The 249,111-nt window shown below is 48.0% G+C and overlaps 9 protein-coding genes and 1 long non-coding RNA gene across 22 annotated transcripts; 3 read left to right on the top strand and 7 right to left on the bottom strand.

Annotated features, from left to right (window-relative positions):
• Positions 1 to 25,274: 25,274 nt before the first annotated feature.
• Positions 25,275 to 27,622, top strand: FZD9 (frizzled class receptor 9). The gene has a single exon (XM_081297080.1). The coding sequence runs from the start codon at positions 25,518 to 25,520 to the stop codon at positions 27,291 to 27,293; it is 1,776 nt and encodes a 591-aa protein (XP_081153206.1). The 5' UTR covers positions 25,275 to 25,517; the 3' UTR covers positions 27,294 to 27,622.
• A 3,545-nt stretch (positions 27,623 to 31,167) lies between these two features.
• On the bottom strand, positions 31,168 to 110,795 carry BAZ1B (bromodomain adjacent to zinc finger domain 1B). Of its 6 annotated transcripts, none has more exons than XM_081298368.1 (20): positions 109,429 to 110,795; positions 98,344 to 98,460; positions 92,752 to 92,896; positions 85,320 to 85,515; positions 80,666 to 80,787; positions 76,362 to 76,559; positions 65,010 to 66,708; positions 63,081 to 63,219; positions 62,212 to 62,345; positions 57,584 to 57,689; positions 56,667 to 56,765; positions 52,768 to 52,945; positions 47,837 to 48,019; positions 40,503 to 40,650; positions 39,226 to 39,373; positions 37,155 to 37,264; positions 35,026 to 35,168; positions 33,645 to 33,748; positions 32,996 to 33,368; positions 31,168 to 32,507 (listed from the first exon to the last, which is right to left on the bottom strand). In XM_081298368.1, exons 1-19 carry the CDS (start codon positions 109,533 to 109,535, stop codon positions 33,011 to 33,013), a joined length of 4,434 nt encoding a protein of 1,477 aa, XP_081154494.1. In that variant the 5' UTR covers positions 109,536 to 110,795; the 3' UTR covers positions 31,168 to 32,507; positions 32,996 to 33,010. The 6 variants fall into 6 exon arrangements, with proteins under 6 accessions (XP_081154494.1, XP_081154495.1, XP_081154496.1 ...); XM_081298369.1 differs by having other exon boundaries at positions 32,982 to 33,368; positions 109,429 to 110,619; XM_081298370.1 differs by having other exon boundaries at positions 31,168 to 32,472; positions 32,982 to 33,368; positions 109,429 to 110,619.
• A 7,384-nt stretch (positions 110,796 to 118,179) lies between these two features.
• On the bottom strand, positions 118,180 to 140,704 carry BCL7B (BAF chromatin remodeling complex subunit BCL7B). 3 transcript variants are annotated; one of them, XM_081298373.1, is made up of 6 exons: positions 140,473 to 140,704; positions 136,357 to 136,432; positions 122,726 to 122,822; positions 120,613 to 120,783; positions 119,424 to 119,503; positions 118,180 to 119,164 (listed from the first exon to the last, which is right to left on the bottom strand). In XM_081298373.1, the coding sequence occupies exons 1-6, from the start codon at positions 140,562 to 140,564 to the stop codon at positions 119,072 to 119,074; spliced, it is 609 nt and encodes a 202-aa protein (XP_081154499.1). In that variant the 5' UTR covers positions 140,565 to 140,704; the 3' UTR covers positions 118,180 to 119,071. The 3 variants fall into 3 exon arrangements, with proteins under 3 accessions (XP_081154499.1, XP_081154501.1, XP_081154500.1); XM_081298375.1 differs by lacking the exon at positions 120,613 to 120,783; XM_081298374.1 differs by lacking the exon at positions 136,357 to 136,432 and having other exon boundaries at positions 140,505 to 140,704.
• Positions 140,705 to 144,614: 3,910 nt separating this feature from the next.
• On the bottom strand, positions 144,615 to 153,895 carry TBL2 (transducin beta like 2). 2 transcript variants are annotated; one of them, XM_081298427.1, is made up of 7 exons: positions 152,901 to 153,895; positions 151,073 to 151,194; positions 150,460 to 150,644; positions 149,509 to 149,660; positions 149,044 to 149,170; positions 147,896 to 148,048; positions 144,615 to 147,702 (listed from the first exon to the last, which is right to left on the bottom strand). In XM_081298427.1, the coding sequence occupies exons 1-7, from the start codon at positions 153,028 to 153,030 to the stop codon at positions 147,240 to 147,242; spliced, it is 1,332 nt and encodes a 443-aa protein (XP_081154553.1). In that variant the 5' UTR covers positions 153,031 to 153,895; the 3' UTR covers positions 144,615 to 147,239. The 2 variants fall into 2 exon arrangements, with proteins under 2 accessions (XP_081154553.1, XP_081154554.1); XM_081298428.1 differs by lacking the exons at positions 151,073 to 151,194; positions 152,901 to 153,895 and having other exon boundaries at positions 150,483 to 150,621.
• Positions 153,896 to 158,581: 4,686 nt separating this feature from the next.
• Positions 158,582 to 176,466, bottom strand: MLXIPL (MLX interacting protein like). Of its 3 annotated transcripts, none has more exons than XM_081299293.1 (17): positions 176,118 to 176,466; positions 172,053 to 172,159; positions 168,001 to 168,083; positions 167,710 to 167,799; positions 167,379 to 167,423; positions 166,822 to 167,023; positions 166,562 to 166,642; positions 163,347 to 163,516; positions 161,546 to 162,071; positions 161,268 to 161,335; positions 161,045 to 161,192; positions 160,778 to 160,893; positions 160,569 to 160,688; positions 160,318 to 160,445; positions 160,110 to 160,233; positions 159,465 to 159,594; positions 158,582 to 159,277 (listed from the first exon to the last, which is right to left on the bottom strand). In XM_081299293.1, exons 1-17 carry the CDS (start codon positions 176,402 to 176,404, stop codon positions 159,159 to 159,161), a joined length of 2,544 nt encoding a protein of 847 aa, XP_081155419.1. In that variant the 5' UTR covers positions 176,405 to 176,466; the 3' UTR covers positions 158,582 to 159,158. The 3 variants fall into 3 exon arrangements, with proteins under 3 accessions (XP_081155419.1, XP_081155418.1, XP_081155417.1); XM_081299292.1 differs by having other exon boundaries at positions 161,045 to 161,195; positions 176,118 to 176,465; XM_081299291.1 differs by having other exon boundaries at positions 161,045 to 161,335; positions 176,118 to 176,464.
• A 30,664-nt stretch (positions 176,467 to 207,130) lies between these two features.
• Positions 207,131 to 211,013, top strand: VPS37D (VPS37D subunit of ESCRT-I). The gene is made up of 4 exons (XM_081297154.1): positions 207,131 to 207,365; positions 208,625 to 208,796; positions 209,278 to 209,360; positions 209,928 to 211,013. Exons 1-4 carry the CDS (start codon positions 207,228 to 207,230, stop codon positions 210,288 to 210,290), a joined length of 756 nt encoding a protein of 251 aa, XP_081153280.1. The 5' UTR covers positions 207,131 to 207,227; the 3' UTR covers positions 210,291 to 211,013.
• Positions 211,014 to 211,137: 124 nt separating this feature from the next.
• Positions 211,138 to 217,952, bottom strand: DNAJC30 (DnaJ heat shock protein family (Hsp40) member C30). Its single transcript, XM_081297153.1, has one exon. The coding sequence runs from the start codon at positions 217,904 to 217,906 to the stop codon at positions 217,229 to 217,231; it is 678 nt and encodes a 225-aa protein (XP_081153279.1). The 5' UTR covers positions 217,907 to 217,952; the 3' UTR covers positions 211,138 to 217,228.
• A 74-nt stretch (positions 217,953 to 218,026) lies between these two features.
• On the top strand, positions 218,027 to 229,051 carry BUD23 (BUD23 rRNA methyltransferase and ribosome maturation factor). The gene is made up of 12 exons (XM_081297152.1): positions 218,027 to 218,147; positions 218,246 to 218,283; positions 220,574 to 220,669; positions 220,760 to 220,842; positions 220,941 to 221,037; positions 223,155 to 223,251; positions 224,374 to 224,424; positions 225,087 to 225,172; positions 225,305 to 225,350; positions 225,649 to 225,707; positions 228,592 to 228,681; positions 228,795 to 229,051. The coding sequence occupies exons 1-12, from the start codon at positions 218,100 to 218,102 to the stop codon at positions 228,847 to 228,849; spliced, it is 846 nt and encodes a 281-aa protein (XP_081153278.1). The 5' UTR covers positions 218,027 to 218,099; the 3' UTR covers positions 228,850 to 229,051.
• Positions 221,044 to 228,866, bottom strand: LOC308650810. The gene is made up of 3 exons (XR_014022417.1): positions 228,743 to 228,866; positions 224,174 to 224,331; positions 221,044 to 222,534 (listed from the first exon to the last, which is right to left on the bottom strand). It is a non-coding gene; the product is annotated as an uncharacterized lncRNA (long non-coding RNA).
• An 806-nt stretch (positions 229,052 to 229,857) lies between the features above and the next one.
• On the bottom strand, positions 229,858 to 245,567 carry STX1A (syntaxin 1A). 3 transcript variants are annotated; one of them, XM_081300477.1, is made up of 10 exons: positions 245,485 to 245,560; positions 237,969 to 238,046; positions 237,617 to 237,716; positions 235,308 to 235,382; positions 234,875 to 234,948; positions 234,680 to 234,788; positions 234,490 to 234,563; positions 233,712 to 233,849; positions 231,462 to 231,572; positions 229,858 to 231,249 (listed from the first exon to the last, which is right to left on the bottom strand). In XM_081300477.1, exons 1-10 carry the CDS (start codon positions 245,512 to 245,514, stop codon positions 231,172 to 231,174), a joined length of 867 nt encoding a protein of 288 aa, XP_081156603.1. In that variant the 5' UTR covers positions 245,515 to 245,560; the 3' UTR covers positions 229,858 to 231,171. The 3 variants fall into 3 exon arrangements, with proteins under 3 accessions (XP_081156603.1, XP_081156605.1, XP_081156604.1); XM_081300478.1 differs by lacking the exon at positions 229,858 to 231,249 and having other exon boundaries at positions 231,462 to 231,652; positions 245,485 to 245,567; XM_081300479.1 differs by lacking the exons at positions 237,969 to 238,046; positions 245,485 to 245,560 and having other exon boundaries at positions 234,875 to 235,071; positions 237,617 to 237,678.
• Between the last annotated feature and the right edge of the window lie 3,544 nt (positions 245,568 to 249,111).

The raw sequence follows: 249,111 nt of genomic DNA, 5'->3' as shown, positions 1-249,111 counted from the left end.
GTCTGGGCAACTTAGCAAGACCTTATCAGAGTAAAACCTTAGCAACAACAACAATAATAAACATAAAATTTCAAAAGAGATGCTTTTGAAAACATTTTTCGCTATTTACAGAAGGTCAACATGTACGCTCAAATGTATTTCACACTATAGATTTACACATTTGTGATCATCAGAGTAAAACTTGAGTATGCATAAGGTTAATTCCATAAATGACTGCTATTCTTATAATTTTGACATTGTAAAAAAATACTTGGAAAATACCATTTCCATCTGTTTTTTGTGTTGAGAATCCCATATGAAAAAATCACTTTAAAACCTTACCAGGAGTTACATCAGAAAGCAGTTTTATAAAATTCACAGATGGTACAATCCAAAGTATTAGTTTTTAGTATGTTCACAGATATGAACAACACCACAGTCAACTTGAGACTATTTCATCACCTCGAAAAAACGAAACAAAACAATCTTGTAACCTTTAGCTATTGCCATCCCCCCAACCCAATTCTCCATCTCTCCTAGCCTTAAGCAAAAATGGTTTACTTTGTATTTTCTACGGATATATCAAAACCAGCCATTTCACAGAAATGGTGACATGCAAAATACAGCCTTTGGGATTGGCTTATTCCATTTATTAATGTCTTCAGAGCTCATCAGTGCTGTGGTCTGGATCAGTGTTTCTTTCTTTTTCATGGTTGAATAATATTCCATTGTTTGAATCTACCAGATTTTATCATTTCATCAAAGAGTTGATGGATGTTTGGTTTGTTTCCACTTTGGGGATATTGCAAATAATCCCGCTATGAACATGTGTGAGTGTTTTTGTGGGTATATGCTTACATGTCTCTTAGTATATTTCTAGGTGTGGAATGCTAGGTTATATTCTATCTCAATGTTTAACATTTTACATTTAATGTTTTACATTCCCACCAACAGAGCATGAGGGTTCTGACTTCTCCCAACCTTGCCAACACGTGTTATTAGCTGACTTTTTATTTTAGCCATCCTAAGGATGTGAAATGCTATTTCACTGTGGGTTTGATTTTCATTAATGACTAATGGTGTTGATCATCTCTTCATGAGATTATTAGCCATTTTCATATCTTTGTTGGAGAAAGTTCTATTTGAGGGGCTGGGGTTGTGTCTCAGTGGTAGAGCATTTGCCTAGTATGTGTGAGGCACTGGGTTAGATTGTAGGCACCACATATAAATAAATGAATAAAATAAAGGTTCATCAATGTCTTAAGAAATATTTTTTAAAAAGTTTTATTTGGGTTTTACCTATTGTTTACACGTATGTAAGTATTTGTAGTTCTAGAGATTGAATCCAGGGGTGGTCTATCACTGAAATACATCCTCAGAACTTTTTTAAAAAATATTTATTTTTTAGTTGTAGTTGGACACAATGCCTTTATTTTATTTATTTATTTTTTTGTGGTGCTGAGGATCGAACCCAGGACCTCACATGTGCAAGGCGAGCGCTCTACCACTGAGCCACAACCCCAGCCATCTTCAGAACTTTAATAAATAAATATATTTTTAAATTTGACAGAGTCTCTAAGTTTCTCAGGTTTTCAATCCTCGTGCCTCAGCCTCCCAGCTTGGGATTACAGGTGTGTGCCACGGTGCCAAGCTTTGCCCAATTTTAAATTAGATTATGAACTGTCAAAGTCTTCTTCCTCTCTGCTAGAGCTGGGACAGAACCCAGGACCTGCACATAAATTTTAATTTTCAGTCTATTTCTTTCTTTTTTTTTTAGAGGTACAGAGCAAAATTATGTTTATTGCCAAAATGTATTCATTTACTGGGACAGCATAATGTGTACAGAAATGTAAAATGCATAAACAAACAAAAAAAGGGTCACTATATTCTTACTCATAGTGGCAAAGGCTATCAGGAATGATATTGTAGTAAGTGAGATCAAATTAAGTTGAAACACTTAACAAGTAATTAGTGAGCTAAAACCTGAGGAATGGGAAAGGAGAATTGACAAAAATATATTGTACAAAGACCAATAGGTAAGAGTTCAGTCATTATTTCTTTGAATATTTTTTCTGCTCCTTTGCCTCGTCTCTTGTTGAGACTCCCATCACATAAACTCATCGCTTAACAATGTCCTGTATTTCTCTGAGTGTCTGTTCATTTTTCTCCCCGCTTAAAAAAAAAAAAAAAAAAAGCTTGATTCTTTAGATTGCATTTTTTGGTTTGTTTGTTTGTTTTTGTACCAGGGATAGAATCACTGAGACATTTCCCCAGCCCCTTTTTTTATGTTTTATTTTGAGACAGGATCTTGTCAAGTTGCTTAGCATCTCACTGAGTTGCTGAGGCTGGCTTTGAACTCATGATCCTCCTGCCTCAGCCTCCTGAGGCTGGGATTACAGGAGTGGCCACTGTGCCGGACTCAGATGGCATAATTTTGATCAATCTGTCTCCAAGTTCATCAATTCCTTCTTCTGCCAGTTTAAATCTACTGTTAAGCCTCTAGTGAACATCTCATTTCAGTTTTTATACTTTTCAACTCCAGAATTTCCATTTAGTCATCTTTAATAATTTCTATTTCCTTATTGTTAGTCTCTATGTGATGCAGCCTTATCACCATACCAATCTTTCTTTTTTGTATTATGATTCCCTTTATGATTTCCTGTGTGTGTATGTGTGTGTGTGTGTGTGTGTGTGTGTGTGTGTGTGTGTGTGTGTTGGGGTTGAACCCAGGGCCTTGCCCACACCAAGCAAGTAAGTGCTCTATCACTGAGCTATACCCCAGCCTCCTTTTACTTCTTTTAAGATATATATATATATATATATATATATATATATATATATATATATATATATATTGCAGCTTGGGAGGCTGAGACAGGAGGATTGCAAATTCAAAGCCAGCCTCAGCAAATTAGCAAGGCCCTAAGCAACTCAGTGAGACCCTGTCTCAAACTTTAAAAAGCTAAAAAGGACTTGAGATATAGCTTCGTGGTAAAGCACCCCTGGGTTAAATCCCCAATGCATGGGCTGGGGATGTGGTTCAAGCGGTAGCGCGCTCTCCTGGCATGCGTGCGGCCCGGGTTCAAGCCTCAGCACCACATACAAACAAAGATGTTGAGTCCGCCGAAAACTAAAAAATAAATAAATAAATAAATAGTTTTTAAAAATCCCCAATGCAAAAAGATATATATATATATATACACACTACTACTTTGAAGTCTTTGCCTGTTCAATTCAGAATCTGTTGCCGGCTCTTCTCCTGGTGCACGGACCCTCCTGTTTCTTGGCAGATTTTTGGTTGGAAACTGGATGTTTGAGGTAACTGAGTGCCGCCACCTCCTGGTCTGCCCTCCCAGAGGTCGTTCTTGTGACTTGACGTCTACTCGGTGTCTTTAGCCTTCTCTAATCCACCGTCTCCTCCTCTGCTTGCAGCCTCTGAGGTGCCTTCAGAGGGACAACCGCGGGAGCCCACGGTCACCCCTGGTAATGGTGGTTTGGGGAGGGCTGCAGCAACCATCTCTCGCCCTGACCACGTCCGTTAAGCCCTGTCCCTTGCTGGCTAATGACGCTATTGTTTTGAACATTGTCTTGGAGCAGATTTTGTCCCACAGACAAATCCAATCAACTCTGGGCTCATATGAAGGGACTAGTCCCAGCCAGGGTCAGCGTCTGGGGAGTTCGGCTCCCAGGAGGGCTGCATGCCCAGTGCATCTGCCATCTTCTAATGACCTTCCACCATGACCCCCGCTGCTCCTGAGGCCCTCTTAGGCTCCAGCCTCGTCACGCTTCGTCGCACATGAAGTCACTTCCTTTGGAAGAGGATCCAGAACTCTCTGTTCCCTGCCTTGTCCTGCTCTCTGGGCAGAATCTCTGTACCTCAGCTCCAGAGCTGGGGGATGGAACCATCTGTGCTTCTCTGAATAGCACCCCTGTTTTTGGAGCTGCATGCTCAGGGAGGGGACAGGCAGGAGCCTCAGGTGTCCAAGGCTTGCCTCTCCCAATGAAGAACTCTGTCTTACAAGCCTGAGCAAGGAGACGAGGACCCTGAGGTTCTCAGTGGTGACCTGCCCGAAGGAGAGTGGAGTCGGGGTGGAAGGAGGGACCCTCCCCCTCCTGGACTTTTCCAGAACAACGGACAAGTCACCAGGAGCTGGGAGTAGGATGAGAAATTCTGATTTCCTGTCCCCGGCCCCAGGAAGAAAGCCTTCCAGCCCAGAGCTGGGGGGGCGGGATCTCGGTGTTCTTGGCTATCCCAGTGTGGAGTGGAATTTCCATCTTGTTGAGCTCAGGGGGTGGGGAGTGGGTCTTAGTTCAAAAACCACAGACTCTCACTGTTCTTACCAAGTTTTAGTAGATTTTCTTGAATAAATGTTTATTCATCTTTTTATATGCCCTCAGGACCATTTCCAAAGGGTGCCTGAGCGCCATGGCCAAGTCCCCTTCCTCCACTCCTGGACGCGTAATGAGAGCAAGAAATGCTCCCCACGTTTCCAGCCACCGAGACGGGGAACCACAGCAAATCCTGCCCAGGGTGCCCAATCTTCGGCCACGGCAGAGGCACCAGAGGCCTGTTAAACACGGGCCTGGCCCAACCCGGGGCCTCCGATCCCGCAGACCTGGGCTGTGGCCCGAGAACGCACATTTCCAGAAAGTTCCCCATTGACAGCCACGGCTGCAGCCCATCCTCGGTGACACTGGAGACAAGAGCAGCACAGCAGTTTCCCCTCGTAAGTCAGCTGTGATTTATTATCACAATGGCATTTAGAACAGTGTCCCCTGGGCAGGCTCAGGACGGTGTTTATTATTTTTGTGGCACTGGGGATCAAACCAGGGCCTTGCACGTGCCACTGAGCTACACCCCAGCCCTCAGAAAGATCATTACTATATCCCAGGTTTTTCTTAATATAGTTTGTCAGGTTTTTCATTTTTAATGTTATTTTCCCTTTAACAGAAAGACTCTAGATGACTTGAGTTTCCAGCATTTTCTGCTGAGACTTTCACTATTTTTTCTTTTTTTGCGGGGCTGGGCTGGAACCTGGAGCCTGCGGCTGTCAGGCGGCCACGCGCCTCCGCCGCGCTCCGACCCACGTGTTGCTCAGGGCAGTTGCTGAGGACAGAGAATGGTCCAGGCAGAAAGGGCACCCGGACACCAGGCCCTGGCCTGCCTAAGTCGGCATGCCGGCCTCAGGGTGCTCAGGGGGGCAGAGGCTCTGGGACCTCAGTGTCCCTCTGTCCCCCTCGGGGCTGGGTTCCGTGTCAGACCCTGGACAAGTCTCCTAAGTGATGCAAATGAAAAGTCCGAGAAGGACGAGTGGCTGTCCACTGTCTTCCTCGGGGACAGAAGAACATGAAGGGCAGAGAGAACCCCAAGACAAGCCCGAGTGAGGGGAGGCCCATGGGGCCCACGCCCTCCTCCTTTTGCAACTGGGGTCCAAGAGGAAGCAACCAGGAAGAGGCTGATGCCTTTGAAGGGAAGAAGGCCAGGCTGCCACGGACAAGGTGGTGCTTGGGATGTCTTTGCCCTAATCCTCTCCAGGGTCCTTGAGCCAGGCTGTGACGGTCATGGTAGCCCATGCCATGTGGCACCGAGTCGTCCAGTTCTTCCAACAGCAAAGTGCGTATCAGTAGGACCCTCACTTCACAGGTGGGAGGAGTGAAGCACAGGGTGGTTAAGTATTCTGCCCAAGGTTACACAGCGAGTTGAGTCAGAGCTAGGGTTTGAACCCAGATAGCTCTGGAGCCCTCCGCTTTTCATCCCTTCTCTGTGGGGTCATGATGTCCCCTAGAATGCAAGGACTTGTCCTGTCCCCATCCTGGACAGAGAGCCTTCACAGGGCACTCCATGGACTATTCCCAAGTTGCAACAGGGACAAGGGAGACTGCTGGAGGGATGCTCATCAAGTCAGGGTGACACAGAGGAGGCTCAGAGAGGAGTGACTGTCCCAAGGTGCCCCAGGGCACGGTGTGGCCAGAACCACAGCTCAAACCTAATTAGATGAATTAAGTGCCCACAGTTGGCGCCAGGGCTGCAGCGCCCCAGGCAGGACGAGGCTGCCAGCAGAGGCCACTGCCCAGGAAGGAGTGAGGCCCCTGGAGGGGGCACCCTGCCACCCCTGCCATTGGCGGACATCGCTGGGGAGAGAGTCACCAAAGCAGCATGTAACAGTATGAGCTTGGTCGGGACAGAGAATTCGGGTTCCCCTGTGACTGGGAGCGCGTGGGTCACCAGCAGAGACCCCGCGTGTGAGCAGAGGGGAGAAAACCACCAGGCCAGATGGCCGTGCGGATGGGTGGACGCACCTGGTGACCAGCCTGCGGCAGGGCCTTCCTACCGGCTCCTCCTAGACCTGACCCCAGGGCCTGGACCCCCAGAGCTCCTGCCCCCACCCCAGAGAGAGGCCGGGCCACTGGGGAACAGCATGGCTGGTGGGGTGTGACCGGCCAGATAGGTCACTTTTTCAGCTGGTCACTCTTTCCCACAGTTGCTGACCCAGAGACAACTGGAAACCCAGCAGGCCTGAGGGGGAGGGACTTAGGAGGGGGGGCAGGGCCCTTGACCTGTCCCCCTCCCACCTCCCGCTCCAAGGGCTGGGGTCTTGAGGTGGGGGTGCATCCGAGTGGCTTTGGGAGGCCTGGGCTGGGGCCGAGGGGCCTGTTTAACCTAGAGTTCCCCACCCCCACCGAGACAGGGGCACCTGGCAGGGCCTGGACTTGTCCCTGTGAATGTTCTCTAGATGACCCTGCTGCCTTTCCCGTGGCCATCTGAGGGTCTCCTCCCAGCTGACCCTGGTTGGGGGCTGCCCTCGGGTCTCCTTGCCCTGCCTCACTTTCCCCAGCTGTGGGAGGACACAAGCCCCCACTCATCGCCTGCCTCTGACCCTTCCTCCTCCTTGAATTTGTCCCAGGATTGGAGCTGTCCCCCTCTGGGCTGCCCTGGCCTTCTCAGCTGCCCCTGGGACCCAGCAGTCTGCTGGGGACACCCCTTCTTGGGCGGTGAAGGGAGGCGGAGGTGGAAACTCGGCGCTGACCGTCCAGCAGGGGAGAGCAGGGTGGGCAGGCGGCCCAGGAGCCATGGCTATTTTTACTCCTGCCCAGGAAATGGCTGATTTATATGAGGCCTGGTTGCTTCAGGGCTGGGCTATAAATACACCTGGCCCCACGCTCTGGTGACTGGGAGGGAAGCTCAGGCCTGTCCTGCGTGGCCTCCCGCTGCCTGGGCACATGTGGCCTTTCTGGGGAGTCCCCTGTGTGGAGCTCCCTGTCCCCGGGCCTCACTGGGAGTGACGTCATCAGATGCTTCCAGGAAGAACAGTTGCCCGGGGGCCGGCTCTGCGGAGGGGAAGACGGGAGGGAGGCTTGGACTTGGGGTTCACTCACCTTCGAGGGACAGTTCTGGGTGATAGGGAGGGGACTGGGAGACAGGCAGCAGGAAGGGCGGAGATTGAGGAAAACTTTGCCTCTCTCCCAAGATGTCCCCTCTGACTGCAGCCCCTCCTGGGAATCTTGGGGCAAGGAGGAGGGGTGCTGGGTCTGCTGTGAGGGGTGTCTCATCCAGAGGGGCCCTCACCGCCCCCCGCCCCTTCCTTGAGCTGCAGGAAGACAGGCAGGGCCATGCCATGGAGGCCCAGCCTCAGGAGCTGCCATCTTGCTCTCCCAGTTACTAGCTCAATGGTCTCTGGAAAGCTCCCTGACTTCTCTGAAAATTGACCTAAGGATGCACTCCTTGTGGGTTGACTGACAGGGAGGTTTTCAGGGCAGGCAGCCACTGTCTAACATCATCCTGTCCCTTTTGGGACCCTGGTCCCTCCATTGTGAAGTGGGGACAGGGTCACCCCAAAGCGTCCTTCCACCCCCCCCCCAGCTCTGTGTCAAAGGAAAGCAGCCATGGCAAGGACTCCATCCCCTTGTTCACAGGAAACTGAGCTCCAGCAACCCCAGAAACAACCCAGAGAAGCAGACACTTGAACCCCACTGGTCTGTGGTGGGGTCTGGTCCTCCAGACACTTGGAGCTAACAGTGGCCTCACAATTCATCTGATTGTAGCGGTCAGCAGTGCTGCGTAACAAACCATTGGTGAACCCAGGAGCTTAAAAGAACAAGCACTTATTTCTTGCTCCTGGTTCTGCCAGCAGCTGCATTTGGGTCTGCTCTTCAGGTGGGTCCAGGACTGAGACACTTCTCAGGCAGCCAGCAGGCTGAGGAAGGTGGGGTCAGGGGCTTCCCACAGCCAAAGGCCAGAGCACAGGAGGGTGGCCCCACGCACCAACACAGGCAAAGCTCTGCTAGCTGTGTCAGGTGCATCAGGCCACACACCTGGGCTGGGCCATGGACAGTTCTGGGCGGTGGGAGCCTCTGGCAAGAGCTTCCACTGCTGCCTGGGGACAGGAGGCCAAGGGCTGGGGCTGATGGGCCTGGACCTCAGGGTTGGGAGAAGAGGAAACCCTGCCCCTGGGAAGTGCAGATTTGGCTCCTCAGAACCTCTGCTGTCCACCCCAGGGCAGACACAGTTGGGGCAATAGTGCCAGAGCCCACTGTGGAAAGGCCATTGGGCGAGGCAGCCCCACTGTCTGCCCTCCCGAGCTGGTCTCCAGCCCATGGGGGTCTCAGGCCTCCAGGACGCTCCCTGCTTCCTGCCTCTTCCTTCCCTCTGTGCCCAGAGGGGAGGAGTCTCTGCCCCCAGGGAAGAGGCAGAGCCCAGATTCGGATGGTGGCCACCTGATGCTGGCCTCAGGGACATGTTCAGACTGAGCCCTGATGTTCTGTGGCTGGACTGAGGTCCTTAGGCCAGCAGCAAGGCCATCTGTCCCTCCCCTCCTTTCTTGCCTGGTTCTTACAGAATGACTAGTTGGGCAAGTGACTGGCACCCAGCAATTGACTGAGATGAACAGAATGGATTTGGGGTACTCGTGGGCCGTGGAGCCCACAGGATGGGTGGACGGGTAGGGTATGGGGAGACCATGTTCCTGGTTCCCAGCCCAGAGCCACAAGTCGGATGTGGGGTCATCCTGCAATGAGGACAGGCAACAGGGGCTGGTGGATGGGGAGGGGGTGCAAGGGTTGTGTCCCAGCCACAGCCACATGTGAGGCATCCAGGGGACATAAGTCAGGTGCACAGTGGATGTCAGAACTCAGAGGGGACTTCAGGGGTGAGGTGACAATCTGATCTCCTGGGGTACCTATGATGAGAGAAGTCAGAGCACCCCAGACGGGAGCCCTCCTGGGCAGGGACCTTGCCTCTTGGCTGCTTTGATGCGGTGTCACCTGGTACCCCTGCCACGGGGCCCTCAGTATTTCCCAGGGACTGGATGAATCCCAGGGAAGGCTTGGGAGGATCGGGAGGGGAGGGAGTGCGCCCAGCCCTGGAGGAGGTGGGGTGTGCCTGGGGGGGTGCCCTCTGTGCAGTAGGACAGGCCCCCTCTGGAGTCCTGGAATATCCGTCCCCACCTGAGGGGGGGCGGGGACATGCCCAGGAGCTGAGGGGCTGAGAGGGGCCACAAGGTGATCCAGAGGCACATCATCGGGTGAAAAATATCGGAACAGCAGCAACACGTCACCCAGGTAGGGGATGGGGAGGGCTGGGATCCACGACCCTGAACCTGCAGGCCTCACCCAGCAACCCGGAGACGATCCTCCCATCCTAAGGTGTAGGAGGATTAGATGAGATGATAAATGGTGCCCAGGGCAGCGTTTGGCACACAGTAGGTTTTTAATAAAGGCCTTTTCCGCTTCTTCTCTAGGATAAAGGGCTGCTGGCTCCCAACTTCTCTGTGGGTCCTGATTAGACACCCCAGGCCCTGAGGCTGCGAGGTGCCTTGAGCTCCCCAGCCCCCTACAGGCAGAGCCCACAATGTGCTCCATTGTTATCAGACATGGCCCGTAATATATGCTTCTTATAAAGAAAAAAGTGATCAGAACCATAAAAATATATATATCCCCAAACTCCTCTGCGACCACAGTGTGGAAAACACCCACTTGGGAGGGAAGAGTCTTAATGTACAGGGATCCATCGTAATTGCAAAGGACAACTGCAAAATTGATTTCTCGTTGCCACCAATAACATGACTCCTAAAAGTTGCTACTGAGCTGGGTCTGGTGACACCTGTCTGCGACCCCACTCAAGAGGCTGAGGCAGGAGAATCTCAAGTTCAAGGCCATTCTGGGCAGCACAGGCAACAGAGTGAGACCCTGTTTCAAAACAACAACAAAAATGTCATCCCCAAACTGAAAATTAACCATTTAGATTCTCAGGGAAGTTCAAATGCATTCTCATAGTCCTATTTGGCCACTCACACTCAGCGGGACCCCAGGACAGGGACCACTTCTGACAGCTCAGGAAGGAGCAAGCACCTGGCGAATGTTGGTGAAGAAAGGAGAGATGTGGGATGGAGGGGGATGTAGGATGGAGGATGGAGGAGGATGGAGGATGGAGAAGGGTGGAGGATGGAGGAGGATGGAGGAGGATGGAGGATGGAGGAGGATTGGTAGAGAATGAATGGGTGGATCTTCTATTTGAAAATGGGGTGAAGGTCTGGGAGCTGGGCAAAGGGAAGAGCAGGGGAAAAGTGACTGTCCCGTGTCCTGCTCCATGGCCTTGTGACACCCACAGCCCAGGGCGACCCTGAAGGGTTGGCAGAGGTGATGTGGAGGCTCCAGCTGAAATCTGACCCCAGAGGGGGAAGGAGCCAGGCTTGCTCCCTCCCTTCCTCAGAGAGGAGAACCAAGTCCCCAGTTGAGGTTCCCCCTGCGCCCTGGACCAGGAGGCTGTGCAGGCTCCACTCCCAGATGCAGGGAGTCCCCTGGGCACCTGCGAGATCTCACCATCCTCGCTAAGGGGCGATGTCCCCGTGTCCCAGAGGGGCCAGCAGGAGGGCCAGGTCAGAGCTGGGGCAGGGACTGTGCAGCCCTCCCGTGTCAGCGGGAAACCGTTTCCATCCCGAAGTCCCAGCTCCCAAGGTGGCACGGCTGGGCCAGGAGCGGGGGACTGCCATCGCCCCGAGCCCTTTCCTCCTGTCAGCCGCTGTCCCCTGCCCTGGAATTCCTGTCCCCTGCCCGGGAATTCCTGCCCCACGGTGGCGGCTGCTGGGCTTCCTCTTTGGGGGCAGCCCTGGGACCAGTGAGGTGGACATGGGCGGGGGTCCCCCCACAGCCTGGGCGGAGTGCCCACCCCTCCAGTGCCTACCCCTCCCGGTGGCGTTGTCCCCAGGGGCGTCCCCGCTGTGCCCGCGGGGCTGGGCGGGAGGGAAGCCCCACACCCTCTTCCCACTCGCCCCGACTTCTCCGTGTTTGTTTATTTACCTTGGAAAGCGCCCCGCGGCCCGGGCAGGAAATGGGCCGGTTCCAGGAGGCCGGCGGGGAACAAGGAGCCACATTGTGCTGCCGTCGCGCTCCGCCCTGGCCGCCGCAGGAGCCGGGACGGGGATCTGCGCGGGGCCGGCAGGAAGGAGGCGGCCGGGCTCCCGCCAGCCCCGTGAAGGGGCTTCTGTGCGGGGGCGCGGGCTGTGCGCCGGCACCACCTGGATGGCCAGGGGCCAGGCCGGGGGCCAGGCAAGGTGCCCGGATGGGGCTGGCCCCTGCGTGGCCTGGGACTACCTGGCACCGACCTGCAAACCCCGGGGTGGAGGGGTGGAGGGAAGAGCCCCCGGAGCCGGCTGGCCCTGGGCCCCGGCACCTCAAGGGCAGATCCCACCCCTCAGTGTGGGGACATGGGCTCTCAGCCTCCCTCCTACGTCCCAACTCCTGCCAGGCAGCTTGGCCCACCTCAGGCCTCCTTTCTGCCCCTCCCAGAGGCTGAGCTGGACAGTGCTGGGGTCCCTCCCCACCAGGGTGCAGAGGCCAGGGATGTTCTTGGGACTTGATGTCCCTTTGGGGGCAGCTTGGGGAGGAGTCAGCCCCTGGACTCTTCTCTGCTTAGAGCTGAGTTTCCCTAGGAGCCCATCATTCACTCAGGCAACACAGGCCCCCTCCCTGTGGGACCCCCCTACCACACTCAGTCCCACCCTCTGCCCACACAAGTCAGCAGCCTTCTCCCAGCCTCTCCTCTCTGTGCTGGGGCAGGGGTTAAAGGCAGGGTTCTTTGGTTTTTGGTACCAGGGATTAAACAAGGGACACTCTATCAATGAGCTGCATCCCCGACCCTTTTATTTATTTATTTATTTTTATTTTGAGGCAGGTCTCACTAAGATGCTTAGGGCCTTGCTAAGTGGCCGAGGCTAGCTTTGAACTCATAGTGAGCCACTGTCCCCAGCTAAATGCAGTTCTGATGGTGTCACCCTCTAAAGTCCCCAAAGACTTCCTGCTAATTTCTGGGCTAGCTGCCCCTCAAACCCCAGCACCCTCCACTGCCTACCGCCTCTTCAGGCCCCGCCAGGACCCTAAGCTGCTTTTGGTTCCCACCCTGGGATGTAAGTGGGGCAGGGCCAGGGACGTCCACCTCGTCCTGCTCCTGCCAAAGAGGCTCCTCCGTGGACTGTCCATCAGCTGGAAGACAGGCCTGGGGACCTCAGAAATGGGATGAAGACCAGGCACAGGACATGTGCACAGCTGTCCCCCATGATGGTCTCCTCCGCACTGAAAGACCGCTCCCCTCTAGGGCTCCACTCTCGACTGAGGACTCTGCCTTCAGCTTCCTCCAAGCTGAGGTCGTCCCTCATGGGTCTTCTCTGATGTTTGTCTCCTGACCACCAGCTCCACCAACAGGGACTCCTCGGTGTCCCCAGACGTGGGTGGCAGTAAGGGCTCAGTGAACTCACACTGGATGGAGGGCACTGCCCAGAGCCCTGCGGTGGACTCCCCAGTCCATCCGCGACTTCAGGGAATCCATCTCTAACTCCAAGAGCGTTAGTTTGGAACTAACATTCATCTACAAGGGAAAAAAATGAAGAAGAGCCAAGGTCAAGGTCAAGGTCAAAGACAGGGCACCTGCCTCTCACATGACCAGTGCTACTCTAGATGTCACCGTTAGGGTCCCTGGACACTCACGTGGTGAGAGGACAGGAGGGAGCAAAGTCATTCACTTCACAGAAGGGGCCAGGGTCCCGTTGTCCCCTCCAGGAGCTCAGTGCCCCCAGGACTTCCCAGTAGCTCCACCATTTGCCATTAGCATCACAGCTGGGGACAGAGCCTTGAACACATGGTCTTTGGGGGACCAGCCAGGTCCCAAAAATGTAACAATAAATAAATAAAAAAATAAACATAAAGCTGGAAGAAAAACATGGGGGTATTTCTCAAAAAGATAAAGAGAAAATTAGAGGTCCGTGTAGGGGGTCCTACCTGCACCCAGCAGAAAGAGGAAGGCGGAGAGTCCCGGGAGGAAATCATCAGAGACACAACCTGAGGACGTTCCCTGGAACGGGGGCCACGGTGCCCGGGGTGAAGGCTCCATGGGCATTTGTCATCTTGGGGGTGAGAAACCATCCTGGGTAGAACACGTGACGAGAACCTGAAGGTCCCGCAACCAGAGGGGCGAGCTGGGAAGGACCACTGTGCTCACCAGGCTCCTCCGAGAGGGCCACAGGTCTTAGATGGACGCGTGCAGAGGACTCCTAAAGGGAATTGGCTTACGTGATCATGGTGGCTATGATGTCCCATACAGGCCACCTGCGGGCTGGAGACCCCGGGGTGCTGGGCGGTAGCATGGCTCAGATTAAGGGGGGGGACCTCAGAAGCATGAAAACCGAGGGTGGAACTCATCTGAGGCTGAAGGTCTGAGAAGCCGGTGGGGGGGGGGGGCTCTGGTGAGAGTCCTGGAGTGCAACAGCCACACGGCCTGGACACTGACTTGTGAGGACAGGAGCAGAGTGTCCCAGGTCCAGGAAAGAGAGAGAGAGAGCAAATGGCCGAGGCAGGAGGACCCCAAGTTCTAAGCCAGCCTCGGCAACTTAGCGAGACCCCATCTCCAAGTTCATGACCAAGTTATGGTATGCATGTCATCAATACCCCACGGTGAATCCCACCTTTATGTATCTATGAAGCACCAATCAGGGAAACTAGAAGGAAGGCCAGTAGCCCTGAGGAAGGGGACTGGGCAGGGTGGGGAGGGAAAGAGGAAGCCCTGGGGTGGAAGGGATCGCATCAAGAGGAGCCTCAGCAGCATGTGTGACTAATCACTAACAGCAAGCTAAGGGGAGCCTATTCTGGCTGGGGACAAGGCGTGCATCAGCAGGATGGACAGACAGACCGTCCTGTGTCCCTGTAGTAGAACGCTGACCTAAAGACCAGAGACACTGGCCGTGAAGCCAGGAGACCCGACCCAGCAAATTCCTGGGATTCCTTTTATATGGTGCTCAAGACAGCACAGCCCCACAGCCTGCTGGGGTGGTGGCAGTGGGAACAGTGGGGAGTCTGGGGGGGGTCACTGGAAAGGGACCCAAAGAGCCTTCTCTGGTGGTGGGGCACTCTGTCTTGGCTTGGGGGGAGGGGTGTCATTACACAAGTGTGTTCACTGTTTTAATCATCAAGCTGAATCCTGAAACGTGCACATTTAGTGTAAGTGATACCTCAATAAAAAAATAAAAGACTATGTGTAATGTTATTTCATTAAAATAGTTAATGATGGCTGGGCACGGTGGCACACTCCTGGAATCTCAGTGACTCGGGAGGCTGAGGCAAGAGGATCCCAAGTTGGAGGCCAGCCTCAGCAAGTTATCGAGGTCCTAAACCACTTATTGAGACCCTGTCTCAAAAAAATAAAAAGGGCTGGGGATGTGGCTCAGTTGGTTAAGTGCCCCTGGGTTCCATCCCTGGTACCAAATATATCAATAAATAAAATAAGCATACAGTTGTTTCCCATATCTGCGGGTTCTACATCTCTTGGATTCAACCAGCCTCAGATGGAAAATATTCAGAAAAAAATATAAGCGATTTGAGCATCCTTGATTCCCCCCCCCCCCCAAGAAGGTTCTGGAAACAATCCCTGCTGACCCCAGGGATCACATTTCTTTCTCTTTGAAAAGAGAAAGAAGGAGAGTCGTGGGTCAAAGTCCAGCTGCCAGAGCCAGTGTCCTGGGCAGAGGTGTCCACCAAGCACAGGCTGCTGATGTATTTGGTGAAAGAAAAAAGCGCAGGGACCCCGGGCTCTGTGGGTGGGGGCAGAACAGCAGGTCCCTGAGGCCCAGCGAGGGCTTGATGACCACCCAGAGACACTCAGGTGTGACCCTGCAGACGGTGGGAGCCAGGGGAGACTGAGGAGCAGGGTGTATGTGGTGGTCAGCAGGGTCCAGCCTCTCCTGTCCTGGGCCATTAGGGCCAAGGGACAAGGCAGGGGCGGCAGCTAGAGGCACTGGAGGACCCCTGGTGGCTCAGCCCTTCTGGACAGGGATGGAGGCCCTAAGGGCAAAGTCACCGTGGTCACCTGCCAGGACAGGGGGCTGCAGGTCTCTCCAGGCCAAACCTCCCACTTGTGCAGGGGCAAGTCTGTGGGAAGAACTCGGTGCCCAGGCTCAGGGCAGGGCAGAGGGAGGGAATTCCTGAGAAGAAAGGAGAGTCAGGAGCACCTGGACGCCCCCACAGGGAGCGTGGCTGTCCACGGGAGGAGACCAAGCAGGGCCTGATGTCAGCAGGGCCACCCACCCTCAGGCACCCTGGGCACCGCGCCCAGAGCCCACAGTACTTTGAGAGGCCCACCAAAATGCTTCCATTTCTTTTAAAAATAGAAGGGGGGGGGAAATCACGTGGCTGACTTTTAAATCAAAATGTTTACACATACGATAGTAATATATTCATCTTTTACCAATGCAATCTGAAAACATAATTTTTAATTTTTTTTTTTTTTTTTTTAATGAAAGAAGGGGCCCAGAAAGCAAAAATACATAAGGTCCATGAAAGTCAAATGCAGCTTCAAATAACAACTCCAGACATGACCTGAGAGTCATGGGCAGATCCTGAATGGAGATGTGGCTGTGTTTGAGAGAGAGAAAGAGACAGAGGGTCAGAGAGGTGGGGAAGGGTGATGAGAAGGTTGATGGGAAGGAGGAAGGGCTGTGAGAATGAACAGTCATCCTGCTGTCCCACTCCTGTGTTGAGTCCCCACCCCACCTGGCACCTGGATGTCACCAGATCCTTTCACACCCCCTGAGGTAGCTGAGACGAAAGCACAGGGAGGTTTGGTAAATTGTCCAAGATGACACAGTTGGTGGGGCACGATTTGAATGCAGGCTGCTGACCCCAGGAACTGCTCTTAACTTCTGGGACTTTGTGCCTCAGGGCCTGAGTGCCCCAGTGGGACACCTGAGACTTACGCTGTGGGGGCCCTGGGGGACGATGCTAGAGCGACAGAACCCAGATGGGGTGTTGGGGAGCGCACTGCTGTCCTTCACGCGGGGAAACTGCCCACCTCTCTTCACACCCGAAGTTGCGCCCCTGTAGCCCTTTGTGCCCGAGAGGCCTGCTGACCGGCCGTGGAAGGGGCAAGGCGAGCGGCCCTGTGGGCAGAGGAGCGAGGAGCAGCTGAGGCGGAGAAGCAGGCAGGCCTGACTCTCGGCCTGCCCCGGACTCAGTTTCCTCTTCTGGGCAATGGGGGCCAATGAGCCAGGGATGCAGCACTCACCCAGCAGGTGCATGGCCCTGGGTTCCCTCCCCAGCACTGCAAAGAAAGGAATGGGGGCAAACAGGGTGCTGGGTAGGAAAGGGCCTTGCAGAGCACAGGGACCCTGACTCCAGGAAGGCCCTGCAGCTCCTGAGGGAGAAAGGCGAGAGTCTGGCTGACTTTCTAAAGAAAGTAGGTGTGATCCCAGGAACTGGGAAGGCCGAGGCAGGAGAACTGCAAGTTTAGCCTAAAAAAAAAAAAAAAAAAAAGCTAAGAAGAGCCAAGAGAGGAAGAAGAGGCTTAAAAAAAGCCTTAAAAAAAATCCAGTTCTGTTGGATGTCAAGGGCCCCTTGCAAGGTCCCAGGACCAGGCTTCCCCCTGCCCCTGGGCCTCGGCCCCCACCCCAGGCCTGCCGCTGCCCACCCTGGTCACAGCTCTGGATCCAGGGCTCATGGCCCACGGCTCCCTGTTCAAAGGAACAGAGGATGAAGCAGCAGGAGGAGGGCAAAGAAGAGCAGGGCAAGAGGGAGGTGGGGACCAGGACATGGGGACGACGGGGGACCCCAGGATGCCCACCAGCCGTGCATTAGCTGAAGACAGGGGGCACCCTCTCCTCCCTGGCCCGACTGAGCCAGGGCTGGTGGGACAAGCACAGTCAGAGCCAGTCCCTGGCCTGTGGTGGGCTGGGATGTGGGGAGGGGACAACTTGGGAAGGGCCACAGCAGGGTGTGGGGGTGGGGCCTCCAAGCCAAGCAGGCTGCTCCCTGGAGGAGGTGTTGGTGCCTGAAATCTGGAGTCCAAGTTGGCCTGACTCCAGGAGGATCCCAGGGAAGCAGCAGCCTGGGCCTGCTCCCAGCTGCAGGTTCCTGGGCAAGAGGGCCGCAGTCTCGGGTCCTGGCCACTGTCCATGGGCCTGAAGGGCACTACGGGGAGGGGCGAGATGAGCCAGAGAGGCAGGCGGCAGGCTGGCGGGGTGAGACCCATGGGGAAGGCTGCAGGCCTCCCGCTGCCCCCCCAGGCCGCCTCCAAGGTGTCAGGGGGGTCCAGGTAGGGGTCTGTCCTCGGTTCCGCCCCCTGGCTGTGGCCAGCGGCAGGACCCCTCCAGGGTAGACGTGGCAGAGCCACCCAGGGATGACCTAGAGACAAGCATGCGTCTGAGGCTCGTTTTGAGGCCACGTCATGGTTTTCTGTGGCTGTAACTGAGCGCCACACGCTGGGTAGTTTATAAAGAACAGCGGTTTATTTGGCTCTAGAGACTGGGCCGTCCGAGAGCCCAGAGCTGGCCTCCGGTCAGCCCCTGGTGACACAGAGCAAGCTGGCTCATCTCTCCTGCTATAAAACCACTAATGCCACCATAGGGGACCCACCCTTGGGACTTCATCAAATCCTAAGCGCCTCCAAAGGCCGCGCCTCCAAGGGCCTTCAGCCTGTGAATGTGGCGAGTCCAAGTCCCAATCCCTGTGGCTGGGGTGGTGCTGGCTGCAGGGAGCCACCTGGAGGTGTCCTGCCCCCACGGGCCACCATCGGTGGGCAAAGCGAGGGCAGTGGAAGCAGGAGCCCCTCTGGGCCTGCGCAGCCCAGCCTGGGCCCCCAGGACCACCACTGGGGCCAGGGGAGGGCTGGGGAAGGGCTCTCTGCCACCAGCTGGAGGCCTGGCAGGGGGAGGCTCTGCCTGTCCTGAGGGCACCAGGGAGGGTGCTGCCTGGCTAAAGGTCACCCTCCCACATCTGACAGGCCTCCTTGGGCTTCTGCCCTCACACCTTGGGCACATGGGGCAGAGAGCCAGGGTCCTGCCTTGGCTGCACTGGGCTGAGATGACTGAGCAGGGAGCGAATGGCCCAGAGCCCCCTGGGGACCTTGGAGCCTCCAAAGACAAGGACCAGGCAGAGGAGGAGGCCAGGAGGGGAGTGGTGTGTCCTGAAAGAAGCCTGATGCCACCCTCAGGGTGCCTCCCACCAGAGAGGGTGGGGGTCCAGCGGGCCCTGTCTCTGGAGCAGCCTGAGCCCTTCCTGCAGGGCTGCGGGCTGGGCAGGGCTGCGGCAGGCAGCGGGGCCTCTTTCCTCCTGCTCAGCAGCTGAGGTTATTTTTTCTCCTCCGCTGCTGCCGAATTTCCCTTCCCTTTGGATAAATAAGCAGCAGGTTCCAACGTCAACGAAACAGGAGCTCCTGGGCCTCACAAAGCCGCTTTCAGCTGCGGCCGGCGCCTCCCGCCTGCCTGTCCCCGGGGCAGCCAGGGCTCTCCGAGCGTCTGCCCTTGGCCTTCACTCTTGCCCAGGCCCCTTCCCAAGAGCACCGCTGGCTTTCCTGATCTGCCTTCTCCAGCACAGCTCCTGTTTGTCCTTGGCTCTCACTGCTCCATGCACACTAGAAAGTGTTCCAGAACCTTCACCCCTCCCCGTGGCCCCAGGGATAAATCCTGACAGCCGACCCTGGGCTGGTGCCTCCTCTAGAACCCCCTGCCCTCTCTCCCAACCCCTTCGCACTTGGCTTTGAGATTAGCTCAGGCATCACCTTCTCTGACTCTGGCCCCAGCAGAGGCCGCAGTGGTCAGTTCTGTCTGTGACTCCAGCTGACCAAGAGCAGCCAGAGCCCCAGTGCTTTGGGTTCACCTTGGGTCCGGACACCCAGCCTGGTGAGTGCTGAGAGGTGCCCAGAGTAAGTGCTCAGTTAAAGCCTGCCATTAAAAATTCACATGAAATCACATTAACATTCCATGCATCTAAAACCAGTGCAAACTCATGGATCGTGTCGGAGGAGTTCAGCGGTTGCCTGACTACAGGGTGAGGAGGGAAAGAAATTGGGGGGGGGGGGTGATGAACATATCATTACTTAAAAAAAGAATCCTGGATCATTAAACACCCACCTGTAAATCCTTGCTACTCAGGAGTCAGAGGCAGGAGAATTGCAAGTTCAAGGTCAGCCTGGGAAACTCAGTGACACCCTGTGTCAAAAAATAAAAAGGGGGGCTGGGGATGTGGCTCAAGCGGTAGTGCACTCACTTGGCATGTGCGCAGTGCTGGGTTCAATCCTCAGCACCACATACAAATAAAGATGTTGTGTCCGCTGGAAACTAAAAAAATAAAATATTAAAAAATTCTCTTTCTCTTTCTCTCTTAAAATAAAAAATAAAATAAAAAAAAAGGGCTGGGAAGAGGCTCAGGGGTAGAGTGCTCACCTAGCATGTTCAAGGCCCTGGGTTCAGTCCCCAGTACTGCAAGAAAAAAAATTAAACATAAATAAAGTTTTAAAATCCTGGGCTGGGCATATAGCTCAGCGGTACAGTGCTTACCCAGCATGCCCACGGCCCTGGGCTCAATTCCCCAGAACCTCACACACACACCTTGGGACACTGTCACATGCCCTTAAGCAAGATTCTTTTACTCTAAGCTTCAGTTTCTTCACTGAAAAATTAAATAATAAATCCTTATAAGGATTCAGTGAGATCCAAATTAGTACATAATGAATGTTGGTTATTTTCTCCTGTTTTTAAAAAACTGTAATTTAAACAGTATTTGATGTCAATAAGAAACATCTATCATTTAGAACCAGGAGGGGGGAAGCCTCCATGAAATATCCATGACCTAGCCAGGTGGTGCACCCCGTAATCCCAGTGGCTCCGGAGGCTGAGGCAGGAGGATCACAAATTCAAGGCCAGTCTCAGCAATTTAGCAAGGCTCCAAGCAATTTAGTGAGGTCCTAAACAACTCAGCGAGACCCTGACTCTAAATAAAATATATTTTTTAAAAAGGCTGGGGATGTGGCTCAGTGGTTCAGTGCCTCTGGGTTCAATCCCTGGTACCAATAAATAAGTAAATAAATAAATTAATTAATTAAATAAAATAAAATAAAAAATATCTGACCTGAAACAGTTGGAGCTGGGACAAAAATGATGAGTAACATGTGTTAAAATTCTATCACAGAAATGGTACATAGTTTAAGCTAGACATAACAAGAGGCTGGCAGATAGTGAGCTCTCAATAATTATTATTCATATTCAACTCTTTCCCCACATAACACACCTACTAAGGTAGCACAGAAGGAAATGGAATATTTGGCCACCGTGCCGTTCTTCCACAGACAGTTTGTCTCATTTGGTGAAGGACCACGCTTCAGTGAACAGAGTACAGATTTTGGAATCAGGTCAAACTAACTTTATATCTGACTATTTGTGTGTGTGTGTGTGTGTGTGTGTGTGTGTGTGTGTGCTGGGGACTGAACCCAGGGGTGCTTAACCACTGAGCCTCCTCCTCAGCCCTTTTTTTATTTTTAATTTTGAGACAAGGTCTTGTTAAGTTGCTTAGAGTCTTGCCAAGTTGCTGAGGCTGGTTTTGAACTTGCAATCCTCCTGCCTCAGCCTCCTGAGTCGCTGGGACGTGTAACTGCTGTGCCCAGCTTTAAATCTGACTCTAAACGAGACATGTAATTTTGGCCTCATCACCTGAACATCTTTTAGCTTCAGTTTTTCAAACACAAAATGAGAACAATGCCACCCATTCCAGGGACTGAGGGTGAGGATGAAGGTGATGTGAGGTCCCATCTCTGACATGCCTACTAGGTTGAAGCTTGTTTGTAGGTTGGTGGGTTGGAATTCAGAAGGTGTTTCCATGGAGGAATCCTCTTGCAACTGATGGTCATATTCCCATCTGGTGCAAACCCTAAAAACTCTGTTACTAAGCTCATTTCACCCTGAATTCTAGTATGCATTAGTCATTGACATCTTAATTAGTTATTGACAGTTTAATATGCAATAAGATATTTGCATTTTCACTGGAGGACATTCATTATCTGCGTCCTTTGGGGGTGGTTTCACAAGTCCTCTTCAGGTATGTGCAGTTTATCATGTAATACCAACCATGTCCTTCAATCGTGCTTTAGAAAAATTCACTTCCCCATTGACCCAGCAATCCAAGTTCTCAGACTCGATACTATAAAAATGAAAGCTCAAGGACATTCAGGGTTCAGCAAACTTCCTGTAAAGGGTACCAGGGATTGAACTCAGGGGCACTCAACCACTGAGCCACATCCCCAGCCCTATTTTGTATTTTATTTAGAGTCAGGGTCTCACTGAGTTGCTTAGCACCTCACCAGTGCTTGGAACTCATGATCCTCCTGCCTCAGCCTCCCGAGCTGCTGGGATTACAGGTGTGTGCCACTGCGCCCGGCTCCATTATTTGACTTCTTCAATCACCCCTAGTGTTGAGATGCTTGTGAAAATTTTAAGAGCCCTAATAAGAAATTTTAAAAATATTTCTTTAGTGAATGGAATGAATGCTCTAGTCCAGTCCTTGACATCCCCATAAAGGGCAACTGAGTGAGAACTCAAGCTGCAGGAGGTGGGAACATTCCCTGAATCATCCACACAGGGATCCCAGCTCTGTGCACCTGGGCACGTGGCACAGGAGTCACTAGGCACCTGAGTGTACCTTGCATATGCACACGTGTGTGCCAGGGCCCCTCTACAGGGACACACTCATGTTCCCACCTGCTTCTGCCCCAGGGCACAGGTGTGCTGGGTACCTGCTGGGTCTTCCACAGCCTCTCCTGAGGGCCACTCAGGCACTGGAAGAGACACAGACAGTCCTCCTGGGCCCTGCTTACTCGCATGAACCCCTCTGTCCCCTGGGTCCAACCAGAAAGCCTCATCAACCTCTTACCCCCTGGTATTCAGCCTCCTCTAGAAGGATCCAGGGTCCCCTTGCCATTCCCACTTTATTCACCTGGTGGTGCTGTGATGGAACCCCGGGCCTTGGGCATGCTAGGCCAGCGCTCTGCCATTGAGCTACGCCCCAGAGGACATTCTTCTCTCACAACAAACATTGATGGGTGCCTACCCCAGGCTGGGTGCCAGGATGAGAGGGCACAGCCCCGTCCTCTACCTGCGGAAGCCCCCCCCCCCCCAGGCTCTTGGGGACAGGCACAGGTGTCACACGTTGGGTGAGGGCAGGGCTGGTCCTGGAGGAGGGGCTGCAGGGCTGAGTTGGGGGAAGAGGGAGAGGCTAACCCTGGAGGGAGTGGCGTGTGTCCAGTGGGCAGGGAGTGGTGGCCACCGTCCGGGAGGATGTGGAAGAGGGTCTCTGGGGGCCTGGGCTGGGAACACAAGTCAGGAGGATGCCCCTTCCCCAGCCCTGGCCCCCAAGAAAGCGGCTGTTCCCAGGGAGGAGGAGCTGGGCGGGACTCCATTCCACCTCTCCATTGCCATCGCAGGCCCCTTGCCCAGCCAGCAGGAGTGGGGATGGGTACTGACGCTGACCTCCCTCTCCCGTCCCCCCAGTCCTCCTCATAGTCTCCCTTTCAGTGAGAGCCTCGGGTATTGTTCCACTTTTGTAAAGACAGGGATCAAGTGACAAAGCCCGGTGGGTGGGCAGGCGGCCCAAGAGGCCTCTTCTCTCCCGGGCAGCATCTGCATGGGGGCGGGGCTGTTCCACCCCCCACCTCTGGCTTCCCAGGAGCTGGCTGTTGCCATGGTGACAGGCGGGGCATCCACAGCCCCTGGGGCGCCCTCCCCACCATGGCTGCCAGAGGAAGGGCCCCCAACTCCTCTTCACCCTGGAGGGGGCCGGGACACACAAAACATGGCTGATAGGCCCCCACAGCAGGTCCCCAGCAGCCTGAGCCTCCGATTCCGGCTGCCAGCAGAGGGGCAGTTCCAGAACCCCCACAAAGACACCGTGACAGTGGCCGGGTGGGGGCTCAAGGAGCAGAGCTGGACCTCCCTTCACTACCATCCAGGTCTCACGCCTCTTCGGGCCAGTTAGAGGGAAATGACAGGTTCCCAGGTCCCTGGCACAGCCCCTGGTCTCATGGCAGAGCAAGGGGTAGGTGGAGGGCTCACAGCGTGCTGGGACAAGGCAGGTGGCAAGGACCCTGGGGCCCAGGGCAAGTCTGCAGCCCCATCCAGAGGAGATGGGGATGCCCCAGGAGGTGGTAGTATGCCAGAGAGCAGGAGAGGGAGGGCCACAGGGCTGGGAGGGAGCCCGCGGAGGTCTGGAGCAGGCTTGGAGGAAATGAAGGGGGACGGGGCTTTCCTGGGAGGGCTTCTGTTGCCATCCTAGGAGTATGAAATCTCACCCTGCGCAACGGGGAACCTCTGTTGTCCTTAATCAGGTGGTCAAGGCTGGGCCCTTTTTTCCAAGGGGACCATGCTCCTGCCCTCCTATGTGGCAAGTTCAGGATCTTGCACCAGCACCTCTCTCCACTCGGGCATCTCCACGGGTGCTCCATCTCTCTTGTCCTCTCGACAGGGGCTGGGTGAGCGCCAGTGACAGCATAAGCCTTCGTCCGTCCTCGAAGAGAAGCTGAGCACTAATGACAGGCATGTGTGGGAATGTCAGCCCCATCTCCTCCATCATTGCCACTGCCTGAGCCGCCACCCCATGCCACACTCTGCAGCAGACAGGCTTTGGCTGAGTGGGGCTGGGAGGACAGGTGCCCTCCTCTGGTGGTGGACACTGGCAGCCTCTGCAGAACAGCCCAATTGCCAACTCTGGCCTTTAGGGGCTACATAATCCTGAGTAAAAGCTTTGAGTTTTCTGAACTTCAGTGTCCTATCGGCAAAACGGGTACAGGGTTCTTTGTAAGACTGCCATGAGTATTAAAAAGGGAATTGTAATGTGCTTGGCTCTCAGTAGGTCCCTGGTCAGGTTCCTTAGCTTCCCTGCCTCCCGAGGACACAGCTGTTCATTCTCTAAGCCTTCCTGAGCAGCTAGTAGGTGTCTGACCTTGGACTGAGACCTCATATAGAATCTTGGTTGTTGTTGTTGTTTATTGTTTGTTTTGGTACCAGGGATTGACCCCAGGGATGTTCTACCTCTGAGCTACATCCCCACCCCTTTTTGATTTTTTTAAATTTTGAGACAGGGGTTCTCAGGCTGGCCTTGAACTTAAGATCTTCCTGCCTCGGCCTCCAGAGCCTACAGGGCCCAATTCTCATATGCAGTATTGACTCTGAATCCTCCAGGTATTTGTAGGGTGAGGGGGTGGAGATAGATGGACAATGGTGGGAACAGTCTAAAGGTTCCCAGAGCAGAGTCCCTTGCGGGGTGATTCTTGGATTTTTCCTGCCCAGCTATCTGGGATCCACAGCAGTTTCTAAGCAGGTCCCAGAGATCAAGAGGGTATCTTAGAGAGAGGTGATAGGGTGCTAACACTCCTCCAGAAGGGAGAATGTTCTTGTGAGATGAGTAGTACAGCGCCCAGAGGCGGAGAGTTACACACGGAACTTGGTAACTGGATGCCCTTGCACATGTCACGCCTCTCAGCATCAGTCTCCCCACCAGAGAAATGCGGATAGTGCCTCATTCTTGTAAGGCTACGCAGATGGAACAAGGTCCAGCTTGCAGCAGGATTCCTCGGCAGAGGTGCACAGGAGCTGGATCATCTGTCCTCTTTACAGAAAAGGAAACTGAGACACACAAACCAGTAAAGAGGCAGAGGCTGCACTTGGACAGTCTGAGCAGGAACCGAGACTTTCCACAAGTGGAGGAGGCCTCAGACAAGTTCTCTCCACGTGGGAAAACGCCCCCATACTGGGGGTGTAGGCAAGGGACCGTCGCGGGGAGAGTTTGGGCCGCCAGGGAAGGGGAAGAGCCTGGTGGAAAAGGAAGAGTGAGCCGGTAGAAAACGTTGCCCACAGCTCGGGTCCCCTGCGGGCGCCCCAGCGCGTCTGAGAGATGCGGCGCCTTTAAAGCCTGGCGGGGGCGTGTCCGGCGCGCGGGCCCCGCCCCTGGGCGTGCCCACACAGAGCCCCGCCCCGGGCTTGTAGCCGCGGCCCGGGGGAGACCGCGCCGGCTGTGGCTCGGCGGCGGCTCCACTGGCAGCGGCGGTGGCGGCTCGGCGGGCTCGGCGGCTCCTGTCCTGCGGGCGGCTGCCCGAGCGCTGCCCGGCGGCGCCCGGACACACGTGGGCGGCTCGGCTATGGCCCGCGCCCCGAGACGTGGCGGGCAGGCACGGGGGCGCGGGACTGCACGGCCCGAGTGAGCCGGGGCCGCGCTCGCGCTCTCGGCCCGGGCCGCCCGGGATGGCCGTGCCGCCGCTCCGCCGGGCGCTGCTGCTGTGGCAGCTGCTGGCGGCGGGCGGCGCGGCGCTGGAGATCGGCCGCTTCGATCCGGAGCGCGGGCGCGGGCCGGCCCCGTGCCAGGTGGTGGAGATCCCCATGTGCCGCGGCATCGGCTACAACCTGACCCGCATGCCCAACATGCTGGGCCACACGTCGCAGGGCGAGGCGGCCGCCGAGCTGGCCGAGTTCGCGCCGCTAGTGCAGTACGGCTGCCACAGCCACCTGCGCTTCTTCCTGTGCTCGCTCTACGCGCCCATGTGCACCGACCAGGTCTCGACGCCCATCCCCGCCTGCCGGCCCATGTGCGAGCAGGCGCGCCTGCGCTGCGCGCCCATCATGGAGCAGTTTAACTTCGGCTGGCCCGACTCGCTCGACTGCACCCGGTTGCCCACGCGCAACGACCCGCACGCGCTCTGCATGGAGGCGCCCGAGAACGCCACGGCTGGCCCCGCTGAGCCCCACAAGGGCCTGGGGATGCTGCCTGTGGCGCCGCGGCCAGTACGGCCCCCTGGCGACGCAGCCCCGGGCCCGGGCGCAGGAGGCACCTGCGAGAACCCAGAGAAGTTCCAGTACGTGGAGAAGAGCCGCTCGTGTGCGCCGCGCTGCGGGCCGGGTGTCGAGGTGTTCTGGTCACGGCGCGACAAGGACTTCGCGCTGGTTTGGATGGCCGTGTGGTCGGCGCTGTGCTTCTTCTCTACGGCCTTCACCGTGCTCACCTTCCTGCTGGAACCTCACCGCTTCCAGTACCCGGAGCGCCCCATCATCTTCCTCTCCATGTGCTACAACGTCTACTCCCTCGCCTTCCTCATCCGCACAGTGGCGGGCGCCCAGAGCGTGTCCTGCGACCAGGAGGCCGGTGCGCTCTACGTGATCCAGGAAGGCTTGGAGAACACGGGCTGCACCCTGGTCTTTCTGCTGCTCTATTACTTTGGCATGGCCAGCTCGCTGTGGTGGGTGGTCCTGACGCTCACCTGGTTCCTGGCAGCTGGCAAGAAATGGGGCCATGAAGCCATTGAGGCCCATGGCAGCTACTTCCACATGGCTGCCTGGGGCCTGCCGGCCCTCAAGACCATCATTGTCCTCACGCTGCGCAAGGTGGCTGGGGATGAGCTGACAGGGCTCTGCTACGTGGCCAGCATGGATGCAGCAGCGCTCACGGGCTTCGTGCTGGTGCCCCTGTCCTGCTACCTGGTGCTAGGCACCAGCTTCCTCCTGACGGGCTTCGTGGCCCTCTTCCACATCCGAAAGATCATGAAGACTGGCGGCACCAACACCGAGAAGCTGGAGAAGCTCATGGTCAAGATTGGGGTCTTCTCCATCCTCTACACGGTGCCTGCCACCTGCGTCATCGTCTGCTATGTCTATGAACGCCTCAACCTGGACTTCTGGCGCCTCAGGGCCACAGAGCAGCCATGCTTGGCAGCCACTGCCCCTGGAGGCCGGAGGGACTGCTCTCTGCCAGGGGGCTCAGTGCCTACTGTGGCTGTCTTTATGCTCAAAATCTTCATGTCACTGGTGGTAGGCATCACCAGCGGTGTGTGGGTATGGAGCTCCAAGACTTTCCAGACCTGGCAGAGCCTGTGCCACCGCAAGATGGCAGCTGGCCGGGCCCGAGCCAAGGCCTGTCGGGCCTCTGGGGGCTATGGCCGTGGCACCCACTGCCACTATAAGACCCCTACTGTGGTCTTGCACATGACTAAGACGGACCCCTCTCTGGAGAACCCCACACACCTCTAGTGACAGAGTCCTGGCTCTGGGTAGTGGCTGCCCCTTCTTTGCCCTCCCCTCCCCCCAAGAGACAGCTGACTAGCAGCTGCCCAGCTGTCAAGGTCAGGCAAGTGAATGCCAGGGGGCTGAGGACCAGGGTGGGGACCCAGAGAGACTCACATCCCTCTCCCCGGCTAGTGCATGGGGGGGGGGGAGGCCTGTTTGAGTCCCGGAAGGTGTGAGGAGAGGAGGGGGCAGAAGAGAGCGTGGTTTAGCAGGCGCTTATTTAATGATGTAATTTATTGTTGAGTTCCTCTGGAAGCTGTGACTGGAATAAACCCCGGTGTGGCACTGCTGAGTCCTCTCTGGGCTGGGAAGGTAGGATGAGGGTCTGCAGGGCTCCCTGAGAGCAGAGCTGGAGGGGTGTCAGGCTCATTCTCTGGCTCCCCTCCAATCAGGAGTAAGTTACCTCACGGCACAGCTGTTTTGCAGAAGTGTGTGTGTGTGTGCATACACGTGTGTGGGTGTGTGCGCGCGCGCAAGCCTCTGAGTGCCGTGCCTCCAAAGTGGGGCTGGGATGCCTGCCAGGATGCTCAGGGAATCCCGGGGATGACACGATGCCCTCTGGCTGGGGGTGTCCAGCTGCTCGGGGCTGTGGTTGTCTTCCCTTCCTCACCCTTTGTTTTCCTCATTAGTGGACAAGGTGGGGATTGAGCCTCCTCCACCTTGTCTCAACGGGTCCCCTTCCCAGGCCTGAGGCTGGAGGATGACCATCCTCATTGCCTCTGAGGGATACTGGCCTGTTCAACTCCTTCTTTGGGGCACTGGTCAAGGCATCCCCATATCCGGCCCCCCCTTGTCTCTGGGAGGGCACATGGGCCCAGCTTGGCAACGGCTTCTTGGTAGTGTGGATGTGGGCCCAGAGATGGAAGCCCTTGAGCTTAGTAGCGATTGGCAGCAAGCTCCACACACCTTGTGTTGGGAGGTAGGCAGAGGCACTGTGTGTGCTGGGGCAGCTCAGGGCCCTGGGACCTGCCTCCTCTGTCCCCTGTGATGTAGCTGTGTAGGCCACCTGAGACCTCTCAGCTTGTGGTCAAACACCATATTGACCTGGGACACTCACTTCAGCCAGGTAAAGGCACTGGTCACTGTCCCGGGGCCCGTACTACCTGGAGTCAGCATTCGGTGTCAGTGCCAGGAGATCCTCAGGGCCCAGGCTGGGGCAGGTGCCCCCACTGCTTTCTACAGTACGAGGACAGAGCCCCTGTGGCAGGGCCTCTCAGGCTTGAGCTTTGCCCAGCACCAGCTACCAGTGCGCAGGGACCAGAGAAGTCTGATGAGAATCACCCAGTTGGGTCAAGGTCCCAAGCAGGTCCCTCATGGGTTGAGTTGGGGTCAGGCTCATCCTTCAGCACAAGGGTCCCCAGGGGCATGTACAGGAATGTCCTTGTCCTTCTCTTCCCACAGCACATAGTAAGTCTGTGCCTTTGACCAACAATGCTAAGGGACCTTAATTCCTTCTAACTGGGTGAGAAACAGAATGAGGAGAGGTAATAAGGAGCCCATTATGGCAGTGGCCACACTGAGTGGGCTCCCGGGCAGTCTGCAGGGAGTGTGGGGTGCTGAGGGTGTGCCATCGGGCAGGGGCCTCTAGGAAAGGGGAGGATTTGCAGCAGCGGTGGAGTTGAGCATTGGAAGGGCACCAGAGGACCCTCTTCCTTGCTAGGCAGGGGACAGGGGAGGGGCTGGCCCTGTCTGTGTCCACTCAGCCAAAAACAAGCCCGGTGCTGGCTGCCAGATCCTGGAGGGGTGGGGCTGAGGAACACCAGGGGCAGCAATACGGTCAGGAGGGCAGGTTTGAGGCTACAATGGTCCACGTTGGCCAGGGCTTGAGAGGAGGGCACACAATGCCAGCAAAGGCCTCTCAGCCCTGGATGAGCCTTTGAAGACCCTGAGGGGAGAAGGAAGCAGTGATGCTCTAAGCCTTGGACAGAGCCTTCCCCTGGGCATTCAGTGTTGGTGCTTCGCTGGTTCAAAATCACAGCCGCATGGCCTGAGGACGTCCTGGGAGTTAACCCAGCCTCCAGAGCTTCTGAGAGTCCTACACCAAGGATCTGATTTGGTCCAGTGCGGGGAACTGCTTGTTCTCCCTCTTGTGTTGGGAGGTAGGACCAGACTTCTCTGGTCCCTGTGCACTGGTGTATAACTCAGAGAGGTCCAGTTCACACATAAACTGGGTAAAGCAGGTGAGGGAGAAAAATAACCCTTCTGCAACTGGATAGATCTCCCCAACCACCCAGAGAACATTTCAGAACTAGGCAGCAGCACCCCAGAAACCAATACCTGCTGGCTCCTGTACCATTGGCTCTGGTCCCTTTCTTCCCCTTCATGGTCTCGATCTTTAGAATGTAGCCTTACACACCTCAAGCGGTACCTGGGGGTCAGAGCTTGTGCATAGTGAGGGCCTTGGTTAAATCTCAGCCCCGAGTTCAGCCTCTGAGGGATCTTGGGGCCCAGGGCAAGGTTAGGATATGGGTTCAGGGTTACTCTGTCCTCCTGACTTGCTCACTACACTCTGCTAGACACCCTGGCCCCCACCAAGCTGGAGAAGGCCCATTGAGGAGCTTCTGTGGAACCCAGAGACCTCATCCCAGGACAGGGCTGTAAGACGAGGGTGATCTCGAGTAGAGTCCTCTGGAACAAAGCTCTTCTTTGCACTAGTCATCGCAGGTGAAGTAGCTTCCCTCAACATCACTGGCCTGGGAAAGGGGCAGATAGGAAGGAGATGGGATGCTGAGCAGGGCCCCATGCAGATCTGGAGGGAGGACAGCCCCACAGGTGCTGAACGGGTGGGCCTAGGAACCCATCACCCATAACAGAACTTCACTGACCGGGCTGGGAGCCCTGAGTGCTGCCCATCACGTAGAGAAGAGCTTTCTTCTCCAAAGCTGGAGGGGACAAGCGAGTGGAATCCAAACTGCTAGGGGGCCAAGCCCACCTTCCCCCAGAAGGGATGGGCACCCCTGAGTGCTTGGTGCAGGCCCTAACCCAGAAAGCCCATGTCCACAAGGCTGTGAGGCCAGCGGCAGAACCTGCACCCAGGGCTGCGGCCTTCCCTCAAACCCTCTTCCAGGTTGGCATCTGACCTTTTGCTCTGCCTGGTTCGGGTGGTCAAGAACTGGTAGTCCAATTGCTCAGCAGGCAGCACTGCAGCAGTGGCTTAGCAAAAGCTCACTTCCCCAGGAGAGGTGTTGTCCCACAGCGGCCTGCTCAGACCAACTGCAGACTCTCAAGCACACATGAGGGCGAAATCCAACAGGGCGGCCACAGGTGGAACCCCTGAAGCCGAGCACATGGGAACTCATTATATTTTTCACCCATTCTGTGAATGTCTGAAATTATTTCCCTTGAAAAGAAAAATGTTTTTGGGCTGGGGATGTGGCTCAAGCGGTAGCACGCTCGCCTAGTGTGCGTGCGGCCCGGGTTCGATCCTCAGAACCACGTACAAACAAAGGTGTTGTGTCTGCCGAAAGCTAATAAATAAATAAATAAAAAGAAAGGAAAAAAAAAAGACAAGAAAAATGTTTTAAAATATAGGAGTTTCTCCCCAAACTAAAGGAACAAAGACCCACAGTTAAGCCTTAAGAATACTTTGCCCCAATTCCAGATGAAATTCAGGGAGATGGATGGAGACAAGATCAGGTCCTGCCTGCCTAAGTACACCCAGGCGGCCTGTCTCCAGGAAGTGAAGCACTGTGGCGGACAGGGCCACAGGGACCAGGCAAGGGATGCTCTGGCCTGCCACGTCAAGCCTCACAGGGAGCCAGCCAGGCCAACCAGAAATTAGCTCCCAGGACTGGACTCCCCGCCACCTTGGCAAGAGCACAAAGAAAGAGCTGCAGAATTGTTTCTTCTTTATAAACACAAGTACATAATGTTTATTTGAAATTCCAATTTATTACAAGTTCACCCTTTAATGGGGCCCTTCCTCCTTAAAGACAATTAAAAAAACAACCAACAATTCAGGTGTCACTGCAGTGGGAACACGGATTCTCACTATAACAAGAACAGACTGGATCTAGAATAAGCAGCAGGGGCCGGGGTGGTGGCAGGGCTTGTCCTAGTGTCAAGTCAGTGCTTACCCCAAGCCTGGAGAAGGGTGGTAACCCTACCCACCAGCCACTTGAGATGAGTCCCAGAACCCCCGGGGCAGGGAGGAGAAGGAGAGCTGGGACCACACCTCGGAGTGTCATGTCAGGAGGCTTACTCTCAGTCCTAGGAGTGGCAATCCCCTTGGTGGGCTTCTTTTCCTTTAAATAGATACAGAAGAGCTGAGGTGCTCACGTGTTCCAAATTCAAAGTCGATAGAATAGAAAAATCAAACCCTGTCTTGTACTTTTATCAAAATCTGTCATAAAAGGGAAAGAAGACTACAAACTTTTGCCTAAATATAACGACTAGGCTAGACTGGCTGCGGAACTGCTCTCTGAGCTGCTCCCGCCCTCCACCCCCACTGACACTGACCACTGCCATATGCAGTTTGCAGGAGCTCTGAGTCTGAAGCCAGAATGGGCATGGGAAGAGGCAGATATGGAGGAGGAGGCAGAGAGCGCCGCCAGCGCCACAGTAGGCAGAAGGCCACCAAGATGCCACTGGACCAGTCTCCAACCCAGCTCCTCTGCAGAAGACCAGGTGGGTAAGGGCGATGGGGGCGTAAAGCAGACACATCATATAAACTGTACTGTACATGTGCCAAAGCGAGATGACAGATATTTTACAAGATGTTCTTTATACAATATCACTGCTGAAACAAGCAACTTTTAATAACTAGAAAAGTCAATTAAAAAAAAAATCAAACATTTCAATTCTTCCTGCTCTTCTGCTCCCTAAGAGCTTGTCTGGTATGTGGGTGGGCTGGGCTCCAACACCCCTCTGGCCAGATCCATCAAATAAAGGTTATACGCATGATTATAAGCAGGACTCAGTCTCTAAGTGAAGTGCCTTCGTTTTTTGTTTTGTTTTGCTTTGCTTTGTTGAGGCGGTGGGGCAGGGAAGTGGGAGAAGGCTATCACAAAGAAGGGGCAGGGTGTTCAGGAATGGCTCCATAAAATGTCCCTTTACTCTGCTAAGATCAACTCAAAAGACCACAACTGTCTCATGATGCTGGTGAAAACAGAATTCTGTATGGCACTCACTGACATACCGTCACCTGAGAGGGAGGAGGAGGAAGAGACAGAGTACCGGCTGAAAGAAACAAGACTGTGTATAAATATAGATTAAAACAAAACAAAACAAAAACAACACAACCTCCCCAATTAGCCTGATTATTCTTGATCCTGCTAAGTAATGCCGTAACCCCTCACTGGAGACCAGAGGGGCTTGGCGTTGTTGCCAAGGTGGGAGGGACCTCAGAGGGAAGGGAGGGAGAAAAAGAACTGGGCTCACAGGAGACACAGTACCTGGGCCTCCTCCAGGAAACGCTTGGAAAGCAGGGCTAAGACCCTCTTCTGCACCCAGAACTTCTGGCAGAAATCACCTACTCGGTATTAGGCTCCCCGAAAGCTTTGATTGAACAGGCCCAAAGGGGAGTTGGAGAATAGCACAAGCTTGGGGTGACAGATATTTCTGGACTCCCATGATTTTTTCCTTCCAAGTTCTTCTCCATCTTCCTCTCCTGCCTCCCCACTCCCCCCCAGCTGTCCCCCACTATCCCCCTACCTCAGCTCCCTTACCAGGGCCCCACCTCTCTATTTCTTCTGCCTTCGTGCCCTGGACTGTCCAACAGGCTCTGGATCACTGTCCCCTTCATCGTCAGCAAGCCGGTCGGGAAACTTCTTGCGTTTCCTGCGGACATACGGGTGTCCAGGGAGGTGTTTATGCAGCAGTGCCACCAGGCATTGCTCCGTCTTCACCATGCAGCTGAGCACGTGGCTGCCTCGGCAGTTGTACAGCTCAGCGTTGGTGAACACCTGCTTCATGTCAGTAAGGAACTCCTGCACGGAGCGGTAGTTCCCACAGGAACACTTGTTCTGTATTGTCTGAAGGTCCATGGGGTGGGTGATCACCTCATAGTAGTCCTCAGCCTCATCCCTGGTCACAGGCTCCCTGTGGAGAAGAACCAATGGAACCCTGATTGCAACTGAGAGAAGCCTGAGAGCCAAATAAGGAGGCCCAGAATGCCAACGCCTGAAGGACACAGAAGAGATGTGGTCACCTTGTCAGAGCTGTCACTATCCACTTGGAAAAGCTAGTCTCCCTGCCACTAAGACGTCCTGAAAGGAAAGGGATGGGGCGGTCCCTGGGGGCTCAGCCAGCTGCTTTCTTCCCCTATTCCCAGTGCCTGCCCAACTGCATGGCCAACCTCCCCAGAGCAGAGCTCACCTGAAGGGCCAGCTGAAGCGGTACTTCACAATCTTGTGGAGGATCTCCTCACACTTCTGCAGCTCCAGGCTTTGCCTCCTGGAGCTGCGCTTGGTCTGAAGTACCTAACACCAAAAGAAAGAAGAATGTTTGTAATGTTTTGAACAACCAACAACAATAACAACAACAAAAAAAAGAAAGAATAATGTCTATTAGAGGCCCAGAGTAGAACAGCAGGCAGGACAGATAATGTGTGCATCTGCTTAAAAAAAAAAAGAGAAAGAGAAGGAAAAGAAAAGAAAAGAAAAACAGAGCTCAACCATTTTCTTGATGCAGAGACATCAAAAACATTCAACATTCAAGTCGGGCCACACTCTGGGCCGGGAGGCAGGCATCTTCATCTATCCACTCGCCTGCTCCCTGGTGGACAGCGATCAAAGCAGCAGAGGGCAGGCAGCAGTTGCTGCATTAACAGCAGGACTGTTAGAGGTTGGCTGGAAAGGGCCACTGTCAACAGGACGCTAGCACTCTGACAGCAGATGGACCCGGGATTATGGTGAGACCAAGGATGGGTATAAACAAGCAACTGCAAAAAGCCGGTGGCGGTGGCGGGGGGGGGGGGGGGGGGGAATGGGATGATTGGACCTCCAGTAGCCAATTTTGTGGAGGTGGGGTGTCCAGGAAGGAAAATAAGACGTTCAATTCCCTCGCAGGGCCTTTCCACTGAGGGCACTGTGAGAGGAGGTGGCTGAGGACAGAAGGTGGCTGTGAAACCACTGGGGACTCACAGCAGTAGGAGCCACTGTCCTGAAGGAGTTAGAGCTGGGCACACAGGGGGGTCTTTAATGTCCTTTCATCTCCAGAATGGCTTGCTTTATGCCCTGACCCTGAGATGGGGGTCTGCCAAAACAAGCACATTTTCAAGAGCTTCTTTTTGTTCTTCAAAGCTCAAGTGAGAGCTAAAACAAAACTACTAAAATTACATTGGCTGAGGAGCAGAGGGGAGGGTAATGTCCCTCCCCTAACAACTGTCGGCAAAAGACCCAGCAGTAAGTGAGGCTCCAACATTGCTGACATTCCCACAGGGAGATCCAGCCCCTCTGGGCCCACCAGAGACACATGGGTACTATTTTAAAATCCTTAACAAGTTGCAGGCTGCTTATTAACTTAGAGGACGATGTTTGCAAGCTATGGCAGGGGAATGCCAGACAGAGCTGTTCCGTTCCCGGAGGGCTGGCTGCCCAGAGGCCCACCCATGGGCCCACCCACTTGCCTCCTCAGACCCCCAGGTTCAGGAGGAGGGAGGAGAAGCAAGGCTCCACCTGCTGCCTGGTGAATTCCTAATTCTGGGCGAGGAAATAAGAATAGGAAAACTAGAGGGAGGACAATAAACAACTCTTACCAGCTCATCAACCTCAGCATCATCCACAGGGGACACCTTTGGCCGTGGCCTCCTGGTGGGATGTGGCTTCTTACTTGGTCGTCCTGGCCGTGCTGCCGGGGGGATGATTCCCTGCTTACCCCGGGTGGTCTTTCGAGGTCTCACTGTAATAAAAATAAAGAATTCAGAGCAACAGAGGAGGAAGAGCCCATTGGGGGCAGGGCAGGGAGGACAAAGCCACTCATACAGGCAGAGCAATGGCTTCCTTCTACTACGGGTGCTCTTGCTATTTTTCTCTTGCCCTTCCTAACAGGTTGCTAAGAAGTAGCAGCAAGAGTAGATGAAAAATGTATGCCCCTCTTCAATTCCCAAAGACCTTTTAGACGTCTTTGTCCCAACCCTGCTCAGTTGCTCCTGGGAATGAGGCCTTGAAGGATTCAACTGCAAACTGACTCAGGAGGAAAAGTCCTGGTCTTCTAAGACCCGAGCTCAGCCGAAGTGTGTGTGTGCTTATATGCGAGACAGAGCCTCATCACGAAACTGCCCGTCTCATAATCCCCAGATTTATCCTACACCCACCATCCAACCTTCTCAGAGAAAGGCAGACACCAGTGAAGGGCCACAAGCCTTCCTCTCTGAATCCAGTTCAGGGCTTGCTCTAGTCCTATCTTCTTGCATTTCTGACAACCAGACAGTGCACTGCAAGGGCCTGCCCAGCAGCCCCAAGAGAGGACAGGCAGGAAGGCAGGAAGGCAGCCAGGCTGCGAGCATCTCCAGTTTGCAGCAGGGGCTGGATGTCAGGCACACCGACACTCCTCAGCATGCCCTTGGGAGCACTGTTCCACGAGGATCAGCTCAGGGCTTCTCCATTAAACCCACTGTCTATGACTTTTCCTTGCTAATATTCTGGCGAGTGGGGAGATGACATTTGGGCAAAGACGGATTTAGAGAATAAGTGTTGAGAGAACCAATCACCAGTGCTTTCTTTTCTATTTCTGGACCATGGTAACTGGCCCCCTCCCATGGGCTATTTCACAGCCTCTAGCTTAAGATTGGACTAATAAGAAAGGAAAAGAAGTTGAGGCTCAAATGCCAGGCCCTCGAGTCACACCAAGGAACCACAGCTTTGGTGGCCTGAAAGGTGAAACAGAAAAAGGCTCTGAAGTACCAAATGCTCCCTAGATTCCTTTGGCAGGTAGAGGCCCTAGAACCCCAGAAAGGGGACAATTCCTTTCCGAGCCACAATGTGGAAGTTGAAAGCTATCACCATTTTGAAAATAAACAGAACCAGTACTCTGCTATATTCAGAATCTGTCCAGACAGATGTGCATCCAAGCCACGACTGGCGCCCTCACTGCAGAATCCTGGAATACCTGCTCACACACTTCAGGACACCTGAAAAGAACACCTCATAACCAAAGCAAAGGAGCCCTGTAAGACAGGGAGGTGAGACTTAGGACACCTCCCAAGTGTGGGGGAGGATGGTGGGAGGACTGGAGCAGAGGTGCCAGCTTAGAGCCCTCCTATCTTGGCAGCACCAGTGCAGGAAGTGAAGGTCAAACATGACCTCTCCTCACACCAAGCACAAGCACTCAGGGCTGCCATAAAGAGATGTGAGATGGGAACTGTACCATCTCCTCCATCTTGAGCTGTGGTCTCAGACGAGACTACTGGCCCCCATCTGCGAGGACAGATCTGAACCTTTCTAACATCCTTTTGCTTAAGCCATGAAAAAACAGTCTTCTCTTTGCAAATTAGCAAAACTATAGACCTGTGTGTTTTAGGGAAGAAATGATCACTGTTACCAGAGAAAAAAGTACATCTCTGAAAGCAGCACTGCACCAGAGGCCTACTCATCCACTGTCCCTTATGTGGAGGGGTTCAGAGTCAGAAACCCTGCCATAAGCATGCTTGCGAACCTGAGCCGCCGTAGGCTGGTGTTCTCACGACCAAGCCACCCACCTCCAACGAGGCAGGTGATTAGCAACAGCATCTTGAAAACTAATTTAAACATATGGCTGCTCAGTTATGCCACAGACACAGGAGAAAGGGAAGACGGCAAGATGCTGGCATCAACAATCGACTACTGGCCTTTCCAGGTCAGCTGGGGAGACTGTGAGGTCAATGATGTGGACAAAGTGAACACTTACATCGCAAGCCAGCCACCTCATAATCTTCCTCCTCCTCCTCCTCCTCTTCTTCCTCTGAGTCACTCTCATCATCTTCGCTGTCCTCAGAGTCAGACTCCTCAGTGTAATTCCTGTGAGGAGGAAAAGACATAGAGAACAGTTCTAGCCCAAAGTGGTCCTGAGAACAGCTGATGTCCCACAGGGATCGCAGCAACCTTTTTCTCTTCACAGAATAGATTAATCTGGTGAGAAGGGGACAGACCCTAAATCTAGATCAGGATAGTTTTTCACAAAATTTAAAAAAAAGGAGGCTTCAACAGCATGCCTCCCTTTTCTCTGCTCCAAATGTTTTGGATAGGACACCAATGGCAACAGAAGTCAAGACCAAAATGCAACCCTACCCCTCCCCACACAAAACAATGCAAAACACTATTACTTTTGTCTCACAAAAAGAGTCATATAAAGTAACATTTCAGATCCTAAAAGCTGTCCCCACTCTGGGATGGACTAAAAAGACAAACAGTCCAGACAGGTGTTACTCCACCTTGATGGCCCCCTTCCAGGAGCTGAGACAGCTTGCAGATGACCATAACTTCAAAGCAATGGTAATCCCAGCTCAGAGCAGCTGGTTCCAAGCCCCATGATTTCAGAGAAGCATGTCTCATCTCTCCAGCGTGGCTGGAATGGGGTGAGAAACAACTCAGGCATACTGTTAAGGTGGAGTCAGGGTCAGACTGCTCTACCCTTTGCAAAAGAGACCAAGCTACAGTGCCTATAAGCTACCTTTATACAATCTCAACTTTCAATGCAAAAAACAATGGTATTAATTTGGTAAATATTAGGTTTTTCTTCCTTACAAGATCCTATGTTTTCTGTATTGACACTTGGGCAGGAAAAAAAAAAAAAAAACAGCACCTCAAATTGCAGGGCACTGATGATCTTGTGGGAGGGAACCCTATATATGATCAGATGCAGGCATCAAAGTACTGTTTTAGAGATGGAAAGTTCAGCCAGCAAAGAGGAGCAATTAACTCTAAGGATGTACGAAGAACTTTTCAAAAATACAGTGCAAGGGGCTGGGGATGTGGCTTAAGTGGTAGCACGCTTGGCTAGCATGCATGAGGCACTGGGTTCGATTCTCAGCACCACATAAAAATCAAATAAAGATATTGTGTCCACCTAAAACTAAAAAATAAATACAGTGCAAATGTAGCTAGGCCAAAGGCAGCTTACTCAGTTGGGAGTGCTGAACAGAGGAAAGTCCAAGAGACAGCAATGAGCAGCCTATAACAGGCACACACAGGCACCAGGGCCCAAAACCTAAGCTGCTGTTGCTATAAGTCTTAGAACTTAGGCAAGGGAGTTTGGACTTTATTCTAGAGGCAATGAAAAGATTGGAAGTTTTAGAACAGTAAAGACAACAGATCTTTACCTTACTGCCTGCTTTTCTGGTATCACCATAATAGTTCAACAGGTAAGAAAGGGAAAGATATGAATTAGACAAAGGAGCTGCAAATCCACCAAAGGACTGCACGTGAGAGGTGTAGGAGAGACAAACAACCAAAGGGACTACAGAGAGTGGAGAGCAGGCAACTTTTTCACAAGAAACCTGGAAATTTTCATAAGACACCTGGACGCTGGACTACTAACATCTGGCAAATTAATAAATACACAGGATGGGAAGAGAAAGCTCCTGTCTAAGCAACAGCAAAGTTCTAATTGTGAGAGGAAAATGTGGGAAACAGGAGGTGCAGGCAGGGAAGGTCATGAGTTTGAAGATACTGAGCAGCAGCTGGTTGTAAAAGTAATCAGGAAGTGAGGTGTGCACAATGTGGGGGCAGCAGGCAGAGGAGATGCACTGTCACTTGAGAAGAAAGTAGGATCAAGGAGACAAGAGAATGTGGCTGGTAGAGAAAACTACAAACACCAACACTAAACCAGAATCAGATCAGAGCCCTTTGACTCCTATTGAAGCACCATGAGTGAACAGGCTCTGTACTAAAAGATGAACTTAAAGCTCTTTGGAATCACTCAATTTAAATAACTGAAATTTATTTCTCCATTCATTTATTTATAGAAGAAAAATTCTCACCTGCCACGGGAATTGCGCCTAGCTGTAGCAGGCTGGCAAGCTGGGCACTGCCACTCACCATCTGGTACTTCATAGAGGGCCGGCCTCAGACAAAACAGGTGGAAGGCTTTATTACACTCATCACACAAGATCAATTTGTCATCCTCACCTGCAAAGAGATAAACTTGTATAGCACTGTGGGCGGCACAGCAACAATCACTGAGCGGTAAGCCAAGGTGCTGACCCTCAGCTAACACCACAAAAGAACAAACATTCTAGTATAGTGCTACCCCTTTTTCAAAACACAGTCATTTTCTGGAAAGAAATGTAGCATAAAACAGACTATTGGTGATTTAGGGATAAGATCTCCTAACTTATAGCCAAAAATCTACCTACAGATAGGACAATTAGTATTTACTAAGAGGCAGCAAAAACCAAGTGATGGCTAGAAACTTTGCTACTCTTCTCTGATCCCAAATGCTTTCCAATGCATGTCTGGTAAGGTCCTCCAAGTCATTTAGTTTCCTGACATCTGAAAATACAATGAATCAGCATGGTCAATTCCCCCTCTCTGACTTTCATTTTAAATCAGTTTTCAGCAATTGAATGACATTGTATAGAATTTTTCCTTCTTAGAAATTAAATAACTTTAGCCACTAAGAAGTCAATCACATGACTTTTAGTCATGAAGCTCCTTTTGTACACAGGTGACCTGAAAGATCTCAACAGTGAACATCCCTAAATGTTTTGCTCTGTAGGACACAGTGGTAAAAGGGCCAACTCTGGGCAGTCACAGCGAATAGAGTGCCCTCTGCTGGAAGCACTCATCTTTTCTTCCAGACAATAAAGTTCCAAGACAAAACTGGATTTCAAATTTTAGATGAACTGGGGCTGGGGTTGTGGTTCAGCGGTAGAGCACTCGCATAGCACATGTGAGGCCCTGGGTTCGATCCTCAGCACCACATAAAAATAAATAAATAAAGATATTGTGTCCAACTAAAAAATAAATATTAAAAAAAATTTTTTAGATGAACTAATTTTGCTAGTTGTGGAAATCTGAAGATTGGAGATCAACTGTTCTTACAGCATACTCTAAACTGAGGAACAGAGGGCCTGCTCTGATCCAACATCATGTGATTTCAAAAAATAGCGTCTGATAGACCTTCAGGAGAAAGTAAATCTGCCCTACCACACTAAAAATCTTTGTATACAAAATTCTTTTGGGGAGAGAAGACAGCTTGAGAATGGAGATCTTAGTACCTAGCACACCCACATTAGCAAATTTGATCTAAACGTACCTTTCTTTCGACAAACTTTGCACCTAGCATTTTCTGCTGACATATCCCACTTGATACAGGCGTCAAGCATTCCAAGTAGAACATGCATTCTGGAAAAAGTCTGAGCTTCACGGATTGCTGTCTTCCATTTTTCCAGAGCAGATGCCACCTAAACAAAAGAGCAAACCAGGCTGGAATTATTACTACAGTGACTTCAAACACACTGACAGGGGACCAGGAAAGAGTGAAGAAACAAGAGAATTCTCAGGACATTTGTCTCGTAGAGCTTCATCAATCTACCCATTTATCTTATAGAAAAGAAGCCTCTAAAGGGCGGGGGGTGGGGGAAACTTGCCAAAGGTTGCACTCAGATTAAAGGGAGGCAGGGGGAATGGCAGGGACACTCTCTTCCAGTGTTATCCCCTCAGACTTAGTAGCATTTAAAAGTAAGGAACAGGGACTGGGGGTGTAGCTTTGAGGTTCAGTGCAGAAGGCCCTGATTTTTACTTCAAAAAAACAAAAACAAAACAGCTTCCAATAGGACAGTGAAAGTTGAGCTAGCTTGACTGTGGTGAGAGGCTGGAGGAAGGAAACAAGAGTCCTTTCTCTTTCCTACAGAAACACAAATACAGAATCACAGAAATCCTTATGTGTAAAGACACACACAAACCAATCTATATTTAAACAGTGGCTACTAAAGTTCTAGTGGAGAGTGACTCATTCCTTCTACTCCAACTTCTGCAGATGTTTCAGCATTTGCTTTGAAAAAGAAGCATACTTTCCTCCCTCCCTCTTTCCTTCCTTCCTCAGAACTCCTTGGTAAAATCTGAGTTCACCAATCAGAGCTGCCTTGCAGTCCCCCTTCTGCCCTACACACACACTCTCTAGAGTAGAGATCTGACACACAGTACTGCAGGTTCCTCATCAGAAGAACAGTCTCCTCCAAGCTGGTCTAGAATCCCGTCTCAGCTTCCCCAGGAGCTGGAACTACAGGCTCACTGTGCTGCCCAGCAGGTCAATTCTCACACAGCACTACTGCCAGGCAGCAGGGACTCAACCACAGATGGGTGTGGCTGTCCTCTAGTGGGTAGTCACAGGCAGGGCACTGAGAATACAGTCCCACTCTGCCCAGCACTGCTTTTCACTCCCCAGTTATTTCCATCAATTATGAAACCAGGCATCTACAGCTCATCTGGCCTCTTTACAATTATTTTAGATATCCAAAGAGGTCTTGACAACAATAAACATATTTAACCTTTTTAAAAACAGACTTAAAATATATCATGTAATTAGGTGGCTTTTTGTAACTGGCGATTTTCACTGTATTTCTGGGTTCATTAATATTCAATTTAGTTGCTGAATAATACTCTTGTTCAGATATGAGATATTTTATTTATTCATTTATCAGCTGATGAACATTTGGGTTGTTTCCAATGTTCTGATTAATTCAGAATGCTTCTGCTACAAACAGTGGCATAACATTCACTTGTCACTAGTTACTTTACATGGGAAGAAAGCTTGCCCAAGGCTTCACAGAAATCTAGGGCCAGGTCTGCAGATTTCTGATCTAATGCTTAACATGTTAGGAGCATCTCCTGATGTCTCCAGAGTTACTCATTAAAGCAGAGACCAACCAGTCTCTAATTTTGAGGGAAAAAACATTAGATATTCAAGTTTCGAGGAAACATTCTAGTCTCTAATTACACACAATTCCAGCCTAGTGCATCAAAAGACAGAAGCAAAACAAAAAATCCTTACATTCAAAGTAATGCTTTTAAACAGATAAGCACTGGCCAGATGAAAACATTTCTATACTTAATACTGGTGGCATCCTATAAAACCCTCCACCTTAAAGTGCTGCGGGAGCCTGCGCACATTCTTTTTCTTCTTCTTTTGGTACCAAGGAGATTGAGAACAGGGGCGCTTAACCACTGAGCAACATCTCCAGCCCCTTTTATTTTTAATGGTCTTGCTAAAATGCTTAGGGCCTTGCTAAGTTGCTGAGGCTGGCTCTAAACTTGCCATCCCCCCACCTTCCTCAGCCTCTCAAGCTTCTGGGATTATAGGAGTACACCAACGGCACCAGGACTAGACACAATATCCTAGTGGAAAGAAAAATCAAATTCTCTAGCATATAATGTTTAAATAAAGTAAATCCCTGGTCAGAAGTGGCTGCAACAGAATCAAGGAAAATGGAGTTTACATCTAAGTCACCATTAGTGCCTTTGTTTAACACTAAACAGGCAATTGTCCTATCTTGGCAAGGATATAACAAGACTTCACGTCAGTCTTCCACAAAAGACCATTCAAAATAGAAAAACGGTGCTTGTTACAGTAGCACATACACCAAAAGTAGAACCATACAGAGAATATTCACAGGGCACCTACATAAGAATGATATGAACACTCATGAAATGTTCCACATTATTTGAAATATCATACGGTACCCCATAAATTTGTACAATTATCATGCTAATCAATAACTTTTTAGAAAAAAATTAAAGGAGATAGAAATGCTAACTACTCTGATTCAATCATTACATGCTGCACACACGTAATGAATTATCACTATACCCCACAAAGCTGCATAATTAAAATAATGAGCAAATGTAAATTTAAAAAATTAAAACAAAATGAAAAAACAATCAGGTTGTCAGGGCAATGCAACCAAAGTAAAAAGAGAACAACAACAACAACAACAAAAAAAAAACCCCAGGATTTTGTCAAAATATACATTATCTTTCCCGTTTAAGGGATTTGAGAGACAATCTACTTTCATAAATAAGGAAACTGGGGCCCAGATTACAGACTGACATAAACTCATGCGACGGCCTAGTGCCAGCTGAAAAAACCCTGGCCTTAGCTAACCTTGGTGGGAAACTACAGGGCCTAAGGTCATGTTAATGCAGAAGGTCGCTGAGACACTCTGTGGATGTGACTCAATTTCCAAGAGGCCCTACCAACTTCCTATTCCTGCACTGGGTCTGGACCTGCAGAGGGCTCACTTTCTCCCTTCTAAGCTAAGATCTAGTCTCACCTGACAAGCTAAGAAGGTTATTTCACCATGGGCTTTAGTACTCAAATAGAAATTAATGGGAATTCTATATTTGTTAGTTCTCAGGGAGAAGAAAATGTTATAGGAAAAGAGATAGCAGGGGAAAATGGGACTTCTGGCATGGGAACATCGAGGGAGACTCCTGTGGTGTCAGAAGAAAAGCAGGGGGAACATGACTACTATGTACAAATAACTGAGGTGTTTTTGAAAGGAGAGTGGTGTCTGTGTAAACTGGAAGAACAAAACCAGACTTAGTTGTCAGTGACCAAAAGAGTCCGATTTGAGTTGAATCTGAAAAGGCCTCTGGCACCCCTGCCATGACGATTAATTCCTGCTCATTTTTCAACCCCCAGTTTCTGTGTGATCTCCTCTGGGAAGTCCTCTCTAACTGGCCCTGGGCATCCCTCAGAGGCCAAGCCAAGTAATACTCTCTCTCGTTGGTACAACAGCCCTCGACTTATGATGGTATGACTTATAATGTTCAGACTATGAAGATGGAGTGAAAGCGACACTGATTTAGTAGAGACTGCACTTAAATTGTGGGTCTTTTCTGGGCTAGCAATAATACAGGATGATGTTCCCTTGTGATACTGGGTAGGAGGCAGTGGCTCAGCCAGCCACATGCTCACAATGGGAGCAGGCTGTGCTCTAGAGTGCTGCCACTACGTGCAGTGGGTCGGGGACATACAGTGTTTTCGATTTAACATTATTTCCACTTTACCATGGGTGTATCAACATGTGGTAAAACCCCAGTAAGTCAAGGAACATTAACTGCCTGCCTGCTCCGTCTCATACTCACACCGAGTACCTTGAAGACAAGGATTTATAGTTTTTAAAATTTCCATGACACCTCCAGACTTAGCACAGTTATGCCTTTATCAGATGTTTGTGAAAGAAGAAAAGGGAACCAGGAAAATCTACAATTAGGGATCAGTATTCTGCACTGGATAAGCCAGGACTTGTCTTTCAAATTCTTTTCTTCACAAGGTATTTTAAGCAGAAATCTAATGTAAAAAACAGACACAAATGGAACTGCTAGGTATCCTCATAATGGGAAATGGGAGACTACTTCATACTCATTAGCAGAAATGAACGACATGGGGCTGGGATGTAGTTCAGTGGTAGAGTGCTTGCCTAGCATGTACAAGGCCCCGAGTTTGATCCCTGGCACCGCAAAAAAAACAGAAGAAAATAAAAAACCCACCAGGGAGATCACTACAGACCAACAGAGAAGGGACAAATAATTGCCCAGAATATGTTGATGAGTGCAAAGTACTGAATGTTTGGATAGAAGGATTACATTCTGTGAAAATCTAATAAAAATTATATTTGTAACAGAGAGCACATCAAACTATTAGGGGTTACTAAACAGTGTGGTATCTTTGGGTAGTGAGGCTAGGATGGCAGTTATATATTTTTACTTAACCTCTTGTTTATTTACAATGAGCATGTTATGTTTAAAACTTTTAAAAAGCCAACAAATTGGATGGATATCTACATAACAACAACAACAACAACAAAAACAAACAAAAAAAACCCCCAAAACACCTGAAGTTGGATCCTTACTTTATCCTTTACAAAACTTAACTCAAAATGAATCAAAGACCTAACTGTAAAATCAGAAGAAAACAGAGACGGGGCTGGGGATATAGCTCAGTTGGTAGAGTGCTTGCCTTACATGCATAAGGCCCTGGGTTCGATCCTCAGCACCACAAAAAAATAAATAAATAAAAAGAAAACAGAGGGAGGAAAGCTCTGTGACGTTTAATTTGGCGATGATTTCTTGGATGTGATACCCAAAGTGGAGGCAACAAAAGAAAAAACACAGATGAGTTGCATTAAAATATGCATCAAAGAGCACTATCAATAGAATAAAAAGACAACCCTGGGAATGGAAAAATACATTTGCAAATCACATATCAGATAAAAGATTAATAGCAAGCACACGCAAAGAATTCCTACAACTCAACCAAACAACCCAATTTAAAAATGGGCAAAGGAGGGCTTGGGTTGTGGCTCAGTGGTAGAGTGCTCGCCTAGCATGTGCGAGGCCCTGGGTTTGATCCTCAGCACCACATAAAATTAAACAAATAAAAGCTTAAAGATTAAAAAAAAAAAAAAAAAAAGAAGAAGAAGAAAAAAAAGGACTTGAATACACATTTCTGCAAAGATTAAAAAAAAAAAAAAAAACGGTGAATAAACACATGAAAAGATTGTCCTATCATTGATCATTAGGAAACTACAAACCAAAACCATAAGACAGCACCTTCTATCCCTTAGGATGGAAACTATCAAAGAAACAGGACGTGAGTGCTGGCAAGGACATGCAGAAACCAGAACCCAGAGAACTGCTGACAGAATTTCTGGAAGCTGGTCCAGCCACTGTGGGAAGCACATGGCAGGCCTCCAACAAATTAGACTCCACTTCCATCCACAACTCCACTTCTTGGTATATCTCAAAAGAATTAAAAGCAGAGATATGAAGAGATACATGCAGGCCTTTGTTCACAGCAGCAGTATACTCAATAATTAAGACAGAGAGCAACCGGAGTACCAATCAACGGCTGAGTTAGTAAATAAAACTATGTGTGTGTGTGTGTGTGTGTGGGAGTATTAAAAGAAATATTTGGGATTCATCTATGACCCTAAAACCCTTGAAATTTCTTGATTTTCTTTAGTTATAGAGGCCCCTAGACAGACTCAGGATGGGTCTGGCCACAAAAGGACTAAAGTAATTAGAGGCGTGAAACTTTTAGCCCTACCTACAACTCCAGTAAGGGGTGAGGAAGGGGCTTCTGGGTTAGTGAACACATGGGTGTGCTGAGAAACTGGGGTTGTTCAGAGAGGGTGTGAAAGCTCCAGGCCCTTCCAACCCTATGCTTCTTCCATGCAGCTGTCCCTGAGGTGTAGCCTTTATAGTAACCTAGTTGTCCTAAGAAAAAAATGTTTCCCTGAGTCCTCGAGCCATTTTAGCAAACTACTGAACCTGAGGCAGGGGTCATGAAAACCCTCTTTCGGCCAGCACAGGGACTTGTGATGGGCATCGAAGAGAGCAGTTTTATGGGACTGAGTTTATTAACTTGTGGAACCTGATACAAACTCCCAAGTAGTGTCAGAAGTGAACTTCAGTTGAACAACAACAAAAAATTGGAGAACTGCTTGCTGTGGAAGAAAACTCACACACATCATGTCAGAAGTGTTGTTAGATAGAGAAGTGGTTTTCTATTAACATACACTGGTTAAAAACAAAGGAAATTCTTATCATGCTAAGTGAAAGCCTATCCCCAAAAAACCAAAGACTGAATGTTTTCTCTGATCAGCAGATTCTGATCCATAGCAGGAGGGAGGGTAAGGAAGAATGAAAGAACTTTGGATTGTGCCGAGGGAAGTGAGGGGAGGAATGGGGTTGTGGGGATGGGAGGGACTATAGAATGAGAAGTAATAATACATATATTATTACTCTCTATATGTGTATGATTACACTACTGGTGTGACTCTGAATCACGTACAGCCAGAGAAATGAGAGTCGTGATCCATTTGTGTACAATGTGTCAAAAATACATTCTACTGTTGTGTATAACTAACCGAACAAATTAAAACAAACAAACAACAACAAAAGAACCCAAAGGAAATTCTGGCATGTCCTATACAACATGAATGAACTTGAAGACATTATGCTGAGAAGTTCTAGGGATGGATGGTGGGTGATGTTTGCATAATAATAGGTATACACTTAACAACACAGCATAAAAAATGGGGAATTCCACATTGTATATATTTTTACCACATTTCTGGGGAGAAGATACACATACTCTGACCATTATTCACAGCTGTAAAAAGCTTTAAAAACCACAAATTTAGCAAAAGTGATTTTTAAAAAAAGAATACAGGATCAGAGGGTAAGGTCACAAGTAGCTAAAAACTGTAAGGTAAGACTATTTCAAAACCAAATTACAGGGGCTGGGGTGCTGACTCAATGGTTGAGTGCTTGCCTAGCACATTCGAGGCACTGGGTTTGATTCTCAGCACCACATAAAAAAATAAATGAATAAAATGAAGGGTATTGTATCCATTTACAACCAAAACAAACAAAAAATTCACACTCACATAATCAAAAACTACATTTTTGGGCTGGGGTTGCCGCTCAGTGGTAGAGCACTTGCCTAGATATGAGAGGCACTGGGTTCAATCCTCAGCACCACATAAAAATAAAGAACATAAAGGCATTGTGTCCATCTACAACTAAAAAATATTAACAACAACAACAACAAAACCCCTATGTTCTTTAATAACTAAATACCTTTGCTTCCTCTGCCATTTTTTTCTCTTCATCCACTTCTTCGGTTTTTACTGAATCTTCACTTTGGAGTTTTCTTCTCCTTTGCTTGGGAGCCATGAAGCCTTGGAGAAATTTCTTTATGACACTGGCCTGAAGGGCAATGACACACTCACCAAAATCCTTCAGTTTTTCTAATGAAATGACCTACAAGAAATAATTTAAAAACTAGATTGAGAAAAGGCTGCAAGAAAAACGAACAAAGTCATCTTTAAATTCAAATCAACCTATACTAAAATATCAAAGGCCACATAACATAATTTACCACCTGTGTTTCTTAGTTCACTAGATGGAGTATACATTTAAAAGTTGACTACTTCCATTCCCCAAAGTGATAGGATACATAGAATGCTGAAATCTCACTCACTTCAAGAGTTATAGAACTCATTCATCTGATAATACTGAGCACCTACCAAGTGTAAACTATAGTCTTAATGCAAAGACAAACTGAGGAAAATCAAAATTTACTAGTTTTCTGGCTTAGTTACTTAATTGTCAAGTAATATGCTTGATGTTATTTAAGCTTCACAACTAATTTATGAATGAGAAAACTGGAGTTAAATCACATCATCAAAATCATGCTCTCAGATTCCAGATTCCATTCTGGGGGAGGAGGCAACCCCACTAGGACTGCAGGGCTGGGCTCTGTTTCTTCAGGCAGCTCCTGGAACTCTGAGAACTTCTAACAGCACTTGGTGGAGTTGGGAGTCATCACTCAAGGCTTGATTGGATTATTTTGAGTCGGGATTAAGTCAATGGCACCAATCAAGAAGAAAGTTGAATCGGTGTATATTAGTGTAGCCAGAAGTTTCTGCATTCCAAGACAGAATGTTTTTTCCCTACAAAAAAGACTGCAGCTGTCTGTCCAGTAACCAGCACAAGTTATCAAAGAGGACACCTCTGAACTAAGGAGTGAACTGCAGCAGAAATGAGCGCTGGTGCAGAAGCGCTTGACACAGCTGAGGCATTGATGGCAGGCGCCGGAGGACATTAGCCTGCAGCACAAAATGCCGGCCAAAGTCCCTCAGAGGTCCTTGGCCTGCCTGGAGCTGGCATTTGCCAGCATGCCTGAGCCTCTGAAGCTGACCTGAGAGGGGTCTGGCCTACAAGGTAGTGCCCTGCAGACAGTTTGGCCAACTGTTCCTATGTGGATGTGGCATTTTAGAACTATTTAAGGGAGAATGAGTCACTGTTTTGTTTCCACCCAAAAATTTCCTCCAATTTTTATAAACTGTTAATTACTTGAGTACTTTATAAAATAAAATACCTATAGCTTTGTAAATGAAGTGTTTTTTAAAAATTTTTTTTTGAGGAGGGGAGGTTGTAACAAAGTTTAGACTATTAGTTTGATGACAGATTCTTCCTTGGTTTTTAATTTTTTAAATTTCTATGACTTTATATGTATTTCCCCAGTTGTTAATCTGTTAAGATCTGAGGGGGGAAACTGCAACCTGAGGAGAAAACTTACAAAACTCTTCAGGGAAGAAAAAAATTGGTTGAAGGCCTTTTGTGATAATTACCCATCCATGGTAGTGTAAACAAATATGTAAATTTGCTGTTTCAAGACTTAATTTCTTCAAGAAAAGAAATCTAAAGCAACGTTTGTAATGTTTCCAGAGTATTACAGAGTTCACATATTTTGTAAATGGGCCAGAAAAGGGTTAAAATCTGCTAGGATTGTGTAGTAATATTACAGTAGATCCTTAAGCTGATGCTGCCTTTTATTTGGGTGCTTGTTTTGCATGGGATTTACTGTTTTGAGGGGGAGACATAATAGGAGCATGATTGCTAAATGCCTTGCAGAAAGTGAATCAGTGTAACAAAGCAAACCTTGTCTCACTAACATGACCAAGGACACAAGTGAAGTACGAGGGGTCAAAGTTCAGTCTGATTCTTATTCTTTTGAGTTTTGTTTTATGTGCTTGTGTTTGTTTTACTGTTTGAAGAAGAGATAGTTTACACAAAGGAAGATTCTTGCTCATAGATTTGATTCCAGGGAACTAGGGCCTTGGGATGGAGAGCAACCTGCAGACTGATCCTCAGCTACTTCACCTCCACAAACAGCACATGGGGCCTCCACTGGGGAAGGTATTTCGCCTTCTTGTTGAAGTCTTTCTGTTCTATGCAAAGCTTGTTCGAGTACATCCCTTCACCCAGTACAAACACTCCACTGTTGTCTGAATAGTCATTAGGTTGGTGATTTGGTGTCTTGATTTGTTTTTCCTCTCCAGCCCTACAGATCCCTCCTCACAGACATCAATATTCATTCATGTTCCTGGTCTGGCCTGGATACCACCTGGTCCATGAAGCCTAAATTTCATTCCAGGGTACAGGACTCTATTTCTTTCGCTGTCCTTGTGGGTTAATGAACTCCTATCTGTTTCTGTGCCCCTTACTACTCTTTGGGAATTAGACATGATTCCCCTTGAAAATACAAGCACATGCATTTTATAGGATACTTTGTACTCACTTTGGATATGCTTCTCATCACTCATTTTGTTTGTATGCTCTGCTGATGGAGGCCAGCAGATTTCCTCGATTAGAATGTATAGGTCAAAACTTTTCTTTTAAATATTAAAAAAAATTTTAAAAATTTATTTTAGTTATAGATGGACATAATACCTTTATTTTTAATTTTTACGTGGTTCTGGAGATGGAACCCAGTGCCTCACGCATGCTAGGCAACCGCCATACAACTGAGCCACAATCCCAGCCCAGGTCAAAACTTTAAAGTTATTCTTACTCATATTATAAGGGTTTAACCTGATCACCTCATGCTAGTTAGAAGTTCTAATTGGAAGCTTTAGGTTTCTTGATTAAAAGCCTAAATAAACTAAGTTTTGGGCAGTCTTTCAACAATAAAGGTATTTTTGGTGAAAAGATTTTAAACTGTTCTACTTGATGCTTAGTGAAAATATTCTTAGTTAGTGTATATACAAGTTATTATCTTCTCTTTATAATAATTCAGAAGTTATCTATCAAATGACAATTTTTCAAAAATAAATCATGCTCTTACACACTGCACACTATCTTGTTACAGAAGGCATACCAATTTAGAAATTCCATTTTGCAGCTAAAAAGAGATATAACTCAATGTCACTAAGAAAGAGGTCTGGATTGAGCAGTGTAGGCAACTGTTGAGCATTTGTTAAAATTTTAAAAGTATGTGTATAGCTACTTTTCAGGTTATGATTGCATGTTCACACTGTTCTCTCGTTACAACCTCACCATATCACCCATCTGACATGAAATAAATACGTAGTACTGGAAAATAACAAAATCACTTAGGTTCAACAAGTCTTCAAGTATCATCCAGAACCACAAATATATTTAAATCTGTTTTTCTAGAAAATGTACCAAGGATTCATCACTAGACTAGTTAAAAGGAAAAACTTACATATGTAATATGTTATGTGTAATTTGTTAATTCTGATAACAAAGAAACAGAAATGCAGACCATGAAAAAAAAAGGATTGATATTTACAAATTAGGGAAAATGAAAAAGATGCACCAAACTATACAACTGTAAGAATACACAAGCCAAAAAGCCAGGTGTGGTCATGTGTGGTGTCCTAATTTGTCATAAGGCTAAGGTAGGAGAATCACAAATTCAAGGCCAGCTTGGTCAACATGAGACCCCACCTCAAAAAAGGAAAAAGAAGGGGAAAAAAAAATACACACACCACACTATCAGATGCACCTCCCAACACAAACACTCCTTAATACCCATGAAAGTGTAAGTCCCTTATATAAAGGGGTACAGTATTTGCACATAGCCTGTACATCCTTCCATGTATTAAGCTCTAAATGACTTATGAAACCTATTACAATGTAAGTGCTACATAAATATCTCTTAGAATTTAAGACAAGGGGAAAAAAAATCTCCACATGTTCAGTACAATCACAAATTTTCCCAAACATTTGGTTAAAATATTTTTTTTAGTTGTAGTTGGACACCACACCTTTATTTATTTATTTATTTGTATGTGATGCTGAGGATCGAACCCAGGGCCTCGCACGTGCTAGGCAAGTGCTCTACCGCTGAGCCTCAAACCCAGCCCCTTCCCAAACATTTTTGATCGGTGGTTGGTTGAATATGCAGATGTGGAGCCCATGGTTAGAAGACTGACTATAATTTGAAAAGATCCACAAACATTAGTATCTAGAATTATGTGGACTTTATGATTTAAAATCGGAAAAACACATCTTACAATAACAGTTGATAGTATTTGCCAGTCTTCCCTTCAGCTTTGGTACATAGACCTATGTAACATGGAATAAGGGGTCTCTTGAAACAGCTTTACTTATACTTCTTAAGGATCCTTTCACACATCAGGACTGTGAGGGGGCCTTAAAATATACTTCACTTAGTTAGCATAAGTGACACCCAACTAAACATAGCTTAACTCAGCTGATAGAGTATACAGAATGGATCCAAGTAGGATTCACAGACACATTTCACAATTTGAAGCACAAGTATCATAATGGAAAGAAAAGTTAAATGATGGGCTGGTGATATAGCTCATTTGACAGAGTCCTTGCCAAGGCTCTGGATTTAATCCCCAGTACCACACACAAACAAAAAAAAAAAGAAATGTTATATGACCATGGCTTGACAGCCAGTTTTCATTCAGGTAAATAGATAAGCTCTTTTCAAACAAAGGTTCTGAGGAGACTACTAGATTTTTTTCTGGAAATCAGCAAAAGATAACAAAGGGAAAAATAACGTACTTAAACAATTTTTGGTTGTATACATAACACTCAGGACAAACCCAAACATGATTTCTAGGGTTATCTTGGCAAGTCAATTACAGTATCAAGAAACAATTTCAAACTGTATTTTTCTAGGTAACAGCTTTCAAAGTGTTTTTTTTTTTTTTTTTAATACTCTTTACCCGGGCTTCGAATTCTGATGTTTCCTCCACATATCCAAGTCCTCCCTTTTGTAACCTTGTTGCAACTTCAATGAGATCACTCCGGAGAAAGTTTAAAAGCTCCTGGTTGCCATCACAGGATTTTAGACCCAAATTTGGTTTACGAGCTAGATGAATAGAGTGAATGATGTCCTGGTACCTATAAGAATTGGGGCAAAGGAAAGGGGAAATAAAAAGTATTTGGAAAAAAAAAGAAAAAGAAAAAGAGTATTTGAAGATATTCTTTAAATTTCAATTACTTGAATGACATGTTCTATTTCTACAAAACTTATTTTCTCCTTATTGTTTTTTAGTCAGTCTCATGTTTCAGGTACACAATTTTCAAATTTTTCTTAATTCTTGCTTCATTCTAAAAACAATTATTTTATTCTCTGTTGGCTAATTCTGGTGTCTGGTAAACAATGCCTTTCCTAGTTCTCACTCATGACACCTGATTTGTGCATTTTGTGACTCCCAGGACTCTCCTGGAATGTCAGCTATGGGACTGCTGGAGGCTTGGCTGGTGCTGTGCTCCTCTGGAGAACCTGCACTTGATTGTTTGTTCCAAGAAAATGCCACCAAACTGGGATGATTTTAAATTGTCTGCTTAAAACTTATCACAACACAAAGAAATGTCAATGTACGACCAAAACTACATGGTAACTTCAGCAGAGTTTAGTCTCACACTGAAGATTAACCCTTTCAGGTCCCAGCAATAGATTCCTATCAGGCACTCTACTCTAGGGGCCACAGGCTTTCCTGTAGGCTTCCTACAAAATAAACACTAAAGCTCATGTCACCCAAGCTGAACACAAAGTTCCTCTCTCTTACTAATAAAGACTTTAATATTATTTTCCTTGGATGTACCTTCACTATGTCACGCTGGTTTCTCCCTTCACGATTTCCAGATGCTACAGAACCTCCCTTTCATTTTCTCCTTTGATGCAAGTGTCATCTAGGAATACACTTAACTCAGTGGCAGTTAAGATCATTTTGGCCATTAATGAAGAATTCATTTTAACTTTACTGCAATCTGAGAAAATATCCTAAAGTCAATGTTTGTAAATTTGTTGAGCTTTTGTGGCTAAGTACATGGTTAATTTTTATAGTCAATGAATATAAAAATCTTATTTTCTTATGCTTCTAGCTGCCCTCATATACTTTTGCTCACCCTTTTATTTACATTCCCATCCCTTTACATATTTTCTTATAAATAGTATGTATGTTTTGGTTTTCAAATTAGAACCTCAAATGGCTCATGAAACATTATCCTATCCCCGGTCTCCCACAAGAGGAAACAACTCAAATAATCACCACCAAAAGAAGGGACAAACTAGGGTGAATTCACTAATATTATATAGATTTATGGAACATTATACAGAAATAAAAGTGCAATTTAATTATAAGAAACATGATGTCACTTAAATAGGTGCCAAACTGCCTGGTATCCTTAAAAAAGTTTAAAAGAGGGGGCTGGGGTTGTGACTCAGTGGTAGAGTGCTCATCTAGCACGTATGAGGCACTGGGTTTGATCCTCAGCACCACATAAAAATAAATAAAATAAAGGTATTGTGTCCATCTACAACTGAAAAAAAAAATTTTTTTTTTAGAGTTCAAAACAAGCCAGCGGAGTGGTAGATGACTATAATCCTAGTGACTCAGGAGGCTGGGGCATGAGGATTTCAAATTCAAGGGCAGCCTTAGCAACCTAGTGAGGCCTTGTCTGAAAATCAAAAATAAAAAGGGCTGGGGATGCAGCTCAGTGATAAAGCACACCTGGCTCGAATCTCTAGTACTATAAAGAAAAGAACAGAATTTCAAAACAAAGCAAACAAGGCTCTTAGCAGTTTAACAAAACCCTGTCCCAAAATAAAAAGGGGTAAGGTTGTAGCTCTGTGGCACAGCACCCCAAGTTCAATCACTTCACAGCTTTTTTTACTTCTTATTTTGAGGCAGGGTCTCTCTAAACTGCTGAGGCTGGCCTTGAACTTGCAATCCTCCTGCCTCAGCCTCCCAAGTTGCTGGGATTTTAAATGTGTGCCACTGCCCCTAGCTCCAAGGAATTCTAAAAATATTCAGTAAAAAAAAAAAAAAAAAAAGAAAAAAAAGTTTTTACCTTGAGACATGGTCTCAGTATGTTGCCCAGGCTGGCACTGAACTCTAGATCCTCCTGTCTAAGCCTCCTCAAGTGCTGGCTTTTACCATACCTAGCTTTCATCTTTAATCCTGATAGTCTCTAACCATGAACAAGAAGTTTTGATCTGTTTGCATTTAATGAATAGAACAGGTCCTCTCAATCTACTCATATGCCTATAAAAATACTTTGACCAAAGAGGAGGAACCTCATAGATCTGTATTTCTTTGTGGTTCTGGGTACTAACACTTTGTCTTTCTTAAATTGACAAGATACACTTGTATTAAGAAACACGATTGTGAGCATAATTTTAATTAATGAACATATTAAGCAATGGAATAAAATTAATACGATATACCTATCACCAGTCCAAAAAGTCTGGCAATACCATAGAGTATGTACTAAATGGTATTTTTATCTGTTGAACGAACTCTAGATTCAGCCATGAAAATAAATATGTGGTCAGAAATTAGAAGTAGTCTTAAGCCAAAAACCCTTATCCTGCCTTTGATATAAAGAGTAGATACAACAGAAATAGCATCAAAAAAACTCTATATGAAGTGGATGCTATTTTGAAAACAAGACTGGTTTTGTGGATTTTAATTTTGTTTTGTTTCTCATATCGGGTATGAAATCCTGGGCCTCCCTCATGCATACTAGGCAACAACTCTACCACTGAACTATACCCCCAGTCCTTTTTATTGTGAGATAGGTATCACTAGCATGCCCAGGCTGGCCTTAAACCTCTAATCCTCCTGCCTCAGTCTCCCAAATACCTAGGATTACAGGTATATTCGATGAGGCCCAGCTTTTTTTAAAAAAAGATATAATTTATATAAAATAAAATTCACCATTTAAAAAAGGTATTGTTTTATGGGATTTTATGTTATAAAATCATCACAGCTACCAAGCTCTAAAGCAGTTCCAAAACCCTAAATAGAGACTCATGCATGTTGACAGTCCTAATATTCCCTCCCCTATTCTCTGGCAATGAGGAATTTGCTTTCTGTTTCTAAGTAGTTGCCCCTTCTGGATGTTTCATATAAAAGAAACCATAAAATACCTAGTATTTTATATTTGGCTTCTTTCATTCAAACCTTACATTTTGTAGGTTCATCCATGTTGTAACAACACTTCATTCCATTCTTGTGGCTAAATAATATCCCATCATTCAGAAATACCATATTTTGTTTATCCACATGATGGGTATTTACATTCCACTTTAGGGCTACGGTGAATCGTGACAAAATACTTTTTTTTTTGGTACTGGGGATTGAACTTGGGGTGCTGTGCCACAGAGCTACAACCTTACCCCTTTTTATTTTGGGACAGGGTTTTGTTAAACTGCTAAGAGCCTTGCTAAATTGCTGAGGCTGGCCTCAAAAATGCAATCCTCAGCATTCAGAGTTGCTGGGATTAGGGGGGTGTGCCAATGCACCAGCTTAATGAAGGGAACACTTTAAAAAACCAACCCATCTGGTACTATGTTTGCAAGAGTGCCTAATTACAATGAGGCTAACAGCTTGATACAGGGCAAGCATTATTCAATAAGAAATCCTGGTAGCCTGTATTATATATGATTTAAAGGTATATTTTTCCAGATAAGCATGATGCACCAAAAATATGAACATCCAAGGGTTACAGAAATTTTAAAATTTTTACTTTATAAGCAAAACCTAAAATATTCCTCAGATATTTATATCTACCATTGAAGAGAAGATGTGAGAAGCAAGAGAAAAATCCTTACCTCTTTTCTAGTCTCTCTTTAAGTTGACTTTCTCTTATTCCCTGAGGATGAAGGCAGTTTAGCAACTCATCCAATTCCTTCTGACTATCACATAAAAACCTGTAGAGGTAAAACAGATCTTACAACTCTGAAAAGCCATCAGTCAAACAATAATGGATCAAGGGTTGGTGGTGGAAGTTGTAAAAGGAAAATCCTAAACCTGTTTACAGTCTAATATCTGCAATTAGAATAAATAATTCACTCTTTCCACAATGCCAATTGTCAGCTTTATCACAACACTGGAGCCAGTGTTTCTTTAGTACTATGTAAAATTTTATAAAGTTAATAGAAATATACGTCCACATAACTCCAAAAAGAAAACCTATACCTGAAAGATGAAAAGTCAGTTGATCACAGCTAATGCAGTTAAAGGAATTAGAAGGGCCCTCTCAAAACCTAGTTTCTTGCTAAAAAAGCACAACTATGCAAAAAAGGAAGGCTACTGGATGTACATACAATTTCTATTCTTTAATAAGTTTTAATCAATAAATTTGTTATATAGTTTATAAAAAGTATAAATAATTACCAAACTAATAAACTTGAATGAATTAATAAAACCTAATTCAGGAATATCCTAAATCTTCTGTTCCCAGATTCAAGAGCTTCTCTACTGCCATATAAGATAGTATATAATATTATAAGATATTATATAATATACAAAGTTATTACAGAGGGAAAAATCAAATTCCAAATGTTTAGAAATACAAATATCTGTTTATCAGAAAATCAAATCTGCTTTTAAAACAGTTTTAATATTCAAAAATTCAAAGTAACATGAAATGTTCTTATTAGATGTCATTATACTAAATATTTTCTTCCTTAACACTTCAGAAAAAAAAAGAAAAAAGAAAGAGCAACCAGATGAATGCTCACATTACCATAGGTTCTGTCCTTGCTTGGGAATGGTAGTCTCCACAGCCATTTCTACTGCTGATCCATGCTGTGTGTTAACAGTTGTGTTTTTGCCTAAGTTTGTTTTCTTACCTAAGAAGAATGTAACCATTAAGTTGATCATAGTAAATACTAATTCCTCATTTCAAAACTAAGTACCCTATGCCAGGCCCAACAACTAACAACATAGATGCTGTCTATCAAATATGTGACATGTAGCGTAGACACAAATTTCCCTTAAATATCATGCACAATACATTATCTGAGTCAAATGGTCTTCAAATTATGATACAATTTACAACTTTTTCATTTTATGATGATAGGAAAGTGATACACATCATCATATCATTAGAAACTGTACTTCAAACTTTTATTAACTTTTCCTGGGTCTGCAATATGCAATACAGCACTCTACTGCAATGCTGGGTAGTGTCAGCAAGCCACATATTCACAAGGGTAAGCAATGATGGTTTACAGTGTGCTACGATGCTCCTAAGCCATGCTGTTTAGGATATATGTATTAAATGCATTTTATTTTTTAAATTTTTTTTTAGTTGCAGATGGACAATACCTTTATTTAACTTATTTATTTTTATGTGGTACTGAGAATTGAACCCAGGGACTCCAAGTGCTAGGCAAGCGCTCTTCTACTGAGCTACAACTCTAGCCCTAAACTGCATCTTCAACATATAATATTTTAAATTTCCAGTGGGTTTATGGGAACATAACTCCACAGGAAGTTAGGAAGTACCTGTATTTACTCTTTACAGTTGAACAGCTGTATAGTTAAAATTTTAAGAGTATAGTAACTTAGAACAGAGTAGAGGGATGACTAAATAACTTTATATCAAAGCAAATAAGGAATCCTTGGAATGGGACGTAGCTCAGTGATAATAGCGCTTGCCTCAAATGACTGAGGCATTGGATTTGATTCCCAGTACTGCAAAAAAAAAAAAAAAAAAAGAAAAGAAAAAAGAAAAGAAAAAATGAATGTTCCTTTTAAATGATGTTAACAGCAAAGACACCTGAGAAGAAATGGAGATAACCAGAATATAGAAAATACTACAGACTTAACTTTGGAGACTTCAAATGTCAAATTATAACCACTAACTTTTTAATAAATCAGTTCACATATATACATGTTTATGACCTTAACATAGATATATCTTAAGCCAATTTATCAAAGCCCAATTTAGAACACAATATTTTCATTCTGACTTAATACTATAATTCATTCTCTCCCTGCCCCCATTCTCTTCCCCTTAACCTGAAGCAATTTCCATGAAATTCTACCATGTAATCCCATGTAATTTATAGTTGTTGGGTAATTTTGAAGAGATAGTATCATCCTAGAACTAGAAAACACTAAACGAGAACATCCACAACACCAAGCACAGCATTACATATTCATAAATCCCAACTATTCAGGAGGCTGAGGTAGAAGGACTGCCCATTTAAGGCCAATCTGGGCAATTTAGTGTGACCCTATCTCAAGGAAGGGTTGAGGGATGGGGAAGCAGGGGTGTGGGGATTGCTCAGTGGTACAGTGTTCCTGGGTTCAATCCTCAGGAACAAAAGAAAACCTGCTGTACAAATAAAGGGATTTGGATGCCCAGTTCTCTCTTGAGGATCTCTTTAACTATGTAACCATGATCTCTTTAACTATGTAACTGACATAAGGTTTTGTTGTTGTTCTGGCAGTACTGGATATGGAGCACAGGGCCTTGAACGTACTAGGAAAGTGCTCTACCACTGTGATACCCCAAGCTGTCCGCTTAATCACTACCTGTTTTGGAATGGAAACTAGGTCCTTGCACGTCAGCCAAGTACTCTACCACCCAACTAAACATCCAGCCTTTTAAAAATTTTATTTTCAGACAGGGTCTCACTTTGCTCAAGCGATCTCGAATCTGCTGTCCTCCTCAAGAAGCTGGAATTACAGGTATGGCAGACATGACCATGCCATGCTGCCACCTGGCTTTTGAAACACATTATAAGACAGACCTCTTTCAGTAATGTCTCCTGGTTCTGATGATCCTGACTCCACAGTTAACTGCTAATTTAACAGTGACCTCAGCTGGGTATTTATAAAGTCTATAAAAACTACAGTTTTTGACAAGGCGACATAATCTACACTTAATATAATTCAACATGAAAACACCTTACATTTGAAGTTTGGGAATATATAATAATATTAGTAGTTTTCTTATTAACAATTCTTTGAGTATGGGCTGTGGATGTGACTTAGTGGTAGAGCATTTGCCTAGCATGTACAGGGACCTGGGTTCAATTCCTGGTACTATCAAAAACAAACAAACAAAAAACGCAATTCTGTGAGTTTAAGTTTGGGTTAAGAGTTTCTCTAAAATGAAGTACTACTTAAAACATGAATATTTCTTAAAGAAATGTAATAATCTAATGTGAGAAGCAATTTTCATTGGGTTCTACTAACCCAATGATTCTCAACAGGGAGCAGTGCTTGGTTTTCACTGACATCCAGAGGCTATGGGTACTGCTAAACATCACATAAACATGGAACAGTTTCCACTACAAAGAATTCTCTGACTCAAAGTGTTAGTAACATGGAGGTTGAGAAGACCTAATCTGACCCACACATCCCATTTTTAATAATTAATTTTAGTTGTTGTTGGACCTTTATTGTATTTATTTGTATGTGGTGCTGAGAATCAAACCCAGTGCCTCACGGATGCTAGGCAAGTGCACTAACACTGAGCCACAACCCCAGCCCCCAAGCATCTCATTTTTAAAACTTAAAAAAAAAAGAGAAACTTAATTTCTTAAAATATATTCAACAGGTATATTTCGAGAAAGAATGAAAATACATATTCAGAAAAGTAATTTGCGTTTATTTTACAAACCCAACATGCTATATAAATGTGCCAAGATGAAGAAGACTGTCTAGGGCCCCTCATGACATATGGTGTGATGCTACATGAATCATGTACAACCATAGAAATGTAAAGTTGTGCTGCAATTGTGTACAATGAATCAAAATGCATTCTGCTGTCATATATACCTAATTAAAATAAATCAATTAAAAAAAAAGAAAACCATTTCTTAGAAAGCTTTCTGTGAATACAATTCGGCAAAGAATAAATAAGAAAAAGCAAAAATAGTAAAATGTAAAAAATATTAAAAATGCTAATTATAGAATATTCTGCTTTATGAAACAAATATGGAGAAAGAAATCCCAAAAGGGAATCTTCTGTTGTAATTGCTGAAAGTACTAAAATTTTTTAGTCATATTTAAAAATGAAAATCTTTCATAAATCCTAAATAAAAATTTAAAATGTAAGTAATATATTGACTTAACATTTGCATTTAAGAGGACAAAACTGCTTTACATGCATTAGTGAATTCCTAGATTTCTCTAAATGACATGTGCCAAGTATTATTATTATGAGTCCTGCTTTTTAATATTTTTAGTTGTAGTTGGATGCAATATCTTTATTTTATTTATTCATTCATTTGTTTATTTATATGTGGTGCTGAGGATTGAACCCAGTGCCTTGCACAGGGTAGGCGAGCTAAGCCACAAACCCAGCCCCTAAACATTTTTTTTTAAGTTAGCTACAGTTTTGAGATTTATTAGAGTGACTGTGAATGTAACTATAGCACTGAGACATAATTAACATGCTTTTAAATGTTATTTACATATGGAAATATTCCTATGCTTGATCTTATTCCTAAATTATATTGTTTTCTATTTTTAAAAAATTTCTTTGTAGACAAGAGACGCTCCAAAAATCTTGAATAAATACTTTTAAAAGCAAAGAACGCGGAAACATATTTATTTATATTCTTTGGTACCAGGAATTGAACTTAGAAGCACTTAACCACTGAGCCACATCCCTAGCTCATTTTATTTTTTATTTTGAGAAAGGGTCTTGCTAAATTGCTTAGGCCCTCTCTAAATTGTTGTGGTTGACCTTAAACTCGAAATTCTCTTGCCTCTGCCTCCCAAGCTGCTGGGATAGAAGATATAACTCTGCTTTCTTAGTTCCTAACCTCAATTCTAAGCCCTGAAGCACCTATAAAGAAGTTTACAAAGTACAAAGTTTGAAAACTATGCCTATAAATATTTACTGCCCAAATATCCTAATATTCAAGCTATTTATCCTCTCAACAATAGTGAGAACAAAACTGGTAATAAAATATGAATTTCTTTCCTTCTCTCTATGCATTCACAACCACTCATCTCACTAAATACTTCTAGCTTTTTTTAAGGAAATGGAAAGGTAGTACTCCTTAATGTGGTGCCTACATGAGTTGGGTAAAACAAATATTGAGAGTCCCTACTTTAAATGGTTTGACTTAAAATTTTTAACTTTACAACGGTGTAAAGCAATACAAATGCAGTAGAAACGGTACTTTGAATTCTGAATTATGATCTTTTCCCAGGCCAGCAACAGGCAGTCACACAATCACAGGGGAAATACTGAGGCATCGCAGTGTGCTATGCTGCCAAGGGGGATGCCTGGAAGTTTAGGTGCGTTCAATGCATTTTTAACATGCAATCCTTTCAGCCTGTGATGAGTTTATTAGGACATGACCCTATCACAATTTGAGGGGTATCTAGAGTAGACAGGCTTACTTCGGGGATAGTAATCCTCATCAGGAGAGTCTGCACGGTCTTTGCGGCGATGGTTGAATCGGTAGTCAATACTGTCATGTACCCAGCCTTTCTCAATGAACAATCCCGGAACTTCATCTGAGAAGAGCCAGTATCTACAAATCACAATCAGTGTTAATCAGATAATGAATACATCAGGATGGGATGATTTTAATATTAGAAAAGCTGACTAGAGTATGACAAGCATTTGAAACTGCAGCTGATAGCACCTTTGCTCAAAATTGCAAACAGATAAAACTGATAAGGTAAAGCAGAGGACATCAAAATTTACTTAATGTCTATAATCTTTATAATTGCTAATTGCTATCTTTGGATTCCACACAATGCATGTATTTAGGTTGGAAACTGTAGCTCAGTGATAGATTGCTTGCCTAGCATTTGCAAGGCCCTGGGTCCAATCCCCAGTACTGCTAAAAAAAAAAAAAAAAATGTCTGAGAGTGTATGTTGTGTATAAGAAACCATAAGAAACTCTATTTGGAATACACTTCATCTTATTTTTAGTTACTTCAAGAGCCAGAAAACACCTTCTTTTTTTTTTTTTTTTAATTTTCTTAGTGGCAATGCTGGGAACAAACCCAGGGCCTCCTGAATATTGGGTAAACACTCTACCACTAAGCTACAACCCCAGCTGAGGGACACATCTTATTTAACTTTATAACCCTGCATTTGGCATAGATAATGTTCAGTAAATGTATGATAAGCAATTATGTTTTCAATCAAAACTGGAAAATTGAATAGAAACGGTTATCTATTTTTAATGCTTTAGATAGCTTCATTAATTAATAACAAAAGAATCTCCCCATAAGATAACAAGAATCAAACTTCTTACCTATTATGATTTCGATCTGTACCAATAGGAGTCCTCCGCATGACTAGCTTTGCCTTGGCAATCCCTTCCTGGAAAGCCTTCTCAGCCGCTGCCTTGTGCTTCCGGATTCGTTCTTCTTCAGCTTCACGTTCTAGTTTCACTGGTAAAGATAAAAAAGTGTCCATCAGTAGATGCTCAAGCCAGGTATGGTAGTGCTCACCTGTAATCCCAGCAGCTTGGGAGGCTGAGGAAGGAGGATCACAAGTTCAAAGCCAGCGTCAGCAAAATCAAGGTGCTAAGAAACTCAGCGGGACTCTGTCTCTAAATAAAATACAAAATAGGGCTGGGTATGTGGGGCTCAGTGATAGAGTGCCCCTGAGTTCATTCCTCAGTACCAAAAAAAAAAAAAAAAAAGATGCTCAGTCCGGTAAGGCACACACCTGTAATCCCAGCTGAGTCAGGATGGCCAGTTCAAAGCCAGTCTTAGCAGTTTAGCAAGGCCTTAAGCAACTCAGCAAGACCCTGTCTCTAAATATATATATGTATGTATGTATGTATGTTTGGGGACGCAGCTCAGCATTCGTGGGTTCAATCCCCAGTACAAACAAATAACAACAACAACAACAACAAAAAAGGTAGATGCTCAGAGAACCTCAATTTCTCTCCAAATTCTCATCTATGAAATGACATATAAGGCAACAATTTCTTTTCGATCCTCCTATATTCCTCAAATTTTCATGAAGTCCCACTTACCAGTCACAGGATCCTCAAAAAGATCAGGATAAAAATAACTAATTAAATAACCACTTCAAAATTGTAGCAATGGTTATACATATCTGTGAGTGCATTTTAAAACACTGAATTGTATATGATAAATGGGTGAATTGTGTGTTGTGAGAATTATTTGATAAGATTTTTTTCTTAAAAGTTCAGATCTGGGGGCTGGGGTTGTGGGTCAGCGAAAGAGTGCTCACCTAGCACGAGTGAGACCCTGGGTTCGATCCTCAGCACCACATAATAATAGATAAATAAATAAATAAATAAATAAAATAAAGGAATGTGGGGCTGGGGTTGTGGGTCAGTGGTAAAATGTTCACCTAACACGCATGAGGTCCTGGGTTCGATCCTCAGCAACACATAAAAATTAAATAAATAGAATAAATAGTTCAGATCTGATGGTGCCATCAAAGCCCAAGATTTTTTAGTTCTTAAATAATAATAAAGGAAAATTATTATCTCAGTTGGCAACTGTGCTAAGGGCTTCAAATACCTTGTCATTCAATCTTACCAAACATTTGAAAAGTATGGCATGGATAAATAACTTGCCAAAGAAATACAGCAAAAAGGATTCAAACCCAAGTCAGCAATTCCAAAGAGCAATCTGCTATGTTCAATATGTCTATATGTGGGTTTGGGCATTTATCAAAACCAGAAAAGATGCCACCATCACATTAACTTATCATCAACTGCAGAATTCTAGGCCAAACAGTCTAAAATATTACAAGCCTAGATCTAGGGCTACAGCTCTGTGGGAGAGTGCTTGCCTGGTGTGTGCAAGACTCTGGGTTCAATCCCCAGCAACATCCACACACGTAATATGATTATATAATATGAATTACCTAGCTGGTTCTGGGTTGTTACAGAAATAAGCAAATAATTGACAGAGACATCCCATTTCTCTACAAACTTCCCATCTTTTACCATCTTCTAAAGGCCTTCCCTTTTTTTTTTTTTTTTTTTAAAGAGAGAGTGAGAGAGGAGAGTGAGAGAGAGAGTGAGAGAGAATTTTTAATATTTATTTCTTAGTTCTCGGCAGACACAACATCTTTGTTGGTATGTGGTGCTGAGGATCGAACCCGGGCCGCACGCAAGCCAGACGAGCGCGCTACCGCTTGAGCCACATCCCCAGCCCCTAAAGGCCTTCCCTTTTCTCTGGGTGTAAAATCTTACCTTTCATTTCCCTTTCCTGGATCTCCCGTTCCCTCTTGGCCTGCATGGCAAGCAGCCTTCTGCTCTTCACAGCACTAATCATGTCTTCAGCTTCCATATCTACCTGGGGCTCAAACTTTACAATTTCTTTTTTCCTATCAGTTTTCCCTAACCCATTTTCCTCTTTGCCATTTTCTTTATTTCTGGCTTCCATTTCTTTCCGCTTCTGTTTCTCTGCTCTCTTCTTGTCGTTCTCCTCCTTCAACACAGCAAGCCGCTCCTTCCACAGCTCTGCAGACATCTGCTGTCTGGTCTCCATGTGGTCTTGCACTGAGTACGTCATGAGGATCCGGTGGCACAGTGCTGTCAAGATCTGCAGCTTCTCCTCTGATGTTAGCTCAAAAAACTCAGAGGTTTCCAGCTTCTCTAAGAACTCATCTTGTACCTCGTTGTCCTCAAATGGTGCCGAGTCTTTATTGTCATCTGTGTCTGAGCCCTCACTTTCCTCCTGGGCATCTGACCTGCGCAAGCAGAGCCGAACCAGCTCTGAAACAGAGTGCAGAGTGAGCGGGATTTCTGACAGCTTCATTCCCAATTCACCATAGTCTTCCGCTATTTCATCTTGTAGTAAGGTCTGCAGCAGGATGACCAAAACTCTATTCAGGTATAAAAAGCCACCCTTATCTGCACTCAAGGCTTCCATTAGCGACACAGCAGTAATAGGATACTGAGCATCTGGTAAGAGTAGCCCAGAATAACAGCTCAAGAACTCCACCACCAGGGCCACATCCCCAAAGAGGGTGTTGGGCAGCCCTTCAGGGGTATCCACCAATCTAAATGTTGGAAGACTTTTGCCATTTAACTCTTGGTCCTCATACCGCTTCTGCTTTTCTAATTTCTCAAGCATTTCCTTCTCTCTTCTTTCTTTGGCTTTTTCCTTCAACTTTTCTTTTAATTCCTGTCGTTTCTTCTTCAAATATTCTTTTCGCTGCTCTTCAGACATAGAGGCCCACCTCTTCTTATGCTCTAGAAGCTCATAGCGCTTTTGTACAATAGTTCTCAATTCTTCCGGGAGGCGGGCCCTATCTTCACTGGAAAGAAGACGAGCTGTTTTGGAGATAACACAGGATAGGGCACTCTTTTTGTCCTCGCGGTCTTTGTTTTCTTTGTAATAGGCAATCAGATGCAGAGCAGCAGGAGGCAAGTGTTTATGAGGTTTACTGGAGGACCTCGGTGTGGCCCCAGAATTCCGGGGGGCTCGTGTCATCTTCTGAGTGCCTTTGGCCATATCCAACAAAGTCATCTGCTTCATTTTGGTTTTAGGAGTCTTTAAACCCTTTTTGGGAGATTTGGCATTCCCTGTGGATTTCTGTCCATTCAGGATGCCTTTGCTCCTGCCCTTTGCCTTCAAAGGTTTATCACTGTGCTTCCCTGGTTTCTTAGTTGGTGGGCCTTTTTTAGGAATGTGAAAGTTGGCATGTAACTTGTTGGGTGACATCATCTTCATCATTTCTTCCAGATGTTCGTCTGGAGATCTGGAATTCTTTGAATTCTTCACTTTGAGTGGTGAGCCATTCAATGATTTTTTCAAATGTACATGACACCATAACTTAGGATTTAATGGTGAACTCAAAGAACTGTCTGCCTTGGATTTCTTTGAGGGCTTCCTATCTGGGGATCCAGTATTCTTCCTCTTAGTAGAAGGGTTGAGAGTCATGTACTAGAAATTAAGAATAGGGAAAAAATTAATTTTAAATTTAAAATAATCAATGTCATAAAGGCCCTCATCCTCAGGTATTCACGTAAAACTACATATTCACTTCTCTTTATAGACACTGTCCCTGAAAAAGCAAAGACATTATTGTTAGCTAATGTTTTTGCCACATCAATACAAACATCTCTGAATAACCAGACTTACAAATCTATACTGTGAGACTGAAAGTGCAGCTCAATGGTAGAGTACTTACCCAGCATACATGAGGCCCAGGGTTCGAGCCACAGCATCAGGGGAAAAAGTCTACACTCTGAGATTAAACCATTTGTTTATTTGCTTACTTTCTGCCAAGGATTGACCACAGGGCCTCACACATACCAGGCAAGTACTATATCACTGATCTACATCACCAGTCCCTGATATTAGACGTTTTTGCTACATAAGTAGCTCTATGTATTCTTAAATATCTCAGTGAAATCTGTGAACCTTATCCCTGGAAACAACACATAAAAACTATGCATATAATTTTGGAGACCATCACCCACAGGCGCCAGATAAGGAATACCTAAAAAACAGTAATACTTGAGTAATTTTAAAAGCACTGCCCTTGGGCAGGGGGGAGTGCAGTGGTAAAGTACTGACCAAGCATGGTCCAGGGTTTGAGGCCCAGCACTTCCAGAAGAGAACTGCTATGAAGTAGGACTGTATTTTAATGCTTTAAACTTTTATTCTGGATCACAGCATGCTATGATTTTAAGTATAAAGTGTAATATTCCAAATTTTTGTCTAAATTCAGGCATCTTTTATTAATAAAAGTATCCATAAGTATAATAAAAATATAAAAACTGCTCACAGATAAGGAAACCTCCTGACCTTGGTTTCTCAAACTCCTCTCTGTCCTTTCCCTGTAACTAAGTAACTCATTTCCATGAATACATTTAACTATGAGCTGTCTAAATTCTCATTAATTTCATACAATTTTCTCTTTGAACAGCCTATATTTCTCAAATTCTCTCCCACTAGTACTCCAACCACACAATCCTCCAATCTCCCAAGACTTTAAATCCATTTATTTTAGTACATTTTCACCACCCTCAACCTCTTGTCCTTTTATTTTAAGAGAGGGGTCTTGCTATGTTGCCCAGGCCCCTGCCTCAGTTCCTGAGTAGCTGGCACAACGGATGCACCACCTGGCTCTGCTCATCCTTCTTTATCCAGTTTAAATTCCAGTTAGTCATTTAATCAATCTTAATATAAATATACAATTCCCTTGTCTCTCTTCTTCTATTATATTTACCTGGAAAAACCATAATCCCGACTGGTTCACATTTTATTCACTCTACACTTAGCTCTAACATGGCTAGGATAAAATACACAAGTAGCCTCTCTCCAATTCTACCACCAGGCAACTGAAATGGGGACCCCCACAGGCCCCGTTCATGGTGTATTCCCTTAGCCTACTCCTCTTCCCTGTCTCCTAGAAAAGTAGCTTCTCCTACCTACTCTCACCCCTCCATCTCCATCACACATAATTAGTTAATAGGTTAGAACCCCTTCCATTTGTCACAATACCACTCTTTCCCTATTTAAATGTGTTCTTCACCCAGGCACACACGCCTATAATCCCAGTGACTTGGGAGGCCGAGGCAGGATAATCACAAGGTCCAGGCCAGTGCCAGCAACTTTATTGAGGCCCTAAGGCAACTTAACAACACCATTTCAAAATAAAAAATAAAAAGGATTGGGGCAACTCAGTGGTAAAGCAACCCAGTAGCAAAAATAAATAACTAAATCTGTACTTTAAAAATAAAACCATCTGATTTTAATGATTTAAAGATTGTAATTACAAATAAAAAAGAAAAGACTTACAACTAAAACATAAACTGAAAGAAATACCAAGCAGTGAAAAACTATAGCCTATTTCAGAAAAAGTTTTAAGAGGATCGAAAGACTAGATAACCTACAGAATACCTGACTTCTGCTGCCAAAAGGAGTCATACAAACACACAAAATTCCGAAACTTCAAGTTTTTTAATAGGTCTAACTTGAGAAAAGCAACATGTAAAGAAGCAGCCTGGAGACAGTAGGTATGACAAGCTAGTATAAAACAAGATTGCAGGCAAACCAATCCCCCAGCCAGAGACTATGGAATATGAAATCAGAAGCCACTAAAAAAGGCTACAGAGAAATAGCTAAGGTAAAATAAAGAGAGAACACTGAATAATCCCATGCTCTTAGGAGTAAAGCAAAAGATGTAGTAAAATTTAATAAGCTGTGCTATAATACCAACGAAAACTCAAAATACTAGGGCTGGGAATGTATGTAGCTCAATAGTACAGCACTTGCCTAGCATGGGTTCAGGCCCTAACGATACACAACAACAAAACAAAAAAACAGAATGAAAAAATTTAAACATTAAAGGCAGAATCATCAGAGAAACAGGAACAGCAATACAAGACTTCTACAGAAGTAGGGTGTGCTCTGCATGAGTAAGCTACGCTTAACAAATTTCTCTTCTAGCTAAATTTTCTTTCTTTTTTCTTCTGGCTAAATTTTCTAACTTTAAAAGCTGATCTGCCTTCTAAGAATTATACTGACTGCGTTTTTGTTTTCTGTTTTAAAACTGGATGTTTTGTTTCCCAGTAATCCTCAGGACAGGCTGACAAAAAGGTATAGTGCTTAAAAGAACACATTCTTTACTCATGAATTCCCCAATACAAAGTTTCCCTGTCCTAGCTCCCCAGGACAAATTTGAAAATGTTAAAAATAAATAAGTAAAGAAAAGTAAGTTATTTCACAAATTCCATTCTCCTGCTGGATACTAATATTATAAGTATTTTAAAAAGAATACTATATCAGAAAATACCCTCCAAATCACAAAGGAAGATCCAACACTACCTGGTCAGGAACTAAATACAAACATGTTGTCTCCCAAAGTGAACCATTTTATTCAGGCAACCTTGGAAAATATCCATAGCACAGCCATAAAAAGTGATGTTTCTAATGCTCAGAACAAGCTATTGCTTAAAAATTATCCTAAAATAAATCTAATATTGAAAAAGAGAATAATATGAGACTGTTTTGTTTTTAGCATTTAAGTAGGTATCTTTTAGTAGGATCTATTTTAACTGGATCTCTTCTTAATTTACTGATTGTATTTCTCCTACTTAAAAACATTCAAATTTAGAATAAGTTTCTTTAACTTGACTCAAGCATACTACTATAAAGCAGTAATACAGGTGAAGGTTTGTTATGAGAAGGTACAGCCACCCATTTTTATTTATAAGGTGTGGGCTTTTTTTGTGTTTGTGTGTGTATGGACAAACCACACCATAAATTTATATTTCTTTTTTTTTTTTTGAGAGAGAGAATTTTAATATATATATATATATATATATATATATATATATATATATATAATTTTTTTTTAGTTTTCTGCAGACACATCATCTTTGGTTGTATGTGGTACTGAGGATTGAACCCGGGCCACATGCATGCCAGGAGAGCGCGCTACCGCTTGAGCCACATCCCCAGCCCCATAAATTTGTATTTCTGAAAAATGAAAAAAATGAACTCACCCAACCCCCTCCCAATAGGCCGGCTCCCGCGTGAGCAGTCCTTCAGTAACTGGGTCATCTCAGCATGGGTATGCTGGGGAGTCACAGCCCAAGGGAGCCGGCACGGCTGGACTCAGGGGGATCTGAAAAAGCATAAAACCACTTATGTGCTAAGGGTCTCCCCTCTGCCCCACTCTGTGCAATTTGCCTTCTAGACTAGCATAACGGCAGGGAGAAGAGAAGAATGAATACCCAGATTGGCAGGGTTAAAATTTTTTGGTCAAGGCCCTTCCTAATTGCCAAACAGGTAATCATACTTAGGAGTGTTCTCAGCAATGGGGAAGGCAGAAAGAAAAACAAGGGTATACACAATCCTACATCTATCCTGTTGCGTAGAACATGCCACCACCATAAACACCATGTTTGTTGGTAAAAAGTAAAATAAAAAGTGAAGAAACCATTTGTAACATCTAAAATGCTGAATTTAATAATAAGCAGTATTATCTAATATACAAAATCTTAGATGAGAAAACTCTGGCAATCAATACCAGACTCTTACTTCATTCTTCTCATGTTTGGGATCTGAGGGCAATCTCAATCTCTATATGCATTTGTCAGCCAATTTTCTAAATGTGTTACTCTGAAGTATTTTTAAAAAATTTTGAAAATAATATTCTTTCTTTCTTTATTTTATTTTCTATGGTGCTGGGGTTTGAACCCAGGGTTTGGAGCACGCTAGGAAAACACTCTGCCCCTGAATTATATCCCAAGCTCCTGTTTGTTTGTTTAAGTACTTCTGCTTTTGTCTCTAACTCAAGAGGGAACCTTAAAGGCAAAATTTTAATTAAGAAAAATCTTAGCCAGGTACAATGACGCACATCTCTATAATCCCAGATATTTGGGAGGTTGAGGCAGAAAGGTTGCAAGTTTGAGGCCAACTTCAGCAAGGAAGGAAGGAAGGAAGGGAGGGAGGGTGGGAGGGAGGAAAAAAAACAGAAGAAATCTTAGAGCTAGGAACCTACTTAAAAAGCTTGTTTAGGACAAGTGAGAATTATATTTTAAAATGCATTTCAACCATTAGTAATGGGACAAATTAAAATTATATTAGGTGCCTTCTGATTTGATCTTCTGAGAAAAATATATCCATTCTGTGGTATTCCTAATCTGAACCTAATAAGAAAACAAACCCAAATCAAAGGGCATCCTACAAAATAACTAGTTCATGTTACTCAAAAATGCCAAGGTTGGGGTTGGGGTCTTGGCTCAGTGTCAGAGCGCTCGCCACGCACATGTGAGGTACTGGGTTTGATCCTCAACACCACATAAAAATAAATAAACAAAATAAAGATATTGTGGGGCTGGGGTTATGGCTCAGCGGTAGAGTGCCCGCCTCGCATGTGCAAGGCCCTGGGTTCGATCCTGAGCACCACATAAAAATAAATAAATAAATAAGAGTTTAAAAAAATAAAGATATTGTATCCATGTATAACTAAAAAAATATTAAAAAGGGGCTGGGGTAGCGGCTCAGCGGTAGAGCGTTCACCTAGCACATAAGAGGCCCTAGGTTCAATCCCTAACACCACATAAATGAATAAAATAAAGAGTTATTAATATATATTAATATAAATATATATATATTTTTTAACACCAAGGTTAGCTGAATAGGATGGTATACACCTGTGATCCCAGCTACTCAAAAGGCTGAAGCAGGAGGATCTCAAGTTTAAGGCCAGCCCATACAGCTTAGTGAGACCCTGTCTCAAAACAAAATAAAAAGGGCTGAGGATGTAGTTCAGTGAGTAAGGTCCTGGGTTAAATTTCCAATACTAGCCAGGTGTGATGAGGCACACCTGTAATCCCAGTGGCTCGGGAATCTGAAGCAGGAGGACTGTGAGTTCAAAACCAGCATTAGAAATTTAGCAACACCCTAAGCAACTTGCAAGATCCTGTCACAAAATAAAATATTAAAAAAGGGCTGGTGATGTGTGTGGCTCAGTGGTTAAGTACCCCTGGGTTCAATGCTCAGTGCAAAACAAAACAAAACAAAACAAAAGGAAAGGATGACAGAGGCTTTTATTAGGCAAAATTTGAGTTATAACTGCAGATTATTGTATTGATTCAATGTTAATTTCCTGATTTTGATAACTATACTACAGTTACATTAGAAAATATCCTTATTTTCAAAAAGCACATATTCAGGCTGGGTGTGGTGGTGTGTACCTACAATCTCAGTGATTCAGGAGGCTGAGGCAGGAAGATCACAACTTCAAGGCCAGTCTTAGCAACTGAGTCAGACCCTAAGTAACTTAGTAGGACCCTGTCTCAAAATAACAAAGTAAAAAGGGCAAGGATGTGGCTCAGTGGTAAATTGCCCCTGGGTTACATTCCCAGTAAACTTACACACACACAAAAAGAAACACATATTCAGGTATGTTTTAAGAGGACATCTAGATTTATACTTAACTGGGTTATATTAAGTTATGATAAAGGTTATAATATTCAAGAAATGTTATTGAATACATGGAAATTCTTTAGTATTCCAACAATTTCTTATGAAATCACTTCAAAATAAAATGCTTTTAAAATGTTGTAAGAAAAATGCTAAAAAAAGGTCCAAATTATTTCAGGATTCCAAATGTCCTTTTTTTCCCCTAATATTAATACTTTTTAGTTTTAGGTGGATACAATATCTTTATTTTATTTTTAAGTAGTGCTGAGGATCGAACCCAGTGCCTCACATGCGCTAGGCGAGCATTCTACCACTGAGCCACAACCCGAGCCCTCCAAATGTCTTTTTTTAAAAATGTCTTTTGATCTAGAATTTATGTGACCAACAGTCATCAAAAAAATTTTTCCGGATGTTTTTAGAAGTATCATTTTCTTTACTTATTTCTTTACTCAAAGGTTTCCCTATTAGCACCCATCATTACAAAGATAGTGAACTCTAAGAAAAAAATAGGGCTGTTGTGTAGGTAGAGGGAAATGAGCAGCTAAGATGGCAGAAGAGAAATTATTTTAGCATCTAGTTGCTTTGTAAATCATTCTTCCAAGTCATCAGGCCTATAAAAACTTAGCTAGCCCCAAAACCCAAATGTCAGTGGCATTTTTCTTAACAAATGACTTCTTCAAGAAATGAATTAAACAGCCATATGCCCATTATATGCAATGTGCTATGCCCAACTCACAGGATACAAATTGAGTAAGTCAGGTAGAACTTATATTCTAGAAAAGGTTTACAAGACCACAAAACACAGCCTCATCATCATCATCACACTAGGCCCCACTCAACACTCCTGTTTGTCTAGGTAATTCTGCAGTCTCCAACCTGAGCACTCTCCCACTGATCCTTTCCTAAAGCTGATGCTCAGAACTTGATTCCTCTTCCCAGGATACACCTTGCTCTCTAGCAGCTGTATTCAGTAGCCTGGTAGGAAATTATATTCTACAAAAATCAAAGAGGAGACAGAGAAAATTTTGCATGCCTTTGGGAAGGGTGGATAACGCTCATTATATTATTTTAAACTTCCTTTAAATGAAGAAAGAATCCAAAGCACTGTTTCATGGTCTACTTATCTGGGTTCACTATTCTGTTCTACCCTGATAAGATATCAGAGGCCCTTTAAGAAAACTAATTTAAGAAAGGAAAACACATAGCTTATATGCAAAACATAGAAGACAATCAGTGAAATGTCAAACAATGAGTATCAGAGAGTAAGAAATTACTGCTTTCAGGTATAGAAAATGGAAAATAAAGATGTGTACATGCTCCTGATTTTATAGACCAGTATTTTATATGAGTCTCAATTTCTAAGTAAAATCACTCACTGCCTTTTTACAGTAGCTTAATATAAGCAAGCATGCACATCCTAATTGCAATCTGAATTATAGCTAAATTTAATAACTAGTGATTTATGCCCTCATTAAAATTTTTTGAGAATAGCAGTTATCTTCAGAGATTTCCTTGAGATGTAAGTAAACAGAATTCTAATCTCTGGCTCCTACATAATGTTGAGCTCAGCTTTTTTCTATTAATAAGCCAGAAGACCTCTTACTCATAAATAGTAATTTCGCCATGTTATTTATATATTTGAATCACTAAACATAAACAATTTTAAAAATACATAAAAAATATAGCTATAAGATTTTTAAAAACTAAGATTTTAAGGGTTCAAGTTATCCAAAGTCTAAATCCCACTCAGAGGTGAACTTTTATAAGGATTTTCATATAGTTAATTCTGTGTGATAACCACAGAAAGCTGTATCATCTATGGCAATAAAATGACACTGAGCTCCAATTTTCTTAATACAAATTTTTTTTTAAATTTCAGACTAACTATCGTTCATGGAAATTTTCATTCTGATCTAGAATAAGCTAATTCATAAATGAGTCTTTATTAGAAAATAATAAAAATGTAAGACATGATAGATGATAATGTTCAATGATGCTGGTGTAGAACAATACTTGCTAAATGCTGAAATGTGGGAGGAAGTCTGTGTGCGTGTGTGTGTGTGTGTGTGTGTGTGAGAGAGAGACTGTCTTATGCTCTACCACTGAGGGACAGTCCCAGCTTGGGAAGAAATCTTTACCAATGTTCTACAGAAATAAAATTAGTTTTCAATATATTTATGTCAACATAATTAGTATAAGATAATTAAGGTTGTTTAGTTATTAGTTATGACTTGAAGGGTTCTTAATTTTTAATAATTAAAAGAGGGAGGGGGTTGGAGTTGTAGCTCAGTGGCAGAGCGCTTGCCTAGCACATGTGAAGCACTGGGTTCAATCTTCAGCACCACAAAAAATAAATAGGTAGGTAGGTAGGTAGGTAGATCGACAGATAGATAGATAAATAGATGTGATTTGAAAAAAAGAAGGGGAGATAGTTTAGTGGCAGAGTACTTGTCTACCATGTACAAGTCCCTGGGTTCAATCTTCAGTACTGCCAGAAAAAAAAGCAGAAAAGGGAAGAAATCCAAAAGTCTGGCATTGTTTTAATGTTTTGTCTCTGGTGCTGAACCCAAGGCCTCAAGAATACACACACTGTACCAGTGGGATAGACTCTGAACATGTCCTAATCATACTGTGATCTAAAGACCAAAATGAAAATAACAGCCAGTATACTGATAAGTTAAATTTACCAACAAAAGAAAAATGAGAAATCTCAAAAATCTACATTAAAAAAAAAAGAATTTGAGCTGGGGATGCAGCTTAGTGATGGAGCACTTGCCTAGCATTTGAGAGGCTCTATGTTTGATGCCCAGCACAGCCCCACCCCCTAAATCTTATTGGAGGAACTCTGAGACAGAAAAGACAATCAATTATCCTAGGCCAAAGTCTGGGATCTTGTTATCCACTTCTAATTGGAATGGATCTCAGATTCCCCATCTATAAAATAATACATACACTATACAATTTCATAAAAATGCTCTGAAAATAAAATGAGATGATTCAAGGGAGAAAATATCATTCTGAAGAGAGATGCTAGATTTATTTACTACTAACATATCACTCAAAGTAATATAGTTTCCAGGTTTTTTCCCACAGCTGCCAGTAATAATTTATCATCTTGCCTGATATACAAGTTTTCATTTTAAGAATCCATTCACAAAATATTTTTGTTTCCAAAAAGAATATAAGAGGGAAAAAAAATGTTGTATAGTTTTACTTTTTCAATTATTCATACACAGCAAAAAATAAATCAAATTAAGGGAAGCTATTCAATGTGCCCCCCCTCATAGCCCCCATTATCACAGCCTAATGAAACACATATCTGGAAATTTTCAAAATCATTATATGATGTTAGATTTTAAAATCTGGCCAGGCACAATGGTGCACATCTGTAACACCAGCTGAGGCAGGAGGAGGACTTTAAGTTTGAGACTACTCTCAGTAACTTAGTGAAACCTTTTTTCAAAATAAGGAATAAAAGGGCTAGTGATGTGGCTCAATGATGTAGCACCACTGGATTCAATCCCCAGTACCAAAAGAAAAGAAAAAAAGAAAATTCAAAAATCTGGTATAAATCTAATCTTATTGGAGTCGGAGAGAATAAACTCATCTACTAGTGCATTATTCTGCTATCCCAAAATTAATAGTGACCTTACCTTATATGGATCAAGTAAAAAGTCACTGAACTTGCTAGGCAGGGAATATTTTTTCACCAATTCATCTTCTACCACCCAAGGTGCATTTTCACCAGTACCAGCACGTAGGGCATTATGCCGTATAAAGTATCGAAGTATCTCCTTATTTGGTGGGCGCTCTGTGCGAATCAAGCTATCTGCTGGCACATTGCTGATGATCTAGGTGAAAAAAAATAAATAACTCACCACTAGGATACCATGGCAATTAACAAATAAGAACAAAAATTTACATCTTTTCCAGAAAACACAATTCCATCTATGAAATAAGGTTATAAATTAGAAGAAAGAGCAGAATAACATTTAGAGATAAAATGTCTAATTTTAAAGATATCCCAAGGCAATTTGTTGATATTACCTAAAAATGTGAACACCCTTCAAACCCATAATTCCTCAGTTAAGAATTTACCCTGGGGGGCTGGGGATGTGGCTCAAGTGGTGGCTCTCGAGCGTGAGGCACTGGGTTCGATTCTCAGCACCACATAAAAATGAAATAAAGATATTGTGTCCACCTAAAACTAAAAAATAGTAGAGAGCTTACCTAGCATGTGTGAGGCACTGGAATTGATTCTCAGCACAGCATATAAATAAATAAATGAATAAATAAAGGCCCATCTACAATATATTTAAAAACAACAATAAAAACAAAACAGAATTTACCTAAGCATGTAAATACAGAAATTTTCAACTACTTTTAACATCAAAAAGTGGTGCTGGGGCTGTGGATATAGCTCAGTAGTAGAGCACTTGTCTGGTATGTACAAGGCCCTGGGTCTGATTCCCAGCGCGCGCGCGCGCACACACACACACACACACACACACAAAAAAAAAAAAAAAAAAAAAACGGAGGAAGGAGAGTAATTATTACACAAAAGTTTATCAATATGGGACTCTTTCTCTCCTTCTTTCTTTCAGTACTGAGAATTGAACCCAGGGGCACTTAACTACTGAGCCACATCCCTAAACCCTGTTTTGTATTTTATTTATAGACAGGGTCTCACTGAGTTGCTTAGGGCCTCACTAAGTTGCTGAAGCTGGCTTTAAATTCTTGATTCTTCTGTCCCAGCCTCCATAGCCAAGCTGCTGGGATTATAGGCATGCGTTAAAATGCATTTTTTAAAATTAAAATACATATACATAATGGAAATCTTGTAGCCTTGAAAAAAAACAAAAAGTTTCTCAATCAGGACAAATTCACCCAAATCACATAGGGTAAAAGGAACTGTTTGGGCCTCCCCACAAACTTAATGAGCCAGAAGGAGCTCTGGAGGTAAAGTCAGGAATGTACATATTTAATAAGCATGCCCTACTGACCATCCCACACTACAATCTAAGAGCAATGTTCTGAAAGAAAAATTAATGACACAACAGATGCTGACCAAACAGTAAATTTTAAAAGTAAATTACAAAATAATATAGAATATTCCTACTTTCAAGTCACTTAAGAATTAACCACCATAAATTAGATCAATAGTCACCGATTATCTGAGTTTGAGATTAGAGATAATTTTTTTTTCTTATTTGCATTTTCTATCTTCCAATTAACCAATATTTACTACCTTTGAGCAAATCAACTTACACTCACCAATCAAAACCTGAATGAGAGAAGTGGTTGAGATTTTAGAATGTTTTAACTAGGTGCTTGCTGAATAAGAGGCAAGAAACTTAATGAAAAATTGTATTTAACTTTCAAACATAGAAATCCTAATAATCTAGTCATTTCTGCAGATCACTAATTATACCACAAATGAGTCACAATGGTGTGAGATTTGTCAATATTTTGAGATGGGAAAAAAAAAAAACAGTATAAACAAAGAGGCAAAAGAACTGCAATATAGCCCAGGAAGTTGGCCCACGCCTGTACCAGAGACTTGGTAGAAGGATCACAAGTTCCAGGCCAGCCTTGGAATGAGACCCTGTCTCAAAATAAAAAATAAAAAGGGCTGGGGTTCTAAGGTTATTGAGTCGGGAGAGTCCCAGGCCAGACATTATCAGTTATTTTCTGTTACTATTTGATTGGCAAATAAGGTGACTTATAAATAAAAGCTAATAATGTTATGTAACTCTGTGTATCATACAAAATTGCTTCTACTACTCTTATACTAAGTAATAAAGATTTTGTTCTAGTGAAAAAAGGGGGGGGGGCTAGGGTTGGGGCTGCAGTTATATCACAGCAGCAGAGCACTTGCCTAGCACACACATTGAGGCACTGGGTTTGATTCTCAGCACCACATATAAATAAGTAAATAAAATAAAGGTCTATCAACAACTAAAAAATATTAAAAAAAAAAACAAACAAACAACAACAACAAAAAAAAAAACGGCTGAGGGACCAGGAGTTTGGGAAGCCTCAGCAACTAGAAGGCACTAAGCAACTCAGTGAGATTCTGTCTCTAAATAAAATACAAAATAGGTCTGGGGCTATGGCTAAGGTGGCTTATAAATAAAAGGTTGAATGCCCCTGAGTTCAATCCCCAGTACCCAAAAAAGAGGGAGTGCTAGGGATCTGAGATGTAGTTCTGTGGTGAAGTGCTTGCCTTGAAGGTGTGAAACCCTGGGTTTGATCTCCAGTTCAAAAAGAAAGAAAGACACACACACACACACACACACACACACACACACACACAACCTTTTAGCTGGATGTGGTGGTCCAGTAATCCCAGTGGCCTGGGATGCTGAAGCAGGAGGATATCATATTCAAAGCTAGCCTCAGCAACTTAGTGAAGCCCTGCCTCAAAATAAAACAAAAAAAAAGGCTAGGGATGTTAGCCAAGTGCAGCTGCACATATCTGTAATCCCAGTGGCTTGGGAGGCTGAGGCAGGAGAATCATGAGTTCAAAGACAGCCTCAGCAATTTGGAGAGGCCCTAAGCAACTCATGAGACCCTATCTATAAATAAAATTCAGAAAGGGCTGGGGATGCAGAACAGTGGTTAAGCATCCCTGGGTTCAATCCCTAATACCCTCCCTCCCCCAAAAAAGCTAGGGATGTGGTTAAGAACCGCAGGGTTCAATACCTGGTACTAAAAAAGAAATGAAAAAGGCATGGGGGCTAGGGATACAGTTCGGAGGTAGAGCACACCTGGATTCAATCTCCAGTTCCACAAATAAAAAAGTCCCAATTCTTGACACAATAAAATCATAAAAACTAAGGCCGGGGCAGGTGTAGTTCAGAGGTAGAACACTTGGCTAGCATGTATGAAGCCCTAGGTCCAACCATCATCACACAACTCCCCACCCCAACAAAATTTATATATAGGGGCTGAGAAAATACAAAATCCAGAGCATCACAGAATTAATAAAAGGTAATACTATTTTAAGAATATTTATTGTTGTGGGTTATTACTTTACAGTTTTACAAGATTCCTTATATGAGCACTAATTAGAGTTGACTCAATTTCTGAGTTTAAGTATATTACAAAGAGCTGTACTTTTTAAAAAATATTCTTTTAGCTCAGAGGCAGAGCGTTTGCCTAGAATGCATGAGGCACTGGGTTTGATTGGAGAGCCCATTTACCACATAAAAATAAACAAATAAAATAAAGGCATTCTGTCCATCTAAAACTACAAAATTTTTTTAAAAAACATTTTTTTTAGTTGTAGATGGACACAATCTTTATTTATTTATTTGTGTGTGTGTGTATTTATTTATTTTAATTTTTTAGTTGTAGTTGGACATGATACCTTTATTTTATTTATTCATTTACTTTTTATGTGGTGCTGAGGATCGAACCCACCCAAGGCCTCTCACGTGATAGGCAAGGGCTCTACCGCTGAGCCATAACCCCAGCCCCTACTTATTTATTTTTATGTGGGGCTAAGGATGAAACCCAGTACCTCACACATGCAAGGCAAACACTCAAACACTGAGCTACAACCCCCGCCCACAAACAGCTAGTTCTACTTTTAATAGGAAAAAGCTATCTCCTTGGGAAGTCTATAACCACTGGGAATAGAGTCTTAATTTTCAAATCAAGAAGCTCAAATGTTCTCTTACACTCTTATAATTCCTTTAAATAAAGAAAATGCCTGGTATCTCCTACAGATAAAAATATAACTTAACTTAAAGTCATAATTACTAAGACTACAAATAAAAATAATTTAACTTAAAGTCATAATTACTAATAGTACACACCACTTAGAATGCGTTATACAAAGACACCCATTAACATGTTTCTTCAGCACATTTTCTCCAAGAAAACCAACCCTGTAACAGTTTCTTAAACAACATCTATCACATAAGAGATTTAACATAAAGTGCCAACTAACCTTATCTTCATTTTGTAGTTTCACATCATATTTGTGAGGCAGAAATTTTGGAGGAGCCCATTTCCTTTCTCCCTTTTTTAATGAAGTAGGAAGTTTGCGTGGAGATCTACGTGCTCTGTCATCTAGTCAAATAAACAAAAATTCATGAAAAAGCTTGTTGTTTTAATTCTAATCATCCATTCATGAATAATAATCTTACTGAACATCTATTCTGCACCAACACTGGGTGATGTGACCCAAAGATGAATCATTATCTCCTTACCTCAAGGAGTTAAAATCTATAAGAGGATAAATAAATAATTACAATACTAATTAAATACTATAATAGAGGTTGGTTTTCACATAGGTGATTTTTTAAAAACGCACATCTAGTTCAAACAAAATTTCTTCTTTGAGCTGGGCATAGTGGTTAATATATATATAATAGAGAATAGAGAAAACTTGAGTCTGAAAGGCAGGCAGAAAAAACCCAAAATATGACTTGTTCAGAGATACAGACTTACAGTACAGTAAAAATCGGACTAGTGGTAAACTGAGGCTAGATTTTAAAAAGATTCATACACCATTACAGAGACTATAATTTGTCTTGTGAGCACTAGGAAATCAAAGTTTTAGGTTTTTTATTTTTGTTTTGTAAGTTTTGGGGATTGAACCCAGGAGCACTCTACCACAGAGCTACATTCCCAGCCCTTTATATTTTTTATTTTGAGACAGGTTTTGCCAACTTGACAATTTGCTTAAACTTGCAATCCTTCTGCCTTGGCCTCCCAAGTAGCTGGGATTTCAGAGATGAGCCATTACCCAGCTCAGAGAAGAAATTTTGTTTTAACTAAATGTGCATTTTTAAAAATCACCAGTGTGAAAAAATTTAAGAAAACAATTTCGGCAATTACAAGATGAATAAAATGAGAAGGTAAGGCTGAAAATAAGGAAATCAGAAGACACAATGCCAAATATCTGAATTACTATAAATGAAATGGAGAATGAAAGAGTCAAGAGGCATTTAGGAGTCAGACTTGGTGTTAATTACAGGTAGGAATGTTAAAGGTTTCCAAGTTTTCTGCCTTTCAGACCAAGTACATGGTGGTGTCATTAACTTAAAGGAAGAGAGAAGAGCAACAAAAGGAAGAGAGAAGAGCAGGATTCTTGTTAAATTGCCTTGAGGAGACAAAAATGAGATGGTAAATTTAGCTTTATATGTGCTGCATTTGAGTTGCCTGTGGGACCATACAAGTTGAAGATCAGGCCTGAAGTTACTGTACAAGTCTGACCTTGGGAATCATCAGCCTACCTACAGATCAGAGTTTAAATTAGGCATCACTGATAGAGAACAGTATGTAAAATAAAAAATGAAAAGACAAAGATAGAACCCTCTGGGAAAAAACCCAAGGAATGGCAGGGGAAAAAAAAAAAAAAAAGGAAAAGGTAAAGAAACAGAGTAGTTGAGGAAATAGGAAACAGTGTATAAAATAATATAAAAGATGTGATAGCAACCATCAGTGTCAAATATAACAGAAATGTAAACTAGACCAAGAAGCAATCTCCAGATTAAACAATCAAGAAACAGCTGGGCATGGTGGCACACACCTAGAATCATTGCAACTCAGGAAGCTGAGGCAGGAAGATTGCAATTATAAGGCCAGTCTCAGCAATTTAGCAAAGCTCTTAGCGATATAGAGAGACCCTGTCTCAAAATTATAAATAAAAAAGGCTGGGAATGTAGCTCATTGGTAAAATGCCTGGGTTCAATACCCAATAACAATACCACCACCACCAACAACAAAAGAGATTACATGTAACCTTATTTTAGCCATAAAATGACACAATTTAGACCACAACAGCATAAGGAATAAACTGATGGTCAATAAATAGCGATAACATTCTCAGATTTGATGGATACTACAAGTTTTGTAATAAACCATCCCTTTAAAAAAAAATCCCCAAACTGTAGATTTGTGAGCATTAATAACACTGAATAAATATACAGGTTTGTTTGTTTTAAAAAAGAACATTGACTTGAATGGAAAGAAAACAAGATGATCAAGGGAGACATGTTATTCTTTTTAGAAAATGAGACTTTATTAATAATAAGTTGAGAATAAAAATAAAAGTTAACCCAACTCCTTGAGAAAGAACAAATACATTTCAAAAGACAAGTGTTTTAGCCAAGAGAAGAAAAGAGAGTCCCTCTTACTATGATGAGAAAGAATATAAAAATTCATGATGTCATTAAGAACACAAAGCTAGAGCTAAGGATATAGCTGAGTGGTAGAGGGCACCTGTCCAGCACAAGGTCCTTCTCCCAACAGGAAGGAAGGAGAGGAAGAAGGACACAAAGTTGAGACATTTCTGGCTAACACATTATTGTTTTCCCCATAAGTAGAAGCCAGTGTCATCTGATGAGAAAATACTATTGGTATTAGAATTTCTCTTTCATTCCTGTGGAAATTTGAATAATTTTTTTCCAGAATATGTCATAACATTAATTCCTTAGCTGAATAATAGCAAATGACATTAGATCTCAATAATTAAACCACAAAAAATAAAATAAAATAAAATAAAAAATTCAGTGGGTGGAGATGTGGCTTAGTGGTAGAACACTTGCCCACCATGCATGAGGCTCCAGGTTCAATCTCCAATACTGCCAAAAAAAGAAAAGTCAAAGCCTAAAACTTGGGGCTCCTGGTACACAATACTTCAGGCATAAAATGAGTGTAATATATTATTGGTATGCCAATGATCTGATTCTAGAAATATCAATTCCTTACTAAAACAACCTCAGGGGATTGTAACTAATGCTCATGTTATAAAACTTCAGTATCAAAAAGAAAAAAACTAGGGCTGGGGCTGTAGCTCAGTGGCAGAGCACTTGCCTTGCACATGTGAGGCACTGGGTTCAATCCTCAGCACCACATAAAAATAAACAAAGATATGCTGTCCATCTACAACTACAAAAAAGATTTTTTTTTTAAAGAGAAAAACTAGAAAACATAAACATAAGCATTTATAAAACAGACCAGAAAACAAAATTGAAATATCAACAAGAAGGGTAGGCCAGTTACAACTACAACTAGTTATTCTTCCTTTAGACTATAGGGAAGTACGTATATAAAACCATCTGCATATATCTAAAACATCCGGAAACAAAACACAGAATGAATGACACAATATGACACTCCAAAGTAACAACATTCTAATCCAATATCTGTAAGAATTGAATAATATGGCAAAATTATTTAATACTGACAGTCATGGATTAACACACACTACATTGTGCACATGCTTTTGAAAACAAAAGGAACATAATTCAGCTAAATTCCTTATTTATATAATTTTTTAAAATGAAGATCTGAGACTGAATAATTTTCTCAGTGGGCAGTGTTCCTGTTCTTCAACTTTCAAAAAAATTATTGTTAGAGCCTCCAGATACCTAAACTTATTTTTAGACATTGTTGTATTTCAGAATTATAGCAGCTCCCATGAGAGGAACTTAGATTACAGAAAACAAAAGGAAGGCCCTTAAATCACCACACTGGTTTGCACTGTGAGGAGCAGTAAGGTTTAGAATAAAATTTGCCCCTCCTACTTTGATCACCCCAATTACACATAAGTACATATTTTCAACTTTAAGAGTAAAGGATATCATGCTAAGTGAAATAAGCCAATCCCCAAAAAACAAAGGCCAAATGTTCTCTCCGATATGTGGATGCTAACACAATAAGGGTGCAAGGAGGAAAGAATAGAAATTCACCAGATTAGACAAAGGGAATGAAGGGAAGGGAGAAGGATGGTAATAGGAAAGACAGTAGAATTAATCGTACATAACTTTCCTATGTTCGTATGTGAACATAGGACCAGTGAAACTCCACATCATGTACAACCACAAGAATGGGATCCTAATTAGAATAAGTTATACTCCATAGATATATAAAATGTCAAAATACACTCTGCTGTCATGTATATCTAAACGAATCAAAACAAGACTCTGAAACACAGATTAAATTTTCTAATATTTATCAGCTCCTTCAGCATCCCTAAATATTGGGCAATATTTGTGCACGTTTTTATTGAAGTAAAATGTATGTAACACTATATTTTCATATTTTACCATTTTTAAATGTACAACTCACTGCCATTAGTTATATTCACAATGATTTTATATATATATAAAGGAAAAGAAAGAATACTTTGCCATTTTGAGTAGTTAGGGATTAGTACTTAGCAACTATAGGAAATTGACTTCCCAATGGTATTAATTATTTAGGGAGATGTAAATCTTAATTCATTTTGTGATTATTTTGGTTATATTCTGAATGATAAATGAACAAGATCATGTCTATATAAAAAAAATGACTTTTTTTTTTTTTGGTACTGGAGATTGAACTCAGGGACACTAAACCACTGAGACACACCCCCAGCCCTATTTTGTATATTATTTAGAGACAGGGTCTCACTGAGTTGCTTAGCGCCTCACCATTGCTGAGGCTGGCTTTGAACTCGAGATCCTCCTGCCTCAGTCTCCAGAGCCACTAGGATTACAGGCGTACACGACCTCGCCCGGCTACAATTACATCTTTGTTTTTGGAGAACTCTAAAAAAGATGTGTGTATAATAAAATGACAGGGTCCCATGACAAAGCTGGCATCATACATACTATCCCTCCGTCCTTCATCCTCTTTTACTACTGCCTCCTTCTTCTGATGGTCCTGAGCAATTTGACTGGAATTCTCTTTGTCACTTGATGGAGAATCACAGGCACCATCAGATTTCTTCTCAGTGGATTCTTCATCTACTTTCTCTAAAGGATGAATCTTCACAATCTTCACTTTGAGCATTTTCTCCTTCCCAACCTATAAAGAAGAGAAAAATCAGATATCTAATAAATAAGAACTAGAAACCTAAAGAGTTGGACTATCAGAAAAGAAGAGTTGAACAATATGATCCAATATAGATTCTTTCCCACAAAAATTCACTAAAATTATGAAGCATCAAAGCACTATGAACTGGGGCTGGGGATGTGGCTCAAGTGGTAGCGAGCTCGCCTGGCATGCCCGCAGCCCGGGTTCGATTCTCAGCACCACAAACAAAGATGTTGTGCCCGCCGAAAACTAAAAAATAAAGATTAAAAAATTCTCTCTCTCTCTCAAAAAATAAATAAATAAAGATGTTGTGCCCATGTATTACAAAAAATATTTAAAAAAAAAAAAGCACTATGAACTTTTAGTTCTCAAACTTCTAAGCTGAAAAGTAAAATGATCATGACCTAGTTCATAATTCATGTACAAATGTGCGGTCAAAGGGCTATCACTGTGATAGCTGAAATATGCATAAATATAGTTCAAGAACTTCCTTTGTACATCAGGGTTGGGGTAGTGGGAACTGAACTCAAGGATCTATGCATGCTAGGCAAGCACTACCAGAGCTGCAACCTCCACTCTGTATTTTTTACTTATTTATTTTGGTACCAGTGAGTGAACCCAGCAGCATTTAACCACTAAACCATGTCCCCAGCCCTTTCGCACTTTTTATTTAGAGACAGGGTCTCAATGAGTTGCTCAGGAGCTAAGTTGCTGAGGCTGGCTTTGAACTTGTGCTCCTCCTGCCTCAGTCTCCCAAACCACTGGGATTATAGGCATGTGCCACCGTGGCCAGGTCACTCTTTATTTTTGAGACAGGGTCTCACCAAGTTGTGGAGGCTAGTATACAAAAAGGCAAATTATAATTTTATATATTGATCTTATATCCTTTTTTTTGTGGCTCTTGGGGTGAACCCAGAAAGCATTCTGCCTATGAGTTACATCTCTAACCCTTCTTTTAACTGTATCTTGAGACAGGATTCCACTAAATCAGACTGATCTCAAAATTGCCATCAGGAGCTTGGATTATAGGTGTGTCCCACCAGACCTGATTTAAGACAGGTAGTTAATGCTATGTTTCCTTTATGTACCACTTTAGCAACTGCTTTCAAATTTTAATATATTGTTTTCATATGTTCAAAATATTTTATTCTTTAAATTATAAATTAAAAGTACATTACTTAGTTTCCAGTTATTTAAAGATTTCCAGACAATTGGTATTAATTTATAATTAATTAAATACTTTTTCTTTCTTTTTTGGGGGGGGATTAACAGGGTGCTTAGCGACATCCTCCAGCCCTATTTATTTATCATTTCGAGACAGGATCTTACTAAGTTGCTTAGGGCCTCACTAAATTGCCTGAAGCTGACTTTGAACTTGAAATCCTCCTGCCTCAGCCTCTTAAGCCGCTGGGATTATAGGCTTTCACCACTACACCCAGAATGACTTGAATCCTTTCAAACTTGAGACTTCATTATGGCCTAAAATATGGTCTGTTTTGGTAAATTATTCACTTAAAGGAATGTGTACTCTGTTTTTTAAGTTTTGTTTTGTTTTTGTTTTTGTTTTTTTTTTTTTGTGTGTGTGTGTGTGTGTATGCAGTACTAGGGATGAAATCCAGGGCCTTACCCATGCTAGGCAAGCCCTCTGCGGCTAAGCTACATCCCCAGACAGGTAAAATATTTCATATTGGTAATTTATAATGGCTTATAGTGGTATTCCAAGATTTTCTATCGTCGTTGCTCTTTAGTTTATTTTACGATACAGGAACTTGAACCCAGGGCCTTCATGGACCTGGCGCTCACTCTATTGCTGGGCTATGTCCCCAGCCCTGTTTTTATTTCTTGAGACAGGTTTTCGCTGAGTTGCCCATGCTGGTCTCAAATTCCAGCCTCCCAAACTGCTAGGACTACAAAGTATTACTACTTTGCAACACCTTTTCCATCAATTTTTAGGAAGGGGAAGTGCTGAATCTCTTAACTATAGATGTGATTTCTCATTTTTTCCTTATAGTTCTGTCCAATTTTGTTTCATGCATTTTGAAATTCTATTATGAGGCATAAAAAGTAAGGACTACAAGCCAAGCATGGTAGAGAAAGCCTATAGTCCCAGTGACTTGGGAGGTTAGGGCTGGAGAATCACAAGTAAGAGGCCAGTGGGGCAACAAAGCCAGACTGTCTCAAAATAAAAAAACAAAGGTGCACTGTAATCCCACCTTTGGAATTAATCCTGTAATCCCAGTTATTGGGAGGCTGAGGCCATAGGATCTTGGGTTCAAAGCCTGCCTCAGAAACTTAGTGAACTCTAAGCAACTCAGTGAGATCCTATCTCTGAATCTGAATAAAATATAAAAAAGTGCTGAGGATATGGCTCAGTGGTTAAGCACCTCTAGGTTCAATGCCCAGTAACCCCCCCAAAAAGAATAAAAGATGATAATGTTATTTAATTACAATGTTTTTTTAAAAAAATTAAGAATGGGAGATAAGTACCTACAAAGACATATATCCAATAACAAACACTACACCCAGAATATGTAAAGAACATTAAAAAATAAGAAAACAATACATTTCTTTAAAGGGACAAAAATGTAAACCAACATTTTACCAAAGAAAATGTGAATAAATGGATGGCAAGCACAGAAGATACTCAGTATTATCAGCTGTTACGGGCAATGCAAATTGAAACCACAAGTCAAACCACCTATTAAAAATGCTAAATTTTTTTTTTTAAATTTAAAAAACTGGCTGGGCATGGTCACACACACCTGTTATCCCAGCCACTTGAGAGGCTGAGACAGAAAGATCACAAATTCAAGATCAGCCTCAGCAACAAAGAGAGGCCCTAAGCAACTTAGTAAGCTCCTATCTCAAAAGATAAAAAGGGTTGGGGATGTTACTCAGTGGTACAGTGCTCTTGGGTTAAATCCCCAGTACCCAAAATATAAATAAAAATAAAACTGATTATACCAAGTGTAGACACCAATGTGATGAAATGGAACTTTCACAAACTGATGGTAGAAATTTAACAGTTTTAACCATCTCCGTAAACAGTCTGGCAATTTCTTTACAGTTAAACCTATGGTGCTGGAATTGTGGCTTAGTGGTAGAGCACTTGCCTAGCATGTGAGGCAATGGGTTTGATTCTCAGCACTGCATATAAACAAATGAATAAAATAAAGGTTCATTGACATCTTAAAAAAACACAAAAACCTATGAGTACTATTGTGACCTAGTCATTTCACACCTAGGTATGTATCCAAGAGATAAAGTAATCTATATTCATACAAAGACTTATCTTCATAGCAGCTTTGTTAGCCCAAACAACCAAAGTATCTATCAATGGGTGATGGATAAACAAACTGTAGTCTACACATAGAATGGAATACTAAGCAATAAAAAGCACAACCTTTGATACCACAGTAACAAGGATGCACATCAAAATAATTTTGCTGAATGTAAAAAAGCCAGACCAAAAGGAAAAAAAAAGGATACAAAATGATCCATTTATATAAAACTCTAGAAAATGGTCTGACAGAAAACAGATCAGTGATAGGGACAAGGAAGGAAAAGGAAGAGATTACAAAAGAGCATAAGTACAGTTTTAGGTATGAGGAGTATATTCCCTATAGTGATTACAGCAAGTTTCACAGGTGCAAAATGTAAAAAATGTCTCCAAATCTGTCAAACTGTACATTTTATTTATTTGACATGGGATTTCACTATGGTATTCAGTGTAATCTCAAACTCCTGGGCTCAAGCAATTCTCCTGCCTTAGATTCTCAGTAGCTAGAACTAAAGCATATACCACTACATCCAGCTTGTAAGTTTTTAAATATGTGCAGTTTATAACATGTCAATTGTAATGCAATAAGGATTTTGCATGTGTGTGTTTTACTGGGAATTAAACCCTGGGCCTCATGCATGCTAGGCAACTGCTCTACCCTCATGAGCTATATCCCCAGCTCCCTTATCTATCTTTCTTTTTTTTTCTGAAACAGTATGCCACTAAGTTACCTAGGCTGGCCTCCAACTTGGGATCCTCCGGCCTCAGCCTCTTCAGTCACTGGGATTACAGGCAGTCACCACCATGCCTAGCTTCAATAAAGCTATATTTTAAATCAACTATAATCGTGTATTCAAACCTAGAAAAAAAAAACTAACATTCAGAATACAGTGCCTTGCCAAACGTGTCACAGATAAAAAGTAATCAAAAGCCAGGTGCAGTAACACATGCCTGAAATCTCAATGGCAGGGAGGCTGAGGTAGGAGCATCATAAGTTCTTGTTATTACTTTATTCATCTTATGTGTACAATATTATCCCACTATAGTTTCCATTTGATTTCCTTTATTACAAATGAGCTTAAACATTTTTTCATGTTTATAAGCAAATATCCCCCTAATTATTTCCTCTCTTGCCTCAAACATTTCTTCTTCCATCTTGCATATATGTGCAGAGTATTTTCTTTCTGCCACTTCAAATCCATCACCATTCTTCTCCACACTGTTCTATGCTTACATGGGCTGACCTTACTGGTTCATACCCAAAGGCTCCCTCCCCTGCTCTCCAGAATTTGGTTGAGTTCAGTCCCTGGTAAGTATTAGGAGAAAGTCAGACAGTAGAAGAAAAGTGAGGTTAGGGTATTATTTACTCCCTTAATGCCTCCCTAGCAGGTTGGTTAAATCTCATTACAAAGTACTCTTTGACAACTAAGCTACGCTTCAAATTCCTGTCATTTTCTCCCTCTCCTTGTTTCCTTGGGGTTTAGAAATGCAGTCTCCCCACTGGCTGATAGTTTTCTTGTTCAGTTTCCTTGTCCCTGATCGGACTGTTGTCTGTTATCAATAGCCCTTTATTAAACTCAATTCAATTATATCATTTAAGTATGATATCTGTTTCTTGCCAGGACGCTAATAAAAAGTATATGATTAAAATCCTCCTTCGAGGGCTGGGGTTGTGGCTCAGTGGTAGACTTCTCGCCTAGCATGCACGAGGCACTGGGTTCGATCCTCAGCATCACATAAATGTAAAATAAAGATATTGTATCCACCTAAAACTTAAGTATAAATATTTTAAAAAAAATTGTTTTTAAAAACCCTCCTGCAGGGACTGAGGATATAGCTCAGTTGGTAGAGTGCTTCCCTCACATGCACAAGGCCCTGGGTTCAATCCCAAGCATCATAAAACAAAAACTCACCTGCAATCCCAAACATTACAAATGAAAAAGAAGCAGCTACAAAATACAGGAAATCAGAGTCAATAAGTGAAACAATAAAGGAGGAAGACTTTGGAACCATAAACACAAATTTGAATCTTGACCTCATACTTACTAGCTGTTTTGTAGCACATATAATTGCTGAGCTGGCTATTTAAGCCATTCCCCCCCCTTCCGCCCCCTCTGTCCGGCCAGCCTGACTTTTCAAGAAAAAAGGCAAATACTCATTTTCTCAGCTTGCAGCTAAAGATGGATACATAAGGCAAGACCTAGCCAATGACATGTAAAGATAAAGGGGACACTTTATCTTTTATTCTTCTGGAAAATCTTCTTATCCTACTTAGACAGGCATTACTTTGGGGACTGTGGATGTAGCTCAGTGATAGAGTACTTCCCTAGCAAGTTCAAGGCCCTGGGTTCAATCTTCAGCAATGTCAAAAGAAAAAAAGAAAGAAAAGCATTTCCTCACTCTGAATACAGTCACAATTTCACACCAAGAGGCAATAAAGTTAAAGACCAAAACTCAAGAAAAAAGCAAGAGAGCTTGACAGTATCATCCGGCCTCTACACCAACCTTGGAACTGTCTACTTCTAAGACTTTTTATGTAACATAATCAAATGCCTTTATTGTTTAAGCCACTACTACTCAATGTGTGGTGCCCAATGTAACAGCATCATTACCATCCTACAGCTTGTTAGAATAGCTACTTTAGGACCTGTTCTAAACCTCCTGAAGTCTCAAGCATGGACCTAAGAATATATTTTCAGAACCTCTCTAAAGCAATTTTATTTAGGCTATTTGAGAAATAGTAACCACCATTAGGTATATGGCTAACAGTTCTCTTATCTGATACATATCAACCTAAATAAGCTATTTGAAATTTTAAAACTTTAAAAATTTTTTAAAATTTAAATTCTTAGCCAGGTGTGATAGCATATGCCTTTAATCCCAATGGTTTAGGAGGCTGAGGCAGGAAGATTGCAAGTTCAAAGCCAGCCTCAGCAAGTTAGCAAGACCCTAAGCATTTCTGTGAGACCCTCTAAATAAAATATAAAAACAGACTAGCAGGGGTGCTGTAGTTGTAATATAAATGAAATTAACAGGCAGTGGTAGCGTGCTTGCCTAGCATGTGTGTGGCACCGGGTTCGATCCTCAGCACCACATAAATATAAATAAATAAGTAAAATAAAAATATTGTGTCCATCTGCAACTAAAAAAAATTTTTTTTTAAAATGGGCTGGGGATGTGGCTCAGTGGTTAAGTGCCCCTGGGTTGAATCCCCAGTACCAAAAAAAAATTTCAATTGTTTAAAAAAATTTTTTTAAATGGCTGGGGATGTAGCTCAGTGGGAGAATGCTTACCTAGCATGTATGAGGTTCTGTGTTCAATCCCTAGTATCAAGGTGAAGAAAAGAATTATATAAGGATTGCTTTAATGTTAGGTATTGCTTTTATAATGGTTTTCTTGTAGTTATTTGGGCTGTAAAATTAAAAAACAAGTTTAAGTAGAAAAGTCTATTCTCGTCATGGTTATAGTAACAACTTGAACCCAAGGGTGCTCTACTAGTGAGCTATACTCCAGGTCTTTTGTTTTTTATTTTGACACAGGGTCTCACTTATTTGCTGAGGCTGGCGTACCAACTTGTTAGCCTTCTGAGTCACTGGGATGACAGGTGTGTGCCACCATAACCAGCTGTTGAAGTTTTTGAAAGTCTTTTAAAGTATGAAAAAATTACCAAAAACAAAAAAAAAACAAGATAATAGAATTACCAAAAAGAAAGAAAAAACAAAGAGAAAGCAAAGATATAGTGGTACCCAGGTAGCAATGATCACAGAATTAAATATTCCCACATAGTCAGTGTGGTTCTAAAATTGGTCCTCAGAATACCTGATATCATATGAACCAGACATCAAACATAATACAATTTTAGACATGTACAAATAGGCTCTGTAGTCTATTACAGAAGTTTCAATTCTGAATTAGTGGATGAAATCATAGGAGAGACAGACACTTACCTCAAAGTCACACTCTTCACCCACAGCGTATTTGGTCATGATTTCCAGCCATGCAGTGTCTACTAACTTCTCCAGGGAGGCGGTGTTGTGGTGAACCATTTCCAGAACAAGTTTCTCGTACCAGGTCGGAAACTCCTCCTTCAAACTAAGTAAATATGCTGTTAGCTACTAAAAACTGAAGAAAACCTATCCACATATTTAATTTAATTTAATTCAGGTCAATTCAAACTTTAAGACTCAGCTTTTGAGAGCAGTATTAGAAACACAGCAAAGCAAATATTTCTTGAGCAAATACATGTACAGCAGCCCAGGAGAATACAAAGATTAAAAAACACAGTTTACAGGGGAAAAACTGAAAAACTTTTTAAAGTAGTTCTGTCAATTGATCTATATAGGTTAACTTTCTTATCTATAAATGAAATAACAGGCACATTACAGGTAAGTTTAAATATTTTCCCATTAATTGGTTTTTGGAGAGTGAATTTCTTTTCAGCTATGAATTTATTCTTATCCTTTATCCAGTTTTTAGTTAGGAAGACATAACTGGATTATATTTGTGATATTTCTCAGATGCATCCATTCATTCCTCACCCCCTACCCCCAGGACTGGGGATTAAACCTAGAAGATTTTTAGAACCAAGCCACACCCGAAGTTCATTTTATTTTGAGACAGGGTCTATGTTGCTAAAGCTGGCCTCAAACTTGCAATCTTTCTGCCTCAGCCTCCCACATCACAGGGATTTATAGGCATGCACCACCACGCCTGGTTCACTCATTTTCTTCTCACAATACCTTTTGAGGTATCTAGAATTTTTATTTTATGGATAATGAAATTATATCAGGAATAGTTAATACGTTGAAACCATGACTTAAATCCCAAAGCCTTTACAAGTAAAACAATGAGGTACCACTGTTCAGTTATAAATTAGCAAAAAATACTTAACTATCATACCCGATATGGCAACTAAACACTGCTGATGGCCTAATTTTTCAACCCTTTTAGAAAGCAACTGGACAATATTCATCAAAACTGCCATATACTTTAAGATACTCACTGCTGGATTCTTTTAGCAGAAAATGGGAAGCAACTTTAATGGACAGTTATTAGATATGCAATTTTGACCAGATAATTTAATATTTATTCCAAGGTTTGTAGTTTTGGGGGGGATTAGGGGTGGGGGATGAGAACATTAGTGCAAATGCCAGTATTAGGTTTGTTTTGTTCTGCTTTTTTTTGGTTTATTTGTTTTGGTAGTAGTGCTGGGATGGAACCCAATGCATGCTAGGCAAGTGATTTGCCACAAAACTACAACTGCAGACCAGTATTAGGTTTTGTGTTACCATGATACAATGTGATATATAAGAAATATTCTGCCAGCAGCTCAAGAGGCTGAGACAGGAGGATTGCAAGTTCAAAGCCAGCCTCTGCAACAGCATGGTGCTAAGCAATTCTGACCCTGTCTCCAAATAAAACACAAAATAGGGCTAGAGATGTGGCTCAGTGGTTCAGTGCTCCTGAATTCAATTCCCAGCACCAAAATAAATAAATAAAATAAGAAGTATTCTGCATCATTCTATGCAATTCATAACTACTGACTACTATACCGTATCTATTACCATACTCTTACAATGAATTAATCCACCAAGGTATCTACTATACTACAATCATGATCAATATGTTCCAGTTTCCCCGACTTTGTGTCCTCTTCCCAGCTTAATCAACCTTCCAAGATGTTTTCAGATTTCCTTAATTCCAAGAGGCTTTTCCTGGCCCCTGTAAATTCACTCTCTTTCCATTAAACTCAGGTTTCAAGCTCCATGGCCTATGGCTAGTTATTTCTGGAGAGTGAGGCTGGACAATAATGTTCAGATTCCTTTACTCCAAGTCATATACATTTTTTTTTAAATATTTATTTTTTAGTTATAGGTGGACACAATATCTTTATTTTTATGTGGTGCTGAGGATTGAACCCAGTGCCTAATGCACTCTAGGCAAGCACTCTCCCTCTGAGCCACAATCCCAGCCCTCACATACATTTTTATAACAAGGGTGTGTTACTTCCTTTTTTCTTCTTTTGTTTTTCTTTTTTTTTTTTTGGGGGGGGGGCAGTGACAGAACTTGAACCTGGGGCCTTGCACATGCTAGAGGTAAGCACTGTACCACTAAGCTATACTCCCAGCCCACGCATTACTTTTGTAAATAGAAAGGATTTTTACTTTGAATAAAAATTTCAAAACCTCCTAATCTTTTTCAATAATTTCTCCATCCACCTCCTATATTTTAATAGCAATCAAATCAAGTAAAACATTTCCAAAGTACATTCTACAGAACTTCCCTCAGATGTAACAGGTTCCAAGGTCAAATAAGTTTGAAACCCATTATATAAAACCTAGTGAAAAGTATCTCTACTGCAGGTCTTCTAAATATCTTTAATATGCTAATGTGTATGCCTTTCTGAGAAAGTCTGTAGTGGCTTTTTAAACTCTTTTTAGGAAGAAGCAGAGAGTTAATCTCATCCTTTTTATTCCTGCCATGCATTCCTGTGCCAAGCATCCCTGCATGACTACTATTCCAGTTACAAAGATTCCCATCCTTCTCTAACTCTTTCTACATGCTGCTTCTAGACAATCTTTTCAAAACCTAACTACTATCATAGGCCTCCCTTATTCAATACTGGTATCCTCCACTGTTTGCTGAATTAAATACAAATAAACATTCTCTATCTTAAACATTTTGGTACAAAGTATCCAACCTTTCACCAGTGCAGGGACCCAGCAACTCAGGAGGTTGAGGCAACAGGATCACAAGTTCAAGGCTAGCATTGGCAACTTAATGATAACAAGCTCAAAAAAAAAAAAAAAAAAAAAAAAAAAAAAAAAAAAAAAAAAAGATGGGATATGCCTCAGTCGGGGAATGCCCCCTGGGTTCAATCCCCAGTACCTCAAAAGTAAGTAAATAAATACAAGTGTCAAATGCTATCTTCATAGGGCTGGGGAACGAGGCTTAGTAGCAGAGAATTTACCTACTATGTGCAAAGCCCTGGGTTCAATATTCAGTACCACCAAAAAAAAAAAAAAAAAAAAACCAAACAAACAAACCCAAGTTACCTTCTTCATGAAGTCTTGTGAAGTTTTCCTAATATCTCCAGGTTAATATATCTTTAGTCTAAATTCTATCTGACCTTTACTTCTTTGTATGTAGGGAAATAATTTATTTTTCATTTTGAAGCTGAATCTTCATATTTGTTCCTAACAGTTGTTGTTGTTGTTGTTTTTTTTTTTTTTTTTGGTACCAGGGATTGAACTTGGGGGCATTTGACCACTGAGCCCCAGCCCCAGCCCTATTTTGTATTTTATTTAGAAACAGAGTCTCACTGAGTTGCTTAGTGCCTTGCTTTTGCTGAGGCTGGCTTTGAACTCCAATCCTCCTGTCCCAGCCTTCCGAGCCAATGGGATTACAGGTGTGCACCACAGTTCTGGCTCAGAATAGCTTTTTTCTAAACAGATTCACTGGGGTTTTTAGGTACATAATCACATTTCCTACAACCATAACATCCTCCTTTATTACTTTTTTATCTTTTTGTAGGCTAATGGTGGTATCTTTTATTTACAAAGAATATTTACACACAATTTTCCCAAAAAGTCATCTGGAGAAAGTAGTGTTGTATTTGCAAAAAAGTGAGTAATATCTGCTTATTTAATGCAGAGAATTGTGCTATGCACTGTAACCAATTCAAGAATAAGTCAAATATGAGTTCTATCCTTAAGAAGTTCACAGGCTAGCTGGGCACAGTGGCACACACATATAAACCTAATGACCCAGAATGCTGAGGCAGGAGGATCACAAGTTCCGAAGCTAGCCTCTGCAATTTAGCAGGAACCTGTTTCAAAATTTTAATACAAGGGCTGGGGTTGTGGCTCAGTGATAGAGTGCTTGCCTGGCATAAGGGAGACACTGGGTTCAATCCACAGCACTACATAAAAACAAATAAATAAAATAAAGGTATTGCATCCATCTATAACCAAATAAATAAATAATAAATAAATAAATAAACAAAATAAGGGATAGGGATGTAGCTCAATCTCCAGTTTCAAAAAAAAAGGAGAAAAAAAAAAAAACAGTTTGGGCTGGAGTTGTGGCTCAGAGGTAGCACGCGCGCCTAGCATGTGTGAGACCACTTGGTTCAATCCTCAGCACCACATAAAAACAAAATAAAGATATTGTATCTACCTATAATTAAAACATAAATATTAAAAAAAAAAAAAAAACATGTTTACAGGCTAAGGCTGACACTGCAGATCAATAGCAGAGTACTTGCCTAGCATGCCCTGGTTCAATCATCAGCACCAGGGGGAAAAAATTACAGTCTTTTATAGAGGTCAGTGGGCCAAATCCAGCATCCTGCTAGTTTTTTTGGTTTGTTTGTTTGTTTGAGTACCAAGGATTGAATCCCAGGGGTGCTTAACGACAGAAACACATTCCCATCCCTTTTTATATTTTGAGACAGGGTCTCGATGAATTGCTTAGGGCCTTGCTAAATTGATGAGGCTGGCCAATCCTCCTGCCTCAGCTGCCCTAGGCACTGGGATTATAGGAGTGAGCCACCGGGCCCTGGCAGTGCTAGTTCTTGTAAGTAGTTTTGTTATAACACAGCTACTCATTTCTTTATATAATATCTATAGCTGTTTAACAATGTCAAGAGTTTAGTTGAGACAAGAGACCATATGGTCCACAAAGCTTAAAATATTTACAAACTGGCCCTTTATAAGATGTTGGCCAACCCCTGGTCTAGCACATTAAATAAGGTGTGTGTCACAAACACACACACACACAAAATACAAATAACACTAATCCCAGAGAGAATGTGCCAATAAGCAAAGAAGAGGCACCAGGTTAGCCTTCTTGACCAATGAGTCAGCAGGCCCATCACAAAGAGCCCACTAGTATTCAATTACTAAATCCTATGCTCTCCTGCTTGTCTGCTACAAGTCAATGAGAAATCCAGAAAAAGCACCTATTCCCAATTCCCAAAAGGACTATTTTATCATCCCTAGTTTCTACTTATCTCTTTGTATGAACCTATAGCCCAAATTCTGCATGTTTTCTTTGAGAGATCATTCAAATAACTAGACATTTTGAACAGATGATTTTTTAAAGACACCTAATTCACCCTTTCTACTTAAACTGTCCTCAAACTGTTATCTGTTTTTGACATCTGCTGTAAATATTATCTGAAATTTCAAATCACCACAAAACAAAGAAAACTTTATGCCTTTTTGCTGTCTCCATTTACACTTTTAGGTCACATGAGTGCCCCCTGCTTAAAACCATATTTCCAGAGTATTTACATGGTAAAAGTATAGAGCAAAAACACTCAAAGGCCTGGTAAAACCTAATATGTATTGTCCCCACTTTGCTACTAGCAAAATACCACGAAGATAAAGGCCCCTGACACTAATACAGTACACTATCATATATATTCCAATTAATGCCTCATATATTTGAAAACAAATACTGCATTAAGAGTTACTATTCCATCCTTTCCTAAAAAGGTGAAGATGGGGCCAGAAGGCAGGGCTTCTATTACTTACAGTTCAGCAACTTCCTGTTCTTCTTCCCAGGCTTCCTTGTGCGTTAGCTGACTGCTTCCGGTGCTCTTACATGTCCAAATGCGTTCACTGTACCTTTCCAAGCGGGCTTCATATTCTCTGTTGGCAGCAGCTCAGGAAAACAATATTCAAGTAACAGAGACATCCAATCCATACTCATAAAATAATTATTTATAGAAAAAAAATCTACAGTAGTATTTCTATGATTTATAGCAGGAAAAAAGACAGAAATGAAACCAGGGTTTTCAAGTGGCAAGTCCAAAGCAAGATCAGAACTAAAGTACAATTAGAATGATTTATCACATTTTACAAATAAAATATTAGTATTTTAGTATAAATGTCATTTCCTCAATTCAACAAAATTTCATTTCACTTTACAAAGCTCACACAGTACTAAAAATTCCCAAGAAAAAATATCATATGAAAAAGGAATAGCTGGGAGTGGTGACACACACCTATAATCCCAGCAATTCAGGAGGTTGAGGCAGGAAGATCGCCAAATTCAAGGTCACACTCAGCAACTTAGTGAGGCTCTGTCTCAAAATAAAAATGACCTAATCAGTTTTTACACACTTAACCCGACCCTTCCCAATGTGTGTACATGTAAGTTACATCCTTGAATTTTGACAATGTTTTGCTCTGCCAGGCACAGTGGCGCACGCCTATAATCCCGGAGGCTCTGGAGGCTGAAGAAGGAGGACCTCAGGTTCAAAGCCAAATTATTTAGGTTTTACCAAGTCTTTGAGTGTTTTTGCTCTATACTTTTACCTTGTAAGTACTCTGAAAATATGGCTTTAAGCAGGGAGCACTGATGTGACCTAAAAGTGTTAATGGAGGATCTCAAGTTCAAAGCTAAGCAATTCAGTGAGACCCGGTCTGTAAATAAAATACAAAATATGGCTGGGTGTGTGGCTCAATGGTCAAGCGTCCCTGAGTCCAATCCTTGCTAACCCCCAAAATAATTAATTAAAACATAAAAAAGGACTGGGGATGTGACTCATTGGTAAAAATGCCCCAGGGTTCAAACCCCAATTCAAAAGGGGGGATAAAAAGGAAAACCAAAATAAAACAAGGCATAGGGATTAAGAGTTTAAGAGGTCAGTGCCAGGGTACAGTGAAAAACACCTGTTCCAGCAACTCAAAAGGTTAAGGCAGGAGGCAGAAGGATCACAAGCTCAAGGCCAGCCTAGAAGATTTAGAAGATCCTGTCTCAAAATAAAAAATTGATTAAAAGGAGTAGGGATGCTCAGTGGCAAAGGGCCCCAGCCCTCAATCCCAGTTTAAAGAAAGAATGAAAAAAAAAAAAAAAAAGCGAGAAAGAAAAAAAAAGAATAAAAGTTCAGATGAGTAGCAAGTTTAAGAATCATTCCACCAGAGGGCATGCCTATAATCCCAGCAACTCAGGAGGCTAAGGCAGGAAGATCACAAATTTGAGTCCAGCCTGGGCAACTTAGCAAGACCCTGTCTCGAAATAACAAAAATAAATAAAAAGGTCTGGGGATATAGCACAGTGGTAAAGTGCCCCTAGGTTCAATTCCCAGTATCAAAAAAATAAAATAAATAAAAAATAATTAGTCTATAGGAAAACAAGATGACCACATTCTCACAGGCAGTTTATAACACTCTTATGCATATACTAATGTATATTAACATAGCATTCCAGGGCTAGGGCTGTGGTTCACTGGTAAGGCACTTGCCTAGCACGTGTGAGGCACTAGGTTCAAACCTCAGCACCACATAAATAAATAAAATAAAGGTATTGTGTCTACCTACAACTAAAACATTTAAAAATAAAATGCATTCCAGCCTACCTTGGGAACACTTGCTGCTTCCCAGGATTAAAAAATAAATTCCAGGGCTTGGGATATAGCTCACTGGTACAGCACTTGCCTCACATGCATGAGGCCTTGTGTTCAATTACCAGCACTATGAAAATTAAAATCCTAAAAATAACTTTTGACATAATATCCATTTTCATGTTGTCTCCAATAATAGTACATTTACCAGATTATTTAGTAATTGTTCAGTCTCTTCATGAGAGAGACGGGGGAGATATTGGCATAAGTGCCAAATATACTGTAACTTTCCATACCATCCTGACAGAATTCACCATCACCCAGCCACATTCAAATTCAAATGGCAAGTAATGAATTTACTTTATGCACAGCAACAGATGCCATACAAGAAATCAACTAACACTACAACTAGAGAGTTAACTGCCGAGTCAGCTGCCAATCCCTGTACTTTCCAAATGACACATTTTTATGGTGGCTGAAATAAAAGTACTTAAACAGCTCCTTCTATTAATATCAATATTGTCTTCCAACTTACAAGTATTCATTTTTAATGTATAAAGACTTTTTTAGTTTTCCAAGGTTGTGATCAGTAAAAAAGGCAAATGATAGGGACAAACTCACAGGTAATCTGAACTAGCAACCACTTCACTTACTAAAGATTTTTCTCTGAATCTGCCAAAATCTAAGTAATAAATCCAATTTCCTCACCAAGGATGGTGCTAATATGGGAGTGATTAAACATATTACAGTACCAGTAAAAAACAAGAATCCAACTTTTATAAAATGCTATGGAAACCCAATTACTGAGAATTCATAAAAGTAGGATGGGCATGATGACACATCCCTAAAAATCCCAGTTACATGGGAGGCCAAGGCAGGAAAATCTTAAATCAAGGTCAGCCTGAACAACTTAGGGAGACCCTGCCTCAAAAAAGGGGGCAGGGCCTGGGGAGTAGCTCAGTGATAGAGTGTGCCTGAATTAAGCATCCAGTACCACAAAAATAATAGTAACAAAAATAGAGTAACAAGCTGGGCATGGTGGTGCAAGCCTATAACCCCAGCAGCCTAGGAGGTTGAGCCAGAAGGATGGCAAGTTCAAAGCCAGTCTCAGGAACTTAACAAGATTGTCTCAAAGTTTAAAAAAATAAAAAGTACTGGGGCGGGTAAGCAAGCCTCAGGAATGGCGAGATGCTAAGCAACTCAGTGAGACTCTGTGGTCTAAATAAAGTACAATATAGGGCTGGGACACGAAACCACCTAATGGGGAAGCAGTGTCAGCATCCCAGCTCAGATGCAGGCGAGGGGTTAACAAGATAATTCAGTTCTGTTCAGGAGATAAAGGCCATCTGAATTAAACAACAGAGAGAAGTCTGCGAAGCTTGTTCCTTCTATGACCCCCAAAGCTTGTGCCCTCCAGACTGAGTCAAGCCTGTGGCACTAGTGACCACTGGTGGAAGGCTTAGGACATTGGACCAAGTAGACACAAGTGAGATCACATGGGGTGTGCCTTAAAGGGGAAATTGGAACCCCTGCCCCTTCCTCTCCTTCTCTGTCCTTCCTGACTAGCACGACTCTGCCACTACATGTTCCTCACCAGGATGTTTTTTCTTGCCACAGGCCCCAAAGCAGTGGAGCCAGTCGATCACGGACTGAAGCCTCTGAGCTTCGTCTTTCCTCCTTTTATGTCCCACCTCTCAATGTTCTGACACAGAATCAGAAAACTAACATCAAGAGGCATTGATAGACACTGGAAGAAAAGAAGAAAGGACAACATCATCACTTGTACATGAGAGTGTTATCTAATTAGAAAATTTCTTAAAACTAAAAAAAAAAAAAAAAAAAACCTCTTAAAATCAATATAATAAATGTCATCTAGGCAGCTAGTTACAAAATTAATGTTTAAACTTTTCTGATAATGAAGAGTCTTTCCAAGCAATAAACAATGTTAGAAAACAGTGAGCATCTCATTTGAAATATGTATATAAAACTACAAATATTGGTGTTTTTTCTAAGTTCACAAAGATTTATACCCTGGCCATGTAAAAGAAAACGTAGTAGAAGATAGGTAAATGTGGGCTGGGCTGTAGCTCCTTGGTAGAGTGCCCACCTCGAATGTGTGAAGCACTGGGTTCAATATTCAGCACCAGATAAAAATAAAGACATTGTGTCCAACTACAACTAATAAAAAAAAAAAAAGGTAAATGTGACACACATTTAACAGAGAAAGAAACACAAATGGCCCAAAAAGGAAAAGGTATTTACTTTCTTCTATAATTAAATAAAGGCCAACAAAAGCAAAAAAAATAAAAGAGGGGTGGGGGCTGGGGATGTGACTCCATGGTCAAGTGCCCGAGTTCAATACCCAGTATCCAAAAAAAGGGGACTGGAAGCATTGCTCAGCGGTTAGTGTCTCTGGGTTCAATCCCCAGTAGAAAATAGAGTAATAAAAAATAAAATTAAATAAAAAACTAAAGGGGGCTGGGGTTGTAGCTCAGCGATAGAGCTCTTGCCTTACACGTGTGAGGCCCTGGGTTCAATCCTCAGCACCATGTTAAAAAATACTATAGAGCTGGGATTATGGCTCAGCACGCGCCTCACACGGGCGGGGCCCGGGTTTGATCCTCAGCACATAAAAATAAAGGCATTGTATTGTGTCCATCTACACCTAAAAAACAAATAAATATTTTAAAATAATAATAATGGGGGTGTAGTTTAGTGGTGAAATGCCCAATACTAAATAGATAAAATTAATTTCTTATTATTAGTTATTTTAAAAAGCAGGAATAACATGCCCAGTTCATTCTCCTTAAAAGTAGACTCACGTAAACACAGTATACAAGACTGGTATCACTAAGTTGCCTCAGTGATTTCTCCAGTCCAACATTTTCTAAACTAGATTCATTGTTACTACTTTCCCTTCTTCCCAAACTGGCTCCTTACCAGACAGTCCCAATCTCACAGATGCTAGTGTCCAACTCAGGCATCAGGAAATCATCCTCATTTCTTCAATCCCTAACTTCAACCACTAACAGATTTCTCAAGTCAGTCCTTTCTCTCCAATAACCAAACCATTATCTAATCCACCCTGCTTTCTCACCTAGTCATAACATTTTCAAACATTTTAAGTAGCCTCTTTTGTAGTAATCTTCTCTGGTCCTTTGTACTTCTCACCCTAAACCCTTATCTTACTCAATCTTTGTTTTTTATTTATTTTTTAATTTTTTAGAGAGAGAATTTTTTGATATTTATTTATTTATTTTTTAGTTTTCGGTGGACACAACATCTTTATATGTATGTGATGCTGAGGATCGAACCCAGGTCGCACACTGGCCAGGCGAGTGCACTACCACTTGAGCCACATCCCCAGCCCTAATCTTTGTTTTTTAAACTCATGTCTCCTGTTTACTTAAAGGTGTTTGGTCCGGCTGGGATTGTGGCACTGGGTTCAATCCTCAGCACCACATAAAGATAAATAAACAAAACAGAAATATTGCATCCATCTATAACTAAAAAATATTAAAAAAAAAAAAGGTGTTTGTCCTCAGGCCCCCTGAGATGCAAATATGTTCCTTCCTTGAGGGAGGCAATTCTCTTGCCTCCAACTTACTAAAAATCATAAGATTTTGTTAAGTTTTATTTTCTGTAATTTATAAAATAATTTTAAAAGAAAAATAGAAAATATTTTATAGATATGTTTAAATACTAAATATTCATTGATTATGGTTTTTTCCAACAATGAAAGTACCATCTATCCTCATATACACCTTTCCAACAGCCCCTTCCATAAAAAAAACTATGCTATCTATATAGCATTCTCCTGCTGGGTCACTTCATCCATTCCTGTAACTTCAATTATTATCTATATGCTAATAACTTCTCATACTAACTCAGTCACCTCCCTCTGAATTCTAGACCCATATAACCAACATCAATGTGGCTACTTCCTTGGATATGCGTAAGTGACTCAATAAGACGTCCAAACTGAATCTTCCACTATCTCATTCCACTCACAAACAAAACAAAATTAAAAACTTGTTCTTGGGGTGGGGATGTGGCTCAAGTGGTAATGCCTGGCATGCGTGGGGCGCTGGGTTCGATCCTCAGTACCACATAAAAAGTAAAATAAAGATGTTGTGTTAAAAAAACAACTTGTTCTTCTAGAATTCTTTATTTTGGGGAATGGCACTAAAATCCAAATGAAAACACCATCCTTGACAAATCCCCCATCAATCGCAATTCTGCCAAATCTGCTTCATTTATCTCAAATCCATCTCTTGAACTTCACCTCAAGGGCTGGTAACTTTTCTCAGACCACCATCATCTATTGCCCAAATTATTTCACTAGTCTAGTCACTTGCAGCTAGTCTCCAAGCTGAAGATCCCTTCTTGACACTGCAGCCACAGTGATCTCCCTACTTCTTTTTTATTCAAAATTTTCACTAAAATGAAGGCTAAGTTCAAATTCCTTACCCCATCTCAGAAAAGCCTACAAGACACAGCCCTATTCACATGACTCACTACTAAGTAACTTCTTCACTCTAGGTATATGAAAGTTCTTTCAAATTCTTAAAATCAAGAACCTTTAGGGGCTGGGGATGTGGCTCAGCAATCAGCACTTAGGGTGAGACCCTGGGTTCAACACCCAGTATCATCAAACAAAACAAGACAAAAACAATTTAAACTTGAAAAGCTGAGGCAGGGAGATCATTTGGGTTCAAAAGTTTGAGGCCAGCCTGGGCAATACAGTGAGACCCCATCTCAAAAAAAGTGAAGATAATCTCAGTGGCTAGGGAGGCTGAAGCAGGTGGACTGAAAGTTCAAAGCAAACTTCAGCAACTTAGTAATACCCTAAGCAACTCAGTGAGACCCTGTCTCTAAATTAAAAAAAAAAAAAAAAAAAAAAATAGAGCTAGGGATGTGCTTCAGTGGTTAAGTGCCCCTGGGTTCGATCCCTGGTACCAAAAGAAAAAAAAAAAAAAAAAAAAAAGCCAAGAACCCTCAAATTCATACTACACATTCATAAACTCATCATACCTTCTCTGCCACAAATATATAATTCTCTATTCTTCAACCAACCAAATTCTAATTGTCTTTTAGATTTCAAAAAAAAACTTTCTACAGAAAACATCACCTGAACCTTCAAATATAATACATTATATTACTGATTCCAACTACTCACCCCCTTCCTATACAAGATTTTACATCTCCAACCACTGCCTGTGGCTTGCAATGCCTCTTGAAGAGGAATGTACATCCCCACCCACTTGGGACTTGCTTTGACCAATAGATGTGAACAGATGTGAGATATGCCACCTACAGGAAGAGGCTTAAAAAGCCATTATGTTTTCCTCCAGATCTTTCTCTTTACTGCTAGAAAGGCATATCACACACAGGGACTGCTTCAATCTAGGTCTTAGAATACAAAAAAGGTGTTTTGCCAGTGACCAATACCTATAATCCCAGCTACTCAGGAGACTAGGGCAAGAGGATGTAAAATGAAGGCCAGCCGGGCAACTCAGCAAGACCTTATCTCAAAATAAAAAACAAAAGAGGTAGGAATATAGCTCAGTGGTAGCACATCCCTGGGTTCAATCCCCAGTAGAGCCCAAAAAAAAAAAAAAAAAAAGACAAGAAAAAAAGCCCATTAGAAGGATACTGAGTCAGCTGCCTCTAAATCCTATTTCAGATTTTAGGTTACCAAAATAAGTCACTCATTCTCAAATAACCACTCAGAGCAAATGCCAATTGAGGTTTTTATGTTCCAGCAACTCCTGCACATATAATTGCAGACAAAATGTCAAAGCAATTCTCCAAAGGTTGTGTAAGCTATAAATGATAAGATATTTTCAAATCATAGATCATCTCATTATGCATCTACTTTTTTATGACTTCAAGAGCCAGCTACCTCCTCACCACAATTTACAGCTGCTTTGTTCTCTTTAGCCTGGTAAAGATTGTTTCTTTCAATAAAGTACTTGAAGCCATGGTGCTTGCCTTTAATCCCAGCAACTCAGAGACTGAGGAGGGAGGACTGCAAGTTCCAGGCCGCCCTCAAGAATTTAGCAAGACACTAAGTAACTTATCCCTGTCTCAAAAAAACAGAAAGGGTTGGGGCTTGTAGTTCAGTGGTAAAGCTTCTTTGGTAAATAAATAAATAAATAAAATGCTCTAGTCATTCTTGTCTAGAGGCAAATTAACTGTATGAATAATGCCACAAAGGTCATAAATTAATTTTCTAAACTTTAGTAATTATGATAGTTGAATCAACAGAACAAAAATACTAATTTACAGCAAGCTGTTTGTAGCTTCAGTTCCTGCTTAAAATCTAGTTCATTACATTCAGTGTATCATCAGTCTACTGTCAAATAATCACATCAAGAACTGCTCTGAAAAATTTCACATTCTTCAACTAAGATTTAGTGTCTTGCCTGTGGTACTACCCTGGGAAGTAAAACCATAAATTCAAATCCATAATATAATCAACATAATCAATATAACACCCAGTCATTACATATATAAATTATTTACAACTTTTTTAAGTTTAGTGAAGATGTACACTGTACCTTCAAGAACATACTAATTCACAGCTTTTTTTTTAAATTTTAATATTTATTTTTAGTTTTTGGCAGACACAACATCTTTCTTTGTATGTGGTGCTGAGGATCGAACCCGGGCCGCACGCATGCCAGGCGAGCACGCTACCGCTTGAGCCACATCCCCAGCCCCTAATTCACAGTTTTAAGTCAGTAAAATACCACATAAATTCTCTTGAGTACATATGCAATTAAAAGGTGAGTATTAAAGGTCGAGCACAGTGGTGCATGCCTATAATCCCAGCAGCTCAGGAGGGGGAGGCAAGAGGATCCAGAGTTCAAAGCCAGCCTCAGCAATTTAGCAGGGCGCTAAGCAACTCAGTGAGACCCCGTCTCTAATAAAATACAAAAATAGGGCTAGGGGATGTGGCTCAGTGGTCGAGTGCCCCTGAGTTGAATCCCTGATGCCCCCCCCCAAAAGTGAGTATTAAGAGAAAATTAAAATATTGAGTCCTATTAAAAATATAACCATAAATATAAATTAAGAATAACAACAGTTCAAATGCAATTGTTACTCAACCATGTATTTGTTCTCCTCTATGAAACCACTAATAGCCTAATAAAGAAATATGCCAACCTGCCAACCATACAGTAGAATTGTTCAAAACCCATCCTCAAAGTGTTTCCACTTGTAGACATTCCCAAGAGAGCAATTTATCCCCTAAATCTAATGCTCTTAAAGAACTCCTTTGTTAAAAGAGTTCTAAATGCTTGTATGGGAAATAAAAAATGAAGAATGCTTACAAAATACATAATATTTCACATTACAGTTTCTAATTATCATCAAAAAGTCTTTTTACATTTACATATACACATACTCACAGATACATACATGTATATATTTCAATGATTTCATTGAGTGACATGAAAAGCCTTTGTTGCCAGTCCTAATTTAGCTATCCATGGCCATTTTCACCTAACTCACTACCTCTTGGAATTTAACTCTTCCCTAAGCATGTCTCTCTGTCTCTCTCTCCCTCTTCTCTCTCTTTCTTTTTCTGATGGCACTGGGGATTGAAAAAAGGACTAGGGATGTAGCTCAATGGTAGGGAAAACAGCTGAGGCTGAGAGTTCAATTCCCAGCACCGCAAGAAGAAAAAAATAAAAAGGAGTGGCATTTCTCCTTCTCTCAAAATACGGAGAAGGGACTAGGCAGGAAGAGCACTGGATTATAATCCTGACATAATTTACAGAGCGTGTGACCTTTAACAAGTCATCCTCAACTCTTTGGGCCCACTTGGCAAACCAGGCAAGGCTCCACCATCTCCAAAATTAATTTCTGCTCCATGATATTATACGTATATTTCATCAAAAGAATTCTTATTGCCCAGACTCACTTTCCAAGTCTCTTTGTATGTAAACACCCAACATTCACAAACTGCACTCACAAACAAGAATGAGATTATCCTACCAAGTACTACATTAACACAAAGATCAAGGAGAAATTAAAGGGCTCACCTGGACACTTGCTCCAATGCTGCCACACACAAAATACGAAATCTAGTCTTTCCAAAGAGTAGGCCTGGTGGCGCAGGTCTGTAACCCCAAAGGCTCAAGAGGCTGAGACAGGAGGATTGCAAATTCAAAGCCACTCTCAGTAATTTAACAAGGCCCTAATCCATGCAGCAAGACCCTGTCTCAAAATTAAAAATATAAAAGGGCTGGAGAGTTGGCTTAGTGGTTAAACACATCTGTGGGTTCAATCTCTGGTACCAAAAAAAAAAAAAAAAAAAAAAAAAAACGAGGGCTGATAAAACTAGGGATACGTGAAAGCTTGATTCAGAAATCTTCTTTTAAGATGTAAACTTTAAAATGATAGATCTAGCATCCATATTAAGAAAAAAAAAAAAAAAGTAAAATAAAAGCCATCCACCAGGGCTGGAGATGCTGGCTCAGTGGTGTGGCGCTCGGCAGCGCGCGAGGCCCTGGGTTCCATCCCCAGCATCGCACAGCCTTTAAAGTAAAATGAAAAGTCTGAAAGCCCAGGCTCGCAGCAGAGCTCTCCGAACCAACGAGCAGAGAGCCTCGGCTTCCCATCTACAACAGCAGCCTCGTGTTCCCAACACAACGCAAACCCTTTAAGTACTTCTCCACATTTTTATCTTATTAAAAAAGCAAACACCAATTTCAAATCTTGAGAATTCCCAACCTCCGTCTTCCGAGGGAAGGGGAGGGCCGGGGCTGCGGGACCGGCTTTCCTCCCGCCTCCCCTGCAGGTCTGGAAATGCACCCGGGTCCTGCGCCCGCGGTGCTGTCAGCTCAGCCCGGCCCGAGGTCCGCTCGAGTCCCGGCGCCCCCGCAGGGCTGGGGACTCGGTCCCGGCCGGCGCTAGCCGGATCACGAGGCTGCGCGGGTGCAAGATTCCTAGAACTTGAGCTGACGACTTCATTTAAATTAAAAAACAAAAAAAGCGCCAAGCCAGTCCCGCTTTCCGGCGCTCGGGGCCTACGGCCAGGCAGAGCGGGCAGGAGGTGCGCTCGCCGTCGCCGGGCCCGGGGACAAAGTGAGCGGCCCCGCCGCGGCAGCCAGCGGCCCGCTCGCGGGCCCCGGAGCGGCGGGCCGAGCCGGAGCGCGGGCCCGCAGCGGCCGGGCGCGCTGACAGCTGCCCCCCGCGCGGTGCCGAGCCCCCCGACCGCCCCGCGCCCGCCCGGCCCGCGGCGCCGGCTGGAAAAGGATACTCTCGGGTGCGGAAGGCCTCCTGCGTGTGCGCGATGGTGAAGAGCGGCTCCTCCCCGGGAAGCGGCTTCGCCAGCGGGAAGGGCTTGCGGCCCAGCAGCGGCGCCATCGCGGCGGCGGCGGTCCTCCCGGCCCGCGGCGCAGCACTAGGCCCCGCGGCCCCGCGCGAGCGCTGGCTCCCGGCGGTGGGGGAGGGGAGGGGTGAGAGGGCGGCGCGAACTCCCGCTCCCTCACTGCCGGCGCGGCCGCGCGACCGCCATGGGGCGCCACGCAAGGGCGCAGAGCTCCTACGCGCAGCGCTGCGCGTCTCGGCAGCCCACCCCGGCCAACCTTCGCCACGGATCCCCACTGCCGGCAGTCACGACTCCTCCTCAGCGGCACCGGAGGAAATTATTGAAAAATGGCGGGAGATTCCCCTCCTCCCCCCGCCGGGCCAGTGCACACACTAACTTGCTCCCCTGTGGCGCCGATAGCGAATGCTCCAATAGGCGGACAGCTGGTCAGCGCTCACTGTCTATTGGCTCGGAGCAGCTGCCGCTCTGCGTCTGGGTCCCGCCCCGCTGCCCCTGCTGCGTAGTTGGGTTGCAGCGCACTAGAGGGCAGTCTGAAGAGGTGAAAGGTCACGTTATGTAAGCGCTGGTGACAGGCTCACGGGCCACCAGCGGCGGAGTTAAATGTGGGGGACTGCGGGAACCGAAAGGCTGCGAACTAAAGGAGGTCAGGCCAGTGAAGCTCCTACACACATAGAGACATTGCGCCATCTGTCACCGACGGCGACATCGACATCCGGGCACCACTGTCCGTGTGGTGCGCCGGAGGGGGGAGGGGGGAGCTCGCGGCCAGGGGCTTTGTCTTTCCACTTGTGCTCCGCCCCCTTCTTAAAGGCGCCGCTCTGGGCCACGCCCGGGAATGCTTGGGTGGGGTTGGGCTTCGAGGAGGTGTTGGCGGGAATCGCTCCAGAGACCTTCCCTAAGTAGAGGTGCTGCCCAAGCACGGCTTGAGCCCCAGCCTTGCTCACCCCAAAGTTAACTTGTGGACGAGAGTGTGGTTGAGATAGTATTCCGCTTGTTCCTAGGCGAGGCTTGTTGGAAAGGGTAACATAGGAGGGTCTTCGGAATGAGAAGTTAAAGGACATCTCAGAATACGTGCATTCATCCATCAGATGTGTTCACCATCACCCGACGATGTTCCTGGCGCCGTGCTGGATGCTCTGGGGGGGGGGGGGACAAGAGGAGAGACTGCCCTAAAAATATAACAGACGCAAAAAATCAAGAGTTCTGTGTTAAGTGCGCAGCGAGAAAGCGACCGACTGCCGGAGGGTGCGGAGCCTGAGCGGCTGCAGCAGGCACCCACAGAGTCCAGAATCTGGACAGAACAACCAGAAACGCGCTGATTAAATCCTCTCCTTATTAAATGGCCTTTCTTAGTTCAAAGATTTTTCAGTGGCCCCAGGGTACACTTCTCAGCCTGTTGTTCAACAAGGCTACGTTGCTAGGTCCCTGAATGTGGCCTGCCATTGTCAGACCCTTGTCTCCTTCTCACTTCAAGAGAATCTGGGGGCTAGGGATGTGGCTCAGTACTAGAGCCCTCGACTAGCATGTGTGATGCACTGGGTTCCATTCTCAGCACCGCATATAAGTAAATTTAATTAAAGGACAGTAACAGCGAAAACCTGGGGGCGGGGGTAGGCGGTAGCTCAGTTGGTAGAGCACTTGCCTGATATGCTTGATTTGATCCCCAGAACTGCAAGAAAGAAAAGTAAAATCTTCCCAGCAAATTCTTGGTCAGAGGCCACCTGATCACTGATGAAGGCTCCTCTGATCACCTAGGGAGAAGGGAGCCCATTTTCCTTCAGGAGCCATGTCTTTTTTCTTTTTTCAGTGGTCAATGGCCCTTTATTTATATGTGATGCTGAGAATCAAACCCAGGTGATCCCAGGTGCTCTAACACTGAGTTATAACCCCAGCCGCGTAGCCATTTCTTTGAAGATGAGTGGGAGAAGTCTTCTCAGAGGATATGGCATGGAATTGTGAAAAGAGAAAAAAGTTCTCTAGACAGAGAAATGAGGGCCAAACATTCTAGGCCAAGAGAACAGCAGGCTGAAGACCATGAAAACTGTACATCAGACTGGGTCAGGTGGTCGAGGCATGACGCAGGCCTGTGATCCCCACAACTGGGAAAGTTGAGGCAGGAGGATCATAAGTTCAACATAAACAGTAACTTGAAGCCTTAAGAGACCCTGTCTTAAAAAAGGGCTGGGGATGTGGTTCAGTGGTTAAGCACCCCTGGGTTCAATCCTGTTAGAAATACTGCAAGCAACCAAACATGCTCAGAAGTGGATGGGTAAGGCGTTTGCTCCTGCTAGAAGGGTGTCTGCAGAAACCTGGCTAGCGAGCCAGCAGGGGTAGGCAGGCCAACCACTTTTATTATTGCCCTTTGCCCTGTTTGGAGGAGCTTGAGTACAATAAACCTGATTAGCTAATTTTAAAATTGGGGGGATCAAAGTGAAGGGCTATAATTAAAATGGCTACAATTGGGTCCAATTACGGCTGTATTCTGAAAATGGAGCACTGGACTGTCATTTCTCACAAATCCCCAGTACCAAGGAAAGAAAAGTATCCAATAAGAGTGGCAGAGGAAGCAGTCATCCTGGCCACTGTGTTGGTTGAACTGGAGTGACCACTTAGAATGGAATTGCAGTTGGGTGGCAGTGATACTAAGGTCTTAAGTGGAACAAGATTAGTGGAGCTCGATAACAGGACAGACCTCAGCAGGAACAGATACCCAACAGCAGACTTCAAGCAGACAGAGTAAAGATTCCACAAACATTAAGAAACAAATGATGGACATTTTTTTATATTTCAAAAACACATCTAGGCTAGAGGTGTGACTCAGTAGTAGAGTACTTGTCTCACAGCAAGAACAAAAAACAAAAAAATCTATGACACACAAGAACTGGGCATCTAGGCATCAAAGTCATTTTAGCACTTGGAACTGCTATGGACCGCAGTCCACTCCAGTGCTGGAGAGGCAGGGTTCTACAAACTCGGAAGTCAGGGATGAGCTCCAGGCGCTGGACAGCCATCTAGAACACATGTGGAAGCTCTGAGGAAAGTGGTAGTAGAGGGTGAGACTTGCTGAGCAGAACCCATTTGAGTCTCTGCCCTATTAGTTCATTCAAATAGTGGGGGAGAAAACCCATGGAAGTTTGGTGGGTTTTATTTCTACTGATTGCCCCTGGTTGAACTGTGGCTGCAGACCTCAAGAAAGAGGTGGAGGCTGAGACTCAGACTTATTTCTACTGATTACTTCCATCTCTCTCTTGAGTTCTGCTGCCACAGGTCAACCAGGGAATGTCAAATGTACCTGCTTAAATTCTTGAACTATTTCCCCTTCCTACCATCCTGATAGGGTCCCTCCTACATTCTTTTGTCATTACTGTAACAACTGCTCTATTTTTTTATGATACTGGGGATTGAAGCCAGTGGTGCTCTACAATCGATTACATCCCTATCCCTTTTTAAATCTTTATTTTGCAATAATAGGGTCTCAATAAGTTGCCCAGACTTACCTTGAATTTTGGATCCTCCTGCTCAAGTCTCTCAAGTGGCTGGGATTACAGGTGTGAGCCACCATGCCAACTCTGATGTCATATGTTCTGCTTTCATATGTTCTAAGTTGCATTAAAATGATGTCTTAGTCGGTAAAATATACATAGTTCTAAAAAGAAACATAAACATAGTTCAAAAACATATCAAATAGTTTTACATGATGCAGCCCAGAAGCAACCTCCCCTGCCTGCTGTCTGCTCCACCAGACTTCCATTTTTAACTCATTAAGCTGTTTCCTCTGGTATTTACCTCCTTTTTTTGTTTTGTTTTGTTTTGTACTGGGGATTGAACCCAGGGGCACTTTACTACTGAGCTACATCCCCAGCCCTTCTTATTTTTTAAGATAGGGTCTCACTAAGTTGCTGAGGCTGGCCTCGAACTTGTGATCCTTCTACCTCAGCCTCCCAAATGGCTGGAATTACAAGTGTGGGCCACCATGCCCAACTTTACTTCCACATTTCTAAATAAAAAATATTTTGCTATTTTATGCACTTGTTTCGCAGCACTGGGGAGTGGGCCCAGAGCCAAGCATGTAGCCTATGACTGGGCTATATACATGCCCAGCCCAGTTTCCAGTTTCAAATATTGTTGAATTTTTTCCATGGAAGATGAAGACTTTGTCCTCTGTTAAACAAAAATTGTGGGAAGCTGTTGTTTTACACTGAATTTCTTCACCAGACTACAACAGATCAGACCAAGCCAGAATGGAGTCACCTCATTCCAAATTTAAAACAGACAAGTCCCAATTTGACCAGTTTTTCCTGGAAACATCATATTTCAATCCACCTGAGTCAAAGTAAAAAGGAAGTCCCTTGTGCTTTAACCCTCACAAAGAAGTAACCTAATGTTAATCAATCAGCTTTTTTCCCCCCTATAATCGTTTTCTTGTACCTATCTTATAAAATCAGTATTCTGCTTTTGCCCAATGGAGACTCTTTCTTTTTTCTGTTGGTACTGGGCATCGAATCCAGGGTGCTTTGCCACTGAACTATATCCCCGTCCCTTTTTATTTTTTAAGAAGGGTCTTGCTAAATAGCTGAGGCTGTCCTCAGACTTTTGATCCTCCTGTCTCAGCCTCCCAAGTCACTGAGCCACCCATGCCTGGCTGCTCTTGCCCAATGTGAGCTTTCATTCTATTTTGTAAGATGGAGGCCTTCCTGCTTCATGAATAAATCTGTTATTTTGGTCTTTGCCATCTGTTATATTCTCCCCAACACCACACATGTATACAAACATATCCCCGAAATTATATTATGATCAGTTAAACCAATGGGCAGTATATAAACTTGCGATTCACAGATGATTCACATCATGGACTGATTACATTTTCTTTCTTATTTTGTTTCCTGTATTGCGTCCATCTTTCTCACTTTATTTCACCTTTTTCACTTGCATACTATCACTGCTCTATCCTCAGACTGACAGGACTATATGACTCCTCTCAACAAGTACAGACACAACTGGGCACGGTGGCACACACCTGTAATCTCACTGGCTCCAGAGGCTGAGGCAGGAGGAGTGCAAGTCAAAGCCAGCCTCAGCAAAAGTGAGGTGCTAAGCAACTCAGTGAGACCCTGTCTCTAAATAAAATACAAAATAGGGCTAGGGATGGGGCTCAGTGGTTGAGTGCCCCTGAGTTCAATCCCTGGTACTAAAAAAAAAAAAAAGACAAACACACCATGTGAATATCCTTCCAGTTGTTCTCCAGTTCTCGTCTCCTCCCTCTCCACAGTATCCCACCACTCCCAATGGTTGGCTCCCTAAGGCCAATGGAGTGAAACCCAATCCTGGCCTGATCTGCACAGAGCTCCAAAATCTGTCCTTAGTCTACTTCCTTTTTTAAATTTATTTTTTATTTTTTCTTCATTAGCAAAGTCTAGGTTTATTTAGGTTGTAAATATTCCCTGCTGAAAGGATGCAGAGCTCCCTGGGAAAATGAATGGGGCTGGCAATGTCCAAAGTGAGTCTTTTAACATCTTGTACCCAAAAGTAAGGAATTGCTCGAATCATGAGGAAATGTTCAAAGGGCACAGGAGACGGCATTGGGGAACTTACTGAGACCCTGTCTTGAAATAAAAAGGACTGAGGATGTAGCTCAGTGGTAGAGCCCCCTGGGCACAACCCACAGTGCCAGACACAAATACTGGAGACTGATTTATAAAGGACAGCATGTATTTCCTCACAGCTGTGGAGGCTAGGGAAGCCGAAATGGAGGTGGGCAGCTTTGATTTTCATTGGCTCAGGGATGCTCTCTGCTTCCACGGTGGCCACTGGGTGCTGCACTGACCAGAAAGGAGGGTTGTGTCCTCGGTAGCACAGGCAGAATGGTGTGAGGCCTCCTTATGACAGTCTTTGCCTCACTAACCAGGAAGGGACCTTTGTGGCCTCATCACCTCTGAAAAGCTCTGTCCCACTGAACATGTGCCTATGCCCTTTCCAGCCTTCAGTTGCTGTCCATCTTCAGTGCTCCCCACATTCAGTGTACTGTTAGGCAGGCTCAGGTCATTGAAATGTGCATTAAGGACAGGGCCTACCACTGCCCAGAGGGAACTGACACGTTGTTCATGAAGAACTCGTGGCTCAGCCCTTGACTTTGTCTTCTTTCTTCTCATCTTCCCAATTCTTATCAACTTCAAGATGGTGGTGGAGGCCACTAGCCTGAATTTCAATGATAAAAGTGGAAGTCAGTGAAAGAGAAGGGTTTCCATGGTATCTTTTCCATCGTCCTACATGTTCCTTTGTAGGCTCTCTACTTTGGAATCTAGAACGCTGTGTCTCTTGTGGTCCCACACAGAGGGACTGACCCCTGATGGATGGAATTCCTGACTTCCTGCTTTCCCAGCTCTAGCATCAGGATATGCAGTCTCCATGAATGTCAGCTGCTAACTCCCCTTGCTATTTTTCACTCCTGCTTATCCTTGTCTGACATTTTATTTCCATAACTGTTTTCCATTTATAGAAACTGTATGGGTTCCTTGGCCAGGCATGGTGGCACACACATGTAATCCCAGGAGGCTGAAGCAGGAGGATCACAAGTTCAAAGCCAGCCTGAGCAACTGTGAGGCGCTAAGCAACTCAGTGAGACCCTGTCTCTAAATAAAAAATACAAAATAAGGCTGGAGATGTAGCTCAGTGTTCAAGTGCCCTTGAGTTCAATCCTCAGTACCCATTCCCCATACAAAAAAGAAATTGTGTAGGTTCCTTCTCAAATCTGCCTGGTCATTTTTTAGTCTCTTATTCATTGTGCTTTCAATACTTTCCTTTGTTTAAACACATGATGGCCATCTTGGGCTGAAGACAGAGCTCAGTGGTAGAGTGCTTGTCAAACATGCGTACAGCCCTGGGTTCATCCCCAATACACACACACACACACACACACCACACACACACCACCTTATTTCAGGTACCACACACAAGAGTTTCAGGATTTGACACTTCTTTGACAACCTAATAGTGTTAACATTTTTAGAAGAGCTCGCACTCTCTCCTTCTCTCCCCCTCCCTCCCCTTGCTTTTGCTTTGCTAGGTTCTCTTTTCTCCTCCTCCTCATCACTTATGGTGGGGCACTATGTGGTAGGGACTGACAATGCATCTATACAACCTTGTCCCTCTCCTTTTTCTTTGTAGTGGGGATTGAGCCCAGGGGTGCCTGACCACTGAGTCACATCCCCAGCCCTCTTCATGTTTTGAGACAGGGTGTCCCTAACTTGCGATCCTCTTGCCTCGGCCTCTTGTGCTGCTGGGATCACAGCCACATCCCCAGGACTCTAGGCTCTCCTTCCTTCTCCAAATGATGGTGGCACAACATGATATGCGATGGGGTTGAAAACTGAACATTTTTCTCCTGAACGGCTTTCAAACCTGCAATAGGACACATCCATCCATCCCACACTGGAGGGCTCTAAGTAATCTTTAAGAAAAAGACAGGAGGACTTAGTCTTGGTCTTGATTCCCATAGGATCAAACCTCTCTTTCTTCTTCTATGCCTCTTTTCTTCTGGGAAATGAAAACCCAAAGTTTAAATAAATAAATAATAAAAAAAAAACTTTTAAAGATAATAAGCAGTAGAACTCAGATTTCATCATGATACCTGGAGCCCCTATGAGAAATGAGAGGAACTGCTTCAGACAATACTCAAATTCTTGGAACATGGAGAATGTAGAATTCTTTCCAACCATGACTCTCTTGTTTTCCTTTGGAATCAGAACAAGAAAGAACTCATGGTCCGAGGGCAGATTTGTGGTTGCCCAGGGCTGGAGGGAGAGAAAAATGGAGTGCTTATTATTGGTTAGGAGGTCCCTGGGGTAACGACAAACTTCTGGGCTAGACAGTGATGGTGGCCACACAGCATCAAGGATATAGTTAGCACCGCTGGACTGCACGCGCTGGGAGAGCTGAAAGTGGGCTGGAGACAACGGAGCCCAAGGTGAGCACATCTCGCTCATGCGGGACACACACAGAGCACATGTCACTGGGCGTGGTGGCACATGCCTATGATCCCAGATACCTGGGAGGCTGAGGCAGGATAGCAAGTTAAAGGCCAGCCCTGGTAATTCAGCAAGACCCTGTCTCAAAAGAGCTAGCAATGTGGCTCAGAGGCAAAATGCTCCAGATTAAATCCCAGTTTACTTCTCTTTGTGTCCCTCCCTCTTGCGCATGTGCGTGCCTCTTTGTGTATTTTACCAGAATTCTTTTGGTACCAGGGATGATTGAACCCAGGGATGCTTAACCACTGAGCCACATCCCCAGTCCTTTTTTTGGAGACAGGGTCTCACTAAGTAACTTAGGGCCTTGCTGAGTTGCCGAGGCTGGCTTTGAACCTATGATCTTCCTCCTTAGCCTCCCAAATCACTGGGATTACAGGTGTGCACCACTGTGCATAGCTATCTTACAATTAAAAACGTAAAATAACAAATTCACAAATCCCTCCTACGTACATGTAGCTGTGGAAAACACACCCACTAGTTGTATTCCCTGTGCACAGGGAAAAAGGTACAATTCCCACTCCATGCCAACTCTGACGATTCTCTCAGAAAGTGCACCCTGGAAGCAAGACACCAACAGGGCTAGCCCAGCACCTGGCCGCCATGCTACCAGCCCTGCCCCCACAACCTACAAGAACGAGCACAGATTCAAACAAGACGTATTTCAAATAGTTTAATTTTAAAAATATTCTATTCAGTGCTAAAATATGTCTTCACTTGCTGTTGCCCATTTTCATTTTCTTAAACTTTTTTGAAACAAAAAATAAAATCACAAAGTTCAATTAAACATGCAGATTTCAAAGAAAAGGGGACTTCCTAGAAAGTGTGAGCTGAAGTACTGTGGGGGTGGGTACTGCTGTCAGACCTCAGATCCCTGCTAGGTAAAGTGTGGCAGGAGGCAGGGGAAGCTGGAACGAAATGGACAGGTACAGAGAAAGCTGTGTGCATGTGTGCGTTGGTGTGCGCGCGTGCGCGTGTGTGTGTTGGGGGAAGAGGGCGGTTCCAGAGGGGTACAGGACTGTCAGCAGCTAGAGAGCCCAGGAGAGGCAGGAAATGTATATGGACTTTCTGCCCCTCCTTCCTGCCCTCCCGTGTCTCTACCCAGTCCGTCTCCAACAGCAGCCTACAGGGCCCTAGCCCTGTGGGAAAGTCCATGAATCTACAGTCTCCATTCAAGTTCAAGTAACCTTAGGCACTCTCCTCTCCACAGGGTGCCTTCACATCTCTTTCTCTTCAAAGAAGCGCAGCAGCTCAGTCCAGAGGTTCTGGAGCAGAGAATGCTTCCTGGAGGTGACAGATGAACCTTGGGATGGCTGATGCTCCAGCTTACTTGGGGTGCAAAACGACATGAGTGCTCCTCTTCTCAGAGCAAACAGACATAGGTGCCAGGGACGGGAAGATGATGCTCCAACCCCAAGTCCAGCCCAGAAGGCTCCCAAGTGCAGACTCTGGACCCCGGTGCTTGCCCTTACCCCAGCAACACGGCATGGCCAGAACCAGAATGCAATAAATAGAGGCAGGGGCCAGGAGGCGAGGGCTCTGGGACAGTGCTAGCTTTCGGATGCTGTCTGCGGCACTGGGGGTTGGTCCACACAGAAGCGTTTCAGGGGCGGGGCACCTGAGTCTTCCTCTTCCTCTGCAATCTAGGAGCAGCAAGAATACCAAGTGACAGGGCCATCCCTCTCATCAAACCTGCCCATAAACCTGCATTACAACCCCAACACTCACCTTGACCTCCTGGCAGACGACTCGCCTCTTGCCCTGCCTTACTACTGGAGGAGACACCAGCTCCCTGGCTGCCTTTGCCCCTTCCATAGCATGTGCCAAGCTAGCAATCCAGCCGCTGGCCGGCTGTCTTTATTTTTTCCCTTAGAAATATGAAAAGCCAAAGGGACACCTCACCTGTGTCTCTAGTGGGACCGGCTCTTCCTTCGTGAGGGTGGGAGGTTCATCAGCAACTTCGGAGGCAGGCAGGGAGGGCTCTGAAAGAACAGCAAGGTCAGCCCGAGGGCAGCAGAGCTCAAGGGGGCATCTCAGCCTCAAGCTGGCAGGGGATTTCCTATGATATAGGTAGAGAGGGGGGAAGAACACCAGCCAGGAAGCAAATGTGCAAGGTCTCACTGGGCCAGGTCTAGGGGGAGGGGGCAGCCACTGAGGATAGTAAAGTATGGCTATGTCACAGAGGGCCACCACCAGTGCTGGCTGGGGAGCCTAGTCCCCCCTTGGACCACCTGCAACCCACACAAGTAGCTCATCCTGCCACTCGCCAGCTGCAATGTCGCAATCCTAACTCAGCCTCCTGGTCTTATGAGGGCTGCCTTGGGGTTAGACAGAAGGTACAAGGCAGGAGGAAGTACAGTTGAGTCTTAGCTGTACTTGGCACTTTCCACAGAGGGAGAAACTCCATTCTGAGGCCTGATGTTAAGGGGTCACAGAATAGCAGAAGCTGATGGGGGCCAAAGACATGCACAGGTGCTTGCATCTTGTTAGCAGGACACAGGGCAAAGAGCAGGAACTCTGACATTGGAAGGACCTAAACCTACATCCAGGTCCTCCAGTTACTACATCTGTGCTCCTGGACACAGATTTAACCTTTCTAAGTCTCCACCTTCCTCAACTGAAATGGAGACAGTAGCTTCTATCTTGTAAGGTTTTTGAGAGGATCATGCCAGGAATCAAATGCCAAAATCCCATTACACAGAGCCCAGCATGCAACTGTACTTCCTATTCTCTTCAGTTTGTGAAGGGATAAAATACAGTCATTCCTCAAAATATCCTGAGTGGTTACCAAATAGCTGGATGCTGCCAGGCTCTGAGGTTCACACTCTGTTTTTTTTTTTTTTTTTTTTTTTGTACCAGGGATTGAACTCAGGGGCACTCAACCACTGAGCCACATCCCCAGCCCTATTTTTTTTTCTCCCAACAGTACTAGGCATTGAATTTTCAATCCTCCTGCCTCAATCTCTTGAGTGGCTGGATTACAGGTGTGCACCCTGTACTGGGTTTCTTTAACCTCTAATCCAAAGAAGAGAAATGTCAAGTCCAGAGGTAAAGACCCTCCTGATGCTCATCCTGGGTCACCACAACTCACCCTCGAGGATCTCCTGGCCCAGAGTAGGGGGCTGGGAGTCATCAGTGCGGAAGTCGGAGGTGTGTGCTGGACTTAGGGACTCACTCTGCTGGGGACTTGGGCTCGAGCTAGTGCTGCTGTCCACCTTGAGCTGACAGACGTCAGACACAGAACTCTGGTTGCTGTTTTCATCTGAAAATCAATCAGCAAAGGCAACAACTGGGGTGGGCATTTTCCTCAAGAGGGGCTCAGTTCAGAGCTTAGGACCTGGCATCTCCATGAGCAGCCACGGACACCATGGGTACAATGAGCACTGCTGAAGACACCCCCTGAAAAGGTGGACCCACGTGGGTTTCTATGCACAGCAAATTATCTGCCGTCTAAGTTGATTAACGTGTTTTCTGTTTCATAACCTATTATCATAAGCATCAGATGCAGCAAAAATCTTTAACTTCAAGAAGGATTTACACTTTGGGAAGGTCAAGTTATGCTCATTAATGGCTGGCTTCCTTACTGATACCACTTACAACTTGGACCTGGCGTTTTCTCACTGACAAAGAACAGAGGGCAGAGCTGTACCAGTGGTCAGTGCTTCCCAATTTTTCACACTACACAGAAAATGATACGATCTTGTCTGGCACTCTTGGGTGGCATCTGGAGGTGGTCACTCAGGCCCTTCAGCTACCTGGTTGCCCCAGGAATGAGGAGCCACTACCGGGGAGCTTTGTCTGAACACTGTGAACCACCATCTAATTTAAAACCCTGGGTGTCCACAGCTCCCCTCCCCGCCCCTCCTGCAGCCAGTCACCAAACCAGATGTCATCTCCTCTCAGAGATCACCTGTGCTTGCCCCTTCCTTTTCTGCTGCTCTTTTCAGGGCTCAATACCTCTGGCATGGCTTTCTGTGACAGCCACCTACCTGTCCTGCCGTTGGTCTTACACATTCACACCACTGTCTACGTGATCTTTCCAAACCCTTGGATGGGTCCCAGCTGCCTAAAGAATGATTTCACACTCCACTGCTTCTTAGGCCAGATGTAAGACAGTCCTATCCCAACCTCCAAAGTCCTTTCTGCTCTCTGGCCTTGATGCCTGTTCTTCCTCCACTCTCACCCTTGGCTCCACCTAGCTACTGCTGATCGAAAAGCAGTTCCGCTCATGGCACCTGTGCCAGGTGCTGTTTGTGCTGTGCCTTCCTCTCCCTGGTTCCCCGGCTCCCTTGGGGGAAATCCCCACCCTCTTTCGATGCTGCTGTTGGTCCCTGTGCACCCTGCAGCCCACAGAGATGGCCAGACCAAGGAATGGAACCCCTGTCTCCCAAGGCTTTACAGTTACTGAACTCCACCCAGAGCTGGAGGCCCCTTGCCTGCATTCTCCTCCTTGTTTACTCTGACTTTGGTCAGGTGAGGGAGGGTGGGAGGGGAAACTGCAGGCCGGGCTGGTGCCAGGTCTAGTTTTGAAGGCAAAGTCCTAAGCCCACCCTCGTCTTCATACCTATAGAGACCGCTATGTCTCACGCTAAAACAGAAGTGGTGTTTATCATAAAAAGACTGAAATTCTGTCCCCATGAGAGTCAACAGGCTCTCTTCTCTGAGCATCAGTTTCCTTAAATAGGGATGATAACAACTGTCTGGTCTAGATCACAGGCTGACAGAAGAAAAAAAGATGAGAAAGTGAAAGGGTTCTGTCAACAATGACTGCCCCATAGGTGTCAAGGGATGAGAAGGTGAGGACATGGCTGCAGGTCAGCCCAGGCAGGGCTGGCTTTGGTGATCTATGCTAAGGCACCACAGTAAAACACATGCCCTGGGGCTAGGGATGTAGCTCCCAAAAAGTTAAAAAAAAAAAAAAAAGAAAGAAAGAAAGAAAATTCTAGTTCTTTAAAAAATAAAATACACTGACCCAGAAAAACAGGCCCTGACGGGAGTCTGTCAGCTACTAGTCGTGTAGCTTTAGACCCCTAACCTTGGCTCTCATGTGCCAGCTGCCCACCTCTGCCCTGCAGGGCTAGGTGTGATCTCAAGGAAGACCCAGGCAAACCCAGCACTGCTCTTCTCAGAGCTCCTCCTCTTACTCCTGTGAGTTCACCTCGGTTCTCTATTTCCTGCAAAGAAGACACACAGAGGCAACTCACCTTGGAACTCAAGGAGGAGAGAGGAGTTGGCTGAGGCATCAGAGGGAAAACCATTAGGTTCCCGAGCTGTTGAACTGTTCGACTTTGACTTTTCTTTCTACAAAAGAAAAAAAGAAAAATATGTAGGAGCTAAACCAGAGACCTGTGGAGAGGACAAAGGTGCTATCTGGGAGTCCCCAGAGGTCAGGATTAGGACTGAAGAGGAATAACCGGGTGGGCGAGAACCAAGGAGGCTGGGATAACGGAAGCCAGGGCAAGGCCTCTCCTCGAGCCTCAGCATCTCCATCTGTGAGGCGAGCCTCCTAGCATGAGTAAGCTGAACCAAAATGAGAGGCAGTCACTTCTTCCTCTCCTGGAGCTCCCTGTGGTTCTCTTCTCCTGCCCTGATCAAGATGTTCCACCCAGCCCAGTGTGGTGACACACACCTGTAATCCCAGCAACTCAGGAGGCTGAGGCAGGAGGATGGCGAGTTCAAAGCCAGCCTCAGCAACGTAGCGAGGCCCTGTCTCTAAATAAAGAATACAAAAGAGCTGGAGATGTGGCTCAGTGGTAAAGCACCTCTGGGCCCAATCTCCAGTACTAAAAAACAAAAAAGCTGCTTCACCCAACCCTTCCTGGTGTGATGGGTGAGAAACACAAAACAGTCCTTTGAATAGATTCCTGTTTTAGTAGCACAGAAGGAAAAAAGGTAAGAGGAGAATGGACCTCTGGAAGCACAAGAGGGGTCACTATATATGCAACACAGGCAGCACAGGACAGGGGTCCCTGCTGGCTCTGTTGCTAACTGATCATCCTCGTCTATTCAACATGATCACCCCAGCCTGCCTTTATATTTCCTTCAAGCAGGCTAGGTAAGTGCTAGCATAGGAGAAAAAGCAGAGGGTGAACAAACTAATCAATCTAAGCATTTGCAAGTGAAAGCATTCTTTTTTTTTTTTAATACTTTGTTTTAGTTGTAGCTGGATACAATATCTTCATTTTTATTTTTATGTGGTGCTGAGGATCAAACCAAGTGCCCCGCATGTGTTGGGCAAGTGCTCTACCACTGAGCCACAACCCCAGCCCCTGCAAGTGAAAGCATTCTAAAAGCCCAAAGCTTAAGTCTGGGTAAGTCTCAAGTTTACCAGTTCGCACCTTTTTGGAGGCTGGAAGAGTACTGAAGATTGATTCCGGGGGTACTTTACTACTGAGCTACATCCCAGTCCTTTTTATTTTATTTTGAGGCAAAATCTCACAAAGTTGTTGAGGCTGGTCTCATACTTGCAATCCTTCTGCCTCAGCCTCCAGAGTTGCTGGGTTTACAGGTGTGCACCCAGCTGGTTTTACATTTTTTTTAATTTAAATATTGATTTTTTAGTTATAGGTAGACACAATATTTATTTTATTTTTATGTGGTGCTGAGGACCGAACCCAGGGCCTCACACATGCTTTACCTCTGAGCCACAACCCCAGCCTTGGTTTTACATTTTTTAAATCAAATTTTTCATTTATATTTTGATCTTTGGTGCTGGGGATTAAACTCAGGGCCTCAAGCATACTTGGCAAGTACACTATAAATGAGTTACAAACCCAGCACTTTTTATCTGATTTTGAGACAGGGTCTCACTAAATTGCCCAAGCTGGCTTTGAATTTGTGACCCTCCTGACTCTCAAGCCTCCCAAATCAATGGGATTACAGGTGTGTATCCCACATTTTATCGCTCCACCTTCTAAAAGGATGAGGCAGGCTTGGAGTGTAGAACCCTTATCTAGCTCGGAGGCCCTGGGTTCAATCCCCAGCATCATAAAATAAACAAACAAAAAATAAAACAGAAGCATGTGGGGACATATTGGTACACTAGCACCCACAGCAACATTTGGCTTTACCATAGTTTTTTTTTGTTCTTTCATTTATCTTTATTTTAATGATTCTGAGTTCACATACATTATGTATTCACTCCGTTAAATCATGAAAATAGAGAAAAATCACCTCCATGATTAGAGACAACCCATACGTTTGTATGAAAAAGGAGCACAGTATAGAATTAGAACAGGCTTATCTTCCCCCACTCACTATACATTTCCCTAGGTCACTAAATAACCTTTTATAATATCTTCTTAACAATTATAAGGCTTTACAAGATTCAGTGCAGAATAACTTACTGAGTTTTCTACAATATGATCTTTAGTTTGCTGGAGATTTTTAAATGTTATAAATAATGCAACTTGCAATGCTATAGAAGTAACTGTGAAGCTGGGTACGGTGTTGCACACCTGTAATCCCAGCTAATTGGGAGGCTGAGGCAGGACTACAGGTTCAAGGCCAGCCTCAGCAACTTGAGATCCTATCTCAAAGATTTAAAAAAAAAAAAAGGTGGGGATATAGCTGGAGATATAGCTCAGCAGTGGTAGAGTCTTCCTGGGTTCAATTTCCAGTACCACAAAAAGAAAAAAATGACCACGAACACTTCATGATTAGCTCCCAAAGATAAGTTCCTAGAGATAAAATTTATGGATCAGGGCTGGGGATGTGGCTCAAGCGGTAGTGCACTCGCCAGACATGCGTGCGGCCCAGGTTCGATCCTCAGCACCACATACAAACAAAGATGCTGTGTCTGCTGAAAACTGAAAAATAAATAAATAGACTGAAGGTGAAAGGTTGGGAAAAATCATATCACTCATATGGACCTCGGAAGCAAGCAGGAGTGTCCATACTCATATCAAATAAAATAGACTTCAAGCCAAAGTTAATCAAAAGGGATAAAGAAGGACACTACATACTGCTCAAGGGAACGATACACCAACAAGACATAACAATCATAAATATATATGCCCCAAACAATGGTGTAGCTATGTTCATCAAACAAACTCTTTTCAAATTCAAGAGTCAAATAGACCACAATACAATAATTATGGGAGACTTCAACACATCTCTCTCACCTCTGGACAGATCTTCCAAACAAAAGTTGAAAAAAGAAACTATAGAACTCAATAATACAATTAATAACCTAGACTTAATTGACATATATAGAATATACCACCCAACATCAAGCAGTTACACTTTTTTCTCAGCAGCACATGGATCCTTTTTCTCAAAAATAGACCATATATTATATCACAGGGCAACTCTTAGAAATTATAAAGGAGTAGAGATAATACCATGCATCCTATCTGATCATAATGGAATGAAACTGGAAATCAATGATAAAAGAAGGAAGGAAAAATCCTGCATCACTTGGAGAATGAACAGTATGTTACTGAATGATCAATGGGTCAGAGAAGACATCAAGGAGGAAATTTAAAAATTCTTAGAGATAAATGAAAACACAGACACAACATATTGGAATCTATGGGACACAATGAAAGCAGTTCTAAGAGGAAAATTCATTGCTTGGAGTTCATTCCTTAAAAAAAAAGAAAAAAACAAACAAATAAATGATCTCACTCTTCATCTCAAAACCCTAGAAAAAGAAGAGAAGAACAACAGCATAAGTAGTAGAAGGCAAGAAATAATTAAAATCAGAGCTGAAATCAATGAAATTGAAACAAAAGAAACAATTGAAAAAATTGACAAAACTAAAAGTTGGTTCTTTGAAAAAATAAATAAGATTGGAAGATCCTTAGCCATGCTAACGAAGAGAAGAAGAGAGAGAACTCAAATTACTAGCATATGGGATGAAAAAGGCAATATCACAACAGACACTACAGAAATACAGAAGATAATTAGAAATTATTTTAAATCCTTATACTCCAATAAAATAGAAGATAGTGAAGGCATCAATAAATTTCTTAAGACATATGATCTGCCCAGATTGAGTCAGGAAGATATACCCAACCTAAACAGACCAATATCAATTGAGGAAATAGAAGAAGCCATCAAAAGACTACCAACTAAGAAAAACCCAGGACCAGATGGGTATACAGCAGAGTTTTACAAAACCTTTAAAGAAGAACTAATACCAGGCTGGGGGTGTGGCTCAAGCGGTAGCGCGCTCGCCTGGCATGCGTGTGGCTCAGGTTCGATCCTCAGCACCACATACAAACAAAGATGTTGTGTCTACCAAAAACTAAAAAATAAATATTAAAATTTAAAAAAAAAAAAGAACTAATACCAATACTTTTTAAGCTATTTCAGGAAATAGAAAAAGAGGGAGAACTTCGAAATTCATTCTATGAGGCCAACATCACCCTGATTCCTAAACCAGACAAAGATACTTCAAAGAAAGAAAACTACAGACCAATATCTCTAATGAACATAGATGCAAAAATCCTCAATAAAATTCTGGCAAATAGGATACAGAAACATATCAAAAAGATCATGCATCATGATCAAGTAGGATTCATCCCTGGGATGCAAGGCTGGTTCAATATACGAAAATCAATAAATGTTTTTCACCACATCAATAGACTTAAAGATAAGAACCATATGATCATCTTGATGCAGAAAAAGCATTCGACAAAGTTCAGCATCCCTTTATGTTCAACACACTAGAAAAACTAGGGATAACAGGAACATACCTCAATATTGTAAAAGCTATCTATGCAAAGCCTCAGGCTAGCATCATTCTGAACGGAGAAAAATTGAAGGCATTCCCTCTAAAATCTGGAACAAGACAGGGATGCCCTCTCTCACCACTTCTGTTCAACATAGTTCTTGAAACACTGGCCAGAGCAATTAGACCGACAAAAGAAATTAAAGGCATAAAAATAGGAAAAGAACTTAAATTATCACTATTTGCGGATGACATGATTTTGTACCTAGCAGACCCCCTAAAAGGGTCTACAAAGAAACTACTAGAGCTAATAAATGAATTCAGCAAAGTGGCAGGATATAAAATCAACACGCATAAATCAAAGGCATTCCTGTATATCAGCGACAAATCTTCTGAAATGGAAATGAGGACAAAAAAAATAAAATACTTGGGAATCAACCTAACAAAAGAGGTGAAAGATTTATACAATGAAAACTACAGAACCCTAAAGAGAGAAATAGAAGATCTTAGAAGATGGAAAAATATACCCTGTTCATGGATAGGCAGAACTAACATCATCAAAATGGCGATATTACCAAAAGTTCTCTATAGGTTTAATGCAATGCCAATCAAAATCCCAACGGCATTTCTTGTAGAAATAGATAAAGCAATCATGAAATTCATATAGAAAAATAAAAGACCCAGAATAGCAAAAGCAATTCTAAGCAGGAAGAATGAATCAGGCGGTATAGTGATACCAGACTTCAAACTATACTACAGAGCAATAGTAACAAAAACAGCATGGTACTGGTACAAAAACAGACGGGTAGACCAATGGTACAGAATAGAGGACACAGAGACCAATGCACAAAATTACAACTATCTTATATTTGACAAAGGGGCAAAAGCATGCAATGGAGGAAGGATAGTATCTTCAACAAATGGTGCTAGGAAAACTGGAAATCCATATGCAACAAAATGAATCTGAATCCCTTTCTCTCGCCATGCACAAAAGTTAACTCAAAATGGATCAAGGAGCTTGATATCAAAACAGAGACTCTGCATCTGATAGAAGAAAAAGTTGGCTCCAATCTACATAATGTGGGGTCGGGCTCCAAATTCCTTAATAAGACACACATAGCACAAGAGTTAAAAACAAGAATCAACAAATGGGACTTACTCAAACTAAAAAGTTTTTTCTCAGCAAGAGAAACAATAAGAGAGGTAAATAGGGAGCCTACATCCTGGGAACAAATTTTCACTCCTCACACTTCAGATAGAGCCCTAATATCCAGAGTATACAAAAAACTCAAAAAATTAAACAATAAGAAAACAAATAACCCAATCAATAAATGGGCCAAGGACCTGAACAGACACTTCTCAGAGGAGGACATACAATCAACAAGTACATGAAAAAATGCTCACCATCTCTAGCAGTCAGAGAAATGCAAATCCAAACCACCCTAAGATTCCATCTCACTCCAGTAAGATTGGTAGCCACTATGAAGTCAAACAACAACAAGTGCTGGCGAGGATGTGGGGAAAAGGGTACACTTTTAAATTGCTGGTGGCACTGCAAATTGGTGCGGCCAATTTGGAAAGCAGTTTGGAGATTCCTTGGAAAGCTGGGAATGGAACCACCATTTGACCCAGCTATTCCCCTTCTCGGACTATTCCCTAAAGACCTTAAAAGAGCGTACTATAGGGACACGGCTACATCAATGTTCATAGCAGCACAATTCACAATAGCTAGACTGTGGAACCAATCTAGATGCCCTTCAATAGATGAATGGATAAAAAAAAAAATGTGGCATTTATACACAATGGAGTATTACTAAGCACTAAAAAAAGGCAAAATCATGGCATTTGCAGGGAAATGGATGGCATTAGAGCAGATTATGCTAAGTGAAGCTAGCCAATTCCTAAAAAACAAATGCCAAATGTCTTCTTTGATATAAGGAGAGCAACTAAAAACAGAGCAGGGAGGAAGAGCATGAGAAGATGATTAACATTAAACAGGGACGAGAGGTGGGAGGGAAAGGGAGAGAGAAGGTAAATTGCATGGAAATGGAAGGAGACCCTCATTGTTATACAAAATTACATATAAGAGGAAGTGAGGGGAAAGGGAAAAAAAAACAAGAGAAAGAAATGAATTACAGTAGATGGGGTAGAAAGAGAAGATGGGAGGGAAGGGGAGGGGGATAGTAGAGGATAGGAAAGGCAACAGAATACAACAGACACTAGTATGGCAGTATGTAAAAACGTGGATGTGTAACCGATGTGATTCGGCAATCTGTATACGGGGTAAAAATGGTGGTTCATAACCCACTTGAATCAAATGTATGAAATATGATGTCAAGAGCTATGTAAAGTTTTGAACAACTAATAATAAAAAAATACTTAAAAAAACTTATGGATCAAAGGGATAAAATCTTGCAAATATGAAAGCTTACAAACATAAATATATGCAGCTAACTTGACCTCTAGAAGTTTATACCAACTGACTCTCCTTCAGCGAGGCCCATTGCTTGGTCTCCTTTACATTTTTTCCTTGACCAACATGATCATCATCCTTCCCATTTTCCCTAGTCTAATATAGGTCAATGCCAGGAGATGGCACACCACCATGGACCACAGGAGGGAAGACCAGCTGCTGAACCCCAAAGCCCAGCTTAACAACCAGCATAAGCACTGTGAGAATGTACTCTCAGGCACAACCACCTAAGCCTTCAGGAAGAAGCTGCGGTCCCTTTAAATGACTATTTTGGCACATCTAAAGTTGTTTTTGTTTCACTTAAGGCTCTCTAGAGAAATTTACAATGGTACCAGCTCAAACTGCAATCACCCCCTTTTGGGTGACCTAAACTCTGCTTATTATAAGCCTATATTATCTACCCAAAGAAATTCCCATCTACCATTTTTTGAACATGAGATGTACAGAGAAGCGCGATGTCCAAGTGCACATGCTCAAGAACAAGCCCCACCCCCACGGCCTGCAACAACTGACAACAAGGATTTCCTACAGGAGCGATACGTGTTTCCCCAGTAAAAACTCCATGCTTTGTTTGCTCAGCTTTGGGAATTATGCACATCTCTTTCCTTGCCTTGTCGCAAGAGATCAACCTCTCCTCTCTCTCCTGCTGGCTATGATGCTTAGCTCTGCACTCACCAAGGGGTGGACCCTCTGAGCTGGGCTGCCAAGAGGGACCAGGTGGCAGAGTCTGTGAGAGGAACAAGGGGGAGTTGGCCCCCACCTGCATCACTGCCTGAGGTCTCCGAACTTTGGCCTTGGGGTAAGAATGTCATTGCAATCAAGGCTGGGTGTGGCCTTGGACCTTCCTGGAAGAGCACCTAGGACTGATACTGGAGGATCCTGGGCAGAAGAAGGCAGAGGGCAAGGGGGAAGGCTGGCCTGAGGCAAGCCCCTCCCCTATGTTCACTTAGAGGAGGGGAACTAGGCCTAGATTTCCATCCTTCCACAATCACATTTTACTCCTTAGAGCAGCGGAGAGTCCCAGGGCAACAAAAAGTAAGTAAGTGCACAGCAAAAATTCTAGGCATGGTGGGGCCTGGTGGCCCACACCTGTAATCCCAGCGGCTCAGGAGGCTGGGCTCAGGAGGCTGAGGCAGGAGAATTGAGAGTTGAAAGCCAGCCTCAGCAATTTAGAGAGGCCCCAAGCAACTCAGTGAGACCCTGTCTCTAATAAAATATAAAAAAGGGCTAGGCACATGGCTCAGTGGTCAAGTGCCCCTGAGTTCAATAACCAGTACCAGCCCCCCAAAAAACTCCAGGAACTGGAGGACTATGAAGCCATAAAAGAGCAAATCACAGCCTAGAGCCTAAGCAGACTAACGGGGCAGAAGGACCAAGTTAAACAGTAAACCCTCTGGGGAAGGTGCGGGTGACACCGCAAACAGGAAATCTGGCAGTAAAGAGTGTAATTGTCAGCACTTCTGTAATCCCAGAGGCTAGGGAGGCTGACACAGGAGGATCCTGAGTTCAAAGCCAGTCTCAACAACAGCAGGGCGCTAAGCAACTCAGTGAGACCCTGTCTCTAAATAAAATACAAAATAGGGCTGGAGATGTGGCTCAGTGGTTGAGTGCCCCGGAATCCAATCCCTGGTACCATCCCCCTGCAAAAAAAAAAAAGAAATTGGAAAAAGAAAAAAAGAATGTAATTGGCAAAAATAAAGTGAGTGTAAGCAGAAATAGATACAACTGGGGCTGGAGCTGGAGCTGAGCGGTAGAGCACTTACCTAGCCCACACAAGGCCCTGCGTTCGAACCTCAGCATCACATAAAAATAAGTAAATAAAATAAAGGTGTTGTGTCCAACTACAACTAAAAAAAAAAAAAAAAAAAGGAAAAAAGAAAGAAATAGATACAACTGGAGAAAAGCCTAATGAGTGAAAACTGGCTCCACAGAAACTCAGAATGTGTTAGGAAAAGACAAGAGATGAAACAGGAGAGACAGAGGTTAAGAAATAGGGGCGATGGCACATACCTGTAATTCCAGTGACTCCAGAGGAAGAGGCAGGTGGATGGCAAGTTCCAGATCAGCCTCAGAATTTTAGTGAGACCCTACTCTTTTCTTTCTTTTTTGGTACTGGGGATTAAACCCAGGGGCACTTCATCAGTGAGCTATATCCCCAGCACATTTTTATCCTTTGAGATATGGTCTTACTAAATTGCTGACAGTAACCTTGAATTGCAATCCTCCTGCCTCAGCCTCCCACCAGGGTTCCTGAGATTGCAGGTGTGCGTCACTTTGGTCAGCTTGACAAAACTCTTGAAAGATGTATCACAGCAAGAGAGAAATGAAGCTGGACAATCCAGCCAGATCTGTCTCTAACAATAAAACGGGACTTAGGAAAAACCACTGAATGACGCTGTCAATGCCATTTTGATATGCATACCCATCAAATTTTGTGGGAGACAACTAAAGAAGTGGAATGTTTAGGGATTTTTTTCAATTTTTTTTAATTTGTTAATGGACCTTTATTTTATTCATTTATTTATATGCGGTGCTTAAAGCTGAACCCACTGTATAAGGCAAGTGCTCTACTGATCCATGATCCCAGCCCATGTTTTTATTTTTTAACTTTTAAAAAGCAAAGTGGCTTAGTTTTGATGAAGTACAATGGATTGACCATTTATAGTTCATACTTTTTGTGTCATGTAAGAAATCTCTATCAAATGCAATGGCAGTTAAGATGATTTCCTCTTTTCTTCTAGGAGTCCTCCATTTTTAGCTTTTACATTTAGGCCTAGGATCCATCATGAGTTAATTCTTATATATGGTATGAGGAAAGGCAATATTTTAAAAACATATCCAACTGCACCAGACAACATGTTGAAAAAGCATGCCTCCCACACTGAACTTCCTTTTTACCTTTTTTTCAAAAATAAAGTGATCAGGTACAATATAATTTCTAGAGTCTATTTCTAGATTCTTAAAATTCTATAGACCCGCATCTACCTTTTTGCCAATACCACACCACCCTATTACTGTAGCTTTGTATTAAGTCTTAGAGTTAGGTTGTATGACCTTGCCAAATTTGCTGTTTAAGTTATTTTGGCTATTGAAAATCCTTTGTAGGGCTGGGAATGTGGCTCAGGAGGTAGTGCGCTCGCCTGGCATGCGTGCGGCCCGGGTTCGATCCTCAGCACCACATACCAACAAAGATGTTGTGTCCGCCGAGAACTAAAAAATAAAAATTCTCTCTCTCTCTCTCCTCTCTCACTCTCTCTTTAAAAAAAAAAAAAAAAAAATCCTTTGTAGTTAAACACAAATTTTACAACCAGATTTCTTATAAGCTTCAAAAGACGAAGAATTTAGACTTGGTTAAGTTAAATCACTTGGGGGAAAGACTGACATTTTAGGAACGTGGAGGATCTGACCTATGAACACAGTAAAGACCCACATCTCCATTAACTTCTCTCAGCAAAGGTTTGTACTCTTTGCTGCACAGGGCTGGCTGTAGGATCCTTTTTTCAAATTCATTCCTAAGTTTTTCATAATATTTGATATTATTGGAACTTTTTATTTCAATTTCATTACACATAGCTAAGAAATTACAGAAATACAACATCTCAATCTGAATGTATATTTTTTTTATTAAATATTTTTTTAGTTGTAGATAGACTCAATGGTATTTATTTTTACGTGGTACTGAGGCTCAAACCCAGAGCCTCACAAGTGCTAGGCAAGTGCTCTACCACTGAGTCACAACCCCAGCCGTATTTTCTTCTTTTAAAGCAATGAAGCTGGGCACAGGGGCACATACCCATAATCCCAGCTACTGAGGCAGATGACCACAAGTTTGAGGCCAGCCTTAGCAACTTAGTGAGATCCTGTCTCAAAATAAAAAATAAAAAAAGGGCTGGGGTGAAGTGTACCAAAAAAAAAAAAAAAAAAAACCAAACCAAAACAACAACAAAAAAAGCTACTTAAAAGGAGTTATATACTCAATAAAATAGGCAAGAAAAAGAACAAAAGAGTAAACCCAATAAAACAAAAAAGAAAATAACAACGATGACAAAAACTAATAAAACAGAAAACAAACCAAAGAAATTACTAACAAAAACTAATTGTTAAAAGATTTTAGAAGCGAGAGAGTGTATTGTGGGAAAAAAATGAAAAGACGGATATAGAGTAAAAAAGGCAAAATAACTAAATTATCTAACAGATTTTAAAACACACCAACACCAGCACACTAGTACACCTGAAAACCCAACCAACAGTCCTCAGAGGGCACTGCTGGCATCTCAGAGGGCGGTTAATGCTTCACTCTACAGGACTTTCAGAATTGAGCAGAGGGCTTGGCCACATTCTAAATATGCCTGGGGATGGGGGATGAGGGAAACAGCACCTCCTCCTATTAAATGGGGAAAAGTGTATCCACATGGAAAAGTGATATCAAGCCTCTATCGAGCCTCTCCTCCACACAAGCGTAAACATCAGTTCTGGATGTGTCATAAATGGGAACAAAACAATTAACTTACCGAAGATTATAAGGAAGAATATCTCTGTGGCCTCAGAGGTAGCAAAGATTTGTTAAGACTTAATTTAAAAGTTTCAATTACAAAGATCGATTATTTTGTCCATATTTAAATTGAACATTTCCACTAGCTGCAGCACATGCCCACAGTCCCAGATACTCAGGAGGCCAAGATAGAAGCAAGTTAGAGATGAGCCTACCCTTAAAAAAATAAAGCTGGATGGGGGCTAGGGCTGGGGCTGAGCATAGCGCACTTGCCTGGCATGTGTAAGGCACTGGATTCAATTCTCAGCACCATATATAAATAAAATAAAGATCTATCAACAACTTAAATATATATATAACAACTTAAAAAAAAAAAAAGCTGGGTACAGTGGCACAGGCCTGTAATCCCAGCAGTTGGGGAGGCTGAGACAAGAGGATCCTGAGTTTAAAGCCAGCCTCAACAAAAGTGAGCTACTAAGCAACTCAGTGAGACTCTGTCTCTAAATAAAATACAAAATAGGGCTGGGGATGTGGCTCAGTGGTAGAGTGCCCCTGGGTTCAATCCCAGGTATAAAAAGAATAAAAGAAATGGATAGACACAGCTCAGAGGTAGAGCATCTCTGGGTTCAACTCTCAGTACTAACTCGCCCCTGCACCCCCGCCCAAAAAAGGAAAAAACATTTGTAAATGACTAGAGAAGTGCAAAGAAAAGCCAAAGCAGGAGACTGATTTCCTCTAGAGGGTAGGAAGGATGCTGCTAAAAAGAGTTGGCAGTGTTTTCTTTTGTTTTTGGTAATACTGGGGACAGAACCACTGAACTACATCCCCACTCCTTTTTTTTCCTTTTTGGAACTAAACCAAGGAGCACTTTATTGTTGAGCAACACTCCCAGTCCTTTTTATTACTTATTATTTTTATTACATATTTATTTATTTTGGTACCAGGGATTGAACCTAGGAACGCTTAACTGCTGAGCCATATCCTCAGGCCCTTTCTTGTATTTTTATTTAGAGATAGGATCTCACTAAGTTACTTAGAGCTTTGCTAAACTGCTGAGGTTGGCTTTGAATTTGTGATCATTCTGCCTCAGCCTCCCAAGCCACTGGGATTACAGGTGTGCACCCAGCCTAGGTAATACTCTATTTTTGACCTGGGTAGTTTTTACAAGAATATTAGTTTTGTATTTATTTATTAGACTGTACAACTGTACTTTCCTATGTGTGTGTATGTTTTCAGTGCTGGGGATGGAACCCAGGACCTCATGCAGGCCAGACAAGCACTCTACCCACTGAGCTACATTCCCAGCCCCTTCTCTCTGTTTTACATTCGAAATTAAAAAAAAAAAAAAAAAAAAAAAAACATTTAGGGGAAAAAAAGGTTGGAGGTAATGTGAGTGTTTGTGATGCAGGGAATGTGCAGCTGTGATCACTGCACGTAAGAGGACACAATACAAGAGTCTCCACATTTACAGATATGTGGCAAGTTCTTGAGATCACAGCTGAATGAAAGAGAAGGAAAAATGGTTTACAGATGTAAACAGATGGACGTTTTGAAAACAATACACATGTAAACAATGTTATGTATTTTTCAATAATTTACAGGTATCCAAATCAACAGAGGGATGATGAATAAGGCATTTATCAGAATCAAAAAGGTATGTATTTATACATATAATACACACACTGCAATCAGTAGCCAATCAGATAAAAGCGTCAGTCAGTACACTTTTTTGGTTTTCTTGTGATGCTAGGAAAGGAGGCCATGGCCTTAAGCACGCTAGGCATGTACTCTACCACTGAGCCAAACCTCCAAGGGTCAGAGAATAAACATTTTAGGTTTTGTGAGCCGTCAGGTCTTACAGCAACTATACAGCTATGCCACTGTGGCTCAAAACCACCTACAAACAACAAGGAATAAAATAAGTCACTGGCACAGTTGTGGGTCCATACAACTATACTTACAAACATGGGAAGCAGGCCTGGGAGCAGTCTGTCAAGACCTGGAAACGTCAAATGGATCATAGGAAGTGAACAAAGGCAGAAAATACTAGTGGCCTTGCATGGACCAATGACAAAGAGTACCTGAAGTATCATCTTCAACTCAATTTTGTTCAAGTAAGTTTGTTTATAAATAAGATGTAATCAAAGAAAGAATGGGTACCTTTTTTGTTGTTTTGATTTTCTTCCACACTTACCTCCTTGCTGTCTGTCACAGGAACCCACTTAAATATCCTAAGGGATGTGTCACCCACAGTCACCCATTTTTTCTCCCTACAAGAAAGACATTTCTTATAACTAATACAACAATAAACAGATTTTCTGTTCATTAACTTGTGCTTTTTTATTTCTCAGCAGATTATTCCTTCACTCTGAAATGCCTTCAAAATTTCTTGTCTGTCAAATTATAACCGAAGCTGTGTTTGGGGTATAAGAAATCATCAATTACCCAAGTATGGATGACAGGGCTAAAGGTAGCCTGACACCGTTTCAGAGGTTAAATATCAGGTTAAGAAATCTGCCCACACACACTTTTATTTATTTGTTTTTTTTGCAGTACAGAGGAGTGAACCTAGGGGGCACTTTACCACTCAGCTACATCCTCAGCCCTTTTTATATTTTGGTGTTGCTGGGGATTGAACCCAGGGACTTGTGCATGTGAGGCAAGCACTCTACCAACTGAGCCACATCCCCAACCCTATTTCATTTTATTTTTTTGAGTACTGGGGATTGAACTCAGGAGCACTTGGCCACGGAGCCACATCCCCAGCCCTATTTTGTATTTTATTTAGAAACCAGGTCTACTGAGTTGCTTAGCACCTCACTGGTGCCGAGGCTGGCTTTGAACTCATGATTTTCCTGTCTCGGTCTCCCGAGCTGCTGGGATTACATGCCTGCACCACCATACCCGGACTTTTTTATTTTTAATATTTTTTTTAGTTGTAGTTGGATACAATACCTTTTTTTTTTTTTTTAATGTGGTGCTGAGGATCTAATCCAGCGCCTCACACATGCTAGGCAAGCACTCTACCACTGAGCCATAACCCCAGCCCTCTTTTTATTTCTTTAGACACGGTTTCACTAAATTGCTGAGATTGGCCTCCAACTTACAATCTTCCTGCCTCCACCTCCTGAGTGTACTGAATATAGGCATGTGCCACTGTGGGTAGCTAGGACAGATTTTTTTAAATTAAAAATTTTAAGGGGCTGGGGCTCAGCAAAGCGCTCGCCTTGCATGTGCAAAACCCTGGGTTCGATCCTCAGCACCACATAAAAATAAAAAATAATATTTTTAAAAATAAAAATAAAATAAATAAAAAATGAAATAAAGGTATTGTGTCCAACTACAACTAAAAAATAAATATTAAAAAAAAATTTAAAAAGAAGGCTGATAATTTTAGAAATAATCTCTTCAAATCTCTCTAGGTTAATCCCACACTGTTCCTCTTCTCTGTCTTCCATTCAGAAGTCCCTCCAAGGGATAAACAACCACAAGACACTCCTGCTTCAAGAGTAGGAGGTGAGGGGGAGCAATGACAGTGGAAATGGGAGGATCCCTTCCCATTCTGGGTTGTCAAGACTATATAAAGGGCTGGGATTGTGGTTCAGCAATAGAGCGCTTGCCTAGCACATGTGAGGCCCTGGGTTTGATCCTCAGCACCACATAAAGTACTGTGTCCAACTACAACCAAAAAGTAAATATTTAAAAAAAAAAAAAGATTAGGGGCTGGGGTCGTGGCTCAGTGGTAGAGCGCAAGACTTGCATATATGAGGCACTGGGTTCAATCCTCAGTAGCATGTAAAAATAAATAAAGGTATTGTGTCCATCTACAAAAAAAAAAAAAAAAGAAAAGAAAAAGAAAAGAAAAAAGGTTAAATAAAGAAGAAATACAAAGCTCTATAGAAAACCCTCTCAGCCTCTCTGATAAGGTGGATGCTATATACCCACAAAGTAAGCAAAGACATAAGGTAGAATGACTGTCTTGCCCACAGTCACTCCATAGGTCATTATTTAAAGTCTCACAAGTAGTCCAGATTAAACTAAATTCACTGTTCTGAACTCGCACCTTCAATATACTTTTAAGAACTGTGAACCCATGTGCGTAAAGGAAATGTAATAAAGGCACTCCCTTGTTCTAGAACTACTTCTGCAAGCCCAGGCTGGCCTGGAACTTGTGATCTTTCTGCCTCAGCCTCTTAAGGAAACAGATTTGTCCCACTGCATCTGAAAGTTTTAAGTCTGATTTGAAGTTACAAAAAAGCCAAAAAAGTAACTGCTGTTCTGTTCAGCAAATAATGACACAAAAATTTGAGAGACTGTGACATAACAAAGAAAAACGAAGACTTAGTAAACTGGAGTTAGTTTCCCAACAGACCACTCCAGGAGCCCGTGGTAGGGCCCAGGGATGCATCACAAGGCCTACAGACCCTTTCTTTTCTGAAGCAGTCTTTCTATGTTGCCCAGGCTAGCCCCAAACACCTGGGGTTAAAAGATCCTCCTGCCTCAGCCTCCCTAGTAGCTGGGACTATGCAAGTGTATGCTGCCTGGCTAAATAACCATTTTTATATGTTAAAAATCACCACAGCCAGGTGTGGTGATGCAAGCCTGTAATCCCAGCAGCTTGGGAGGCTGAGACAGGAAGATTTCAAGTTCAAAGCAACAGTCAACAAAATCAAGGCACTAAGCAACTCAGTGACACCCTGTATCTAAATAAAATACAAAAATAGGGCTGGGTATGTGGCTCAGTGATTTGAGTGTTCCTGAGTTCAACTCCCAGTACCCCCGCCAAAAAAACTATAATGCACCAATTTAAAAAAAATGGGGGGGGGGGGTTGCTGACCCTGAAAAATAAACTTTGGAGCAGAGCCAGAAATTAATTAGGCAAGGAGGAGAGAGGAGGATACCCAGCATCAGGAACAGAAGTATGGTATCAGCATCCTAAGAAAGAGGCAGTACCTTTTTTGGTCTTTATCATAAAATAAGAGGCCCCTAAGCATTACTTTGGAAGCAGAAGGGTGCTATAGTACACTTTTAAAAGATCACTCCAGACTGGGTTGTAGCTCAGTGGCAGAGTGCTTGCCTAGCACGTGAAGCCTTGGGTTCGATCCTCAGCACCACATAAAAAGAAACAAAACACAGGATTGTATCCATCTAGGACTAGAAAGATTTCTAAAAAATCGCTCTAGTACTTGAAATGAGTAAAATGTAATTAAGCAAACACGACTGAACTGGACGATGAGCAAGAGGAGCAGCAGGATGATCCACCAGGGAAGGCGTGGAGTTCCAGGCGGGAGAGGAGAGCCCAATGGCATAGACCGCTGGAACAATGATGGCAAGGAAGAGAATCGTGGGCTCTTAGGTCTCACCAAAACCTAGGAGGATTCCATGTGGAGAGGGAAGCCATGATCTATTATTACTTAATTATTTCTGCGGTTCTACTAGAGACTGAACCCAGAACCTTGAACGCTGAGCTGCATCCCTAGCCCCTCGACATTTTGAGGCAAGGTCTCGATAAACTGCTCACACTGACCTAGAACTTGGGATCCTCCAGCCTCCCCAGCGGCTGCGATCACAGGTATGCCACACGCCCCGGGTAAGGAAGCCAAGAATTGCTTCATATTTGCACTAAATCTCAGCGGCTGGAAGGCTCCTGGGGAGAAAGCCAACGCTGCCCTGTCTTCAGGGTGGGGGCCTGGACCCAGGGGCACTCAGTCGCCGAGCGACATCCCCAGCCCTTTTTGTTTGTCGAGGCAGAATCTAAGTTCCCAGGCTGGCCTCGAACTGGAAATCTAACGGGTGAAGCTCCTGATAACAAGACGGGCGCTCTGCAGACGTCAGGGCCGTTTCCAAGCCACTCGGAGCCAGGTCTCCGGAGCGCAGGGCTTCCACCTCAGGACCGCGCCAGCTCCTGGAGTGCGCCATCTGCCCCGAAACTTCGCAATCTCCGGCGGCTTCCCAAGCACTGCGCGCAGCCCGGCGGGCCACTCCACCGCGGCTCTCCACCCCGGACAAGCGGCAAGTAGGCAACGAAGCCCCACTGCAGCACCGGACTCCGCGTCAGGAAGCCGGAAGCGCCTCCCGACGCCCGCGACCGCGGCAGGTGGGCGGGCCCGCGAGCCAGGGAGCCGCTGATTGGCCGCGTCCGGGGCGCCCTCTGACCTCACGCCGACGCCAGCGCACCCTCCTCCCGCCTTCTCCTACGCCCCCCCTCCCCCAGCTCCGGCCGCTCAGCTCCCACCCTGCCCGCCAGTCCCGCGCTCCTCTGGGTCTGGGCCCGAGTTCCCCGCCAGAACCGCTGGCTCCCGCCCCTCACCATTTCCGCACTTTCTCGATGGCCGCCATCACCTTCTTAATGTCGTCCTTGGCCCGGCTGCGGGTCTCGGCCCGGACCGACCGGCCCGACATGGCGGCGGCGGGAACGGCGGGGGCCAGGACACTGCTCCCAAGACACGGAGAATCGCGCGCCTCACGCGCCGCCGCCCGCCCGCCGCCTCAGCGTCACCGCGGCCGTCGCCCCCTCCGTGCGCGCGTGCGCGAGGGAGCGCGCGCACCCGCCCGCCCCCTGGGGCTTGAGGCCTCAGCGCGCCTGCGCGCCCCGCCCCGGGCGTCCCTTTAGAGCGCCCCGGGAGTCCCCTGGGCCCCTTCGCGGGCGTGTGTGCACTTCGAGCCTGGTGCACGTGCTATGCACAGGGCGAGGTGCGAGGCACTGCTGGTGTGGTCCTCAGCCTCCCCAGGGTATTTCGAGGTCACCACCCTCCTGCCTTGCTGTTTCAACTATTATTTAATGCCCTTTGACCTTGATGGAACCAAGACTCTGCACCATCTGCCTTGCCTCTTCTGTCTGGCATCCTTGTTCCCCAGATACACGACTGTGCCCCAGCCACAGGAAGTTTCACACCTATCTACTGCATGGCTTCCAGCCTTTGCACACACCTGTTCATCACCTGCAATTCTCTTTATCTCTTCATCTGATAAATATACTACTTTTTCCAGCATCCAGTTCAAACTCCAGCCTTTCCCAGATAGCCTAGGGTTCTACCTTGCTTGTACTTAAGTACAGTCTTAAGTATGAAATTCAGCAATTGTTGATTAAATGCTGCCTGATTTATGGAAGGCTCTGTACCTAATGCTGAGAACATAGTGGTTTTGTTTTCAAAGAGCTTATGGTTCAATAGAACATGTAGACCAGAAATTAAGTATTTAAAATGCCTTTTGAGGGGCTGGGGTTGTGACTCAGTGGCAGAGGGCTTGCCTAGCATGTGTGAGACACTGGGTTCAATTCTCAGCACCGCAAATGAATAAAAAAGGTCCATTGGGCTGGGGATGTGGCTCAAGCGGTAGCGCGCTCGCCTGGCATGCGTGCGGCCCGGGTTCGATCCTCAGCACCACATACAAACAAAGATGTTGTGTCCCCCGAGAACTAAAAAAAATAAATATTAAAAATTCTCTCTCTCTCTCTCTCCTCTCTCTCTCTTTAAAAAAAAAAAAAAAAAGGTCCCTTTGTGAGCAAAGTGGAGAAAAAGGGAATTAAAGGAACCCGCACTTAAAAAAAAAAAAGGTCCATTAACAACTACAAATACAAAAATAAAATAAAATGCCTTTTGACAAATGCTTGGTTAAGGGAAATACAAGGTACTAGGATAACATAATCTAGAGAAAATGACCTTGAAGCTATCTCTGAAAATAGTAGATGCTGTTACTGTAAAGACTGCGTCCACAGATGCTGTAGGTGCACAATGAATATGTGGGTAAACGATGACTCTTTAGTGCAAGTCTTGGCTTTTTGCCCTGGCCCACGCGTGGGCAGGCAAGCAGGCATGTACTGATGCCTATAGTAGGTGAAGAGTCCTGTGGCAGCTGTTTCAGGAGACACAGGAAGCAGGCTGTAGTGGTTGTTTTTCCCACCTCTAGAAAAACCTCTGCTCCAGGCACTGGGAATTGAACCCAGAGGCATTCCACCATTGACCTTCATCTCCAACTCTTTGAGACAAAGGCCTTGCTAAATTGCCCAGGCTGGCCTTGAACTTTCAATCTTCCTTCCCCAGCAGCTGGCATCACATCACTAGGATTACAGGTATGCACACCTGGCCCTTTAAATAAACTTCTTTTTCTCTGCTCCACAGAAATCCCTGAACTTGACCAAGCCTTAGGTAAGACTGTCACCCTTTCCTGATTGACAAATGTCATGGCTTGATAAGCATTTGTTCTCTTGTTGGTGACTGAGTCAGAAAGAGCTTCAGCCTGGCTGACGAATGAAAGAGCCAAATTAGCACATGGAGAGAAAAGATGAATCTAGAAACAATAGGATTGGAGGTGACACATCAGTTTTTTAAACCTAGCTGATCCAAAATAACCAAACTCACATGTGGCCGGAGCACCTGCTAAATACCCTCTAGCAGTGAAACTGTGGGTGACGCAAAAATGACTAAGACTTACTCCCTGCCCTCAAGGTGGTAGTAAAGAAAGCAATAGGAAAATGAAATGCATGGTGGAACTCAAGTGCCATGAGTCAAACCAGCTGCTGGGTCTTCAGTCCCATCCCTAACCCCCATGGTTCAGATACAGCCCACCACCTGGAAGTTACACCAACTTCTCACTCTGGTCAACTTCTGGCCAGCCTTCACCCCGAGGTTTCTCTTCTGTTGGGAGGGGTGTGTGTGTGCAGGGAGGGAAGGGGGCAGGGGACATGAGGTGGGGGGAACGCTGGGTATCTAACCCGGGCCTGTAAGTGCTCTGCACACTCCTAGGCCCCTGTAGCTTCTGTTCCTCAGCTGCTCTAGCCTCCTACTTCCATGTCTCCTTCAGCTCATCTTGCCCATCACCTTCCCTGGGCTACCCACTGCCCTGTAGTCCTAAGGACATGCCTGCTTCCTCCTATTTGTCGACTTGGCCCTCCATTTCTTACCTCCTCTCCCACAACAGCACGGAGAACAGAGCCTGGCACTATGCAGATTCTCATTAAATACTCAAAAGCCCAACCTCAGTGGTTCCCTTGACCCTTTCCTCTGTGCTGTGCTCTGTGTAACCAAAGTGGAAACCTACAAACTATTACCCATAGGCACTTTTGAGTTCATAGCCAACTTGCATTCATTGCAACTGCTTTCCTTCTCAGAATGAAAGCTACAATGGCCTACAGTAGCCCTATGGTCCTCTTCCCGTCAATGCTCTCCCCTTTCCTCCTACAACTCCACCTGGCTATGGCTGAGACTGGCCTTGCTCGTCTGAAAACACCTAGTCAAGCTCCATCCTCAGAGACCTTGCACTTCAGGTTCTTCCATGATTCACAACTGCAGTGTCCCCCAAAAGCTCATGTTAGTCTTGAATGCAGCTATGTTCAGAAGGTGGGGCTTTGGGGAAAGTGAGCCCTGATCTCATCCATCATGGAGTCACAGAATCCATGAAGAGTGGACTCATGAAGAGTGGGTCCTTGACGGGGGTTGCCTTCAGGGACCATCTTGTCCCCAGCTCGTCTCACTTCCCAGCTGCCACAAGCTGGCTCTGCTCCATCACACCCCTCAACCAGGACACTCCGCCCTACAGGCCCTCTGCCCCACACAGGCCGGTAGCAATGGAGCCCACAAGCCATGGACTAAAACCTCTGAACCAGGAGATAAAATTATCTTTCCTCTTCTATTTTCTCAGGTTTTTGTCTCAGGTAAAAAGCTGGCTCAGGCCACCTTAAGGTCTTTACTCAAATGTCTTCTCCATGCAGCGCTCCCTGGGCTTCCAGACCCACACTCGTTTCTGTCCCCTTTCCCATTTTTCTCCAGAGCATTCGTCACCATTTCAGACACTTTTGTCTTTGGAGTAGCTCCATCAAGGCAGCAACGTGGCCTGTTCACTGATTATTTCTAGCACAGAGTACAGAGCCCTGCGTAACGCAGGTTCTCATTAAAATACTTGAAGGCCCAACCTCAGTGGTTCCCTCGCCCCTTTCCTTAAGATCTCTGAGGAGGATCATGGTCCTGTAAACACCCACAGGGCTCTTGTTACCTGAACAGAAATTTACCAAGACTATCAATAGGCCTTCAACTGTGTGCTTGTTTTATTCAATTTTGATGATTTTATCAGTCATTTAAAATATTTTCCAGGGGCTGGGGTTATGGCTCAGGGGTAGAGCACTCACCTCACATGTGCAGGATCTTGGGTTCGATCCTCGGCACCACATAAAAATAAAGGTATTGTGTCCAACTTCAAAAATATATATATTTTCCAAACACTTTATTTTGAAAAAATTTAGAACCCACCGAAGTTACAATAGTAATTTAAAAATAGTAATGCTGCCTGCACCCAAGTCTTGCTAAAAAGCAACTTGGCAGCCTCCTCTCTACGTTAAGATCCAGACACTTCCTGGTTGCAAGAGAAGCAGCTGCATCTTTACTGAGTGGAGCTGTCTGGCCCCAGAAAGTTTCTGACCTTTTGTAGTGTTTTCACTCATTAGAAACTCACAACATGGCAAGTGGACATGATAGGATTTATTCCCATTTTACAGATGAAAAAACAAACCCAGAGGTCAAGTGATCTACCTGCTTCAGGCCCCAGCAGAAACGGGAACTGAAGACTTCTGACTTCAGTAACTCAACATTCTACGGTCACTTCCTCTTGGATGTACTATGGGAGTAATGCCAGAGCTGCTTCTCAAAACAGGTGTGCAAAGAGTTTTTTAGTCTCAATCTTCTGGCAGTCAAAAGTAAATATTCACCAGCCCCATGTGCACAGTATTATGAGTCAGAAGTCTGTTATCAAGAACATAAAACCATACAAGTGCAAGAACGAGAATATACCAAGGTGTCCACCCACCAATTGCCCCTATTTTGAGTGCAACATTTATTGAAGGCTTACTTAGTCCTAGCTACTGTGCTCAGGACCCAGAACAAAGAAGACAGACAAGGATTTTGTCCCTGTGCAGTTCACACTGCAGTGGGTCCTACAGTCCACACGCTGACGAGAGACAAGTGGCCTGCATCCGGTCACCTCAGTGTTTTGTGTGGTCCATACAGTTCTTAATTTTCGTGTTTTTATTTTTTAGTACATTGCCAGAGCCTAGCTTCTCTGAAACAGGCAACGTGTGCTAGATCCTTCAACAATAATAGGTAGTAGTCACCTGCTGCCCCACAACCAGGGCGTATGCCCTCAGCTCCCTGCAGACTCCACCATTTCCTATCGTCTCAAACCCAGAGGACTGGCCTCAGACACTGACATGTTGGTTATTTGACATCCAAAAGAACTGAAATGGAAACCCCTGAAGCAAACAAATATCCAAACAAGATAATTTCAGATAGCATCAAGTAACAGAGAACAAAGAAACTAAGCTAAAGTGACGGATGTGATATGATTGGTGGAAAGGGCTACTTCAGATGGGGTGGTCAGGGAGGGGGATTCTCTGGGAGGCAAAAGAAACCAAGAACTGAATTATGACAATTCCTGCCAACAGGAAAGAAAGACGCTTCCACACAGAGGGACCAGCACAGGCAGGAAGCGCCGGCCACTATAGACAGTTCAGCTCATTCAAGAACAGCAAGACCAGGTGGCTGAGAGCGGTAAAGAAAGATCACAGAGAAGGAAGGGGCCAGGTCATATGGCTTCGTGGTGAGAATTTTAGGATTTTGTTCAAAAAGCAAGGGGAAGCTTTTGAAGGGTTTTAACTAGGGAGTAAGGTGGTCTGCTTTACATTTTCAGAAGATCACTCTGCTGGGTAGAAAGGTGACTGAGGCAACAGAGGAAGCAGGGAACCCAACTGGGAAACCAATTGCAAGCTGTACTATGAGGTCCAATAGGTGACAGTGGCTAGGACCAGGATGGTAACAGAAAAGATGGAGAGAGGCAGCAGACTGAGCATGTCAAGGAACTTCCTTAAGGGTGGATGGAGCAGTAGGGGTGGGAGGTAGTAATGAAAAGGGAGCAGTCAAGGGCAATTTCGAGGTTGTGACCTGTTCTAACATCTGGAGAACACTGGGACCACGGGACGCCCTGGTTTTCGAGATCAAGACTGATTCTGGATGAAGACATTGTGCCTAGATTCCTAATCTCCCTCACTTCCCATATGCAAGCAGTCCTTATGCCCCCAGATTCAAACTTTGAAAGACCCAATTTCTTATCAATCTATCCATTCACCCTCATACCAGTCACCTCTGTCATAGCTCAGTTCTCTCTCTCTCTCTCGCCTTGACTTTTACAACAGTCTACTGTAGCCATGAATTAAAAAGCAGCTCTTATAGACATGTCTCTTAGTTCCCTGACTTCAGTCATATTTATCCTCCGTACCTAGCCGGGCTGGCCAGAGGAAGCACTCAAACATGTGATGATCTGAAAAGAGGTCTCCTCAGACAGGATGTGACTTCTCCAGAGTGGCACGTCCCCGCCCAGGATCAGACCGCTCTTCCACACAACATGAAACTGAACCAGACTCCAAACGTATGACCAAGTCCCGTAAAACTTTGCTACACAGGAATGTTTCTAATTTGGTTTCAAACCACACTCTTTTGAGTTCCACTTTTACTGAACAGTTAATGACATCGGACAATATTATTCTTTTTTACTTTTCTTCCAAATGTAGGGAACTTATACTTCCTTAGCCTCATGTTTGCAAGGAGGCAACAGAGAGCATTACTCTGCATTTTACAAATAAGAAAACCAAAGCCCAGAAAGCAGCACCTTCATTACTTCTCGATGGAGCTGGTAACCTGGCCCAGGTGAAGGCTCATCTTCCTGGGGCTCAGAACACAGCTCAGCTCACCCCATAATAGTGCTGCAACATTCCTGGGGTTCATCTCTACATTTACAAACTTCCTGGGTGTCAGAGTATGCTGTCACAAGGTCAAAGACCACTCTCCTCAGTGCTGGGTGAAGAGAGATTCCACCCCTTGGGCCTGGGAGAAAGAAAAGCACCTTGCTCTTCAGTCCAGAAGTCAAAACCAGTAAGAAGAGAGAGAGATCCAAGTGGACAAGAGCAGTTTCAATGGGAAAAAGAGGGGCCGCCAGCAAGAACACCAAGACCTCCTTTGGAGGGTTTCCACCCAGGAGCACCTGGGAATCAAAGTGGAAGTAGTGGGGAAGCCGGCCAGACCCTTCCTGAGCCAGTCACTTCTTCAGGGCTCCCAGGCTCCTCAGGGCCTCCTGGGCCTGGGTTAGCTGCTGCTGCAGCCTCTGGCGAGTGCTCTCGGTGGAGGCCCGCTTCAGGAGGCCCTGCATCTCCTCCACCACTGCTCGGTGGCCAGGGGTATTGTGGAAAAGCCGCACTGCCCGATCCCCACAGGAGGCCAGAAAGCGGCCAGTGATGTCGAAGGATAAGTCCGTGATACACTCCCCATGGACCTGCTCAAAGCATTCCTCCTTCTCGCCCCGCCGGGTATTGTAGAGATGAATACTAGTGCCGCTGGCCAAGGCCAAGACGTGGGTGTCAGGGGAGAGAGCCAGGCGGCACTGCATGGTGCTAGCCTCTTCAAAGCGTCCTGTCCTCAGCAGGTAGGGATCCTGCTGCTTCTTGTATTCCACATCTGTATCCCACAATTTCCATGTACCATCCTTGGAGACAGAGGCCATCCTGTAACATGGGAAATCCCAGCTTGAGCCCCAGCTCCCTCTGGCAGGGAGGCCCCTGGGAAGCCAGAGGGACCTCAGCTAGGAAGGCAAGTCTGCTTTCCCTTCAGAGCCAGAGCTCAGGCAGGTGGGAGGGCTTGCTTTGGCTGCCAGGAGCCACTGCTAAGACACCACTGAGGGCACATTCACTCACTCACCTCCGCGAGTCATTGGAGAAAGCGAAGGAGTGGACAGCTGCAGTGTGGCCCTTCAGTTCAAAGGCTCGCACGACCTCCTGGAAGTCCCCCTTCTTTCCAAAGCAGACTTCCCAGACCTTCACATCTGGGGTGAAACCACATGTGGCCACAAACCTGCCACACAACCCAGGTTCCTTTGAAACAATTTTATAGGCACCTTGTTCCTGCAAACCCCTTACACAGCTTTTCTGAGGATACTTTTAAATTTTTCTGTGGTGCTGGGGATGGAACCCAGGGCCTGTGCATGCTGGACAAGCCCTCTACACCCCCGCCTAGGCACAAATAACTTTTTTTGTACTGGAAACTGAATCCCGGGGCACTTAACCACTGAGCCATATGCTACTCTTTTAAAAATATTTTTAAATTTAGAGACAGAGTCTCACTGAGTTGCTTAAAGCCTCGCTAAGTTGCTGAGGCTGGCTTTGAACTTGAGATCCCTCTGCCTCAGCTTCCCAAGCCACTGAGTACAGCAGCATCTTAAAAAACAAAAAACAAAAAACAAAAAACAAAAAACAGGAACAATTTACCACTGAGCTACATGCACAGCCCTCTTCATTTTTTACTGAGACGGAGTTTCACCAAGTTGCTTAGGGCCTCGCTAAATTGCTGAGGCTGGCCTTGAACTTGTGAACCTGTCTCAGCCTCCTCAGTCACTGTCATTTCAGGCATGCACCACTGCACACAGCACAAAGTACCTTTTAAAAGTGCTTTTCTGGATGATTTTGGCCAAATTAGATGGCTTGCATGTACTAATGTATACCAACAAATTCCACCATTATGTATAATTATAATGCACCAACAAAAAAAATTTTTTTTTAAAAAGTGTTTTTGTATACATGACTTCAATTTATCCTCACAGCTTGCTTTAAGATATGTAGAGCCCTCACTCTGCCCTTTAAACTCAAGAGATGAAGAAACACAAATTAAGGACAGTGGTGGCTTACATGAAATCTCATATACCACGGCAACATTGGGAGAGCTGAGACTTGCACCCAGAGTTCCGACTCCTCCCTGTATGCTCTCCCCCCACCACAAAGCCACCTCTCTGTGTTGTGCCTGACTTGTCTCAACCTCTCCCACCCAGATGACTTGGCCCTTCCCAGGCTCACCTGCTGCAAGGGGATATAGCAGCATAGGTATTGTTCATCTGGTTGGTGTTGATGGTAGACAGAACCTGACCTTTCAGATTCCAGATGAGGACAGTTGTGTCACTGGAGGCTGTCATGATGAACTTCCCTGAGGGGGAGGGGAATGACATGAGCTGAAGTCAATGATCTGATCCAACTGTCATTCTCGAAGAGACATTTTAAAAGCCTCTGCTGCCCAAAGCATCAATGTTCCCCTCCCAGGCCAAGGGTGGCCACAGGCAAGACCTGTACAGCTCTTCCCTGCCCCCTTGCTGTGACTCTCAGGACTAAAGGGGAGCACAGAACCTGGCTGCTTGGAGTCAGAGCTCCTTGGTCACACTGAGACTGACAAAACTCCCAGGCAGCATTAAGTCATTCAGCAAATGTAACTGTGGACATTTTAGTTTTTCATGCCTTGGGTAAGTTCCACCTCTGAACGCCTTTTACCTGTGTCAGCAATGCCAATGTTGATGACAGGTGCCTTGTGCTTTTTAGGGAAGTCCTCTGGGGTGGCTGTGAAGGTAAATCCCCCATCTTCTCTCTTGGTCATCTTAAAGACACGGAGAGTGTCCCCATTGGCCAGCCAAACAATGAAGGCTCTAGAGACAGATAACACATAAGTCTCTCCCTCATCTAGACCCAGAAGCCTATGTGTTCCAGGCCCTGGGGAAACTCAAGATCTCCCCTCGTGCCTTGTAAGTCTAGCCTTATAATGTAACCCCTGTTTCAAAATCTCAAGCCAGACATGGTGGTACAACACCAGTATTCCCAGCAACATGGGAGGCTGAGACCAACCTCAGCAACCCAGCAAGGCCTATGGACTTAGTAAGAGACTGTCTTGAAATAAAAAAAAGAAAGGCTGGGAATGTGACTCAGTGGTAAGTGCCCCTTAATTGCCAGTACAAAAAAAAAAAAAGACAACAACGACAAAAACTCTTCAAAAGCTGGCCATGGTGGCAAAACCTATAATTCCAGCTACTTGGGAGGCTGAAGGAGGAAGATCTCAAGCTTAAGACCAGCCTGGGCAACTTTGCAAGACCTAATATCAAAACAAATAAATAAAAGGGTTGGGAACGTAGCTTGGTGGAAGAGCACGCCAAATTCAATCCCCAGTACAGGAATATCACTGCTTTGGCTTCCTTTAATTTCTCTGAGAGCTTCCAAGACTCAACTAGAAGCCAGGTTTTGGCATTTGCTGGATGGAATTATTTTCCCTACTCTGCTTCCAAGCTATGTAACAACATAGCCCTCCAGGAAGCCCAGGCAGTGCCCAAACTATCTGGATGCTCTCTTTCTGCCACCCCACGGAGACCTTTCACTACTCCCACCAGATATGGGAAAGCTATAAACCTGGGGTGAGGCTTCTACAAGCAAACCTGAGGTCCCATCCTGTCCCACCTGCAGTCAGGGCTGAAGCGCACCAAGGTGGCGTGATCCAGCTCCACGTTGGCTCTCATGCTGCGGTGCTCCCGCTGGAGGAAGTCCTTGGTGCTCCAGATGCGGACTGTGCGATCATCTGCACAGGTGGCCAGATACTTGCCATTGCTGCTAAAGTCCATGCAAGATATGTTTCCGCTGTGGCTCTAGGGGACGGGTTGGAGTAAGTGTGAATGGGAGCCTCCCAGAGGAACAAGGAAGTAGGTTAGGACCTGGAGCCATGACTATGGACCCCTATTGCTGAAATAAGAAAGGCTAAGATGAGACATGCTCAATGACTTTTCAGAGGCAGAGAGGCCTGCAATGCGCATTGATCAGTACAAAGGAAAAAGTCTGCAAGGGTCTGAGTCTTTTTTTTTTTTTTTAAGTATTTTCATTTTATTTATTTATTTATTTTTTAATATTTATTTTTCAGTTCTCGGCAGACACAACATCTTTGTATGTGGTGCTGAGGATCGAACCCGGGCCGCACGCATGCCAGGCAAGCGCGCTACCGCTTGAGCCACATCCCCAGCCCAAGGGTCTGAGTCTTCGTGTGTGGGCACTATGTGGGCACCCATGAGTACTCATGTACCTTCAGCGCTGCAGCCAGGAGACGGTGAGTGAAGCTATGTTGTTGAGGCTTCTCCTTGCGAATCCGCTGACTCTGTTTCTGCTTCTTGGATCCTGACTTCTTGGTTCCATTTGCTTTCTGGCCTATAAGGAAGGCTCAAGTCATCATTCACTCATCTGTAAGCACTTACTAACTACCTACAACTGACTAGGCACTAAGAAGAGCAGCAAGAGAGGACCAGATATGGCTCTTGTCCTCAAGAAGAGAGAAATATTATATGTGAAACGGGCAAAAACAAAGGCTTTGGAATAAGACCTGGGTGTGGATTCTGTGTCTACTACTGAGTGACCTTGAGAAGGCTACTTGCTTTTAGTTCATAGAGCACCTCAGTGCAAATTAGAAAAGGCACCAAGGCACCCTCTCTGGGCTGAAATAGCTGAGTGGGCTCATAGCACAGCCAGTGTAGTGTGGATTCTTGGCCAGATATACAGGAAATAATGTGCACAACCAAATCTGGAGGCTTGAATCTTGGATAAGTGACTTAACTGATCTGGGCTTAAAGCGAGACTAGGAGAACTGGATGACAAGCCAAGAGCACCCAACACATGCATTAAAGACCCAAGGAAATCTCAGAAAGAACTCAGAAAGAGTAACATGTTTTAAGCATCTATCTACCCTGTGCCAGGAATGGTGCCAGTCAGTTTTACATAATATGTTACAGAATCAGGCTAGGCACAAAGCTGGCATGTGCTAGATGGTGGCAGATGTCCCCCCATTCCTACAGGAAACATACCTCCTAAGCCTTGCACACAAAGATGGTCACAATCTGGCTCTGCTTACCTTTCCAGCCTTGTCTAATAAACCCCACCTGACCTTTGAGCACAACAAATGCTGTTTTGGAATTCACTGCCTTTATGAGTTTTGCCATTGGAAGGAATGTCTGCCATTCTTAGCCTCCTGGCAAACTCTTCCTACACAACTATCCTTCAGAACCCTACACCACTGGCTGGGGCTGTAGCTCAGTTGCAGAGTGCTTGCCTTGAGCTCCATCCCAGCATCAAAAGAGATAACAAAAGAACCTCTAGCCCTCTCCTGGGTTTCCTACTCGCTGCGAAGATTTCATTGACTACCACCCCCTCCAGAAAAGCAGGGCTGGCCATTCTCCCTCTTCTTTTTTTTTTCTGTTTTCCAGTACTGACCTCTTCTGTGGCATTTATTACACAATTTTTTCCGCGTGCATTCTTAGGGTATTTATATTTACATTTTAGATGTACATTTTTAGATGCACTTTTTTTTTTTTTAATTTTGAGACAGGGCCTCGCTGAGTTGCTTAGGGCCTCGCCAAACTGCTGAGGCTAGCCTTAAACTTGCGATCCTCCTGCTTCAGCCTCCCAAGTCGCTGGGATTGCAGGAGTGCGCCACCGCGCCGGACTGGATACAATTCCTTACTGGACTCATTAAAGGAAAAGATCCCAAAGTCTACCAGCCCGATCCACGTTGCCGTAGGTCGCAAAACTAATAAAGAGTGCTTAAGAACGAACGCCCGTTCTCCGTTTTTTTTTCCCCCCAGCACAGCACGTTCCGGAGTTTGCAGCTCTCCTGGCGACCCGGGCGACCAAAGCAGCGTGGCCTTGTCCTGCCAGAGGGCCGCGGCACAGGGCCCTGGTCCCAACAAGCCCTGCCCTGGGGTGCGGCCGGCCCGCCAACGCGGCGCCCGGCCTCTGGGAGGAGGCTCACTTCACCACGGGAGAAACTGAGGCCTAGGATCCCCGGCCTGCGCCGGTCCAAGCCGCCGGCCGCCCCACGCGGACACCCGGTACGCGGCCCCTCCCCGCCAGGCCCTACTTACGGACCGGCCGGCCGCCCCTCTCCTCCTCGGCACGCAGCCACCCCCGTGCTACCGCCGCCGTGGCCATCAGGGCCAGCAGTCCGACCAACAGGGACAGCCCCATCAGCTCCGGCATCTGAGGCAGCTCCATGTCGCCCGCACGCTGCCACCTCAGCCGCCGACTACGCTGGCGCCCGCACGTCTCCGCGCACGCGGGGGCGGGGCCTGGCCGTTAGCGTGCCTCGAGGGGAGGGGCCTGGCGGTTGGCGGTTCCCGGAGGGGCGGGGCCTGCCCGTTGAAAGCTTTTGAGGGGCGGGGTCTGGCCGTTGGAGGACCTGGAGCCCCTTCCTCCAGGCGGTTGGAGGGCACCTCGAGGGGCGTGGCCTATTTATTAGCGCGCCCAATCGAAGGGCGGGGCCTGGCCTTGGGCGCTTCTTGAGAGGCGGTGCCAGATGTGGGCGTGTCCTGAGGGCGGACCCTGGTGATCCGCGGGCGTCGGGCTACGGAGGTCGTGCAGATGCTGAGGGTGCAGGTAGTGAGATCTGCAGGTCCTCGTCATTCCTGTCTTGAGTAACTTGCTGATAACAGTTTATTAAAGGCTTATTCTGACCTTGCCACACTGGATCCTTTCAAGGAAGCAGAGCAGGGGCTTTATTCGCATTTGACTCGTGGGAGAGTCTTCTTTGCAACAAGTGAAAATTAGATGGGCTCTTGCTGTTACTGAAGGGGCAGAAGGGTAGTCCTGGCATCGGAGCGGGGAGCATCCTAGCAAAAACCTGAAGAACAGGGATGTTGTAGAGAGGCAGGGCATGAACACGATAAAAAGATGGCAGACAAGGTCCGAAAGTCTGCAAGGCCTCAACTGCCAGCTCCATCCAGCATGTGGGGTCACAGGAGGCAGTGGGGCAAAATCCATGTCTGGATTCTCTGGATGTGTAAAGACAAAAAGACAGAAACCCGGAAGTAGCTGCAAGGATATGAGGAGTTGAAAAGAGCCTGGGCTGGGGATGGCCTGGGGAGGGGAAAGGAAGTTGAAAAGCAGATTTTATTTTATTTTATTTTATTTTTTAAAGAGAGAGTGAGAGAGGGGAGAGAGAGAGAGAGAATGAGAATTTTTAATATTTATTTTTTAGTTCTCAGCGAACACAACATCTTTGTTGGTATGTGGTGCTGAGGATCGAACCCGGGCCGCACGCATGCCAGGCGAGGGCGCTACCGCTTGAGCCACATCCCCAGCCCCAGATTTTATTTTTTACAGTGTTGGGGATTGAACCCAGGGCCTCACATATGCTAGACAAGCACTGAGCACCCCCAGCCTCTGAAAGCTTCTTAATCAAAATATAATAATAATAATTATTATTATTTTTATTTTTATTTATTTATTTATTTATTTTGAGAGGGGAATAATTATTATTATTATAGAATCAACAGGTAGTTGAAAAAATGAAGAGGTCCCAAGGACATTTCCACTCAGTTTCATCCAATAGTAACATTTCACAAAACTGTAGTAGAAGATCACAACCAGGAACTTGACACTGATACAATAATCTACAGAGGTTTTTTTCAGATTTTGCCAAAAAGGACAAAAAAGATTGAGAGAATTTGGATTAGACCTGCATGGCTGGAAAGGGGATATTCCCAGTATGGTCATACTCCTTGGACTCCCAGCCCCACAGCCCAGAGCAAATCGAAGTACCAGGATCAGTATTCCAGCTTCTAATATTTCCATCTCCACCAGGGAGCTGCCTTTCCTCACCGTCCAAGCCCTGCAGCTTTAATTTATAAGGACCCTCTAAGGAGACAGGTTACCACAGGCTGACTAACAGACACAGCCGCAGTCTCGCAGTCTCGGGTGAGGAAACAGATCCAGTCAGAAGGCAAATGGAGCAGCTTCATTTCCTTCCCTTTTGTCCTTTGCAGGGAACTGACATTGACTCAGTTGTGGGCAGTGGGAAGTGCCAGGAGACGGGTGTTCAGAGCCTCCTGGGGCTTTTCCTCCCTGACTTGCTATTTAGAAGTGTAGGCATGGCCATGAACCACCATCTTTCGCCACCATCTAGAGGCCAAGCTTTTACTTTTAAGAGCATATTGCATGGGACATTTATTGATCCAGCAGTTTTGGGTTTCTTTAATCCCACGTTGTCTCCACTGATTAGGAGACAGACTATATGAAGTCGGGTGATGTTCCCAAGGTGGCACAAGTAGGGAGAGAACCTGGGGACTTGTTGCAATTCATGAATATGGGACAAAGAAAAGCAAGAGCAGCCCTCTTTGTACAGCTCAGGCAAGGCTACAAAATCCGTTCACAGCAGTGGCTTTTAAGACAGGTGATGTCAGAGCTGTGGATGTAGCTCAGTGCTAGAGTGCATGTCTGGCATGCATGAATCCCTCCCTGGGTTTGATACCCAGTACTACCCCCCCCAAAAAAATAGGTGATGTTATGAAATAATTTAGTTTTAATCAGACTCAGGAAAAAAATAACAGGATCAGGTCAAGTAACTTGCCCCAGATCAACAAAGAAGCAGGGAGAGAATCCCGAGTCAGACCTAGTTCTGCTGTGCTCCAAGATCCACACTCCTCCCATGAAGCCTTGTGCTAACCCTCATGTGCTGTAGCCCATTTGGAAGCCAAGATCAAAGTCAGGCAGGACATAGACACAAAGTAGGATTTGGGGGAGCTAGGTGGATCAGGGAGAGGATGCCAAGGACAGGGGGCCTTGGCTGACCTGTACAGTCAAGCTGTAACTTCAAGTGTCAGCATATGGAGCGTTGAGGCAGAGGGAGGGAGGGAATTCTGGGTAGGGAAGGAGTCTCAGCCTGCCTCCCTTGTGGGAGGATAATGCCTTGTGAGGGCAAAGTAGGATGCTGCAGCCCAAGACCCAAAAAGACTCATAACCGCTTGTAATGTGAAGGGAGGGAGACTGTGGAGAAAGGAGGCTGGGGGAAGTTGCACCTTGAACATGTGCTCAGAAGGCTGGCCTCCACAGGGGCAAGCATGTGTTAGACAAAGTAATCAGATTCCTCATTATTTAAATAGTGGTTTTCATGTACAACCAGAGATATGAAAAATTGTGCTCTATATGTGTAATATGAATTGTAATGCTTTCTGTTGTCATATGTAACAAATTAAAATTAAAAAAAGACACACATAGATAGTGGTTCTCAAAGTGTGGTCCAGGAGTACCAGGCATGCACATTCTTAAACTCCATCCTTGACCTGCTACTGGGAAACTTAGAGGTGAGGCCCAGCAATCTGTATTTTAACAAACTCCCTAGTTGATTCTGTTGCACAGTAAAGTTTAAGAACCTCTGGCTGAGTATAATTCGGCAGCAGATCACTTACCTAGCTTGTATGAGATCCTGGCTTCCATCCTCAGTACCAGAAAATAAAGCAAAACCTCTGATTGGAACTAATCCGAGGCCCAGCTACACGTTATTCACAGCTGAAAGCTTCTATTAGAGTTCTTGACCTTGGATGAATGTTGGAAGCACTTTCAAAACTGCCAGTGTCTAAGCATCACACCTGGGATTCTGATCTGAGTCGTTCAGGCTGGATCAGGGCATGAAGATTTTTTTGAAGCACCCCAAGTTATTCGATCACACAGGTAAGTTTGAGAAGCAGCTGGCAGGGACACAGAAGGCAAATGCTAGAGTAGATGGAAAGGTGATGTTTTATGGACCAGGGGATGGCTGACAGGAAAAGGCTTAGTCAACTGGCCAGGCCTCAGGAAGAGGTAGCACAGGGCAGTGGGATGTGGGAAAGGGTTGAAGATATCTGCTTCAAGCCCACACAAGTTTGGGTGATGGCTCCTGTCCCAAGAACAGAGAGGACCAGCTCAAGTCACTACAAATTCAAGGGAGCTGGAGAACATCTGGAAGGAGGTGTCAGGGCGGCCCATGTGGTTGTATATAGCTCTAGGGAGAAGCAGAGATAGACATGGAGGAGGAGGTCCTTAGCAGAGAGGCTGAAGGGGCTTCCCCCAGAGCAAGGCCCAGCATTTGCCCCAGAGCAAGAGGAAAAGGGAGCCAGGGCAGGACAGGCTGAGGAAGAGACAGCAGAAACCCAGAAGGCACTGTCAGGGAGAAAGAGCCATCTGGAGAGAGAACGGTTCAAGAAAGCCAAGGGCCCAGAGGAAGCCAGAAGCGCACCTGGATTTTTCAAACAGAGACTCAGTCGGAAATGAGCTCAGTGGGAGCAGAGTGGAGGCAGAGTCCAGCTGGGGGGTTCTAGGAGGAGGGGGAGCCTAAATTGGGCAGGGTCCGATGGACATGTGGGAGAGGAGGGGAGACAGCCAACGAGTGTAAGCACACTTTCAAGGGAAGAAGCCATCTTGAGCAGGATCGAGGGTATGTCTTATGGAGAATGTCCTGGAAGGACGCAGCAGCAAAGAGCGCCAGAAGCTGGGCACACCCACCACCCCCACAGCAGAGTGGCCGAAGCCACCTCTGGAGCAGCGTTGAGTGGCTCACAAACCATTCCACCTAGGGCAAGTGGCTTAACCCTTCTGTGCCTCAGTTTCCCAGCTCTAAAATGCAGATAATAATATTGTTATAACTTACATAGTGTTACATACCAGGTACCATTGTAGATGCTTTGTATATTTTACTCATTTTTCTAAGAGATGGGGTCCTAGTCTACTGCCCAGGTTGCCCTGGAGCCCCTGGGCTCAAGCAGTCCTCCTGCCTCAGCCTCCAGTGCAGCTGAGGTTCCAGGCATGCATGGCCATACCCAGCTTAGATTTACTGGGAAATCCTCACAACCCACCAGTAAGGATGAAATGAGTTAACACCCAAATCACTTAAAAGAATGCTCTGCACATAATAAATGCTAGAAATGTTCAACAATTATTGCTTTTGTTCTTTTTGATACTGAGATTGAACCCAGGGGTACTTTACCATGGAGCCACATCCCCAGCCCTTTTTGTATTTTATTTTGAGACAAGGTCTTTCCAAGTTACAGAGGATCTCACTAAGTTCCCAGGCTGGCCTTGAATTTGCACTCCTCCTGCCTCAGCCTCCTGGGATCACAGGTATGGCCACCATGGCCAAATTAGTGTTCTTTTTCAAATGAATGAGGGAAAGGGAAAGGCCACAGAAAGCTCTGTCTGCTATTTATATCTGAAAGTGTCTCCAGAAGTTCTGAGAAGATGTAAAAGGATCCCAACCTGCGGGCTTGGATGCCAACTGCAGGAGGAGGGATACAGCAATGAACAGAATCCACAGAGCCACCGCCCTGGCCTGGCCCCACCACAGTCCCTGGGGCAACGCTTGTTTTATGAATGAAGGAAGGAGAAGCATGGGGGCCTTAGCCTCCTCCTGCAACTCCACACCTGAAGTACCAGTTCCTTCTAGGGCATCCCAACCAAGTAGCTGTCCACCCTCTGCTTGTCCCCTCACACAGCAGGGTGGTCACTTCCACTCCTTGGTCCTGGCTCTGCTGTCTTCCAACTCCAAAGGCACGGAACCCATGGAGCCTTCTGCTGTCTACGGAGGAGGACTTCCAGGGGGTGGGTTTCCCTGCCTCTTCCCGTTCTCAGCTCAGCACCCAGGAGCTCCTGGAAAGAAGTTTCACCTCCACCCAAAACCTTCCAGCAGCTTCTAGTTCAGAGTAAAAGCTAAGATCATTTCACAATCCACATGGCCCTCTACAAAGGCACCTTCCACTGTCAGCAGAGGTGACACACGTTGACAGTCACGCCGCCATCCCACAGGCAAGCATTTTCTTCTTTTATTGATCAAGAATTATTTATAAAACCCACACGCACACAGCCACACTCACACAAGATGCCTGTCCTGCTATGGCTACCCCCGCCCTGGTCTCTCCTGGCACCAGGCCCCCCTGGCCTCACCCAAGGGAAGCCTCCTGCAGCCCTGAAGCTTGGCAGCAGGAGCAGAGGGAGACCCTCCTATCTGCCTCCCTGCTCAGGAACTGAGGCTGGTGGCCCCTGTGGAGGAGTAGGCAGAAGTGACAGGGAAAGAGGGCTGTCCTCCTCCTTCTCTGAGCTGGTCCCCAGTGTCACAGCTGCCTTGGGGTCATCTGGTGGCTGAACCTTCCCTATCCCCATTTTGCTGAATGGAAATAGAAATCCAGAGATGGGGCTGCGAGTGGCCCAGAATCACATCAGTGGTACAGCAGGGACAGGGACACGCCTCCTCTTGGCCTCTAGGAGGTGGGAGACCTGGGTCCCGTTCAACCCTCAGGGAAGGAGCCAGTCAGAGCCTGGGACAGGAGGAGAGTGCCCAGCAAGTTGTCACTGGAGCTCAGCGTCATCTGCCAGGACTATAGTGGTCTGCCGACAGGACCCTCTGTGACTGCCCTCGTGGCTTGCTCGGGCACACGGCTGGGATCAGTTAGAATGCTGGTTGAAGCGCTCAGCTGGCGCAGGGAGTTCAGGACAGCTGAGGAGAGACAGAGACACCTCCCTGTAGTTACCCTGGTGGCTGGAGGATCATCCAGGGGGCCTGGTGGAAGGGCCCCAAACCCTAGTCTGTGTTGAAGGGAGGTTGGAGCAGGGCCTGAGTAGAGTGGAACCCCCTCCCCTGAGGCCTGACACTTCCGTGAGTGGGCAGGTGGGGGCTCACGCACTTGGCCGGAGGGCAGGCAGGGAGCAATACTGGTCCAGCCAGGCCAGCGATGTCTGGCGGAGGCTGTGCAAACTTGACGTGGACACCATCCCATTGAAGGACTCGAAGAGAGGACGGATGAGGATGCTGAACTGGGCCCGGGTCAAGGAGCAGGCCTGTGGTCCACATGATGTCCCCACCACCTCACATGGAGCCTTGACATCTGACCCAAACCAGGGGAAAGAAGAACCCGGAACTGTCTAACCTTGACCCCAAGGACTCCTGCTGTGCCTCCTCCCATCCTGCCAATGGTGGTCCAGCTCTCTGGCTCTTCCACAGCCCTTGCTCATGCTGGACTGTCCAGTATCCCTGGGCTCCCTGCCCTGGCTCAGTCAAGACCTTGACCCTGTGGCTTCTATGTCTTCTCAGGTGTCACACCACCCACTTTGGGTTCTTAAGGACACCCCAGCGCTTCCTGAAAGCCGGGCTTTGGCTGCTCTTGCCCAGGGCTCCTTCCTCAGTCTCCCTTTTAGCTCCACCTCCAGGCCATCCTGCTGGCCAAAGGCCTGAAAGCAGGGGGCATAACCACAGCCCCTTCCCTGGGCCCAAGTAGCCCTCCGTTGCAGCTGTCCCTGCTCCTCCAGGCCGCTGGTCTAAGTGAGGATACTACCCAGAACTTCCAGTTCTGCAGTGTTCGGGTCCGGACGTAGTCGTCGAACATGTCTCGCATCTGGTCAAAGCGCTGGTGTGTGATGGGCACCCCGGTGGCGGGCAGCTGCTGCTGGCACAGGCTAGGGGCGTGGAGCGGTGAGGGGCTGGGGGTTCAGTGGCCACACGTCCCCCTTACCCCGGCCACTCGCCCAGCCCCTGCCTACCTGATGGCGGCGTTGAGCTCCTCGATCTCGTCCCGCAGCTGCTGGGCCTCCTCCAGCATGGCCGCCCTCTCCTGCTGCAGCATGAGGATGTACTCGGCTGTCTTCTGCAGCGTGGTTGCTTTGCTCACCTGTGGGTGCCACCAGTGTGGGCCTCCGTGCTGGAGGCGGTCCTACCAGAGTGTCTGGAGGACCTGGGATCTGGTCTTGCTGGGGGAGCCGCCCAGGAAGGGGCCCTGTGGCTAGGGGCTCACCTTGAGGCTGGGCTGGGCACTCAGTGTGCCCACGAGCCCGTGCAGGGTGTCGAACCCCAACTTGATATTGAAGCGACGCTTTTGCTCCGCAGATATGTGCGTGATGCGACGGTTCTCAGTCTTGGGGAGCAAACAGAGGAGTGAGCCTAGGAAGGAGCCTGGGAGGGGCTGGGGTAGCAAACCAGTCTCAGGCTGGGGATGGTGCCCACCTTGTTATTGTCAGGACGGCCCCGGCAGAGGATGGGCTGAGGGGGGGAGACGCTGACACTCAGCGCCCCTGGGGCTGGTATGGAGTTGAGCTCCCCTGACCTCCGCCGTTGGCTGCCTGTGTCAGAGACAGACCCACAGACAGAACAACACACAGGGGAGAGGGTCCCGTTGCCTTGTTCCTCTCATCCTGGCCCCAGACACAGTTCTCCTTTATCCTTCTTCTCCCTCCACCCCCTGTATTCCCCAATCCCTGCAACCCTCTTTACCGCCAGGTGCTGGAGGTGACAGCCGCTCTGCTTTGGGGACAATCAGGGGCCTGGGAGGGGCCAATGTGGTCGGGGCTGGAGGTGGTCGGGGTGGTGTAGGGACCGGGTTTGGAGGAAAGAAGGCACAGGGGAACTCGGAGATGGTCTCCTGCTGGATGGAGAAGGGCAGAGAGTGGGGTAGAGTCTCTGGGCTCCCCGCAACTCCCAGTGCCCGCCATCTTACCGGAGACCCTGGGGCCCGCAGGAGGGCGCTGGGTGCCAGCGGTGGTTCCAGGGCTTGCTCAGGCTTGGCTGTGCACAGGCAGGACCGTGAGGGCTGCTGGGGCTGGCCCAAGCCCACGGTGGCTCAAGACCCCCCTCCTGCAAGCCCACCCCTTTCACATACAGCCCACCTGCTAAGCCCACCCTGGAAGGAACTCGCCCTGGGCTCTCCCAGCCCCCACCCCAAGGTCTCCCCCTCATCCCCACCCCCTCCCTCCAGGCCCTGCCCCTCCATCTCACCTCTCCTGAGCAGCTGAGTGAGGCAGGGGTTGTTGCTTCTGGCAGTGGCAGGGGCCAAGGTGGGGCCACAGGCCTTCCCTCCCCTGGAGGATGGGGTGGGGGGCTTGCCTCGGGGCTGCACACCCTGAGGCACTGCGAAGTGAGGGCCCAAGGCTGGCTCTGGGTACCCCGAGGACAGATGGTCTAAGGGGAAGGCCGCAGGGGCAGGGCCTGGGGCAGGCTGCACGGGTGGGAAGGCTGTGGGAGCTGGCAGTAGGGATGCTCCTGGGGCAGGGGGGACTGCAGCGAAGGGAAACCTGGCAGAGAAGAGGGGCTCCTCCTGCAGCAAGGCAGGGGGCGAAGCCAGGGGCGGGAAGGAGGGCGGGGCGCAGGGCTCCAGGCCTGGCACCTTGGCAGGGGGAGGGTACTGGAGGAGAGGTGGTGGGGCAGGAGGGGGCGGGAGCTTGGGCTTGGGGTCTTCAGGATGGAGGAAGTCAGAGCTCAGGAAGGCACTGGGGTCCAAGGAGCCAGGGCAGCTGTTCCGAGCCTAGTTGGGGAGACAGACACTAAGAGCAGGGGACAGGGCTCCCTGCAGCCAACCCAAGCAGCCTCCTGCTCTGGTTGAGCTGTGGCCAGGGCCACATGGGAGAAATGATCCCTGCCTTTAAAAACAACCCCCACCCCACACACAGAAATTATAATCTAATGGGAAAAATGAGTAGACTACATTTATGTACAAATTAGGCAAGATCATCAGTCTCCCTGCCCACCCATGCATCTGCCAAATAGTTTATCCATTCATCTACTAACTTAACCACCAACCCATCTGGTAACCAACCCACTAATCCATTGTTTGTCCATCCATCCACTTGCTCATCCACCAATCCATCCATCCATCCATCCATCCATCCATCCATCCACCTATTTCTTCTGTCATCTCTGAGCTACTTCATCTCCCTATCTCAACAGCAGCCTCCTAGGGATGGAGTCATGGCTAATACCCCAGCCACCCATATTTCCTTTACTCACCCACCAGCCCATCTGTAATCCACCCAGCCATCCACTCGCCATTTGCATTTTCACCAGCCATTTATTCCCTCACCAGCCCATTTATCAATCTGTGGTGTCTTTGAACCCACCCACCAGCCCACCCATCCAACCAACCGCTTATCTACCTGTTCTCACCCACCCATGCGCCATCATTGACAATGCAGTTGTCCACTCACCAGTACACCCATCCATTCACACACTCATTCTCTCTCTTGTTCACTCATTGGACAAACATTGACTGAGTGGTGCCCTGTGCCTGGGCTGTGCGAGGTACCAAGATGCAGAGGTGAGCAAAAACTAGCCCTTCCAGGGGGGAGCTCCTGGCAGAGGAGACAGACCCCTCAGTGACCAACTAGGATAGCGCCTCAAAGTCTGAGATTGGAGGGAAAAGCCTTCTCACACAGAAACAGGAGCGTGACCTCTGAACCAAGATGGTAGACTCACTGTTTCCTACATATCTGTGAACTTCCTGCCTCCATGCTTTGGTTCCCGCTGTTCCTCCCACCTGGCTTGCCCTCTCTCAGTCTCCTCTGTCCACACCTGAGGCTCACAAAGACTCAGAACTCCCTGCTCTCTTCCAGAAAGCTCTCCAGAGCAGCCCAGCCCCAGGTGCTGCCCTGCTGTGTGGTTCTCATGCCCTGGGCCTTCCCCCACCTATACCAGTCCAGTTGTGCTGCTACATAGCCCTCCCAGAGTCTCTCTGGATTGGCCAGCTCAAGACCTGGATTTCAGCTTGGACACGGGCAGGGCCACAGCCAGAGCCAGCTCTCACCTGCAGGCGGTTGTGTCCCGGGAGGTGGGTCATGATGGAGGGGGCTGGGGGTGGCTCCGGGCCGAGGATCCCACTGCTGAAGAGAGAGTCAGCCACGGGGCTGAAGCTGGGGGGCTCTGAGAAGTTTGAAGATGTGGGTATCTGTGGGGGTCTGTAGTTTGTGAAGAAATCTGCAATTTGGACACACAGGGTGGCAGGGTTAGGGCTCAGGCTAGCCGAGGTGGGGTGGGCGCTGGAGGGGGAGAGGGGCTTCCACAGGAGGTTGTGAAACCAGGAGTTTCTGTCTCGCTTGGGGGAAGCAGACAGAGTCTGGGGCGGGACAGGCCCAAGTGGATAGAGCAGGGGTTGGGGAGTGAGTGAGCAGGGACCCAGGGTCCCCCAGAGAGCCCCCACTAGGCCCAGGAGAGTCCCTTCCCCACCCCATCCCCTTGTCTGCTCCCCTTACAAACTCTGCTGGAGGTCTGGAAAGGGTGGCATAGACAAGGGCCAAAAGGGCAAAGGGTGGGGTGCCGGGAGGAGCTCCCGGGTAGCAGGAGTTAGGGGTGAGCTAGGGGTGAGCTGGTCAGGAGGTCTGTGGGTCAGGGAAGGTCAGGTTTCTTGGAAAGCCAACAGGTGGGGCTGCAAGAGCAGAGCCCAGGAGGAGGAGGCAGGGTGTGACGGGGTGACAGGGCCCAAAGTGTGGTCTCAGCCTGGGCTGAGGAGCAGGGGGCGCTGAGAAGCCTGGAGGGGCTGGGGAGGCAGGCAGCCGGATTGTTTGGGGCGCGGGTTGTGTAAGTCCTGGGCTATTCTGGTTTTGGGAAGCAGCTGCCTGTGGCCTGACCACATCCCGGGCCTGGGCGCCACCCGCCCACCCGCTCCCTTCCGGGCACCTTTCTCTGACCCTGACTGGCCTGCGGTCTGTACCAGCTCTCAGGACTTCTTGGGCTGCCAGACCTGACCCCGCCATGGCAGCTCCCTTTAGGCCTGGGATGGACCCTGTCCACTCTTTCCCTTCAGGGTCCCTGGCTAAGGGAGCTGGTCCGGCCTCTTTCCCAGGAGCCCCCTCTCAGGAGATCAGATGCAGAACCTACAGGAGTCATGTGTGTGTGTGTGTGTGTGTGTGTGTGTGTGTCTGTGTGTCTGTGTGTCTGTGTGTCTGTCTGTCTTAGGTGATTCTGCTTTGCCAGAAGGCATAGAACCTAGGGGTCAGCATCAGTCTGTGGCCATGTCTGAGCCCTGACTCCCTGTGGACCTGCCCTGAGGCAGCAGGCTCAGCAGTGTTACTACTCTCTGCCCACATCTGTCTTCTCAGCATCTGGTTAGAAGGCAGCTTCCTCACGATGCCCCCTTTCAGGGAGGAACTGGATGGCCCAGGTGGTGGTCACTGATCCTCCACCCCAGCTCCCCAGGGACCATGGGCCTCATCACTAGGCCACTTGAGGCCCAGGGCTTTAGAACCAGCTCACACAGAGCCTCCCACCCACTGCGCCCACGGAGGCTCGGGCATGGGGTGGCGAGCCCCGTGCATTCCTGAGGCACAGTCTCCCTCTTACTCGAGGCTTTCCATGCCTCTTCCCACCCTGGCTTGAGAGAAGCCACTTCCCAGCCCTGACCTCTCATGGAGCCCATCCCTCCCTCACCTCTGTTCCCCTCCCTGGCCTGCCCTCCTTTCCTGGAGCCCCGTCCTCTAGCTACCTCCTGTGCCCTGCCCTCGCCTAGTCTCCAGTCTCCGTGGAGTTCTGTACCCTCCCTGGGTTGTAGTCCAGCCTTCCAGGGAGGGGCTCCTGGGGACAACTGGAGTATGAGCCCGAGAGCCCCCATGCTCCCTGCCCTCCGGGTGCAGAGACTTGAGAGAGCCACACTACCCCTGCTCGGCATGACCCACAATTGCCCCCACCCAGCTGCTACCTTGGACTGAGAGAAGCCGGTGCCCAGCCCCAGTCTGTCTGGGTCTCACTGGGAGCCTCGAGGGACCCAGCTGGGCTCCTACCTGTGGTGGGTGCTTGGGTACCCAGGCAGGGCTGCTGCCCTCCCAGGCTGGTCTGCTCCCAGGGCACTTCCATCCACTTCTGCCCCTGGCAGCCCCCACCCAGCCCAGGGCTGGGGCAGGGGTGGGGGTGGTTCCTCATTCCCTAATCCCCGCCCCATAGGCCTCCTCCTCTTGAGTGACAGGCCCACGACCCTGTGGGGAAGGAGTTGGGGGTCACTGAAATTAAGCCTCTATCCCAGGGACCCTCCCTCTTTCCCCTGGCCTTGAGTGAGACAGCCTGAGCTTTGATGTTTGTCTATCCCCCAAAATGGCTTTGGGAGCTCCTAAATGCATGCATATAGGGAGCAGTCTGCAAGATCTATAGCTCAGTGAAGAGAACAATGTGAGGAAGAATCTGCTGTGAAAACAGAACCAGAAATTGTCCACATTGGCTTATACGGACCTATCTCTATCTCTGGAAGGACACCAGGGCCAGGTGCAGTGGCACACACCTATAATCCCATGCAGGGGACCGAGGTGGGAGGATTGCAGGTTTGAGGACAGCCTCAGAAATTTAGAAAGGCCCTAAGAAACTTAGCAAGATCCTGTCAAAAACTGCTGGGCAAGTAGGTCAGTTCTTGAGTTCAATCTCCTGTACCAAATTTTTTAAAAAAGGATGCTAAGACATGATGACTTCATGGCCCTGGGTCAGGAGAGGAAGCAGGGAAACTACTTTCCAAAATGCTTTGCAAGGTCTGATGGTTGGAATTTTCCTAAAAATACTACAGGAGGAGGAAGGGGAGAGTGGCCAGGTGAAACAGTGGCCGAGAGCTGGCAGGTCAGGATGGAGGCCATGTGGGGTTTGTTGACCGACTCTCTCTCTACTTGTGTATGTTTGACATGTTCTTTAATAAATACTTTTTAAAAGCATTATATAAATAATAAACAGACCCAAAAAATCAAGGTCCCTTTCCCCTCCGAGAAAGTCTGGCATGCATTGCTTTCCTGAGAGCCCCTGGAGCCTGCAGCTTCAAAGTCCCTGCTCTCCTGGTCCTGAATTTCATCTGGCCTTGTGCTAATGACAGGCCACACTAGCTGTATCCCAAAGCTGAACAAAGGAGGGTCAGAAAGATGCTTCAGAAATGACCCAGACCATCTGCCCTCCCAGAGGGGCCTTGCACTGGCCTGGGGTCTCAGGGTCAACCCTAAGGCTTTCCTTGCACTGACCCTGCCCATCTGCCTCACCTAGGGGAGGGGTCTGCCCCACCTGAGATCTCCATGAAGTCATCCAGGCTGGGCTGCAGAGGTGTCAGGTCTGGCTGGATCATGTCAGCATTGCCGACGTAGGCTGGAGGGGCAGAGAGACATCAGGAGCGGTGGAGGGGCAGGAGCGCCTGCACCCCTTCCCCTGGCCATCCTGCCACCCTCCCCTGCCTCCTGCCTGGACACAGGCCCTCAGCGCCTGCATCCCTTCCCCTGGCCATCCTGCCGCCCTCCCCTGCCTCCTGCCTGGACGCAGGCCCTCACCGTCCTCGGGGGGCAGCTGCAGGGGTGAGGGGCTGGGCTGTGTCATGGTGAAGAGTGTATCCGAGATGTCGGACAAAAAGCAGTCCAGGTCCAGCAGCTGCCGCCCACCGGTCTCCTCCTCGGGGCCCCCCAGCAGCACGGGCACCACGCTGGAGAAGAGCTGCTCGCACCATCGCTCTGGCGGCGGCCACCCACCTTCCGCCTAGCGAGATGGAGCGGTCACTGACAGCCAAGCAAGTCACCCCTTGCTTGGGGATGAAGTGGCCCCCGGCCGACGGCCTCTCTGAGATACACCACTTCACCTTCCCTGGGCACCAGGTTTGCCTCCTGGAAGGCCAAGGTCAACTCATCACTCTCCAACAACTTCCTCCAGGAGTCAGACCAGGATGGCCAACACCCTTATCAGAAAAGATAAGGGTCTCTTCCTGCGATCTCTGTTTTTCCCGGCCTGAACCACTTGCACCCCCCTCACAACCCACCCTCACCCCCAGATCTGCCCTGGCTAGCCGGGTGGAAGCAGGCAGATCCCAGTCCCCACTGGTCTCCCAAGCACCTACCTGCTTGGGGGCCAAGAGATCCCCTTCTCTGCTGGACTTTCGGAGCTGCAGGGACACAGAGATGGACGCTGGATCCCTTGCCTCCTCACCTTAGTTCCCCCGTTCCCAACCCCATCAATGGGATCCCAATGTTTCTCCCAGGGGCTCCCCAGGCTGCAGCCACCCAGAGTACGCAGTCTGCGAGGAGACCATGTGGCCACACGGTGGCGCTGTCAGCCTGGGTCTGAATGAAGGGAGCAGGGGTGGGGGAGCCCCTCCAGGGCTATCCAAGAGTCTGTGGCCAGCAACCGCAGGAGAAAGTCCTGGGGCCATCCCTGGGTCCCTCACTGACCCGCTTCTTGTAGTAGATGCGCCACTTGTGGTACTCGCGCATCACCACCTCGATGCGCCGCTTCCAGTAATTCCCCTCCAGGACGACAGCCTGGGGAGGGTCAGGGGACAGGGCTCAGTGGGAAGGGTGACATCGTGACATCGGCACCCTGCCGCCAAGTTCCCAACTCTCATCCAAACCCTGCCAGCCGTTCCCACCCAGCGCGAAGAAGGGGGGAGGGCTTTAAAAAAAAAATTGGTACAAGAGATTGGGTAGGTGGGTAGGTGGGTGGCGGCCATCAGCCTCAGCTACCTCCGGTTTCCGGTGCTCGTCAGCCTCTGGCCCCTGCAGGGGTGTCACGAAGCCACAGACTGGGCTCTTCCTCCGCTCCACATCTGAGAGAAGGGGGCCAGGTGAGGGGCACTAAGCTCCCTCATCCCCCCATGGGGATGGAGGGCAGGACAAACTGGGCCTCAAGTGATACCCTATGAAATTCTGCCTGGACTTTGAGACTGGAGTAAGCGCTGCCTCCAGGAAGTCTTCCTGCTTGCCCTGGCCCTCTGGGATCTTCTTTGCCCTCTTTGGGAGCTTGGTAGGGGCACGGGCAAGGTTTGCTGAATAGATTGTGAGGCCACAAGTCACAGGCAGGGTCCCCTGTCTCTGGCTCCTTGGTATGCACACTCCCACCTCAGAAAACCAGCCCTGGCCCACTTTCTCCCTGCCACCTCCCTGAGCCCTTGTCCAGCAACCTCCACACCTCTCTGTCTCCAATCCTGACCTCTCCCAGGTCCTTTCCCTCTGGCTCAGAAGCACATTCTAGCCCCTTCCTATTTTTTGGTACTAGGGGTTGAACCCAGGGGCGCTTAACCACTGACCATGTCCCCAGCACTTTTAAAATATTTTGTTTAGAGACCGGGTCTCCCTGAGTTGCTTAGGGCCTCACTAAGTTGCTGAGGCTGGTCTTGAATTCTTGATCCTCCTTCCTCAGCCTCCCAAGCTGCTGGGATTATAGGCATGTGCCACTGCACCCAGCTCCCAGCTAATTCTCTGTCTTTGCATCCCTTTGCTTTGCTCTCGAGCTCTGAAATTGTCACTTGTCCCTCCACTTCCACACCTCGCTCTCATCTCCACCTCCTGAAACTCAGCATCTGCCCCACACCACTGGATCCGTCCCCCCAGACCTCAGTATGTACTGCCCACCTCCTTGAGGAGCCCCCCTCTGCTCTCCTGCCCCCTCACCTCTGGGCACTGTCTCCTCTACGGTGCCACCCCAGCCTCTCTCACTGCCCCTTCCAGCTCCAGCTCCATATCCCAGCTGCCTAGGGACCCTCAATAAGATGTCCCAAAACTTGCCACAAAAGTTCCCCACCAACTCCCAGCATTCCAGTCTAATTCGTGGACAGACCACATCAGTTCCACAGGACCTGTGACATTTCTTCCACCGTCCCTCCCCTCCCTCTCCTCTCTCTCAGTCATGCCCTGGTCTCAACTGGACTTCCCCAACTCTGGGGCCCACCTGCTTCTCCCCCTTCCCATCTCCTTCGTAAGCCCCACCTCGGAGGCACACAGCCCACGGTCTACCAGGAATGCCCATTCCTCCTCTGCCCACCCGTTGGGGCAGCCCCTCCTTCCCCAAGTCCCCATGGCCATGTCTTCCCATGCTCCACCCTGCCTGTCAACCCTGTGCAGGTTTGCCTCCCCTGGGACAGGGTGGCACCCAGCAGGCCTTTGTTAGAAGGAATTGGGCTGGGACGTAGCTCAGTGGTAGAGCTCTGGCCTAGCATGCCTTGGGTCCACCCCAGCACTACAAAAATAAAACAAACCAAACAAAGCAAAGGTGACCCTTGCAAAGACGACGATCACCAACTCCTCAAGAGGGGCCAGTTCATGAGGATCTATCTTGCCTCAGCCAATTTTCTCTGGGACAAACATGGACAGGGAAGTTGGGGACTGCTGGAGTGTGACATTCATTAGGACTTTTGGCACCATTTACAAAGTCCTGCCCTCAAGGATATTCTGCATAGTGGACGCTCATTGGACTGGAGGAAGGGCTTGGTCCTGGCTCCTGAACCTGGCTTGGACAGGAAACAGGGACCTTGGGTGCATAGACTCCCAGGGGCTTAGAGCAAGGAAGGCTTTGAAGAGTATCTGTCCCGAGTTCCCAAATGAGAACATGACCAGCAGGAAAGGTTATGTATGTCCAGGGCCCCAGAGAATCAGGGTTGAGTGGCCTCTCCTGCCTAGCCCGGAGACCCTGTGCTCTGGACAGAAGGGCTGTGACAGTGTGGCTTCCTGGGGCTGGGGAAGGCTTTGTTTGGTAAGTTTGTTCCTTTGCACCTTTGCTGGGACAGATGCTGGGACAGGGATACATGGTTGAATCAGGGCGCTCTCAGCTCCATGGAGAGATAAGGAAGTAAACAAACACAGCACAGATAGTGCAAGTGGAAAGTCCTTCTCGCCTGCCCAGGAGAGGTGCAAAGTGCCCTGGGAGCTCCGAGGAAACCAAGAGGCTCTTCAAGCATGGGAGAGCGAGTGGCGGGGCAGAAAGGAGGGACCCCGGAGGTCAGGAGGCTGCTGAGGGGCAGCAGGGCCTCCCCTACTGGGGACTAAGGCGAGCCGCTGGGGCGGGTGAGCCAGGCAGCCCTCCACCCCTCTGCAGCCCACCTTCAAACCTTTGGTTTTGGAGGAAGAGGGGGTTCCTGACACATGCTGCCACCATGATCCAATAATAATGATCAAACCCAGCTACTCATATCCAGGGAGTCCCTCTGAGTACAGGCTCCTGCGGAGGTACAGACAGCCTCAATCACACAGCAAACTGGTATGTGGGACCTGTCATTACACCCATTTTTCAGATGAGCAAGTTTTGGATCTGGAAGGTTGGCGATTTCCCTGTGGCCACACACACAGGCAGGACCTGCTGGGACTTGGTTCAAATCCAGCTCTGTGCCATGCAGAACCTGGGGTCCCTCTGGCAACTTGTACCATAGCTGGAGATCAGGATCTGTCTGGGTGAGGACCCCAGGGATGGGGGCATCATGACTCAGTGGTCATCAGAAACTTCTGCAGAGTAAATGGTTTGTGCCTCATTCAGCTTTGGGAGTAAGGGGGACCTTGGGTGGGGAGACACTGACTCCCCTTGGCTTATCAGCTTCCTGGTTTGATCATTTTGGCTGGGACCTGTCATGCAAGTTCTCAGAAATGGCAGAGACCCAGAGAAAGCATCCAAAAGGCCTGGATCTCCTGCTTTCCTGCACAGCCTGGCCGCCCCCTGTGCTGGGCGACCTGCATGTGCTCAGAGAGTGGGAGTGGGGGGCAGGGTGCTGCGCAGCTGCCAGCTGTCTTTAAGCTCCGTGAACCTGAACATGTCTCTGCCTTTCTGAGCCTCAGTGGCTCATCCACAGAATGGGCACCATCATACCCCTCACTCAGAGTTGCTGGAAAGCCCTGACTAAGAGGCTCTATGAAGGTGCCTGGCACAGAGATGAAGGAAAGCCAGAAAATGACACTCCCTCTGCTTGGAGGGGATCCACATGCCAGTGTACAGAAAACGGCATGTGTCCCTCCTGGGCTGTGTGTTCCCAGCTCAGAGCTGCCTTTGATCTTGCAGCAGGACCTAACTGAGCTGGACAGGTCCTGACACTCAGCTGACTGATCCCATCCTCAGCCTATGCTGCCCTGCTGCACAGGGGACTGTCCCTAAATGGATAAACGTGACCTCTTCAGGTATATAATTTAATTCCAGGCACCTTCATATCTATTGTCTCCACGTCGACCATGAAAGGTAGGGTTGGTGCTCTTATTTTATAGATAAACAGGTTCAGAGAGGTTAAGCCTGTTTCCTGAAGTTACACAACCAGCAAGGGGCAGAGACAGGGTGAGAACTCTAAGGCCAGGGTCACTTCCACCACCCTATATGGCTTCTCTGGGTCCCATCTACCAAATACCTGCTGGGTATTCAGTAAGGACTTCAATAAAGCTGGTGGAGACCCCTGCAAGACCTTCCTCCGTTTCCCCATTCATAAAGTGATGCAGTTGGCCGAGAGGATGTTTAATACCCTTCTTTAGCCTGGCATTCAAGGCACCTGACTCTACTAGTGGGATCCAGAATGGGCCTTGAACTTGACCCATAATCTTAGCCTATCTTAGTGCTTCCAAGGGGTGCCCTCTGGCTTCACAGTGGTCAGCACCCTCTGGGACACATTCCCCAGCACCCTCTGGGAGTCAGAAGTTCAGACATCCCAGTCAGGGGGAGCTCCCCAAAACGCCACAGCGCTCTGCCAGAGCTGGCTCTGAGGGCCCCCGGGGGCTTTCCCTGTGGAGCCCTCTGGCTGGGGACAGGCCACTCCATGGTGCCCACTCACACTGGATATACCAGGCTCTCCAGATGGCGTTGTTGAGGCGGATCTTGTCTCGGCAGAGCAACTTGAGGCCTTTGAAGTTCTTCCACTTGGGAGACACCAGCTTGCCGCTGTCGGGGGAGAGGATGGGTCAGGGTGGGGTGGGGATGGAAAAGGTGGGGGACTCCTGTAGGAACTGGCTCCACCCTCTTCCCATGCACTAGGCATGTGTGGCTGGCTCTCCTAGCCCTGCATCTAACCTTAAAGACTGGGCTCTATGCCCTGTTCCCCGCAGACACCAGCCTGTCATCCAGGCTGACCCTTGCTTATCAGCATGGTGATAAGAACAACTGCATCCTCCTGGATGGCCTCACAGGCATCTGTCTTGTGGACCAGCTGGGGAGGGTCGCCCAATTCTTTTCCTCTTCCTTCTTTTCTTTTTTTTGCAGGAATTGAGCCCAGGGCTTTGCACATTCTAGGCAAGTGCTTTGACACCGAGCTACATTTCCAGCCCTTTTTATTTTTTATTTTCAGGCAGGATCTCTCTAAGTTTCAGAGATTGGCCTCAAACTTAAGATCCTCCTGCCTCAGCCTCCTGAGTACTTGGGACTACAGGCATGAGTCATGATGCCTTGATGCCTGCCACATTTGTGTTTTCTTTTCTTTCTTTTTTTTTTTTTTTTTTTTTTTTTTTGTACTGGGGATTGAACCCAGGGACTCTTAACCACTGAGCCACATCCTCAGCCCTTTTTATTATTAATTTAGAGACAGGGTCTCACTAAGTTGCTGAGGCTGGCTTTGAACTTGTGATCCTCCTGCCTCAGCCTCCCAAGCCGCTGGGATTACAGGCGTGCACCATGGTGCCCATTTCTTATTTAACAAGAGAAAGAGATGACCCCAAGGGACAGGAAAGGAAAGGGGAATGCCTAAGTTCATACAGCAAAGACTTTCTTGGTCTCACTGGCCCCTTTGGACCAGGAGAGGCCAAGGGCATGAGGACAGTGTGCCAGGATGGCGAGGAAGACTCTTCCCAAGGGGCAGCCTCAGAGCAGCCAGGAGCGCTTCTCACTGCCCTTTAGGTGCCCATCTCCAGCCCCGGGTTGGCAATGTGTACTGAGCTGGATGGTGTGCCCTTCTTAGGGCCACAAGGGCCCACAGGAAGTATATAGAAGACAGGGCATTTTAACTCTGAGCCTAACACCAGTTAGTGGTCCACTAAGTCTGCAGGGCGAAGGGCTCTATGCAGTTGATGGTTTGACTCAGGGTCCTGCTGGACACAGGCCAAGTCTATCACCACCAGCAAGCTGACCCAGGAGGTCAAGATGCTCTGGGACACTAGACCCTGTGGGGTCTACAAGCCAGGTGTGCATACACGTCCCTCTGGCTCACCTTCTGCAACCCCTGCTCAGATGGGGAGACCCCAAGCCTTGCAGAAGGCCAGGCAGCTCTTTCCAGGGGCCCCTCCATCCTCCTGGGGGTGACAGGTGGCAGTCTGACCCCTCAGCTCTTCTCTCTATGGCACCTTGGGTGCATGCATCATTGGGTCTCCTCTCCTCTCTGGTCTCCAAGCTCCTGTGTTTGCTTTGGGGTAATGATGGCTGCTGGGGGGGAGGAGACTGTCAACCCAGAGTATAACAGGCCTCATTACCCAAATAAAGTATATAGCCAGTGCCCTAGCCTGATGGCTGGCCCCCTCTGTCCTGCAGTTGGATAAACACCATCTGTCCAGTAAGAAGACATGGCTAGGGGTGGGGGGACTCTGCCCCCTCCTGGGCCAGCTTGTTTTGTCCACCCAGGTGGGGGAACTCCTGAGTTTGTTACCCCTGCCCATATCCCAGCAACCTCCCAGCCCCGCGTGATCACCCAGTGCCTGCCCTCCACCATCTCCCTGCTGAGGTGTGTGGCCCAAGCAACATCCAAGCCTAGGAGGAAAGCATTTGGTTGGTTGGATGTGAGGGGTGGGACCCAGCCTGGTGCAAAAACCCTGGGACAAGGTTCAAGAGCTTCTTGTGACCAATGGGAAGCTCAGAATCTCAGGGATGGGATGGGAAGAGCCTTAGAACTTGGTTCAGCACCCCACCCCCAACATGGAGGAATTCCCTTGAAAGTAGCCCCAACAGGGGTCCTTTTTGCTGCCCCACCCTCCGGAGGCCACTCTTTCCCTAGCTACCCTGCTCTGACCATGAGCAAGTGCTTTCTTGGAGTCTCCACAACTTGCCTCCCTGGGGCTTCCACCCACGAAACCAGGGAACACAGGCTACTAGAAAAGTCCTCGCCCTGCCCACACTGCCCTGAGGAGGGTGAAAGGCAGCAGGCTGTTCTTCTCAAGTTGGCCTGTTTCTCCCACCACTTTCTGGACCCCCTGCCTGCCTGGCTGGTCCCTTTCCATCCAGCTGCTTCCCTGGGACACTCTGCTTCTGCAATTCTGGCTCCTCCAGGAGATCTCTGTAACTGCAGGTCAAACACTGTCCCAATCTGAGCTCCAGTTTTTTCCTATACCAAATGGGGAAACTGGAAGTCTCCTCTGCTGACCCACCCCCATCCTCGGTGCTCAGGCTGGCACCCAGGACAGGATAGGGAGATTTAACATTCTGTGCATTTGGTGGGAAAAAATCCAGCAGCTCTCTTCACCAGAATGCCCCCAACTGGGGTTATATCAGCCTCCAGCCAGCCTCTTAGGGGGCGATTTGGGGGGTGTTCTCTGCCCCTCACCTTACCAACCTTCCTTTTCGCCCACCCATAGTCTGGGCTGAGGGGCGGAGGTTACCCAGCTCACGTGGAGCTGTTGTGGTGTAAGGGGTGTGAAATGGGTGGGAAATGAGCGTGGGAAGAAGGGGGCGCATCCGATGTCCTAGGACCTCAGATGTTTTGTCCCGGGCAGACTCGTGATGTCCAAATGGGGGAGGGCAGAAAGGGACGGGAATTTGAACTTTCCACATCGGTCTAGCGCCCTGGATGATCAGGTTGCAACATGACCTGGGCCCGAGGCCAGAACTTGTGGGCCAAGGTTACTTTGCCTCCAGCCAATGGGGTCGCGCGGCTCGGTGGCCACCGGGTAGGCAAAACTCCTTGGCAATCCGCACCCCAGCTCCAGCTCCCTGTGGGGCGGCAGGTACCGGTCTGTAGCCAGCGCTTCTCTCAAGGGGAGGAGGCGCCGCGGAGGAAGAGGAATATTTGCACAGAGAAGAGATCAAGGCCGCCGATCCCCCTTTCTCCTCTACTGTTTTCGGTTGATAATTTATCCTGGCCCCTCCGCTGCAGAGAACTTTGCTCCAGGGCACTGAGCCAGGACCCCAGTTCGCGCCCTCCTCTGGGACACGGGTGTGGAGAGGGAACCGGGTGCGGCCTGCGCGTTCTGTGCTGCGCTAAGCAGGGATCCCAGACTGCTTTAGGCGCTCTGCTGCCCGCGGCCACCCGGGTCTGCAAGCCCTGGCCTCCCCCGAACCAGCCCCTGCGGCCTACAGCACCCCCTGCCGGTCCTCCCCGGGAACTTTTAAGGCTAGCTTCTCCGCACGCCCCGGCACCCTCCTCCCTCCACCCTTGACCTAGCAGATCGCGAAGTCGGGTCCCGGCAACTGGGGGAAGGCGGATGAGAGACTGGTTCAGTTTCAGTGGACGGTGCTAAGGAGTGGAACGACTTTGGGCACTGGGAGTACCAGTGCAGGAACAGAGGGGTCAATGGGCTGCTGGAAGGGCGTCCAGGGCCACATCTGATGGGGTGGGATGGCCCGGGTGAAGCGGTGGAGATGAGCCAGGCTGGCCTATAGTCCTGGGAGCGCGAGGGACGCCTGGCATTTCTCTGCGGGGAGAGGAGCCGCGACCTGGGAGAGAGGCCTGGTGGGGGCCTACCGAGGGCAAGCGGTCCGCGCTCGGGGAGGAGGTGACGTGGTGCGGAGTGTACGGGTCGGTCGGAAGCCAGTGGGCAGGGTCGCGGCTGAGAACACTCAGGGTTGGGGGAGTGGGAAGCCCAGGTTGTGGCCGGAGTCTCCCGGCGCAGCCGGGGACCAGGCTCGCGTGGGGTGCCCAGGGCCCCAGCACGCTGTCCCGCCACCGAGAGTCGAGGCCGTCGGGCTCCGGAGCCGCCCTCACCTGTAGGCCAGACTCAAGCACTCGAAGAGGCGGGTGAGTGTGGGGTCGATGCTGCGCGGCCCGAAGTCGGAAAGCCCGACCGGCCCCTCTTGGTCACGCCGCCGGGTCAGAGAGTCGCTGTGCGGCGACGACACCATGAAGTGCCCGCTGTGGATGACCTGCGAGCGGATCAGACCGCCCGCACTGCGACGGGGACTGGGGTCCTCCGAGTCTGTGTCCGAGTCCGAGTCCGCGCTGGGGTCGACCCGCGGGACCTGCAAGCCCGCGGTCAGACCTGACAGCGCCATGGCCGCTGCCGCTTGGCCAGCGCTCGGCAGAGCCACTTGAGCGCTCAAAGTGGCCGGCCCGGCCTTATTAACATAGCCCCGCCCTTTCTCACGATAGGCCGTTCGAGGGGGCGGAGCCTCTGAGCCCCGGGGGGGGGGAGGGGGAAGGGAGCGGACCGGGCGGGGCTTATATTGGCTCAATCGACGTCCCAGGTGTGAGTCCCGGGATCCCCTAGTTGAGGGGTCTGTCCCGACCTCCCCTCTGTCCCTCCCTTCTGATTTGACCACTTGGAGTCCTCATGGAACCGCCCCTACTTCTCCCAAAAGGGTTCTCAGGAAAGTCGATCGTCACACCTCGGTGCCTGGTTTCGTGCTTTCGGGTGGCTTCTCCCCCCACCTAACTACTGTCCATCTACCCGACCTCCCTGATCTCTTGGCTCCTGACCCCTCACGGCCCTCCAACAGCTGAGAGATTCACATCTATGATTGGCATTCTTCGGGGTTCCCTGGTTGTGAGTCCTGAGAGGCTCAGCAGGACCATTACCAGTGGTGGGTAAGGGGGAGCCTTGGCCACCGTCCCCTGGACATCCCCCAGGAAGCACTCAGCGCAGAAGCATCCCCTCCTCTCACTGACGCTGAGGTCCAGCTTTTGTTCCTGTGTCTGAGGATAGAAACCCGGTGGGAGCATTCACATCTGTCACCTTATTGGACCATGCGGGTGGGGGTAGGAAGTAGGACGTCCTTTTTCTCCCTTCCCTGTGGCTCCCAACTCAGGGGCCTTAGCTCAAGCAGAGACCCAAAATAATCCTTGCTCTGCCACTAATTCCATGAATGACCTTGGGCAAATCTGTCTCCCTGGTCACTCCACCTGTATAATGGGGACATTGAATTCAGCCATTTCTTAGGATCTGGCAACTTGACCCTTGCTTCAAAGTTCAAAGTCTTTGCTATCAGTGTCCCCGGCTCCCCCTCAGCATTCCTCCCTGGCTTCCTGTCCCCAGCAGTAAATCTCAGGGTTGTCCTCCTTCAGTTTCAGAGACTTTCCCCTGAGCTGGGTTTGAGTGGAGTGGAAGGATTATGGGTGAGTTCCCTCCCTTGCCCTTCCCCGGTCATTAACTGCTAATCAAGAGCCCTCTGCACTTCTTTTTACCCTTTGCAGGGCCTGATGACACCTTGGGAGGTCTCATACTGAAAAGACACGTTCTGCCTGTGAAATTCAAAACAGAACAATACCATAGTACACAATAAATGTGAGAATGTCCACAAATTCTGACATGTCACAGTTGGTTTAGGGTGGCCCTGCCCAGAATGCAGCACAGCTAGCCTGACTCCCCTCTCACTGCCTTTCCCATCTGACCCCTTCTACCCACGGCCTCTCAGAAAACAATTCTGGTTTACCGTCCATGGAGGTGCAAGACAAGCCCTGACTGGGGTGTGAAGAGCCGGCTGTTTCCAGTGGACCTTCTTGACACCATGTGTCTCCGCCTCCCAGCCTTGGCTCTCAGTATTCCTCCCCCACACTGCCTTCCCATCAGGATACATTCTTGAAGTACCACCTCCCACCTTTTCTGTGGGTTCTCCAGGTAAAAATCGAAGTCTCCCCCAACCCTTGTGCCAGTCCATTCAAGTCTAATTTCCTTCTGTTCTGCATTCACAGCGAGGGGTGCACGGGTTTCTCTTTCCCACTAGATGGCAAATTCCTTGGAAGCAAGAATCACATCCTGCTTCTCTCTATGGCCCATTTTCCCAAATGCACACGGGTATTTGTTGAATGAATGAGTGTAAACTGCAGCTGTCTGCTAGGTGTGCTTTGTCCGTCCATCCATCCATCCATCCATCCATCCATTTATCCTTCTCTCTTTTTTGCGAAGGGGTTAAGTGGGGATTGAACCTTGGGGTGTTTAACCATTGAGCCACATCCCCAGCCTCCCCCTTTTTTTGAGACAGGGTCTTGATAAATTGCTGAGCTTGGCTTTGAACTCATGATCCTCCTGCCTCAGCCTCCTCAGCCACTGGGATTACAGGTGTGCACCACCGCACCCGGCCTATCCTTCTCTCTTTTTTCTCAGGAGGGAGGATTGAACCCAGGGATGCTTTATCACTGAGCTACATCCCCAGCCCTTTTTACTACTTTTTATTTTGAGACAGGATCTTGCTAAATTGCCCAGTCTGACCTCAAACTGGCAATCTTCCTGCCTCCTGCTGGGATTACAGGTGTGTGACACTGCGCCTGGACCATCCTGTATCTATCCCATCCTTTCATCTATCCATCTGTCTACTCACCCATCTATCTTATCTATCTGTACACACACACACACACACACACACAAATGTATTAAGTGCATCTTAATACATTATGTCCAAAACACATACTTTTGGAAATCATATCAAACACAGTTTGGGGGGATGTCTAAACACATTAATTTACCCACAACTTGGCTTTGCTTTAGAGACAAGCAGTGATGTTAGTATTTAATTTTTGCTTTTGCAAAAGTAAAAAAAAAAACTTTAGAAAAGCAATAAATTGGCACTTTAAATATCCATAGAAATAGAAAGCAAGTTAGCAATTGCTGAGGGTTGGGGCCAGGGAGGGGGGCCTGATGGCTAATGGGCTAGGAGTTTCTTTCCAGACTGAACCACTGAAAAGGGGTGAATTTTATATTTTGTAAATTATATCTCAGCTGGATGTGGTGGTCCACACTTGCAATCCCAGCAATTTAGGAAGCGAGGCAGGAGGATCACAACTTTGAGGCCAGCCTTGACAACAAGACACTGTCTCAAAATTAAATTTTTTTTTTGTACCAAGGATTGAACCCAGAGGCATTTAACCACTGAGCCACATCCTCAGCCTTTTAAAAATATTTTATCAAGGGACAGGGTCTCACTGAATTGCTTAGGGCCTCACTAAATTGCTGAGGCTGGCTTTGAACTCTCAATCCTCCTGCCTCAACCTCCTGAGGATTATAGGCTTGTGCCACCACACTTCATACATGTGGCTATTCCAGTCCTATCTAAAGAAAAAAAATTTTATCTGGGTTTGGTGGTGCACACCTGTAGTCCCAGAGTCTGGGGAGGCTGAGGCAGGAGGATCGAAAGTTCAAAGACAGCTTCAACAACTTAGCAAGGCCCTAAGCAACTTGGCAAGACCCTGTCTCTAAATAAAATATATATTAAAAAAGGGCTGGGGATGTGGCTCAGTGGTTAAGGTCCCCTGGGTTTAATCCCTAGTACCAAAATAAATAAACAAACAAATAAAATAAATAAAAAGAATTGGAATGTATAGCTCGGTGGTAAAGAGCCCCTGGGTTCAACCCCCAGTGCAAAAAAAAAAAGCGGGGGGAGGGGAGAAGAATAAGTTATATCTCAAAAAAAAAACTAAGCACTTTTACACATGATTCTCAACTGTGTGCATATGTGGGTATTTTTACAACCATTTTATGGCAGGGAAACTGAGGCTGGAAGAGGTAAAGTGTTCCAGAGGTCTGTAGTAAAACTGGTGATAAATAACTAACATTTATGGAGCTCTTACTAAGAGATATTGAGAATCATCACAAAAGCCACATGACTTTTCTTCTTTTTTTGTGGGGGGGTGGAGGATACTGAGGATTGAACCATGGGGTGATTTACCATCGTGCTACCTCCCTTCTCTTTTTATTGTTTATTTTCAGACAGGGTCTTGCTAAGTTGCCCAGGCTGGCCTTGAACTTGTGATCCTCCTGCCTCAGCCTCTCAGTAGCTGGAATCACAGTGCCACCTCTCCTGGCACACATCGTGACTTTTAACCCATTTTGTAAATCAGGAAGCAGGCTTTGCTGAAGGTCTCATGTTTTGTTTGCTTCTGGGTGCAGGGGTCGAACCCAGGGCCTCGGGACAAGCAAGTGCTCTACCACAGAGCTACACCCCCAGCCCTGGAGGTCACATGTTAAGGAGATGGCTAGGACCCAAAGGCAGGCAATCCGATGCCAGCTCCTTATTCAAGAACTCATTTTCTCAAAATAAAGGCTTGCCTGCAGTCCCAGCTATTTGGGAGGCTGAGGCAGGAGGATTGCCTGAGGCCACGAATTCCAGACCAGCCTGGGCAACATAGTAAGGCCCTGTCTCAAAAAAAAAAAAAAAAAAAAAAAAAAAGAAAAAGAAAAGGAAGAGGAGGATGTGAGCAGAACCTCATCTACTACTATTGCTTGTATAACTTGGCACAGCCACTTTAGAAAATATTTGGCAATAACCCCTAGGGACGAACATCTACCTACCTTAGATGTTCTAATGACCCAGCAATTCCTCAGAAATATGTGCACATGTCCACTAAAAGACACCAATAACACGCACAGGACTATTTAAGGTAGCACTTCCTTAGTTTTTGGTACTAGAGATTGAACCCAGGGCTGCTCCACTACTGAGCTACATTCCCAGCTCTTTTTATTTTATATTGAGATAAGGTCTTGCTAAATTACCCAGGCTGGCCTCCAACTTGCCATCCTCCTGTCTTAGCCTCCAGCCCTGTTCCTGTCAGCCCAAAGCTGCAAAGAACCCAGATGTCTGTCCACAGATGCGCAGATCAATGCGCCGCTGCACAGCCACTCTGTGCTCTAGAAGGAAATGCCGCCACCCGGGGCATCTCACTCACAATGTGTTGAGCAAGAGAAGCGTGAGATGAAAGCTGTTGATTTCCTTTATATGAAGCTCCAAAGCCCGAATTCATACAGAGCTCTGCGGTGTTGGGCTGCCGTTGAGCTTTGGGGTGACCAAGCCTTTTGGGGGGGCTCCTAACATTTTGTTTATCTGAGTTTGTGATAAACATGGGTGGTTCTCTGGGAACATTCATTGCTCTGGATATGTTTTTTTTACGTGTATTTAGACTTAAAGGTGGTTTTAGAAAAGAAATCATGTTTGCATGGGTGCGCGTGGGAATGCACCCCTCTCCCCACCCCACACAATATCAACCCATCTATTTCCTGAATCACCTTCACAAGCTGCTGGTGGCATGATGGGTATTTAATAGATTGTTTCCCTTAGCTACGGCCACCTCTGCTCCTGTCCTGGTGTGGGTCCAGGGCCCAGCCTGTCCCCCTCCTTCCCGGCCCATGCTCCTGTGTGCCTGTATGGCAGTCTGAGATTTGGTGGTCTCCTCACCAGTGGGAGCACATCAACATCAGGAACATGACCTCTGCCTCTTCACCCTGGCACCCCAGCTCCTTCTGCCAGGCTGGGTCTGCAGAAGGTTCCACCAAAGAATGCTTTGGCTGCACTGAATGGGGGCAAATCTTTGCCACCTGCACCTCAGATACAGCATTAATACATAAAGAACTCAAAAAACTTAACACTAACAAAACCAAATAACTCGGGGCTGGGGATATGGCTCAAGCGGTAGCGCGCTCGCCTGGCATGCGTGCGGCCCGGGTTCGATTCTCAGCACCACATACAAAGATGTTGTGCCCGCCAATAACTAAAAAAATAATAATAATAAATATTAAAATTCTCTCTCTCTTTCTCTCTCTCACTCTCTCTTTAAAAAAAATAAAATTAAAAAAATAAAAATAAAAAAAAACAAAAACAAATAACTCAATAAATAAATAGGCAAAGGAACTAAACAGACACTTCACAGAAGAAATATGAATGGTCAACAAATATTTTTTTTAAACGCAAATTAAAACCACACTGAGATTCCATCTCATTCCAGTCAGAATGGCAACTATCAAGAATACAAGTAACAATAAATGTTGGCGAAGATGTGGGGGGAAACACTCATACATTGCTGGTGGGACTGCAATTGGTGCAACCAGTCTGGAACGCAGTATGGAGATTAGATTCCTCAGAAAATTTGGAATGGAAACACCATTTGACCCAGTTATCCCACTCCTTGATTTATACCCAAAGGACTTAAAAATCAACATACTATAGTAATGCAGCCACATCAATGTTTATAGCAGCTCAATCCACAATAGTTAAGCTATGGAACCAACCTAGATGCCCTTCAACAGATGAATGGATAAAGAAAATGTGGTATACATATGCCATGGAATATTACTCAGCCATAAAAAGAATGACTTTATGACTTGCCAATAAATGGATAGAGCTGGAGACTATCATGCTAAGTGAAATAACAAAGGTTGATTGTTCTCTCTGGTGGAAGCTAGCTCACAACAGGGAGAGGGAAGGACGGAAGTTTTTTGGATTAGACAAAGGGGAATGAAGGGAAGGGAGGAGGGTTGGGAATAAGAAAGACAGTAGAATGAATCAAACATCACTTTCCTATGTTCATCTATGAACACACGACCGGTGAAATCCCTCTTCATGTACAACCGCAAGAATGGGATGTTATACTCCATGTATGTGTGATATGTCAAAATACTCTTTACTTTCATGTCCAAGTAAAAAGAACAGCAACAACAAAAAGAATGCTTTGGCTGGGCTGGGTTGGGCATCTCCAGGCAGAGAGGAGGGAGATGGTGACTCGGCTGAGAGGAAGGGGAATGTTATTCATGAGTCAAGGAAGCACCGCGTGGAGGGCAAATAAGGAGAAAGAGGATTTTTAGCTGTGTCTCCAATGGGTGCCAAGTTGGGAAGCCACTTCCTTGCTGGGTCTCAGTCTCTACATCTGTAAAGCAGATGAACGAATCCTGAAGGAAAGATTGTTAAATAGGACTAAAGTCAGGATGTTCAGCTGGGCATAGTGGTGCACACCTGTCATCTCAGCAACTCAGGGGACCCTGCCTCAAAATAAAAATTAAAAAGGGCTGAGGATGTAGCTCAGTTTTACAGCACCCTGAGGTTCCATCCCCAGTACCACAAGAAAAATAAAATTAAATAAGGGAGCCAGAGGGATTACTTTTCATAACAGAACATCCAATTTGTTCTGTTAAAAAATATGAGTCTCAGTTGAGCATGGTGGTGCAAGCCCATCATCCCAGCAACTCAGGAGGCTGAGGCAGGAGGCTCATCAGTTCAAAGCCAGCCTCAGCAACAGTGAGGCACTAAGCAACTCAGTGAGACTCTGTCTCTAAATAAAATACAAAATAGGGCTGGATATGTGGCTCAGTGGTCAAGTGTCTCTGAGTTCAGTCCCTGGATACCCTCCCCCCAAATATGAGTCTCAACACTCTATGTTTATGTGTAGTGATGTACAAATGGCAATCACAGTGTTCATACTTTTTTGGGGGTGGGGTGTAAGAGGGATTGACTCCAGGGAGGCTTAACCACTGAGCCACATCCCCAGCCCTTTTATTAGTATTTTATTTAGAGACAGGTTCTCCCTGAGTTGCTCAGGGCCTCGCTAAATTGAAGAGGTTGGCTTTGAACTTGCGGTCCTCCTGCATCAGCCTCCCCAGCCGCTGGGATTACAGATGTCTGACATCACGCCCAACTGTTCACAGAGTTTTAAATTATGAAAATACCAAGTCAAAAAAAAAGGTCTTGGGCTGGGGATGTGGCTCAAGCGGTAGCGCGCTCACCTGGCATGCGTGCGGCCGGGTTCGATCCTCAGCACCACATACCAACAAAGATGTTGTGTCCGCCGAGAAATAAAAAATAAATATTAAAAATTCTCTCTCTCTCTCTCCTCTCTCACTCTCTCTAAAAAAAAAAAGATGCTCTGTCTACCAAAAACTGAAAAATAAATATTAAAAAAAAAAGGTCTTATGAAGACTACCTGTAGTCCTGACTGAGAACCATGCATCTTTGTGCCCTGAGATTGAAGAATGGACAAGGAGGGAAAGAAGTACAGCAGGCTAGACATCAAGGGGGCATTCAGCTATCTGTCTGTCAATCTGTCCATCTGTCCAGTTGTGCGACCGTGGGGTCCTTTACCTTTCCATCCATCCATCTCCTAATGATCATTCTGTTCACCCTTTCTGCCTTTTCCTCTACTTCGATCCACTTATAACCAGTCCATCCATCCATCCACCCACCCATCTCTTCTGCCCAGCCATTCATCCATCCCCTGCCATCTACCATCTGCCCATCCATCCTCCCCCGGGTTCATGTACCTGACCTTTCATTTCGTCATCCACCCCCCACCCAAATCCCCACTCGCGCTGGTCGGGCACCCATGGTGATGTCAGCCCTGTGTTAAGCTGGGGTGGAAGTGGGGGAGCCCAGATGCTGGCGCTCTGACTCCTGTCTCCTTGCTGCTTAGCTTGCCCAGCTGTGACCAGAGAGGGGCAGAGACCGTGCCTGGGGGATTGAGGAAGTTCAGAGGGTGGAAGGACAATTAGCAGCCTGGGGAGGGGGTGGTCTGGAAAGTCTCTTTAGAAGAAAATGTGCTTGGGGCGTCTCCCAAGACCAGGTGAGGACCAGACTGCAGGGGGTGGGAGCGCCTGGGAGGGCGAGGCTGGATCCAAGGCAGTGCTGGGAGCCACAGGGTGCAGCGGTGGGCATCTTTGCCACGCCCACCCAGCCCTGAGGGCATGGTCAGGCAGCCACAGCCCGGCCCCTGAGCCTCTCCAGAAAGTACAACTGAAAGAGGGAGGCTGGGGAGACACGCCACTGGCCTGGCGAGCGCGAGGCGCTGGGTTCCATCCTTCCATCCAGCAAAAGGGGGAAAAAAATGAAAAGGGTCTCTCTCCCCTGGGGTGTTTGAGAAGCACCCATCACACCGTGCCATGCACCCCCACTCCTGTGCCATGCACCCCCACTCCTGTGCCATGCACCCCCCACTCCTGTGCCATGCACCCCCCACTCCTGTGCCATGCACCCCCACTCCTGTGCCATGCGGCCTCTCAGCCTTATCTCACTTCCCTGTGAGTGGGGTGAGGACAATGGTCCCCACCTACAGGACGGTTCCCACCGTCTGGCTGGACTGAGGGGAACCCAGGGCTGCTCCACATCAGACACCAGACAGCGCCCCATGAGCTCCCAACCCAGGCCAGGGATGCAAGGTAGGGAGGAAGGAAGCACAGAGAGACCCCTGGGCAGGCGGGACGGTGCTCAGGGCCTGGCCTGGTGCCAAGGACACTGAAGAGGCCGGGAAGACCTGAGGAGGGCAGCTGCCTGGGTTTCCCAGAAGGTTCTAGAAGAACCAGAGTAACTCCAGGCCCAGGTCCCCTCAGTCCCTCTCCTTCCTTTCCTCTCCCAGGATCCTTCTCCCCGCACCAGCAAGGCCACAACACCCCACCCAAAGCTTCCCAGGAAACAGCAGCCCCCCAGCCCGGCCCTGGCGGAACCACAGCACTGTCAGAAGCATTCTCTTCCCCGTCCCCCAGGCGGTGTAGACAGGCAGGGATTTTCCTTGCCCTTTGTCACCATAAAGGAACAAGCCCTTTTTATTTTGAGGGTCTCACTAAGTTGCTTAGGGTCTCATTGAATCGAGGGGTGCTTGGCCACTGAGCTACATCCCCAGCCCCTCCCCCCTTTTTTTTGAGAGAGAGAGAGAGAGAGAAAATTTTAATATTTATTTTTCAGTTTTCGGCGGACACAACATCTTTGTTGGTATGTGGTGCTGAGGATCGAACCCGGGCCACACACATGCCAGGTGAGCGGGCTACCGCCTGAGCCACATCCCCAGCCCCTCAGCCCTTTTTATTTTGGGGGTCTCACTAAGTTGCTTAGGGTCTCATTAAGATGCTGAGGCTGGCCTCTGACTTGTGATCCTCCTGCCTCAGTCTCCTGAGTCACTGGGACTGTAGGCCGGCACCACGCCGACTCCTACACTTTTTGACTAATAAGGCTAAATAGTAGAGAAGATAGGGTGTTGGGGTGGATGGTGTGCAAGGCCCCGTGGAGGGGGAAACAGTGGTATGTGGCATGATGAGCAGTTATTTGCCAAGAACTTTCCCTTCTGCAGCACTTTGGTGGCTTCCTGGGCAGCCTTAAGACCCCATGCCAAGGCTGGGGTGTAATCAGTGGTAGAGCACTTGCCTAGGATGTGACAGACCTGGGTTCCATCAGGATCAAAAAAATTTAAAAATTACCCTATATGATTACATGACTGATGTACTCTATATTATGTACAGCCAGAAGAATGAGAAGTTATACTCCATTTATGTTTGATGTGTCAAAATGCATTCAACTGTCATGTATAACTAATCAAAACAAATAAAAAATTAAAAAAAATAAAAGAGCCAGGCACAGTGGTGCGCGTCTATCATCCCAGCAGCAACTCAGAAGGCTGAGGCAGGAAGATCGCAAGTTAGAGGCCGGCCTCAGCAACTTAGTGTGACCTTGTCTCAAAATAAAAAATAAAAAGGGCTGGGGATGTGGCTCAGTGGTAGAGCACCCTTGACTTCAATCCCAATACCAAAAAAAGAAAAAAAGAAAGAGAATGAAAAGTGCCTGTAATCCCAGCACATCTGGAGGCTGAGGCAGGAGGATCAGGAGTTCAAAGCCAGCCTGAGCAACTTAGCGAGACCCTGTCTCTAAATAAACTACAAAATAGGGCTGGGGATGAGGCTCAGTGGTTGAGTGTCCCTGACTTCAATGCCTGGTTCCTCCCCCTACCAAAAAAAAAGTGTGGACATATAGGTACCTAGTGACACCTGGGTGGGATGATGAGTCACACAGACATTCTCTTTGTAAATTTCTACAGATGACAATGTTGTCTAATTCTTAGGTATTGCTTTTGAAATTGGGGTCTGTGTGCCAGTCACATCCTCATTCTGAGGAGCCCAGGGTGGGCGGGAGGACGGGGACAGTGAGCTCTCAGCGTCATGGACACACAGGAGAAGGGGTGAACCTGAAGTGGCTGTTTCACCAAGACAAGCCATTATGCCACGTCTGTCAGTCTGCAAAGATGTCAGTGGCCACTGTATACCATAAATGATTTTAATCCACTTTTGTGTGTGTGTGTGTATGTGGTACAGGGGTTGAACCCAGGGGCACTCGATCACTGAGCCGCATCCCCAGCCCTTTTTACTTTTTACTTTGAGAGAGGGTCTCACTAAGTTGCTTAAGGTTTTTTTTTTTTTTTTTTTAAAGAGAGAGTGAGAGAGGAGAGAGAGAGAGAGAGAATTTTTAATATTTATTTTTTTAGTTCTCGGCGGACACAACATCTTTGTTGGTATGTGGTGCTGAGGATCGAACCCGGGCCGCACGCATGCACTTGAGCCACATCCCCAGCCCCTGCTTAAGGTTTTGCAAAGTTGCTGAGGTTGGCCTTGAACCTACCATCCTCCTGCCTCAGCCTCCTGAGTCACACTTCTGACATCACACATGTCAGAAGGAAGTCAGCTGGATGTCCTGCAATTCAACTCAATTCTGTCACTACCTTGAGTTAGCATCAGACCCCACAGGTGAAGAGCTCAGTCCATGTGGCTGCCCTAGCTCCAAATACTATTCCCAAGCCTAGAATGTCACTGGTACTTCTGACCCCCTCGTGGGTAATGATAATCCACTCTATTTCTTACAGAACTCAGTCGAGCATTTTACTTACATTTACCAGTTTATTGTAGAGGATGGAAGTCGGGACCAGCCACACGGAAAAGATGTGTGGGCAGAGGGTGGAGCACTGCTCAGACCCTCTGTGTCCTCTCTGGTGGTCTCCAGCACGGGAGCTCCCTAACTCCGTGCTTAGGGGATCTTATGGAGGTGAAGGGGTGATAGATTGCACCATTGGCCACTGGTGATTGACAGCTTAGGTGTGATTTGTCCCCTAGACCCTGAATTCATGTAGGAACTTAGTCTCCAAAGTCACGGGTTAATGATGTGAAGAGGGTGGGAACTTGATCCAACCATGGTGTTTAGAAGCAGGGTCTTTGGAAGTGATTAGGGTTAGATGAGGCCATTAGGGTGCAGCCCCCATGGCTGATTCCTAGTGGCTTTGTAAGAGGGACAGAGACCAGACACACAGACACAGGCATGGGTGGTCCCTGTGTCTTGCCGTGTGGTGCTGTGTACCACCTTAGGACCCTGCCAGCAGAAAGCCCATTACCAGAACTGAGGCAATGTGAGTGTCATTCCTTTGAATCTCCAAAACTCAAAAAAAAAAAAAATTGGTGTTGGGGGATTGAATCCAGGGCCTTGCACATGTAGGCAAGTGCTCTACCACTGAGCTACATCCCATCCCCAGATCTTTTTATTTTGAGACAGGGTCTCACTAAGTTGCCCAGGTTGTGCTCAAACTTGAGCTCCTTCTGTCTCAGCCTCCATAGTAGCTGGGAATAGAGGGAGTGCCATCACAACCGGCAAAACCTCTTTTCTTTATAAAGTTAAGCTGCCTTGGGTATTTTGTTATAGTAACAAAAAGCTGACTTATACAGGGATTGAATTCAACTTCCAGTCCCTCTGCCTTCCCCAGAGGTCAGACTGGACTCATCCTGAAACTGTCTAGGAACTTCAGGCCACTGACATTAGCACACACCCATCACCACTCTGGAAATTCCAAAGAACCAGAGACAAAGAGCCAGACTACATTTCCCATTGTCCCCCTACCAGGCATTCCCATGGGCTGCCATGTGCTGTCTATCGGTTATCAGTGTAATCAATCCACCTAACCCCCTGTCACACAGCATGGAGTGTCCCCATTGTATACAGCTAGGCTCTGGGAACTGTTTGTATGTTTATTTACTTGTCTCTCTGGTACCTGTTAGATATGAGGACACTCATGGGTCGTATAGTTAATGAGTAAGTAGCACAGGTCTGATTTGGACCTGAATGTAGCTGATAGCAGAGCCCAAATGTGCCCTTCCATGGGGCTGCTGGGAGAAACCAAAGGCTGATCTGTCCCTTTGGCATCCCCTTGCCGATATCACACATCAAGGAAGCCCACCCGAGACGGAGCTCAAGAGCAGATAAATACTATTTGGGGAGGGGGCAGCTGGCATGTGGACAGTGAAGGGCTGACAGATTCTTGGGAAAGTCAGCCTGGCCACCCAGCAGAAGTGGGCAAGGGCGACAGGCTCAGGGTTCTCAGAGGGAGAAACTGGGGCTCGGACCATACAGCATGTGGCCTCAAAGACCAAGCAGGGTGTCCTGCCCCACAGCTTTGGGATTGGCACCAAAGGAAGAGAGAGAGAGAGAGACAGAGACAGAGACACAGGGATCCAGGAGACGCAGAGCAGGCCCCAGAGGCCATGGCCCATTTTCTAGATGAGGAAACAGAGGCCCCTGGACAGGAGTGCCCAGCAGTGCAGCCTCGTTCTTTGGACCTGGATGGCACTTCTGTGCTCCCCAGGGTGCCAGGGTGTGGTCTGCCCACAGTTGCCAGGAGTAAAGGAGGTGTCTCGTGGAGGTGGAATGACCGTCAAGGCTGCCCACATCCCAGACCTGGGGGGATGGCGTTCAGACGGCAACACCCAAGACAATGCCCCTCCCTCAAGGCCCCTCGCCCAGCAGCGTGGGGTACAGGACCTGGACTGTGGTGGCCACCAATGCTATACCATGTGACCTTGGTTCCTCTGTAGGAGGAAGGAAAGGTACAGTGAGCTCTGAGTGTTAAAATTCTCATCTTTATGATGTTCTTTCTGGCGCTGTGATGTCACATGTACTAAATGCAGTTGTTACAAAGATCAAATGAAATCGGGGGCAGTGATTCCTGATCGCTGTGGGTTTCCTTCCTCCTTCCCTCTTCCTCTCCAGCCCCAGCAGCTCCTCTTGCCTCACCAACATCTCCAAGTATGTTAAAAACAAAAAAACAAAAAACATCTGTAATCCCACTGACTCCGGAGGCTGAGGCAGGAGGCTATCAAGTTCAAGGCCAGCCTCAGCAAATTAGCAAGTCCTCCACAATTTAGGGAGACCCTGTCTCAAAAAAAATAAAAATAAAAAGAGCTGAGGATATAGCTCGGTGGTAAAACACCCCTGGGTTCAGTCCCCGGTACCAAAATAAATACATAAATAAGTGAAGATAAAAATAAAGTGCTATAGAACACAGAAGATGAGGAGGCCACCTTCCCCAGGGGACGCAGGGAGAGAAGTTTTCTCAAGCTGGCCAGGCAGGTGACAGCTTTTCCTCTGCCCAGAACCCCCGGCCTCCCCTTGCTGGATAGCTGGTCCTACACTGGTCCTAGGCCTGGGCTGATGGGAAAGGGGACCCTCGGGGGGCAGCTCTCTCACCCAGAGCCACACGACTGTTGGGGCTAAGTGTGGGACCAGAGCTGGTATGACCCGCAGAGCCATGCAGAAGCAGGCCTGGGGACTCCCAGGGCAGGGCAGACATGACTGTCTCCCAATCTGCATATCTCAGAGTCAGTCAAGGAGGTGTGTCCCCTATTTATCAGGGCCAGGACCTGTCCTGGGAATATTTTGTTCCTTCCTGCCCTGATGGGGTTCCCTTCTTCAAGGGTGGCTTAGCCAATCTCCAAGAGGAAAGGCAGGCAGGGTCTACCTTGCTTGAGTCTCAGGTGCGTGAAGGATGGGAGGGAGGTTGATGTGTGGGTGCAGACCATGCGGACGCTCACAAGCTGACCTATGAGACCAAGGGGCAGCCAACACAGCCCCCCATGCAGAGCATGCACTTGCCGACAGCTACTCCACCATGAAGTTACTGCTGAGCAGAGTGAGCCCCAGAAAGACAGGCTGGCCAAAGTCATCTGGGGAATAAGTCAGAGGCAGCCTTGGGAGCAGACAGAGGTTTGGAATCAGGCAGCCTGAGTTTGAATCCCAGCTCTGCCACTTCTAGGCTGTGTGACCTTGAATCAGTGCTCTGACCTCTCTAGACCTCTGCTTCCTCATCCATAAAGGGAAGATAATATCTTCTCTCTCGAATTATCAGGAAGAAGGAAACACTGCCAGACCAGCCCGCACAGAGCATGAAAAACTTCAGATCCGCCCTCCCCCAGTTGGAAGAGATGTCCTGAGCCTGAGGCAGCCCCCGCCCGGGATGCTTTGCACAGGGGCCCAAACCTCTTCTTTGGCCCTGACCATGGTCACTCACTCCCTGAGCCATGTTGGGAAGGCCCCTCCCAGCCTCCGACATCTCCAAGCCTGCCTTGAACCAACACAGCACCAGTACCAAGCCCCGGGCAGCCCCAGGGGAACCCAGGGAGGGGTCTGTCCCAAGGGAGTGGAGTGGCTGGGCAGGGGTGGTCCACGGGAGCTTCGAGGGCATGGCCCCTCCTGTTCTGCTCTGCAGTTTGCTAGATAGTGACACCTGCCCTCCACCTCACTCTCCTGCACATACCACCCCACCAGAGCCATCTGAATTTCAGTCACAGGATTCCAAGACTACGGTCGGGTACCTGACCCTGGTTCTCAGCTACCCTCTACACAGGTCCCAAAATAGGCTCTGACCTGGGCTCTAAGCTGAGTCTTGGCCTGGGGTAGACTGTATTCTCAGGGAGGTTTAGGGGAACACCAGAGGGTCATTTTCTCAAGAGGAGGACATTTTAGTGGCCACAGCTCAGATCTCCATAGCAGGAACCTCCCTCTGCTTCTGGAAGCTTCCCTGACCTGAGGCTGAAGATCTGGGCCTCCTTGGAGTGGGCTTGAGGTTCCTGGACCCCCACTTGAGCTTCCCTGTGGACCTAGGAGCCTGGGCTGGAGATGGGAGAGGCCAGCTGCTGAGAATAGGCAAAGTCCTTGGGCAAGATGGCAGCCTGGTGAGATCCCCAGGCTTAGCTGTGATATCACCCAGAAGGACTAGAGGGACCCTGCTGGAGTGGGCTTCCCTGTCTTCCACAGCACCCTGGTGTCCCCATCTGCACATGAGTGGCCCAGGGGCAAGCCTTGCACGTCACAGAGAAAGAGGCAGGCCCAGAGAAGGCCAGCAGAGTGCTTCCCCATGTGACCTTGGGGTCACATAGCCTGACACAGACAAGAACGCTTCCAAATCAGCCCAGCCTGACCACACCTGCCCCCTCCCCACTAGGTGGCCTCAGGAGGCACAAGGGTTGTTGGGAGCCGGAAGGAAGCCCTGGCCTTTCCAGGCCTGACCATTCAGCCCTCCTACCTGTCTGCAGACCTTGGTGGCCAGGAACCCACATGCCCCATCCTAACATCTGGCCCTTCCTTTTGCCTCCCAGGACCCACAGTCAGCTCCAAGAACAGTCCCCCAGGTCACTATCCAATCTTAGTCCAGCTCGGGACCCAGGAGGCATCCAGAAACCAGAGCCCCTGACCCTCTCTCTGCTCCTGGAAGGACCAACGAGAACTCCGGATTCTTGATCCAGCGTCCTCCCGGGAGTAGGAGCTGGCCTCCTACTCCGTGGGCGCCGAGCGGAGGGAGGGGGACACACGACGGTGCCCCCACCAGCCGAGCCACCGAAGTGCCCTGCACAGTGGCAGGGTACGGGACAGGATCCGACTCCGCTGGGGAGACGCTGGCACTCACCTGATCGCTGCCGCGCGCTTCCTGGACTCCGCGATCTGCAGGTGGCACCGGCCCGGACCCCCCTTCCCGGGTCTCGGCGGGCGCGAGGGATGCTGCGGCGGCCGCTCCAGCGCCTTCCCTGCGCGGGCGGCAGAGGGCTCCGTGCGCTGCGTCGCCGACCTGGCTTTTACCCGCGGGTGTGGACGGGGCACTGCCGGTCCCCGCCCTCCCCGCTCCGGCGTGTCCTTTGCCCCTTGATCCGGTGCCTCCTTCTCTCCTTAGCACGTGGGTGGCAGCCGCTCCGCCGACTGCAAGCCTGTGGGACAGCCCTGGCCCAGGCCGTGGGCTCCAGCGCCTGCCAATCCCCATCTGCCGCCGGCTCGTGCCCGCTCACCTTTAACCCTCCTCCCCGGGGGCTTGGTGCCTGGCCCCCAAAGCGAGCAGGGAGGAGCCCCGGGTGCCAGTGGGCAGAGGAAGGGCCTGGGATGGGCTTCTGCCAGCTCCAGGAACCGCAGCCCCTTTGGGACCCCATCCCGATTACTGAACTCCCCTTTCTGAGCCCTCTTCCTCCACATTAAGTCCCTGGAAGCCCTCTGTTCTGCCCAAGAGGCGTCTCTCCGGGGACCCCTCTTTCTGACATCTTTCCCTTCCCAGAGTCCCCTGCCTCCAAACCGGCTCCCTGCAGACTTCCCCATGAGCCTCTGCCCCTGCACCCACCCTTCTCCTCAGGACACCCCTGCACACACTCAGTTCCTCCTGCCTCCAGTAGCCCTGGGACTCCTCCTGCTCCTGAGGCTCTGTCCTCCTGACCTACATTCATTCTACAAACACCTTGGCACACCCTTAGCATAGTAGTCCAAGGCGAGGACAGGGACAGGGACGGGGCAGGTCCACAGTGGCCAGGTACTGGATTCAAAGCCAGTCATGAGGCATTGGAGTCCTCAGAGTCAACTCCACTTGGGAGGGGATCAGGGCCTTAGCTCACCTGCCAGTTCTTGGGGTAGGGAGTGGGGCAGACAGCAGTGGGCAGTCAGGGGTGGACAGAGGAGGAGCCTGAGCCTGTGCAATGATGGGGCAGGTCCTCTCCACCCTGGAGCATCCTTCCTGCTCTCCACTGATGGAGACAGCAGAGGTGGAGAGAGTCCTGCTAAGGACAATGCGGAGTTTCCTGCTGGTGACAGGAGGTGCCGGGCAGGGGGCTGTGGCGGGTAATACTGGAGGATTGGGCTGGGCCCAGAAGAGGCCCTGAGTTGTGCAGGATCCTGCTTACACCCTACATTCATGCTGCCCCCTGCTTCTTCTACCCTCTTTTCTGTCATCTGTCCATGACAGCCACCTCACATGATTTACTATGGGGTCTCAGTGCTGCTGCCTTGCCCAGACACCTGTCCATGCCAGGGCCAGGACCCAGAGAAGGGGATCCGTGGTGATGCATGTTTGTGTACAAGCAGCCCTGGGGTACAGCCCTGCCCCTGCCTTTGACTGGCTCTGTAACTGGGTGAGGTCCTAATGCCATCTCCTAGGACCTCAGCCTCCCCGTACACACAAGTGGCAGATTTAGCAAACAAAAGCCCAAGATGCCCAGTTAAATTTCAATTTCAGATAAGTATTTTTGTATCAGGATGTCTCCTGAAATATTTGAGGTTTGTTTGTTTATACTGGGGATTGAACTCAGGGGTGCTTAACCACTGAGCCACACCCCCCAGCCTGTTTTTGTATTTTATTTAGAGACAGAGTCTTGCTGAGTTGCTCAGGGCCTAAGTTGCTGAGGCTGGCTTTGAATTCACGATCCTCCTGCCTCAGCCTCCCCAGCTGCTGGGATTACAGGTATGTACCACCGTGCCCGGCTGGGGTATATTTATATTAAAAGATTATTCATAATGCATATCTAACACCCAAACTTAGGACTGGGGATGTAGCTTGGTAGGAAAGTGCTTACCTATCATGCATGAGGCCCTGGGTTCAATCCCCAGTACTGCAAAAGCAAACAAACAAACTCTCAGATGTAACTGGACATCTTGAATTGACAATACCCCCATGAAATAGAGGAGGTGGGAGGTTTAGACAGGATGTTCTCCCTCAGGACCCCTCTAAGCTCCAGCTATCTCCTGGGACACCCTCAGGTGGACCTGGAAATGGTTCAGAAAGCTGTGCCTTCCTTGCAGAGGAAGGGGCAAGCAAGGTGAAGATGGGTGGGTGGCTGTCATCATAGGGCCCCACACACAGAGAGGAGGCAGAGAAGTGTCTAGAAGCAACCCAATCCTGGCCTGCTTCCGGAGGAGGAAGGTTTTCATGGTGACTTGGGTGCTGGGGAAGAAGGGAGGGGGGGTTAGATGGCTTCTGGTGATACTTAATGGAAGCTGGGGAGGTGGAGGGTCTCCTCCTGTTGGGAAGAGTCCTGAAGATCAACAAAAAGGATCAGAAAAGATTCTCCAGAGTCCTGCCAGCCTGCCTCTTCAACTGAACACAAGACTGCGCTGCTGAGAGACATTTGCTAAGGACTCACCACCTGCCGGGGCCCTTCCCCACCTTCCAAACCCTTCAGGTGAGTTCATTCATCAACTCATTTTGTTCTGGTATCCCAGATGTGGAACCCACAAAAACTTAAAATGAGCAACAAATATACAAATATGTACTTAGGGTAACTTGGAAATAATTGTTATGTTGTTAGGGGTCTGTTTTCCCCCTTTGGTACCAGGGATTGAACCCAGGGGTGTTCTACCACTGAGCCATATCCCCAGCCCTTTGTATTTTCTTTTATTTTGAGACAGGCTCTTGCCAAGTTGCTGAGGCTGCCCTCCAATTTAGCAATACTCCTAACTCAGCTCCCGAATTGCTGGGATTACGGGGGTGACCTGGCGTAGAAAGGTCTGTTTTGTTTTGGTTTTGATTTTGTTTTTGTTTTTGTGGAAAAGCAATAGGTAAATGGCAGGAGCCTTTAAAACCATTTTAAAATTCATTGTAAAGATGGCACAAACTCTACTGCAAAAGTTACTTCCACTACATGTTCAACTGGATAAAATATTAAGTACGTAACCAATATGTAATATAAGAAACACATTCATGAAAACATTTCCTAGAACTGTTTTCATTTTATTTTGAGGAGTTCTCTGTATTTCCAATATCAGATACTATATTGTCCCAGTGTCCTATTCATAGGACAATCTGTATCTTCCTTCTTATTGATAATAAAGGATATCTGAACTCGGTCTGGATTGTGATCTCCAACCTATTTTAAGGCACTTGTGTCAATTTCATTGAAATATTTGCAGAATTGAAAACTTGGGACTTCACCAGTTAATCCCTCCAACAGCTGGAAGAGATGTGTTTTCTTCCCAGTTTACAGATGAGGAAACTGAGGCTTAGGGAGGTTAGGCAACTCGCCTAAATTCTTACAGGTCTGGGTGTCCTGGCTCCATTCCGGCCATGATCTTGTGCTGTCCCTGCACCAAGGGGACCTCTCACGGCACAGGGGGACAGGTGAGTCTTAAGTGATGCCGGAACAGTTGGGGCAAGGATCAGGGCTCCCGTGGAATGAGCCAGGAAGGGAGGACCATTCTCCCTGGGCGGGAGGGGAGGTGCACGCTAGCCTGGCCAGGGTGGATGGGTCCTTGGGCAGCTTTCAGCTTTAGGAGAAGACCTTGAGAAAAGGGGCATTAGGTGGAGGATGTTCTGAGCAAAGATGGAAGAGGGGAGAAAATGCAGCGAAGGACCCGGATAGGTCAGGAGTCTGGCTTGGCTGGGGGGTGGGGCTTTCCAAGTTTGAGAAAGGGCTGGGGGGGAGAACTGCGGAGGGACACAGGACCCTCCTGATTGACTGGGTCAGTAAAGAAGGATGCACTGCAGGGGAATGTCCAGGGACCCTCAGGGGGGTGGGCGCCTCAGCCCTGGGGTGCCTGGGGCTACCTAAGCTGAGCCAGCAGCATGACACCCACTGGGTGGACCACACAGAGGACCCCTGGAACTTAAGACATGTATTTTGCCATACTTCTAGCATCGGTTTCTACAAAGATCTAGAATCTCTATTAACTCTGAATCTTGAGCAAAATATCAAGGACAAATCCACTGAATTGCATAAAGAGGATTTAAGGACTGGGGAGGAACGCAGATCCCTACCTCACACCGTATCCAAAAATCAACTTGAAATGGACGCACGACCAAAGTGTAAGAGCTAAAGATATAAAACTCTTCAAAGCAACCATGAGTCTTTGTGATCATGGTTAGGAAGTGGTTTTGGGGAAGGTCGGGAGTGTGAAGGTATCAGGGAAGGCTTTCTTGGTTTGAGCTGGAGCACCTGGAAGGAAGCTGACCTCCTAAACCAAACAAAGGGGGGAGAGGGAGACTCTGGGCATAGGTAAGGTCATCCCGAGCCTCTGACAAGGCAGATGGCGAAACCCCCTGGAAGCTGAGCGTGCTGGCTATGGGCTCATTCTGCCTGTTCATGCCTCCTGTGTGCCTGGCTTCAAACTGGGAGAATATGATCATCATGTGGTGAAAAAAAAATGCTCCTTCAACAAAAGGATGGCCTTCATTTTTTACAGGTGTAAAACCAAAAGAGATACAAAAACTGGGATGGACCTAGATGGCCAATGATGCACCGATGAATTGATAAAGAAAATGCATATGTACCTAGAGGAATCTTGCTCAGCCGTGAAGAAGAATGGAATTTGGTCATTTGTGGCAACACAGTCTAACCTGGAGGATGTGAGGTTAAGTGAAATGCCAGGCACAGAAAGACAGATATGGCATGTGCTCCCTTATATGTGAAAGCTCAAAGTTGGTCTTAGAGAAAGAGAGAGTAGGATGATGGCACACACCTGTAATCCTAGCAAATTGGGAGGCTGAGACAGGAGGATGGCAGGTTCGAGGCCAGCCTCAGCAACTTTGTGAGAGCCTGTCTCAAAATAAAAAATAAAAAGGGTTGGGGATGTGGCTCAGTGGTAGAGTGAACCCTCAGTGCTAGAATGGAAAAAAAAAAGAAGAGGTATAACTTCTAGGGTTCTATTGTAATTAGAATGACTATGGTAGACAACAGTTACTTGTATATTTCAAAATAGCTAAAAGAGAGGATTTTGAATGTTCTGAACACAAAGAAATAGTAAATGTTTGATGTGATGGATTCACCAATTACCCTTATCTGCTCATTACACATTGTACACAAGTATTGAAAATACCACACTGGGGGCTGGGAATGTGGCTCAGGCGGTAGCGCGCTCATCTGGCATACGTGCGGCCCGGGTTCGATCCTCAGCACCACATACCAACAAAGATGTTGTGTCTGCTGAAAACTAAAAAATAAATAATAAAAATTCTCTCTCTCTCTCTCTCTCTCTCTCTCTCTCTCTCTCTCTCTCTCTCCTCTCTCACTCTCTCTTAAAAAAAAAAGAAAATACCACACTGTACTCCAAAAATATGTACAATTTTGTGTCATTTAAAATTTAAAATGTTTTTAAACAACCACAAATAGGCAGTGTATTGTTAGTGTACGTATAATAAGGAAAAGGACCTATACCTCTGTTAGAATGGCTAAAATTTAAAAAAAAGTTGAGTAGTTGGGCATGATGTACATGCTTGTAATCCCAGCTGCACTGGAGGCTGAGGAAGGAGGATAGCAAGTTCAAGGGCAGCCTCAGCAACTTAGGGAGGCCCTAAGCAACTCAGTGAGACCCTCTCACAAAATAAAAAGTTAGAAGGGATAGAGGTTTAGCTCAGTGGTAGAGTGTTCCTGGTTTCAACCCCCAGTATGAAAACCAAACCAAAACAAAGACTTGTATATAACTGTCCACAGCAGCTTTATTTATTTTCCTAACTGAGAACAATTCAAATATCCATCAACAGGTGAAGGGATCAACCAATTGTGGTATGTCTGCCCAGTGAAATACTACGCTGTAACAAAAAGGAAAAACTGTTGCTAGATGCAATGATTTGGGAAAATGAAAAAATAATTCTGTGTTGAATACACTGTATGATCTCATTTACACAACATTCTAGAGACTGCAGAGCAACCCACAGTGACAAAAAGCAGATCAGAGATGCTATCTGAGGAGGGAGTTGAGGGGGAGGGAGAAGGGACGGAAGAAGGGATTATAAGGGGACACATAGACACCTTGGGGGATGATGGAGATGCTCCTTGTCTTGATTTTGGAGGTGGTTTTATGGGAGTATAACTTTGCCCAAACTCTTCAGATTGTACACTTTAAATATGCACATTATATTGTGCATCCACTGAACCTCAGTAAAGCTATTCTTAAAAAGCAAGGGAATCATCCTTCCCAAATTCAGGAGTGTGGTTATGGTAAGGGCACAGCCTTGGACAGAGGCACCTAGTAGGTGTAAATTATTATTGAGGTTTCAGTTATGCAGCTGGGTAGTGGTTTCACTGGTATTCATTATAGATTAATAAATACATAAATAAGATTTTGTAGTGTGGGGATTGAACCCAGGGGCACTCTACCATCTGAGCCACATCCCCACCTCTTTTTATATTTTATTTAGAAACAGAGTCTCACTAAGTTGCTTAGAGTCTCACTAAGTTCCTTAGAGCTTCTCTAAGCTGCTGAGGTTGGCCTTGAACTTGCAATCTTCCTGCCTCAGCCTCCTGAGTTGCTGGGATTAAAAGCGGGTGCCACCATGCCCAGTTGATACATGAATAAATTAAATAAAAGTAGGAACATATGGATCAAAGATGAGAATGTATTAAAATACATGCACACACACCGAATTGGGATTGATCTATTTCTGTGTACCAAGGTTCAGATTTTAAAAAGAGGTGTGTGCTGGGACAACTGGATTTCTACATGCAAAAGTATGGAGTTGGATCCCTACCTCACACCAAATAACTCAGAATGGATTCATGACTGGAGTGTAAGAGCTAAAGATCTAAAACTCTTGGGCTGGGGATGTGGCTCAAGCGGTAGCGTGCTCGCCTGGCATGCGTGCGGCCCGGGTTCGATCCTCAGCACCACATACCAACAAAGATGTTGTGTCCGCCGAGAACTAAAAAAATAAATATTTAAAAAAAAGACTACTTAAAAAAATCTAAAACTCTTCAAAGTAACGGTGAATCTTTGTGATCTTGCATTAGGAAATGGTTTCTTAGGCACGATGCCAAAGCACAGACCACAAAAGAAAAAAAATAGATAAATTTGGCAATCAAAATAATAGTAAAATAAGGGGCTGGGATTGTGGCTCAGTGGTATAGCACTCACCTAGCACGGTTAAGACCCAGGTTTGGTCCTCAGCACCACATAAAAATAAAGGCATTGTGTTGTGTCCATCTACACCTAAAAAATAAATATTAAAAATAATAATAGCAAAATAATAAAAAAATTAAAAATGTATGTACTTCAAAGGATGGACACCATTAAGAAAATAAAAAGACAACCTACAGAATGGGAAAAAAATTGTAAATCATATATCTGATAAAAGACTAGTGTCCGGAGATATAAACCATTTTTACAACTCAACGGTAAGAACCCCCCAAATGTCCAATTGAAAAATAAGCAAAGGCTCTGAATAAACACTACTCCAAATAAGGCGTAAAATTGGCCAGTGTTATAGATTTTTTTTGGGGGGGTACCAGGGGTTGAACTCAGGGGCACTCCAGCACTGAGCCACATCCCCAGCCCTGTTTTATTTTATTTAGAGACAGGGTCTCACTGTGTTGCTTAGCAGCTCGCTGTTGCTGAGGCTGGCTTTGAACTTGTGATCCTCCTGCCTCAGCCTCCCAAGCCTCTGGGATTACAGGTGTGCGCCACTGTGCCAGACCAGTGTTATAATTTTTGATCCAGAAGGTCCTTCAAAGTCTCATATACACAGAGGTGGCACTTTCAGGCAATGGCTGGACCATGAACACTCTGACCATTGACAGCTGATGGGACTACTGGGGTGGGACCCATTTGGAGGAGGTGGGTCACTGGGGACATGCCCTGGAAAGGTTTATTTTATTTGATTTTTTGGTACTGGGGATTGAACCCAGGAGTACTCAACCACTCGTCACATCACCAGCCCCTTTTTTGTATTTTATTTAGAGACAAGGTATTGCTAATTTGCATAAGGCCTTTTTTTTTTTTCTGAGGCTGGTTTCGAACTCACGATCCTCCTGCCTCAGCCTCCCTGCCATACCCGGCCCCTTCTCCTCCTCTCTGCTTCCAGGATGCTCTGAGCCAAGCAGGTTCCTCCACATTGCCCTTCTGCCATGTTGTTCTACCTCACCTCAGGCCCAAAGAAATGCAGCCAGCTGACCATGGACTCAAACCTCTGAAACTGTGAGCCAAAGTAAACATTTCGTTATTTTGGTTGCAGTGACAAAAAATTGACTAACCTAGCCAATAAGCCCCTGGCTGCTTGATATCATCAGTCATCAGAAAAATGCAAATCAAATCACGAGGTCCCACTTTGCTCCTATTAGGGTGGCTCTTTAAGACAAGACAGTAAGTGTTGGCAGAGAAATGGGAACTCTCCGATGTCAACAGGGCATGTATCATATGATGCAGTAGCTTTGAAAAATACTGGTCTTTCCTAAAAAAAATTAAACATTAAATTATCATATAATTGTCATATACCCAAGGGAAATAAAAAAAAAATATGTCACACAAAATCTCGTATGAAGATGTTCACAGCAACTTTATTTCTAATAACCAGAAGTGGAAACCACCCTCATGTTCATCAACAATTGAGTGGATGAATAACTGTGGTATACACATAACATGGAATATTATTAAGCCTTAAGAAGGAGAGACAGGGGCCGTGGTTGTAGCTCAGTGGTAGAGCGCTGGCCTAGCATGTGTGAGGCACTGGGTTCGATCCCTGGCACCACATAGAAATAAACAAATAAAATAAAGGTATTATGTCCATCTACAACTAAAAAAAATATTTTTCAAAAAAAGGAGAGACAGGCAATAGAATAATACTCAGCCTTAAAAAGGAAGAAAATCCTGACCTGCACTGAGCTGTGGGAATCTTAAAGGTATTGCACACCAAGTACGATATGAGTCCATTAACTTGAGTTTCCTTGAATAGTCAAATTCAGAGACTGGAATTTGGTGGTTGCTTGAGGCTGGGAAGATGGGAAAGTTCTGGAAGCTGATGGTGTTAATGGTTGGGCAACAGCATGAATTCACTTAATGCCACTAAACTGTACATTTAAAAATGGATAAGATAACCAGGCATGGTGGGCACATGCCTGTTATCCCAGCAGCTCTGGAGGTTGAGACAGGAGGATCAGAAGTTCAATGCCAGCCTCAGCGACTTAGTGGGACCCTGTCTTATAATAAAAAATAAAAAGGGCTGGGGATGTGGCTCAGTGGTAAGGTGCCCTTGGGTTCAATCCCTGGTATGAAAAAAAAAAAAATCAAGGGCTGGGGATGTGGCTCAAGCGGTAGCGCGCTCGCCTGGCATGCGTGCGGCCCGGGTTCGATCCTCAGCACCACATACAAACAAAGATGTTGTGTCTGTCGAAAATTAAAAAAAATCAATAAATGTTGAAAATTCTCTCTCTCTCTCCTTTATTCTTGGCTCATGGATCCTTTCCTCCTTCCTCCAAGCCAGCATTGTTGGGCTAAGCCCTTTTAAAAAAAAAAAATCAAAATCCAAAAATGGATAAAATAGTAAATTTTGTTACATATTTACCACAATGAGAAAATAAAAATAAATCTTATACCGGAAGTGACTGCTGATGGCTACAGGGCTTCTTTTGGGAGTGATTAAAATGTTCTAAAATTAATTGTTCCAATGGTCACACCATTCTACAAATAAACAAAAACCCATTGATTTGTACAATTTAAGTTGTTGAATTGTATGACATGTGGATTATAGCTCAACAAAGCTTTCCTCCTCCTCCTCCTCCTCCTCCTCCTCCTCCTCCTCCTCCTCTTCCTCCTTCTTCTTCTTCTTCTTTTTTAGGAAGAAAAGAATAGATCCCCAGAGAACAATGCACTTAAAAACTGAACCAAGTGGCGGAATCCTGTGGACAAGATCTGCTTTGCAACTTTGCATGGTGGACCCCTGGCAATCTCAGGCAAATAGTAGGTACTTCATAAGAAAAGCCAAGGGAAATTCCTAGGACAAACACATTCCTGCTGCTTTTATCTAATATATATATATATATATATATATATATACACACACATATATATACATATATATTATATATAAAATATAAATATATATATAATATGTATCTAATATATATTTAATATATATCTTATATATCTAATGTATACATATTATATATATAAATATATCTATATATGGTAGTTGTAGATGGACACAATATCTTTATTTTATTCATTTACTTATTTTTAATATTTATTTTTTGTTGTAGTTGGACACAATACCTTTATTTATTTATTTTTTATGTGGTGCTGAGGATTGAACCCAGGGCCTCGCATGTGCTAGGCAAGTGCTCTACCACTCAGCCACAACCCCAGACCGTTATATATTTATTTTTATGCAGTGCTTCACCCGTGCCAGGCAAGCACTCTACCACCAAGCCCCAACCCCAGCCCTTCTGCTGCTGTTAATGGAACAGTAAGTGCCAGATATCATGCTCATCCTCATCTGATCTCCCACCCACCCATTTTTCAGGAGATATCATTGAGGCTCCGGCAATGACAGATTTTCTCTTGATCATAGACAGGAAGTGGCAAAGCTCAGAAGGGGACCCAAATCTGCCAGGCTTCAAAGCTGAGATCTAAAAACAGACCCTCAAAAATTGTTCAGTTTGTATAAAAACTTTCAGACTTACCAAAAAGCATAATATAGTATGCACCTGTGTATGTACCCTCACTCAGCTTAAGAGATCAAATGAAGGCCTGGAGTTGTGGTTCAGTGGTACTCACCTAGCATGTGCAAGGTCCTGGGTTTGATCCTCAGCACCACATAAAAATAAATAAATAAAATAAAGTTATTTATTTTATTTAAAAATAAATAGATAAAATAAAGTTATTTGTTTTATTTTAAAATAAATAACTTTATTTTATTTTATTTTTAAAAAAAGAGAGAGATCAAATCAACCTCAGACTGGGGATGTAGTTCAGAGGTAGAGCATTTGCCTAGTGTGCACAAGACCCTAGGGCCAGTCCTCAGCACTGGGAAAAAAGAAATTAAAAAGTGAGAGAGAGAGAAAGAGAGATCAAACCATCCTTGCCATGAAATCTCCAGCATCTACTGCCCTCCCTACCACCAATTCCATATTCCTTCCACTGGGTAGCTGTGCTCTTGAATTTGATGTTTATTGTTGCTACTTTTTTACTCTGTACTTATTTGCAAAAAATATGTAGTTTTGCCTATTCCTGAACTTTATATAAAAAGTAGTATCCTATGGAATGAGTTTTGGGGGGGGGGCACCAGGGATTCCAGGGACACTTAACCACCAAGCCACATCCCCAGCCCTTTTTATTTTTTATTTTGAGACAGGCTCTTGCTAAGTTTCTTAGAGCTGTGCCAAATTGTTGAGACTGGATTTCAACTTGTGATCCTTCTGCCTCAGCCTCCAGAGCCACTGGGATTACAGGCACTTGCTAAGCAGCTTCCAGTTTTTTTTGTAATTACAAATACTGCCACTGGGAACATTCTGTCCAATTGTCTCAGTCCAAGGGAGCAAGAATTCCTAGGAGTTAGTATTTCTTTTCTATTGCTTTTGTTACAAATCACCATCAAACCTGCAGCTTAAAATGACACAAATTGATTATCCTGCACTTCTGGATGTCAGGATTCCAAAATGGGTTTTGGCAGAAACTGAGGCACAGGCAGTCTTCCCCTCTTGGAGTCTCCAGGAGAGCATCTATTTCCTTGCTCTCTCCAGCTTTTAGATGATTGTGATCTATGGCTTCCTCTTCAAAGCCAGTAATGTAACATCTTCAGATTTCTCTCTGCTGCCATTGTCATATCTCCTTCTCCCATTCAGACCCTTCTGCCTCCCTCTTGTGACTACATGATCCAGGATCATCTCCCCATCTCCAGATCCTTAAGTCAGAGGCATCTGCGAAGGCCCTTTTTGCCATGTAAGGTCCCATATTCACAGGTTCCAGGGAGTTTCTTTGGACAAGGGCATTATTCTGTCTAATATAGAGAGAAATAGTTGGGGAGGGGGTGGCACAAGCCTCTTTGAATTTCTTGTTTGTCAAACTGCTCTCCAAAGCCAGCCGATGCTCTCTCCCACAAGTCCTGCTTAGGTACGCTGGGTGTTCCTGTCCTCACCATCACTGGATAGTATCTGACTTTTTAATTTTTGCCAGCTTGATAGATATGAAATGCCTGGTTTCTGGTAGATGTTTAGCAAAAAAAAAAAAAAAAAATGGCGGTCAATAATTTGGCATGTGAAAAAGAATACTGACAGGAAGTAAGGAGTGGATAACCTTGGCTAGAGAAAAGCCCCTGGCATGGTGGGAGTGAGGTTCAAGGCGATTGAATCAAGTAATGGGGTGGTGGGGGTGGGGCAGAAAGTGGAGAGCAGAGCGGGAACTTGAGAAATATCCATGGGGAGGTGAGAGGGAGGTGTAATTCTAAAGGCAGAAATTAAGGGTGGAAGAGAGAACAGAAGACGTTAGTGACAGAGTGCGCCAGGCACCTTACAGGGCTCAGGGGGAGGTGAGACTCAATGGAGGTGAGACTCCAGGGAGGCATTTGGAAGGAAGAGAGCTGCCTCTTCTGGAGGCGGGAGGGAAGCAGGTCCCTGGGCAGGTGCTAGGAATGTCCAAAGAGGTGAAGCAGGACCTGGGACAGGCTTCTCCTTACTGAGCAGTGGAGCTAGCTACTGAGCTGGGGAGGAGAGGACTGGGGGTCTGAAGAGCGTGGGGAAAGGCTCACAAGCAAGGCTCTGGGGCTCTGGGCCTCACAAGAGGAGGAAGGTCCCATCTTCAGATCTTTTTTTTTAAATATTTATTTTTTAGGTGTAGATGGACACAATACAATGCCTTTATTTTTATGTGGTGCTGAGGATCAAACCCGGGTCCCGCCTGTGCTAGGCAAGCACTCTACCGCTGAGCCACAATCCCAGCCCCACCTTCAGATCTTACCTTGACCTCCTAGGAGGAAGGAGGCTGACAGCCCAGGGTGTGAGAGGCCAAGGGAGGCCAGGGAAGGCACAGTGTCTAGGAGATCCCTGAGAGCTCATTGGAGACAGTGGGCTCCTGTTCCCTGGTTTATGGAATTCTCTGGTTCCATTATTTTCTCCTTAACCTTCAGAACTCCTATTCATCCTTTGAAACCCAGCTCAGATGTCCACTGCTCTGATGAAACTTTCTGATTATCCTGGTTTCACCTGTATTTTCAGAGCAAGCGGTGAAGTGGAACAAGCTCACTCATTGAGGTTTGATTTAATATAAGTAACTTAATCTCTGAGCTTCTATTTCCTGAGATGGGGAATGTCAATGGCCAAGCCCACTTTTTTTAATGCTATTTTTAAAATATTTTTTTGAGAATTCTAATATTTATTGTTTTTAGTTTTCGGTGGACACAACATCTTTGTATGTGGTGCTGAGGATCGAACCCGGGCCGCAGCATGCCAGGCAAACACGCTACCACTTGAGCCACATCCCCAGCCCTTTTTAAATATTTTATTTAGTTGTGGCTGGCACAACACATTTATTTATTTATTTATTTATTTATTTATTTATTTTAATGTGGTGCTGAGGATCGAACCCAGGACCTCGCCTGTGCGCTAGCGCTCTACCTCTGAGCCACAACTCCAGCCCCATGGACCTTTATTTTATTTGTTTATATGCAGTGCTGAGACTTGAACCCAGTGCCTCACACATGCTAGGCAAGTGCTCTACCACTGAGCTATATCCCAGCCCTGACAAGCCCACTCCTAAAGATGGGAATTGGAAGCCAATGTGTACTGACACCTGCCACTCTGTCTTTACTAAAGTAAGCTGAGTGGGAATGTGACTGCCTTAATCGGACAGCTCCCTGAGGGCAGGGACAATGTCCTCACAGCGTGTATAATTCAGTGCCCTGCACAGACAGGCATCATGTGCTCTCTGGATCCTGCACAAAAGGGAAGAACTGGGATTGTCTATCATTCGCCTGTAATGGGACTTCAGGGAGCTGACATCATCTCTGAGATGTTTCCTCATCTCCAAGGTAACAGTAACTCATATCGGGTACCAAGTCACCTACTACCGGTAAGGCATTCAACATCTGCGATCTCGAATGCTCCCTGTGTATCACCGTCCCATTTCACAGAAGAGCAAACTGAGGCTCGGGGAAGGCGAGTGACCTGTCCAAGTTGGCAGCAGAGCTGGAGCTCCTGGCCACCTGCCAAACTCAAATTCGTGCAAATCCAAGGGGTAAATGAGAAAGAGCCTTGCAAATTGTACACACGCACTAGGGGGGACGGTCCACGCCTCCAGGTGAATGGTGGCGGAGCGATGGGGTGCGCTGAGAGGCCCTCCGCACCGCAGCCGACATTCAGCCTCTGGGCCGGTTTTGGGGTGCGCGCCGCGCTGCGTGGCCGGGGCTGCCAGGGGTGCGGTCCGCCCCCTCCCTGCCCCACCCCCAGCCCGGCGGCGCGGCCCCTTTAAGAGCAGGCGGGGCGCCCCCTGGCGGCGGAGCGGCGCGCGCGGCCGGAGCCGGAGCGGATCCCGGAGCCGGAGCGGAGCCGGGGCGGAGCGGGCCGAGCGGGCCGAGCCAGCAGCCGAGCTGGGGGCGCGGGCGGGCGGCATGTACCGGGCCCGGGCGGCGCGGGCGGGGCCGGAGCCCGGCAGCCCGGGGCGCTTTGGGATCCTCAGCACCGGGCAGCTGCGGGACCTGCTCCAGGATGAGCCCAAGCTGGACCGGATCGTGCGGCTCAGCAGGAAGGTAGCGCGGGGGGCGCGGGGGCGGGGGGCCGGGCCGCGGCCTGCCGGACCTGCGACCACCGCGGCAGCGCGGGCCGGGCCGGGCCGCCGGGGCGCGGCGCCGGGCACGTCCGATGGGCCCCGCGGGGCCGCCCGGGAAGGGGGCACCCGGCCGGGCGGGGCGCGGGACCGGGAGGCGCCTTGCGCCCGGGGCGGCCGCGAGGCGGGTCCTCCGGCGGATGCTCGGGAGGTGTGTTCCGGGGGGTAGGGGCGGCCGTGTCGGGGCCCCGCTTGCGCGCCCGCGCTCCGCAGGGCCGGAGAGGGGAGGCGCCTTCCGCGGGGCGAACTCGGGGCCTGTCTGGCACCCGGGGCTCCGCCGGGGGCTGCGCCGTCTGGGCGCAGGAGGGGGCTTTGTGTCTGCCGCGGGGGGGGGGGGGGCTGCCGAGCGCGGGCCGCGCGTTCCGGAGGCCACCGGAGGAGAAAGTTGTCTGTTTCACGGGCGATAGGCCCGGGCTGGGTGTCCGCGGGGGCAGGAGGCAGACAGGAGGGGCAGGTGCATCCTACAGGGGACAGATGGAGGGGAGTGCGTTCCCCAGGGGCAGGCGGGGAGGCTCGGCCCTCCCAGACTTCTCCAGGGCCGGGGGCCGCCTTCTGCCAGCCCAGAGCAGGAAGCAGGTGCTGGGGATCTGGGAGGAAAAGGGGGTGTGTATGCGCGGGGGTGTGGGATTCCACTGGAGGGCAGGGGAGGGGTGTGAAGGGAAGAGAGGGTGACCTGACTGGGGGGGCTGCCAAGGGACAGGGTGCAGACAGCACTCCGGAGAGTCAGCCCTGGGGTGGGAGTGTTTTCAGCACAAACACCTGAGGAGGAAGCAGACAAAGGCCTGGAATAGGAGCGAAGCTGCCCATGCATGGAAAATGGGACAGAAGAGGGAGGGGAACTCCTGAGGGACCCGAGCAGACATATTAATTGAAAAATTAAAAATTAACTAACATTTGTAGAGGCCTTCATAGTTTTGTTCACTTAAGTCTCACAATGACTCCATAAGACGGGTGTTTTGAACTCGATTTGTAGAAGAGGAAACTGAGGTCCAAAGAGGAGCTCAAGGCAAAACTGAGTCCCTGCCACCGCACTCCTTCCACCTGTTGGGCTTGCAGCCCTGAAGGTTGGGGCCTTGCCGGTGCCTTCAGCTTGGCCCACGGGCACTACTATGGCCCAGGATGGCAGCAAGGTGAGCCTGGGCAGACTCCCGGGGGCCCCTCTTAGCTCTTCTCTGCTGGCAGTTCCAGGGCCTGCAGCTGGAGCGGGAGGCATGCTTGGCCTCCAACTACGCCCTGGCCAAGGAGAACCTGGCCTTGCGGCCCCGCCTGGAGATGGGCCGAGCAGCCCTGGCCATCAAGTACCAGGAGCTTCGAGAGGTGGCTGAGAACTGTGCTGATAAGCTGCAGCGACTTGGTGAGGGGACATCTGGAAGGACTGCCTGGGGTGGGGGAGCAGTTGGCCTTCTGGCTAGTTGACCAGAGCATGTAGTAGGCTCTGAAGGGTGGGACTCGGGCAGACCTACTCCTTGGCACATCTGAAGGGTGCTATTCCTAGCCTTCTGGAAAATGGAGTTGGGGAAGGGGCTCTAGGTGGGTGGACCTGGCTTGGAGAGGCTGAGTGTGGTCCCAGGAAGTGGGAGAATTGGGTCCAATACCCAAGTGCCCCCTGGGTGTTCTGGGAGTCAAAGTCACTGCCTTCCCTTCTTCACTGAACTGGGGCAGAATCTTATTGGGAAGGGACCCACAAGGTAATCACATGGGCACTGTGCAAATGAGGAATCTAAGGCTCCAGAGAGGAGACAGGCAGTGTGGAATCATAGTCAGTGGGAGAGTCGGCCCTTGGGGCTCTGGCTTGTCCATCCTAGCTGGTCACTGTGTCCCTCTGTGACCCTCAGAGGAGAGCATGCATCGCTGGAGCCCTCACTGTGCGCTGGGCTGGCTACAGGCTGAGCTGGAAGAGGCTGAGCAGGAGGCGGAGGTGAGGGGAGGTGGCTGGGCCTGCATGGGGACCAGAGGGAGACCCATCCTATCCACTCTGGTCTCATTACATCGAAGACTTGGGAGCTTCTCCTCTGGGAAGCCTGCCCTGAGTGCCTGCCATAGCCCACTGTGGCTGTCTGTACAGCTCCAACCCTGGATAGAATGGCTCACTGTCCCCACCTATGACTTTTGCTCTTGATCCCTTGTGAATGTCTCAGAGCAGTGGAGTTGGGAGGGGTCTACGGGAGACCTGAGTGGACTTGGTGCTAGGCTGGGAGTGTGGAACCCCATGAGGTGAAGGACACAGGGGACGAGGACCCTGCTTGAGTTCTCTTGATGAGACACCTGTATGTCCCCACCTCTGATCCTACTTCAGCTTTGACTTGGCAGGTCTGGTGATGACATCCTCATTTTGGAAGTAAGGAGGGCATTTATCCCTGGTCACTCAGCAAGTCAGGCTGGTCCAGACTGGAACGCAGGGGCCCTTGTTCCCAGCGGTGGTCGCCATGGGGAGGGACTCTGTCCCTGGCCATGCTTCTCCCAAGCCTTCTCTCCCTCTGCCCAGGAGCAGATGGAGCAGTTGCTGCTGGGGGAGCAGAGCCTGGAGGCCTTCCTGCCGGCCTTCCAGCGCGGCCGGGCCCTGGCGCACCTGAGGCGGACACAGGCTGAGAAGCTGCAGGAGCTGCTGCGGCGACGGGAGCGGTCTGCCCAGCCAGCCCCCACTGCGGCCGCGGACCCCCCCAAGCCCTTCCCCGCTGCAGCTGTCCTGCCCACTGGGGCTGCCCGGGGGCCACCATCAGTGCCCCGGAGCCTGCCCCCCTTGGACTCCCGCCCAGTGCCACCACTCAAGGGCTCCCCTGGGTGCCCTCTTGGCCCAGCCCCTCTGCTGAGCCCTCGGCCCTCTCAGCCAGAGCCCCCCCACCGGTAGGATCCAGGCTGTGGCCCCCCAGTGGGGGGCCTAGACAAACTTGATTCGTGGCTCCTCCTCCTCCCCCACTGCCTGGGTGGGGGGAGGGGCAGGCCCCTCCCCCTGGCCTCAGGCAGGCCCTGGCCCTGGAGGCTGAGCTGGGGAGGAGGGTCACCCCAAGAGGCTCAGAGAGGGCTTGGGTAGGGTGGGCAGGGTGCTGGGCCTCGGGCGATGAGGAAACTCTGCCTTTCTTGTCTCCCTGGCTGGGGTCTCTGGGGTGACAGGCCAGCCCCATGGAAGAACTTCACTTACCTACAGGGCCTGGGGCCTGGGGCCAGGACGGTACCGCTTCCCCTCGGGGCCTGTCTCACTCTGCCACTCCACTGGGTGTGCGCAACACCAAGGCCAACGGGAGTGTTTCCATCAGGTCTTGAGCCTGCTTTTCCCCCAGTTCTGGGGCCCACCACCTAGGAGCCAGGTGGTCAAGGCCCCAGCTGCGGGGCAGGGACACCACAGCCCTGGGGCTGCTACGTGCCCTGCACCTGCTCCAGACCCTGGGGCAAAATAGGCTAGGGCTCTGACCTGCGCCAGTGAGAGCAGGCCACCCCAGGAAAGACCATTCTGTATTTTTCTGTCCCTGTCTCCTTAGAATGGAACCTTTTTGAGGGCAGGTCCTTGTCTTTGTATGTTCTGTCCCCAGCCCCGCTTCCTAGGGGCCGTCAATAAATGTGATGATGCGGATGACGCGCTGCCAGACTCCTCTCTGCTCCCTTGGCCAGCCATTCTTCGGGCGCAGCCTCCACAGTTCAGCCTCTGGGCCGCCTCCTCGAGATGCCCTCCCTTCCTCTCTACCCACCCAAAGCCCAGCGTCCTGCAGGTCCAGTACTGCTGCTGCCTCTTCTGAGAAGCCTCCTCTGGTCACCAACCTGTGAAAGCCCTTCCTAAATCTTATCTCCCAGCACTTCTGGCCAGAAGCACATTTTGCTCCACGGCGGCCTCCAGTTGCTCCACCTGTACGCGTTTTCTTTTCCGGGGTCTCTTGTAAGCCCAGTCAGGATGGCACCTGCTCCTTCTGGCCTGCCAGATGACCACCTCTCTGGGCGATGGAGTGTCTGTGGGACAGAAGGGCTTTGTCTTCAGCCAGGTGGAGACTGGAAGTCAACTTGGCTGATGAGTGTGGACAAGAAGATGGGTGAGCAGGAACATGCCCTGGCTCAACCTGGGTCCCGGCTAAGGAAAGGAATGATGTTCAGGGAGGTGTGGAAGTGCTTGCAGGCACAGGGGACTGTCAGAGTGCCATAGAAGCTTGCAAAGTTGGCCTGGTCTGGTTCGTGAGAGTAAGAATTGCACCATCTTGAATGAGGGAGGTCTTGGGTTGGCTCTGTATCCCACTGAAGTTTGACACTACAAGATAGAGATCCCAAAAGGGCACCTTTGGAGGAATAAGGACTGGAAGGAGTGGAACTAAGTCCCAGGAGGGATCTGTTGAGAAACACACGTGTGTGGTGTTTAGCTTTGGCATTTCTAAAGGACTGTCCCCTGTGGTGCCAGAGTCAAAGGAGACCAATGGAAGCAGACCACGCTCGGTCAAGGCCCTGAGTGCTGCGCTCACATGGAGGCGTCACAGTGCCTGATGGGCCTTTAGAGATTAGGCAACAGCTGGAGGAGCAGGCCCATGTGAGCTTCAGAGAGCCCTCTGGGCCAGTCACTTGCCCCTAGTAGGGGTACAGTTAAAACCATGAGTGCCCACTCAAGACACCCTGTCCCACCCTGGCCTCATTGCTCCATTGCTGAGACGACAGCGACTCATCAGTGAGGGAAACCTTCATTCTTGTCTCAGCTGGGACAGGTTGGGCCTCTCTTGCCCTGGAATCCATTCCTCGTCCCAGCTTCCAGGAGTTTTGATTTTATAGGAGAGATGGAGCTGAGGTTGGGCATGACCAAGCTTTTCTCTGCTATCGTGACTTGGGGAATGGCCTCTAGAGGCAGCATCTAGTCTGAAGAGGGCAGGTGAACAGCAAAGGAAAGACCCAGGTAAGAGTGGGACTGGGGAGGGAGAAGAGTGATACCATGGGAACCAGATGCGGTCCTTCCAAAGGCCATGTACACACCTCACCTTCCACCAAGAGCTCAGACCCACCTGAAAAGGGAGTGAGGCCTCTCAGTGTTCAGCTCAAGCCTGGTCAAGACCTGAGGTAGGTGGGGATGGAGTGGACTTCCTGGGTGGGCCAAGGGAGAGGCGAGTTGGATGGCTAAAAAACTTCAGGAAGCCCCTGGCTTGAAGGCACATGGAGTATTCTGGAAGAGGTCAGGCAGTCTGGGCCTTTCCTCCTTTCTAAGACTTTCTGCTTCCAGGTTCTAAGGCCCCAGGGAATGATCCTGACTATGATCCTCTGTGAAAAAGTACAAACTTGAGGGACTACATCAAGGTCCTTTTATAGACACTACTGCTTTTATAAACCAAACCAAAAATACCCCCAAATAACAAATCTCCTACCCTTTGAGATAAACACAAAATTCTTGTTTCTCAGAAAGTCTTACATATGTCTCCTGGTTTGGGAACCACTGGCTTCCCATCATTTTCTAGGCTTCCTCTCTTGTCCAGAGATGGACCATCAGGGCTCACTGAGCTATGCAGGCCTGAGCCACTGTGGCCTTGCAGAGCCCTGGCTATAGGCTCACCCCAACCTTCCAGACAAGAGGTTGCTGAATGGTTTCTAAAAGGGACAAGCTGGTTGGTTTTCCCTCTTGGTGGACACGCAGAAAGACATTTCTGTGCTCTAGGGACATGGTGCAAGTGTGTGTGGATGGAGGCCTTGTGTACCTCACCTCTTCCAGCTGGTGGGCATGCAGCAGCCTGGGAAGCAGTGTTCATCTAGGAGTGAGTGGCTGTTAACTTGGCTTCTCCCACAGTACCCAGGAAGTTAAGTCAGCTAAATGGTGGCAGATATTCTCATTTTTCAAGAGGTTAGCAATCTATTTTTCTGCAAAAATCTCCCAAGTTTTGAATGTTGGTTTAAGATATTTTAGGACACATCCCAGCCAAACAGGTTAGTTGTGGCCCATGAACCACAAATCTATCTCCCCCAAGTCTTCTGAAATAGGCCTTCTTGTGTCTAATGCATCCCCTCCTTGGACTGAGGGTGTGGATGCTAAAGGGGAAAAGGTAGGGTGAGCGGGAGGTCAGCCAGCCTCAAGATTAGCCGCAGGATCCCAGGCCTGAGATATGGCAATTGGAGATATGTCTAGAGTCACAGGACCAAGTGACCTCAGGACAGCCAGTGAGAGATGAACCCCCATATGGGCTACCTGCTGTGATGAGAGCGTTCTTGGGAATGCAAGGTCAGAAGGTCCACATACCTTAACAGAGGGACACTCAGCTGCTCTGCACAAATCTCTCTGGGCTATAAGCTGCATCCCAGATGCAGCTGAGCTGGGGGGCAGGAGAGGCAGGTTCTCTGCCATGCTCTTGTGCATGGCAGATGGCAGGATGTGACTTAATTACAGGCAGATGAATCGAGAGTACGCAAAGGCCAGGTTAGAGCCCACATTCTTGTGCACCAACTTCAAGAGCATGGATGGGGGTGGGGATGTAACTCAGTGGTAAAGTACATGCTCAGGGTCAGGTGTGAGGCCCTGGGTTCAATCCATAGCACTTTAAAAGAGGGGGTGTGAGGGCTGGGGATGTGGCTCAAGCGGTAGCGCACTCACCTGGCATGCGTGCGACCCGGGTTCGAGCCTCAGCACCACATACAAACAAAGATGTTGTGTCCGCCAAAAAACTAAAAAAATAAATATTAAAATTCTAAAAAAAAAAAAAAAAAAGAGGGGGTGTGAGGGAGAGGACTGAAGGAGTACCACCACTGACCAATGTCCCTTCTCTTCACCTGTTTTCGTGGGGTCTGGTGACCTCCCTGAAAGCCCAAAGGTTCAAGACTCAGGCTTCTCCCATTTCTCAAAAAAAGGAGTGTTGGTGCCAATCACTTGGCACCTGTGAAGACCTGAGTCAATTGTGATCCAAGGGATGACTCCTTGGACTAAGGCTGGCTCCCTCTGGTTCCATGACAGAGGCTGAAGATGCACCCACAGGATGACAGCCCGGATCTCAGAAGAAAGTAGGATTCTTACTGTCAATGCTGGGATCTGCAAAGGGTTAGTTTACCCAGCAATAAAGTAAAAGAGCAACGAGGGGGGAGCAGTTTGGCTCAAAAGGAACACAGTTCTGATCAACTCCAAGGACACACACAGCTGTCTACACACATGCGTCTTGGTCCCTGCTGGCTGCCCAAGTCTTCCCACCTGGGCCTGGTGCTCTCTTGGCCTCTACTGTACTTGCACCCCCTTCCCCACCCTACTGAGCACAGCCTGAGGCAGATTTGGCCCTTTTTGCTAGTCTCTTGTTCTAGGTCCAAACTTCAGGGGAGATTTTAGTTTGCAACCAAAAGAAGAAAAATGACTAAGACTGGGCATGTCTGAGCCTTCCTGCAGGATCGGGACCAGGGGGAAAAGCCCTACAAGGCAGAGGCTAGTGTCCATGGCAGCCTCCTCTTGCCAGGGCAGGTAGAGTAAGACTCAGACAATCAGGAAAGGGGGAGACAAATGTTATCATGGGAACCAGTTGGGGATCCTTCAAAGTCCTCCCACACATCTCCCTTTCCATGAAGACTCAGACTCAGTTTTAGGAACAGCAGGGATAGAGCCTCTCAGAGCCCGGCTGTGGCCTAAAAAAAGACCAGAAGCCTATGGGGATGGACACTCTCAGAGTGCAGTGGTCCTTGTCACAGTCACAGGAGAGGCTGACAGGTGGATGATGCTTAATAAACTTTACAGACTAACCTGTTTAGAGTTGCATAGAATGTTATGGAACGTCCCCAGAATTTTCATGTTGAGAACCATCCCCCCAGTCTGAAACCTGTAAAATTCTATGTATTTACTGGTTCTAGGGCCACAGGAAACATTCTTGGCTGGGAGAAGACAAACGTGAGGTCTATGTCATGGGTGCATGGTGTTACAGATCCCTAGTGCTTTTACAAACCCAAACTAAAGAGCCCTTCTGATGGAAACAAAAGCCCCCACCCCAAGTACTGTCAAGCCTTGCTTTCTTGGATGAGAAATCACTCACTTGTGCACATTCTGCTAAGCTCTGCTTCCCCTAGTTTATATGTACAAAGAGAACTTGAAACATAACAACATTAAATGTTCTTTTAAAAAGTACATATATCCCCTAGTGGGTCGCCAGGACCCACCTATAATCCCAGCAGCTAGGGAGGCTAAGGCAGGAGGATAGCGAGTTCAAAGCCAGCCTCAGTAAAAGTGAGGTGCTAAAAAACTCAGTGAGACTCTGTCTCTAAATAAAATACAAAATAGGACTTGGGATGTGGCTCAGTGTCTTCGTGCCCTTGAGTTCAATCCCCGGTACCAAACAAAACAAAATTAAAAAAATAACCAAAACCTTCTACCAGTAAATCAAGGCTCAGAGCCAAGCAGCTCTGAATCTACATGGGTTTGAATCTTTACTGCGGAATCATGATCACTGGGAATCTAATGACTAATTTACCCCCGCCTCCTAGGCAAGATAATCAAATAGTTTTCAAGAGATCAAGCTGGACTATATGTGGGTATACCCCAATTTATACAAGGATCTTACACAAAACATCAAGAGCACAAGCTGGCATTAACATACCTAAGCACCTTTGGGTGGGCTTTGCTTACACCCTAGACTTGGGTCCTCAACCTGGCCTAGACATCCTATAAGGGTTTTCCTCTCCCACAGCTTTATACTCAGCTCTGGGCATAGACACTCCAGCTTCTGCCATCTCATGGCCATCCCACTCTCATAGGTGGTAAGTGAAAGGAGTCTTACTGCCCAGCTGCTCAGCACCAGAGAGAAAAACCAAATACCCAAAACTCCAAACAGCCCTTCATGCAGTTGTGCAGGAGGAACACTCTCCACTTTGACCAACAAGGCTTCTGACCCTCAGGAGGCCTGGCTACTCCAAACCCCCCGAGTTTCTCACAGCCTCCAGTGGCTTGGTTTTCAGGACATGGCTTATGGGGCCTCTGATAAGCACTGCAAATTAAACAGGAGTATGGGCCACCCTCCAGGGACTGAAGCTCCAAGTCAGTCTATTTCTTGGAGGAGACGGGCTGCACAGTTAGCAATCAGACTGGCTAATAAAGGGCTGACCAGGTGACAGGCATACAGTCCCAAGGTGAATTCTGCCCTTCATGCTGTAATCACTAAGGTCTAGAACTATGGTTAATAAAGGGTGACAGGCCTCAAGAGAGCAAATGATTCACTCCTTCTCCAAGGTCACACACTAGATTCATATGGACATGGGGCACACACTCCTTATGCCTGATGACCTTGTTTTCTCACTCCCATGTGCCACCAACAGAAGGGAGAGTGGTGTGGGGCAGACTCTTGAGGAGCAGTAAGCTCTCCATGCACCACATCCTTACCCTGGATCAGTCCACATCTGTGGCGTGGGGAACACACAGAAAGACAAGTGTCGTACAGCCCCAGAATTTTTCTTTTGGCAGCCAACAACTGGGCATATGGCACGTTTCAAGGTTACCCAGGAGCCCAGAGACACAAATACGGGGCAGTAGCAGACAAATATTGCTCAGGGCTTTTCGATCAAGCCAGAGCGAGAATTCCTGAAGTGGACATCTGGAAGGCGACCTCTGGAAGCAGGCAACCAAGGGACTCCCGAAAACCCTCCACTTCGGGCCTTTGGGATTCTTCATGCTGGGACCTCTTGGGCATCGAGAAGCCTCCTTTTCTGGACCGCAGGGATGTGTAGGTCACCAGTTAGGATGCACGGGTTCGGGAGGTCAAGGGGCACATCCCTTCCGACCCCAACAGAGGTAGACTACGCAACGCCAATGGTTCAGAGGACAGGAAAGGGCGTTTTCTCGGGGCTGGCTGGGCAGTTCTCCTGCCCTCCCGTCTCTCATCAAATACGAAGGCCAATGAGGATGAATATTAAGAGGAGAAGAAAAATGAAAGTCGCGTCCCGGGTTTCCTCCCACTGGAACCCCTTCCTGGCCTGGTCCTCCTGCTGTTTGCGAAGAGCCTCCCGCCGGGCCCGGAGGCGCTGCTCGCGCTGCAGCTGCTCTCCGTAGTGCGCCTGGTAGAAGGCGTCGAAGTTGAACATGGTGCGGGGGGCGCCCGAGGCGGCCCCGCCAGCCTCACGGGCCCGGCGGCTGGACGGCGGGGCGCGGGGAGACGGGTCGGCCGCGGGCGCCGCCGAGGGCCGGACACCCGGCCCGAGTAGGTCCTGGTCGCTGAGCAGTCCGCGGTCGTACTTGCGACGGAGGGTGGCACTGCCCAGCACCAGGTAGGCCTGGGAGATGCGTGTGAAGCGCTCGGCAGCCTCGGCGCTTCCCGAGTTGCGGTCGGGATGGTAGAGGAAGCTCTGCCGGTAGTAAGCCGCCTTGATCTGCGCCTGGGTGGCTGTAGAAGAAACGCCGAGCAGCTCGTAGAGCGCCGTGCGCGAGTATGGGCCGTCTCCTCCGGAGTAAGTCCTCGCTCGCAGGTCCGGGTGTATCGCCGAATTCTGTGGAAACCTCTGGGTTTGCCACAATTTCCACAGGAACAACCGCGGCCACCAAGGCCGGCGCGGAGCTGCCATCTTGAAGGGAGGTGGGCGGCGCTGGGTTAACCAATGGGAACCGCGTGTTGGTCGCGACGGCGCCGGCAGGTAGCCAATCAAGTGCACGAGAAGGCGGGGAGAGGGGCGGAGCATGCGCGTTACGAGGCAGTCGCGGGGCTGATGACATAAAAGCCGGGCTCCGGGAACGCCGGCGTGCTGAGGAGGCTAGAGGATGGCGTCTCGGGGTCGGAGACCCGAGCACAGCGGACCCCCGGAGCTGGTGAGGCGCTTGGCCCGCGGGTATCGCTTTCTCCTCTTCTAGGGCTGTGGCGTCTGAATTCTTTCCTCTACTTGCCTTTCTCTTCTTCTTCCCCGCAGTTTTACGACCAGAATGAAGCCCGGAAATACGTTCGCAAGTGAGGGGAGCCTGGAATCCCGCGGCGTCGGGGGGCCGGGGCCCGGCAGCTGCCCCGAGTGTCGGCATTACTTGGAAAACACGCAGAATGTTGGGGCGGGGGAGAGCAGGGAGCTGAGTGAGGCCACTTCTCTGCCTCCGTCAAGGCAGCGTTAAGCCGTGATCCCCGTGGGGCCTCGGTAACCGCGGCGCCCAGCTGCGGTCGTGCCTGCTTTACCCGGTGGCGTTCCGAGCGCAGGGCGGCCGCTGTTCCAGCGCCTGGCGAAAGGGGCGGAGGGCGTTGTCGAGGGTCGGTTCTGTGGGTGGGGAGGAAATAATAGGTAGGTTCGCATGATCGAGGTACGTTGTCGCATTACGTTTGCACGACGGCTGGCCGTTGGCACAGGTATCTGAGGTACCTGGAGGGTAGCTACTGGGACAGGTGCAGAGTCATTTGGCAAGTAGAAGCTTCAGCGGGGACTTCCGAAACTGCCCTTTCCAGTATACGACGCTGTCGAAAATTCTACAGGATACCCGGGTTTTCCTTCCCGTTCAAATTGGAGTTCAAGACGGAGAGGGTCAGCAAAAACCTCTGGTCCACTTGTCTTTACGAGTCACACATAGACTTCCATCTGCAGAGCTCCATGTTTAGGCATTTTGAAAACTGGAGTGTGATTCTTTTTTTCTTGCCCCTGATCTTGAGAAGGTTGGATATACTATAGACCTGTTAATTGTGGCAGCCTGAAGCCATCTATTGAAATATGATCTGAGTGATTTTGTTTGGAGATAATGTAAAATGTCTTATAATGTTTTATGTTGATAATATATCAAAATAAATATTTGGGGCAGGTGAGGTGAGCATGCCAGTAATCCCAGCAGCTTGAGAGACTGAGACAGAAGGATCATGAGTTCAAAGCCAGCCTCAGCAACAGCGAGGCACTAAGCAACTCAGTGAGACCCTGACTCTGAATAAAATACAAAATAGGGCTGAGGATGTGGCTCAGTGGTCAAGTGTCCCTGAGTTCAATCCCTGGTACCCTGCCCACCAAAAAAATTGGGGCATATTAGATTAAATAAACCATTATTTGACATATGGAGTTACAAATAAACTTACTGCAGTTTACCTACTTTTTTTTTAAGAGAGAATTTTTTAAGTTTTAGTTTTTAGTTTTCGGTGGACACAACATCTTTATTTTATTAGCGCCCCGAGCATACCAGGCGAGCACCCTCCTGCTTGAGCCACATCCCCAGCCCCAGTTTACCTACTTTTTAATTGTAGTTACTTAACGGTCACACAAGACTTGCATGTTATTTCTTATGATTTTGTTTTTATCTATTTATTTTTAGATATTGATGGACCTTTATTTTACTCATTTATTTAAGTGTGGTGCTGAGAATCGAACTCCATGCTGTATTTATTTGCCCTATTTGGTTTTTTTTGTTTGTTTGTTTATTTATTTTGTGGTAGTAGGGATTGAACCCAGGGCCTGATGCATGCTAGCCATGTACTTTACCACCCATGGGTATCCCCAACCCCTGCTATAGGTTTTTGTTTGTTCTTTTGTTTTTAGAACTGGGGCTTTATCACTAAGCTACATCCTCAACCCTTTTTATTTTTTATTTTGAGACAGGCTCTCACTAAGTCGCTTAAGGTCTCACCAAGTTGTTGAGGCTGGCCTCAAACTTTTGATCCTGTCTCAGCGTTCTGAGTTGCTTGGATCACAGAAGTGTGCCACCATACCCGACCCTGCTTTAGGTTCTTGTTGTGCATTTTTAATTCTTATATATGAGAGTCACTTTCTCTTTGGAAGAATACATTTATAAGTAGTAGAACATTGAAGCATGATGGAGCTGTAGCTAGTCACTGGTTGGTTATTATCTAAAGGATTTGCTCCCTTCACATCAGCTTAGCAGCTGGTGTATATAATTTTTTTTTTTTTTAAAGAGAGAGTGAGGGGGGGGAGAGAGAGAGAGAGAATTTTTAATATTTATTTTTTAGTTCTCGGCGGACACAACATCTTTGTATGTGGTGCTGAGGATCGAACCCGGGCCGCACGCATGCCAGTCGAGCTCGCTACCGCTTGAGCCACATCCCCAGCCCTGGTGTATATAATTTATGTCACAATAAAATAGCATGTTGTTGTATTCCATGAACTTTTAGGACCACTCTTAAATAGATTTAAGTTATAATTACAAGGAGCAGGGTCAAGAAGGAGTACCTCTGGCTGATGGTTCCCTTCTTCTGGGTTTTTTGTTCTGGTGAGGTGTAAGCCCAGCACTCCTTTATCACTCACTGTACTCTGCCTTCCCAGCTCACGGATGATCGATGTTCAGACCAAGATGGCTGGGCGAGCACTGGAGCTCCTTAATCTGCCCGAGGGTCAGCCCTGCTACCTGTTGGACATTGGGTGAGATCCTAGGGCCTGGTTCAGGTTGCCTGGGCAGCATTTTTGCTACTCAGTAGTACTGAGGCCTTCCCTGTCCATTGTGTCTTCCAGATGTGGTTCTGGGCTGAGTGGAGATTATCTCTCAGATGAAGGGCACTATTGGGTGGGCATTGACATCAGCCCTGCCATGCTGGGTGAGTATTCCCTGTCTCACACCAGGGTGGCCACCCTCATGAGTAGGGCGCAGCTGTACTCCTTGTCTGCTTCTCTTATGTCCTTTTCTCCCATGTAGATGCAGCCTTGGACCGAGACACGGAAGGAGACCTGCTTTTGGGGGATATGGGCCAGGGTATCCCCTTCAAACCAGGCTCCTTTGATGGTTGTATCAGGTGAGGGTCTTCATTTCCTGTTCTTAATTTTGTAGGCCAGTACTCCCAAAGTTGGCTATAGCAGAGTCACACAGGATATTTGAAAGTATACATCTCCTGGGATTTTCAGATTTATTGCAGAAGGCCCAAAAATGTGTGCTTAATTTCAAAACTGTCTACTGTGATCAGCTTGCATTGCCAGGTTCAGACCCTTCAGTATGGATTCTCTGTGTGCTTGTATATGCTGGGGTCGAGGGGCTTTGAGCCTCTAGAAGCCATGTCGTGGGCCTTGGAAGACGTCTTGTTTTCTTCTTTTCAAACAACTAGTGGAGAGTGCCTGGGATACTCTAATGTCTTCATTGGCTTTGGAGCTCTTTCTTGGTTGTTGGGTCAAGTTTGGGGCATGTTTTTAGTTTGGTAAAAGATCTTAGAACACTGAAATGACTTGGAAATATGAAGTTTTTCTTTGTCTTCCTAGCTGAGTTCTGTTCAGTGTTTGGAGCAGTGCCCTGTTGCTGGGAGTGGAAGCTGGGATAAGGGAGAAGTTACAGTCCTTCAGTTGGGGATACCTCCTTTGGCAATCCTAGGTTGGGGGTAGGATTAGTGTGAGGAATCAATATTTGAATTTGAAGATTTTCTTACATGTAGGAGTAAGACTTAGGTCAGGGGACATTTCAAGGGTAGCAGTTGTTTTTTCAGTAATGATTAGGTGAGGTGTTCTAAGCTGTGAGAAACCAAAGGCCAGTATTATAGTATGTATATCAGGAGCGAGTGGTTGTGTGTGTGTGTGGGGGGGGGGGGTGCGGGGGCTCATGCATCCTAAGTGTAGAGTCTACTGTTGAGCTGCACCCCCAGCTCCCCCCGCTCTTGGTACTGGGGTTGAATCCAGAATGCTCTACCATTGAGCCACAACCCTAGCTCTTTTTAGGATCTTGCTAAGTTGCCAGAGCTGACCTCTAACTTGCAGTCTTCCTGCTTCAGCCTCCCAAGTCACTGGGATTAGAGATGTGGATGGCTGCACCAACTTCATTTTTTTATTATTATTATTTTTGTTTGTTTTGGTACCAGGGATTGAGCCCAGGGGTGCTTTACCTCTGAGCTACATCCCCAGTCCTTTTTTATTTTTTATTCTGAAACAGAGTGTTGCTAAGTTTCTGAGGCTGGTTTCAAACTTGCAATCCTCCTGTCTCAGCCTCCTGAGTTGCTGGGATTATAGGTGTGTGCCACCATGCCTGGCTCATTTTTGTTTTTAAGAAAAGAGATGTTATGGTGTATTTTTTAAAAAACATTTTGTATATGTAAGACGTTGTACAGAGTGCTGTGGAATATGTAGAAATAAAACACAGTTGCTGCTTTTAAGATTGTCTGTGCTTTACGAGGGCTGTAGACAGCCAGGCCGCTGAACACAAAGCCACTTGTGGGGTGTGCGCTGGGGAGTTGTGGGGCCTGCCAGAGTTGTGAAGAAGAGCAGAAGGCCTTGAAGGAGAGGAGCTGGGTGGGATTCAGGTAGTGAGGGGCCTGCAAGAGAAGAGGAGCAAGAGAGGGCATCGGTAGGTGGGAGGGAGCCAGGTAGTACAGGGTGAACGCAGGGTTTCATAGGAGTTGATATTGCACAGGGTCAGTTCCCAGGGGGCTTTTAGGAGCATCCCACGGCATCGGGGCTTTATTTAGTAGATGATGGGGGTGGGGAGCAATTCAATCAATCTGTTTGAGGAAGGCTGTTTGAGATGGAAGCAGAGTGAGGGGAGGTTGAGAAGCATTTGAAATGCTCCTGGGTGCTGAGGTGGGGGCAAGCTGAGAGGGGGACATGGGAACTGCTGAAGGCTTAGATCAGGACTGCAAAGACCCTGGGCAGGCACAGAAGGAAGCACCTTAGCATAAAGGGGCAGCTGGACCAGTTGGGTGCCCTTCCTTGACTGGGAAGGGAGTGGGGGGCCTGACTCAGGAGGTGAGCGCTGCCTTCCCTACAGCTGGCTAGCTTGATCCAGTTTGTAAGAGTGCCCAAGAATGGGCCAGCACTTTCCAAGAAAGGTGTTCCGGGCAGGAGGCCATGGTGGAAGGTGCCAGAGGCCTGAAGAAGCCTGGAGTCGGGGAGGCCAAGGGTTGGTCCCTCTCCTGATTGATTCCTTTCCTTCCAGCATCTCTGCTGTGCAGTGGCTCTGTAATGCCAACAAGAAGTCCGACATTCCTGCCAAGCGCCTGTACCACTTTTTTTCCTCTCTGTATTCTGTTTTGGTGAGTATGAGGTCTCCTCCTTTTCCAGGCTGGCTGTCCTTCCTACCCACCCCTGCAGGTTGGGTTGTGGAGTTGAGGGGTCCCATGATGGGAGGGGTGACAGGACCTTACTGTGGTTGCCGCTATCCAGGCCCTTAGCCAAAACAGAAGTCCAGGTGCAGTGGGCTGACACTAATCAATCCCCAAAGACACTGGAGTCAGTATGAGACCCAGGTATGAACTTGGAATAGGGCAGCCTCTGTTGATCACAGTTCCTTGGGTTTCTGGGAGATGATATTACACAGGGTCAGTTGCCAGAGGGCTTTTAAGAGCATCCTACGAAGTTGGGGCTTTCTGCTACATTTTAATCAGAAGTTGGGGACGTGGGCTGAGCAGAGTGAGGACAGGATGGCATGGCCAGCACAGAGGGCACTCCGGAAGGTGTACCCTTCCCACGTCTCTCCCTCTCTGTTCCCCCCCACTGATGTCGGCCCGAGATGGGAGCAGGTTGATTACTTATCATTAAGAGCATTTGTTAGCTTTATTTTGTCTCTGTAACTGGAATGGTGTTGATTTCATTTTTTTCCTAAGATTCAGTCATGGGTTTTGAAATTCTAAATCCTAAAGGAACTCTTTCACAGTTTGAAAGACCTGGGTGTGTTTGCCACCCTAGTCCCCCCTCCTCACCCCACTTTCCTGGGCAAGTGGTCCCTGGAGGTGGCTGGCTGCTGGTCTTGAGGGTTTTGGGTTTCTCCCTCTCGCACCCTGGGTGCATCTCGGAGCTGCAGGGGCCTTGGTGCTCCCCCTTCCTCACTCATTCCAGCGGCAGCTGCCCCCACATCAGTACTCCGCCCAGGGCCCTCAGAGCGAGGCCTGCCTTAAACCAAAGGGAGCCCAGGAGCCCGCCCCCTCCAGCCTACTGAGTGTTCCTTTTGGCACTTACCACTGCTGTCAGTTGGTTGCCTCCACCACCAAAAAGTGGGCTCCGACCATTTGGGAGTGTTTTTTGTTCATGAAGATATCTCTGGCCCTAAGATCAGCGTCCTGCACACGCTGGGAGCTCATGAGTCTTTAGTGAAGGAAGGCCGCCTGGTCCTGATCCTGAGGGCATTTGTGAGGCAGTGACATTTCTGTTGCCCCCAGGCCCGTGGTGCCCGTGCCATCCTGCAGCTGTACCCTGAGAACTCTGAGCAGGTGAGCCCTGGCTGCTGGGGGTGGCAGTTGGTGGCGAGTGCAGAACAGGGAGCTGCCTTGGTGCTCCCTCGGCTGCCCTCTGGCAGCCAGGAGACCACAGACAAGGAACTTCACAGGCTGTCAGTGGGAACAGGGACTGAGCACCCAAGAGTGGGCCCTGCAGCCCCTGATGGTGACTGGTTATCCTAAGAGGGGTGGTGTCCATGATACCAGTTAGGTGTCTTGTCTTCTCCTGACAGACAAGGTGGTATTACAGGTAGTGGGATTTCCTCAACCAGATAAATGGTGGGAGGGCAAGGAGTGAGCAGGTGTCTGCTCTGGGCCTTGTGGGTAGAAATGATGAATTCATGTCCACTCAGACAGGACGAGTCCCCTTGACTAACACATGAGTGAGTGGCTCCCAGCTGGTGGCCATTCATTTGCTGAGGTTAGAATGAAGAGATGGGTTCCTGGGCTGGAGAGGGAGACCCGGGGGATCTCCCTTCTCTAATCCCCCAAGGGAGGTGCAGGCCTCTTTGTGGCTCTGGGGGTTGTGGGACTAACTGAAGGCGTCTTATGGAGAAAGGCCTTCCATGTCTGGGCAGCAGCCTGGCAGCTTGAGGGGAGGGATGTGCCTTCTCCTTCAGCCTCCCCTGCCTAGCTCCCCGCCCTTTTCTCCTCAGTTGGAGCTGATCACAACCCAGGCCACGAAGGCCGGCTTCACGGGTGGCGTGGTGGTGGACTACCCCAACAGTGCCAAAGCAAAGAAGTGAGCGGGGTTGGTGGGCTGTCTAGGCCAGCCGATGAACCAGGGTGGTGCCAGGGTGGGTCCCAGGGCCAGTGGGACTCGCCACTTCCCGCAGGGCTCTGAGTCAGGGCCTCCCTTACATTCTCGTTTCAGGTTCTACCTCTGTCTGTTTTCTGGGCCTTCAACCTTCCTGCCGAAGGTGAGGGACCCTGGGTTTCTAGGCCTGTGTCTCCAGCATTTCCAGCTGTGGAGCTTAGCCTGAAGAGCATTCTGAGAGAACAACAGAGGTCAAGGTGGCCCAAGCCCCAGAGCTCAGAGCCAGGAATGTTGTTTCTGCAACCTGGAGGCAGAGACTGCCTGCCCCGCAGGTCCCAAAGGGTGTTGGCTCTTTCTGGAAAAGACCTTGTGCCTATTGCAGGGGCTTGGGCTCAGGGTCTGGATTGGGCAACAGGGTTGCGGATCTCCAGGGTGGTCTAAGAGCACTTTGTTTCCTACAGGGGTTGAGCGAAAATCAGGAGGAAGAGGGGGCCACTGAGTCCATATTCACTAATAAGAGGTAAAGCAGTTGTGGAGTCCGGTTAGGGGCAGGGCCTGTTGCCACCAGATTTGTAGTGTTTCTCTGCTTTCATCCCAAGCCTCAGCCTCAGATACAGTGGGGATGCCATGGTGGGACTGGAACTGGACATCGCTCTTGAACTGTGCCTGCTTCTGCTGGAGCTGGAGGGTGGGACACTTCTGGGTGTCTGGGCAGCTCAACTCCCTTAGTCAGCCCGCACATGCCCTTGCCCCTCGTGGCAGGCTGCCCCCTCCACGCACCTGGGCCCCGTCCCTGCGTGGCTCCCTCCTGGCTCCCCTTCCCTCTCCTGCATCCTCATCTCCACTCTCCTGGGTCATTCGCATCTGCACACAATTTATCCTGTTTCAGAAAAGATCCTCCCTCAACCCGGATCAGCTGCCCACTGTCACCCTGTCTGTCTGCTTCCTGGGAAGCAGAGCGCCTGCTCGCCTCCACCTGCTTCCTCTTCTGCTGACCTAGCAGGCCCTCAGCTTCCCCACTGACCCCATCTTGCCAGATCCGCCTCCTCTCAGTCCTGCCCTCTGTGTCCTCATCTCAGCTGCGTGCTCAGTGGGGTCTGACACAGGGGCCACTCCCTTCTGGACATGTTCTTGGCTGTTCAACCTGTCCTGCTTTCCTGCAGCCCTGCTGGCTGTTCCTGCTCAGTGTGCTGTGGGTTCTCCTGGGTGGTGTGCTGGGCAGCCTGGCCCACTGCTCTCATCTCTGCCACTTTAAATGTCAGCCAGGATTTCAGAGCCCTCGTCACAGCCTTAGCCTCAGTCCACTGCAGGTTTCCCGGCTTCTCAGTCCCCTTGCCTGGACTCACCACCTGCCCGTCAGACTCCCAAGTTCCCTGCCTTGTCAGTCATTCCTGTCCTTCCTCATGTGTGACATCCAGTCAGCCCACCCACGAGTCCTGTCATCCCTCCCTCAACATGTGCCCCAAATCTGGCCTAGACTGTCGCTGCCGAGGTTCCCTGCTGTCCGTCCGTCCGTTGAAACTTGAAAACAAATTTCAACTTGTTTTTTGCCCAAGAGCAACACTGGACCTCTTCTCAAAGGTTCATCATCTCCTGTCGATTCTCTGCCCACTGTCTGTGGTGGCCTTTCTGTCGCCTTCATTCTCCACCTGTCCCTGCTCTGGGTCAAGTGTTTTGTTTGTGTGGTTATTATTTGTATCCCCAACTAAAATGAAATCTTGGTGGGGCTGGTGTCAGATCGTTAGATCAACAGTAGCCTCTTGTTAATAGAAGGTGCTCGGGATTCTTGAATGTGTAGTGGATTATGTGGTGGCTGAGAGGGAAGCTATTCCCTGGTTCTGCTGGATGAAACCAGTCTCAAGGTGAAAACTGAGTGTTCCTGCAGCCACCAGACCACTCCTTCTGACCCCTGAGGGGCCCTGTGGTTGTTCCTCTTGGCTGGGTGGGGGGGTTGTCTGCTTGGCAGAGGAGGGTACAGTTGTGTTGACCCCTATGCCACTTGGTCCTCATACCTGAGTCTGCTGACTACATGTCCTTGCTGTAAACTTGGGTGAGCTGGAGGACTGGGCACCATTCCCCAGCTGTTTAAAAGGGGTTGACCCTGCCCTGTCACCGTGTGTGGAGCACAGCGAGTGTGTGCTTCGTGGCTCCCTTGCTCTGCAGGCTCCTGATCCGTGGCTCAATGTGGACAGAGGGGTGGCTGCAGCCTTCTAACTTACTATCACTACTGTTTCATCACATTGAGGACAATTTCAAATAGGTGGATTAGGAACAAGTTGAAGGCTTTGTCTGGTGAGACTGTGCCTCTGCTTCTTCTGCTCCTGTTTGGTCCGCACTTCTTCATCCTAACTGACCCTCCAAACTCCTGAGGCCACGCCCCCTTTTCTCTTGGCCTGTGAGTCACACTCCAGCCACCTGCTCCCTTATGTCCCCCAGGCCGTTCCCACTGCTGCTTGCGGCTGCTGCATGCTGAGTGCTTCGTTATGGTTTCTGGGACTGAGCTCCTGCACGCACCTGTGCAACAGGACTGGGGTTCAGTGGGACTTGCTGGCTCTGGCCTCGCTTGCTTCTCAGGACTCTCCTGGGTCTTCTGGGCTCTTCCAGTTGTCTTTCCTCACCCTGGGTCCCTTGTTCTGGTCCTTCTCTGTGCTCCTTTCTGGTACACCCTGAGCAGCTCTTGGGCCTCCACACTGGCTTTGCCTAGAGAGCATTGCCTCTGCCCTGGTGTACTCGAGGGTACCTGAAGGACAAGGCTGGTTCCACAGGCTGTGCTGCGGGTGCTTGGGGAGTGGCAGGCAGCTTTGCCTGTGTTGTGCTGGAAGCGTTGCTGCCAGGCCGGGATGTAGCTTTAGGGGACCAGTGCAAGGGAGAGTGTGGCCTCTCTCCCGTGGCGCTGTGGGGTTCTCGTCTCCTCAGCCAGAGCTGGGGGCCAAGATTAGTCTTCGAGGTCCTCGTCGGGGCTGCCAGGAGCCGGGTAGTCTTGTTTTCCTACCTCAGACATGAGCAGCTGGGAGCCCTTTGGTCACTTCCAGGCATCCAAACTCCACAGGACCATCAGGGCCCCCTGTGGCAGCCCTAGGCAGGGGGCCTCTGGCTTTCCTTGGCACTGCCAGCTCTGACCTGCTCTTGGCCAAAGTTGACCCCAAAGTAGTGCAGCCCCTAGAGGCAGGAAGTATGTGCACCCAGCATAGTTGCCACAGAGATGCCAAGTGAAGGCCGCACACCTCTGGCCCCAGCACCTGTACTAGGAAGGGGGCTGTCCTGGGGACGCGCCATCATGGAAGAGGGAGTACTTGCAGGAGGGGGCAGTGAGAGACCACCTTTACTGGGGGAAAACTCCCAAACTGTCAGCATATGCCGAGGGGCAGCTCAGTCCACCACTCATGGCCATGCCTCTGGCCCAGGGTTCCCCACAGGCTGGCGCGGCGAAGCCTGGTGAGGAAGAGCCGAGAGTGGGTGCTGGAGAAGAAGGAGCGCCGCAGACGTCAGGGCAAGTGAGTAGCGGGCAGGGAGCACTGACGTGGGGGGCGGTGGCCATGGCCATTGAGGGCTCACCTGCTGGGAGGGCTGTGGGTTCTTTATCCTGAGACACTGTTGTCACCCACAGGGAAGTCCGACCCGACACTCAGTACACCGGCCGCAAGCGCAAGCCACGCTTCTGAGTGGCGGCCACCTCTGGACAGCTCTGACCCATCATGGGAGCCGCCATCTCAGCTCTCGCCCCCAGGAAGTTTTCTGTTTTGAAGTGATTACTTCTGCAATTGACAACATAGTATTTTAGAAAAGTTCTAAAATTATTTTCACTAAAAAAGTTATAAGGATTTCTTGTTTTATTCTAAAAGCAATAAACCATTTTGCATGGAAGTGAACTCCCATTCTGTCCTCCCTCTGCCCCAGCTAGTCTAGTCCTGTCCCAGCCTCTCTAATCCCTCTGTTGGGGGCTACTGCAGGACTCCAGGCAAGAACTGGGTCTCAAGATCCAGCTGGGTGGAAGCAAGGAGCACGGGTAGGTTCCTTGAACTAAGGGCTCCTGTCACGTGGGATTTGCACATCGCGCCCACTTGCAGAGTGGGGAAGAGTGGTCAGGGTGGAGTGTGGCAGTGGTGCCCACTGGCCTGAGGCCTTTGCAGGCCTCTGCCACCTTGGTTTTGGTGGGTGATGTTCCTAGCCCAGCACTTGATTGCCTCAGAGGCTGTCTCCTGTCCAATCTGAAGTGGTCAGGGGGCAGGTCCTGTTCCAGGATGTATGGTGTGAGTCTGTCAGGCTGATAACTGAGGTCTGGGCCAGGGAGCAGAGGGACTAGAGCTGGACGTGCAGTGTGAACAGGCACTAGGCACTGAGCAGGGGCTGAGCCCTTTGCGGGTGGCTGGAGGGGAGGCTTAGGGCCTGGGGAGCTCCACCCTAGAGTGATATCTGTCCCAGGGATCAGGTTGCAGGCCTCGCCTCTGTCAAGGCATTGGCCACTTAACCTGGAATGAGGGTAGGACTTTGGAACTGTCCTCATAGGAAAGGCTGGATGTTGCCCACTGAATGGCCAGATGGAGATGTTGGCATGTGTGCCGGGGGAGATTGGGGTCCTTTGCATCTGAGCCCCTTCTGTTAATGCCCACGGTCACCCCAAGTTCTAAGGCCATGTCACTGCAGCCAGTGAGAAATGGCAAACATAAGCCTGCAGTACAGATACAAATGTTTATTCTACATAAAAATTCCACAAAATGGGCAGCTGGTTGTACCAAGACCTTTGGTGAAGGGGTGGAGGAGAAGCCGCAGTTCAAGAAGGCAACACGGACAGTGGTCACAGTCACTGGGCGGGAGCAAAGCCGAGGGATGCAGGGCACTCTGCGCGGCCCCGCCCTGCTGCATGCACTTGCATGCACACTCCCTGCCTGTCCACAAGGCAGGGGTCTGGGGGGGGCACGCTCTGACCTGAAGCCCCAAGATGGCAGGGGAGGGAGGGAGCCCTCCATGACTGGCTGCTGAATACTGCATCAGGGACAACTGACACCATGTGGCACATCAGTGGGGGACAGCAAGGGCAGGATGAGACTGCAGGCCTGAGTGACATCTGGCTTCTGGGAGCATGGAAGAGCAGGGACCATTGTCCCCAACATGCAGTGCTGGCTTAAGGTCCCAACTGATGAGGCCTATTGGGACAGTGGCTGACCCAAGCTGCAGCCTTCATGGGGAAAGGCCTGATGGAGCCTGTTCTGCCTTCCCAGCGCCAAGGGTCACCGGCACCTGGGCACAAGCCAGCCAGCCTCTTCTGGGGTCCCATCTTCCAGTGGGTCACCTGGGGTCCCACCTACCCCAAAGAAATTGCTCCTGGGGCTGAGGGCTATGCAAAGGGAGGCTGAGGCTGAGGACCTGCTGGGCTTTGCCCCAGGTAGGAGAGGGAGCCTGATCTTGGCGAGCCAGCAGCCATGGCACCCTGAGCCTCCTGGCAGTGGTCAGCTAATAGAGGCTTAGTGCTGGGCTATCCCTCAGGGGCACCCTCCCCTAACCCAAAAAGCAGCACCATGTGGTCAGCTGGTCCCCACCCTTCAGGGGGCTTGGCTTGGGGGAACAGCTGGAGAGGCCAAAGGATAGAGAAGATGGGCAGGTGAGGTGGAAGCCAGGTGGGGATCCGGAAGCAGCCCAGATCCCAAGCCAGGGCAGTATGTGCCAGCTGCCAGCCCTGCCTGGTCAAGGTGCAGCAAGCTGGGTAAGACCTGGGTCTTCTCTGCATGGACCCATCCCTAGCCCCCCGTTCTTCCCTGCCCTGCTCCCCTCTGCCTCCTCTACAGACACACACTGTCACAAATCATGCACACAACACGGCTCAGGGCAGAGTCAGGAGAGGGAAGCCCAGGGCAGAGAGGGGCAGTATGGGGTGGGGTGGGGGCGTCTGAGCCAGGAGGCGGGGTGGGAGGGCGACCCAGCCAGGCAGCAGCAGCCAGGGCTCCTCGGGATGGCCCGTCCAGAGTACAGCGGCAGGTGGGTAGTTTCTATCCGAAGATGCCTCCAAAGGTAGAGGCGATGACGATGCCCAGGATCACACAGCAGATGATGATCATGATTTTCTTCTGCAAGAGGGAGAGGCAGGCATTGCTGGAGAGGGACTAGAACGAGGACCAAGGACCAGAGGATCTGGGGGATCTCAGGGAAGGGGTGACAGCCAGGGAGTGTGTAGTGATGGGTGGTGAAGGCTCTGGCTGGAGCTTGGTGGGGGTGGAGTAGCTGCAGAATGGGGAGGGTGCTCGATGGACCCCAGCTCCAGTGGGTGCTCGCTACTGACCCGGCGCGCCTTGCTCTGGTACTTGACAGCCTTCTTGGTGTCAGACACGGCCCTCTCCACGTAGTCCACTGCGTGCTCCACATTGTACTCGATCCTGTCAATCATCTCCCCCTGCAGGGCCAGGGGTGTCCGGGCTCCAGAGGGCTCCCTCTTCAGGGAGGCAGCTCAGGGCAGGGCACCAGAAGAAAACCCTAAAGGGAAAGAGAGAAGGGGGCTTGGGGAGGCCCAGCTGCAACGTCTCACCTGTGACCCCCAGGAAAGGCACCCTGGCTGGGCACACAGGCTTCTGGGACAACTCCCACCTCTTCCTACAGAGCAGCCATCTGGGGTTGGAACCAGCCATGCAGTCTCAGCCAAGGGATGGGGACTAACCATGCAGAGAATGCTAGCTAGGACCCTGACACCTCCCACCCCGATGCCCAGCAGAGGAAGATGGGTGCAGGAGTGTGTGGGCTGGAGTCTGACCCTGCCCTGGCCACAGCTCATGAGGTGACTACTGAGGAGTCCCCACTCCATCCTCCTTGGGTACAATGGTTCCATCCAGTTCTTGTTTAAGACCCCTTTCCCAGCCCTGGGTCCTGGAATCTGGCCTCATGCTCCTTCCAGGGGCCAATGTGACTTCGACACAAGACTCCAGGCAAAGGTGTTTGTCCTCCTAGGAATCAGACCAGAAACTATGCAACTCCAAAAAGAAAATGTAGGGTCAGCACTCCAGCATACAGGCTCAGGTTACGACTCTCTCAATAGGACCCCCAGAGCTCAGGAAATAATGCCAAGAATTAATAAATGGGATGGCATCAAATAAAAAAGCCTCTGCACAGCACTCCTCAGTATTGTATCCTGAAGAATTAAAGTCATCCTACTACCGTGACACATGCAGACCGTGTTTACAGCAGCACAATTCGTAATAGCCAAACTGTGGAACCAGCCTAGGTGTCCATCAATGGATGATGGATAAAGAAAATGCGGCATTTATACACAATGGCATTTTACTGAGCCATAAAGAAAAACGAAATTATGTCATTTGCAGGAAAACGGATGGAACTTAAGAACAATAAGTGAAGATAGCCAAACTCAGACTGTCAAAGGTTGAATGTTTTGTCTCATGTGGAAGCTGGAAAAGAAAAAGAAAAAGGAAGGGGGGACCTTATGAAGCTCCAAGGGCGAGAAGCCAGGCAAGGAGGGAGGGGAGGGGGACACCAGGGGTAACAGCAGCTTGTAGGAATGTGTAACAAGGAATCTCGCCATTACCTACACTGTAATCACCACCAGAAAACCCAGGGGAAGAGGAAAAACTGTGACTCCCCCTCCAACTCCATGGCCTTCACTCGTGACCATGTCACCATGGTCTGTCTTTCCAGGATGCAGCCTCCCCACTTCTGATTTCTTGTCACTCCCATACCAAACACCCCCCATCGAGAGGCACCTCCAGGTCCCAGCACAGCCTACTGAGGCGTCTCCATCCAGCAGGGTCTCCCTGTCCCGTTCCTCCAGTAAGTCCAGCTCCTGCCTGACTGGGGACCTGGGGAGTGCTGGTCCCCTGGCCTGGGCCAGCTCATCTCTCCTCCCCTGCGAAGTCTTCATGGCTGGCTCCTTTCATCTCTTGGCATCAGTGCAAATGCCCCTCCTCTGGCCTTCCCTGACTCACTCCATGCTTAGAGGCCATCAGGTCACCCAGCATAGTGCCCCCACGTGTGGCCCTCAGACCAGAAGCACTGCATTGCATTGCTGTTGGGCTTGTGAGAACACATGTCCAGGCCTCTGCCTCAGCCGCCCAGTCTCTGGGCACGGGGACCAGGAGACCTGCAACAAGCCTTCCAGGTGACCCCAGGCACTTCCAAGTCTGAGCATCAGTGTTGCACTCTGCCTCCCCCTAGTGGCTCCTGAGCACCTGGTGCCAGAACACTCCACTCGCTCTTTACTGATGCTGCTCTTTCACTCAAGAGCCACTGGCTCCAGGAAGCAGGTCCTTCACTGCTATCCCTCCAGCTCCTAGAAAAGCATCTATCTAGTCCATGGTGGCCCCTGATAAATAGCCAAGGAACAGACAGGCAGGGCTGGGGGTCATGCAAGGCCATGCAGAGGAGGGGGTGCACAGGGCCCTAGAGGCACTGCCCACAGCTGGTGGCTTGTTACCTGAGGACTTGTTCCCTCCCGAGCAGGGCAGCGTGTTGGACAGAAAGGGGAAGGTCAGTGCAGCCCTGCGTGCTGCTGGGGACTGGGAGGCGGCAGCGAGGACTGGGCACTCACCTGGCTCTCAACCAGCATGGCCATGTCCATGAACATGTCATGTAGCTCACGGATGCTGTTCTCCAGCTTGATGATCTCACTGTGCCGGGTCTCGATCTCGCTCAGAGCCTGTTTCGAGATGCTGGAGTCCATGATGATCTAGGGGTTGGAGCAGTGAGCTGAGGCCTGGGGCCCAGGATGAGGAGGGCAGAGGCCACAGAGGAAGGCAGCTGGGATGGCAGAGCTGGTCTGGAAGCTGGGCTTCCTCTCCAGCCATGACCCTCCCGCCTCCTACTGGTCCTCCATTATATGAGCTGTCACCTAATTTCTCTGTGACTCAATTTCCCACCTGTAATAGGGCTGATAACACTCCCCACCTGTGCCTGCCACAGAGTGAGCAACAGTCCTTAAGCTGCCTTTCCTCCACGCCCCTCCCTTCTGGAACTCACACCCAGTGCCACCTCCTTTGGGAGGTTCCTCCTGCTTGGCAGGGCACAGAGCTTCACTGGAAAGTAGAGATGGCTAAATGTCCTCCATGAGAGGAAGCTGGTCCTGAGGACGATGGGAGAAGCCCAGGCAACGATCAGGGACAGCAAGGAAGTGGGTCCAATTGAGGCACCAAGGGCACAGGTCTCGCAGCCACTCTCCCTACATTTATGTGACCTCAGCCTGGCCCCTTCCCTCTTCTAACACCTGCCCTAGGGTGTCTGTGTCCAAACAGACCAGGCCCAGTGCTTTGAGCACACAGCTGGGGTGAGGACGGGGCTAGTGTTGGTAGGAGAGGTGGCGTCACACTCACCCCAGAGGCAAAGATCGCGGGGTTCCCACTCTCCAGCATGTCCTCCAATTCCTCACTGGTCGTGGTCCTGCCGGCTACAGGTGGGGTCACTCTGAGCCAGGCCCTCTCCAGGGTGCTCACTGGCAGCCCGGGCCCCACCCTGTCCCTCCAGGCCCTGCCCCGTCCCTCCAGGCCCGGCCCCACCACTCACTGATCTCCAGCTGCCTCTGGATGCGGCCCTTGCAGCGCTCACGGTAGTCAGACTGCGTGGCGTTGTACTCGGACATGACCTCCACAAACTTTCGGGACAGCGTGGAGTGCTGGGAATCCGAGACAGGAGAACAGGTGTCAGGCCCACCGCGACCTGGGGCCTCAGGTGCCCGCCCGCCCTGGAGTCCAGGCACACCTGTGTCTTCCGGATCCTTAGGTCTGCGGAGGAGCGGTTCAGGCCCTCCTCCTGCTCGATGCTCTGCTCGATGCCTGGGGGTGGGGGACACAGGGCTGCTGGGCCACAACCTGTCCCACTCACCACCGTCCCCAGCCCGCCCAGGATCTGGCGTCCCATAGCCAGCAGAGGTAGGGGTGCAGTGGTCTATGAGTGACCTGAATGGTGATACGGGAAGTAGAAGGGGGCCACCTGTGAGGCCTTGGGCACACCCCAATATCTGCGTCTACTGGGTGCTGGGTCTGGTGGCTCCGACCACCCTCTGCCCCTGCTGCTCGCTTTCTGCCAGGAAGGCCAAGGCCATGTCCAGAGTGGGATGCGCCAGGTGCTGTGAGTGAATAGGGAGCCAAGACCCAGTGCCCCCCTCCTGGTGGGGGGTGATCAGTGGACTCACTCTTCAACTTGGAACGAACTTTGTTTGCCGTCTTCTTGATGTCGGACATGAGCTCCTCCAGCTCCTCCTTGGTCTCTGGGGAGGCACAAGGGGTGGGGTGTGGATACCTGGGTCATCCCTGCCTATATTGGGGGTCTATCTCCCTCACTGTGGGCCTGGAGGGGGCCTCCCCTCCCCTGGGCCAAGGCTCTGCCTGTACCCCCAATCCCAGGCCAGGCCCGGCAGCTGCAGCCCACACCCCTTGCACTGCCTTCGGAGGCACCTCCTTCCTCCTTCACTGGCTCCCTCACCCCCTGGAGATAACAGATGGGTCTAAATTTAAGGCAGAAATAATTGTGGAGCAGCTGGCAAGGCTGGAGTTGGCACCGGGGAGCATTTACTCGACGCCTGCATGAGTCGGAGGTGGGGGTGCAAGCTCACCTCGCCGTACCTGGTGGCTCAAAAGGGCATGTGGCCAGCCAGTGGGCTGACACAGGCCAGGCTGGGAGGAGCCTCCCCCAACCTGCATCCCCTGGAGTCTCAGCCACAGGTGCCTGATAGGGCAGATCGGGGTCTCCTCACAAAGCTGCCCCACCCCTAGGTGCCAAGCTGGGGGAGGAGGCACCTGGCCTGTGGGGGGAGCTGAGGAAGAGGTCCAGAGGCAGGTTCCCTGGACACAGCTGGCCTGGAGGTGACAGGTCGCTGGGGCCATGAGGTGAAGGAGGAGGAGGGCAGCAACATGGTGCTCTGGCTCTTGTTCTAACCAGGACCACCCTCCTAGGCTGGCAGAGGCCCTGGGGGTGCACAGCTCGGCCCTCCCTGAGGGGTTGGCCACCCTCCGCTGGGGTGCTCCTGGCATGCCCAAGCCCCAGGCAACCCCTAGGACTCCCCAGAAGGTGGGACCGGAGACGGGTCTCAACGTGGTGTCAGGAAGGGCCTAGGCAGGGGTCATCTCCCAAGGGGAACTTGAGTGGGGTGGAGCAGGGTCTCCGTAAAGCGGGGGTGGCGCCTCCTCCGTGCAAACAGAGGGAAACTTGGTTACCAGCTGCTCTGACGTCTCAGCCTCTTTTGCTCAGACCCAAAATAGCCCAGCCGGATGGCGGCCCCCAGAGGCAGCAATGCCAGCCTTGGCCCAGGAAAGCCCCCCACCCCCTGCCAACCTGCCCAACTCCGCTCAGCCCTGACGCCCCATGAGGAGCCCCCTCCCCTTGCTGCGTGCCTGGATCTCAGCCAGATCTCGACTGCTCAGTTCACAGGCACAGTCCCCACCCTGGCACACAGTGGGAGAAGTACAGACAGTGGCACGGGGGCCTGAGGGTGGCTGCTGAGAGGCTCCACTGCCCTGCTACCCCATGGGGCAGCTAAGGGTGCTCTGTTCTCACTCACAGTCACCACCTGACCCTTGGCAGGAGCAATCACACAGGGTCATGCAGTGACTCAGGTACAGATGGGCAGAGAGACACATCATGACCTATCTGTCCTGGATACATCCCTGGGGAGGGGGTAAAGCATGATAGTTGCACTGGCATGTCCCCTGCCCTGGAGGTCTCTCTCCTGTGCTTCCTCATAGGCCTTCCAGAGAAGCTGGAGGGGCAGGAGGTAAGCAGGCTGCAAGGAGCAGAGTGCCTGGAGGCATTAGGGTCTGGGTCCAGCCACAGGGGGCCAATCTCTGCCAGCTTGGGGGGGTGAATGCCCCTCCAGGGAGACGATCCTGGGCGGGTCTGCTCATGGCAGCCTGGCGCACACTGGTGTATTAATCAGTATCTCAACAGGAATGAGAGGGCCGGAGCAGGGGAACCATCAGGGGACAGGGTGGAATCCCGGCGTACACAGGCTCCTTGTGCAGAGGGAGAGGTGACTTCCTGGACCCGTGAGAATGCCCAGCTCCTGGGTACCAAGTGGCCAGGTGCCAGGGTTGCCAGCTCTTGCCGGAAGCTCTGCCTGCCTGGCCAGCATGCCCTCCCACAGCAGCCATCTGCTCCCCAGGGAGGCGGCCAGGGGCGGGGCCGGCAGGGCGGCCTCCTATTGATCAGAGACTGCTCCCTCCCTCTCAGAATCCTGGGCAGGGCAGTGGCCAGACCTGTGGCCTTAGGAAAAAACCAGGGTACTCAGGGAGGGTGGTGCTGATCACGTGACACCCCCCCCCCCCGCCCACGGGAGGGTGCCCCTCCCACAACCCAAGACTTCCTAGGAGTCCCAGATCCAACTGGTGGCCGTGGGCACTGGCCCCTTGACCCCAGGACAACCGCTGCTTCGTCAGCCGCCTGCAGTTCGGGATGCCAGGGTCTGTACCCCCGTCAGTCCTGTCCCATCCCCAGGGCCCCACTCACTCTCGTCAGGGTTGGGTGAGGCCAGGATGGCACTGTGCTTCCGCTTCACCTCCTCCACGTTCTCTGCGATCTTGTCGATGAAGCCCCGGATCTCCTCCACCTGGAGATCAAGGCCAGGGGGTCAGAAAAAAGCCCAGGAGGGATGGCATGGGCCCAGGGCCTGCTCAAAGCCAGGCTGGGTGGGAAGGTGGGGGGGTAGGCGTGAGCTCAGCTCCGCTCTGAACTTCAACACCTCTGCCCGCCAGTGAGGTCATTCACAGGTGTACACGGGCTGCTGGGCCCACTCAGGGGGGAGAGTGGCCACCCAAGTCTTGGCAGGGCACAGGGAGACGCAGGGTGGGCTGGCTCCCACCTGCTCGAAGAACTCATCCATGAAGCGGTCTCGGTCCACGGTGACTGTGACATCATCATCATCGTCGCTGTCCTTGGCCTGCACAGGGTTGTGCATAAATGAGGGAACCCATGTAAGATCCCCAAGTCCCACTGGACCTGGGACTCCAAGCTGCAGGGCATCTGTGAGGATGTAGCAGTGCCAACCACCCACCTCCCTCAGGGGGGGCCTTTGGGCAGGGACAGGGACAGTCCTGCCTGTGCCCTCGTCTCTCAGCCACAGTGAGACCTGGAGTATCCCTGAGCATGCAGCCTAAGAGAGTGGCCTTGGCCGTCAAGTTGGTAAAGGGACCAGGTCTCCACCTCCAGACTAGGAACTCCCTCCCAGTGGCTCACAGGCCCTGCCATGGGGCGGGCAGCCCAACCTCAAGGTGCAGTCCCCCGACTCAGTGGCCCCAAAATTGAAGTGAGCCCACAAGTTGGCTGGGCCTCTGGCTGGCCCCTCTAGGTCCCCAGGCTGGCTGAGACAGACTGCCTGCCAGCAGGTCCTCCTCTCTCCAGCCCTGTGGTCTTAGTTAAGCCCAGCGTTCCCAAGGTCCCTTCCTGGTTGGCCCCTGCTGGGGAGCCTACTGCTCCTCTGAGGCCTGGGCGTCACTGAATCCTGCCTCGCAAGGTGGACGCCACCTCCACAGCACCCAGCCAGGCCTGCGCGATGCCGTGTCAGCCTGGCCAGCTCAGGTTTCTTAGGGCTCTCACTCCTTGTCAGCCTCCATGTTGGACCCAGATGCTCCTTCCTTCCAACACAGAGCGGGGCCAGCAGGCAGGAGGGGCAGGTCACAGGTGTGGCCCCACCCTGCTGCCCCAAGAGCACCTGCACGATAGCTACCGGTCATGAGAGGGGGAATCCCGTCTCTGCTCTGCTGGCCGCAGTCATGACTGTCCACCCAACACCTGGAGTCAGCCGAGGCCAGCCCACTCTGCTGCCCAAGGTCCCTCTCCAGAGCCAAAGCATGGAGAGGCAGGGTGGCTGCCCAGGGCATGGGGCACTGCCTCTCAGACTGGGGCTCAGGGCCCTTCGGGGGGCAGGCACTGCCTGACTCTCTCATCAGGTGGGGGTCAAGGGTCAAGGAAATCTGACGGAACCATTGTGCTGGGCCCAGGACAGACACTGCCCACTGAGGGTCATCCTTCTGTCTGTTTGCACCTCTGTGAAATGGGGACACTGATGGCTAGCTGCAAGGAGAGGACTGAGGAGGGTGGATGACAGAGATGTTCAAGGGCCCCACCAAGACCCTGCCACGTGGGGACCCACCAAGAGAGGACAGGAGGCTGGGAGCTATCTGGAGGCAGCTCCAGGGCCTCCTCCCATCAAAGATCACACCTCCTCCCCCAGCTGCTAAAATAAACCCCCGCTCCCTCTCCCCACAATGTGTGCGGCTGCTGCCAGGTGGCTGCCCCTCCCCCAGGCCCACCCAAAGACACAGAGAATCAGGCGCCATTTTCATACTTGTGGACCAAGCCAGACCCAGGAATCGTCAGAGAGCATTTTCTAGGGAAACTGAGGCCCAGGGCAGCCCCAGGAACCCCACTCTGTCCTGGGTGGCCAGGCAGGTTGGGAAGTGGTCCCAAGGGTTCCTGCCACTGGAGAATCCTGCCCCCTCTGCTCTTCTGGTGCCGAGAAGGATGAGGATGGGAAGGGGTGGAAGGAGAGGGTTCCAGCTCCTTTTCCAGCAAGAAGAACGTCCAGAGGTGACAGGCAGTGCCAGCCCTGCCGAGCCCCTGGGATCTGGACTGGCGCCTCTCTGGACCTCGACCTGCCCATCGGTCAAACAGACCCCATCCTCTCCAGCAACCAGTGAGCGCCAACCTGCCCTCTAGGCCTCCCTGGAGGGCCGAAGGCTGGAGGAGGAAGTTCCTAAGTCAGAGCTGGCGGCGGAGGTGCACGGCCTCCTCCAGGCCCTGACTGAGAGGGCAGAGCTGGAAGGGGCCCAGGTCCACCTTAGAGATGGCATTCAGGGTGGCCTCCAAGCCGATCAGGATTTAGGGCCCGACCTCACAGCTGCAGTCAAACCAGCTGTGGCCCCTTGAGGGGATGCTCCAAGGACATGGTGGGCACCTTCCCCTCAGGACCTCCCACTCCTCCGCCACCCTGGGTCCGCGCATTTCTCTGGCTTGGAATGGGAGATGTCCCTCCCAAACAGGACCTCGCTCCTCTGGTCTCCCACACACGATCCACAGCCCTACATGAACCAGAGCTGCAGACTCTCAGGCCCCAAAGGACCTGAGAAGTCCCATGGCCTCAACTTCTAGCCTCAGCTAGCATGCCTCCTGTGACAGAGAGCTCACTAGCTTTCCGGGGCATCTCTGCACATCTTAGGCAGACTCCACTATTAGATATTCCTTCCCTTTCCTGTGTTTTGGCCCAAGGTAGAATTCCAAGGACATTTTATTTATAGACAAGTTCTCACTAAGTGGACCAGGTTGGACTTGAACTTGTGATTCTCCTGCCTTAGCCTCCCAAGTAGCTGGGATGTGCCACTGTGTCCTGCCTCCTTCCTCTTTCTAGATGGTCTACCTTTATTAATGTAACCAGAGATGATACAGGTGATCGTGTAGTGCTTCCCAACAAGGAAAACCCTAAGCCTTTTCCCACCAGTGTGTGAGTTGGATTTGGGGCTCAAGTGAAGGACTTTTTTCCTGCTTTGTGTCTTTGTTTATGCTCTCTGTCACAGCAGGCATGCTAGCTGAGGCTAGAAGTTGAGGCCACGGGACTTCTCAGGTCCTTTGGGGCCTGAGAGTCTGCAGCTCTGGTTCTTGTAGGGCTGGGAATCGTGTGTAGGAGACCAGAGGAGCGAGGTTTGTGAGATGCTGGTGGCTCTTGACCGATGCTCTTTGCAACCTCAGCTACATCCAGGCCAGAGCTTGTGGCATCTTCCTAGAGACACCCTCAGAAAACTCAGACCCTCGCTCAGCTCACTGGGCGGTGAATTAAATGCAAGCCCCTGGGGTGTTGGATATCAGAGCCCTACCTGCCTCTCTCACCTCCCAACCCTCCCACATGCTTGACCAAGACAGAATGGGGTGATGTGGTGGGCCTGCTCGTCCTGGTGCCTTGGCCAGGATGGGCGCCGTACAGGCTCGTGAATAGGGCAGCCAGGCATGTTTGGGGGATTGGGTCTCCAGCTCCCTTGGGAATCTGCAGCCCCCTGAGCGGCAGCAGAAAGTCTGGAAAGGGGGCTGGGTTCACAGAGGGGCTGGCGGGGCACTCAGCCAGGAATAAGGCAGGTGGTATGGTATGCTGCAGCCAGGGACGTGGAGGCAGGAGAACACCCGGGGCTCTGTCTGCCCAGGAGACAAGACTGGTACAATGGGGGCACAACAGGGGCACCCCGGGCACAGAGGTGACAGCTGGAGTTGCAGGGCAGCTGCAGGCTCAAGGGCCCAAGTGGGCTGGACAGATGTGCCCAAGTACCACATGGGCATCTTGCCAGCCACCTGGCCAGCGCTAGATTCCACCTTTCTCCAAAGCCCTCTCCTTAAGCCCCCAGCTCAGAACCCACTCTGCTCCAGGCCCCCAAGCCAGAAATCTGGGGGCACCCCGTTCTCCCTCCTCACAGCCACCAACCTCCCATTTGTCTGGGTGGGTTTTCTTTCTTTCTTTCCCTGCCACCCCTCCTTTTTTGTGGTCCAGCAACAGAATCCCCTGCTCCCCAGGTTCCACCCAGAGGGCTGAATGGGGGCTGTGGGGCGGGGCTGGTGACCCCGCGCCCCAGGGCAATGCTGCTGGCTCTCCTCCTCTGGCCAAGCAGTCCAGCTCTAGCCTCATCTCCCCAGCCTAAGCTGGAAGCCAGAGCTGCCCCCACCACAGAGGCCATCAGAAGACCCCCCTTGGGAGCCACGGTGGGCAGAAGGCCCCAGGCTTGCCCTGGCTGATGCAGGCAGCCCCGGTGGTCTTCCTGGCAGAGGCTGCAGGATTCCAGGACAGCTTCCTGACCAGTGTCTGATTCCTTGGCCACGGCCTCCAGCCGTCCCGGCGATGGCGCCTGGCCAACCAGCAGGTTGATTCGTCACTGCTCAGCCCAGCGCCCGCTGCTGTCTGCCTCCGGGGCTATTTTTTTCCCTTCCTCTTTTTAATGACTAATCAAAGTCAATACCACTAGTGCAGCAAGGCCCAGAGACCAATCAGGATGTGCAAGAGGCCACTCTGGGTCTCCAGGAAAGCAGGCTCCCTCTGTGGTCCGGCCTCTCTCCTCCCCACGGCTGGGTCTGTGGTCTGGGTGCTCCCTGTGCCTCCCATGCCAGGTCCCCAGGCGGCAGATGCCCCTTCACAGGGCCCCAGAGAGCTCAGGGAGGTACTTCCCGCCCTGGAAAGGGGCTGGGCTCTGCTGTGTGACCTTGGATAAACCTTGGGCCCTTTCTGAACCTCACTTTTGTGGTGCTTAAAACAGGAGGCTAGACTGGACAGACCTGCAGGGCCCCCTCCGTCTGCACCCTGGGTGGGGGGATGTGCCCAAAGTCCCTGTTTATTCTCAGATCCTCAAAGGAGCTGATGGAAGGCCAGGAGGGAGACTCTGCCCGGCTCCTGTTCCTGCCTCCTCTGTGGGCAAGGAGTACTGGCTCCATTGTACAGATGGGGAAGCGAGCTGAGCAGCTGAGGCTGAGGTAGCAGAGGCCAGCTGGGGGCTGGGGTTCCTGGCTGCCCCAGGGAGCCCGGCCTGCTATAGACCTCAGGGGGCCCTGGGAGGCCCTGTGCAGGGCCACCAGCCCATATCTCTTGCTTGGACAATCCGAACCCTTGGCTTTCCTCAGCTGGCCCCTCCTTTTGGATCACCCCTCTCCTCCTAAGTCCAGCTTCCCTTTCTGGGCCCTCCCAGGGTTGAGGTGGCCCAACCCGCCCTCTGTGGTCACTCTTTGCCTCTTATGGCAGCTCCCACATGACCCGCGTGGCCCAGTGTATGCAGGAAGGTGTGTGGGCGCTCTGGGGAGTCCCCTGGGCAGAAGTCAGGAAGGCCTCTGAGTCAGGGGGGTAGGGGCAGCTACATGCCAGGGTGTGGTTGCCTAGGGAACCCTACCCCAAAGTCTGCCTGGCTCTGTCACCTGTCTCCCTTCTGAGGTCACCTGCACCCCAGGGGCTAACCTTCTGGTCTCCGAGGGCCTGCTGCAGAGTTGAAGCCCCTAACCTGGTCCCCATGGTCCCCTCACTATGGCCTACAGAGCAGGGAGGATCTGCCCAGGAGGGTGGAGGCTGGGGAAGGCTGGAGGGCCGGGCCTGGCCTGCGGAGCTGAGGAAGCTCGCCAGCTCCTTCTCCAAGTGTGACTTTTATAAATAAGCTCCCGTCGCCTTCCTTCCAAATGTGGTGGCGTTGGGTGGGGGAGAGGAGGGAGGAGGAGGAGGAGGAGGAGGGAGGCAGGAGGCTGGGGCCATGACAGCTGCTGTCCTAGGCGCTGCCTCTGTCCAGCCTGGCCACCACTGGCCTCTTCATTCCTAGAGTTCCTGGGGTTTAAAGATTCCCCCAAATATGCAGCTGAAGTCAGGGGACTGGGGACCACACCTCTCGCCCTGAGAAGCTGGGATCTAGGTTTTCCTATTTCCATTTCACAGGTGGATGCCCCAGGCCTGGAGAGAGAAAGGGACTTCTAGGAAGGTCTGACTAGTCACCCCAGCCAGAGAGGGCTCCTGCCAGCCGCCCTGGAGCTGCTAGAAACCCTCCACAGCAGGGCTGGTGACAATGAGGTCAGCTTTCATAGGCTCTGAGTGCCTGGGGTGGGGCTGGGGTGCCTGGAGAGCGCCTCAGACAATTCAAAGCCAAATCAAGTCCCACTGTCTGAGGGACCACTCAGGCTCATCTGGGAGCAGGGCAAAGATCTGGATTCAAGTTCAATCCAAGCTCTCTTGGGGCTCCCCAGTCCTTGCCAGGAACCAGCAAGGCCCCTTTCTACCACCCTTCCCTCCATCTATCAGTTTTCCTGTGCCTCAGTCTCCTCTTCAGCAGAGGGGATGACGGCCAATGGACCAGGGGCCACCATCAGGTGTATGGGACTCTGTGCCCCTGACCACTCAGCTCCCACGCAGTCCCTCAAGGGACCCACCAGGCACCCTGACATGGACAAATACAGCTCACAGCTGTTCGTCCTGGGCTGACACGCTTCCGACTCAACACTGCATAGGAAACTTGAGAGCGTTTAGAGACCTCAGACGACAGGAGGAGGCATCTTCTTCCTCTGAGACCTCCTGGGGTTCACAGAGGGGCTGGCGGGGCACTCAGCCAGGAATAAGGCAGGTGGTATGGTATGCTGCAGCCAGGGACGTGGAGGCAGGAGAACACCCAGGGCTCTGTCTGCCCAGGAGACAAGACTGGTACAATGGGGGCACAACAGGGGCACCCCGGGCACAGAGGCAGTTAGCCTCTGGGCAGAGCACAAGCCAAGGGGTCAAAAGCTCAAGGACACTTCAAACTTTGCATATAAGGGGACCTAGGGCTCGGGCTCTAAGTGGGGCACAGACGGAGGATTCTGGGGAGCCACTGAAGTAGGGTGGCACCCACAGATCAATGGGTGGGGTCAGTCAGGGGATCAGATGAGACAACCTGGTACTGAGCCTGACTGGCCCCTCCCACAGGCAGGCTTCATTTCTTCCACTGCCCCCCACAGCCCTCCCTGCCATCCTTAATTGCAGAGGCCAGGGGAAGGGGAGCCCCGTTGACAAGGAGCAGGTGGCAGGAGATCCCCGTCTGGGCTGGGGGTCGGTGGGCTCGGAGTCAGAACCTCTGTGCATCCTCCCACTGTCCCCGGAAACCCCGCCCCTGGAACCACACCCCAGGGGCCTCCAGACACAGGTGGGAAACCAGACGGAGGTCGCAGGCAGACCAGGGGATCCGGGAAGGGGCTGGAAATGCCAGGCTGAGCTCCCGGGAAGCCTGAAGGTGGGCGGGGAACAGGTGTGACCCCCTCCCCAACCCGGGGTGGGCAGAGGATCCGACCGCGACCCGGCGGACAGGGAGCCACAGGTGCTGGGCGGGAGCCACAGGTGCTGGGCTGCGCGGCTCCCTCCGAGGAGGCCACCCGCACCCGGGGCCGGGCTCTGCGGCGGGGCTCCGTGCGGGGGGCCGCCCCGGGCCGGTTCCCACTGCGGTCCTGCCGATCCTGCCGTGTGTCTACACCGAGGGGGACGAAGGCTCGGCGCGAGGGGCAGTGGAGCTACAGAGGCAAGACCTGCTCCGCTGACGAGGAGAGGTCAGGCTTCCGTCCCGCCACCGAAACCCCACGACAACCCCAGGGCCCCCCAAACCAGGGGCGCCGGAAAGTTTGTCCAGGACCCCAGGCCCCGGCCTCCCGTCCACCGGCCAAAGCGGCCGAGCTGGCGCGAGCCCATGACCCCAGTGGGTCCGAGGGGCGGGACCCGGAGGGGGTCGGGGTCCCCGCCCGCAGGCTCCCTCCTGGGGGGCGCCCGGGCTGTGCCCCAGGGCCGTGCGAGGCGGGCGGGAGAGCGCGGCGCGCCGGCGCCGGCGGACAGCGGCCGCGCGCGGGGCCGGACTCACAGTGCGGAGCTCCTGGGTTCGGTCCTTCATGCTCCCGGGAGTGGCAGCGGCGCCGGCTGCAGCCGAGTGAGCCCCGCATGCGCGGCGGCCGCCCCGCGGCTGCGCAGCGCCTGCCCGGCCCCGCCCCGGCCCCCGGGACCCCGGCCCAGCCCAGCCGGCCCCGCCCAGCGCCGTCCGCGCCCGGCCTGGCCCCGCCCCCAGACCGCCCCCAGACCGCAGCCTGCGGTGTCCTACCCTCCCCAGGCAGGATCCCCTCAGAGGATGGAGTCCCAGAGCCCTTGTTCCTCCCCTGCCCCAGCCCCCTTTCCAGTCGGCCACTCGGCGTCCTCGGTCTGGACCCTGGATCCTCACTCCAGAACTTGTCACTTCGCCCCGGTTTGGCTAGAGATTGGAACTCCCTCCTTGACTTTATTGACTAGGGACCCCCTGCGCCCCTTCCTTCCTTTACTCAAAGTCCCCCCACACACACACACCGAGAGTTCCAGCCTCTGAGCCCCTGCTCTTCCACTTCTCCCATCATCTCCTCCAGACACAGGCTCTGGGCCCCTCTTTCCCCAGAACTTCTCAGTTTAATCTGTCCCATGCTGGGTGACCGCCCTTTTTTTCTTAAATTTCTACGCCTAGCAGAATGTAGGAAGCCCTTGATCTTTGGGAAAGGGAGATTTAAGTTACAGGTCCCTCCTTCCCCTTTTCCCACTTCCCCAACCCTGAGCCCCAGGCCTGAGGTCCTACTTCCTATCTGGAAGCTGGAGCAGCTTAGACTGGGGCCCAGGTTCCTGTTGAATCAATGGGAAGATCTTAGTAGTACCTGCGGAGGACTGGAAGTGGGGGCTAGTCAGGAACAGATGTAACCTTTAGGTCCCTGCCAGCATCTGTTGCAGGAGTACACGTGAACGCACACACACATACACTCACACCAGCATCCCCTTGAGTCCCAGCTGTCTCTTCTGTGTAGTGGCTCAGACCCTCTTAACCTCAAGCCAAGCACTCCCCTTTGCCTTACCCAGGGCTGCTAAGGCATTACTCTGGAGCCTGTCCAGCTCCTGCTGCCCAGTGTGTCTGGGCCTGGCACCTCTCCCAGACTTCCGGCACAGGTTAGCTGGCTGAGAGACAGGCTGGGGACACGCTCCAGCCTTCCCTTCTTCCTTGGAAAATCTGGCCCAGGGATGTAACCTGGCACTGAAGACAGTCTCGCTGCTTCTAGTTGTCCGGGTTTCAACCTTGAATGCCCTGCAGAGGCGGTGTCCGGGGCACCCCATGTGACTGATGAGAAACGAGGACCCACCTGCTAGAGGACCTTGCCCAGGGTTATGAGGAACAAGTGGCAGGGGAGGCTGCCTGGCTTCTGGTCCACTGAGCTTTCCTAGAGACCAGTCTGGCTGTCTGGGAAGTGGAGACAGCTCCTGGCCTCAGAGAGCCCTGGGGTCACCCAGCGTCAGTCATTGAGACACATGAAATGGTTGCATCAAAGAAGAATAAAGAAAGGTGTGGGAGCCCTTCACCCTAAACTCTGGTTTTCTGATATAAACCTTATACTTTATTCATTAATTCATCAAACACCACATGGGAAGCCATGTGCCGGGGCCCCTGCTCTGTACTGAGGGTGGTCCTGGTGAAGTAGGGCACCCAGATCTGGTTCTAATATGAGAGGGAGCCAGAGTGCCTTCCCAAAGGGTGACTGCCAGCGAGGATTGTGACCTAGACAACTGACATCGAGTAGGATGAGGGAGTGAGGTCGCAGCATCCTGGACAAAAGAAAGGCACAGGAAGTTGGGCATGGTGGTGCACACCTGTAATCCCAGAAATGAGGCAGGCTGAGGCAGGAGGATTGCAAATTTGAGGCCAGTCTTAGCAATTTCGTGAGAACTGAAGCAACTTAGTGAGACCTTGTCTCAAAATTAAAAAATAAGGGGGCTGGGGATGTGGCTCAAGGGGTAGCGCGCTCGCCTAGCATGCATGCAGCCCGGGTTGATCCTCAGCACCACATACAAACAAAGATGTTGTGTCCGCCGAAAACTAAAAAATAAATAAATAAAAAAATAAAAAGGCTGGGGATGTGGCTCAGTGACATGCACCCCAGGGTTAAACCCCTGCTACCAAAAAAGAAAGAAAGAAAATAGCAGGGGCAGGGGGGGGAGTGGGCATGCTCTTGGAGCATGTCAAGGGTCTACTGTAGTACTAAGTGAGCCTGAGTGGGCATAGATGGCACACAAGGCCAGGGAGGCAGGCCTTGAATGCTAAACTTTACTGTGTAGAGAAGGTGGAGCCTTGTGGGTTAGATTCCCATTCCTTTGTTTGAAAGGTATTTATTGAGCATCTACTCTGGGCTGGCTACTCTAGATTCTGGGGATAGGGCAGAAAACAAGCCAGACAAAAGTCCTTGCCCTCGTGGAGTCCTAGGTCTATAACATCACAGTGATGATAATGTGTTATAGGGAAGATAAAGTAGGGAACAAGGAATAGAGACTGCTGAGGCTGGGGAGGGGAATTTTAAATTCGATGGTCAGGTAGGCCCTTGCGTGTGCGGAAATTGAGAAGGGGGTAGGAGTGAGCCATGTATGGAGGGGCACTTTGGGTGGAGAGGGAACAGCTCGTGTGAGGACTGAGCTTGCCTGGCACACCTGGGTAAGAACCAGGAGGCCAGGAGGCCTGGTCCTCGCTGGACCACAGGGGGCAAGGACAAGCCCAGAAGGGGTGGAGCAATTGAGGGAGGGGGCAGGTCATGGAAGGCTTGTCCAAGAGGCATGGGGACCACAGGGGGCTTCTGAGTGAGGAGGGATGTAACCCTCTCTTGACTTTAACAGCCTGGCTCTGGGTTGAAAAGGGACAGATGGGGGTTGAGGGCAGAAGCAGGGGCACCTGCTAGGCGCAAGGTGACAGTGCTGGCCCAGGGCCATGGCGGTGGTGGAGGTGAGAAACGGTCATATTCTAGGTACCTGGGAAAGGTAGCGCCAATAGGACTAGCCTCCAGAATGAATGGGAAGGAGGTGACTTCAGATGGGGACATCTGGTGTTCGAGGGGTCTGCTTCAACGTGCAGGGGGGTTGCCCGGATGGCCCATGTGGGGTCCCAGCAGGGGCTGGAGGCTCGGAGTCAGGAATAGTCTCGCTCAGGTGGAGGTGGAAGTTATAGGCCACTGTCCAAGGAGTGCGTGTGTGCATATGTTCACGTGTGCGTGTGTGTTTGTGCGTGTGTGTGTGTGTGTGTGTGTGTGTGTGTGTAAGAATGCTCCACCTGGAATGTTTCCTGACAGACAATGGATGGATGGAGACAGAGGAGCCAGAAAAAGGGCCTGGGCTGAGTTAGACCCTGTGTGGAAGATGCCATGGGTCCCCCAGGGGGGCCGACCTCCTGTAATCTGGGACACTCCGTGGAGCGGGGGTGGGGGTATTTGGACTGGAAGTGGCCGGGTGGGGGATGGGGAAGGGTACTCCAGGGGGTAACCAAGGCAGGGATTGTGAGAGGGGGGCTCATTCTCCCTGGGGACCAGACCCCATGCCACACCCCTGTCCCCCTGCTGTCTGTTCTTCGATGTCCTGTCCCCACTGCAGTGAAGGGGGCAGCTGTAAGCCCCAATACCGGCTTCTGTTTCCGCCTCCCACTTGTGTGTGTGGAACTGGGGTGGAA

This window comes from Spermophilus citellus, assembly GCF_964194105.1.
Source record: "Spermophilus citellus genome assembly, chromosome: 6".
Taxonomy (NCBI): Eukaryota; Metazoa; Chordata; class Mammalia; order Rodentia; family Sciuridae; genus Spermophilus; species Spermophilus citellus.
The sequence above is the reverse complement of the archived record's forward strand: the minus strand, read 5'-3'. Positions and strand labels throughout refer to the sequence as shown.

What these genes read in the sequence shown, in the direction of transcription:
- FZD9 (XM_081297080.1), top strand. Translation starts at nt 25,518, where the DNA reads ATGGCCGTGCCGCCGCTCCGCCGGGCGCTGCTGCTGTGGCAGCTGCTG.
- BAZ1B (XM_081298368.1), bottom strand. Translation starts at nt 109,535, where the DNA reads ATGGCGCCGCTGCTGGGCCGCAAGCCCTTCCCGCTGGCGAAGCCGCTT. An exon ending in GAGGCCTTCCGCACCCGAGA is followed by an intron (nt 98,461 to 109,428) that starts GTATCCTTTTCC and finishes TGCTGCCAACAG; the next exon opens with AGAATATGAAGCCCGCTTGG. An exon ending in AAGCAAGGACAGAACCTATG is followed by an intron (nt 56,766 to 57,583) that starts GTAATGTGAGCA and finishes TTACCTCTACAG; the next exon opens with GTTTTTATGTGATAGTCAGA.
- BCL7B (XM_081298373.1), bottom strand. Translation starts at nt 140,564, where the DNA reads ATGTCGGGCCGGTCGGTCCGGGCCGAGACCCGCAGCCGGGCCAAGGAC. An exon ending in CTGTGACAGACAGCAAGGAG is followed by an intron (nt 122,823 to 136,356) that starts GTAAGTGTGGAA and finishes TTTCTTTTGTAG; the next exon opens with AAAGAAAAGTCAAAGTCGAA. An exon ending in CGGTCCCACTAGAGACACAG is followed by an intron (nt 119,165 to 119,423) that starts GTGAGGTGTCCC and finishes TGCTGCTCCTAG; the next exon opens with ATTGCAGAGGAAGAGGAAGA.
- TBL2 (XM_081298427.1), bottom strand. Translation starts at nt 153,030, where the DNA reads ATGGAGCTGCCTCAGATGCCGGAGCTGATGGGGCTGTCCCTGTTGGTC. An exon ending in TCCTGGCTGCAGCGCTGAAG is followed by an intron (nt 150,645 to 151,072) that starts GTACATGAGTAC and finishes CCCGTCCCCTAG; the next exon opens with AGCCACAGCGGAAACATATC. An exon ending in GCTATATCCCCTTGCAGCAG is followed by an intron (nt 148,049 to 149,043) that starts GTGAGCCTGGGA and finishes GTTGTGTGGCAG; the next exon opens with GTTTGTGGCCACATGTGGTT.
- MLXIPL (XM_081299291.1), bottom strand. Translation starts at nt 176,404, where the DNA reads ATGGCGCTGTCAGGTCTGACCGCGGGCTTGCAGGTCCCGCGGGTCGAC. An exon ending in GCATCTACTACAAGAAGCGG is followed by an intron (nt 167,424 to 167,709) that starts GTCAGTGAGGGA and finishes GTGTCCCTGCAG; the next exon opens with CTCCGAAAGTCCAGCAGAGA. An exon ending in CACTCAGCTGCTCAGGAGAG is followed by an intron (nt 161,336 to 161,545) that starts GTGAGATGGAGG and finishes GCCTGTGCACAG; the next exon opens with CCAAGCCTGAGCAAGCCCTG.
- VPS37D (XM_081297154.1), top strand. Translation starts at nt 207,228, where the DNA reads ATGTACCGGGCCCGGGCGGCGCGGGCGGGGCCGGAGCCCGGCAGCCCG. An exon ending in TCGTGCGGCTCAGCAGGAAG is followed by an intron (nt 207,366 to 208,624) that starts GTAGCGCGGGGG and finishes CTCTGCTGGCAG; the next exon opens with TTCCAGGGCCTGCAGCTGGA. An exon ending in TGATAAGCTGCAGCGACTTG is followed by an intron (nt 208,797 to 209,277) that starts GTGAGGGGACAT and finishes TGTGACCCTCAG; the next exon opens with AGGAGAGCATGCATCGCTGG.
- DNAJC30 (XM_081297153.1), bottom strand. Translation starts at nt 217,906, where the DNA reads ATGGCAGCTCCGCGCCGGCCTTGGTGGCCGCGGTTGTTCCTGTGGAAA.
- BUD23 (XM_081297152.1), top strand. Translation starts at nt 218,100, where the DNA reads ATGGCGTCTCGGGGTCGGAGACCCGAGCACAGCGGACCCCCGGAGCTG. An exon ending in ACAGCGGACCCCCGGAGCTG is followed by an intron (nt 218,148 to 218,245) that starts GTGAGGCGCTTG and finishes TCTTCCCCGCAG; the next exon opens with TTTTACGACCAGAATGAAGC. An exon ending in AACAGTGCCAAAGCAAAGAA is followed by an intron (nt 225,173 to 225,304) that starts GTGAGCGGGGTT and finishes TTCTCGTTTCAG; the next exon opens with GTTCTACCTCTGTCTGTTTT.
- STX1A (XM_081300477.1), bottom strand. Translation starts at nt 245,514, where the DNA reads ATGAAGGACCGAACCCAGGAGCTCCGCACT. An exon ending in GAACCCAGGAGCTCCGCACT is followed by an intron (nt 238,047 to 245,484) that starts GTGAGTCCGGCC and finishes AACCCTGTGCAG; the next exon opens with GCCAAGGACAGCGACGATGA. An exon ending in CCAGAGGCAGCTGGAGATCA is followed by an intron (nt 234,564 to 234,679) that starts GTGAGTGGTGGG and finishes CCCCACCTGTAG; the next exon opens with CCGGCAGGACCACGACCAGT.